Below are 278,008 nucleotides of genomic sequence, written 5' to 3'. Positions count from 1 at the left end.
GGCGCTGGCCTTGATTGAGCTTTTTAACGCACCACCCGGACGCTACAAGTCGGACGTCTACTTGCTGCCCAAGAAGATGGACGAATATGTGGCCAGCCTGCACCTGCCCACCTTCGATGCCCATTTGACGGAGCTGAGCGACGAGCAGGCCAAGTACATGGGACTAAACAAGGCCGGTCCTTTTAAGCCCAACTACTACCGTTACTAAGAAGAAAGTGCGCGGATGCGGACAATAACACCAGCAATTAGGAGAAACAACAACGCCAACGAAAGTATTGTCTTTGCGAAGAAGTAAAACTATTTAAAACAATTGTTGACACACACACAGAACACACAAAAGGATACGGAAAGGAGAACACAAAGTTACTATTACCATTGTATTGCTTAGTTTAGCTCGAGCGGAATTCTTGGTTGCTTTTTGTTAGCATTTAACGTCTTCGATATAGTATTTAGCACTCGCTTTAGCCGCAGGAGTATTCTCTCTGTTTACTAAACCCCCATGACTCTCTAAACCCCTAACTAATCTTGCCCCCAAGAATTTATCCCCTTAAAATGTTTTTATAGCCGGTTAATTGAATTTATTTTAGACATATCGATTGCCTATTAATCTGTTATAGCTCAAAAGATGAGATTGTTGACTTAAATTTCACCAACACCCTGTTATCTTAATTGGAATTGATAATCTATAAAAGGAATTGAATTAATATCACCCAAAATCGGTGTAAATAGAATTTCTACGATTCTAATTCACCTAATTTGATCGCAATCACTACTTATATTCAACCTACTATTGATTTTACTATCTTTGCTTGTTATTTTTGTACTCTTACATATAAAGTCAATGTATGTTTTAATCTCAATGGCTTTCCTGAATAATCCCTTTTTTGACCTATGACAGCCTTACAATAGGTGATCGATTTAACCTCTCGTATTGTTTACGTACTTAATATGTTAATCGTTTATGTCCCTGCTTTTGATTATGGCACTTTTGTACTTTCGTTTCGTCCGGAGAGCGTTGATTGAAATGCAGTGCAAAGTAATTCCATTTATTCAATTATATACACGCTGGCATATATATCAGATCGAAAATTATATATATATACACCGCATATACACCTAATATGTATATTAGAGAAAAGTGAAAAATGTTTGTAAGAAATTTGTGAGAAATGCAAAACAATAAAAAAAGAATTCTTTATTGAGCAATGAGCGCGTTCAAATGATTGATTTTTACCCCAACTATCCCAAAATAATGAACCAAAAGTCAATTTCGTGTATTTCAGATGCATCACTCGTCTATTTCTCTTTTTATTACTCGATAATTGCCTTAAACTTGTTATGTTTTTCTTTGATACTTTATAAAATGTAAACTACACGAGGTTGTTATAAAAAAATCAAATACTTCATGTATTACAATTCTTTTTATATAATTTTTCCGTCCATATTTTGCTTTTGGTATGAACATTTCCTTAAAATGCCGTAAAGTGCATATCAAACCCGTCCTAATTAGGTTAATGCTAAACACATGCGTCAACTAAATCTTAATCAAAGGTTGTGGAACAAACAAATCCAAGCGGAGCCGAAAGTTACAGTGGGTTAGTAAACCAGGCTGGCTGTGAGGCGTACATATATTTGCATCTGGAGAGGATCGGCGGGCGGACTTAGTCGAGAAAGTGCGGCTTGAGGTGCTTCAGCATACCGAAGGTGCGGAAACGGCGGATTTTCATCACCTTCATCAGCTCGTCGTCGCAGATGGCGAACTGCTTGTTCTTTGGATCGTAAAGATCACGCTCTTTAATAATGGCCCACACCTTCTTGACGACTTCGTGACGCGGCAGGGAGGACTCCCCCATAAGGGCGCTCAATTCCGGTGAGAGATTGTAAGCTCGTGTGAAGCCGGTGCTCTTGCGTCCAGATCCTCCACCTGCTCCTCCGGCAGCCTTGGCCTTCTTCTTGGCCGCTGGCTTCTTGACCACCTCGTAGTCGGAATCAGATCCAGCATCGCTCTCGGTACCGGAATCATCAGCATTTAAAGTCTTACGCTTCTTTTTCGGAGCCTTGTGCTTCGTTGGCTGTGGCCTCTTCTTGGGACCCGGCTTCTTCTTCTTAGTTGCCTCCTCTTCGCTGCTGCTGGGATCCTCCTCCTCGCTGGGCTCGCTCTCATCATCAGGGTCCGCATCCGGATCCTTGCCGTCGTCATCGTCTTCGTCTTCCTCGTCTTGCTGTTCGTTGATCACTTCCATCACGATCTTGTCAAACTCCTTTTTGCGGCTCAACAAGGAGCAGTTCAGCTTTCCCTCGACCTGTTCACGCACCCTCTTTGCGGAAATGGTGGCCAAATCAGCGTCCTTTAAAACCGCCTGGATTTCGCGACGCAGGTCCTCGCTGGAGATGTCCGACATCTTGTTCGTAGTATTCCTCGTTTTCCTGCGGTACACGTAGGTCGTTCGGCCTAAGCGGCACATTGAAGAGTTTCTCGGTTATTATGGCTTAAATTCCCATATTCCGGCTACTTTTCCACTTACCAGGGGCTCCGTTTTCGGTGGTCTTTTCACGTTTTTCGGGATAATTTACGGCGGCTAAAAAGACGGCACTTTTCCGTTTTTTCTTTACACCAAGTCCGGCGTCTCTATAGGGTTGCAACTTGATAACCGCACGTATCGTTATCGATACAGGGTATCCCTTCATAGGGGCAGTGCGGATAAATCTGGCTATAAGACAGGTGTAGTTCAATGTGGCTATTTTCTAGCTATATTTATTTCAGGCTTATAACTTCGAAAGCATATATACTTGTTTCTAAACTGCCGTATCGAAGTCTGGATTTAAGTAATTTGTATTTAGAAGAAAAGAGTTCAGTGGGGTTAAAATATATATTAAAATTTGTCTTTAGGTTGGAGTATTAGCTAATCACGTATTTTTATAAAGTTGCCAGATCTAGTAAGTTAAACGAATTTTTTGAATTTCATTCGTTAGGTTTATATTTTCCCTGGAAAGGCAAGAAGAAATTATGAGAAATGTAGATTAAGGTCTTTAATAAGTCATATTTTACATTTTATTTTTGAATTTTTTCGGTATGGACGACCGACAACTCTTGAACTTCTTTAAAATACGGTCACCTTTAAAGCCAATAGCAAATCGACACAGCTATCGATAGTGTTGCCTAAACATCGATTTTTATCCCAGCTCTAAGAACGTCGCGTATTTGTTAAAAACTAAAACTAAATAATATTTAACAACCGTTTAAGCAAACGCGGTAAATATATTTAATAAATAACGTGTCTCCGATGTGCAATAAGTTTTTGGCGTTAGCCCCTATACGTGTCGTGTCGCTAAAATTGCTCGGATTTCAGCAGCTGCGGCAACAATAACAATATAAAAATATACCAGCAACAACTACACACACACAACGGCAAGAACAACAACAACGTGCGCTGCGCTGAGGTAATTTTGCTATTTTTTATGCTTCATTTTTGTTTATTTATATAAATGTGCGTGTGTGAGAGTGGGTGCGTGCGATGTGCGTGAGATTCCCGTCTAAATTTGATTTTTGCTGCAATTTTCATGTAGCCCCCCTTTATTTAATTGCATTTATGTATATCTATTTGGCTGCTTTTAATCCGCTTTTTGTGAGAGATTCGCAAAGTTTTCGCCTCGCTCTTTGGCTCCTATTCGTCGCTTTTCGCTACTCCGCTTTGGGCCGCTGCTTCGCGTCTTTGTTTTGCCGGCGTTTCGATGAGTTTTTGTTGTCTCCTTTTGTTCGAACATGCGACGCCCTTTTTCCAATTGGAACTTTTTCTCTCCTGTATTTGAAATTTTTTTTTTTATTGAAAATAAAAAAATAGTTCAATAATTTTAAAGTGCACATAAATATTAAACAAAATTCGACCTGATTTCCTATACAAAGCTACACTAAAACTTGGCTAATATTAACACAATGGTATGTTAACAGAATACTACACACTATAAAAAAGATGGATTTATGCTATTTAGTTCTAACAAACAAAAATACACTTTCCTATCTGCCAAGATGTTTTTATATTGTTAACGAGGTGAAGTTGCATTTTAAGCTCAAAACAGCTCAAAACTTCAGTTCCACATTTTCTGTAAGCAGATTACACAGTATCAATAAAAATATCTGCCGAGCTATATTTATCCAAAACTGATAAGAAATGCTTTTGAACTTCCTTAAGTTGAAGTAAAGGAAGATAACGCACCCAACAAATTATAACAATATAAGTATTAAATGAATTTTAAGTTTAGTCCCCTCTAATTCCTCTTAAACATATAATTATCTTTAAGATTCTTCTAAAAAGTGTACTCAATATTCGAATTCATCTGTGCTTGTTTACAAAAATTGGTGTGTATTTTGTAATATTATTAGCCTATTTGATTATTTATTTATTGCGGCGGCTGTGCTCCGTGTTGTCAGGCATTCATTTTGTATTTTTTGTTTGCCTTTTTATTTATTTTGTGGCTTGTTGTCGCCCCACAGTGCCTGTTGTAAGTAGAAGGCCCCAACCTGTTGCTACGCGCCACCCACAGAAGTGATAGCATACTTTTCGATGGCAGTGTGGCAGACAAATTTAATATTTCAACGTTTTCGTTTTTTTCTCAGACCAATTAGATGTTCTTGGCATAGTTTTTTCTTATTTTGACCGATCTAACATTGCTCATTTAAGTAATCATATAAATTATCACAGATTATGAAATCAGGCGATGGAATTGGCTGTTTCTCAAGTTTGTTTTTTTTATCTATAAAATTTGGCTCCTTGGGAAGGGCTTTTAATTAATTATATGTAATAAAAAATATCGTACTTTTATTGTTTATAAAGATATATAAGGGAAAAAGATATAGATAAATATGACTTAATGGTGATGAAGGGGATAATTGCTTTAGATAGATAGTTCAATAGGGATAGACTCCTATATTATGGTTTTATATTCCTTAAAAAAATTTTATATTTATTTTATATTTTGTTTTTGCCATATATTTTGATTACCTGCGAATCTGGTAATGAAAATCTCTTGAAATTTCCCGCTGTCTTCGAATGATCTTTGTTTATAGCTGTTTTAAAACTAAATGCTCGCTGTGCCGTTTCGTCATTATGAAACGACGTCAAAGTAAAAGCACCAAAAACTTTCGCACGGTGAAAAATGTTTTTCAATTTTCCGCCGCTGCTGCTGTTGCTGCTGCCCCGAGAAATAAAGAAAGAAAAACTTTTCTCGCCCACGCAAAAAATTCTGACGCGCTCGATTTGTGTTTGTCTTGGTGCCTTGTTCCCATATTTTTTATGCTAGCCGCTTGATAATTTATGCACAAAAAATTGGAAAAAATAAATAAGCAATGCCTGCATTAAGGCGATCGGGAATGGAATGGATTCTCGCAGCATTTCTGCCGGAAAGTGAATGAGCTGGGTGCACAGTGGGCCATAAAAGTCGGCCCACTCATAACTCATAGGCCAAACTATTGGTCTGTCGTGACCCTGGGTGAGGTGCTTGACAGTGGCAACAATTAAATTCGGTTGGAAGTGCACATATCTTTTTATGTTTCTAGCATGTGCACTATAAAATTGTGCGAATGCCCAAAATTCGCAAATAAATTCCCTTTTTTTCGGTGCATTTGTTTGGCCGTGACATTGCACTTGCATCATGGAAAATGGGGAATGGGAAGCGCAGCAAATGGAAAATTCAAATAGGCTATATATTCCGATGAAAAATGGTTCACTTTGTTTATGACAATTTCTGAATGGAACAATTTACAAAAAGGCAGCGAATTGTAAAAGTCAAGGAAAATGTACAGTGCGTTACATAAAAAACGAAGCAGAGGAGAATATTAAAGTTCAAGATTTACTTTGAATGTTTTCGTTTAACGTAGAAGTAAGTTCGGAAATTCCTTAAATTATTCTAGTATATAATATTCATGGGAAAAGTATATATTATCGATACCCACTGTATTCGGGGGCTGGGAATAGTTTGCGACTAAGGCGTCATAAAAACACGCCCACAGCCATGACACAATCGAAGATGATGCCTGGTAATCTGCCGCCCATTTGCCCGATTTTCCCCAAGGGGGCCGAAAAGCCTTTTGACGTTTGCGCCCAATTTGGCCATAAATTTGAAAAATGATTTTGTACAAGATTCTGCACTCGACTGACGAGCAGAACAAGAATTTTGTGTCGCTAAATGAAAATGAACGACAAGAAAAGTCAGAGCTGAGTCAATTTTCTTATTTTAGTTGCTGCTTTTGGTATTTGCTTTTATGTTATTCTTTTAATTTTATATTTCTATTTGCGAGTAATAAAAAATATATATTTGAGCTAAATTTAACCCAATTAGTTGTCGGCGTTCTAAATTTGTATTTGCAATTTACTTTGATTTTCCTTTGCCTGCATTCCTCGGCCGCAAATCAATCGAAAGAGCACATTCTAAGGGGGAAAACTGATCGGGGATTAGTCATGCAGGTGGTTCTCTCTATATCTATGTACCTACTCGTATGCCCCATGGCCCACCACAATCGACATCGAATCAATTCACAGTTTGGTTTGTGTTTAGGAATTCTACGACCATCATAAATTATATTTTATATCTTGAATCGATTCCCCAACGTCCAATTGCCCAATTTGTGAATTTGTTTATTGGCAAAAAATTATGCTGCGATCTGGCGAAAGTTATTTTTCAGAGACGTTGCTGTTGCTTTTCAAGGTCGTTGGATTGTGTTTGCAAAGGATTTTTGCAGTTAAGATCTCTGCTTTGGATGTTGGCCAAATAATAAATATTCTTTTTTTCGCATTTTTCATTTGGCATAACTTTTTGTTGCTCCTTGGGATATTCGGGCTGGGTAGGGAAAATAAAAGAAAGGTGTCCGGGGGGGCTGGAAAAAGAAATGGGGAAATATATTTTAGGAAGTCACTCATAAATAAAATATATTTAAAGTGCTTAGGCTATATTTATATGGGAATTTTGATTGGTTTAGGATGCGTTGAACTTTAAGAGGTTTTATTTCGCCATTTTTTATATTTTATATTATCATAAGCAGGATTAATTATATAATAGCTATACTTTTCTGTCACTACTATTCTTATTTCTGGAATTTAAACAAATTACAGAATCTGTACATAAAGTGAAAAAGATTATAATAGAGAAAAGAAGGTTTTATGATTTCTTATAATTTCATAATAAAAGCCACTACAGCTGGTTCAATCCTTTCCTTGTGAATAATGGATTTTACCTATTTGGTACCATTTATACTAAGTACCACTTAAAGAACCATTAATTGCTAACTTATGACAACCAAGGTTTCTCTTCCAATCATCTTCAACCTTTGAGGGACCTTCGCACGTTTCCTCGTAACTGAACCCAACCAAAAAGATAGACTAAGTGCAGGCACACACACGCCTTGACCCAGAAACCCACTTTAAAACGGAACCCAAACGATCGTAGGAACCCAAAGACCTAGCCAAATGGCCAACTCTCCTTAGTGTAGGGTGCTCGTGAAAATCGACCGAAAACTTTGAGGAAAAACTTTTCGAATTTAAGAGCCGTGCGCCGATCGTCGTTTACCGGACTCTCTCCGGTGAGAGAATATTTTGAGTTCTATTTTCGAAAGTACGTTTTCGAAACTCAGAGAGTGAAAGAGCGAGCCAGATTCTAGGTTGTTGTTCGTGTAGGTAATGTGAAAGTTCATTGTTTCATTGAGGAAAAATGGTGAAAAGTCAAATTATCTAACAGTGGCGAGATGCTGTGCGGATGGTAGACGAAGAACATTTCGGAGATTTTGAAAATTTCGAGCTCGAAAATTCGGAAATTTCGAAATGGGAGCAGATCGGCGTGCGCCCGGAATATCTACACTCAGTGGTCTCTGCGGAGGTTTCACGTTTGAACGTCTCTCGAACGAACATAGACGATTTCCACGGAAAAGCGCAATGTGAAAGCCAAAAAAGACTAGAAATAGCCTGGCGTGACGTCCCACACAGACGACAGACAGCAAAACGATTAGCACCGTCAGTAGCGGACTATAGCGAACCGAGAGAGGATCTTACGCCCCGATCTAACTGATCTAACTGATCTTAAAGTGTTTAGCCTAAGAAGTGTTACGAAAATGCCAACATTCCATTGCTAAAACCATTGCTAAAAAATACAAAAAAAATAAAATAAAGATATATCGAAAGAGAGAGAACATAGATTCCTGACAGCAGGTGGTTGTGTCGCGCGAGTGTCTCAAGTGTTAAGCTCAAGGATGTGTTTCTAACCAATCCCTCGACGCCGATCATCGAGCCGTGTCGATTGAATCCGAGAAGTATCCGAGAGGACTGCACCACCGGGTGGTTTAAGTGGTTCGCGGGGACCATGCCGGTCATTGCCGACGCCGCCAGCGATGAGCCACCAGCAAAATGTTGCAAACATTGTGAGGGTATGCCTAGATCTTACATCCAACCTATCCAAAATATCCACCTTGCCACCTTCTGTATAAACAATGGCCGGAAAAGTGCAGCGGGTTCGTTAACCGATTCCGCCGTCGCCGCCGTTGCTGGCTATTAACTTCGGCCCAAAATCCAAACACAATTGAAAGATTTATGCTTAATTTACCCCCCACCCCGCCCCTGTGTGCGCTCCCTATTTTCCCCGCCACTTGACTGACATTAACTTTGCTCTCCATTTGTTTGTTTTAATTTTGTTGCTCTTTGCCCAGGGGCAGCAATTGCTAAGCACTTAGTTTTTCCTGCTACCAAATCAAAAAAAAAAAAAAACAAAAATTTAAAAAAAAGTAAACCGCTGACGCGTCTACTTAAAATTGTTTCGGCTGTGGAAAATCATGACAGCCAACGCCACCGGCTGCAACAAAATAGGCCTCGAGATTAGCTAGGGAAAAATGGATTTTCGCCGGGATTTTGACAACATAAAAATTGTGACCGGAAATGTCAAAATATTTTGCAGAGGAAACTAATTTAATTTCAAAGAGGATTTTCATTTTAATTATTATTATTGAAATGAGCCATAAACATTGACTTTCATGGCATTTGATACAAAAAATGTTCTATATTCTGTGTCTTAATCGGAGAAGATTAAAAACTAACACTTAACAGTTTTTTTTCGAGACAACTTTTTGATTTTTAAGAAGATGTTCGCCAGTTAAATGCTTATAAGTAAAAACTCTCTATAAGCAAGGATTTGTATAGCTATATAGTATATAGAAATCTTTTTGCTCGGTTTTTGAATATATTTTCCATTAGCAAAGTGTCCTGAATCTAAAGATAAGATAAATTCATTATAAAATCTGATAGTTGACTTTAATTTAGTTGGTTTTAATTAATTAAGCAAGAGTGTTGTCCCTAATGAGGGGAGGCTGCGTTTCTTTTTACGTTTTTTTTTCTTCTGCCTTTTGGCCGTGCGTTTTCTGCTTGGCACGCGCTCAATGTCACACTGACCAGCCCACCTACCTCAGCCTCCCCAATTACGCCTCAGGCCACCCATCACCACCCCCAGCCCTTCTCCGCCTTGGCTAACGAGCTGTTAAAAATAAAGCATTGTAAAATGTTGTCAACAAATGCAGACATTGTATGAATATATAATGTAACGAGGAACCCAGCATATATGCCAAAGTTAAACAAAGCGTGGGCGGACCCCCGAAAAACGCAGCAGGGGAATCGAAAACCATGCGGGAAATATTTGATATAGAAAGGAAAGGAATTTGCGACTCATATAGGAAGAGGTCTTTCGTAACCATTTGGGTTTTATTAGAGAAAGAACCTAAGTTATCCAATAAATTTGAAAAATCTAAAAAATATACCCCAAAATTAAAATCAAGAAACCATATAATCATTCTATGACTTCCCTTGTCCACCCTTTCCTTGGAAGAACTGCTTTTATCTTCTGTAAAAGGCAAATAATCCGCTGCTGCCACTTGTTGAGACCCACGATAAATAAACTATCGCCCGAAGCATTTAAAAATAAATAAATTACACTAATACCCAGAATTAATCAAACTAAAAAAACAAGCAGCATGGCGAACAACAGGCTAAGCCGAATCATCTTGGCCATATAAACGACTTGTTTACAACAATGCAATCTTGTTTACAAATAGCTGAGAAGAGGAGGAAAATTCCATTTCTTGCGGCTAATCGGAACGTAAAATTTTCCAAGCCTTGACACTCTTTCAGTATATAGCGCACATATATTTTAATTCCTTTGATATATAGTGATTTTGATGGCTGTGATTAGACAACTGCAGTCGAATGTAAAAACAAAAATCATTTTGATTTTTTCGTTTATGGCTTTTTTATTTACATGATAAATGAGCGGGGGCCGACTGCTCGGCAAAATTAGCTGCCGTGCGACAACAACAAGAATAAAATTTAATTTAATGAAAAGGAAAGAAAAATAAAACCGGAGCAGACACACAAACGTCGGTCGTCCCTTTCCAGCCCAGTTTTTCCTCGCCTTCTTTTTTCCTTGTTTTTATGACCATTTTCATTGTAATTTTTAGTGTTGAGTGGGGCACAAGGTGTTGTCGTTTTGTGTTTTCTGCGTGTGAGCGCTCTTAAACACTTCAAAATGAGTGTCGCTGGGGCTATTTCCAGTCCTCCTGGTTGGTTTTCCAGCTACCCCTTACTGCCCCATCGAATTCCCATTGGCTGGGCATTCCTGACATCTCATTCGATTGCTTCTGAGGCCGAGGGCTGAGGCTGAAATCGTGCTGAACTGTGAATTCAAAAAGGGGGATATTTCATGTTCTGTTGCTCAGACGGAGAATTTTGGGGATCACTCACTGACTAACAAAGCTCATTGAACTGTTTTGTGCACGAAGAAAAACTAATTAAATGTTAGTTATGATAGAATATTTTATAGGTTATAGTTATAGTTCAATGGTGATTGTTGGCATTAGAATTATAAGAAGAATCGTCTTAGTAATGATCTTAGTAATATCATTATCTGAAAGAAAATCAGAGTACCATTCGTGTTCTGAAAAGTTTCTTAACATCACATTTTTCTCATTATAAACTATAATTTTGAACACCTCCCTTTTCTCTCTCTGTACCCCCAAAACTACCAACCCAAAAGCACTCAGTTTGCAATTGGAAAATCAATCAACTTGGAGGCTTTTCCAGCCAGCCGCCCAGTGGGGAATTCAAAATTTCACTTACAACTCGGCTAGCCTCATACAAAGTGGCAAATAAATTTGCACTTGCATCATCATCATCATCGTATCGTATCGAATCGAATGGAATGAATAGGAATAAGAATACAAATACCAATAAATGAGTATGAATATTGATATTCCATGGCAGCCAGAGCGTCGTGTTCGATTGTTTTTCCTCGCTTTTCCTTGCTTTTCCTCGTAGCGCGCGAATGTGTGAAAAACATGCCGCAAAATTGCCGAAAAAGCCAAACGCACACATGGAAACTGCGGCCGACTGTGTGTATTTGCATTTTGCCCATTTTTGTAGTCAAATTTCTGTTGTTGTCTGAATCAGCCATCCTCCGTCCCACTTTCGCCCACTGTTTCCCTCCCTTCCCTTTTCCTACCCTTCTGACGTCTTTTTGGGCGAGCGTGTACAACGCGGCGTATGAATATAGAAATTTATTACTCCTGCTGGCTTTTTTTTATTTTGTTGTTTTTAGCTTGCGCAATGTTTACACACATTAAATGGCAGCGTCCAGTCAAAGTCAAAATCCATGTACACCAGAAAAAGAGAAAAGAGAATCGATCGTTGGTTTTTTAAGGGAAAAACAGAAGGAGAACTTCTGCTACACTGAAAGATAAATCAGTGTCAGTTTAGAGGGTTTAAATTTAATATGGATTATGAATAATGAAGTTAAATCTAAGATCAAGTAGTTAGAGATCAAGGAAAGGTTTTGAAAAAAATCATAAAAATGCTAATGCCAGTTACAGTCACCCCTTTTCTGATAGTAACACCTACATTTTCCCTATTATCATCTAAGAAAAGGATCCCGTTTTCCACAGTTCACTTGTTGTGCATTACTTTTGCATGTTGCAGACACATGTTCTCTAACGAAAAACCCAAACAACAACAGCAACAGGCAGTTTTTCGTGAATATACATATAGACATATGTAAATCCCCAGCGTATGGCAGCGCTATATATCCCACATTGTCCAGTTTTACCTCGTTTTGCAATTTTGCTGGCCAAGAAATTCGTTGGAAAATTCGGAAAACGAAAGCGCACGCATTTGTGCAAATAAACAATGTGTGGGCGTGTGAGGGGGTAGAAAACAGGTGGGGGTGGGCGCATCTAAGCAATGCTGGAATAGTTTAGATTTAGGCTTATAAGTGGGCGTATTGAAAAGAGAAATCATTAGAAAATTGTGGAATTTTAATTACTTATTTTAATAATAAAAAATAAAGATATTTAATCTACAAAAGCCATACTTAAGTAATCTGTTTTCGTATCTCTTTAATCATCGTTTATCCACAGCAAATCTTAGTTCCCTTTTTCTCATTTTCCCAAAGCTCTTTGCTTTCAGTGGCTTTTCTCATTTTCCCTCGATGAACGCACTAATTCGCAATTGCCACTGGAAACTACTGCATTCCAATCTCACAAAAGAATCGGGGAAAATGCGAAAAACACAGAGAGTGTGGATGAGGAAAGAGGGATTTGTCTCTGGGCTCTCGAGCTGGCAATTTGCAGGTGTTCCTTTCGCTGGATAAACAAATTACCTGGCTCCGCTTTCCCTCTTCACCCGGCTATCTGTATCGTTAAATTCTTGTTTTTTTCTGGCTTATTGGCAAATATTTTTCTTGGTAATTTAGTGAAGTTTCCATGCGAGAAGCGTGTGTCTGTCTTGGCAAAGGTCGTTCTTCATGTTTCACATCGACGTTTATTTAATAAACTGATTCGCCTTGCATTTATTCGCCCGTTTCGCTTATTGAAATGGAATCCCATGAATTTTTTATTGCAAATGCAACAATTTGTATTCATGGCATCGCTCGGGTCGAGTTCAAGACCCAAGATTCTCTAGACCGGGATGATGTAGCATGACCATTATGACTGGGTCCGGGATGACGGCGGCGACCTTGATTTTGAACTCATTTCAATGAAAATTGCAGCATTAAAATCGAGGCCATTGGCTGGGCTAAGTACGAAAAATGCTGGCGAAAATTCAGCAATGTTGTCGAAAGTAATTCAGGTGAAATGAGTGGGGAATGAGCTGGAAATGTAAGGAAATTTTCGTACTTAAAGTTGTGGAAAGTAAGGAGGTTAATTTATAGAAAAGCCAGTGGAACTATAATACTTGAAGTAAGTTCTGTTTTCAACATAAAAACCTTGTTTTTGTGAAGTTTTACAAACTAAAAATGGTTTAATAATTTATTATTAATAACTATTTATGTATATTTAAACTACCCAAAAAGATAGAAAATCAACTCTCAGTCAGGAAATGGCTTAATTATTTTACGGGACAGACCCATTTAGGCGCTTTCCAGTCCATAAACATCGGCTAAACTTTTATGATTACTTTATGTATGAGGGATAGAGTGCTCTAGCGCACCCATATCCATCCCCATCCCCCAAGCAGCCCCATTTAACCCGAAAACACCCACAGAAATACAAACATTTCGGAACAGAGTCCGGCGCACGCCTCATTAGAACACCTTTCAGTTTGCTGTGTAATTTTCGCAACATTTTTAATGGCGTGCGGGGACATTTTGGCACTCGAGTGACCGTGTGCGTTTTACCTACGCCACACACCCAACCCCGCAGCCCCGCTCATTTCCCTGTGATTTTCCTCGCATTTTCTTTGGTTTTCCCTGGCTGCTGCAGCAGCATCAGGCTGCGTCGCACGCAAAACTATTTAGAGAAGTGTCAAGAAATGTCTGCATTTTGCATTCGCCGTGGCCATTGCATTGCAACATCGTAGCAGCAGTCACACGCCTGCCACTATATGCACTATATATACTATATATGTACTATATATATAAGCGATATATGTGGTGCGGGCGGGCGTTGATAAATTACAAAACATTGCAGTGGCTATTTTAAATGTGGCATGAAATTTGGTTTCTGCATATAATTCGCTTTTTTAGCATCGCTTTTTATGCTGTCAACGGAATCGGGACTATATGGCATCTATATCTCAAGCTGTCGGCTTTCTGCCTGACCGAAATCTATGTCAGATTCCCCATTTGCTTTCGAGTGCATAAAACGAACACCTCTTCTAAACAAAAGCATCCAAACACGAAACGCAATTGCCAAATAAAAATAAAACAAAATTAAGAAAAAAACCAAAAGAAATTGTCATTTGCGTTGCGTTTTGTTTGTTTGGCGTTTTGTGATTTATTTTCGCTTTGACAAATGCACAAAAATTTGACCATGGCATGTCAAGAAGTGTGGTCATTGTATTTATAATGCCGCTCCGATATAGATAAATGGCCAACAGGCGGAGGCGGCACCCGAGTCGGCAAAACCCAGACAGCTGAGCGATAGATGATTCGATGGCTCTTCCAGAAAAAGAAACAGAAACAGAAACAGAATCAGAAACTGAAACTGAAAGGACTGAGCAGAATCGTGATCCGAGTGGCTAATTAGTCAGGGATCTGCGAAAATATCTCGAAAATCTACGTGAAATGTGTTTGAAATTAGGCAGAAATTTTTCTTATAATTTTTTGATTCATTCGGCTGGCTATGCATAACAATTGGATAATTAATGATGGAAAATAAATCGATTTTTGGTGCATGAAAAAGAAATAAACGAACTTGAGATTTTATTTCTTTCAAAAAGTGTAAGGTTAAGTTTTTAACAACAACAAAGTAATTATGATTTCCCAAGAAGTGCATCTCAAAGCTGACTTCTTGATTAGAAAACCTAGAACTCTTAACTGCTTATTACTTGACTTTGCTAACAAGTACTTGCTGCTTGTGGTACTCCCTTGGTAGCAGACAATTAATGCCGGGAAAGTCGGATAACTTCATTTCCGTTGAACAAACAACAACAGCTGGGCGGAGTTGTCAAATGCATATTAATAAACATGAATATTGTCAATGTGGGTCAGGAAAAAATATGGCAACAGGGAATTGAAAGAGCAAAAACAGATAGTAGAAATAAAGACCAGACGCTGCAGGCCATATATAAAAATAGAAACCCAGCGAATTGAAGTTGAAACAGGTGCATGTTGCACGATTCGAGTTTTTGTTTGTGTTGCTCTTTTTCTGCCATTATGTTTGCTCTTGGTTGGGGGTCAATTTAGAGTTTGACTCTTTGGCACTTTTGAACTTTAGCAGAAAGTTTTTGTTTTTGGATGCACTTAAAAAAGGGTATTTTACTATGATTATTTGCTGATGTTTAACTTACATGACAGTCATTACTATTTATTTTGTTAAAAATATAATCCAAACTTACCTAGAATGCTAGACTAAACCCAAAAATCGATTTAACTCCACGCAAAATCGTTTTTCCTGTGCATTATTGTCTTTTGTTTGGCAGTGAAAGAAATTGCATTTTACACTCGCTGACAAGGCGCAAATCTGTGGTATCTGGAATCTGGCAGCACACCAGAACTTTTCAATTTCCCCCACAAATCCCATGCACATGCCAGTTAGTTGGCCCGACAATGCAATCAACATAAATACAAATCCCTAAGCTATTTTAATGTCGACTTGACCCCAAAAAGCATCTCCTGTCCCTTGGCTTAAAGTGTAGTGTTGTTGATGTGGTAATGGAAAAGTTTCGGCCAACAAAAAAAAAAAAAAAAATGGAAAAAAAATGCCACTCAAAGAGTCAACTTAAAAACGCATCAAAGTCGGTTTCTGGCTTTTGGCCAAAGCTGCTAACCGGGCGTATACGTAATCAGATGTGTTTCAGTCCCACAGGAAAGTTTCGGGTGATGGCTTTTACTCTGGGGAGTCAATTGTTGAGCATAAAAGTAATACACTTTAGGGTTTTCTTTTTTCCTGAATACATTTCATAGATTATTTAGCAAAAATAACTTTTAATGGTTATAGGGAAAAGTGTCTAAGAAAGGGAAATTCATGAAAAATGGCATTACCCTGAGGGGAGTGGAAGTCTGTAAGGCTTCTTAAAGGTTGTGATGTAGGAAAATATGTTTTGTTATTGAAATCTATAATCAATATCTTTCTTCATTATTCTAATGTTGGGTTTTCAGCCACTTCTTTCGAACGTTGAACTTTGCGCCCAATAAATATATATCTAGTGTGATAGAAGGGGGCAGATATTGGCTCTATTGAGGACCAGATGCAGACACTTCAGTTCATTGACATCTCGCTAATATTTTGCCATTAGCGCGCGAAGAAGCTGTGTCCCAATTTTTGGGGCAAACAAAAAGAAAACAAGATAAATATGAAATATGGAGACCATAATGAAAATGTAAGCCCCGACATGGCCCAATATTTTACAAAGATTTTGCATAAATTGCGATGTTGGGCTGGGGCTGGGGCTGTGAGAATGCGAAACAATCAAATGGCAATTAACACTTTTCAGCCAAATCACATGTTAATGCCCCATTCCGATAGATATGGCCTGGCCATCTTGTGTTTCGGGCCTAATTGATGGGCCTGGCCAATAACCTCCTCCTCGCTTTACAATTAGAGAGGGAAATCTGTTGATTTGCATAAATCTGTTTTTTCCCTTATATTTTCGTATTTTCACGATTCGCTATTGTTTAGTTCGTGATCTGTCTGCTTTTGGGCTGACTTTTTTATTGGTTTCAGTTGCGCATTTCCCATCGATATCGAAATTGTTTATGTTTATGCTCTGTGTTGTTGTTAACTTAAATAGTTGGCTGCCATTGCAGGCGGTACATTAGTCACAGATTAGTAGAGTTTTTTGTGTTTCGCTAGTTTTTATTAGCAATCTGTTCAGTTAGAACGAAGATGAAATCAAAGTCAAAAATTTTGTAAATATTTGAAATTATTTGCAGAAATGTAAATCAAACTTAAACATAAACAAATGTGTTTTTATAACAAATAGTCTTTCGAAACTATTTTTGTATCCTTCGAGGGGGTCCAACCTTTTCACCTCAAGGGTTTAGATTGGATTCGAGACTCCCTACCGTTGCTGTTAATTGCTCGAACAGAGCCAGCGACATCATAACCATAAATTTTGATGGGCCTGCATTTATTTTTAACCCGATTTCCCGTCGGTCCATAGTTTTTATATCAATGACGGTGCTATACTATATGCCATCCTAAATATGTGTGTATGCTTTTTTATATGCTTGTCAGGCTTTTAGAATTTATGTTGTGTTTTTCATACATTCTTCTGGTTTGTCTCGGCTCTTTCATTCCTTTCTATAAAATAATTTTGTTTTCTTCGCGGCGAGGGAGGCTGTTTTATTTTTTTTATATCTTTTTTTCTGTAGAGACCCCAGGGCGGTTAGTCGGTTGGTCGAGAAAGCAACAGATTTCTTTGCTTCACACGCATTTGACTTTCAAATGAAGGACAAATATTGTATGGGCGAACGAACGGGCGGGCAGCAACAACAAACAAACAAACATACGGGGGTGGGGTGGTGAGATTGAGAGGTGAAAGTGCGAGGGCGTTCTGTGAAAGTTTTGCATTGGCTCGGATTTTTCCGGTAGGTTCCCCTATATCTTCTGGGCGAGCGGCTGGGCCACCCTCGTTCCTTCCATTCCAACTTTGTTCTCGTTCGAGGTTGTGCATATAAATTATGTGAGTAATTCGATTTTAAACTGTCTGTTATTTGCCGGTTTCGCCCTATTCGAAAAAGATTGTTGAAAAGTGGAAAAGTTTGCCAAGTAATTGCCTGGATATACATTTATTGTAAACATTTCGGAGCATATAAAATGTATGATGTACGACACGGATGGCTTCAGATTTGTAATGGACACAAGGATAACCTTTTGATGGGGCGTCATAGGAAGTATAAACTAATTTACTTACAAAAGTGTTTAATTTTCCTTAATTAAGAGAAGAGAAGTCTATCTCTTTGGCTTGGGAAATCAGAGTAAATACCTAAAGTAAACTTGTGTGATATTTTTAATGGCAAAAAGTAATATGTGGCCATAAACAACCTTTAGCTAAGTCTCTTTAAATGTATATATTTATTTGTTTTTTAGTCTGAAATTCCATCATTAATCCCCCACTAGAGTGTGCATCATATTTATGCTGCTTAAATGGTTTTTATTTAATTTGAGTGCCGTGCAGTTTTTGATGGCTCTCCAAGTGCCTGAGAGGTTCTCAACGTTTTTTACGCTCCTCAATTTGAATTTATGCTGCACACGTTGGACGTAGAAATGTGGTAGAGGCGTTGTTTGCAACGTCCGGCGGCCAAATAAAAATAGATTGGCCCAACGATGGCACTTAAGCCGCCGCAGCAACATTTTATCGACACGAGCCAACTGTCAGTCGGTTTGGGGATCGGGGATCGGGTATATCCTAAGCATTGTCAGACTCTCTGAGCCCAGAGCAATAGCCATAGGCCTTCGCTTTTTTAGACCAAATAAGACCAAATAATACGGCCGCAAGGCAAATAACTTGGCACGCATCTTGTCGACGCCGTCGTCGTCTTTTCTTGCCTTTTATTTTTCCACTTTCTTTTTTTTTGTGGTTTTTCTTTTGGGTTTTTTGTGTGTGTTTTTTTTTGCATGCATGAAAAGCAGATTCTAATGCATTTTCCTTGGTCTGGCCGAATAATTTCGAAACTTAACTTGTCCGCTTATGTCGGAAAATAGCAGCAGAAGAGGAGCAGCAGTACACGGGCTCCATGTCCGTGCAGTTTTTGGTCTTGTTTATTTAGGACTCGGGCTGTCTGTTGGATAATTTTCTACTTTATTCTTGCTTGGTCTGCATAAAAAATGCAAAAACCAAACGTCAGACGAGAATTTTATTTGCTGTTTTTATTATTTTCCCTGTGACTTCTGCACGTCCCTTCCATTTTCCATTCCATTTTCTATTCCGAGTCGAGTCTCTCTCTCTGTGTGTTTTTGTGTTTTGTTTCGTTTGGTTTTCGGCTTTAGTTTGGTTTTGCTTGGAAAATTGTTTTGTTTTGGGCTTTTATTTGGCCGACTGTAATTAATTTACAGGCCAGCCGCAAAAAGTCCTTCTCTAGTTGAATCTTTATTTGGCATTGCCTTCTATACATCTGCGGCTGACCACATCGAAGGGAATGTGGCTATGGCTATGTCTATGGCTATGGCTATGTAGATTGCGGATGGCATCGGATTGGATCGGATCAGCATAGATCAAGCGCATTTTCTGCGTACCTAAATAAGCATTGGCGAAAATAGCACCGTATTTAGGTTTTAGGTCGCGAATTGCTCATCGATCTGGCAGTTTTTCTTATAGAGTTGAGAAAACATTAGTGAATAGGAAAGAAAACTTTCTGAGAATGAAGTTTTTTATGGGAAATTCAAATAATAAGTTAATAATTATTGATTTTGAGTTCAAAAGTTTATACTTATATATCATTGCAGGTTATTCTTTGGTTGATCTCTTGTTTAACCCTCTTTTAGCTTGCATTTTCATGACTGTAACAATGTCATTTAACTTTTTATGCCTTAGTTTTTCCTCTTGCTTACAATTGTAAATATTTGCTACGCTCCAACAATCAGGGTTTCAATCAAACCGCTGTTAGCCGCCAAATGCAAACACACCCAATCCATTCCCAATCCAAAGGCCAAACTAAAAGATACATGACCACACACACACACTCTCGCACACAGATGCTCACTCACGCAGACATTGATACAGGGGGGGTATCACATACAGGGCTCATAAAAATAAAATGGCGTTACACAAAACTAAACGTTGTTTCACCCACATTCCCGGCTTTTAGTTAGTGATGCGAATCAAATGAGTGCCGGAACGTGGCAAATGATTCAAAATGGGTTTATAGCCAAAGGAATAATTAAATGGAAATGAAAATCCATTTAACAACACGTTTTATTAGTTACAATCGTTGGAATCTATATTACAAAGCTATAGGCAGGTGATGTCATGGAAGATACTCACCTTTATGGGACTTACTCGTAAAGCAAAAAGAGAGTCAATAGCAGTTTTGCACTATTGATAAATTGATTTGAGTTGAAATAATCAGATTCCGTTTTGAAAACAGCCACTGCTGATAGCTAAGAGCCAACTTCCTCCTTAAACTCCTCCAATTTTAGCTCCTATTCAGCTGAATTGGCATCTTCGTGTCGTCGAATCTTTATCGCTGTCACCGTCAGCGCAATCGAACACACCTGAGAAATCAATCAATCGATTTGTTCAGCTGTAACTGACTTGGAAGTCAGAGCGAGAAGGCAGCGAAAATCAGAAAGAGACAGCAATAAACGAGACAGAGGGAGAGAGTGCGACTTTAACAATCAGTCGCAACATGTTGTCAACAAATTTTGAACGTTTGATAAAAACCAAAGGCAAAAAAAAGAACAGACTAGCTGACTGTGCCGAAGAACCGCTGGCATTTTATGCGCGGTGGGGAGAGCTGAGCCAAACGAGGAAGCGAGAGGGAAGCAGGGCCAGAAAGGGACAGGGAGGAGATCGTCAATTGTCAGGCGGCGACACATGTAAATAACTTCAAACGCAAAACAAATGCGAAATGAAAATAAAAATAAAGAAAAGTGTCAACAAACGACAAGGCCTTGCGGCGAAAATGCTGGGGTTTTCAGCTGAATTTTCACCCTGGGTTTGAGTTTTTCATTAGAAAGCTGACTTAAAAAAGGTTCCCTTTTGGGTAAGAGGCTTTAAGTGGTGATAATGAAATATTGGAGTCGTGAAATAACAGAAAAAATATAACCAAAACTTTTCTTTAGTTTATATATTTTCTTGCTTTGTTACTCAGATTTAGGGATTAAATCTCAAGGATGATAAACCCTTAAAACCTTATTAAAAAATTTGCACATTTTTAGCCGACTGGCTAGGAATGCAGGAAGATGGGATCCTCGGTCGAATTTTCGAAAATCTTGCCGAAAATCTTGTCAAATACCTTTGACAGTTGCCTTCAAAGGGAAATGCAGTCGAGACAGCAGAGTGGGCCGTGCCATCTTTTGATTTACGCCGTCCGGCGTGGAAAATTTTTTTACGCACACACACACACAGGGACACGAATTCTCAGGGGGGAAAATCTGGCTACACATTCCATGTAAATATTTGGAGCAGCGAAGCAGCTGACAACTGTTGCCCTTGTGCAATGCCTGAAAAGTTCCAAAGAATCGAAAGTCGGAAAACGTATAACGAAGAGCGAAAAGCGAAAAGAAAAGCCCGGGCAGCTGGACAACAAATCAGCTTAGATGGAATGCCTCAATAAACTTTTACTTTTGTTACCAACTTTTCGCCTGCCGCCGGGAGAGAAGTCAACTCAAATCCAAAGGCCTGTCTGTCCCACTCTTTGCAGCCATCTATTTTGGGACGGAGATTTGTGGCGTTCCCATTTCACTTTTTCCCGAGATTTTCCAAGTTTTTACCTTTGACGATGTCTTAAGGTGGCACTAAGTATAGAGCATAGATATATATATATATATGTTTTATAGAGATTTTTAGTGGGTGTGTGGGCATGTCCCTTCGATATTGAAGAGGCCATTTCAGATCTGATGATTAACGTCTGGAATGATCCAATGAGAGGAGCTATTTTTACATAACTCACAGTAAAAGTAATTGTTTAAACATTCAATTAACTGAGATTAAAAAGCTATTAACTACCATTTAATATTCTTTTTTTTTCTATCAAGAATTTTATTGAAAACTCAATTTATTGCTGGCTTTTAGCTTTACTATTGCCAAAGGCAGAGAGGCGAATGTCGTTTGGAAAATGCAAATTAATTGATTTGTCACAGCAGTGAAAGTGCACGAAAGCAGGCGTAATAAATAAATTAAATGCTAATAAATTGCCAATGGAATAGACAGAACTGCCCTGCCTCTACCCTCCTGCCCTTCCTGTCTTCTCGTCTCTCGATTTGGCATAAACAAAAATGATTAATGCCCACATGGGGACATGAATGAGCTGAATTTTAGAACAAAGGCAAGCGAGCCGAGCAGAGGCCATCAATTGGCAAATGTCGCACGCACATCCATCATAATTATGCACATATTCGAGTTGTCGGAGAATATTTGACAACTTTATTACGCGGTCCTAGAAAATGTTGTGTTCTTTCTTTCCCATGTTGGAGATTTACAGGTTTTTAATTAAAATCATTCCATGCGAATTTATCAAATGACGGACTGTCGTCTGTGCCCAGTCCAGTCTTTGCAACAGTCGTGGGCGTGGGCGTTTGTTTCTGGCCATTTTGTGCTCTTAATTTGCCTCATGTGTCAGATGGCGCTGCACTTTGCCCGCCTCGGCGGCGGTGCAAATTTCTTTAGCGACAATTCCATTTTATTTCTGGCCGTTTTGTTTATTTATTGCGATTTTAGGCATGTTTCACATTGGCCAGCCTCTTAATTGAGATATTTATTTTCGGTGCAGGCGATGTTTATAATTTATGAATCTGATGGCTGGTAAATTGGATGCTGTTTTCAGCTTAATGGAAAATTAGCTGATTTAATGAGGAGCTGCTACATTTTATGCGAAAGTACGCAACGTTAAGAGGGGAAACATCTTTGAATTATGGTCAAAAACCTAAAACCTAACTTAAGTTCACTGTTTTCATTTTAAATGTTTTTTCTGCTTAAGTTTAATGCACAAAAGCATAGTCATCATGGGCCTGATGATTTTGTTTGGCCATAAAATGTATATTCTTTCAAGTTTAAGCAGCTGCTGCTCTGCCATGGTCTGTAGTTTTATTGTGCAAAAGTCTCAAATTTATTAATCACTGTTTGCACAAATGTTCCCCACTCAGCAGTGTTTAGTTTTGTGTGTTTTTCCTCACTTTTTTCCCGTTTGTATTTTTAGATTTGCCGGCCGGTATTTTGCAAATTATCAGATTAATTTAGGCAGCCCAAACGGTGCCATTTTGCTTAGGTGGGTGTTATCTAAGGAAAAGCTCTTTCAAGGCCTCGTCATTTTCCAAATTTCTTTGACGATTCCCTCATGCTGACCTCTACTTGAGCATTATCTTATAATTACTCACCCGCCTCCAAAGCCCAAGTCGAATAAATTAGCAAGAATAATGCTCGCCCATATAGCTACAATATATAACAATAAGAATTTGTCCGGCGAGTATATGTCCGAGCATGTATCTTAATGACCCTCATTCTTTTGACGGTGGAGAGGGAGAGTATCCAAATAGCCGAGCTGCCAAGAAAAATAACATAAAAATTGCCGCAAAATATTTTCTAAATATTTGTATTTGGCGCAAGTTAAATAATCAGACAGATTACCAAAAACTGAACAGCAGCACAAACTACAGATCCAAAAAGCGCCTGCGAAACAGCTATGGCCACAATAATAGTGGTTGTTTAATATAAATATTATATTTTTTTCGAACTAAATATTAAATTTAACTATAAGAAAAGCTCTTTTTAATAGGTAACTTTGTAGAGATTCCAAAAATTATAATTTGGAATATTAAGTTGGAATCTTCAACCACCCGCTGCTGTAATTCTCGCAGAACTAAAAACTACTCGTGCATTTTCTAGTATACCTAAATGCAAATCCATGTGCAACAGCAACAAACACCTGTAGCCGCGAATCGACAAGGTTGCTCCTGATTTAGCTGGTTTTCGCAGTTTCCCCTGGCAACATTGCAAGCAAATGCCGCTAAGCTCTCAATTTTTCATCCGACAATGTTGCAGTTGGGTGGCGTTTTCCGTTTTTCCGTCGGTGGCTCTTCACCTGCTGCACCTGTTTGGCCATTCAGCCGTTGAGTTCATTTCACCCACCCAGTCGGGCGGCAGCCAGCTTGTTGTCATTTCGCAGCAAACACGTAACTTTCCACATCAAACTTAAATTATGCAAATGTTAGCTCTAAGCGGGCGCAAAAGAGAAATTTCTGAAAATATGGGGCGTGGCATGGGGTAGTCAGGGGGAAAAGTTAAAATGAGACGTTGCAAATGGAAAAAGTGTGTACACAATACGAATTATGCAATGGAATATTTGCCCAAAAAATCCACAAAAGTTTAAATTGAAAAGTTTGCCGAGCTGAATTAAATGTGGGAAAAATTAAATGCATGCATTTCAAAGGCAATTACTCAGGTTGGTTTGGTTTTAAGCACAGAAAGAAAATGTTTAAATAAAATATAAATAGTTAATAATGATAATAAAAGTATTCTTATAAGTTAATTTCTTATAAGAGTAAGAAATGTTGGCTATTTCTCAGTTCGAAATATCTAGCAATAAAGTAAAAAGTTTATATACTTAATAGTTCATTTTCCAATTTAATTTTCTAATCAAATACTTTATTTTTAGTGCATTAAAATTCCCCTAGTTCACAAAGGTATTTTTCTAATTGCAAAATATTTGCTTATTTTACACATTCTTCCGCAGCAGAGTTTCTGTGTCTCTCTCAAATTGGTGCATTCAAAAATGGCATCTAATTAATTGAATTAAGTCGACAACTGTCATGGAAAGCATTTGGCCAAGGACATTGCTGCCCCAGCTGCATTCCTTGCTTTAGTGGACCTAATTAATTTTCGAAGAGCTACTCACCAAAGAGTCCCGCTGTGGTTTTTGTTTGCTTAGACCAAAATAGCTGAAATATTCTGTGGCACAAAAATAATTCAGTATTTATTTTGGCCGAATATGACACATTTTTAAGATTGGTGCTGCTCTACTTGCGACTAATTGTTTTTGTTGGGCATTCAGAGGCGGTTTGAGGGGGGGTGTGGCAAAGGTGAGGGGGTGACAAATGCCACAGAGTTCGCCATTGTGACAGATCCAAATGACGGTGATAGACATACTTTTGGCCTGACAGCTGCTGCTTGGATGCTCAAAAGCTAAAATGCTGCTTGCAGTCATTCAAGAAATCCGTGAAAAACCCCCAGTGACGCGCGAAAAGAGCAAGTGAAAAGTGAAAATTAGCATAAAGATTTTGGCTAATTGCTGTTGGCCTTTTTATGTTATCTCTTATCTAACTTTCATTTCATGAAATTACTAATGAAATGATTATGATTTATTTCTACATATCCGTTTAAGTTAAATTTATATTTAACTTTCAAGACTATGATAAGTCAGAACTATTTTTAAGCTCTGTTTAAATGGCTTTTGGCCAGATGATGATAGCTCTTTTTGTCCTCTTAGCCGTTGGCGTCATCGGCAAGCGGTTTACCTGCTAGCACAATTAAGTTTTCGGCACGTAAATGAATCACTCGAATGGCTTTTCTTTGCTTTTCTTGCTCTCGTTTTACCCGCTTTTGCTTGCTCTTTCTCTCGCTGACTCGCTGATTTTCATTTCCATCTCAGTGCGGGGGCGAACGTAGCGCATACGCTCCGTTGTACGACCGTCGGCTCGTGTTGTGTGCAATTAATAAATTTAATTAAGAAATAATGCACAGGCAGAGGGACGACTGGGAGTCGTCTTGGTCTTAGTCGTCGTCGTCGCCGTCTTGTGTCGCTCTTTCAAGTGTGAAAATTATGATTATTTTCTATAGATCATTTTTGCTATTACGCGAGATTTAACATGTAAAATACAGGAGAATTATAGCTCGCCGCCGGCGCTTTAAAACTATTTGGCTTAAATCATAAATCAAAGTGTGCGCGCCATTCTGTTGCTGGCCCACTAAGTTTTTAATTAAATCTCAATTGCCGCGCCATGCATCACCGCACTTAATCCGGCCAGCTAACAAAGTATTCTCTATACGTTATTGGACTTGGTTCAGGGCCAAAAGCATGCAAATTTCTAAATAATTTACAATGGAATTTGCGATGTGATTACAATATCGAATGTGTTCCACGTTGCGCATGGATTGCAGTGCAGAAATCCCCATTTCTCGCTGTCCCCCAACTGCAGTCAAATAATTCAGTCGAAATGACCCGTAGCCTAGGACACCGCCTGCCAAGAAGTGTTTTTTCGTCTCTGTTTGCTTTTTTTTTTTTTTTTTTAATAGCTATTGTAATGGTCATGACTGTATGTGCGGGTGACGTGCGGTTTTGGTTTGCTGCATTGGCGCTGCGCCTGCTTTTGGCTGCCAGTGGGCAGATGGCGGTCACAGACACAGCCTCCCCGCCTAGCAACAGTTGCACTTGCACCACCACCTGGTGGGTGGGTTGGTTGGGTTGTGGTGGCTGCCACAGTTGCAGTTGCATTCAACCAAATAAATGGTGAGCCATTTGCCAGGACTCTGCTGGAAGACCTTTAAGGAAGTGAGCAACAGGATGAGCTTTTCAGGGGAAATGGAAATTAATGGTCTTAAAGGACTTAAGTTGAATAGGAAGCTTAATAAGAGTATCTGCCATTGCAGAAAAGCTATTTTGATGGGCCCTCAATGCTAACTATATATTCCTTCGACCAAGAATTACATCTTATTTTATTTCACTGAACATTTCTTTATATTTAAAGGCTATAATTTGCTATTGCTTTACAAATCGTAAACTTGTCAGAATATTGTATTTCACATAGCTCTGTGGGATTTAATTTTTCGTTTTAAGTGCGCTTAGTAAGAATTAAATGCCATTTGGCAGCCGAAAGCGAATAAAGAATATTTTACAGCTTAATTAAACGTTTAAGTACTATAAGCAGCATCACTTAGATTTACTTCCCGCCCACAAGTGTTCAGTATTTTTGTGATTATTTCGGTTTTATCACTGTCAGAGCAGAATATTGTGTTTCAAATTGATTTGTTTTGGGTTCGGGACCTTGAAATAGTTTTGAATCGCTCGGCTAATTGACTCGAGACTCTAGTCCTGCCAATTGACCAGCCCACCAGAACCATAACCAGAACCAGAAACCTTAAGAACCTTGAGCAGCTAGCTAGTACCTCCTCAACCTGTCAGAACTCAGTTCATCAAGTCAAGAGAATGGGCATACACTGCCATGCCAAAATGCATAATTTCCCACACATTTTCTTTATGGTTATAATTTTCGGCTTTGCAGTTTTGCAGTTTTGAGTCACCATCCTCATCATCATCATCATCATCAACGCCGCCGACTTATTGCGAAACTATGCGAACTGCAAAATTTCGCTGGCTATTTTTATAGTCCTTATTGTTGGCATGCGCTGAGTGGCCAATAATATTTGCAATTATTTATTTCGGCTCTCGCGGGGTGGCCAGAGGCGGGGGGCGCTATTGCCAAACCGTTGAAATATTCGCCATGAATAATGCTCAGCACACACACAGTGACAGCCCCTCAAAATGGCTCACGATGTGCGGAACGTGCGAAAAACTTTTATGTTCTAAAGATTTTGCAACTTTGAACTTTGGCGGCGACGCGAACATGACGACATAATTGCAATGGCCATTGCATTAGCAAGAACTCTTGCAACACACGACCAACATTTGCTAGCAATTAATAAATTGAGTTCCCTTCCTCGCTCTAGTACTCGTCTTTTGCAATGTTTATGAATGAAAATGCGCGTTTTCATCTCAATTGGTGTCCAATAAATTGCAATCACACTCGTGCGACTGCTAATTAATTTGTAGATCAAAAATTATGATTAGCGAGTAGCAGCAAGCTGCAGCTGCTTTTGCGTTTTCATCAGCCTTGGAAAGTGCGTTGACCAACGTGGCGTATGCGCAATCGGTTGACAACCCACACAAGCTCATAGTCCCCGAAATAAGAAAAGCGTTTTTCCTCTGATTCAGAATCTGCTTAGACATATTAAATGCGTCTCTGTGCCTCGGCTTTCTTGCTAATTATTGTCTCTTCTTTTTGTGTCTTTGCAGGTGAGTTTCCTTCGGGGCCAATCGATTGGAAGCCATTCGAGAGTGAGATTTTATGTTTATTAAGAACTACATGGCGGAGTGGGTATAAGAAAACTAAGGGAATGTTGAGGATTAAGGATAAAGGATATATGATTGAAGTTTCAATTTGATTTTGAACTTCTTCAGGTTACAAACTAGAATTTTAAGTAACTAGCAAAAGATAGTGTGTTTACTGGTCTCACCCAGCTAACGAGGACCTTGTCCCATCAATTCTCACCTCGTTCTCATATCGAATGCCCTCGGCTTGTCGATTTTGGAGGAAGGGTATGGCCGCCAGAGGTATCTTTACAATATCACAACACAAACTTGACCGTCAACGCTGCCAAAAATGATTGTTGTGCCTGGGCTGGGCATTAGTATTAGTTTTTGGTGTTTTGGGAAAATGTTGACGTGCAAATTGCACAGGCCAAAAGTTTTCCCAATTTTCGTTTCTCTTATTTGGCGTCTGGAAAGAGCGACGTACGTCATTAGGGGCTGCCACAAAATATTGCTGCTTATGCTGTTTGTTTGTTTGTTTTAGCAATGCGCGCTGTTTAATCGGAGAAAGAGAAAAGCCGATCCACGAATTCTCCATTTTCCCATGAATTATTCATCTCTCAGTGGATGTGTGTGTGTGTTCGTCTTGCTTATTTCAATGTTTCATGCATAATTAAGCATTTTTGCAATTAAAGGTGTGCGTGTGTCTGTGTGAAGACCGAAAGCCCAGAACCCAAAAGCCTCCAACCAGAACCCTTTGAACTAACCAAACTTTACCTTGGCTTAGCGTTGAATATTTAACTAATAACTTGGCGACGTCTTAGGGATAACCATCAAAGGGTGGTCGGTGTTGGGCATTACTTGGAGTTTTCTTGAGATTTTTCTTTATTAAAGTTTAGCATTTAAGTCACTTTTTCTTTAAGAATACTTTCCTTTTTAGATTTATTATTTAAAATGTTTATTATTTTCTAAAAATACATACAAATATCTTGAAGATACATTTATTTAGTTTCCCCTTAACTAAACTTTAAACTATAAACAGGAAAAGTACAAAAATATCAGATGATTCGCACTCAAATAATGCGGGACTTTAAATTGCTAGAATCTTGATGATTTTATCTAGATTTTTCCTGTTGCCGCTTGGATACGAACCCATGTTGTTGTGATAAAAGCGCAACAACAACACAATGAAAATATTTAGCCCTGAATTGTTTGCCAAAAAATGTTCATTTTCATCTCCTTTATGCTTCTTTTTTTTTTTTATTTCTTTGTTGTACTTTTTGTTCTTGCCTGCTTATTATGCCTTGTTTTTTCGCTCTTTCTAACATTTTCTGTTGTTTTATTTTGTTTTGCCGGCAACAATAGAACAGAAGGCAACAACACTGGCAAATTGAATGTACAAAACTAAACATAACACACAGGCAGCCTGCCTGCCTGCGTCCGACTTTATACACATATAAATATATATATATATATAGTATAGATGTATATATAGTATTTTTCACACAATAATGTGTAGAAAAACTTGCGAAATATTTTCCACTTGGCACGCAGCATGGCCAAAAGTCGTGTGTGTGTGTGTGAGTGTGTTTGTGCAGTTTACACTTTTAATTTTATTTATTTTTAATACGATCTCGCTTGGATTTGATAAAGCAGAGCAGAGGAGTAGTATAAATTGTATGCAGAACGAGGAGAATCCGGTCAAGTGTTTACCCAACTTGAGGAGGGAACTGGAGAAACTGTTTTTTTGGCTAACTAAACTAGACTGGTTGGAACTAGTCTGCTTCTGGGCTACCATAAAACGGAAGTAGGTGTGCCTAGGGTATTCTAGTGCAGGAGTTCAGTGGTCCAGCAGTTGTGGTTTTGCCAGAAAATCCCAGAAAATAAAAGACATCCCAAGAGCCAACTGCAGTTGCCAAAAAGACCGAAGCAAGTCTTCTCGATTATAAATAGTTGGCCGAAAATCTCTGCTCATTGGGGGTGGGGATATATCTATGTAGATATATATATATCGTTGGGCCCTCGCCTTGCTATCATTGAAAATTCAATTTCAATTATTAGACCCGCATGTGTGTGTGTTTGTTGTGCTGTGTTGTGTTGTGTTGCGGCGAATAGTTTGTGAATAGGATGCTTGGCCCCCGGCACTTAAATGTCACATTTTCCTATGTGGCTCATTTTCTTGGCTCATATTTTCGCAAATTAAATTTTATTGAGCGTATCGTTTGGGCATAATTAATTTTAATTGAGGACACTACCCACCCACACACACACACACACACACACATTCATAGCCACACCCTTACGAAAAACACGGTCGTTTTGAGTCTATTTATACGGGATGTTTTCGGTAGGCGGAACTCATTGAAATGGCCAAAAGCCGGATGAATCCGTAAAGATTTCACATCATATATCTCGCCTTTTCCTGGAATATTCGACCATCACACCTGTCTCTCACTCTCTCTAATTAACTTTCAATTCAATCAGTTCAGTGTGCTGGGCAAAAATGCACAACTGACCACTGCCCATTGTGTGCTCAAGTGTTACAATCCGGCAAGTGCATCCTGTGGAAGTTGCACAAGTGCACTTTGGAAAAAGGTTAGTTAGATAGTTCGAACATGGACCAGATACCTAGGTAGGTCTGTATAGATTTTCCATAAGAAGATATTTCGAATATTATAAAGATTTTTATACATTAGTTTCCTGTTTGCTAAAGTATAAAGGTACTTGAGATATTCCCTAGTTTATAATTTTAAATACATTTTCCGTACCCTGATATTTCCCCAGTGCACACACGCATCTCACGCATGCACCTTCATAAAAGACCAGTCAACGTCAGTGGGGGGTTTGTATGCAAAACATGTCCGACAGCCGAGAAGAGCCTGCTTTGCGGGTGTTTTGGGGGTGTGCGAAGTGGCGTGTGTGTGTGTGTGTTGTTGCGTGTGTGCCTGCCCAATTGACTTTTGCTGTCGAGCAATTGTTTGGTTCAGGTAGCAGAGAACGTCGTCGCCCGGCAGCAACATCATCAGCAGCAGCAATAGCAACATCGCATCAGCAACCGCAGGCATTGAAGGCGACGTTGCCGCCACTCATTTGCATGCAACAGTTGAACAAAAACAGCTTTAATTCAATTTCAGCTTCGGTTGCAGTGCCAGCCTGGCGCTTATTAGCAGCCATTGTTTCGTGGAAAGGAGCAACTGCAGCGGCAATCAACGCCATGAGGCGTAAATTTGTCAACAGAGCCGGCTAAAAATAATATTTCGGACCTGCAGAGCACTGATAAAAATGGTTTATTAAATCTTTATATCATTTATAGGAATATTATGTAGATTTAGTCGAATAATTTTCTTTCTGTGCAGTGTAGAACTTTAGTTTAAAGAGTGAAAGAGAGACAGAGAGCTCGTCGTATAATGCCAGTTAAGTCGATGACGCCCACCTGTGTCACTCAGTCAGTTGGTCAGGTAAACGTCACTTGGCCATTTCCACAATCGAGCAGCGCCCCCAAAACATTAGCCGCTCGACCAGTTTCAGCATTTTTTTTTTATTATATAGATTCAGTTTGCCGGGTCTCTCTCAACACGCCGGACGCGATTTCAGAAGCGTTTCTATACCTGCGACTGATAATGACTCAATGAATCAGTTAACGATTTGTGTTATCGTGGTTTTTGTTTACCTGGCTGATATGCAAGTGCTTTGAGAACTTAACTTAAGCCGCAGAATAAACAAAAACAAAACAAAATGTCTAAGAAAATGAGTAAAAGTGATAAGAAGCCACACGAAAGTGTTAGAAGTCATTAAAAGGTGTGAAAATTTAGTATAATTTCAAATGAAAGTGTTTATTATATGTAAATAAGTTAACACAAGGCATTTATTTAAAAGCCATTCAAGCATAAAAACCAATTAAAGAGGTTAACTGGAAGTTTAAAATGAATTATTCACGAAAATGAAACAATTTAGTGCACACAACAAGAGTTCTGATGTATATTCGCATTAAAGTTTAAAAATGTGACAATTTAAAGCATTTTAAAGTTCTCAATTAAACTAAAACAAAAACAAAATAATCAATAATAACAAAGTCAAAGTGATAGCCAAAGCAATTGAGCTCTTAAAACCAGTTTAAAGATAAATTATGATTTCCAGTATTCAAAAATCAAGCAAGTTAAAGCTACTTACAGCTTACATATATAGTTACCACTTTTAAACACAAAACTTCATCAGTTTTCATTTCAATCCACCAAAAAGCAACATAAATGCTTTCATATAAAACAGAAACTAAAAAATCCCCCACACAGAAATGACTCACTCCATTGATAAGGCCAAAAGCCCAAAAAAAAAACGTAACAGATTCGACCAAAATAATATTTTCGATTTCAATGCCAGGTTGAGTAGATGTTTTGTTGATTTTTCTGAAAGATATCTCCCCGCTCCTCCGAACATGCTCCTGAAATTTGTTATTGTTGTTCACACATGTTGTTCACTGTTGCTTGGCTGTTCGGTGTTCGGTTGGCTGTTGTTGCCTGCTACCTGACACTTGTCAAGCTGCGATAACATGCGAAATTTCTGGCAAAGCTGCACCAAAAAGGCAATACCACTTTATGCATATTAAAAAACTATAAAATAACGTTCGCCATAGATTGTTTTATTATATTTTGTATTAATCTTTGGTTCGTTGAGCGAGTGGAAAAACAAGTTCTCAGTAATATGACCAAAATGGTAGATGGCTCATTCAGTAGTTTATAAGCAGAGAAAAAAGTTTTCTTTTTATTTTTGAAGAAAGATTTTGTATGCTTAAAATCTTCATTAAACATATTTCTCTATAAAATTATCAATAATAAAAGTAAAACTTGTTTTCTAGCTTTTCATTTAATTTTCAACCCTAAAGATTAGTTCCCAAATAACGATATTTCTATCAGTGCATTCAAACGATCGACGCCGCTTCTTGGCTCTGGTGTACTAGACTTTTAATTTGCGCTGCCAGTGATCGTTGGTACTAGTGCGAGTATTTTCCGTTGAAATGTTGTTGCTGGATGTTTTTCCCATTTAAATGAGTTTTGTCTATGACGTCTGCGTATTGTTTACAAATATACGTTTCAATTTGCAGCCCCATACACTAGTACATTATACATTATACATTATACACCCACCCAGCGACACATGGCAAGCGATTTTCTGTTTGTTATTGCTCCGATGTTTCCCCCACGGATCCATTTGATTTTCCTTTCCTTCTTCTTTTTTGGGGTTTCTTTTTCGTTCTTTTTTTTTGGGGGATTCATGGCGCTTGCATAATCCTCGCTTGTCGAAGCTGTCAGCAATGTTGCCACTGCAGCTGTTATTGGCATTCAAATGAATATGTAAACGTCGCATCTAGCAGATTGTTTTCGCTAAATCGAAACAATAAACAATGGCAGTGGTCACGATTCGAAGAGCAGAAGTCAGCAGGTAGCACGTTTCCAATAACTCAAATGCAACTTGCAGCCGATGAGTCATTTGATAAGATATTTTATGAGTTTTTAAATGGCCATGTACTTGTCATGAAGGTATATAAAAAGTTATAGTAACATATCTTAAAAGGGAAAAGGGAAACTATTGTAGTTGCTGGGCTATATCGGGAACGCCCTAGAATCTTCTATTCAAGGAAATATCTTGGAAAAAAAGCTTGTTTTTATATGAATACAAACATAGGCTCTTTTTTTGTATACCAAGAGGTGCTACCCAAGTTCAATTTATTTATTTTGCTCACATTTTGATTTATTGCGCGGTTCGGAAGATAAACTGCAAATGAAAGTTAATGTTTATGCAGCCGCAGACAAATTGCCAGGTTAAATGCGAGCCTCGTACGACAAGCATCGATTATGTCGAATTGTAACGTTAACAGCATCCTGTTTCCTGTCTTGCCAAAAGGAAGTTGGCCAGCACACACACACACTCGAACATTCGCACACCCAGCACACTTACACGCAGGGGGCAACCTCAATGTAGCATACTTTGCGGCGCGTTGATTCGTGTATGGCTGCTGGCATACAGCATACATAATTGATGTTTACTCTGAAGTAACCATGCCAAACTACCACACACACAGCCAGACACACTTCTGCGGCTGCGGAAGACCGGGCTACAACTTCCGCCAACAACTTCCGCTCCGCTTTGAATGATTAGTTTTGGCCATGAAACGGCGACGTAGTAAACCTCCTTCTGGCCATGAAATCTAACTAAGTGCTTGGGCCAAAGTCCTTTATTTTTCAACTGTTCCGGCTGGCTGGGTTTTAGCCTGTGTGTGTGTGTGTATATATATAGTTTTCCCACTCAAGGTTATAGTTTTGTCAACATCTCTGGAAAATTGTTGAGTGTGTATTTGTTCTATTTATTGATTCATCAAGGGGTTGCCATGTATGCTCTGCTTTGATTGTAATTTACATAATGGCAACAAGTGGAATGGAAAGTTTTACTTTACTTTTTTACTTCAATTTATATTTTATGTTTAAATTCCCAAAAGATACGTAATAGGTTAGTTTTTAGACAGTTTAAGTATTACAAAACTAATGTCTAGTTTTATTTCGAGCAAGTGGCCAATTCCGCAATTGTTTTTCTATTTTGGTTGAAATATTTTAAGCCAACTAATTCTGGGCAATTTCTCGCCTGTTCAATTGCTCTTTCCGATTCATTAATTTTCGCTTTGAAGCAGCGGTTTCCTTTTCATTCTCGGTTCCTTTGTCAATTCAATTGTTTTCTCATTGCCTTGGCGGCAGCAGCAGCATTGCGCATACGCCCAGTTGACAAATTGTAATGGCCAAGAAGATTGGGTGGGTGAAGGGTGAAGGACGGCGGTAGGAGGTTGCAGGGACTCCCTGGCGAGCGGGGCAAAGGAGACGTCTTGGCCAAGAGAAACCACTTGCATTCGCTGCTGGCTGCTGGCGCGAAAATAGAATTTGGCAATGGCTTTGGTGGTGGCTCCCTCGTCCGCCAGCCGTTCATCTCAAAACCATGTGCCTGCGTGTGGACAACATGTCGCGCCACCGCACACAGAGGAACCCGAACGCAAAGATTGGGGCAGGCATCAAAGGTGCACAGAGAGAAATAATGATTTTTATGATTTAAAAAAAAGGAGTTCCTCCTTTCATAAAATTCAATCAGCTAAGATGAAAACTGTGGCAAAATAAACCAAAATCCCTTTAAAATATTCTCCATTGTTCATGGATTAAAAGTATTTTCTTTCTGTGTGTCTTGCTGCTGGGCATCGCGTTGTTGCTTCTCGGTTGGATGACTGGCTTGTTTGTTTTGTTTGTCTGTTTGCTCGCCTGTTGCTGCTGCTGCTGCTGCTGCTGCCGCTTTTCCTGCTGCTTTTCTTCTGCTCTGGCGCTCGCCTTAATGACCAATAAATGTCGCAGCGAATGCAAATGCAGCGCTCGGCACAGTTATCCATTTATTTGCGTAGCAATTTTAAATTTAGTTTAGATAAACAAACAAGACGTCCGAGCGGAAGGCGAAAAATTAAAAAAAAAAAAAAGAGCAGAAAGTGTGACAGTTTTTTGCTGCCCACGCACTGTTAGCGAAAGATATTTGGAGGCGACCTAAATGCGACAATTGCGATGAGTTTTCCTCGCCTCAAAAGCTCTAAAAATATCCAAATTCGGGCAACGACAATGTAGGCAAACCTTTTTAAGCTCACCAGAAATAACAATCAAAGGAAAGGAAACCGAAATTAGTGCCAGAAATAGGTGGACATTTGACAAGTGCATGTCAGAGTCGGCTAGAAGAGATTTTGGCCATTATGCTGGGGGATGGGTTGGGTGATTATTTTTAACCGACGATCGAGTTGAAAATAGTCGCCAGATATCACCGAATATTGCATAATGTGAGGCGTGTCTGGGAATGTCGCTTTCGCATGATGCAATGCCGCCGTTTGCCAAGATTTTCGGCGCAATTTCGCCATTCGCAGTTCGCCAGTTCGCATTACTGTCGCCACCAGTTACGAGTAAGTGCAGCAGTGCAGTGCGCCCAGTGATTCGGCAAATTGCAATTATACATTTATAATCTATGTACGAGTATATCTCTCGGGCAATTCTCAAGCCAAAAAGTGCCGCAAAATCTCAGGCACACACGCGAGAACCACAGCCCATAGCTCATGGCAAATAGAAAAGAATTTGAAAAATAAATACCAAGTACGCGCTTTGCTATGTTTTCTATGCGGGGGCGGCAATGGGGTGGGGGGATTGGGCCAACAAACTAGGTTACTTGGCAGTGTTTAGCATAAATAACTAGCACACCAGCGGCCACATCAGCAGCAACAACAGCAAAATCATGGGAAAAGCCACATTAAAATAAACAAATGTGAGGGTGGCAGGGATAAAATGAGGAAAGGAAGAGCGGAAAATGGAAAATCAAATTAACACTGCGTTTTAAACCAATGGAAAATTAATGAATTGGGTTGGCTTTTGGGTGGGACTTTAAACAGGAATAACAATGGCAAATATTTAACTCTTTCTTATATCTACAACAACAGAACTTCATTAGCAATTTTATATTTATGAATTATTTACTGTATATTTGTTTAATATAAACTATTTATGGTGGGGATAAAAAGCTTAGCCAAAAAAACTTGCTGGCTTTTCATAGAATATGTTTAAACAGCAAAAACTTTCAATAATTATGGTCAATATTTTAATGGAACATTTTTAAGAATTAAATTTAATAAATAAATGAATAAATTTCTAATATATTTCCTTTCCCCTTCTTACAGAGTCTACGCAAAGCGTGGACGGAGGACCTGCATCGTGGCGTTTAACGCTCGATCAGGATCTAATTGACACGCTCAAGGGCAACTTTCCCAGCTGGTTCCAGGGCTCAGCCGGCGTAGGAGGAGGAGGAGCCAGCAAGCAACAGCAACAGCATAATCATAATCATCAGCTGGCCCAGCAGAAGCATCACCAACTGGTGGCCACCAGTGTCATACCCATAACCATTGACACCAAGCTCGCCGCCAGCAATACGAATACACTCCAGCAACATCAGCAGCAGGCGGTCATTCTGGGTCACAGTTCGTCGTCGGCCTCGCCAGCATCCTCTGTCAGTTCCAACTCCTCGAAGAAGTCCATCAGCAGCAGCCTGAGCAGCTGCAGCAGCAGCAGTAGCAATAGCAGCAGCTGCAGCGGTTCCCATTGCAACTCCAACTCCAGTTCCGGTGGTTCCAAGGGAGCCGGTTCAGCGACGGCGAGCAGGTTCCTCAACAAATCCACCTCGACGTCGCCCACTAAGAGCCTCTCGAGGACTCTTAAGGCCACCCAGAAGACAAACGGCAACCAGAAAGTTGGCCAGCTGGTCAAGTCCGCCTCCCTGCATAGCTTGAGCAGCGGTAGTAGCGGCAGTAGCGGGAGCAGCAGCGGGAACAGTGCCAGCGGCAGCTCCTCGCTGCTGGCCACCATCTCCACATCGCCACTGACCACCGTCGAGCTCATCTCGAGCGCTGCCTGCAGTGGCCTCCTGGCCACCAGGCTCAGCGGCAAGGACTTGGAGCACACCTTTCAGGATATAATATTGTTGCACGAGGCCTACGACGACATGTCGGAGGGTGAGCTTAACTTTTATAATATATCTGTTAAGGCTTACTAATATCTTGAAACCTTTGGTTTTCAGGTGAGCAGCGTTTGCATGCGACGTTTCTGGGCAGCAGCGATGATGGTAACAACTCGGATTGTTACGACGCCAGACAGTCACCGCCAAAGGCCATCGTGGATTCCAGTCCGCTACAGCCGGCCATGGACAAGAACAAAGAATGTGAGTTTACTGAAAGGGAGTTTAATTCCTGTTGGGAATGACTAAAAACTATAAATAGTTACTTTAAAGGCCAATGACTTAATCATAGCATGTAGATTAATATTTATAGTTTAAACAAAAACATTTTAAGTCCAAAAACAAAGCTGTCAGTTAAGTAGCCAAAGCACTTCATCATGCTTCACTGTACAGTGGAAACGAACCCTTTAGTTGTTAGTCGATTAGTCGACTGTTGTTTACCCAATGTTTGCCGCCCACGTTGGTCATCTTTCGGCGGCTGTTTGGCATTTGTCATCTGGTGCCTCCTGCTTAGTCATAAATGCCAGACACTACCAAGCTGCGATGCCCATCACGACGATCATCATCATAATCCTCGGTTGCCCGCCTCATCATATTGACGTTCGCCTAAGGGGGCAGTGAGCGGTCTGAGTGGGGTGGTGGCTCTTACAAGGGGTACACAGTTTTAATGAAGCTGTCACGGCGCAACAGGCACTTAAGGCGTACACTTGAAGTGCCACGCCCAGCGGGCAGCGGTCGAGAACTCATTCAAAAAATGGTTTTTGTATTTTGTCAACAGTTTTCCGTTCCGTTCTTTCTTGGCTGGCCTACATATTTGCTTGGCATTTTGAGTGAAGAGAAATATTCTTATTAATTTTGAATGGCCAGAAAATGACAGACCCAAAGTGTGGATATAACATATATATATATATATATAGAAATATAGTGTATAGCTGCATGGCTGCTAATAGTTTTGACAGCTTTTGTCGCCTGCACTTGCATGACTTTTGAGGTGTAACCGGAAATGGCCGATAAAGTTCAGACGCCCTGACCCTGACAAAAAGGCTTGCTGAATCCAAATATTTATGCAAGCAAGGTTTATTTCTCGCCAAAAACTGCCAAATATGTATGGTGAAAATTTCCGGCAGGCGCCCAACAAGTTATCTAACAATAAACTGCATATTTAGCAACAACCACCAGCTCTCCTTTCGGCCAGTTCGATTCTGGTTGTGTGTAAACAGTTTGCGAACAGAATTTATTATAAACACATGGCTGGCAGTCAATGATGGCGGCGCTGCAAAAATGTTTTGACAAATAAACACGCTGCACGCGACTCAATAGCGCAGGGAAGAGCGGCAATAGATGGCAGCAGGGCGACAGTTGTAAAGGCGTTTTCCCAGGCCATTCGATGGTCAACGCACATTGGTTTGTGGAAGAGGCTTTATTTTATGGGTTGAATGGGGTATTATGTTGTAAAGAAACTAAAGCTTACTCCACAACACTAATTTCCCATTTAAAACCTAATAAATATCTGATTAACCCATATAATGCATACTTACTTTCTGAGCAGTTTAGTGCCCTCTGTGGCCCACTGTGCCTGCCCCTTCGGCTGCTGTTCTTTTGCATTTCCTTCGCTGGTATGATGGCGTCTTCGTTTAGTCGAAGGCAACGCTCTGATCACGTAATCGATTTTATAATACAGCATATAAACACGCATTTAGCCATATATATTTGTGGGGGCCCTCTCTCTTTCGCTGCTTCACTCACTCTCTGGCCAGATTTTCATTTTCCCCAGCAATTGTTTACCTGACCTTCGCCGCAGGCACTGGGTTTTCTCGGCGAAGGGCAGCTAACCGCAGCGGAATACCAACAGGAATTCTATATAATGTCTACACACATTTATTGCTTTTCGCATTAAAGTTTTATGTGTTTAATTTGGAATTTATGTTATTGTTTTTATCAATCGAGGGTGTTAAATGTGTGTGTGTATCTGTATTGATGAAAAGCGAAGAAAAAATTTCGCGCATAATTAATTTACGGGGGCGACAGTGTCGTCACCGAGAAGATCTTCCAGTGGTTACATGGCTAAAAATTCGAGTATTTTCCCTGGCTGTCTGTCATAAACAAAAACAAAAATTTGTTTTCAGTTATTTTCTTATGGTTTTTCTTCTTGTTTTGCCTTTGTTTTGGCTGTTTTGCACACATTTTTGTGTGGCACACTTCAATCGTAAAATCGCCAACAGCTGCCACCGTCGTCTGAGACAATTACGCGCCTTGGCAGCTCTCTTGGCTTTTTATGATGATTTCCGACAAAGAGCCCAAATTACTTTAATAACGTCATCGTCACTTTGATGTCGACTTTGTTGTGGCGTCAAGTGTTTTTTGTGTGTCTGCCTGGGCACCACCGAAAATTAAGCATGCCGACTAAAAGGCTTCTCCTAACCCACTTACTTAGATTGCACACTACAGGCACCCACTCAGAGACCGCAAAAGTCAAAAGTGCAGAATGCCAAAAGAGGACAATGCATTTACATGCACTTTGAGAAAAAATCTAATCGAAATTAATGCAATTTTTAGATATTATATTTATGAAATATAAGGAAAAAACGGGTTTAACGGGCTTTAGTTAAACTAAAATAGTTACCCTTATTCAAAAACATTTTCCTTGATTAAATGATATAAGAGATTGCTAAGACATTCTCCTCGTACTGCATCCCTGTACATTTCCGGTCTTAAATGTCCGTTCCTGGCCTTGGCTAGCAACCGCAAAAACACCCAGTGCACTGCCCTCCGGGTGGCTTTTGCTGCCTCAGATCGGGGCATAAGATTTTGTGTTTTCATTTCATTTGCGGCTTTGGCTTTATTTACCTACAGTTTCCATCAGCCGATAGATGAGGCTCTACTCCAGCTCCTTCTACTCCTCCTCCTACTCCTCCTTCCTGCGCCTTAATGGGCTTTATTTCGTTTTAATTACATGGCTGGCTGGCCATTTTGTGAATCAATTTCGCCAGTGCTCGGAATGCTAATTGAAGGTAATGATATTAGGACAGCAGGTCGTATGCTTAATATGCCAAAACATTCCCTCGAGACTGAAATTACATTAGACAATGCTTGCACGCATTTAATCGGTCATTCGGATTTAATGTTGAAAGGATAATGTCCCATTAATTGATTATTTTATACGCTTTGCGATTATAATTATTCAGAGAGATGAGAGGATTTGGAGAGGGTATTGCTTGCCATCTTTCAAAGTCAGTTCGGTGGCTTAAGGAGGCTCCTTGTTCTCCGTTATTTATTTTCCATCAGTCTGTCACTGCCAAGTTAATTGACATCAATCTGTTATTTAGCCGCCAGAAGCAGTGGCAATCTAATCAGATTATTGCGCATACGCCCCATGGGGCCACACCTTGGTCGACAGACAGACAGACTCCCACTTTTGACTTTGGCCTGGCTTAAATATTTAATTTTCCAGCCCGAACTTTTTACTCTTGAAATATATATATATAAATACGAGTGTGTATGTACAGATTGTTCACACCATAATAGCCCGCACATAAAGATATTAAAAAGTTTTCCTTTTTTCGCGCTGCCTTGTTTTTCCCATTCGCAGCTGCCTCTCGACATTTATTGCCATTGCCCTGGCATTGTCAAAAAGGCTAGGAAAAGGCAAACTTTTCGCCCCAAAAATTATTTCCCCCAGCTGTTTCGAGCACTTTTTTATGGGATTCCTGTGTTTGATCTCTCCTCCCCCGCGTATTCTTTTTAGATTTATGATTTCTGTGGTTTTTGATTTGTTACTAACAAGTTGTCTTAGCTTATTGCTCTTAGCTTTAATTAAAGTTTAATAATTAATTAACTTAGAGTAGAAATCAATATCTCGATCTTAAAGAAGGTTAGGTACTAACATCTAATGCAGCTTAACTAACTTGCTTCTATGGTTTTTCATATTCTTGCAGCGCTGAAAGTGAAGCTTATGGTGCGACGTCCACACTCGCAACTCGTCCAGCAGGGCATCATACCATGTAAGTAGATGATGAGGTCCGAAAAGCAGATTTTGTGCCTGCCCCCGGGTCACAGCATTTAGCCGCTTAGTCAGATCGATAAAATACACATTAACCTCACTTAGCCGGTTCAGAGCATCTGCTGGCGCCCAATTCATCGGCTGCCAAAAAGGATATGCAAATACTGCCGTCGAACATTTCATTTCAATGGCTTTCAAATTTATGCGCAAAGGAAAAGGAAAAAAGCGAAACCGAGGAAAAGAATCCTGGAAAATACGCAAATTTACAAACTAATTCAAAGCCCTCAACGCAGCCGAAAGTGAATTTGAATTTAAATGATAAATTTCCAGCAATGTGGAAGCGCCATGAGCGAGGAAAAGCTGAGCCAACTTTTGGGCACTGGATCGGAAATACATTTTGTGTATCCAAATAGGAGTTAGCTTAGGGTGTTGTCGACTTGGCTAGGAAATGCATTAGATTTATTAGATGTTGATGAGGGAGACTGAAAATGAAAGGTCCTCATGCGGAATGTTTACATATGCCGTTGAGCTAATGGGAAATATTTTTAATGATTGAAAAGTTGGAAAGTAGATTTCTATATAAGGCATGTGTTAGTTCAAAAGCTTAAAGGCTAATATCTTTTTCTGCATATTAACTAATAGTAAGACTTAGCTGGTAGATGCCGTTCTAAGCATTTGAATTAATTTATCTCGCATTTCATTTTACAGCTCTGAAAACCTCGCCCGCTATCCACGAACAATGCAAGCAACTGGAGCGCGCCAAGACCAGCGATCTGCTGAAGGCCAAGATCCAGCAGCGGCCGAATCGCGAAGATCTCGAAAGGCTTCACATTCTGGAGGAAGACGAGTGCCACATCGATCCCAGTTTGGCGGAGAAGCAGCGAATGCTGAAGAAGGCCCGCCTGGCGGACCAGCTGAACTCACAGATCCAACATCGTCCCGGTCCCTTGGAGCTGATCAAGAAGAACATTCTGCACACGGAGAAGCCCATCGAGAAGATCGTCAAAGAGGGACTCGTCTCCTTTAAGGCAACCAGCGAAGGCTTGCTGACAAGACCTCAGCATCCGCACAGTTATATGACCTTCGATGAGGATTCCTTGAGTTCCGAGAGTGATACACGGCAGACACCGCCGCGTTTGGACGAGGCGATGGCAGTCACTTCCAGTTCACCCACCGATGTGCTGCAGGCGGCGGCTGCCTCTGCGGGAATAGTGACCATGGCCTTGACCATGCCTACAGCTGGTCAACTGGTGGTCACCTCGCCGCAGATTATACCGCAGCACCCCAAGGCTATGGTGGTGCCGGCACCAGTGCCACCACCTCCGCCACCACCACCACCGCTTCCCATGGCTAGTTTCATAAAGGTGAAGCAGGAGACGGCAAATCTGTTCGAGGAACTGTGTCAGAGTGTAACGGGAACCACTGCGAGTCCGGTCAACCATCAGTACCTGCCCATGTTGGCATCGCCTTGCTCCCTGGCCTCGAGTACTTCTACACTGAGTCCATTGTCTTCCATCGCCTCACCGCCACCACCGTCAATGACCACCGCACGTCTGCACCTGCAGCCCGTATCCGTGAAATCCGATGCTCCCGGAAAGGATAAGAACAGGAAGAAATCCAAGTCCAAGCCAGTGTCCAAGGCTCGCACCATCAAATTCCACGAGTACAAGGGTCCACCCAGTGCCGCTGGCCAAAAGCAGGATCAAACGCAGCCGGAGGAGACATCCTACCAGCTTATGTTGGAGCAGCAGAACTGCCTGCTGAAGTTCCTGGAGAACCTCAACAAGAATCAGTCCATCATCCCAGCGCCCAGTGCGCCGGGTGTTATGATTCCAACAGCTCCTGGTGCTACCAACAATAGCATCACGGTGACCACGAAGACGGTGCCCGCATTGGCCTCGCAATCTGCTCCAGCTCCAGCTCCCATCAGCCTGCCGAACACCATTTCTATAACGAGCAGCTCGGGAGGAGCCCCGCTGAATTTTGGGGATGCCGCTATGCTGACGCCCACTCCGGCGGCCGCACCTACGCCGCCCACTCTTTCGCTGATTGCTACACCACAGCAACAGTTGCAGATGCATCAGCAACAACAACAACAACAACAACAGCTACATCAACCAACTGTCGTGCAGCATCCGCCACCACTGCCCTCGCCGGCGCTTTCGGTCAGTTCTTCGATTCCGCCCAGTCCGGCCACCAGTTATGCCGAATCCACCACCAGTTCAATCACAGATTTAACCCGGTTGGAGAAGATGAAGGTCTCGGACTTGAAACAGCATCTTAAGCGCAGGAATTTGCCAGTATCCGGACCCAAACCGCATCTTATTGAGCGGCTGAAACCGTATCTGCCATTGGAGGCTCTCGACAGCAATGTTACCCCCACACCGGCCGCCAACAGCAACAATACCGCCACAGAGGTGATCACCATAAGTGATGCCATGGATACCAGCAACTGTGGTCTGGTGGAGCAGCCCCCCCCAGTGACCATGTTGGTTTCAGATGCGGGCATGGAGCACGAGCAGATGGATGTGGTACAGCAACAGCTGGACAATACGCATCCGATGACGTTGCAGACCATTCTGCCACCACAGCCGCAGACGGCTACCATCATCCTGACCAACGAGGAGCTGCTCAGGGAACAGCAGCGTAAGATTGACGAGTTGCAGAGGCAACTGCAGCGATCGCAACAGGAGCTGCAGAAGATACGCCAGCGGCAACAGCAGCAGCAACATCAGCAGCAGACGGTCACAGCCCAGGTGGTGAATGCCTTGCCCTCCCAGCAGATTACGCTGATCACCACGACCTCGAATGGGCCACAGCAAACGCTAACTGTAATGCCGCAGCAAGTGGAGAAGAATATACCCGCCAAGGTGACGGTTAAAGCCAGTGGAGCTAGCAATAACCACAAGGTAAATGGGTTGCAACAGCAGGGATCAGCAGCCAAGAAGCCAGCCGGAGGCAACTCGGGCAACAACAGCAACATCTCGTCGTCTAATCCACCGCCCATCAACCAGAAAATGGTGGTCAAGCAACAGCTGGAGGCTAAAATCCAGAAGCAAAAGGCAGCGGCAGCAGCTGCCGCTCAGCAGCAACAGCAACAGCAGCAACAACAACAGCAGCAGCAGCAGCAGGCACTGCAGCAACAGCAACAACAGCAGCAACAGGTGCGCCTGCTCACGCAAAAGACACAAACTGTACTCATTCCATTCAACAACAACAACAATCACATAAACAACGCTCCTGCCAAGACAACAACCAAGAAATCAAACGTGCCCGCCAGCAATACAGCCACCACAACCATATTGCAGGCAGCCAAGCCGACGGCGGTAGCAACAGCAACAGCATCGCCTGCCACCCAGCACCACAACAACTTGGGTCTGCTGTGGAACGAGGGCAATCAGACCATATTCCTGGTGGGCTTGAATGATCAGCATATGACGGCGCACACGTTAGGCAATATCAGCTTGACGGCCACCACCACAACACCAGCAGCAGCAGCAGCACCTCCATCAGCAACAGCAACTCCTGTTGCAACATCAGCTGCGGCGCAGCCCAGGAAACTACTAAATGGCCACCAACGCACAAACTCCCTGCCCAGCATTGTGTTGCCCATCGAAGCCAAGTCCATCATCACTCAGCAGCAGTTGCAGCAGCTGCAGCAGCAGCAACAACAGCAGCAATTCCAGCCTGTCCAGCAGCAACTCATCCAGGTGGACATCAAGCCCTCGCCAGCTCCTCCGCCGCAATATGAAGAAGCTACTAAGCAGCTGGCAGCCAGTAAGGCGGCGGCTCTAAATGGTCTCATGCCGCTAGTGAAGATTAAGGAAGAACCAGCGCAGTCGCCTGCTCCTGCGGCAGCTCCTCTGACACCAACAGCTCCGCTCAGCAAACGCAAGTCGGCGGGCATCAAGTCCGAACAGGTCAGCGATGTTCTGGACATACTTATCAAGCAGGGTGAACTGCCAGAAAGTGCCGCTCTGGAGCCTATTACTCCGCTAACGCCGCTGCCGGAGTTGTCTATGTTCAATGGAGCCGCCCCCGCCACGGCGGCAGGTGGAGCCAGCATAGTGCCACTGGTGCCCAAGCTGGAGGCACCAGCCACGCCTGTCCAAACTCTTGACATAGCCATGGACACGAATGAAGCGCACGTGAGCTTTGCCAGTACTCAGCCAACGAATCATGGATTCATCGAGAACATAGACATGGCTTCGCCCCTGCAGACGGATTCAAATGCCATAGATGCAGAGAGTGTGGCTAAGACTTTGGACATTTTCCTGGAGCAACATCATGCCACACCCCCGCCGAGCACACCGCCCAAGAGCTGTCACAGCGGCAGCGAGAAGCCCAACAGTCCGGATGCCAAGCTCAATCACTTTGACGAGTACGAGTTGCTGGAGCTTATGTCGCAGCAACTAGAGATGGACATGGGAGATGACTCCAGCGGCTATTGCCACACCTCGGCGACCAAGAGCAGCAGCAACAACAACGGCAACCTGCGACGCGATCTCAATCCCAGCCTGCAGCCCTCCATCAATGAGCTGCTGGATGCCAGCAGTCCCGACAGCGTGCTGCTGAACAACAATCCGGGTGCCGATGTGGACTTTGATGCAGATAGCTTTGTGGCCCAGCTGACTCAGCATGTGGCAGGCAATGGCAATAGTCCCGGGGTCAATTGCAATGGATCCATAGAATCCTCGTCGTCGGCGGTGAATGGTCACTTCAGCAGCCACAGCACTCCAATGGATTGCGATGATTTCGAGAGCACACTCAACTCCTTCATGCAGGCGGTGACACAACCGCAGGCGGGTCAACATAACGAATTCACGACGTCGACGAGCATGGCCAATGGCACCGGAGCAGGAATGGGCGTGGACAATGGAGGCGGCGGTGGTGCAGTGGACGCGTTCAATGCCAGCGGCGATATTTTCGATCTGTTCAACATGGACGACTACAAGATGAATTGGGCAGCGGGAGACTTTACGGTCTAGGTGGTTTATGTTTTCATTTAACCTCCGAAGGAAGGCAGAGCAGAATTTAACAAAAAAAAAAAACACATCTATATATTTCCCCAACTTTGTTCCGTATCGAAAAAGAAAAAACAAAAACAAACACACAATCCAGCGTGGTGCTCACTTTTCTCAAAATATTCCTGAAGAATTCGTTTCGAAGAAAGCAAACACACACAAAACAAATCCTATTTATTTTCTAAATGCATTTAAAACATTTGAACGTCAGTTGAAATTTCGAAACTTTACTATTTCCAAGAAAACAAAAACAAAAAGCAAAAAACAAAAAGCAAAAAGCAAAAACAATGCCAAAATTGCCGGGAGTGACACTCCAACAACCATACTTTTGCACCCTTTCCTATATAAGCAAGAAAAAGAAAAACCACAAAAAACAGCCAACACATTTAGAAAAGGATAACAAGTAAAACTTATCATAAACTATCATTAAAGAGTAAGCCTAAAATGTTGTAAAGATCGATAAAGAGAGAAAACACGAGAGAAAAAACAAAAGTACATGTTTCTAATGAAGGTCATTCCAATTTGAGAATAATGCGAGTGAAATCTAACTAACTAAACCGAATGGAAGGAGAAGAAGAATGAATGAGTTGAGTCCGGGATGAAGATCAGGATCAGGATGAGGATCAGGATCTGAAAATTTAGATGAGAGAAAGCGGCAAAGGAAAAGAGAAAATAAGCTTAACAGTAAAAAAAATCTATAAAAAATCGTAAAAAAATTATATTCTTGTTGTGAGAACGACTTAAGTGAAACACATTCAGTAATTTTGTTTTAAGTTCTATTTAAAATGAAATGAATTAAATTATTTAAAGCCTATGCAGTGCTTACTTCTAATTTTAAAGCGAAACTAAATTAAATATTTTAAAAACACAATTTGAGAAGTATTTCCTGCAAGGAAAGAAAAAGCCTTTAAAGTAGTCAAAGCCACAAAACCAGTTAAATGCAAATTTAAGCTCGGATCAATTTCATTTTAAATGCTAGTAAAAATATATTATATATTCATATTTCTTTTTGTTTTGCATTCTTAGGCACAGCGAATTCCGTTACTTAAATTAATTCTAAACAAAATATATATATATTAAAAGCATTAAATTTAGCTACTTCGTAAAGCAATTCAATCCTGCGGCGTGTACTTAACGCACATTTTGTAACCACTTTGTTCATCTTTCGTATTCGGCAAAACATACTATATATTTGGCTAAGTGTATTTTGTAAATGAGAACATGAGAGCATGCCAAGCATTCGGACATATTTTTGAGTGTAGGGCTCAATAAAATCAAATTAAACTGTAAACTGGAATAACTAATGATTAAGCGAAAGGAAACATTTCATTAGGAAAGGAAAGGACTAGAGAGCAAACTAAAAACCCAATTTAAAATTGCAAAATGTGAAGAACTCAATACACCAATAAATATATTTTTGTATAAGCAAATTATATATATATATACGCTACGTTTAGATCTAGTCTAAAATTCACACATTTCACATTTCACCCGCAGAGCAAAAGTTAATCATCACTTGACACTCGTTTACATTTGCAATAATCTGATTTAAACCTCGATTTTAAGCCTAAAGTATATTTATCATCGACGACGCGCTTTAAACACAAATGAGAAACGTTTCCATTATAACAATTCATATATTAATTAATTAATTTAATGAATACGTTTATTGTTAGTATCAAACTTAATTACCATAACTAAGCTTATTGTTTGATTAATTCTAAATTTAATTACCTAAATATCTAATTTAATATGTTGGCTTGAACAATTTTTGTGCGTTGCGTTTAAAAGAGATTTCATTTAAATACAATACAGAATAAACTCAATCACGTCATGAACTATGTCTAGTTTTTTTTGTGCAACAAAAAGGATAAAAGTCTATATAATAATACTTAACAAGTGATATACCGATATATACTTATATATATACATAACTATATATAATTGTGTGAAAGAACTTAATGCGTAAATAAAAACAAAAACATTATTCATTTTTCCAAAATGCGGTGCCCAGAGCACACGGACTTAATTTACTTACCAAACTGATTAGCGAAGCCAAACACAAATGATTTATCAAGTTCTCAACTCTGCCAAGCATAATAAATACGCATTTAAGCGCATTACGCCCCTGCGCAGGATAAATTTCACATTAAAATTAAAATCAATGACAGAATAATACGCAATCATAATGATTTTATGGCTGCCACAAGCGGCCACAGCGCCGCATCAACAACATCAACAAAACAAGGCTTATCATTAGCCAAAGCGGCCATTCCTTGATTGGCGGCCCACCGCCCCACTGTCCACAGCCCTCTTAGGGGCGGGGCAGCTGCCAGCCAGCCAGAAATCGAGTTGAGTTGTTTATTTTTAGACCCGAAACGAAATCAGCAAACAATATGACGCAAAATTGCAGCAGCAGTGGCAGTCGAGTAGCCATGGCAACAATTGTCGGATATTCCATAGTTGGACGGCTGCCAAGCGTTATGGCTTACATCTGGAGGACAAGAAAGGAGCACACAGAGGGGGCCTGCTGTGCACTACTGCTGTCCTACACGGAGAACATCCTCCTCCTGAATATCCTTTGAAAGTGGACCTGGCGCTGTCTTTGGCCTGTTCCTAAGAATTTAACTTGAATTTCTGTTGGCTTTGATTGGAGAAACAATAATTTTGCATATTTTACGACTCTTTTTAGAACTTAGAACAATAGGGCCTGGCTGTAATTATATTTTAAGGCAGTGGTTTCTTTGAGTTCTGATATCTCTGCAAAAGGATTTGCATTTAAGCAGGCATTCAAGGACCAGTAAGGCTATGAAGGGTATTACCAACTAAGTACAAGCCATAAATTGGTAATGGAAAAATTGATGCCATTCAATATATTTTTGGTACGAAGTTTAGTTAGTTGAATCTTCACTATTACTGTTTCACTATCTTGCTGACATTCAAATGTATTCCGCCTTCGGCGCTCAGCAATATATTTCCGACTTTGTACTTGATCGGAACCGAGGTCTTAGTCGGATACAACTCGAACTTAAAGTTGTGGATTAGTAAAGCCATTCCAACGATGACCTGCATCCTTCCGAACCGAAGACCAATGCAGTTTCGAGGGCCATCTCCAAACGGTAAGAAAGTGCAGGCGGGTCTCTGTTGCACCTGCTCCTCATCAAATCGCTCTGGTATGAACTTTTCCGGTTCCGGATAGAACTCGGGATCATGGTGTATGCCCAGGGTGGGCACCAATACTCCAGTGTCGGGTTCAATGTAGTATTTTGGATTGCTGTAGACATAGGGCTTAGTTGCAATGCGAACCAAATGAGCGACAACGGGATGCATCCTTAGGGTTTCTAGGAAGGAGAATGATTATAATATATTATGTTACCAAATGGAATAACCCAACAACTCACCATCAATAACCTTCTCCAGATACGTCATCTCCCGCATGCTGTCATAGTACAGCTTACCATTGTGCTTCGCCAGCACAGTGTCAACTTCTCTTCTCAGTTTATCCTGTATATCCTGATGGCTGGCCAATTCATAGAGGGCAAATCCCATGGTTGTAGAGCTGGTTTCAAAGCCAGCCAGAAAGAATATGAAAGCCTGAGCAGCGATCTCATTGAAGGTGAGGCCATCCTGCTTATCGCCCTTGTCGTACTTTAACTTCATTTCAATCAGCATGTCCATGAAATCGTTCCGTGTTACATTGTTCTTAACCCTATACTCGATAGTGTCCTTGACAATATTCATGTAGAAATCCTCAACCTCTGGCAGCAAACTCTTAAAGCCAAGTTTGGCGGACAGCTTAGGTGCCCCGAAGAGCAGTAGGTCCACCAGTCTGCCATGACGACGTTCGCTGATGGCCGAGTTTCCCATCCGAACAAACTCCGCCTTGGGATCCCTCAAGCTGTTGCACTGCAGGCCAAAGGCACAGATGCCAATCACATCAGCTGTGAATCGGGAAAGGAGATTGGTGATTTCCAAGGTCTGTGGAGGGCTGGAGATCTTCTCATCGAAAACCCGAATCAGTTCATCACCAACATTGAGGACTGTTGGGAACATAATCTTCATTTTGCCGGAGGTAAAGGTGGGTGTGAGCTTTTGGCGCAGAGTCTTCCACTTCTGACCCTCGACTGTGGTCAGATTACTGGTCAGCGGATCATCCTTTTCGTTGTGGAATATCCCACGATCGTGGAACTTGTCAAAGTCACGGATCAGCACTGTTTTCACGAAATCAATATCGGTGACCACGACGAATTTCTTGGCATAAACATAGAATCCCACGAAAGGTCCATCTGTCTGGTTTTTGTACTTGAAGTAAATTCTCTTGAGAATATGAGAGAGCTGCATCGTTCGCATGAGTTCGCTGGTGTTTCCGAGCGGAATGTTTGGTGGATCATGTGGGATCCCACGACGCTTCCAATATGTGTAGTTCTGGTACACCCACCATGCTGCGAGAGTGAGGGCACCGATCAACAAACCGATTAGAACAAACATTTTGAGTACACTGAATCGCTCAGCGGGGAATGCTTTGCTTATATTGTTTACCAGCGAGAGAGCTTTGGACTCTCTAATCGCCCGCCGCTCTATTCTGGTTATGTGAATCACAATTCCATGATGAAAACGGCGGCAAACAACGTGAAATTTTCAGTTCCTACGGTATAATAAGCTCTCTTATATACGTCTCTGAAATTTGTTTTGTTTGTTTGTCTCTCTTTAACTAAAGAGTGCTAATTCTAAATAGTGAAGCTTCCGTAAAGCGAACTTCCCTAAAAAAATTATAGAAATAAAGAATATGATTGAAATTAGATAATTTCAATTTTAGTTTAAATTTAAATTCTTTTACATTTCTTCGAATGGATGTCTTTGTTTTTAAAATTAGTTGGTTTAATGTAAAATATAGTGACTGTAGTTTACAGTAAACAATCATACACCTGTTTACCTTATCTATAATTAAACTCAATGCGTTTTCAGACTTTAGCCTTCGCATTAACAGAAAAATCGAACCAATGGCATAGTAACATTCCGATAAGTTAACATAATTTCGCATTTTTCATGTTATTTACAATAACAGCGCTGTCTGGCAGACTCTTCAAAATACTAATCATAGTTCCTTTTCGTTAATTTTAAAGACGGAATTCAGTATGCAGAAACACTAATCGATTCTCGTAAATTCCAGAAATGAATATGAAATCAATAATCACAAATCAAAGTAAGCAGTCATTATTAATCAGCATTTACTGGCTTCAACTAGTCCTTTATGAAAATAATCCCATTCACTGATTTAATTAAGGACTAAGTATCAACCCACACAGCTCTTTCGAAGTAGTTATTGGCTTAGGTAATCGTCTATTGTTCGAAAATTCAATGGCCATTCAGCAATTGTCATTGAAGGGCTTAAAGTCCTTACTGAATCGATGGCCAACTCGCATATTTCCCCAATTAAGCTATGCCATTACCTTTAATAACTCGCCTTATAGCCATGGCAATTTATGCATCTAGTTCGCGTTGTTTTTGGCCATTGTTGGTGGCAGCCACAGCGAAAACAACAGCGTCAACATTCCACAACAGCTGCAATATGTGCCAGCAACAGTTGCCCAGCACCGCACCGCCCACGCGAGTCCACAACCACCCACTGCGAACTAAATTTATACAACGCTGACTGTAATTTGCGTTATTAAAATGGCGTCAGTTGCTTACCAAAGCGAAAAGTTCCACCACGCCCCCATCGTTGTCCGCAGGTCCTTGGTCCTTGTTATAGGAGCCCTGTGCTGCTTTTTCCACGCTCTTCTAATTGTGTTTGAGCTGCGCTACAAATAAGGCGTCCTGCGATGGCCAGTCTGGTAAATTGAGATTTATTTCTCAGAATTTGGTATTTGGCTAAGACACAAATAGAAAATATCGCAGGAAACCAGCTGACTTGCTAGTCCAGTTAAGGAATAATGATGATTATTAAGGTGTCTAGCTGGGGTTGTACTACTAATTATCTCTCTTTTTTTAAAGTTGTGCTTAAAAATAGTAATATATTGTTTCCTTTTGGTTTAAAATGATTTCTTTGTAAGTTAGTAAAAGTAAATCTTCTAGAAAGGAACACCCTTTGCCTTAGTCCTTATAGACTTAACTATAAATCCCTTGATCACCGCCCTATAGAGGTTTCCTAAACTGCTCTAGCCGAAGCCCCAAGGGAGCTACGCAATGTGCGTACTTCCCCTTGGCTTTTGCCTTTTGACTTGGCCCAGCAACAAGTTGGTCATCAGCCATCAGGGCCATTTCCACTTACCCCAGCCAAAGGACACCCCCAATCTTGGCCACCCGTCCCATAAGTCAAACTGTTGCTTTCGTTTTCCTCTGGTGTGAACTTTTCACTTTCCTGCCAGCTTTGCGTTCCCACTGATCGATATCAATTGATTGAGCCAAGCGGAGGCACACGACTTTTTTGCCGTTTGATTAACAAAAGGAATTTGCAGAGCCCCACAAATTATGACCCACTCGACAGCAATTTCCCGGCACATTATTCAGAGTTAATTACTTTGTCAAATAAAGCGTTTTGAGCCACCGGCAATGGCAGTGGGCCATTGTTCTTGCCGGCTTTGGTGTGAAAATTCAATTAACTTCTTCGCTGTAAATAGGCAAAAGTACGGCCTAGCCGAAAATCTGTCTGGCAAACTATTTGCATTGAACATTTAACAAAACGACCAGGACAACGAGGACGAAAGCAACGACAACAATGGCCAAAGCAATGGCTGGCTGTCGCGATTTTTGCGTCATTTACTCAAGTTTATGCTAAGACCACTTGTCGTCCTCGCAAATTGTTCTAATTAAGAAGACCAAGTTGGCGACGAAGTTGGCCCAAAGGACAGGGGGCGTTCGGGCAGGTAAAATGCCAAATTAAAATCGTAATGAAGCACTTAAGTTGTGTTTTCTTAGACCTTTTCTGATGCTCTTTCAAAAGGCTCCTTGAAATATATCTGGCGATTATGATGAGTATCATCGAAACAAGGAGAAGACGAGAATTTTTAAAAATAATCATTCTGTCATATTTATGCTTATTTAGTCTATTTATATAATATTTTAATATTTATTAGTACACTCTCGAAAGAGTATTTAACACTCAGTGAATACAAGCTGATGACATCCTGTGTTTGGTTCCTCTTAATTCAGCCATCTTGGTTGCTGGCGAGCGAGGATTTGAGATTCAAGTGGCCCCAGCATTAGCGTCAAGTGCTCGGCTGTCTTTCTTAGGGCTTCCACATAATTAAGTTGTAGCCATTGAAAGTGGGCAAAGGATTATGCCTGGTCCTCGGACTGCTCTCGCCCTTAGTCCTGTGGCACTTTTCCCTCCTCGCTGTCGCCATTAATTGAGTGTCATGGCGAATGCAAAATAAGCTTACGCATTTAGTTGACATAAACGTCAGGGATAAACTGCCATCTGGTCATCCAACTCAATGACAGTTGCACTTGCAACTTGGCCAACGCTAAATAGATTTTTAAGCCACTCTAATGACAGGCAATTAGCAGGGACTTTTTTCTATTTTGAAACAAATGTAACTCAGATTAGGGGATAGTGGTTATGAAAAAGATGATTAATTAGCAAAGAAAACCAATTAGAAAGAAAAACTTATAATATTCCTTATACTCATATTGTCAAATATATTGGTAATATATTCAATCCATAGAATAGCTTACGATTTTTGTAATCAAAAAGCCCCAAAAAGTAGGCCACATATTGTGAATCTCCTCTATGAGTGACTGGTATCTCGCAGTCAGGAGCCTGGAGCGTTGTGGTCCAACTGGTTTTGCACCGTTTCAACCCGCTTGTCCGACCCCTGGACCCTTGGACCCCTGACCTGTCCAACCTCCTGACCGAGGGTCAATATTGGTTTGCTTTACTGCGCTCGGTTTGATTTTGTTTGCTCTTGGCTGCGAGCGTGCGGAGCGAAAACTTTTGCCGCAAGACTCTCACACGCGCTTGATTCTCGCCGAGAATGTGTGCAAATGTCGGGGATATTCCATGGTTAAACAAAAGCATTTGCATGAAAATGTTTTACTTTTACTTCGAGTTCTGTGTGTGACGAGCAAACGGAGGGGAAAGCAACAAGGGGGCTCGCCATTTTGTTAGCTTTATGTTTTGTTTTTCCTCTGTTGTGCAGTGCTAATTGAGGCAGATTCTTTGCAGCCCCACAGCCGTCTCTCAGACGAAGTAATGCCGCCTGTAAAATGGAAAACTTAATCTGAAAAAATCAATCTGCAATAAAAATAAAATTAAGGACACGACGGAAGGCCTATAAAAGAGGGAAAGACGGAGACACATAAAGAAGAGCCGAGAAAAATGGACGCACGCAGGACCCCTGGCCGAAGGCAAAAGGTGTGCGTCAGGATTACGCGGCATTTCACCATTTCAGCATTTCGGCATTTCAAGAGGCGGCGGCGAGGGTCCAAAGGATATTCATAAATAAATATCTGCAGGCATACAAATTGATAAGCTGGCAGCCAGGTCCCGGCCTAAGCCCCCCAACAATACCCGGAATGCCCAGACCCTGGCATCTTAATCGACAGACGCTGCATACCTTTTCGGGTGCCTGCGAAATCGCCAGTCAACCTCCCGACTCCGTGTGGGTGGGGATTCTCGAACAGGTCCAAACCAAACATCCCCCGATGACTGGCTGGCTAACAGGTAAACACTGGCTACACTGGGAAAACAAAGGGCTTAAGAGATGAGAAAACTTCCAAGGATAAAGCTTATAATGAAACTGTGGAGTAAATGGCAAGCTCTCTGCCATTAACTTTAATATCAAACTTATTTTAAAGCCCTTTAAGAGATATTAAAAATAATATTTATAAAAATGAAAGTGTTGGCTTTTTCCTTTCCTCTTCAAGATTTTTCCAAGTCCAACCGTGTGCGTTTCCTTTTGCAGCATTCTAATGCCGTTCGTCCTTCAACAGGCGCTGCTCCTTTCACACGCAATGTCCTCCCCCTACTTTTCTTCCCTTTTTCCACCGCGCTTTGGCACATTTTCCTTTGCTGCCTCCTCAGCTTTTTTTCGCAGCTCCTCCTTGGCCCTTTTCCACTTTTCTTGGGGGCCCATTGAATTTTATTGTGCGCTCAAATTGTTTTGGTATTCAAGCTTAAAGCACGCGACTGCTTCTATGCCTGTGGTTGGCCGTCTTTGGCTCCTTCTGCTCCTTGTTTCCCTTCTGTTTTCCTTTTTTTTTTTGTTGCTGCTGCAGGTCCTGCGAGGTTGTGATAGTGTGCGTGCGATGTTTCCGTCCTCGGCGATGTTCTCTTGCCTTCCAGCGTATCCTGTTGCTTGCGAAACGCAACCAGTTGAACATTTCCAGTAGGACTCTCAGGGCCTCGTCTCCATTCGGCTTTCAATGTCGTCCTTTAACGCTCTCTCGGTGAAAGGCTTTCTCTTGTTGTTCTCTCTCTCTCTCGGTGTATGTGTGCTATTCGGCTGTTGCTTGGCACATGTTTAACGCGCAATTATTTTGGTCCTGTTGCGCTTTTTCCAAGCTACTGTGTGCCAGTATGGGTGGCTGGCTTAGTTTGTATTCAGACAAAGTCAACTTCAAGTTGCTAAAATAACGTAATTAATTCTGTTATTACGCACTCAAAAATACACTCTTTTTTGAGATTTATATTTTGTTCGAAAACTTCTTTATAACTTCCTTATAAGAATAATTTTAACTACTTTAAAAATTTGAAGTATTTTGTGCTTAATTTGGGGTTTTACCTTTTATAATCTAACATAAGTCTTAATAAAGTCATTTATTTTGAAACCCTCCAAAAAAGGAACCAAATATTGTCTTTGAAGTTCTAATTAACACCAAAATTTTATACTAGTTCATGGCTTAATAATAATATTAAACTCCCATAAACCAGGGACTCCTGATAATAAATCACTCTTTCAAATATTTAAATCTCCTCAAAAAACTCCCAGAAATATCCCGAAAACCAACTCCGCTACCAAAGCTGCCACCATCGCCATCGACATCAACATGATGATGATGATGGCCATCAGCATCATGGCTGGGGCATGCAACAATTATGAAAAGTCTCCACTCGGGTACATTTGTCCGCTCGTGTAGACCGAGAATCGACGGATGTGGCCGAGTGGATAGAGAGCGCGCACCTTGTGGCAAGTGCGTGGGCGTGGGGGGCGGGGCATGTGCGAAGGCGACGTTCGCAGCTGCCTGCATCCGCATCCAGGGAAATCGCTTAGCTGTTGCTTTCGTGTGCGACTTCGCAAGGTGGAAATTGATATTACTTTTTAATGCTGGGCCAGCTGGTGGCAGGACTTCCAGTGAGCGACAGAGACGGGCTGTATCCTATACTATGGAAGTGCAAACGAGAGGGAGTAAGAGCTAAAGAGAGAGAGAGGGAAAGCGAGAGCGTACATATAGCGCCGAAGGACCAAAAGTGCCAGCCTCGTCACAGTTCGAGTTGAGCCGTCTCGCGAGCAGGACACCAAACGCGGAGGCTGACATATCCTGTGGCCAGGAACTTGGGCATCAGGAACCCAGGCTATAGAAGCTATAGCCTTACTAACTTTTCCCGGCCAAGGTGTGCGTGTGTGTGTGTGTGCGCGAGTGTGGGTATCCTGCCTGTTGTTGCGCTGCTTGTGTGTGCGTGAGTGTGCGTAGCCGTGTTGTTGGCCAAACAAAAGCCAAAATAAGTGACGAATAAATTTTAAGCCGCGCGCCTAACACACGCTACCTGAAAATATACATTTTCTTCTCTTATAAAAATTATAACACTTACTTTAAAAGAAACGTATTTCGAGGGGCAGGTGAGTTTAACCCATGTGTGTGTGTGTGTGCCAAAAATGGTTGTTATGAAAGGACTCGCGTGGCAGGCTAGCAAATAGTTTAATTTCCGGTCTGGCCATCAGGCGCACATCCGGTTTCAGTTTTATTTCCGTCTGTGCTCGCTGCTCATTCACATGTGCAAAACTATTGGCTGCATATTCATAAGTGAATTTTATGAATGTTTTTTAAATACGAAATGTTTTCAAAATTCTCTTCAGCTTCACATTTCCCAGAGTTTTACTTTCTTGTTACCAAAGTTGTTCTAGTGTAAATGCTTTTGATGTTTTTTATACTTTTGTAGATTAAGCTGAGAGTAAGTTAAAGACATAAACAACCAGCCTGAAGTCTTGAATTTTCCAAAACCATGACTTGTTTATGCCAACCTCTTTGCTTGAGAAGTTTTTGTAGAAATCGAGAACAGAGCTTGAATTTTCTAAAATGCCATTACTCGAAAAGGTATTGATCCTTGATGGAACAAACCCCCCTCCCCCCTCACTCAAAAACTAATTCCAAATGTATTAACCGGGCTTATGTCTTAGCCCTTGGGGGCTTAGAGAAAAGACGGCGGAGCAACACCTCGCAGGCTGCTAAATAAAACAACTTAATGAAGCAAGAAATTGAAAACATTATCAAGGCGATTAATTATTGATACTTTGATGTTGCTGGCCCTCGTCTAATTAATTTATAATTAAGTTAGGCATTTGCCCGAGGTCTTCTTAGATTTCGCTGGCCGAGCTTTAAGTTCAGGATAAGGATAAGGCAGCGGCTTTAAGCTGTCTCCGGCACCTGGTCCAGCGATTGAGATTTTATGGACGTGACTCGCCTGCCGTATCGATGGCAATCAGTTAGAAGTTGGAGTGGGCATTGGCCAGTTCTTCCTCATGGCCAGCCAACTGTCATTACTCTTGTTCCTAATCCCTGCCAAAGTTTGCGCCGCCGCTCCACTCGCAAGGATTTCCAGAGCCCAGAGCTAAAACCCTGCACTTACCTTGAGCTTTGCGTCTGGTCGAAGTCTGCTCGAAAGTGCTTTTATTATGCCATTTTAATTTAGATTCCTATCAATCAGTAATAAGCATTTTGTCCACCCACACAGACAAAGGTAAAAGCGTAAAAAACGAGGAGATATTAGCCATTAAGGTCAAAGGCATTAGCTTAATATCCGCTTGATTTTTATTACAAAAACTTAATTTTATCGGAGTTTACCAGTGAGTGGGCAGGGCTTGGAGTGGGTTTAAATGGAATTTTCACTCAAATTTTAGAGGTCAGGGTAATGATTTTTGGCTTTTGGCTAAATATAAAATATTAAAAAAGAAAATGCATTATTGATGATCGATTTTAATGCAATTTGCTGGCCGAATTCAACAGAAGTTAAGGTTATTAAGGGCCCTAATTAAATACAGATTTCGTAAATAAATAATAAACTGCCTTTAGAACCAAACAGGCCTGCATTCACAACCAATTTGTAAATAATCAAAAGATTGTCGTTAAAATACCGATTTTATTCAATGAAAGCAAGTAAATAAAACTCCAATAAAAGATTAAAATCCTTTATTCGTCGACTAAAAAACACTGTAAAATAAAGCTACGCCAAGCCAATTAAATATTACTCATATTCCAGGGAATAAAAATATATTTCTACCATTGGCAGGCTGAAAGTCAATCCCATATTTACAGATTCATGTGATTGTTTTTACAGGAATCACAATTTGTGTTGATATTTCGTACTGTTTGGGCCAAAGTTTTAACGGCATTCGAAGGGAGTAAACAAAGTAGTTTAGTTTTCCTGTTTTGAGCGGATATGCAAATCAAGCGGCAGAACTCATTTCGGATTCCCCACAAAATCGCCAACAACCAGACAAGGGAAAAGTTAGCCAAAACAACAAATACTAGGGAAAACTAAGAAGAAAAAAGAAAACTCATTCGGATCGTTTGCATAAATTTGCGTCTTATTTTGTTGGCAATTTATATGCGCAGCCGAGTGACACACGCATTTTAATTGAAAGCAAATAAAAGACTCTATAATACATAATATGACAAGCCATAATCCTGACAGCAACAGTTATGCATGCTGACAGCTCGCAGCGGAGTAGTGGGCCGAAAACTGTTGGGTTGGGAAAAGCCGGAAAAGCTGGACAGCAGGCAAATGCTGACAGGCTGGCCATAACAGTGAACTTAATGGCATTTTAAACAACTGAACGTTGGACAGTTTTCCCATTTTCCCTTCTGTTTTCCCCCCCCCCTCTCATCTCATCTCTGTCGAAATGTATTCATTAATGTCGCCTGCAAAGTCAAAGTGTTTAAAATGTTGAACACGCTCGGGGCACATCCTTTGCTTATTACATATCCACACACACACACTCATGTGGCACCCTCCAAGGAGCCCCGCAAAAGGATTAAGACCTTTGTTTTGGGCCCTGCTTAGCTGCCTTTGGCTTGTTCTGCAACGCTTTAATCAAAAGCAAAAATTAATTAACTTTATACCAAGGATTCTGACTCCCGTTGGCTTATCATTTTCCCAGCGTGCGTTGTGAATAATGAACGACTCCCGGATTGCGAGATGCAAAATACCAAATTGCCGCTTCATTTGCACAACAATTTTTAATAAAGCAACAGCCAAGTGAGCGAATTTTTTCCCGTCGACGGCTTTTGACCGGGTTTTCCGGGCGCAAACAAGCGGAGGGCCCCAAAAAAAACAAAAAAAAAAAAGAGAAAACTCCGGGCAAAAGATAAAAAACGCGTAAACAAATAACCGACATAAAGCGCATAAAGTGAATGATGCTGGCCACAGGCGCAAATATTTATTTTACATTTTTAAATAAGTCGCTCACATTTGTCGTATTTGGCTTTATGCCAGGAAATCCAGCAAAAAAACTGCTGCAGTGGAAAAAATACACGATTTTTAGCTTGTTAATAACAAGGTTCTTAGCATATATCTATATATGTTTTTATGTTGTTAATATTCTCTTAAATAATGGGAAAGCCTTTCCAATAAAGTGAATATAAATACCATATTTAGTTATGCTTTAGTGCTAAGCCTTGGAAATTTGTTGGAATCAGCATTATTTATGGCAGAAAAGAGAAGAGTGGTTATAACCTTTTGTGATATAAAAGCTTGCTAATTGTTATGCTATTAAAGGAGTTAAAGTTAACAACTTATTATCTAGCAATTACTAGAACAAAGCTTGTTTTAAGATGATATCAGGTTTAAGCTGTGTTTGAAAACATCTTACAGTAATTAATCCAAGTTTAGTTTTGGTACCCCACAACATAAATAGCTGGCAGTGGAAATGCAATTAATTGAATTTCGTTGGCATTTCTACTCATCACGAAAGTCGAAAAAACTGTCAGTTTTTTGCTTCCCTTTCGTTTGTTACGCATGCAAAAATGTGCAAAGTGCAGGTTTACGCAAAAAATCAAAGGGTTCTAAGTGGAAGGAGGAGTAGAGGGATATGGGCACTGGCTGGGAAAATTGCCACCTCCCTGCATTTACCAGCTCCACCCACACAGGACGCTGCCGTGCACTTGTCGTTTGCACACACTCCTCTATTTACTTTCTGCGGCTCGACGAATTCTCAATTAAAATGTTTACCCACAGTTCGGGGAAGCAGTTTGGAACAGCTCTCGTTCACTGGTAATTTGCATATGTGGATGCGTGACTGTGCCCCGAAATACAATTTCTCGTTAAGGTTCCATAATAAAAATAAACTATCCGTACGGAGAGGGGGAGGAAAAAAAATGTTGGCTGGCAGAAATAAATTACACTTTTTCGCCGGTTTTTAATCCTGGAAATGTTGAATTATTCCAGGGAAATAAAGTGAATTAATGTCAGCTTTGAAATTACTTTTATGTGTGACAGCTTTAATGGGATTTCCAATTTTTGAACTGCAATCGTATTATATTTTTTGCTTTGTCTATCTGTCTTAAAACTCTATTAATAAATTGTAAATATTTGTCTAAAAAAGTCAGTGATTTAATTATTTTGTTTCCTAAAAAAAATTTACTTTGCTTCTCAGGCCAAACATTTTTCTATTTGACAGACTAATTTAGATGATTCTCCCCGTGAGCTTAAGAAATCCAAAGGGATCGGGGCCACTTGGCTTAACTTGGCCAAATCGCCGCAACACAGAGACAATGACAAAATGCTACAAATTTTACAATTTCCTTGTGCCATTTAAAGTCTCGTTCTGGAGGAAGGTTGTCCGCCGGCTGTTGGCATCGTCATTACCGTAACGCGGACTATCCTTAATATCCGGCCCACACAAAAAGAGAAGGCCGATAGAGCAAGGACTAGGGAATAGGGATATATGTGCAGGATATCCAGGCAGACAGTGACAGAAGGTAGATAACCAAGGCAGAAGCGTTACTTGGCCGCGCTGTGTTTACATTTTGTTAAACGCGACCCTGACCCGCGTCCAACTCAGCCCAAGCTGTCCCAGCTCTGCTCCTTCCAGTGCTCTCTTATTCCACTCCTAGTCCTTTCCCAGTCCTTGCCCCCAAACGTGTAATCGCTCAAAGCAGCTGATAATGGCTCCACTGGCTGCTGACGCCAGCCCAAGCCTGCCTGCTGTGGGCACACTTGGAAAAATGAATTTTCTAGATTTTTTTAAAGGGTTTAAAGAATATAAAATATGTATTTTGTTATTATGGAAATTATTTTATATAATTTTATCCTTAAAATGTAGTACTGCTTCCTTACATTGGTTATAAATTATTATAAATTTTAAGGAAAATATCTGTTAATACTGAGTTATCATTACCAATTAAGGTATTCCACCTTTTTGCAACCCACTCTGAATACTCTTTTTTTATAATTAAAGCAGGAACCAAATTTCCTTTGTGCACCATTGACAAACAAAATTTGCCGCATTGTTTGGCTATTCTTGCTGTGAGAGTTCTGCGCAAAATTGACATTTTATGCCCTTTCTATGGGTCCAAAAGTGTGTGGGAGTGGATTTTGCTACGGGTGGATTGTACAGATCGACCGGGGATGGGTTGGCCTAATGAAATATTTGAGCCAGCTAAGAGTCGTGTTATGAGTGCAGCTTACGCTTTATGCTTTGATTAATGTAATTGGCGCCCGAGGGTCACGGATGCGGGGCAGTTTGGCACTTTGAACCGCCTGAACTGGCCGTGTTGTGTACTCGAGATGATTAATGCATGTGCCCCCACTGCTCCGTCAGACGGGCAACAGGCTGAGCTTAAAGTTCAACAACATAAATAGGTCCGGAGATGGCCAAAGGACTGAAAATCGAAAGTAATTTTACTGAAAATGTAAAAGTTTCAGATCCAAGGATCCTTGGGACCAACGGCTAGCGAGCTGTTTGCGTAAAGTTTTAGGTAAAATTTCCGTTTTTTTGTGGCTGACTTTCTCCGATATCGCTACAATGCAATGTGGAAACCGAGAGGCAAGCAACAGTTTGGCGAAAAGTTGGCACAAACATTTATCAAACGAGCTAAGCAAAACTTTTCGACCCCCAAAAGAGCGCTGTAAAAAAGGAAATGGGGCAAAAACTATTTGCGGTTCGTTGACAATAAAATACCCTTTATGGCCAAGTCATTTGGTGAGCAGACATTCTGGGTTCGGGTAGTAAATATTTCGGGTTCTATTATTGCATATAAATATTCTCCTCAATTTGGGCTCATCTCTCATCTTGTTTGTCTGCCTGAGACTATAACTTTCCCTTTGGAATGTATTCAATTTAGTTTGATTGCCTTAGCTCAACCTTCGCAGGGTATTAGTATCCCATCCTCAGTTGGTTGAACTTTTTTTTTGGTTGCTCTGTTTGTTGGGTGTTCCCCCGACAAAGTCGACATTTTTTCGCTTTGTTGTTCCTGGTCTCGTGGCTGTGGTTCCTGCGGTTCTGTGGGTATCCTTGTATCGCGATGTTGCCACAGCTCATGTGCAGGACGCAAATTACAAGGCGGTTTGTGCCAGTTGGGCAATTGCCGCTCCCAAAAACAGCCAAAGGATTGACAGTTATTAAAAATGAAACGAGGCAATTACGTTCTGGTTTTGTTGCCAGTTGTTTTCGAGGCGTGTTTTCCTGGCATGTTTAACGGGCGCTTACATTTGCATACTTCTCGGCGCGGGCGAATATTTGTTAGGGTGGCCCTGAGGATTATCAAGGAACTTATAGAAGTTATAAAATTCGGAAAATTAAAAACATAATCTAGAGAAAAATAATGGATAATTAACATAGAAATAATATAGATTTGAATAAAGACAAGATTTGATCTGATCCCCATGTCGTATACGCAATATTAATAAGTAAAAGAACCTAAACTTTAAGCATTTAAAGCTATTCCATATAGTATTCCCTTTTATGGTCCACCCTATTGTTTGTTTGTTTGGCTGAGTGCGCCTTTGTTTGTGTTTGTTTGCGTGGCCGTGCATATGCTGATTGGTGCCAAGCCTTCGTCTTATCGCAGGGCCTTTAAAATTGGCAAAGCCAGACGGCAAAACTCGAAACTTTTCACTTTTCCTGCTGAGCTTGGCCATAAATCAAATATGTGTGTAAATTTAGCTCGTTACTTTTTCTTCTTTTTTTTGTTTGACTCATTTTTCATGGCGCAGCAAAATTTTTGTGGCGCATTAAGCGTCGTTCTTTTGGCCAAATTCCACCCATCCTCCCATCCCGGGAAATTGAATTCCGTATATTTCGTATTTCTGCCGCAGACTTTAGTTCAGTTTATGTGCAGTCATTCCTGTTGGCCGATGAGCCATCAGAAATCCCAGGCGTGTGCTTAGCCAGAAAACGAAGCCACCACGCCGAGGACGTTAGCGAAATATTAAGCTTGGGGTCGACTGACTGGCCATATGCCAACGTCTGTTTGGGCCACTCCCCTTACAAGCCATATACAGAGTGGGCCAATTAAATCGAGGGAGCGGGGTGTAAGTTACCCGACCGACTGTTGCTCCTGGCGGACCCAAAGCACAGAGAGAAATGGTTTGTAAAGTCAGGAATTTATTGGAAATTGTGAGTGTTAAAAGATGGGCGTTACTCTTCAAAAAAAGGAACTTAAAAATCTTTGAGAGTGTAAATATTATAATCACAACTCCTAAATGGTTTCAAACATCTTTTCTCCATGACTTACCCCTTGTAAATAGTAGTTTTTAAAAGTCCTTAAGGCTTTCAACAAAGTTATCATAAAAGGAACATCATTTTAAAGACGCCTCTTCTTTATAAATTGCCCAATTTAAGAAAGTTATTCCTTTATTTAAATGCAACCATTTTGCCCTCAGTGAAGTCGCTCAACTTAGACTTCCGCAGATAGCGAAAAAGTGAAAACTTTGCATAATAATGAGCAGTTTATTTGCCAGCCCAAGCATGAGTGTATGTGTGTTTGAGTTGGTGTGCGATTGTGTGAGTGGTTTCCGGTTACAAGGTCCTGGCTTGTACTTTTCCCGATTTTCCTGGCCACCCACAACAAACGAAGCCGAATTCAAAGGCCCAAAAACTTGGCCGGATTCTCGTGTTTTTCTTCCATTTGCTGCAGAAATTGTTTCGTTGTTTGGCTAGCTGCTCCGCTTTGATCAGATTAGTCCTTTTTTTTTTCGTTAGGTCCTGGACGGAAAGGGAAATTATTTTTCTGGAGGCCATCGATTTTGGGTGAGTATTTAAGGAGCAGCGCTGCCTGCACCTGAAGTCCTGCTTAAAGTTCGCCTGGATTGCCAGGCACTGAGGATGGGTAAACAAATGTTTGGTTTCTTTCGAGCAAGTTTCGTTTGTTTTTGGCCATGTGTGTGCTCTGTGTTTTAAGTGGCTCTGTTTGCCATGCACTTTGTCTGCTGTCCGAACAACTTGCACAGCACGCTGTTTGCCCAGGTCTTGGCATGTGGTGCAGCCACCACGCAGGACCCTTACTTTTGGCAGCAACCCCCTAGAAACCACCGCCCACAGACACAGCAGGCGGCGTGTGTGGTGTTCTTGCCCAACAAAACGCACATCAAATTTGCATAATTTTGAGCAAAGTAACGTTTTGCACAAACAGAGGCAGCCACCCACTTAGAGTCCTCCCTAACCCCCCACAGAAGATCCCAGCAACAGGCAACCATTCAAAAATGCGTGCGCATTAGTTGGTAGATTTTATGACCCGCTTTGCATTTACCATGTGCCAAGCCATGAAATCTGTTCTCGAGTCTCTCGAATGGGGTCCTTGGGCTAATTAAAGATACAGTTTGCCAGATCTTGCAATGATTTTAAAATGAACTGTCGCCGACAGGATGTGCGGTGTCGAAATGGGGGGAAAATCTCTGTGGCAATATGTGCTTCTTATTTGTGTGGGTGGAAGCCACCGCACTGATTGACTGCTCCTGTCAACTTATTAAGTCGGAAATGTATGGCTGCTACCCCCACGCAGCTCACACTTTTCGAGTGAATTATTAGCATTTCTAAAAATACCTTGACGAGCTGCGTGGGAAAGAAAAGCTTGTCAGATTTACTTTAAAAACGTTACCCCAGTTCTAGGTCAAAGGTTTTAACTTTTCCTACGAACGGTCGTGCCAAATTGTGAAAATAAAACAAAGGGTGGGGATCCCCATCTTAACATGTAATTAAAGGTTTTAAAATTCAAAGAGTTAACACACAAGGTAAGGAAAATATTTCTTTGTTTTGAAAAACAAAACCTTCCTTACGGATTGTAGTTTAAAATTAATCTAAAATTCATATTTTCTCAGAATTATTCAACAAGAGAAATGGAAACACAAACTCTTGCCTAGCTTTATGATATTCCTAAAATTATTTTATCTAACAAATCTATCTTATTTCGAAAAACAAACTACTCTTTAAGGTCAAATGAAACCAACAAATGGCTTTTAGCAGCATTTCTTTGAAGGTCCTTTCGAAAAAAGATCCCTCGGAGAACACAATTCCAAGTCCGAGAGCTGTAAATAAAATACTTGAGGTGCGTCTAGCCCCCGTGACCTTAGACATATGTACAAAGGTGCCTATGTGGGGATATTTAGAAGCAGCCAGCCAGTCACGTTGCCGTGACATTGAGTGCCGCGCCAAATGTTAATGATGTGGCCTTAGCTGCACTTGTTGAGCCCCTCGGGCTGAGTTGGCCACACTGGCAGGCCCACAAAGAAATGCGAATGTGAATGCGAATCGTTTGCGGCACACTCACATCCTGCCATCCTGCCATCCTGCCATCCTGGCATACCGGCACTTTGCGCCCCGACAATCCGTATTGATTATTGCGTTTATGGCTGGCAACTGGAGCATAAGGGCCAAATTAAACACTATGTATGTATCCTGGCAGCGGGGATCTAAGGTCTAAGGTCCTGGCATTGTGGCTCGCACCAAGTGCAAACACAAATACGAGTCGAACGAGTCGCAGCTGTCTTTGATAGCAGGTAAATCAATATTTTCCAATATAAACCGTGCATGAGGCAATATGTTTTCTTTTTTCTGTGTCTCTGGGCAAAAGTCTTTTGCCAAACAAAGCCAGCTCAAAGACTCCCGCATGCAAATCAAAGTGTTTTCCCTTCTTATTGTAAATATTGCCAGGGAAATTGGCAACGAAAGGGAAAAAGCACTTATTGCTCATACGTACTGTGGATTTTCATGGAAACTAACTATAACAGAATGTGACTATTTTCCTTTTAAATAATGATTGAAAATTCGCAGACAAGACTTGGATTTTCATAAGTAAAAGAATAACTATAAGCATTTTTATCTAAGTTTCTTTTCAACATAAACGAAACCCTTGCGATGGCAAATGAATATTAGATTTCGAAATCTGATTGCCGAAAACTCTTTTCCTTTCTACATAAACGAGAACTTCAAAGCCTTTCAAGGACTATTCGATTTCAATATCTGATTGCCAGAGACGTCAAGCAATGTTGTTTTTCCCAGAAGAAGTCCTTCCACTAGTTGATGTTCCTGCGGCACTTTGTGCTGCAGCCATGGATGGATATTCCCAGAAGCAACTAGAGTGGAGAGCGGAGAAACATTCCCAGGAACAGGAAGCGGCGAGGACCTTTATTGGGGCACTTTAATCCGCTCATTAGGCAGCAGCTGCAGCAAGTGGCAGCTTAAAGTGGTATTTATTTAAATGCTTTCTGCTGGCAAAGGGATAATGTGGCTTCGGAACGAACCCCTTTTTGTTTGTGTGGAATATAAATTATGGGTCTAATGGGTGCGATGGCTGGAATGCCAATGTCTTGACCCGGAGACACAGAAAAAAAACCACACGTAGCAAGCTGGCTGACCCGGAATTGTCAGTTTTCCGCTGCAATAGCGTGCTGCATCTTATGGCCTGATGACACTGCTGCTGCCGCTTATTAAGCTCCTGGCATTTTCCATTTACAAGCTGAGTAACTGTTGTGGTAGCAGCTGTCATTTGGCATGCCTCGCTGCACACACGAGTCCTGCAGCCTGGCCACTTTTCCTTTATTTTCCTGCTTTTCCATTATTATTTATTTGAAGGCAAAGGATCGAGGGAGCTAGGGACGTGGCCAAATGATCTAAGACTACGCCTTGAGTAAACATTATTAAAATTGCCAACGTTGCTGGGAAATCCTAAAATAACCATAGCACCCAGCCGGAGTGTCGAGTGTCGAGAGGAATGGAAATTGTCATTTTCATATGGGGAAAAGCTCCAGCACACACACACACACATTGAAAAATGGCAGGCATCATGGCAGCCAAGGTTATTATTATTGCTAAGCTAAAGTGGACACACACACAGAGGGATATGGGATATAGGATATGGGATATATACACCACACATTCAACTTGTTGCTCCGGTTTCTTTATCCCTGTCGTGCGCGCTGATTATCCTGTTTTCTTTCTCCCTTCGGGTTTATTAGAAAACTGTCAGCAACGCTCCGCATGCTCCGGCGCACACTTGACATTTATTTATGCAAAAATGTGAAATCATTTGTGAAACTTGCCGTCAACGCACAGCCTCCACATCCACATCTACATCTATAGCCACGTCCTCATCCACCCACAAAGGCCATCAAAAGGGACTCGATTCCGAAAGGGATCCACGCCTCGTTGAATGTTGGCTACAACTCAGTGCTGGACCATAGGAAAAAGTGCGGTCCATGAATCAAGCTTTTTTGCCTTGTGCCGTCCTCGCATGGCGAAAATGTCGCTCAAAAAACGCTCTACAAGTGAATGGTTTTCTTTTTTTCTATTCCCACTTTGAGCTTTTCCTGCTCGGAAAGAGTGGGTGCTAATAACTTATGATTGGATTAAAAACTTGGCTTAGCACTCGATGGTCGTCGCCGTTTCTGGGAATTTATTAATTTCTCTGCCATATGCAGACTAAATAATTTTAGCTTCTTCGGCTTCTAAAGCCTTCTGTGGAATACATTTCCTGTATCTTTTAGGATTCTTTGCAGGATTTAAAAGATTTCCTAACAAATTGGCAGTATTTGTTTGCCAACCAGAGATGCTGACTTACTAATAACAATATTTTCATAAATTCTTAAAGATCTTCTATTCAGAAACAGGCCAAAAAGTCAGCTCTCCTCCAGAATCAATCATAAATTTGCAACGAAAAGTGTTCAAAAACCAAAGCCAGACCAAGTTTTTATTAAGTCTATGGAGGCCTTAAAGCAAAGCAATATAAAATGTAATTGCATGATTTGTGGTGTAAAATATTTTATGACACCTAAACATTTCCCTTGGTAAGCCCTCGAGACTTCAAGAACAACTCAAGTCCTTGTAACTTCAAAACAAGCTATTAAAACGAGTAAGAAAAACGAAGGAAAAATGGCTTTTCGCCTGATTGTATTTGTTTCACATAATCCTTGAAGCATGAACACTGCCTCAGCCCCATAACCCCCCTGCACTTGGAACTAATTTCTTTTGTCGCATTCAAATCAAAGGCACACGTGTGTCCGGTGCTCTTCCGCTGCCAGGAGGCGAAATCCGGCTGAAAGGATGGCTCATTAGACAGACAGCGGCGTTGTAAGTGAAATACTTGTTTGCCAGGCTGCTTATTGCTCCATCAGGCCAAAGTACTCTCTTTGTCATATTCTGGCTATTGAGTGATACAGTCATTTGGCCATAAGCAGCTCTTTTGCCTATTCGTTGGTAGTACACTGAAAATGATGTATGATAAGCTAGTAGAGAAAGTAATTCTATAACTCTTTAACTTTAGTTCTGCTTGTTAATCTAATTAGTCTAAGCAGTTTCTCTGAGAAGTGCTCTTAGCCTTTCAAAACCAATAACATGTTAAGCCATTTATGCTCCCTTTTCTGGCAGTGTAAAACTAAAAGCTGACACTGAAAGAGTAACTGGGAGCAGGGCCTTAACCCGAAATGCCTGAACGCATATCGGGCGCAAATATCTTTGGCACACTTCACTTCACTTAGACAAACAAGCGGGCGACAGCGGCGCTGAAGGCCACCGACAATGCCTGGCAATAGCAATATAGCCCTGTTGTTGATTGAACAAAAACAAGTTAGCAGGGGATCGAAGTGAAGTGGCTGCGTGGCCAGGGTTAACTTTCCCCGAGATCTACATCCCAGCACGTACGTCCAGGATGTCTGACTGGCTGGCTGGCTGGCTGGCTGGCTGGCTGGCTGGCTGGGTGACTGACTAACAGACTAACAGACTGACTGACTGGCAATTTGAACGAATTTGGCAGTGCTTCATAATTTCACTCCATCCTGGCTTTTGCATACTTTGGGCCAAGTTTTTCGGCTATGGCCGCCCGTGTGCTTGAGTGACTTTGATGCTGTCGAAAATGGACTTGGTCTTGGTGCTCGTCCTGGACTTGAGCCTCCACAGCTGCCTTTGTGTAATTTATGCCCTTGTTTTTCGAGCTGTCGGCGACTGACATCGACAACTTCCGGCCAACAACTACAATTCTCATTTACTAATTTAAATAAACTTTCAACAGCAGCTCTAAGTCGGTCCGAAAGTTTTTGGCCACAGCAATTCTGCATTCTGAATGTGCCACTTGGACGTAATGAGGATGTCCTGTGCCCAAAAATATGCCCACACCATGGTGTCCTTCAATTTCCGCATATACAATTTGCTGTTGCATAGTTGAGGGCAACAAAATAAGGAGGAGCATTGTGGCAGAACTTGAATGCCCCAGGGAAGGCGCGACCGCAGCCCAGTTGGCCAACTTTCATAATTACGAGAGTAACGACAACAGCCACAAGAAGGCTTCAGATCCAGCTATAGTATACATATATATATATATATAGCTATATAATGTTTAGTATATACACATAGCTACAGCAACAGGGCCGCAAATGCCGCAGCCGTCGAAAAGTTTCCAAGTCAGCCGAATTTATGATAGAAATATACTTTCTCTGCACTTTGGGGGCTTAGTAGGTACTTAGTACTCGGAGTAAATGGGGAAAAGTCAGCTGTTGTGATAAAGTATTAATGGAGGGGGCATTCCATCGAGGGTCCATTCAAGCAGAATCGATAATGCAAAGTGTCAAAAGCTCTCAATTAAATTTGCATATTTCTAAATTTACTTAAAGCTTTAATCTGAGAAACTAACACAGGTTTTCAAACTACAAAATAAGCTTGTATTCTCTTCAGTAACTATAACCTAGATTGATTCCAATTGAATGAAAATTGATGAGTTTGAAAATGGGTTATTGCCCGATTGCAGTTTAGGCCCAGAAGTTTCCGCCCTGGCGAGCATAACATTTGATTTATGCCCCACATTTCACATTCGACAGCTGTCTAATGCCAGGACATGCTCATAGCAACATCTCTCCCTCCATATCCTTGCAGAGCTCCAAGCACGCAGCCCGATTTCAAATCGAAAGCCAAAAAACCGAATGCACATCGACGGCGCCCAACAAATCGAGCAGCATGATGTCGACTCCACGACGACGCTGATGATGATTTAGATGGCAAAGGATCTGGAACTGTAGGTGTGTAGCCCTAGTCGAATTCCCAAATCCGAGAGGCTGTGGATGAAGCTGAAGGCGGTGGCAGCAGAACGGAAATGAAATCAAATCGCACAGGTAATTTGTTGCCACAATGGCCAGATGAGAGGCCTAACTTCAACTTACTGCGGTATTTTTGGGCGTACACAGGAACATATTGGGTTATGAGTTGCCTTTATAACGAAACTATAAGAAGAAGGTTGCAAAATCATGAAGTAAATGTCTTTAAAATACTGAAGGAAGATTTGGCTGAGAAAATAAATGTATTTTAATGATTCTGAACTTCTTCTAAGGACAAAAAGTTGATAAATCCTAATGCAAGATTGAAGAAATACAACTTCTGATTATAAAGACAAATAAATACGCAAATAAAGGCACTTTTTCCCCCAGTGTTCCCTCCCCAAACCCGAGAGAGTATGCATTACAAATGATGGGATTACTGTGCGCAGATGATTAGGTTTGAGTTGCAGAATCGGGGGCCCGAAACAATATGCGATGCCTGCGGCATTCCGCAGAGGAGAGGAGTTGAGAGTCCTGGCAAGGATGTGCGGTCGAATAATGGCCTCGGCTGGCGTCTTCCAGTATCTGTATCTGTGCGGCGTCCTGGCAAGCCAAACCACAGCAATTATTGCTTTGCTATTGCCGGCGGATCAATTTAAATTGTGGGGTTCAATAATAGCAGAATGCCTGCGCTGCGGTATGCCACACCGCCCTATAACCACCCTCTGTCTTTGATTAATACGTATGTTAAATACATTATCATGAAAAATGACTTGAGGCTGAGTGTGAGTGACTGGCCATGCGGCGTATGCGCAATATGTAACACACAAGAAAAACATCAAACGCAGCATGGTGTTTACTTAGCTCGATTTGTCATAAATTACCAGGATTCATGTTGATTTTTCCTTGTGACCTTGTAATCAATATCGCCTGCGGGGTCCTTCACTTTCGCGGATTTAATTGAATACATCCGGAGGACGGAGAGACAGAGACAAACGACCGTGGAATCGGAGCTGGAATCGCGTATAATTAGTGCTTCATGAGACCGAATTAGCCCAATTTGCCATTTCAATTCGTTCAGTTTCACTAGGAAGTTAAAACCAATTTGCCAGACCATATGAAAAATGCATCAATTCAGATCGCAATCAAATTAATGAATATAAGTGCTGAATATTTCATAAATAATAAAACGGCAAAAGGGCAAAGCTGGCCGGGCTGGGGATTGTGTGCGATTGTGGGAATTAAATATTTGTCTGTCTGTTGGTCTGACATTTGACCTTCCGGCCACACACAGATTTGTTAAATTTTGCAAGAGAATCAAGGCTGCAAATTTGCATCCGGAATAGATGCCCATTTATCTGTTGCCTTATATTCCGATACTCCACTTGAAATAAAAGAAATTCTTACATGGAAACATACCAAAGTGTTGACCTGATTTCATGCCCTTTTCCTCCGTGTATCCAAGCCAAGCACTTGCAATGCAATTTACAGGGCTCTGCCTGCCATGCAGGGAATGTCGGAGTGGAAATGGGCTTGGGATCCGGTGATGGAGACAGCTGAAGGCGCCGGGGAAATGGGATCCTGCAGAACCGCAGACAGACAGCTGCGACAGCCCAGACACATGTTATGGGTGTGCGGGCGTGTGAGAGTGCGGTGCGATAAGTAAGCACAACAAGTGCTCTACGACAGTGCGAGTAATAACAATAATGACAGCCATACGCCCATACGCCCACGTCATGTGCGTATCGATGGTAGACATGATTATGCATAATGCTGAAAACAAGCTAGAACAAATGGCTTAAATCCAGGTTGCCATGACAGCCTTGGCAGAAAATCTATTTTGTCCTCTTTTGCATATTTATGACAATTTATTTAGTTTGTGCTCATATTTTTTAATTGACTTTGCTGACGGGCCACGAGGTCGTCCTTCCAAGGACGAGTTGTGTTGAAGGCGGCTGGCAAGGTATAGAGAGAGAGAGAGAGAGAGGCGGGCCAAGGAAGGACGACCAGAACGACATTGAATTCGCATTAGATGCGCTGGAAAAGTTCATGAGGCCGTTGAGCTGCTTTTACGGCTTGTTTAGTTGGCCGACAGTTCGACATTGACATTGACATTGGTACATCCTTCATGCATGTGCTGAATAATTAACTGGCAATATGTTCGAGCTCAAAGGCCGGGCCTTGACAGCCAGTCGGCTTAACCTTAGCCCTGTTCGGTTTGGGCCAACATTTAATTACGCAATGAATGCCTAGCACTTTGTTTTATTTTTGGGAATTTTTCCACCCCAAAATATATATCCTTTCTTATTCTACACTTGTCAAATTTATGGCTTTCCCTCACTCTCTCTCTCTGTTGCTATAAATCATATTCCATAAATCAAGTTTTAATCCTTAGAAAAATAAATGGTTTTGTTAGAAATTTGTAAAATAAATACAAGCACTAAGAATAAACTTAAATTCATATTAATTTATATTCTCCTTAATTCTACAATGAATCCAGTTTGTTATCCTTTGTTTTACGAGTGTATCTGGACTCTTTTTGCAAGCACTTGCTGAAAATAATTATAATTATTTTTTATTGCCAGCGGCATTCGCCGCCTTGTGGTTAATTAATTGCGGTCACTTTGCTCTCCAGTTCCCATCCTGGCCAAAAAATCTCAACGGTCGTGCCATCGCTTAACGGCCATTAAGCCTTTTTGTCTGGTTCTGGCCGGGGTTTTGTTATTACGAGGTTCGGTTTTTATACCGCTCACTTTTTTGTTCTCCGCTCCGTTTGATTTAATTTTCTAGGCCAGCCGTGCGTAATTAATATAAAGTTTTTCCAACGCGAATAAATCAAGGGATGCTTGGGAATGATGTCCTAATAAGGAAATTAAGTAGCAGTTCCCTGCTTTTACGACACAGTGACAATTACGTCCTGGCTTCGTCCTTAAATGCGGATGAGACTGTGTTGAATTTCACGCATTCCTAATGAGTTGCCACGTTGGCGCGACATCATAAATGCCAAAATGCGATGCCTCCACCTGCCACCCGACTGTGGGAAAGGGGCGTGGCACAATTGCGTGTTGTCATGCAAGAAAATAGTCGTCGAGCTGCACATTTTACAAAGCGTTAATGAGCGGTAGGCGAGCTCAGGGGTGGACATATCCATATCAAGTACATTTGGCCCGAGTTTTATTGCTCTTCACGGAAAATACTCATATTTTTATTCAAAAGGAATTTGGATTAACTAAGCTTTACTAATATTTAAAGATTATATTTAAATTTAAAGTACAAGTCCAAGAATGGAATACTTAAGAAGAACTTTCGACTATCAAAGGCCTTAGTATAGAAGGAATATAGGACCCTTTATTGACTAAATCTAAAATCTGATGAGGAAATTTAGAAAACAAAACATTTCTGCCATTACTTTTCTCTCTCTGCTGTTATGTCTGATGTTCACAGGGCGTATGCTTAATTCCTCCTAATATCAAACAGGGCGAATGCGTAATATTTGCTAAGCACTCGCCAGTCGTTTGATGTTGATTGTAGGACACTGCATTGGAACGATGGGTTTCCGTTGTCCAATAAGTTTCCAGCTTCCCAGCTTTGTGTAATCAGATCTGAAGGAGTGGGAGTAGGAGGTGGTGGAGGAGGAGGAGGAATCGAAAGCATTTCTGACCAGTAATATTGGTTCCATAATCCGATGGCCCAAATCGTGGCACGCAACTGCTGGTTGCTGGCTGACATTGTGAAGTGCATGGCATGTCCCAGATTCAGTTTCTGTTTCAGTTCGAGTCCATAATCAAATATCGTCGCACAAAGCCGGGCCAATTCCCCAGGGGGAGGCAAGAGAGCAAACAGGGCGAAAGCAAAAGAGCCAGAGCCAGAGCCAGAGCTAGAGACGGAGACCGAAAGCAAATAAAATTTTCTAATAAATAATTTATGAAACAATAAGCCACAATACCAGCAAATTGAGTGTAAAACCCGGAGCCGAACACAATGCCAGGTCATTAGTTGGTGGCAACAGTTGGCCAAAAACATAACTCGAACAATGCGTGCAGCAGACAATTTCATTTGTGAAAGTGAAAACACTTTGATTCGATTTCAATTAAGATGAAAGTCAGGATACAGTCGACAGGATATTGAGAGCGACGTGTCAACTGTTTTGTGGCCCGACCGCAAAACGGAGCTCCTTCAGAGCAAATCGAGGCATGCGCCACTTCTGAAGGACTCTTGCTTAGGCTTTTGGTTTTGCTTTTGCTTTTGCTTTCGCTTTGATTAAACGTCAAGTTGCAAGTATCGCCGTGTGCGACCGCAAAGCGAGTGCCACTTGAGGCACATGAGCCACGCCCCCTACTCCCTGCTAACTGCCTCTGTCACGCCCCCTACTCCCACTTGCCATTTGAATAATTGAGTTTGGCAGCAGTTTAAACGATTGCCAGCCTTTGTTTGCACTCCGGCGAAAAGCTCAGCGTTTCCAGTGGGCGTAGTTTTATTTCATTTCTCAGCGTACGTGTTCTGCATGGCGAAAATCCTGGGGAAATTGTAAATGGAAATGGCCATGTCAATGGGAGTGATGCCATGTGCTGCCCGGAATCGGATTCACAATCAGAATCAGAGGCAGCAATCTGTTCGGTCAGCCCACAACATCCCATTCCCCCCACCGAACTTCTTCTGTTTATTTCCAGCAATTAAACCTTTCCAAGGATTTTCAAGGAGGCAGGAAACACGGCCGACAAGATCGTGTAGCCGCCAAGTAAGCCCGTCTCTGTCAATTAGCCAGCCATGGCGTTGACATCCCGTTCGTTTGCCACTTGGCTGTCCTGGTGTAGTGGTGTCCTGCTGTCCTCTGATGGCCGAAAGCAAACAGGCCGCGGTCGCAGGTTCATTAAAAATCCTTTTTGCTCAACAATGTCGCCTGTGCCAGAGGCACTGAGCGGAAATTTAGTTTGATTTGTAAAACATTTCATCGATTCTTTGTTATTGAAAATGAAGAGGAATATATTTTGAGACATCTTGCTTAAATATTAAGAAAGAACTACCTAAAACTGAAGTAAAACCAATTTGATTAAATGGAATTTTCCTCTTGACTAAACTTTATTAATTGATATTCACATAGAAAAGCGCTTTTCTCTACTAGTGAGATAGTTGAAAGTTTATAATTCGCAGAATTTATATTGAAAAGCATCCTGGCCGTGTCATTGGATTGTCCCGTCGCTTGTGGAAAGTTCCCCTGCTCTCCAAAGTTTTCCCCTCAAAACTTTCGCTTGTTCGCTAAGGCAAATTAATTTTCCACCAGATCGATAAACTATGATTCTTCATAGTTTCAAGTGACACACACAGTCAGGCACCTCAAGTAGATGTGAAGATGGAGTGGGTAACTCGGCACTCATCTTATCCTGGTCCCTGGTCCCTGGTCCTTGGAAGCCCCATCCTTTGGCAGCCAACTTACAACAGCAACCAAGCACGGAGTGTGTTAACAAGCCGAGCAACAAGGCAGCAAAAAGGGAGAAAGAGGAGGTCTCCGGGTTTGTAATCTGCAGACTCGCCGGGGAAATCCCCCATCGCTTGGCTTTGTTGACAACGCCTCATTCATGGCATTCATGAGCTCGGTTTCGCAGCTCTCGACTGCCGGCGATTCTGGTGATCCCAGCAATGCCCCCTGCTGTCCGGTTTATTTATGAACTGCGCTGCGATTCCTCAACTGCAATTGGACCTGATGCTGCTCTTGGCCCTGTTTTTTTTTCATGGTTCAAAAGCTGTTGCGCTTCATTTGGCTGAGGAATTGCTTTGGCCGTATTTTTTCCTCCATTTATTTCGGACTGGCCTGCACTTAATTTGTGTCCCATGCACGTTCCGGCATAACAATTCACTTTGACACCCTGTGTGACGTTAGTCGCAATAAATCGCCGGACATTGAAAGTTTGCCGCAGCCCACACATGGAAAATGGAAATAAACTTTCAAAAAACTACCAACTGGGCATCCACAGGGAAAAATGTTAGACGAAAGGCAAATGGATTTGGCTATGAAGGGACATAAACCAAGGGTCTAGGGTCTAAGGATAGTATTCTCATACCATTTTGTAGTTCTTTTATATTAAAACTCGCTTTTTCTCTATGTGTACTTGCCTCTATTTTATATTCGAGCGTTTCAATTTCGATTCGGTTTGGTTACGGCCTAGGTTTTGTTTTGCCGAGCTTTGTTTGCCTGTGCGTGACAATTGCGATGTCCTTGGGTCCCGGGTCCTGGACAGGATCTAAGCGTGTGGGTGATAAATCTTGTTGGACTTTATTTAATGCATGTATTATTTCCAACCGAGCACACACTCACCCACTCACACACACACACACACTGACCTTTAATGCTAATGGCAATCTGATCAGTTTCATTAGCATGCACAGGACGAAGGCTCTTCGCCTGCGGGGGCGAACTCACTTTGGGCTAAGCCCAGAGCCCGATTCGGAAACTCATTCTCCCAATTTCGCGCTAATTAACTGGGTGCCAACTACAGCCGACCAAGTTGGCTGGAACTTTGCCAGGCAGCATCCAGCTGCCTTCTTTCCTCATGCAGCCCCTCGTCCTCTGTGTGCGCTTGTGTGTGTGTTCATGTGATTTCATGCTTGTTACCAACACCAACAACGGCGACGGAAAGTTACAATTTATGAGCACATCCTTGCGCGCTAAGCTTGTGTAAGCACGAGAGCCTGTCGTCGCTTTTCCACCCGAATTTTCCCCTCCCCACTTTCCCCAAATAAACACTTGTAAGATCTTTCTCCGAAAATCAAGCTCGTCCTGATTTTGGTGCGCGGAATGCATGTCCTGTCGCTGGCATTTTGACAGCTTCAAGCGGCAACTAATTTTCATTTTTCCCCAAAATACAATTTAAAACTTCGCCCGCCATTCGCCAGCTCATTTGGCGAGTCGGCAAGTCGGGACACATTCCCCATGTCGAGAACTATCTCAAATGACTTTTTATGAACTTTTCAAATGCTCTCACAATGGCCAAAAAAGGAGGAAAAAAGAAGACTTCTCGACTAACTGCATTCTGTGCCAATGACTTGGCTAAAGTTTGCAACTTCAAACTTGATCGGCATCCCTTCGCTTTTAATCCGTTGTCCCGGCAACATCAATGCGAATTGGGAATTGGGCAATGGGAATTGCAAATGCCAGTATATAGTCGCATATATCCCTAGACCGATGCAGCTCAAATCGAGCGGATAGCTCGACAATTGAATTGCTATGTGGGTCATTTCATTTAATAATTCCATTGGCAGGCAAACAGAAAAGCCAGCTCAGAGTTCCCCCTTTTATGTGCACTACAACATCCCGGCTGCAGTGAACGCCCGATAAGCTGGCCAAAGCACTCTGATTGCACTAGTTGATGGGGATGGTCTAGAGCTTATCAGTCAGCCAAAGAGCTTAACAAAGCAGCCATTCAGACAGGGGAAATAAACAGAAATATTCAGTTCTTGAAAGATTTAATTTTGGATTTTTTGCTAGTAAAATTAAAGAGAAATTAAGGGTTATAGTTCTTAAGGAACTAAACGGATTATAAGCAACTTTCTTAAATTAGAGCTTAACTGGGCTAACGGGACTTATTGAAAATCAGTTTCTGATGTTAACTTTAAGGCTTCGTTTGCTAACCCACTTAGCAGGGCCAACTTACCATACAGGTCACAATGGAAAAGGGACTCTTGCATGCCAGGCGACACATTATTTCCGCCTTATAAACTTTTGCCGCTCGACTTTTCACCACTTTTCCCCATGTGCCAGAGCGTGTGTAAGAGTGCGAGCTTATAGCTTGGTTATGGGTAGCGGGAAAACCCAAAAACGCCGTTGATGGTTATCGTAGGGAAATTTATGGAGCCCAGCTAAGTACGGTGTAAGCCGGGCAGACCATTACACGTCCGTGAGTTGAGCACTTTAAGCGCGCCGCGTGCAACTTTCTCCTACTACCAAATGACTAATTATAATTTTCCGCCTCTTTCTCGGTTGTACTTTTCCATGTTTTCCGCCAAAAAAGGAGCAGCTGCAGCCGGCGGCAATAATAACGCTTGTGAATTATGGCCAAAGTTAATTAAAAGCCAAGAACGAAACTAGAGCCGCACATAAATCAATCGAATAGAGACCAGAGCTGGAGCTGGAGCAACATGTAGAATGCTGGTATGCCAATATCCCCATGTCAATGCCTATTTACATGGCCAGTGAAAAATGGCCATCAGTGGAACGAACAAACAATATGGCCAAGAGGAACGAAAACAATCCAAATCGAAATCGAAATGACTTAAAGCGGCTTACTGGCGACCAGAACAAAGCAAACATAACGTATACGCAACGTCCAACACGGCGGATGCATGATTAATTGCACTTTAAATACAAACAGAAAACGAACGAATAACCGATTCTCAGCCAAGGAAATAAGCAACAAAAAACGCGTCAAAATGTTGCCCACCAATGTGATGTCATTCATGAAGAAGGTAAGTGACACTTCGATTTTTAATGAATATAAAAATATATCTATATATATATATCGTAGATATAAATCACTGCCACGGCCTTGTTGTCACTGGCAGAAGCTCGTAATTTATGCTTAATTTCATTTCCATTCGCCGGTTGTGATTCTTTAATTATTCCCTGATGATAATGAGCAGCAAATGAAATGCAATAAAAACCGAATTTTTAATTCATTTGCCGGCTGCCGGAGAAGTGCCCATTCCCCACTTCCATTTTAATCAGTAAAAACTTCTTGCTGCATTCTTTATTGCCAATTAGTGGCAGAGCTTTAAGATTACTTCTAGAGATTTTAAAGGGGTATATTTAAAGATGAGTTACAGGAATGGTAAATATCATTCTCAAGAACTGCATACATTAATCGGCTGCAGGGAGAGTTGAAATCGTTTACGACCTTTTCAAACAGGCTTCAAAAACAAACGCCCGGCGGAAGGGCAAACAAAACTTTTTAATTAAAAAGCCCTTTAAATGCTTTGCCCGCCTGACTGGCTTTGCCCCTTTTGTTGATGAGCCCCCGAAAAATATCAAAAATACACATAAAAACGCAAACGGACTGGCGGCAATCGAAGTGGTTCAATTATCCTGCCGAGCACCTGCCTCGGGTTGGTGTCCCTTTTTTTATAATGCGGAAATTGTTTTCGGCAAATGGTCGGGCAAGGGAAAAATGAAAGAATAAAATTATACATGAACAAGTGGGCGTGTGAAGCCAAAAATAACACAGAAAAAGGAGAAAACGGCAACGAAAACGGAAAAGCCTTCGAAGAGTGTAAATTCCGTAGAAATTCCTGTTTGGCACAAAATTCTTTGCAAAGTTAATAAAAACCAAGTTGGAAATTAAAGGCCGGGAGAATGCCGGCTGACAACAAGCAAATGCCAGCCAACTAAATGCTGTAGATTTTTGTGTTTTCGCCAAGTTTGATTAGACCAAATGAAGCACAAAATCAAAGCAGCAGAACTTCGCCAGACTTCAGTCTTCCGCCGTTAGCCAGAAAGGAACCCATCTCAAGACAATGATGAGCCGTTGACAGTCTGTTAGCAAGTCCGTTGGCAAAAAGGATTTGGCAAACTTTTTCTATTCGCCATTCAAATGCCTAACAACCAGTCGTCGGGCTATTTGGAATTTGGCGACAAATGCGAAGGGACCGCAGGACATCAAAGGACGCTCACTGGGGCATCAATGGTGCTGAAATTCTGCTCGGTGGCTGCACGACCTCCTGCAGTTTATTTGCAGCAATTTCCTTAATAGTCCTGCCGCTGTAAAGTTCCCTGGCAACTGCCACACTTGGCTCGTTACACATTTGCTTGCGGTTGCCTGTGTCTAGCTGTGGACTCGCCTGTGGACAGCTCCTGGCCATGCCATTTCAGCCATGCCATCTCGGCCATGCCATCTCCTGGCCATTCCATACTGGCCATTCCATCCTGACCACACGTGTCCCAGTCGGTTGGCCCCGTTGTCTGTGTGCTGCACTTTATTGTGCCTCGGTGCAGGCCATAAACAGCAACAGGCAGCTGGCAACTTGTAAGTTGCAACAGGCAACTCGAAGCCTTGAGCCCAATGACAAGCACGTGCCTGCCCCAGAAACTACTTAATACACGAGGAAAAACAGAAGGTATTTCGTACTCCACTCTAACTGATGGTAATCTGCTTATTTGTAGGAAAACATTTTCATTAATTAGCAATTAAATCCTTTGAAGACTTCAACTTCCCCTTCCTGGCATAATAATTTAAAACGAATTGGGAAAAATCCAATTAGTATCAGAAAAACATAAGCTTAATAGAACTTTACTCGACAAAATAACGAAAATTAAAAGTAACAATGATTATTGATAAATTTATGTAGTAAAAGTCATTGCCAAGAAAGAATGAATCAAAGGGAGAATTTACTTTGTAATAAGTTTGATTGCCAATTAAATGTGGAAAACTAAACAAAATAAATACATAAATTAGTGTCCCAGCAATAATGTCACAAACTTAATAAGTCTATATAGACATTTTCCAACGTGTCCTTAGGTTTTCCGTAAGACATTCGTTATAAAGTTGTTGGCAAGTTTTAAGTGGCAAAGTATTTGCTCGCTGCTTTCATTTCAGTTGCTATTGATTTCCATTCCGGCTGCAAGGATGTCTGTCCTCACGGAATGCAAACGCATTCATTCATCGCAGACAAGGCAGAACTTTCTCCCCAATGGCGACCGACTTTCTTCTCATTTCTTCCCCCGCATTGACTGCTGTTTTATGTAGCATACTTTGCGGCCATAAAGGGCGCACATATTGCGCGCCTTATTATGGTAGTGTGGTGCGGCAAAAGCGAGTGGAAAAGCGTGGGAAAAGCGAGTGGAAAAGTGAGGAAAAACTCATGGAGGCGGCAACAGCAGCTCTTAAACGTCAACACATAATTTTCGGCACTAAACATGAAACTATTTGCGGCTTCGGGCCATAAGACCCAGACTCCGGCAGAGCAAAAAATCATAATAAATGACAAAATTAACACGGCAATAATTGTGCGAGGAGCTGTGCAGGAGGAATGCCGAGTAGTTTACCCTTGTGCAAGAAAAATGGCGTCAGACACCTGAGCACATAAATTAAGTGGGGTTTTTCTGGGCTGTAGTAGGGTCTTAGTACGGAAAGGGCGCGCCAACCCCCGAACCTCCGAACAAACAACTATACATTACACTAAGATTTCATGGGTTACCCGCAAAAGCTGGCAGGGAAAATGAAAGGAGCAAAGGAGCCCATAAATCCGCAGCATGAATATTACCAGGCCGACATCAAATGACATCATCAAAAATGTAGCCCAGCCCGAGCACAAAGCGGCCATAATCTGACACTAGATGCCGCTTAGTTCCTGCCAGAGTTGGATCCTGACCACCTAGGCTCCTCCTAGTCCCCCGAAAATCCCCTCTTAACCCCCTAAAGCCTTTTCCCCCTTTGGAAAGGTAGGCAACCGAAAACGCTGCAGCCAAAAGCACTTAGCGTAATTTGCGCTGTGCGAACGAGAAGGCTGCACTATATGGAAAGTCCTTCATGCATAGCGAAAAATATTATAATTTGTTTGATTAAATATTAAACAGACATTTTAGCATGTGTATTAAAGAAAACAATAAGTAAGTAAGTGATTAGAAAAGCGATAAATATTTTAAAGGCCTATTGATTTTACTATCTACAAAAGTAATTGCAGTTTCACTAACTTTCGAAATAATTTAGCAATGACTTACTGTATTCTCTCTATTCCCTTCCCATAGTTTCAAAAGTATATACATTATTATTTTCAGTGCACTTCAAATCTAGTTCTTCATTTTGTTTCCTGTGTAGTCAACTGTGCGGCAGTTTGTTCCGGTTTCGTTGGCGCTTTGGCAAATAGAAAATTTCCACTTCATAAAATGCTGACAGAGCACAGCAGCACTTATGTTTTCGGGGCTCGGCTGGTCGACTAGTCGCCTCCAATTGTTATTCTTCTCCCTGGCATATACACATATATATACACAAACCCACACCCACACAGACAGCTAAGCCCGGTGAATCCCCCCTTCTCACAGTCTGTGTGCATTAAAAAGAATGACGGCAATTTTTGAAAGCCTCTCCGGCTGGCGGATTCTGCCTTTGGTCCTCCGTTGTTTAATCAAAAATTACTTGCCACACTTTACGATTTCTTGGCAATTTGTTGCGCTTCAGACGCCTCCAGCAGAACCCAGAAAAATCAAATAAAACGCACCGCGTTACTTTCACCTGCGTGCCTGTGATGACTGGGCAGAAAAAAAGCTGAGAAAATCTGAGGCACATCAGGGTAATAACCTTACGCACAGGGAACTCAGATCTTGGCCTGGGAATTTAATCCTAATATTCGTCTAGTTTAGTTAAGCTCTGGGATAGGAAAATGATTTATCATGCTAGCCTAAAAGAAAGAGGGAATGTGTATTTAAATGTGAATTGAGTTGGCTAAGTTATGGACAAAATACTGTCACTTTGAGGAGAAAATATGAGACAACCAATGCTTGCATTTTCGATAAGATTTTAGTGCAAACCAATTGAGAATCATAGAAATCAAATTCCGAACTCAACGAGGTATAACATTCCATATTCTGACCATTTTTGGTGTTGTTGTGGGAAATACACTGGTATTTTAAGCAGAACATCCAAATTATGACGCTTGAGTAAAATTCGCGATATTTTAGCCAGTATTACGCTTATATCTCTGCCAAAATGAGACGCATAGCTATGAAGAGGATTGCTTTGTGCAGCTAACGACCCGTACAAACTTTCTATTTGGTTGGGGCGATGATTTTTGGAAGTTAAATTTTTGTCAAATTTCACTTTTTTTGTAAGGGGTACCATCATCATTTTTTCGAAAATTTGAAAAAATTTTTTTTTCTTCAGATTTTAATGCTAGTTGATTTTTTTGAAAATAGATTGAAAAACAAACTCAACGATGTATAGAATTCAATATTCTAACCTCTTTTGGCTTTGTTATAGACAAAATACTAATATTTCGAGCCTCAAATCGGGACACATCGGTTTTCGCATTTTTTGAACCTCATAAAATTTTACGAAAAATCTCAAAAAATGTACTTTTTGAGTGTGGTACATAGTTCGACGGGGAATTTAATTACGAACTCGGCGAGGTATGACAATCCATATTCCGACGTTTTTCGACGTTGTCGTGGGAAATATACTGATATATTAAGCTTAACATCCAAATTATGACTTTTGAGTAAAATTCGCGATATTTTTAGCAGTATTATGCTTATATCTCTCTCAAAGTAAGACACAAAGCTATAAGGAGGATTGTTTTGTGCAGCTTACGACCCCCACAAACTTTCTATGTGCGTATGGCAATGATTTTCGGAAATGAACATTTTTGTCAAATTTCACTTTTTTGTAAGGGGTACCATCATCATTTTTTCTAAAAATGGAAAAAATATTTTTTCTTCAGATTTTACTGACAGTTAAATATTTTGAAAAAAGATTAAAATACAAGCCTAACGACGTATGACATTCCATATTCCGACCATTTTTGGCTTTGTTATAGACAAAATACTGATATTTCGAGCCTGAAATCGGGTCAGACCGGTTTCACATTTTTTTCGCATTATAAAAATGTACAAAAAATCTAAAAAAATTTACTTTTTGAGTGTGGTACACAGTTCGACGGGGAATTTAATTTCGAACTCAACGAGGTGTAACATTCTATGTTGGGATCATTTTTGGCTCTGTAATGAGGAAAATACTGATATTTTAGGTTGAAAAGCAAAATTGTGACTTTTGAGTAAAATTCGCAATATTTTTCCCCAGTGTTATGCTTATAACTTTGTCAAAAGAAGTCGCAGAACCAAAAGAAAGACTGTTTTGTGCAACTTACGACCCAAGCAAACTTCCTATGTGGGTATGGCAATGATTTACGGAAACTAAATTTTTTGATAAATTTCACTTTTTTGTAAGGGGTACCATCATCATTTTTTCGAAAAATTCAAAAAATATTTTTTTTTCTCAGATTAAAATGGCACTTGGATATTTTGAAAATAGATTGAAAAACAAGCTCAACAAGATATAACTTTCCATGATATGATCATTTTTGGCTTTGTAATGACGCAAATACTGAAATATGCCGACTACTCTAGGTTTTGTTTATTTCTTATCTGCCTTGACTAATTTAATATGCATCACAACTTTAATCCAGTAAATTCCTTTAAATTCCCATAGACCTCCGTAATCAAAATCTAAAACCGACAGTTACATAGGACTTTTAGCTGATGAATGAGGGCAACGTGGCCGTGTATTACTACAGCCAATAATCTCGTCGTTTTGGTTCAGGTTTTATGTTCATGGCCAGACCCAGCCAAGAGCCGAATAAAGATTTACAGCTGCCGCAAATCAAACTCACAGCTCGATACACCAATATTTATCCACATTTACTTAGCCCTGCCCGCTGCCCGCTGACCTCTCACCTTCTCAACTTTTCCTCTGTTATTTTCCGCAGATGGTGGCCACCGATGAGCAGACCAGCGAGCGGCAGCAGCATGCAGCGGATTCGGGTGGCGGGGCCTCCCAAACGGGGGCCCTGAACAAGATGAAGGCTACGATTTCCTCCTCGCTGCTCACCGTCACAGACAAAGGTAAGTGTACATACATATATATACATATGTAACATAAGCATAAGGGTTTAAGTGTGTGTGTGTGTGCTGGGTTATCCTTTCAGTTATCCTTGCCGTAAGTGCATGCGAATTTATGGCATGAATTTTCATACAAGTGCCCGTAAAGCTGCTTGCTAAACTTTGTGCAAACTTTGCGTCTGTTTTTGCCAGCGCACGTAAGTTTTAGCAATGAGCATTCGGCGGCTAACGGTGCGTATACGCAATATTTGCTTCTCACGCTCGTTTGCATCGCATATTGAATAATGTAAGGGGTCAGTGCTTGGCTGCAATGTCAAGTCATCGACATTCACACAGTCATTGTTATGGGGTCCATAAATGCTGCGACAAAGTCAATAAAAATCGGTGACTTCTGTTTCAGCATCAGCTTTAGTATGGCAGTTACAGCTGAGTTCAAGATAATGGTAGTACATTCAAGATAACATGTCCTAAGAGATAAATGTAATACGGATAGCTTAAGATGTCAGTAAGAAGTTTTAGGCTAAGAATCGAAACTAAAAGCAATACCAATTTTTTAGATTTTTCTCTTCCAGTAAAATAACATCTTATGTTACTATTATCTTGAGCTCTGCTGTATTTATTTAGTGGTAGTGAAGGAAACAGCGGGAAACACGAGAATGTTGTGTTGACTTTTGTGTTATTTTTATCACATTTTAGTTGGCCACCAGCTAAGCGAAAGCTGTGGCTTGTTGATTTTATGGCCAAGCCAGGCCAAGCCATTCGATTTATTAGAACGAAATGAAATCTTATTTCACGATGTTTATTTAGCAGGGTCGTAAAAGAGCGAGACAGATTTGCGCACATAATTTGGGCAAATATTTTTGTACTTGTGTCCCTTTGAACTCTCCGAAGGATGCAGCTGCAGAAGTGCTCTCCAGCGCCAGTTGGCAGTTCTCCAGATTTCTTTTTTTTTGTGGCCAACCACAGTCAAGAGTTGACACATAATTTAAGGGCAGAAAAAACTTGCAAATACTTTAATAGTTGCGCAGTTCTTTTATCTTTCATGCCACCTGAGTGTTCCCTTGAGTGGGTGAAATCGCTTTTTAAAACAAAATAGAACAGAAAGGGAGAAAGGTTTTTCCTCGCTGGGTTTTCTCTGGCATTGTTTTATATTTGCTTTGCCACTTTTACGGCTGAAAATGTCAAGCGTGAGTTGCCGAAAGGTGAACAAGCACAAGGTGCAACTGTGCGTATGAGCAATGCAAGGCGCACGACAAAAGCCCGCCTTTGTCCTTGTCTCATGACTGTGACTAATGCACCGCGACTTTTTCCGGGCCGCATAAAACTTTTCACCATTTTCTCAAGGGTGAAATATATAAAACACACAAACACACACACACACACACACACGTTGCCAAAGCATATAATCATTTAAATGTGCGCCAGTTCTGGGGAAAAGGCTTCAGTTTGTCAGGTTTTTCCGCTGCAAAAATGAAACTCACTTAGAAAAATCAAATGTTGCATAAGTGATTTTATGTAATTTAAGAGAGTGCCCTTAGTGGCAAGGAGAAATTCATAATAAAGTCTGTCAAGTTTTTATTTGCATTTCCCTCAGCGAAAATGTTTCTTTAAATAATATTTACTTAATAAGTTTTATGATTATTAAATATTAATTTTAAAGTGCTTAGACTTTTATATTTATCGATTTTGCTTCTAGTTTCTTAGTAGTTTAATACTATTTTGCCACCTTAACTTATAAATATTAATTTCTTGCTATTTTGGACTTATTTTTTAACATCTACCAATCCGAAATTATCCGATTTAGCAGCCATTTACCAACTTAACTTCCTACCTTTTAGCCATCCCCTTTAATGAGTATCGACGGCTGTCAGAAATTTCCTTTTCACCCGATTATTATTTTATTTATTGCATTTGCCTGCCTGTCGCTGGGGCAATTTGCAGACCAAACAAATTATGGGCGCTGACAACAAATTAAGCATAGAAAACAGAGAGTGTGCCGCTTTGGGGCATACACACACACAGCCACACATTGCATTTGGGTCAGCCCATGCAATCAGCGGAAAATCAACAAGTTTCCAAAGGGGTTTTTGTTGGTTGGCTGGCTGGCTGGGTGCCTCAGTAATTGATTACATAACACCCTGCATTTTCCGTTGTCTCTCTTTTCAAAGTTAATAAAATGTCGCCACGCCCCTCTTTGGTGCCGACGGATGCGGATACAAGCGGCAGTTACGGCTCGCCCAGCTATCAAAGCCAGCAGCAGCAGGACTCCGGTAGCAGTCTGAACAACAACAATAATAACAGCAGCGGTGGCGGCACGTCGACTGGTGGAGGCGGGGCAGCGGCCAAGCAGGAGCCAGGACGAAGGGCCGGTGCCTGCAGGGTGTGCCTGAAGTCCTTCAAGCCGGACGACTACCACAAGACGTGCTTCGAGTGCCAGCAGCGAGTGTGCGAGGACTGCGCCAGCTACAGCAAGCTGGACGAGCACGAGGATGCGGTAAGTTATGGGGATGCCAAGTAAAGGGTTTGGGATGGTCAGGATGCACCTTCCGGGCCACTAGGCATTGCGCCATGGTCGCGTCCTCTTCGCGGCAGAAATAAACATTGGCCGCAGCGGCACTTCATTAATAAGAAAGTAGTGGAGGGTGACAAGCACTGGGGGAAAGGTTTTCTAAATATGGAAATAGCTTTTAAAATTGAAAATAACTTTTAAGTTCGTCAGGTGGCAGGAAAACTCTGATAAACATTTTTAACATTGTTTTAACTTTAACAAACGAATTAACTTTGATATTTGATTAAAATTGGTATTCTGTCAGTTTCAATTCAAAAACAAAGTAATAGTTTTCAGAATTTCAAAGTTGTTAACTCAATTTCGAGAACAAAGCACGGATTTTCAATTTTTCCCCCGTGATAATGACTGCGTGGGTGGTCGGTCAGTGGGGGAGGCATGGGTCAGTGCACATAAATTAGATTACTGGCGGTGGCCAAAGGGGTCCGTTGACAATGGCCAACTGGGCTTAACTGCGGCCTATTCATCGCGGGACATTAACAAGATAAAGGCCGAATTAACGAGATTAAATGGCATCCCCCGGCAGCGGGCTCCACTTGTCTGATGTCCTGTTCCAGTTCCTCCTCCTCCTCCTCGGATTCCCTGCGGTACCTCCTGTATATCTCCTATCAACACTTGCCGCATAATGATCATTGATAACCACACCATGCAACATTGTCTTCACCCGAACTTGTGGTAATTTGTCAAGAAGCCACGCCAACGCCCTGAACATAAAATTTAACGTTTGTCTGTCAACCTGGCCACTTTGGCTAATTGAAATTGATGTTCATGGGCGTTGACTACAGCACACAACAGGCCCGCAACCGCCTGTTATACCCACCCAGTGTAATTATGGGTCTGCCAATGGAGCAGGAGCCGGGTGTATGGTGGTGTATTGTGGTCTCATTCCTGGACTTGCGGAGGCTTCGCTGCTGAAATAATCATTTAGAGCATACAACACTAGGCACTAACCAGGCATTCGATTGTTCAGGAACTCTGGTTATGGCCGATGCCAAATGGGAATTTGATTTGAGTCACCTGGAAAAAGGAGAACATTGTTTTCTAGTTCACAAAACTCAACTGAAGTTTGCATTTCCGATGCAAAATTCTGAACATACTTTGGCCCATCTTTAATTCGGTTTGAAAGCTTAAGAGTTGGTTGCGTTTTATTGTCAGAAAACTCAAACACATTCCAATTGATAGACAATTATTTTTGACACCAAAAATCTTTCAAAACAAAAACTTCCTCTTGGGAAAACTACCAGTTGAGGTGGCTAAAGCAATGTGAAAGCTAAGTAACATCAACATTGCTTAAAACCTAAAAGACTACTTATTAAAATAAACATTTCCACATTTATATACTCACCGATTTGGACACCAAAGTGCTTTCAAGCCACCAGAGATTTAAGTGGCTAAAATATTCCTCAAAATCACTAAGCAAAATAATAATAAAATTGTTATAATCTCTGATGATTTAAAAGGCAGCACAAATCAAGATTGACAAGCCAGAATTCAAGATAGATTTCCGTGAGTGCTGCTGATTATTTTGAAAATGTTGCATGGCTTATTTGCTGCTTCATGCCCGACTTCCTGCTTAGACTAAGGCCCTTTCACATCAATATCGATTTCCGCCTGCCTTTGCATACGCGATGAACGCAAAATAAATCTTAAATTTTCATGAGCATGCAGCTTGGTTGGCTGCTCTTCGCTGACGTTGCTGTGGCAGCTAGGAAATAACTTTTCAGTCGATTTCTCGATGGGATCATGAACTGGCAGCCACACACTGCCGCAGCACCATGTAATTACAGAGCACGCAACTGGGGAGCACAGAGGCAATAAACCAGAGCCGGGCTCTAGTTTCAGCTGCTCCGTACAGTGCTGGCCATGTGCATAGCTGCACGGAGAAAAACTGGGAAAACTGGGAAAACTGGGAAAACTATCAAAGAGAGCTTCCAGAAAAATCTTTAAACTTCCAGATCTTTCAGTGACTCTCCTTTTCAACTTAAAAAATCAATTCATTATAAGCCACAAATGTAAACTGTTTTGATTACCTTTACAACCGGATTGTTGACAGCTTTCGGTGGTTTCTGCCCGTGCAGTGACTTAATTACAATGGCGGCAGCTTCCGCCAGGGCAGCCATTGAATATAGGGGGAAGGTAGGGGAAATAAGAGGAAGGAGGCAAAGGACGGGGGTGACACACATGACGATTGAAGCCGCTGGGCAAAATGAATCAGCAGCCAGGTGGAAATGTAACGAGCATTGTGCGGGCGTGCCGCGGAAAAAGGAAGTGGAAAATGCAGCGAGGCGGACTTGAGGGGATGATGATGATGATGCAGGCGCACCTGTGTCCCCCATTTTCTCTGCGTGTGTGTGGGAGGTCCTGGAAATAGGATTTTTCTGCAACGTGCTCGACGCCAAAGGGGGCGAAAAGTTTTGTTCTGAAAGTAATTAATATTTATTTTCGCTGCCCCAACATAATGGGTTTTCTTGAGCTTTTTCGCTGGCCACTAATAAATATTAGCGGGCGCCGTGTGCGCCGCAAATAGATTCCAGCGCTAAGCTGGAAATTTTTAATTAACGCTGCGTATACTTGATGCCACGTTGCCACAGCAATGGTAATTGATTATCCCGCCCCTCCCTTCCGCTTCCACAGACCATGTGGCGCTGCAGCGTGTGCCGCCGGAAAATGGCCTCCCGGGTCTGTATTCCGCAGGACTCCACGGACTCGATGCTGGACGTCCCGGTGCTGGAGGCACTACAGCGGCGGCACTCGGACGCCAAGTTGGGCAGCAGCACGCAAACGCTGGCGCCCAGTAATGGTGCCGCCCTCGCCCCGCCGAGAAGTCCCGAGCTGCGACGCCACTCGGATGTTTCGCCAGCCTCGCTCAAGGAGTTGGAACGGGTAAGTGGGAAAAAATTAATGCCCTTAAAGATTCTAGAAAAGGATCTCCAATAAAAATCCTTTAAAAATATTTTCCAGCAACTGAAAGGTGGCCGCAGCATGGCGCCCAGTCGCTCCAACAGTCCGCCGAGGGGCGATGGCCCGGATGGACAGCCTCCCTTCGGTGCTCCCCTATCACGGATGCAGTCGCGAAGGGGATCGCGGGTTGCCCGGCAGCACAGTTACGATGACGACATGAAGACCGGGCCCGTAAGCGGCAGCATGGGCGGCGGTGGGCCGGCGCTGGGCCTGGGGGCAGATGGTGCGGGCCTCGGCATTCCATCTATGCCACGCAGGTAAAATGGCGGTGTTAAGGGGTGGCCAAAACCTTGCTCAATCTTATTTTGACCCACAGGAAGTCCGCCTATGATGTGTTTGCCCCCGGGTTGACGCAGGGTGGCGCCACGCCTGCCACACAGCTGCAGAGGTCGCCTGGCGAGGGTGGAATCATGCCTCCCATTCAGCTGCCCGGATCCAGGAGACCCTCGTTCCGGGTGCCACATCCCTCGGAGGATATCCAGAACGATGACTCGCCGGGTTCACCAGATAAGGGAAGCCCCGTCCTGACCGTCGACGATGACCGACGGATGCGGCGACGCGGCTCGCAGCTGTAAGTGTTAACTTTTTATAAACTTCAGGGCTTTAAAAACCTTTAAAATGTTTAATATTATGATGATATGATAAATCATAAGCAAAATCATTCATTTTATAAGATAAAACTCTTTCCCAGGCCCGACATAGCGATGCTTCAGAATCGCGGTGCTCTGCCGGCTGTGCCGCCTTCCTCGATTCCGCCGCCCATGGCCTCGTTCACGGGCCCCAATCTGGAGGATTTGGAGGCGCCGCGACGGCAGACATCAATGGACGGCGAGGCCATAAGGATCGTAATACACGACGTGGATTCGGGCCCGATTTGTGCATCTAAGCGGCGCATCATTCTGCGCCGAGATCCCACGGACAAGGCGCACCGCAGTGAGTTGAGAGCTTAGAGACTAAGACACAAGGCACTGGAGCCTCGGGGCTTAGCTTAATGTGTGTGCCTGAAATTGGGTGCGAGAGTGTGTGGGAGTGCACTGGAAAAAATCGAAGGATATATTCAGATACAAAGCAAAACTAATGGCACAAAATTAAAGAAAAGCTTTAATGGGATATAAAATTCCTTCTTAGTTAAGAAACCCTTTCTGATATCCTCCCAGCTTGTAGATTTTTCTCCCTGTGTTAAGGAGATTGAGTTCGGTTTGTTTGTCCGCTCCATCCGGCTTCGGTTGATGTCCTGCCCTTGGAACCGCACCGGAAATGGGCAAGTAAACAGGACTCATTACGACGTTTGGTTATGCTAATTCGACGGAGCAGCGTTCCATCCTGCGTTGGAGTCGGTTGTGGGTATCTGTGGGCACCTTAATTCCCCCAGCAAAGTGCAGGAGCAAATGTACGGTCGAGGGTTGGTGGTCGGTAGTGGCAGGGATAATGTGGTTTGGTTCCCCGTGGGCCTTAATGAAACCCAAAGCGGAAGCAGACTGGTAGCAGATTAAGCAACTGAGCGGATTTCATCGACATAAAGGCAACGAGAGCTCTGTGTTCCGGGTTCCAGGTTCCGTGTACCGAGCTTCCAGCTCCCAGCTCCGAGCTTCGAGTTACCCGTTGCTGCAGCAAGGACATTTAGCTGTTCGGCATTGTTGGCCAATGTCATTTGGGTATGTGTGTAGGTGTGTGTAAGTATGGGAATGAGAGGGTGTACGTGTGGGCCAGGGTTTTTATTCCCTCGCTTTGTTTCCCACTTCCTGTGGATGTATTTTAATTATATGCATTTTTGTTGCATACCTCGGGGGGCCAGTCAGTCAGGATAGCAGGCCAAATGAATTTTTAATTATCGACAGCGGACTCGGAGCATAAAAATCAATACGAAAAGGAACTTGGAGCGTGGTGGGGCATTAGGATTCAAAGCAAATTTGAATGGGGGCATTTCTCTTCTGAGAACGTGCAAACGAGAAGAAAAAAGTCGAATGGGAATGGAAAAGTTTACGCCTTGCTGGCCATAAATAATAATGCCTCGAATGTTTGGCACATGCATGCATGCATGGCCTGCTCTCGGCCAGTCCATGCAACACATGCAAGTCGAATGCACTAAAAAGTGGCCAACATCCTGGCCAGTTTCCATTTGCTTTGGCCTCCGCCTTTCCGACACTTAGATGCACTCTCGACAAGGGCAGAGCCAAATTTCAAATTTCAAAAGACTGGCAGAAAACTGGTAACTGGAAAACCAGGGACTGGCAAAGTGTTAAGGGGGCTGGCGGTGGACTCAAGTTGAAAGTGAAAACTTTCACGAGCAAATAGCACAGCTCCAAGTGAAAATTGATTGCCAGTTTCTCGGAAGTGGAACGTATGCTCAAGAATTTATACTTGGAAAACAAAGTACAGCGATAATCTTTCAAAAAATAGGAGGGACTCAGTTCTTAGATAAATTTTAAGAACTTTCCAATGATGAAATATTCCCAGAACTATCAAAAAATTCTCCCATAAATATCCTTAAATTTCCTTTTAATTTCAATAACCAAACATCCTCGAAAGCACTCATAATTCCCTTGGAGTACGTGGCATTTAGTTGGATCTTGTGGAGAGCTCTTAACGAGCGCCTATAATACCAATCAAAATAACTAGCCGCCGGCAGCCAGCACACATTTCCCCTTTTTTCCCATCGGTTAGCCACCTGGGCGACGTGCGCTTGCTAATATAAAATTTCAATTTGCATATCATAAAAAAAATGTCAATACCCAACAAATACGCACAAGCAGCTGCAGCTCGGGCGAATGGAATGTTCCTAGATGGGTGGCTCCAAACCATGCGATATCATGAGTTAAACCCACTCCCGAGGGCCTTGTCTATATATCTATATACGCCACATAGCCATGCCAGTAGTGGCTGCGTAGTGTGCCTGCTGAGCTCGGCATATTTGATATGCAGCGAGGCAAGTGGAATTTTAATGTTCTAAACCATTTCCTTGGCTGCCTCTCCTGGTATTTGTTGTACACCTCCACGGCTATCCGTATCCTTATCCTTATCCTTGTTCCTTGCCAGACTTACGCCTCATACATATACGTGGGCTTTGGCTTGCGGTTGTGGCAGCTGTGCTGCAATTTCGTCTTGATATATTGACGGAGCCTGATGCCTTGTAATTTGAGCGCTGCGCCCAGAAACATGCTACACTTTTTGCATTAACATCAGCACCTGCACGCAGGTAGATGTAATTAGACGCTGCACTCGCATGGCTAATTGGGCATCCGATGGTTCCGTGTAATTCAATTGTTTCCCACTGGCAATTCGTCGTCCTCTTCAATTATGCATCGTTTTAAGTGTTCCGATAGCAACTGTTAATCGTCTACGGAGAGGGAGGAGATTTTTGGCCAGGATGAGGTGAGGTGGGTTCTGGGGTGTAATAGCAAATGGCGTCTTAACACGCCTAATGAAATTTTATGCAGCCTCATGGGCCACACACACACGTGTCCATTTATTGCAGCGAATCACGAACCTCCGGTTTTGGCATTGCGTGCTTGGTTATCTGAGCTACAGGTGGCCATATGCCACGCCTACTTTGGCCCACAACCTCTAACTGCTCGCTTGGCTGCCTCTTCATAGTTCTTCGCCTCACAAGTCACTCAAATCGAGGCATTTCCCTTTATGGTGCACTAGGAAAAACTAAGAAGAAAACTTTTTAAAGAGATTTTTTGTATTTCCAAAGGCCAAATCAACTAAAAGTTCCACTAAACATTGATAAACACTTATTAAGTAGCCTTTAAACACACTTTGAATATAAAAAAAGATTAGCTAATCAGATGTAATCTTTCAAATAAGGCAAGCATTTTTCCCCGTGCCCTTGCCAAAGGATGATGTTCATCTTAAACTAGTTTATTACTTCAACCAACTGAAAACCTGATAGCCAAGACACACTAGTACTATCTTTGCATGCGTTTCGCTTTGCTAGTTTAATTAAGAGACAATTTTTATAGCAGCTGATAGAAGCCACTAAATCGCTTACGCTCATGACTCCATGACTTGTTTTCCCCCGAGAAGGGATCCTGTGAGGCAAGGGAAGACAGGTGCCGGGATGCAAGCAGGTGTGTGCATCGATTAAGTCGTTCAATGTGTGTCAGCTAAAAGTTTGCTGACTTAATGCCATTACGAGGATGTGGAGCATGTGTCTGTGCCTGGCAGAATGCAGGATGCAGGATGCAAGGACATGGCACAAATTAAAAACTTGCCAAAGGAAACTCTGGGGAGAAATTTAAAAGGCAGAGCTTAGAGATAGTTTTCCAATTAAAGTGAAATTCTTAAAGGATTGCCCTTGCAGAGCATTTGATGGGCTTAGGCCAATTAAAGGGTATAGGCCTTCAAAGTGAAAGTTCTGAGCCTACATAATGACCTACATACAAATGTTGATTCAATTTGCCAGCATGTTTACGGCCCTTGGCCAACAAAAGAAACGGATACCCCAAATAGGAATAAGCCCTTGGACACCCCGACCCTTTCTGGCTATAAACAACACACCTTTGTGTGTGGCTGTGCGCCCGGCTTATTAAATCCCAATGATGGCCACATAAAAAATCGTTGGCCATCCGGCAAACAAATTGTATCATAAAAGTCTGGCCCGGCCGAGAATGGCAAATACGCACGGAAAAGGCCAGCGGACAGTGGGCAGCGGGACAATGAGAGAGACAAAAGGACCCTGGACATGGCCAAAACAAGGACCTTACCTCCACTCATGATTTTTATGGCCAAAACGAATCGAAAATTTCACTCAGCTCCATGTTAAGTGCGGGCTTAAAGGCAAATGACTGCACTCGGAGAGAAACCTTCCCAAATTGGCATTCGATTTTCTTGATTTTAAGAAATGAATACAAAGTTTAAGTACGGAAAACTTAGATGTTGTTTGTATTTAGGTTAAAAGCTTCAAAGAATTCATATGCTTTAGGTAAACATTTTTCTTTTCAGTGCCTTAATCGCGAGTTATCCAAAAAGCGTGGCGTCATCGAATAATCTGGGCCTTTTCCCTGTTGTCAGCAAAAGGATTTGCGTTTATTTATATCGTTTTTATTGCAGTCTTAAGGCGAAGGCCGGGAAAAAACTTTTGATTAAAACACACTCAACAAACAGCGGGGGAGGAGTGAGGAAAAAGGAGAAAGGAGAAAGGAAAATGTCGCCTTATCCTAATTGGGTATCAATGCGCCTGAATCAACAGCGATGGCGGATGCGCAACATTTTATTGCATACTGCCCAAGTTTGCCGCCATTTCCTGCGCAAAAACTTGGACCTGCCAGGCTGTCCTTCCGGCTCCCTTTATACCTACTCCCTACTCTCCTTGGTTATCTCACCTTGGAGACACAATTTCATTGTCATCGCTGCTCCGGTGGCTGGTTAACTTTCCTGGCCATTGTCTGCAGCCTGTCCTACGGCGGCGGAAATCCGCTTTCCCAAGTTTTCGGTGCACAAATTGTTGAAATTAGTTTTCTGCGCCAAATGATAAGTACCTGAAACTGAACTGCAGCCCCCCAGAAATTGCAATTTAATTAATTAAATTGTTTGGATTCGCCAAACGAAATGTCTTAGCCTCCAAATTCACCTTCAGTTTGGCAAGTTTTGCAGTTTCCTAAAAAGATATAAAGAAAAACCTTTAAAAATAAAAGCTGAACAGTTTTTTAAGCCAACTAAGATGTCCCCCTTAAAGCTGTTTGGTCACTTAAATTGTTATAAATGTCCAAGGGTCAAGTTTATGTCGGAGAAATAAATTTGTGTCAAATTTGGGAGAAAGAAAAATACTGGAAAATTCACAGCAGAGAACAGCCATCCACAAAAAACTCGCTGACTTGGCAAAAAACGAGAACTTAGCAGACAAACACAAACAGGGCGGGTGACATGGCGTATACGCAACATGGACTTGGTCGGGTTTTCTGTTCGGTTAGCGACTTTTGTGCCACTGCAAAGTGCAAATGAAATCAACGCAAATTGTTGCCACATGCCCGAAATTTGTATCTGTATCTGCGAGTACGTGCCTAGTCGCAGTCCCCGATTTTTGGTCCAGTTCAAGAGCCCCACTATTGATTATTCCGTCCCCTTGGCATCCGTCTCGGCATCTTGGCCTAATCGGCCCGTGCGTGAGCCTGGCTCTTATTAAATCTGACATTGTCTACTCCCGCAGCACGTGGCTTTGGGATGCGCGTCGTCGGCGGAAAAACAGGAGCCGATGGCCGGCTGTTTGCCTACATTGTGTGGACCGTTCCAGGAGGAGCGGCCGAGAAGAATGGCCTGCAGCAGGGCGACAAGGTAAGTGTGGGCGGTGGGCGGTGGGTGGTGCTTAGGCCAGACTGCCATGATTGGTGATGGCTTAAAGGGTGCTGAAGTGCGGCCAACCGCAGTGCAAACTTGGCCAGATGTCAGGCCTAAATTAATAGCTCATGATTGATGGTTTTTCGGCACGGAACATTGGGAAGACACTGTTAAAAAAAAGTATAGTTTAGATTATTAGATTTGTTTTGCGGGACATAAAGTTGAATAAGAGTAACTTTATCTAACATAAGTTAAATTCTGATCCAAAAACAGATCCTAGAGTGGAACGGAATGTCCCTGATTGACCGAAGTTTCGAGGAGGTATGCTCCATCATGGACCGAACCGGTGACATTGTGGAGCTTCTAGTGGAGCACGCCACGGACTTCCGAATGTGTGATCTTTTCGACGAGAATTTGCCGCCTGGAAACGCTGGCGGGCAGAGCGGACCTCGGCGATCGGGAGACGGTCCCGTTGGCCTGGGCCTCATAGCGGGTAAGTTATGAAAATTTATTTAGCTCACTGTGTATTGTAAATACCATTACCCTGCAAGTAAACAGCTATGACATTCACATATTTTTCATTTGTTGCTCTCGTTTCTTGTTACTCCCGAACGCGACAATCGAAATATTGCAAAAAAAAAAATAATAAAAACAGAACCCGAAACCACAACAGACAAATCACCAGCATCGCCAACTAGACGGAAATTACCAAAAACTCCGGTATAAAACTATTTCGTTATATTGATTTGAGTAAGAGAACCTAAGCTGCGGCAGCAGTCGAGGAAGTGAACATACTATATATTGATTTAAAGATACTAACTACCGCCTAACTGAGAACACACCGAGCTATGTGCAGCAAGCCAAACCCAAAAAAACTGAAACTGAAACTGAAACTTAAACATATACGATAATCTAAAGTAGCTATTAAATGCAGCTTAAGCATTGGCAGCAGTTTTCCACACGATTTCAGCTTTCACAAAGTGCTCACGAAATGAATTGAACTCTTCGTACTTGATTGCAGCTTCCATGCTATATTATATATATATATATATAAAAAGTATATATAAAAATACTCGTATAAAACTCACCTTTTTATAGTCACTGATTCAACGATTTCCTTTCGAACTTTTCGTTTTTGGTAACACATTCATACCCGATATTTACCGTAGCTAACCGAGTAATATATTTCCTGATTTCTATGTGTTTCCCCCTCATTTGTTACTTTTCGATTTGAATTTGGATTTGGATTTGAAGTTTTACTTTTGATATTCCTAATACAAGTTATGATTACTAACCATGCGAAATGGCTAAATGTGTTCATTGCTATTCTTTGTCATATAACCACCAGATGTACTTACATATATTTATTTTTCGGTGTTGGTAGAACTTAGTGATTTCGAGAAACTACAAAAATATATTACTAACATGCCCAACTAACGTATATAATAGACGTTAAATAGCCACTAAGCGATATATTGATAGGAGTGGAGTATGCTCAAAGACGTTGACAGTCCGATACAGTCCGTATCGCTGTTGTATTTTCGTTTCGAAAAGCTCTTTTTTTCCTCGGTTGAACCTTCTTCTTTGCGGGCAATCCAATTGCCCCGAGATCACAGTAAGAACAAAGCACCAACAATAGGGTTTTAAGATATAAACAAGTTTTAACGTAACATTCGTGTCTATGATATGTCTCAGCTCTCCGCTGGGGAGATCCACTTGAGAAACGAATTTTGAGCTAATCCCCCAAAGAGAAAAAGAAAAGAAAAACCAAAACTGCTTGTGTAGAAGCAATCTCGAATCGATACAATAATAACAAAGGAACAAGACCTACTGAGAGAATCACTAAAATGAACTAAATGTAAAGGCTCGGCTTGGGCCAGTTATAATATAGTTTATAGATAAACCGAAATCTTTATAAATGTTACTAGTGAAAATTTGTAGCGAACAGAGTTTAACGATATTTGTGTGTGTTTTAAATGTTATTGACTTTATGATATATATACATATACATTTGTAATCGTAAGCAAAATCGAACAAAAAACAAAAACCAACCGAATTGGACAAACCAAAAAAAAAAGTAAGAACAAAATAAGTAGTTTGTTGTTGAAATGTTTAAATGTGTTTTTAAGCCAAAGTACCCGAGACACACCTTATATACTATCTATGTACGGTACACGACTAAGGTCCGAGCGTAGACCCCGTACTCTCTCTCTCTCTCTCTCTATACACATATGTGTCAGTGTTAGAGCTGTGTTTGTAAATGTCAAATCGAAATTGAAATTGAAATTGAAACTGAAAATGAAATAGAAAGTGAAACCGGAAACGGAAACGGCAACCGAACAGAAACGATGGAGCCCACCTACATATAACATACTCGTATTCGTATTTAAGAGTCACAATAACGAAGTGCTAAAAATGGAGGAGAGATGAAATGAGAGTGTAGAATCATCATTTTCAAAGAGCTAACTGAATTTACTCGTTTACCTTACAACAGATGCTTTGTAGCTATGTAACTCCTGTCAGATGGGTGATAACTTAACATTGATTTCGATCGCAACTAAAGAACACTTTGTATAGACCTGTACCTACTTGTAAACGTAATCTAATAACTCGTTAACTGTAACTCTAACCTTATATTGTAACTGTAACTACTACCAGTAACTGTAATTTATGAGAAACCTTTTACAAAAGTCACTTGGGCAGGTGCGAATGGGCCCTGAAAGGTGCTCTGTCATGGAAGGTGCGATGGAAATGTGAGAAACTGATGACATTTTTTTAGATTACACTAATCGCAGCTCGAGGTTGAGATATGTACTAATTTGAAATCCATATGTATACATTTACAACTCTACGCTATACGATACTTGAACATATATATATATATATATCTATATATACAACCAGTTAATAGTCACTAATGCGTATACCAGCGTACCAAAATGTGCTAGAAACCTAAATCTAACAGAAAAACTGAAAAACTGAAAAACGGCTAACAAAAGAAATGTGAAAAATAAAGTCTCTCTATTTAACTGCAAAACAAAAACGAACCGCGTGCAAACAATTGAGAATCTCTTGCCTGGACTTGCTTTATATATCCTTTCGCAGCAGACCCGCATCTCCGTAAATCCGCAGAACTCAGCCATCCGCCGATCCACCAACCAACCAACCAACCTTCCGACCAACCCCCCGAAGCCATCAGTCAAATGGTAAATGAAAAAAGCAACTCTATCACAACTCTATCTACCCTGTACATTGAGCATTGCTAACCCGAAAAACCCATATTGCTATATATATATATATAGAAACTCAAACCTGTTTGTACAGTTCTTAGCACCCAGTATTTATATCCTTAGAGAACCAAACAAAGAACTATTATAATGAAACATGACCAGTGTAACATAGCTAGGTTCCATAAGATATTTTGTAAAGCCCTTCCTCCCAGTCAATATGTATTGTAAAGTGCGCTTTCTCTTTTGTGATTTATGTAATGCTGCGTTACAATTTGCGTTTATTTTCGCCTTGGTTTCATTTTATTTATTACGTATACGCCCCGTTCCAAGCTCTCCTGGTTTCCTGCTGCCGCCACGCTGTGTCCCCTGTACACAATTTCCACCTCTCTCTCTCTCTCTTTATCTCTCTCTGTCAATTTATGAGCTTTTGTTTGGCTTTCGCTTAGCAAATGTTTACCTTTACTTTCGCCTCTCGATTCTACCGCTTCGTTTCGTTTGGTTTTGGATCTGTCTGTTCAGTTTGGCTTTGCATAATACCCGACTACTCTTTAATTATGCCGCTACCCCCTGAAAAAAGAACGTAAATATCTGTAAACCATATAGTGCTGTATTTGCTCTTCTACCGAAGCGGAGCCCTGTACCATACAAACTCGTATTAATACCCACACACACAAACACACGCACACACACTTTCCGCAGCGAATCCTTTCAGTTTGCATTTGTTATCCGTCGAAACAAAGGCTTATTGTGCGCTAATGTACCTGATGTTCGTGTTTAGATAGAGACGATCAACCCAGGTTTTTTTCTAACAATCAGGAATACTTTTGTCCAGGGTCACCAGGATACAGAACACAACACCAAACAAGTTTTTAAGTTCTCTTTTCGTTTTGGTTTTAGTTTGCCTGATTTGCGATTCCATTTGAGTTGGTTCCCTGCTTAGATTCCTTGAGTACATCACTTTGATTTGTTTGCATTTTGCCTAATTTGCATAAAGCCTACGCCTAAGTTTGACTAGCATTTAGTGGCTCTTGAATCTTAAACCGATTAGCATCTCTCCTAAAACTAAAAACTTAACAACTAAAATCACTTGCGATTATACTATATAAATAACAACAAGAACAACATGTGCTGATTGTATACAAACTCGATTTTCATTTCCTGTACAACCAATGTAACCCCAGCTGGCACGAGTTATGGCTATAAACAACAATGAAAGATACCAAAAGAAAACAGTAACTAACAAAAAACTGAGACCTCTTAAAAAACGAGGCTAACAACAACCGAACCGAAAACCGAAACAATCTAAATATATGTACAAAATTAAAACCGAGAGTAATACGACTGTCATCAAATTGATGACAGAGTGATTGACCCTTGAGCTGTGCTGCCTTCCACGCGATTGATTGATTGACTGATATTGATATTGATTGATCTGTTGAATGTAATCAGTTAACCCACAATATGCATACGACTCTTGAAAGTATAATCAATTCGATTTGAAAGCAAACAACCTTGTCCTTGTCTCTGTCTTCCCCTCTGTATATATCTCTTAAATATCTGTAACTTATGGCATTCCTAATAATAAGTGTTAAATTTTTCTGTATATACTTCGTATATATATATATATATTTTGTCTATGTCTATATGTTTTCCAACCACTGGCATGTCTCCTCTGTTTATTATTCATACGCAACTTTTGCCGCAAACTTTTGTGTCACTTTGAGTTATCTTGCAGGGCGAAAAAAGGGGGAATTGCGGTTGCCGAAAACTTTGGAGCACATCGAAGTGCCCAGAAAACCACCGGGCAGGTGTCAAGTGGGCGTGCCAATTTTTCATTACGCCCTCTCCCGGCCGATCCCAAGGAACCCGGTGACTTTTGTCTTGGCAGACTTGTCAGCAACAGGTGCTGTCGCCCTTTAATTGACAGCTGGGAGGCATAAAATGCTCGAAATGTCGAAAATTAGAAAACTTTTAACAACAATCTCCATCGCCTTGGATTCCCAAGACCCAGAGTTCGCCTTTTCCGTGGTGAGGCCTTCGTCATTATTATTATCGACGACGGGCCTCAAAGTTTTCAAGTGCTTAGGCTTTTATCGCCCAGCGCCTGCCTGATGCCTGATAAACTCCAATAATCCAGCAAGTACATGTTGTGCCTGCTTACCTGTAGATAAAAATAAACATCCCTTCCAGTACCTTCCCACGCCCCCTTTGCTCTCTTTCCATAAGGCAGTCCCAACACGAATTCGATTTCCACAGATGAAAAGTGTGCGGCATAATGTAATATTTTTTCTTTTCGCTCGTAAAAAGTTACCGAGCAACAGTTCGCAGTTTCAAATACATATATGTGTGTGTATGTGTGTGTATGTGGGCTCCATTTCCGCTCGCAACACGTTATTGCAATATGGCGGCTTCCGCTGCAGATCCGCCATGGAGAAAGTCAATTCGGACGTGTGGTTGTTGCTGCTGCGCATGTACACGCCATGAATATGTTATGAAGCCACGATATTACCAACTACTAGCACACGGCAAGAAATAACAAAACCAGTGGGAATTCGCTAGAGCCGATACAGTATATTAAAATGATTGGCAGCTATTGAGAACAATGTGCAAAAGTTTATTGTCCTAAGTTTTAGAACTAAGTGGGATAAACATTCTTATAAACTAGGCAATCGAAGAGAGTTTACTACCTCTGAAAAGTTAAGGATTTTCAGTCCAAAATAACCATTAACTTGGTATTTATATAAGAGGAAAGTTTCTAAGCTATAACCTTATGATAATTAATAGTAATCAAGATCACATTTTATAGTGGCACTAGCTATCAGTTACCTTTTAGTTATCAACTAACAAAGATAACCAACTAAATCACAGATAGTTAGTGTTTTTTCTTGGTGCACATACATATAGTAGTAACTAGTAGTAGATTCAGCAACAATCGCAGGACCTTCATGCGCCACTGCGCCGCAATGACTTCCGTTTTGGGGCACACAAAACACTAGACAGAGGGCCCCGAGCAGATTGCATTTGCGGTCCCCTTTGTTTATCTGTGCATGTGTGTGTGTGCTTTGCCTTTTGTAAATAGAGAACACATGCACATCGGTGTTCCAGTGTGCGAACATCATAATTTGCATTATATTTATGTGCCTGCTTTTCAGTTCTCGCATTTCGTATTTCGTATTTCGTATTTCGCATTTGTATTTGTGTTTGTGTTGGCCCCCTCCCAAGGGGCTTGTGTTGCAATTTAACTAGCATGCTCCACCCTGCTCACCCTGCCACCGCCCCTTCGTTCTCACTCGTTTAATTAGTTTTATTTACGTTTTGATTGCTTTAATTTGTTGTTCAGCTATGTACACATACATAACCACACACACACGCACACACACCCAGCCAGAACACAACAAAAAAGCGAAACAAACACGCAAATTTTCAGAAAACAAGCCAGCCGACCATCTGTAAATAGGCAAGGCGAACAAAATGCTTTTGTTAGGCCCTAGGCAGATAAAACCAGACATAAACTATATATATAATATATATATTCCAAGCGATTGTTAAGAGTTGAATAGCAGCAGGCATTCGCAGACCAAGCTTATGTGAACCTCCAACTAACGAGCTTTTTGATCGCCGCAGGAGCAAATTGCCCGCGAGAAGCTGGTCACCGGGCGGGTCCAGATCCAGGTTTGGTACCACGCCGAGCGCAACGAGCTGGTCGTCTCCCTGATGGCCGGCGATGATCTGGCATTGCGGGATGAGGCCTACGGACACGGTAATCTCCCCGAGGCATACGCCAAGGTTCGCATTCTGCCCAAATGGTAAGTGAAACCAAAATTGGTTCCAGGTTTTACTTTCCTGACACATTAAGCCATAAGTTAATCTTAAATAATCTTTTTTATAACATATATTAAAAACTTTCCCCACCTGCAGTGGCGATGGATGCGTGCAGCAAACGGAGGTCAGCCGACCCACGCAGAATCCCATTTGGAACGCCACCTTGACCTTCGGCCATGTCAAGGCCGACACCTTGATGGATCGCTACATAGACATCCAGCTGTGGGACCTCGTGCCCCACACTGAATCCATTTTCCTGGGCGAGTGCAGCATTGAGCTGCAACAGGCCTTCCTCGACGACCAGGCCATCTGGTGTCGCTTGGAGGACACCAAGGGGCTGCGTGGCATTAGCATCAGCAAATCGCCGAGTGTCTCGCCCCGCGGTTCCATTGCAGCCGGGGCAGGAGCTCCCAGTGGCGATGTGACCCGGTTGCTGCGACGCGACTACAATATGCATCGCTCCAACTCCGATGACGTAGACTCCATCGGAGATGGAACATCGCTGTTGCATCCGGATCACGCCTGGATAGCTGGCTCACGACGCGGTTCCTCTCAGTCGGAAACCATGGAAGTGGAGGTCTACCAGCTGGGCAAGGACTTCTCGCGCTCATTGCCGGGTTCGCGTCGATCGAGCTTCCAGGATGCTGAAAAGAATCGGCTGGAGGAGGACGCCATGGCCACGCCGCCCACGTCTTATTTGGTGGGCCGGCGCCGTTCGTCCGTGGCTCGACGCGATCCGGATGAGATCTTGAAATCCTTGAAGGCTGTCCGCGGCGAGCTGGGGCGCACCATGAGCCTGGGTACTGAGCAGCACAAGCGCATGGGATCGAGACGTGAGTAGATGGGGAATATACCTAAACTTGTCGTTGGGAGTAGCAATGAAGGATGACATGACATGATGCCCAAGAACATTAAGAAGATTCCAGAATCTTTTGAGAAATTGTCACTGCACAGGCACTTTGTTCTTGATTGTAAAGATTAAAGAGAGACATTATTACCTTTTTTAATTATAAAAGTCAGATCAATACTACCAAAAACCAAGCTAAATGCTCCTGGGAATTGTTTTATGTCACCAGAATTTGAGTGGGAGAAGAGGGGGAATCTAATACTTAAAATAATTATGATTTCACCTACCACTAAACTGAGATCTTCAACACCCACTGCAAGGGATCCCTTGCTGCCTTCTCTTTTTCTATCCGCTATATTCCTGTGTCTCTCTGCATTTCCTTTACCACCCCACAAAAACCTCAACTGTGCCTTGCTGCTATATGCTATGTGGACACCCACTATATCTCTGACATTGCATCGGAAACACACACACACACACACTGAAACACATCTATATATTTACTACTGTCTCTCTCTAATGACTTCTTCCATATCTTTCCCACTATTAGCCACAATATCGGTGTCGCATTATCAAAGCTTTGACACTCCCTACACAAACTGGACAAAACACTAAATGAAATGCCCAGTAAAAAAGAACCGCACAGAATTCAATTAAATCCAAATCCAAAATCAAATAAACTAACGCATAAAGCACTAACTAAAGCCACTTATTTAAAGCCTTCAGCACCTGTCAGTCACTCGTAATTCTTTTGCTTAATCTAATGAAAAGGGCTCACTCTCGAGTGAGCCACCAACCATCAACCACCACACTGCACCACCAGAGCAACCACAAATGGTAGTAAACCGAAAACAGCAAACAGAAATACCGAAAACTTTAAACCAAATACCTAAAAACCTTTGTAAATTATACAAGAAACCAAAAAGAAACTAGGAATACCTGCAAATTGAGCTTAGCAGCAAGTTAAATTTAACCAAAACTAAAATGCAATAAAGCAAGAACTACAGTATGTACTACACTAGAAACTAGAACACCACCACCACCAACAAAAACATCACTCACCACCACCGGTAAGAATGCAAAATGAACTTGAGTTGAGATTGAGTTGCGTTTGGCATTTTGTTTTTGGTTTGAGCCTGCCTTCTTCGACTTCTTCTTCGGTTTCTACCTTAATTAGCGCCATATATATAGTACCTGGATTCCTTGATTCCAGCTAGCTGCATGCATGCCACTTAATTAACGCCCACTTTTACACACAATTAGTAGTATCCGTCTATACTCTGTACTCTATATACTCACTCGCATGCATGTCTGCGAGCTGCGAAAAAGCCGAAATCTCATTACACACTCATCCAGGCTCACGTACTTCTTGGTAATCCAGTGGAGGACTCCCAGGACACATGGAAACTTCTCGTCTGGGGCTTATTTAAGCTTATTGATGCTATTTTCACAGCCCAAAAAAGGCAACAAAAAGTTCGAGGGAACAAAAGCCAGCAACTCGGAGCACAAATTTGTGTTTAAAATGCAAAGCTCAGAGGGAGGGATAGAGGTTGGGAACCCCTATTACCTGTTGGCTTCGCAACAGTTCGCCGCCCTCATAAACCCTTCAACGCCCCGTCGAAATAGCTCAGCCTTGAAATTAACTTTTCACAAGCGAAGCAAATGCGAAATATGAAAGCTCACAGAGACAAGCCACCAAAAAAATAAATATGAAATGCGATAACAGAACAAAGCTGAACAGAAACTCGCATTTCCCAGAGCCACAAACAAGCCGTTAAATATGAAAATAAGCAGCGTCTCTGTCTGGGAAAAGTCCTCTCTACATACATACTTAGAGATATATGTACATGTATATAGTACCATATATAAGGAATTGACAGCTCCATTCTCACTGGGGAACCACCGCTGCCAGGATGTGTCCCTGCTATTGTGCCTGCTCAGCAAAAAGTTGGATGTCTTCGCCAATATGTTTTCTCATTTCGCTTCTCATTTTCCTTTCCTTTCGGTTCGATTTTCTTGCTCGACAGTTATTATTAAGCCGCTTAGCGATTGCCTTGCCTTCCGTTTCCGTTTTGCCTTTTACGCACTTTCATATCCGCTGGGCTCAAACACACCAGAAAAATACGAAAAAAATTACCCCACTCGAGAGACTATATAAACGCAGCTGTCGCCAAGTTTATTTGACGTTTATTTTATTTTTGGCTGGTTCACAAAAATATTTGAACTTTCGCCATAATCCTTTTTCCGTCTTCCGACGCAAGGGAGGCATCAAATTTGTACTTCGCGCTGTGCGCCCAATTGATTGAATGATTGATTGTCTGATTGGCAGGGCAGATAGGGAGAGCCCCATCATCATTTTTCAAAAGTTTCAAGTAATTACGCAATATTATTATTATATTTCCAAGAAACCTCTACTGCGCGATACTTCTCATTCTGTACTCTTCGGGCAGGAAGTACACCAGGATACCACAAACTAAAAGGATTTGCTTATAATCAAAAAAATATAGTTTCAAATATGACACTCACTAATGAGCATAACAATGAAGAGATTGAAGGTAACATAGCAGTTGTACCGCAAGGTATAACCCACATACAAGCTGGCCGACAAAACACCACAGCGACCCATCATAACGGTCAGAGCAATGGCTTTACCCCTGGAAAACAGTTTAGAAAGCGATATCTAACAGGAAGGGACTTACCTGAGATGGGTGGGCACGAGATCTATGAGCAAGGAAAGGCACAGCCTGATGCTGCACATGGGCGGGTCCATAAGAGCAAAAAAACTAATAAGTATGAGGGTAGGATGCTTGCTGAAGTTCAAGGCAAAGCTGCCCAAAATGGGAATAAAAATATATACAAAAATGACCATTCGACGATTAAGAAATATCAAAAGAAAACTGGTAACGATAAACAAGCTGAGTACGACACACCCGTGGATAATCGGATCCAGCATTTCATCAAAGTCCAGGTGGCACTGTACGGAACAATCTCGAAGTTCTAGGCCCATACTAAAACACCTGAACTTACCTTGTGCACCATTCGATTTCCTCCTTCTTTACTCTTTCCATCCAAGAGATCACACATCGTCTGGGGCTCTTTCTCATGAGCCGTTAGCACTCGGATTCGTAGCATCCAGAAGGGCAATGAAAACGCTCTAACAGAAGGATTTACTCATTAAATCATCATCAAATTAATTAATCAAAACTCACAGTCCAGACAAACTAAACACCACAAACAAGAAAGATAACATGATTTTGCCATGTCTTGCAAAAAGGACCTTGATATCGTGCCACCGGCGTTGGTTGTCTGCCCTGCCCCAAAAGGAAATTATTTGGGAACCGAAACTCAATCTAAACACGAATGCTTACTTGTTGCGCATGCGTAGCTGTGAGAGTGAGCTCACTCCCATACTAACCAGAGTTACATCCTTGCCCTTGTTCATCCGACAGACCCTTTCCATGACCTTCAACGCCTTCTCTTGCTCGCTGACTGACAAGTAGTACTTGGGACTCTCAGGCAAGAAGATAAGCATGGTTAATCCGATGATTCCGGGCAACTGGTTGCTCAGAAGCAGTATGCGCCAGGGCCTGGGCTCGATTTCCAAGGGAAGGAGACCCCCGGCCAAAGCTAACGAAAAGAAGAAATATTTATTTACCTGTAGAGGGTAATGAATATATTCTTACACGGCACATAGATCAGACTTATACCAATGGCATAGCTCATGAAGTTCAGCACTGTGGGGCGCAGGGTAATCTTTGTGAACTCGCCCAAGTAGGTCATAACACAAACCACTGCACCCGAAATACTTTGAGACGAAGGAGAAAGGATCACTGTTAACAGAAGTTAGATAGGGAAAGTCCTCTCTACTTACAACAATCCCGCCATAGTTCGTACAGCTAAGAAGCTCCAATATTCGGGCATACAAGCCGAAAGTATGGACAAACAGTTTGCTGTCGTCGCCGCAGACAAAATTATTTTGCGTCTTCCGTACGCATCAGAGAGTTCGCCCCATACATAGCAAGATATCATTTGGGCGGCAAAGTTTCCCGCCATTAGCCAGGCTAGCCGCTCATCATCGATATGCAGCTCACAAGTTGCTCCTGCTACCACTACTCCAAAGCCCAGCTGCTCGTTGGTTATCCACAGCTGCAGGGTAAAGCAGCAAAATGAAATGATGTACTGCATCTTTCCGAAGCCTATGGACCACAAGGATCAAGAAGTAATAACCTCCCCATATGAACAAGCCTTACCCAGATTCTCAAACAAATCATCTATGTCACTCATCGTCGGCGTTCTTTTGAATCATTTTTTCAACTATAATTTAAACAAAACCAAATGTTGACCCTATTTATATCAACTAATTTATAAAAGTTGAAACAAAAATATGGATTGCTAGGCAAACGGCTTTCATATCTTCCAATTGTATTTATATATAGACAAAGCACAGTAAAAATGAATATTGTCTTCAACTCTGCGAGCCTCTATTCGGGTAGAAGGAGGGCCAAAACGATACAAACAGCCAGGTATAGAATGAATATGTTCAAGGTTAGATCACAGGAGACCTTTAACAACATCCCAACCAAAGTGCTGCCCAGCAGGGCTCCAAACCGCGCAATGGATCTGACTAAGCAGATTGCCTTTCCTCGCAAATGAGTGGGAAGAAAGTCGATTAACACCGACGTGGACAGCGGGATGAGGACCCCTGGTAAAGTTATCATGAGGGTGTAGGAGATCAGCAACATAGTAGGTTGTTTCACAACATTTAGCCCCAATCCCAAGACGAAGGCCACTATGATGTGGGTCGCGATCACATACTTCCGGAGAAGGCACTGCAACAAAATAGTCGACAGAATATAACATCCCATGTAGGAAAAGCCATAGTAGATGGGATCAATCAGGTTAGTCATCACATCGTGGCACGTTGGCGGCACCTCCGTTTCCGTGCCATTGACAAGCTTTTCCTTGGAACTCGCAAATTGTGGATTACGTTTGATGAGGTCACACAGCCGTAGAGAGACGCTATTGTCCATGTTGCGGATAACTGGAAACCATATGCCCATGCCAACGGAGCTGTATGTGAGATAACCAGCTTTAATGTCAGTTAATATTTTCCTTAGGGGTTATCTTAACTTAGGAGTGTAGACTAATACCACTTACTTGAAGAATAGTCCAAAAATGAGCATCAGACAAATGAAAAATTTGGTGAAATAAGGCTTCCTGAAGAGGCGGAAACTATCATACAAAAAGCTACTAAAGAATCCCTCCGGTACGACCGTGGCTCTTTCATTTTCGGCCAAAATAATGTCGAAGTCCTCCCAGTTTTTTCTGTTCTTCCGGCATATCCATTTCAGGGCCAAGATGGCCTTTTCCCCATTATTGATGGACAAGAGAAAATACGGAGTCTCGGGCACAAGACAGATACCCACAAGAGCTATCCAGCCGGGAATCTCCACGGCCATCATCAGAAACCGCCAGGGGCGCATATCAAATTGACTGCTAAGAGTAACGGTGAAGTGGTGGGGCAAGATGGCCATGGCCACCAGTGGACAGTATATCAAAGCCATGCTCTGCGATTGGCTGCATAGGGTGACCGCGAGTGGCCGCCATTTGGGTGTATGAAACTCCGTCAGAAAGGCCACTTGTAAGGAGGCAACTGCGGAGAGGCTGACGAAGAAATTTATTAATTGTTAAACAAATTGCATTTTGCACTCAGGAATCAGGCTACATACAAAAGTCCCACAATCATCCGTGTTATCGACAATGCATAAAGGTTTGGCATCAAAGCGGATAGCATTGAGAAGCCCAATGCTCCTATTAATGCTAGCCGGAGCGTGAACTTCCGGCCATACTTATCCGCCAGCATGCCAACGAACAGTCCGGAGGCAACCATTCCACCCAACAGGGAGTTAGCCAATAGAGTCTTCTCACCTGCGGTCGTCGCAAACTCGCATGACGTCAGCACCACGATATAGGACACACTCATGGCTTCGGATACGGAGTACATGTACGTGAAGAAGCAAACGATGAAAATTATCACCTGGCCAAACCCATAACCTGATGGAGATCTTTGGAAATAGATATTTCGAATCGTATTGCTATATCGTTTTACCGATAGTCTGAAGGGCAGTGTCCACGTCCATTACCGGCATCTTGAAACTTACTGTATAAACGATACCAATTTGTCTAAAAACATTGTGAAATATCAAAAATTTTAAAAATGACTACTGATTTTAATGTCGTTGATCTGCATGCTTTGTTCGATGTAGCTTTCGCCTATTTCTTGTCTTAGTCCTAGTCCTTAGTCCTTTATAACACCATTCATTCTATGCCCTACGAAAGGCGTTCATTATGACCTTTGACCGTAGCAAGATATCCTTTTCTGTAGTTTGCCTGTACCCTCTACATAGGTAGACATATAGTAAATGGTAGTTAACCCATCACTGCCAGTAATACTTGAAACTTTGAGTTGAGTTCAAAAGCGCGTAAGAATGCGTAGGGATGTGCACTAACTTCTGATTTTCACCTGAACAGGTGCCAGTCGCGTTGGATTGCCGAGCGGACCGAATAGCCGCAAGAGTTCCGTCTTGGACTTGTCGCAGCAGCAGCAGCAGCAATTGCAGCAGCTCCAGCAGTTACAGTTGCAGCAGCAACAGTACTTGCAACAGCACTTGCCCATGGGAGTAGGCAATGCCGACACCAGTCCGCCATCCGAGGACGAGGATAAGCGCTACAGACCGCGCTGGAAGGGATCAGGAAACCAGTTGCCACCACAGAGTCCCAAGCAGGTGCTTTCCCGGCTCAAACAGGCCGCCTCGGTGTCGAATGTGGCCCAGGACTCGAGTCGGCAGAGTCAACTGCTGGCCACCAACCAATTGCAGCAGCGCAAGAGCAGCATGTTCCAGTTGGGGGAATCCCAGGCTCCACCCACTACCACCACTACGCTGCAGAGGAAGGGCAGCATGTATGTGGCGAAGGTCACCGAAACCCCGCCCTTAGGCACGCCCACTCGCAAGGGTAGTGTCTATCAGAGGAGCAGCATCGGGCTGGGTGTAGAGAACCCTGGACCAGATAGTCCGCAGCGGAAGCAGAGCGTGGTAAAGACCCTAAGTGGCAGCTATGTCAACACGTCCACCATCACGGGTGGGGAATCTAGTTATGGCCTCAAACTTGGACCCTCGCAGATCCATCCCAAGGGCTATCGGCTGACCACGGCGAGGTACGGGGAGCTAAAGATGGGATTCCTCAAGATCAAGGGCAATGTGGAGGTGGAGGTAAGTAAATTCTAAAAATTAAAAGATAAATTAAATTTTTAATACTACTTTCAAATTGAGAACATATTTTAAGGACACTTACTTACAAGGACAAGTTATTAAAATGGGAATTTTTGTGTTATGAGCAGGGAGTCTCTTCTTATGGATCCCTTGGACTTGCTATTATATACACATATTTTATTGTCCCTTTTACTATACCTCGTTTTCAGCTAATCTGCGCCCGTAACATTGTCAACGAGGACTGCGAAACTCCGCCGGATACGTACGTGAAGTGCTACATCAAGGACGGAGACCGCCTGCGCCACAAGAAGAAGACGCGCGTCGTGCGCCATGCGGCGGAGCCCCTCTACCGCCAAACCATTAAGTACCAGGTGAGCAAATGGCCCATTGTTGTAACACCTGGCAGGTGACGATGATGATGATGATGACGATGATGCTAGCATAACACCATCCCGATGCTGACCATGGCCACGTCAGGATGTTATTACCTCCTGCCTGCATTGTAATGCGATTAATGGCTGCTGGCCGGACCGCATCGACGAGGCCAATTTCCGCGCCCAGCGGGTGGCTAGCAGATGGCCCAGCCTTAACCCTCTGTATACCCAGATACTCCTATAAGGAGCCAAAGGAATCTTTTAGTCACATAAATTATGTTCAATCTGAAATTTATAGTCACATGAAATCATTCTTTAAAGTTTTTTTTAAAGATTGAAATATTTTAAAATATTTGTATTAAATTTAAATTAATTTTGCTTTTTGTTGAACATTTTGTTCAGTCCCCAAGGTTCCTTGGGTATACAGAGGGTTAACTTGTCACAGGTGGATGCTCCCCGTTGGGCACGCGCCATATTTTTATTGGAAGCCGTGTAATTACCCAAACGAATAACGCATAACGATAACGAATTTCCATGCAAATACAGAGCTCGGACGTCTTTGGACGGAACATTGTCATCATGGTGTGGCAGCGGTGCGTGGGATTCGAGCACAACCAAGGATTGGGCGGCACGGAGGTGAACCTGGACAAGGTGAGCATCGGACAGCCTATCAACGGGTGGTATCCGCTCTTCCCGATGCACAGTTATGGAGGCTCCGATTCGGACAACTCTCCCTGACCGAACAACCCAGCAATCGCAGTCCACAGGCAGTGCCGAAGTCCACTGGAATCGGAAATAATGCCACTGCAAGCTCAATTTGTTAGCGCCTAAGATTTGGACACCACATATAAATATATAAATTGTTAACCCGAGATATGCAGATAATCCCCATAGAAGTATTACGTCCCCTGTATGTATTAGTTATAGTTAAATGAGCTTAGCACGGGCTGGCAGGTGGAATCGGTTGGGTTATGGGTTATGATACACTAAATAAAATACTAATATTCGTGGTGAGAGAGCTTTGTAAGTAAGGTACACAGGTAGGGCAGCACCTTAAGTGGGGAACACCAATATCAGACAGCACAATAATTGAGGAATCGGAGTACCAGAAGCATAGATGTACACGCGTTTATATATTTTTGCTTGTTGTGTTTGTGAAAATTTAATGTTGTTCGCATTTGAATGGACGTGGGACGTGAAGAATGGAAACGAAACGGGCACCAAAACAATAATGTTGAAATTTCAAGGCAACGAAGTGGGTGAGGACACCCACTCACCCCACGGAGAGGGATTTAAAGCTCGGCAGCTGACAAGAGGCGTATATCCGAATAAGTGTTAATTAAATGTTGCGCAGACAAAAACCAAAAACCAAATAGGCTAGCCCCAACTATCTGTAAAGCTGACAACCCCGCCAAGGTTTCAACTGCTCCACAAAAATCTGACAACTGAAGATCTACTTATATAATCTTTGATAATTCCAAAACTCAAAACTTCGAACGAAAAGAATCTAGTTTAAATCGACAATCTTTATGGGTGTGTGTGCTAGTGTGGGGGTGGGAGAAGTGAGTGCGATTAAAGAGTGATTAAGACGAATTTACTGTAGTCATTTTATGGTAGGGCATCGATTGCAACGCGGCAGATTAAAGACATCCCCCTCTTCCTGTTTTTCCCATTTGACCCCGCTCTTCAAACTCTCCAGACATTTCAGCCTCACAAACAGGACAATCTCGTGTAATGAAACAAAAAGTGAAAAATTTACATTTTCGGAAGCTGTGTATAAATCTAATATCTAATCAGCGTTCAGCCTAACGACTTGGAGTTTCAAACTAAAGTTACAAACACATATAGATTTATTTATACAAAGCTTACACCTTGAGTCGTTTTACGTAGCGTACTTAAGCTGCAAGGACATTGTGGAACTTTTACTGTCCCTAACACTTTTAACGTTAGTTACGGTAGCTAAAATGTCCTCAAGCTCAAACCATTTCTTGGCGAAACTTAACGACTCTTTAACCGTAACAGCAACTATATGTATATCTGTATACCTGTATCTGTATCTGTTTCAAGGGCAGTTGCGGGCTTTTCTTATTGTTAGATGTTGCTTTAAAAACCCAAAGAAGAAAATACTTAGTACCAGATAATCCATTGTTGTATCTTGTAAGTACTTGTTAGTTGTCAAGGTAGTCAGGGTAAAAGTGGAACACACAAAGATATTCCTGTTTTTTTTCGGTTGGCTAATTACTCTTCACAATCTGGCTGTTGTTTTATATACCTAGTTGGGTAACGAAAACTAAAATGGTTGTGCTATCTCAAAATTAAAACTACGTACTTACTAATGTTCCGACAGTCGATGGAGCTATTTAATCGGCAAAGTGAGCTGCTATCAACTACTCTTAGGTAATTTTGGTCTTTTCTACTAACTCTAATACTACGACTACTATTACTTATTGATTGTACTTAGCCAGAAGTTGGTATCGAGTACTTTGATGAAAGAAAACTGTAAAAATAACACCATATCAGCGTGTAGCGTTGGGCTGGAATCTGGGGAGGATTGCGCTTCAAAAGTGCCGAGTGGGCTGTAGCAAGGCTTATAAGAATACAAATCTACTACTTGTTAAAAAATAACTTAGCAATTACCTGCGTACACAATGTAAAACAATATACACAGATGTGAACTATATGAATATGAACGTACACATTATATATATATATTATTATACCTAAAATAACTGTAGAAAAACAAAAAGAGACCCACACTATATGTATATCAAATTGAGTTTCAATAAACATCAAATATTTATTTGAAGTTGTCTATTATTCGAGAAGTTTTTTATTATAACTGATGGTTAAGTTAAGGATCTCCACGACTCCGTCTTTGGAAAATCTATACAAATGGTTCTGTGCTACAAGATTTCGGTTGTTCTTATATTTAAATATACAGAAAATTAAAATACAACTTTCCTAAATGGTATCTAACAGGCCAAATAAATGTAATTACAGTATCTAATTTACTTGATTTAATTTCGAAATTTCCCCATTGTGCTTGGAGCGGAACTGCCCGCAGGAGCTGATCCCACAACAACTCCTCCATTGTTCAGCAAAGCGGTCAGTGTGGCATGCGAGGAGCTAAGCGTGGAACTGGCAGCAAGCTTGGACTTTAGCGGCGTTGTTGTGCTGCCCACAACCTGACCCTGCAAACAAGGAGTGGGTGATGCTGCAGGGATTTCCTTCAGCACCGCATCCTCAGTTGGGGGCGTGGCTATCTGTTGTTGCTGCTGCTGTTGGGATGATGCGCCCTGAAGCAGGGCATTCCTTAGGTGACTGTTATTGGCATTTCCCGACTGCTGCTGACTAGGCATAATATACGAGTTCGTTATAAGTCCGCGGCTCTTGATATTCAGATCCACGAAAAACAGTCGCATCTTGTGTATCATGGCATCGGTAACGCTAAAGGTGAGCATCATGCTTAGATCAATGTTAGTTTTGTGGCGATATAGCTCGTGTGTTTGCTGAAGTCGGCAAACTTCATCGTAAATGAGAAACAAGAACCGCGAGCTGCGATTTTCCGCGGGAATAATGCCTCGAGTGGCCAGCCATTCTCTGTCCTCTCCATCCGGAAGGTAGCGTATCAATTCAGGATGCTTGCTGGCCAGACGTTCCTTGCCATCGGTACCAAAACCAAATGCCAGGTTGGCCTGCACATCCAGCACGAACTTAGTGGTTGTCGAGATTTGCGCAGTGTTCCAGAATATCTGACGGCGAACTGGAGTGGGCAGAGTGCCGCCCACCAATGGAGTAACCGTATTGCGATGCTGTTGTTGCTGTGTATTTTGGGATTGCGTTTGTTCCTGCTGTTGCTGCAGAGGCTGTACTGCTTGCAACTCCGGTTGCTGGAGCAGGACAGGCTGAGCAGCTGGTTGTTGGTTCGCGATTGGCAACTGGTTGGCCGTTGTCGCCGTGCAAGGCATGGGTTTAGTGGCCACGAAGCCCGTGTTACCAGCAAAGACCTTGCTAACTGGGTTAATCTCTTGCTTAGCTGTACGTTTAAGGGCCAAACGCTGCTGCTCCGTGGCGCCAGCCACCAAACGATGCTGCCGAACAAAGTTTGTGTACTGAGCCTTAGCATTTTCCAACAAAGCACAGGATGACATCTTCTGCAGCGTCTCCTCATTAACTGAATGCTGGCCAAGATTTTCCTTAATGTTACCAAAAGCGGGTTTAAAGTAGTTCTGGTTCATATTAGGAAAGTCAGTTTTAGAAAAGAATAGCATTTAATAGGGAATGTAACCTACTTGCATGTAGCGTTTGATTATTTCGTTGACCTCCGCATCGAAGGCTTGCTGTACAGTGATTCTCAGAAGTTCCAGAGCTCTCATGGCGGACTCTGCACTGCCGCTACTTTCCAAGTTGTGAGAGCCACCCAACCGTTGTCGAATTCGTTGCAACATGTTTTCCGCCATGTCTGGAGTGGTTACATACTTCTGAAGGTTACAAAGTATTACCTTTATGCTTGAATAGCTTATAAACTCATATATACCTGTGTTGACTCTGCATCCGAAGATGTGGACTCGCCCAGCAGAGACAAGGTAATTGTGCTGCTTTCTGTTGCCGCATCCTTCTCGGCCTGTTTTCTTACACCCTCAACAGGACTGGCCACCCGTGTATCCATCGAATGAGTGGTTTGATTTGAGCAATCCGAGTCATCTGAAGAAGAGTTGGCTGCCTGCAGCTGCATACCCGGAGAAGAACGCTGTTGCACTTCGTTAGTTGATGTGGTGTTGCTGTTCAATGAACCCCCCACATCAGTGGGAATTTTCCAACTTCGCTGAATGACCATATTTGTTAAATTTTTCTTTAAACAATATTTATAATTCTCGTTGATGATGGGCTGGCCGCAATCTGGGCTGGTTTTCCTGGGCGCGAGCTGAGGCTGTTTGTCCAGGGCCGCGTATTCAGAGCGCCTGCGCAAGAAAGCCACCCCCACACCACCGCCCATTAAGCCTAACAGGCATCAGCTGATGGCGGCTCCGCACAGTCCATGTCCAACTCCCCAAGTTCTAAACGCCGCTGATAATCGAGTATTTCTTTAAGACTGGCGTACTCATCGCTGTTAGTGCCTTCCTCTGCCTCCATTGCGGTTTGCCTTTTCTCGTGCATTTTGTCAGCTTTTTTCTGCTCCTTAAGTTGTTTTCTGTGCTCTGCCAGTTTGCGATCAAACTCATTCATGTATTTCAGTGCCTGGCCATGTTGATAATCCTCAGGAGCCGTATAGCTGTTACTCACGGGCAATCCAAGAACATCCATCATCATAAAAGGAAACAGCCAGCAAACTAAGGGAGTTGTTTGGCACACATAACTAGCTTCTTTATGGTAAAAAAGAAATCCATCAAGGGCTGGCTTGTTTTCAGGAAATAAAGGGTACTGGTGCAGAACTTTCTCAACAGCAGAGGTGTTCTCGAAGTCGACGTGATCAAGAAGCACAAATGACTTTTCGTTGTGATCCCCAACCTTGGCAAAATCATTCTCCTCGAAACGGGCGCGCAGCCAATAGAAGCGGAAGGATGCTTCACACTCTTGCAAATCCTGCTGGCCAAACGAAATTGCATCCAAAACATAAAAGGTATCCTCATCTTCTACATAGACACAGTCCAGGATTGTTTGACTCTTTTGATGTTGCCTATCGCCAGGCAGGGAAGATTGAAGACTCATGAACATCCAGCCATTTTTGGAGTATGCTTTTGTGATTCCATTGCTGGCAACCACGAGGCACCTTTTGCCTACCGGACAAGGAACCAGGAGCCACTCGCTTAGATCCTCGGGTTTGTGGCGTAACCACTCTGAAAGTTGTGGCCGGTAGTGGATTCCTTTCTGGTGCCCAGTTCGTTTCCAGTTCTTCTTTTTTGGCGGCCTTTTGCCGGGGTTTTGCAGAGGTCGTGAGTCATCCTGCTCCTGCTGCCGACGCAGCTTCTGTTGCTTTAGGAGATCCTTCTGGCGCTGCTTTTGCTGCTCGCCCATATCTAGGCTCTTTTTGTACAAGTTCTGAAAACTCGAGTTCATTTTAATGCGAGGTTATTAAAAATAATAAAGGCCGGCTGAAAAGTGTTACCAGATGGTGAAACTCAAAAACCTTAGGAAATTTACTTTTACTAAAATTAAACAGAGAAGATATACGACCATATTAGAAAAGATATACGAGTTATGCTATTTTTATTCAAACAATAACAGTTAAGATTGACAATGTAAAACCTGTTGACTAAAATGCTATGCATAACTGATTCACTTCCATGGGTGGGCACTGTATCATATTTTGCAGTAATATTTATTATATGCATCTCTGGTCACATTGGAAATTTGCATTTGTTGTTTTGCATTTATTCACCGGCAATTTTATGAAATAAAAAGGAGTTAACTAAATAAAATAAATCATGAATAAAGCCTCGCGACTTTTCTGTCCGGCTCTTATTACACCGAAGAATGCGGTGGTCAAGCAAACGGAGCAACTGTCACGCAGTCAAAAGGTGGTATTCCTTTCTATGGTGTTGTTACGAAAGAAGTTGTCAATGAAATCATATACATTTTTCAGCTCCTGACAGATCTTGGATTGATTAAATCAGGCAGCAATGGCACTTACCAAATAATGCCCATGGCCCAACGATCGGTGGACAAGTTTATCAACCTGGTGCAAAGCAACATGCAGCTGGCTGGAGGACAGAAGATCGCCCTGCCAGTCCTGACGCCCACAGGTCTTTGGAAGAAGACGGGACGACTCGAAGGAGACATCTCAGAGTTCTACATGGTTCGGGATCGTAGTGGCAAGCAATTTCTCATGAGTCCAGTGAGTGAGTGAGCACATATCCTAATTCGCGATTCGAATGTAATCAAATTTTTGCATTTAGACCCACGAGGAGGCAGTAACTGCTATGCTGGCCACCACCTCACCGATTTCTTATCGCCAGCTGCCCTTGAGGCTGTACCAAATAGGTCCCAAGTTCCGGGATGAGCTAAAGACTCGTTTCGGCTTGATGAGAGCCAAGGAGTTCCTGATGAAGGACATGTACTCCTTTGATGTATCCGAAGAAACAGCTAGGGAAACCTATTCCGTAGTTAGTGCGGCCTATGATAGGTTGTTTAAACAACTGGACGTTCCTTTTGTTAAGGGTAGGTAAACAACATTTAGAAAAAGAAATTCCGATATTAATCTAGTTAATTTTTTAGTAAATGCGGCAACTGGCATGATGGGTGGCAGTGTATCCCATGAATACCACTACGTCTCGCCTGTGGGCGAGGACACCCTCTTGCAGTGCAGCTCCTGCGGCTTTGCTGGCAACTCTGAAGTCCTGGAGACCGATCCACAATCCACCGCTTGCTGTCCAAGCTGTAAAAGCTCCGATTTAAAAGAAGTTCGAGGGGTTGAGGTGGCCCACACCTTCTTGTTGGGAGACAGGTACTCTAAGCCTTTGGGAGCAACCTTCCTCAACACCTCCGGCAAACCACAATCGCTAGTAATGGGCTGCTATGGCATTGGCATCACCAGAGTCATTGCTGCAGCTTTGGAGGTACTTTCCTCCGACCAAGAACTACATTGGCCGAGGCTCCTGGCACCTTACGATGTTTGTTTAATAGGACCCAAGCAAGGCAGCAAAGAACAGCCGGCTGCAGAGGTGATAGAAAACGAACTGCTTCAAACTATAGGAGATATTTGTGGTCACGAAGAGCTTCTGCATGACGATCGCAAGGACCTGACAATAGGCAAACGTTTGCTAGAAGGCAAACGCCTGGGACATCCGCTCACCATTGTAGTAGGAGCCAAGTCAGTACAGCAGGATTCCCCCAGGCTAGAAGTACACCTCAGTAATGGTGAAAAACTTGAGTTGGATCTAAGTGAAGCCCTGAATCTTGTGGCGGAACATAACCATCATAAGAAGGTTCTTTTAAATGGAAGATTTATCCGGGAAAATGATGAAAGTATAAGTCGATCAGTTGGCCATCAGCTTTAGCTTTATGGAATAAAGTTAACAATAACACACAACTTTTCACAACCGCGCTTCCAGACTGATTAAACCCTAATCAGCTCCGAGCTGCTTCTACAACCATATTTACTAGTGTTCCGCATAGTCGGGTTCCGGAATCTGCGGGTAGATCTGAACTTGGAGTTGCGGCTTGCGTGGCGGTGGTGGGGGCTTGGTCACCATGCTGGTGTAAGACCAGGGCATCTGGTTGCGCAGTTCCTCGCTGACACGTGGATTAGCTGGTGGTGGATACATATCGCTGTAGCGATTGTTTAGTGGCGAATTTACTGCAAGTTGTTGAACAGCCGGCGAGGGAGACCGTGGAGTGGGTGGCTCCGAGGGCGGATAGTTAAGATGATCAGGATGGGCCTCGGTGGTGCGATAAGTGTTGATGTCTGGCTGCGGGGAGACAACATCCCTTTGTTGTGGCACTTGGGGCGGAAGCACCATTACCGGCGACTGCAGAGTCGTACGATCTCCGGGTGCAAACTGCCGGGAGTCCTGACGCTGGAGATTCTGCTCTGCAGGAATGAAAATAGGCAGCGGTTTGGGTCGGATCTGGTCCGGATACTGGGGGCTCTCAAGAGGAGCCGAAGGTTGGGGAGCCTCCACCAGAGTGGCCTGCACCACCGGTTGGACTGGCGCAACCACAGGCTGAGGAGTTGGCTGACGGGTCGGTGCCTGGCTCCTGCTCAACGCGGCAGCTGCAGCATTCTGTTTCGCCATGATTCCGGACAACGAAAGACAGAAACTGACTCCAATGATGTTCAGCAGCCAGATGATGGCCACGCGACTGGTGAGGCACAGTAGAACAATCGAAGGCGTCGAGAAGTAGACTCCAAACTGCTCCAGCACACTCCAAATGTTACTGGTAAAATCAGTGTTCTTTACTCCAATGTAAGTAAACGCAGCTTCAATGGACTAAAGAAAGAAAAAAAATTATTATCTATTACTATATATATTAGAATTAATTTTTTTCACCGTTGTATGACTTATGTCTAATCCGTGATACACTGAGGCCACCACATCGAGGATACTTCCGGCGAGTACTGACAAAAACCAGGGCCAGTAGACTACTCCGGAGATCAGCTTCGTTGTGCGATTGCACAATGTGGCTGCAATGAATCTTCAGTTAATATTCGCATTGAAATCTTTTTTGAGATACTCACTAATGACCAACGTCGAAGTGGCAACCCAAAGCCCACTGATCACCGCATAGGTTATCATGAAGATAAACTCCCTGTTGGTTATGGCGTAGGAGATGGTCCAATCCATGGTCAAATCAATTTGGTTGTCATTTACCTTCAGCACCGGATCACCACATTCCTCCTCTGCAACGAAATTGATTAGTTAGAGGTAACCTTTTGATATCATGTAGAGATATAGGTATTTCCTTACCTGCAAAATAGATAAGTTCCATAGCATACTTGAAGGGATTTATGCTGAAGTCAGTAACCCCATCCGGGCATTCCCTGAAGGTGATGCCCCAGATAGACAAGCCCAAATAGATGACTCCCTGAGCCTAGAACAAATTTCGATCGAATTACTGACTATTTCAAAAGGAATGTTGAATAATCTTTATGACACTCACGAGTATGACAATCGCCATGAAGAGTATAAAGCACTTGGAGAAGCCAGTGCCCATGCTCGCCATCTTGATGAGGGTCTCTTATTCCTTCGGCGGGGTATTCCGGTTAATGGGTTGTGCAACCTGTGATCGCTGAGACAGCCAATTGCCTTCTCGATAAGACAACGCACGCTTTGGAGCTATAAATTCAATTTGAAATTACAATTCGTCAATTCGAGAGATATCTAATCAGCTTGATTAGTTTTCTGGGGATTTTGCATATCGAATCAGGAGAGCTCAATCATTTCATGGGCCATTTTCTCAATATACTTAAGGACAATTGTCTAATCTCTAACAATTCGATGAATCACAGAAGGAAAATACGTTTTCGTCACTTCAATAAAGTATACGCAAGGTTGGCCATAAACAATAGAAACAGAAACGGAAACACTCACACGAAATCACAAATCGTTATCTGAACGATGGAACTCAACTCGCGGAGTTTTTCAGCGGTAAAAAATGGATGGCGAAACGCATTCGCCGGCTGCCTCCTTTGGACTGAGCTCTTCCATCGAATGGCCATCGACTCTGGGTCTCCAAATGCTCCGCTCTTCCAAAGCGATAAGATAAACCTAATGAAATTTTAAGGGTTACACCTGTTATCAAAAGCAGCCAGCATGGATCGGTGGGTGACTACCACCACATATTGCGCCCCCCAGTTGCACAATAGCAGAGTGCAAATATTTTGCTGATTTTGTAATACAAATTGAATGTGTTATCAGCGAGCTTTTTGCTTTATCACTCGGAAAACATAGATATAACAGAAGGCAAATATAGGCAAACCTGCCCCCAGATGGGTAAACAAATAAAGGAACATGTCAGTTAGCAGGAACTAAATTTAAACTCACAGCTGATGGCGATCGCCAATTTACTTGTCTTATCAATTTTCACGCTCACGCTGCGTATACTCGACATTCTGACACTCAGCTTTTTGGCTCGTGTACTCGAGACTATCGTCTTTATAAGTTGTAAGTGATTGATTGCGGGTGCAGGGGATTTCTTTATCGGGTATGATTCATAACACACCTAGGGAACTACAAAAAATGTTTACAACCCCCAGGTAATTGTTTTGATATACGATGTTTGCTCATTCTGCTACTGAAGAGGTTAGCCATTCGATTTAATTCACACCTGAAAGTACATTTGAATCAACCATTATATTTACTACCTGCTGGGCGTAAACCTTCATAATTCACAATTTAAATTGAATTACATTAAGAGATCCCTTCTCAGTGAGCTATGAATATTCAAGCAGTTTTATTTTTAGAATTATAATAAAGTTAAGTCGCACTTCACTTAATAAACATAAAAAAAATCATTGATAAATGGCAAAAACAATCCCTTTTTGCCAAACATCCAGCTATAAATTAAGTAAATACCAATAAACAAATTATTGTAGGAAATATTCTCACACCTTTAATTGTTTTAATATTTCGTTTTACAATTTTCTGCATATAATGGTTAAAAAAAAGAATATTATCAGAATATTATCCCCATGGTTTATAAGCTTATAAGGTCGTTGATTTGAAAAGTACGACCTATATAATTTGTTTAGGAAGTTAACCTTATCAAAAGCAAATTAAAGCACATGCCGCTTTCTCCACATTTTTATAATCAAAATGCAAACAATTGATTCGCAATTTGTTGACTAATGCTTTTGGTCAACGAGCAATGGGGCTGATTAACACTTTGGGCCAAATATAAACACATCGATTGGATAGTTCAGCCCTCGACAATTTGGCAATATTTAATTAACCCAATTGAAGCCAACATTTGCAACACGTTTCGAGAGAACATATGAGTATACAGATTGTATTATTTGCTTTGCACAGAAATATTTGCATATCGATGTCAGGTTTTTCCCACCGGAGATTCTGGGAAGGTTTCAGATGAATCGTTCATGCCTGGTTGAACCGCTAGCTTCATTAAGGCCTGTGTTTATTCGAGCAATTAGAGCCTCAAATTTGGCAGAGATCGCCGGGTAGCCAGAGCCCCGTCCACCAGCTCATCACTTCCCGCGCCGTGTGAATTGGAAATGCAAATAAAGAAGCTTCGTATCTGATCTGATCACATGACTTTAATTGAACTTGGCGTGTCATAAATATGTGAGTGGCGAGATGAGTTGGGGATGAGGGTTACAACTAGAGGGTTCAGAGTTCGGCCGACTTAAACGCGAGCCGAGAGGATGACGGGATCGGCCTCTACCTCGGCCACCTTCTCCTTGAGTTTCTCTTCGTCCTTCTTTAGCTTCTGGATGGGCTCTTCTGTGGTCGATGTGGTGCTGCTCACAAGGGTCAATACGGTGGTCGAGCTCTTATCACTCTCCTCCTTCTCAGCAGCTTTGGTGGTGGTCTCCACCTTGGTAGACTGCTCCTCTGTGGTGCTTGTAGAGCCAGCAATAGCCAACGCCTCCTCCACACTCTCAATTGGTGCCGTGGACGTAATCGAGGTCTTGGTAATGCTAATCTTGGTCTGCTTTCCATCGCTGCTGTCGTTAGTGGAATCCTCCTTAATGGTGGCAGAGATCAGCTTGGTGTGGTGCACCTGGAAGGTGGGAATCAGGGGCAGGGCGCCACCGTTGTGTGGTTGCACAGACACATGGTCAATGATCAGATGGGCGGGTACACCATCCTCACTATCGGGCACCTTCCTGGTGGTCTGCAGCAGAATCTTGCGGGCCAAACCATCGTCCGTAGACGTGACGGAATCTGTGGCCGGCGTGGATTCATCCGATCGCTTAGTCAGAGCATGCTCCACATCCTCCGTGATCTGAGCCTGAGATTCAGGCTTCACCTCCTCCACCACGCTTCCTGGGGCACTGGCCTGGTGCAGGCTCAGGGCAGATTGGAACAGACTGTCCTCCAGATCTCCGATCAGGCCATGGAATGAGATCTGCTTCACCTCGGCATCAGGATTAGCCTCCACTTGCCGCTTAACTACTTCCTGTTTCTGCACTGGCTCCAAACCCGTGAAGAGATCACCCAAATCGAAAGGTGCAGCCAACGAGGAAACCGCCAGGGTCGCCAGCAACTAAAATAGTAGAAGTGTAAAGGGTTAAATAATGATTAGATGATTAGATTAACCACTGTGATTTTGAAATTATATCAATAAGAATTCCCATTACTATCTTAAATCCATTTTAAGATCTCTACTTACGGTGGTTAGCAAAGTGCACTTCATGGCCACTGCTACTGGTGATTTCGTCAGGATGAGGGTTGTGCTCAGCTCCAAGCTCAGATGGGAAATAAGTTTACGGCCCAGTGGCCGGCGAGTTTTTAAAGTTTTCCGGCGCCCGCCGAGCGGCCGACTGAAAGTTGCGGCTAAGCTTTATTTTTACGTTCAGTTAGCACTTAGATCGCTTGGTTTGCCGAACTTGTTTTGGTGCCTGCGCGTGCTACTCCTCGATGTTTGGGCCCAAACCTATTCTATTTTGTATTTCTCCGAGCTCTGTTTGTTGTCAGACTCCCAAGTTTGACACTGTAAAAAAAAGTGGCAAGAAAAGGAGAATTAATACCTAAATGTGTATTTTTTTCATGACAGAAAAGGGTTTCCTTTATTAAAAAATAAATAATTATGCAAACAAAATTGTTGATTTCTCCTGAATTATCTAATCTAATTACTTGACTAGAATTTGCTCCAAATATGAAAATTGATGTTAATAGTTAAAACCTTCGTTTTGCTGATTGGCAGTTAAATTAGTTTAAAACTTAAATATATTCCAAGGATATAGCAATAACAGAGCGCCAAAGGTGCTATATGACCCAGGAGTTTTAGAGGCAGATCTGAAAGCGCCGATACTAAATCCAAGTTGATTGTCATAATTATGACAATTAACATATATTTATTAAAACAAACGACAAATTTAATTCCAAGAAGCCGATCAATATAAAAACAAGACCAGTCTGTAGCCTTTGAAAGGCCAAAACAATCGGTCAAAATGAAAACACGCGCTATAAACCGCAAATTATTTAGAGGATAAATATATAATTACAAGATACTTCTGCATTTCTCGGCCGACTGCAGTTGGCAGCAATTACATTTACGCCTCTTTAACACTTCATAATTAGAGCGGTCGCTGTGAGATCACCGGGGCACAAAGTTGATATGCAAAATGTGCAAATTAATTTCAAAAATTTTCCGCTGAGACAAAGGTCTATGTTCAGGAGAAAACTTGTTGAAAAAACGTGCCTGAAAAGCGATTTGCCTCCATATCGAAAAACCGCAAAACGTTTACTGCGGCTTCGATCCGCCAAAGACAGACTGCAGGCCAAAAAAAAGCAAAGAATCTGGGTAATAATGAATGAAAGTCAAGATCTCGCTGGTTATGCCGGAAAATGGGCGGCTTTAGGCGGTTAACTCTAGTGTGGATTAACTCGTATACTGGGTGGGTAGTAAAAATATTAAGTTTTTAATTTAATTACCGATTTATGAGGCATTCGGCGGGGGATGTGCGTAATATCTCCACATCTGTGCATTAATTATAGGTCTGGGCTAGCATTTTTTCGGTTCCTATTAACGGATAAGGAGATTTTTGTGCTTTTTAAAATTAGTATTGTTTTCTTAAATTGTTATTTTTATTTAACAACAAATTGTGAACAATATTTTTAATTTATCAATAATATCTAATGTTTAATAACAATGTGTTATATTGAAATACTGAACTAAGATAAAACCAATAACAAATTTAGGAAGAAAGTGAATTGCTGGACGTTGGTGAGTTTTTAATGTCATTCTAGGCTTATACGTAATATCGTGAGATACAAATAGAAAGAAGCTTAGCATGTGATAAAAATATCACACACATTGCATATTAGATGCAAATGATTCTGATTTGCGGTGAAAGCACATGCCTTCGTCAGCCGGGGCGTATGCGTAATGTGAATAATCTTGGCAGACAGGCGCGTGTCCAGGCCACATGCAATAATCCCGACAAATGCGTCACCAAAGGTGCAATGTTTATGGATTTATTTTTGGACAGTCCGCCTCGTAAACACCAAGTCGAGATTTGCGTAGGCAGCCCTTGCCAATGGTCAATATTTGTGTGGACTCGACTGGGGGACAGTCCCTGGGACACGCTCCCGAAACGGGCACAATTAATTAGAGTCTGGCCACCTCGAAAAACAATCGCCAGTCCATTTGAAACGGAAGCCAAGTCTGATTCGGTGTGCCTAGAAACTGGGGATGGAGACCCCTGAGAGTGGCAAACCTGTCGGGCAATTAACAGTTGCCGATAATTACGCGGAATCGCGCCTCGCCAACGGACCCGACCGAACCTCCATGGCGGTCGTATTCGCTATAAAAGCGCTCCGATCTGCACTAATTAACTTTAAACGCGAGAAAGTCAGACGAGGCACCGGAGCCACTATCCCAGCAGAGCTACAGCGCAGGCCGTCTTCCTTAGCCTTCCAAAAGCCTAAACCTTAAGATGCAGGTCCACCAGGCTGTGTTTGGAGCCGCCGTGCTCGGTATGCTGTTGGCCATCGGAGGCTCTCTGCCCGTTTTGGATGTTAGCTCTGGCATTGACAACGCCACCATCGAGGAGCTGAGGGCCAGCGTCAACGATAGCCCTAAGAATCTGTAAGTTTAAAATGATATGATATACACCAAGACAAAGATTATTATAGTTTTGCTATGTAAAAAATTTCAAATGCAAGTACGTAGAAAAATATCTAACTGGCTTTTATTTCCTTTTCAGCTACGTGGTCAAGGCGGTGGTCTATGAGATTGGCATTCTGACGGAGGTGGGCGAAAATGACACCAGTTTCGAGAGCCAAGAGCGCGTGGACCTGACCTTCTATGACACGCACAGCAACAAGAGTCACATTGACCTGGGTAACATTCCACTGCCCATCCAGACAAACGTTACAGGACAAGTCCTGACCGGAATTGCACCCGTGAATCTGGGAGCTTTTAGCAGCCCTCAGGAACTTCTGGAGACCCTGCCCCTGACTGGAAGCATTGTGAACATCACGCACAGTGACACCGCCTTCTATCAACTGAGCAGATCCAATACCAGTGCCGCGGATAAGCCACAGATCCTGGATCAGGATGCGCTGTCCAAGCTTACACATGCCGCTCAGCTGTTCCCACCGTCATCGCAAATTGGCCAGTCCGTGCCAATAAATCCAGTCACCGATAATGAGGTGGCACAGACGGAGCCCGAGGATTAGGCTTTCCCTGTCGGAATCTCATCGTGATGCAGTGCGTTGCTCTTCATACAACCTATCAATACGTATACTCTAGATCTACTTAGTTTTATGGCTTCACACACTTAAGTACCTACAGTGCTAGAAAAGACTGGACGAGGACAAAAGATCAGCACAATTGCCTTGGTCACATCACAAGGTTGGAATTTCACTTTTCTATTGTAAAGTAAAAATAAATTTTGCATTAGTGCTAGGTAAATGAGGCGTCTGTCTTTTCCACTGGTGTTATCTCGTCTTCGGACGGTGCGAGGTGGTCATAGTCATGTGACTGGCTACTGCTAAAAGCATTCCAATCACTTCTCACCTCTGACGTCGGCGGATGATGGAGTGGATCCGAAGTCAGCCAAAGAGGCCCGTCTAGAACCTTTTAAAAGTGCAATGAAAATCCGCTTTGATCTTAGCATTTTATATTAACTAGGTTTTTAATTTTCTCATTTTCAGTTTGTTTGTTGTTGTGGTTTGTTGGTTGGTTGGTTGGTTGGTTGTGTGGTTTTGCTTTATAACTGTAGTACATGTTGATCTTAGGTGGTAATAGATGATATATACTTTAATATTAATAGATAATGTGTAATATAAATATAAGTTTAAACTTGTACACAAAAATTAAAATGTCGAACGTCTCTCAGATCAGTTTATAAGAGTTCTCTCCACAACGCTCCGTTCCGAGTCACTCCCCCTTTGCCTCATCGACTAATCGCAAAAATAAGCTAGAAGATTCGAGAGGAGAACGAAACGAAGCACACCAATTACGTGGGCGGAGACCTATTCAAAATGTATATACATACTGCAACACACATTTGGATACTCGTAGTTCTCGTATAAATAGTTTAGTTTTTAACTAATTTACATAGTCATCATGCTGACGATGCGCTCTGGCGGCTTCTTCATAATATGCTTTAAATATAGTTAAATATATATGTATGTATGTGGTATATTTTAGTAGTAGCTACAACTTCAACTTATGTGCACACTCCAAAACGTATGTAACTAAGATCCGTAACTAGTATCTCTAATCTGTATCTGTATCTATGCCGTTAGCGTTTTATATGTGTATCGCGTATCCTGTAGCTGTTGTGTTTGTGATTAAACCGCAGCGAGTACGGACTACTCTAGATTAGTTTAGTCAGGGGGTCACAGGTCACACAGGTGGCTGACACCGGCTTTCCACTCTGCTCCATCTCCTCCTCCGTTTCAGTTTCTGCTTATACTCATGCTCTTTATACAATTCGACTTACAGAAGTAAAAGGGCGTGACCTTGGGGCGGCAAGGTCGCCTTCGGCTTATAAACGAAACTAAAGTTAAAGCGCTGTCAATGCTGCAAACTTTGCGAGATTAGGTTTTTGGTTGATCCAACACGCATTTTAATCTGTGAAGATAAAAGCAAAAATATAAATAGGCGTCCACTTCATGGAAAATATAAGCATAAAATACGGAGAGATAATATTAATCTTTAGAAAATTCCAAGCTATTTTTCGCAATAACTTTTTGTAATATATTAACTTTGAATAATTCGTTTCATATCCGATTTTAACTAGTTTTTTTAAATAGCTTAGTATTGATAAAATATCCGATTTCATTCTTTCAGCCTTCGTTTGAAGCCGGAAAATCACGTACCTATGACATGACTCTCCATATTTGTGATGCGTGGCTTTGATGCGGGCTGTGGTATGATAGTGATCTCATCGTTAATCTTAAGCGGCTTCAGCAGCGAGTCATTGGCCGCTCCCAACGAACTGCGCGACATCCCTGCTCCAGATCCCGACCCGCTAGACTGCGCACTGTTCTTCTTGCTGTCCATCGCCTTCCTGGCCACAGTACTGTGGGCGGTATAGACATGCGTCTCAAACTGTTTGTACATGCCGAAGGTTGCCGTGCAAACGGTGCACTTGTAGGACAGGTGAGCGGGCTTTAGGGTCATGTGGTGATCGCGTGACACGTGATTCAGCAACTTCCATTGGTACATCTGCAGGGGAAAATCCATATAGTTATAAATTACTCATTCAGGAGTCATATACAATGCAGATAAGAATAATAGCACGATAAAAGTGCTATCTTTCTGAATCCATTTATAAGTGAGACTTACCCTTCCACAGACTGGACAGCGACCGGCATCCTTGCCCTTGTTAGCAGCCTCCTGCATAGAGCTTGTGACCAAGCCATGGGAACCCAGTAAATGTCGCTCCAATCCCTGATCCGTAAAGAATCGGAATTGACACTTTTGGCAATTCAATGGCGGCCTGTTGTAGATCATCTTGGGATGAATCTGTTATATAAAAAATATTTATTAGCAATGAGGAAAACAGGGGCAAATGGAAACTCAGCTGTACCTTCACTTTGTGCATCCACTGCATGTGGTTGCGCAGTTGCTCCAGATCCTTAATGTAGCCATCGCAAATCTCGCAGATGACAAACTGCGCCTTGTTGTTGCCGCTCGGACTCTGACCAGGCTTCATCCCTGCAGCCGCTTGGGGCGCCTTGCTGGAAGACGCACCCGCTCCGGCGCCCACCGAGCTCTGACGAGGTAATGGCGTTATCGAGATGCTGGGCTGTCCGGCCATCGGCTTCTTGGACGCCTGGTTTAAGAAATAGTTATTTGATTAAAACCGGTTTATAAGAGGGAGAGAGTTAAGGTATATAAAAGAAGCTAAGTCTTAAATTTATATCAGATGTAAGCAGAAATGAGCAATTTTGCTAATTTTAATATAGAAATTATAGAATACTTCATAATTATTAAGAAGAGTTTGCCAAATTTATTTTTAGAATGATATAGGAAATGTCATAGGTCGTTGACTTATGGAGGAATATGAATTATTAATATTTCAAAAAGCTTACCTGCACAAGCTGTCCGGCAGCCAGCTGGTAGCTGTTAGGCAACGATAGACTCGCATTCATCGAATTGCCTCCTCGCACAGGCGCAGGATTGCGCACCATATTCTGCTTGGGAGGCTGCGGGGCTCGCTGTCGCATCTTCGCCGCATTTTGGGCAGCTAAAGCGGCTGCCTGCAAATTATTCCTGGCCTGCGCCGCCGCCTGCTGCTGCTGGATGTTAGCCAAGGCAGCCTTCTGTGCCGCCGCCTGTGCAGCCATGGCCTAGAAGATACGAAAATCAAATTAATAAAGGTTATAGAATAATTTAACTTGCAAAACTTACCTGATAAGCGGTGGCGGTGCCTACAAGACCATGACGTGGCTTGATGCGCGGAATCTTGGCCGGTGCCTCCCAGTCATTGGGCGGTGCCAGGTTAAGCTCCGGCCGGAACTTCTTGGCGCAAACAGGCTGATGACGCGCCAGCTTCGCCTTGCCATTGTCCTCAAAGCCGCAGTTGGGACACTGGTGGTACGGCAGTGGCTTGATTAGTCGCGCCTTTATGTTGTGCACAGCCTCCATGTGGTAGACAATCTCAGTTGCGTTCCTTATCTCAAACGTACAGAAGTTGCACTTATACAGCACTCCGTTCATGTGCGGCGTCTCGTAATGATTGGCCATCGCCATAGCAGACTCCGACTTAAAGTTGCAGAACTCGCACCGCTTCATCCGGAACTTGAAGGGAGCGTTTTTCGTCTTGGATGCCTGCAGATTGCCCGACAGCGCATTGATAGCCATCTCAAACTCCTTGGGATTTTGCACCTGAGCCTTGCGCATCTTCCGCTTCTGCAGGCGCAACAGATCCGCCTGTACGTACTCCTGCACCAGACCCACACCAATGTCCATGAAGAACTTTCCCAGCGGACTTTCAAAGTAGTTCTCCTGTCCGGGCTTGCTGCCTCCTGGATTGTTGGCAGATACTCCGCCTGCTGTGGCTAAGGCGGCGGCGGGCTTAATGGCAACTTTCAGTGCGCTCAAGTCGTCATTTGCCTCCTTGATCAGCACCTTTGTGCGCATCCCTGATTCCGAATCATCGTCGTCGTCTTCGTCATCATCATCGTCCGATTGCTCTGACCAGGACTCGTCGTCGCCCCGCTTCTTCTTTTTCTTTTTGCCGCCATCGTCAGCTTGATCGGCTGGCTTATCCTCCTTATTTTGCTCGGTCATCATGTCAAACTCGTCACCCTTGTCCGCTTCAGCCAAATCCTCTGCAGATAGCGCATACTTGGTCTCAATGGCTTTTACCACCTCGCAGATATTCTCGTGCGGTGGCTTCTCGTAAATGTAGGGAACAATGAAGGAGGGTGCTTCCAGGACAAACATATCGTCTGTGAGTCCGGGCAGCAGGTTAGCATTGTTGGTCATGCTGGGCAGTCCGGTAAGCGATAGAGTAGGCGGATTCAGCTGCACTGGGCTTGCGGTTATGCCTCCCGCCATGGGAACCAACTTAGGCGGCACAACACCCAGATTGGTTGCCGCTCCCGTCACAGCATTTGTTATGGTCACCGGATAGACTGAATCCCGGGGTCCTGGCACAGAACTCGGGCTGCCATCCAGTGGCATGAGAGAACGGGCGTCCTTTATGGTTAGCTGTCCCATTCCTGAAGGCGTCGAACTACGCTGCCTTTTGTGACTGGGTTGCTGCAGCTCATCCAGGTCGCTCTTGCGTTTGCTGCTGGGCGAAATACTTGGCGGTGTGTCGTCTTCAATTACGACGCAGTCATCGTCGTCGTCATCATCTTCATCTTCCTGCACAGGTGGCGGCGGCGGCGTTGCCTTGACTACTGGGGGAAGCTTCTTCACTGGCGGCGGTGGAGCCGGGGACTCCGTTTCCGAGTCTGAGGCTATCAGCACGGCATCGTCTGATGAATCACCACCGCTACAGGAGGCAGGTTTGGCTGCCTGCTCCGTGGGCTTATCCGCCTCCTTGTGCTCCGTGATTTCCTCCATTTCCTCGTCACTGTCCTCATCCAGGTTAACCACAGCGCTATCAGAGGAGGCGACAGCAGCCTTGGTCTCCGCTAAACTGGCCTGGCCATTCTCTTTTTGCTTAGGACTGGCAGCAAACCCATTCTCCTGCTTTGCCGTAGGCTCATCGTCCTCTAATTCGCTGGCCATACTCTCATCGGCATCCAGCTGGGATTTCTTCCTGCTGACCAGCTCTTCTCCCTGAACTGTGGCTGCCCCCAAGGGATCTTCAGCCTCGCAGCTATTTTCCGCCGTGCTACCGATCTTTTCGGCATCGTCTTCGTCCTCGGGTTCATGATCCCCATCCCCATTGGTGGTGGCCTCCTCTTCCTCATCTTCTTCTCCCAGCTTGTGCTCTTTGGAACTGGTACTGGTGATCTGTGAGTCCTCGTCGTCGTTCTCCACCTCATTTTCCACCACCTCCTCGTTGTCGTCCACCTCCATTATCTCTTCGGGCGCTGGAGCTTGTGGAGAAGCCTGAGCCACATCCTCTTTGGCGATGTCCTTATCGCCGGTGGAGAGAAGTTCTAACTTTTCCTTTGATGGTGCCTCTGTCAAGTGTTCCTCCTCCTGCTGCTCCTCCTCGTCCTCTGTTCTGACACGCTGCTCATCATCGTCTGCTGATGTTTTGGACTGTTTCGGACTATTTGATGCGCTGGCAAGCTTTGTCGTGGGCTCGGCCACGCCCTCCGGCAAAACGACATCGACTTCAGTCATTTGAGGTCCGTTCTCTGCTCCGTGGAATGTGCCCAAGTCGGTTTATCTTCCAGCTGTTGGTGTTTCTGTAAGAGATGAATTGAAAATTAAAACTTGGTTTGAGATGTTTATTTTCTGAAAAATTAATGGGGAGCTTCTTTAGACCAACCGGAAAAATTGGCACGTAAAAGAAAACTAAAGTATCAAAAAGCAACGAATGAGCAGCACAAAGCGCAGCGGGCAAAGAGTAAAAATAAAAAGAGCTAAAACTGCAGAAAGAGGAAGGCGAAGAAGAGGGCGGTGCAAAGAAGAAGGCGAAAAATTAACAATCACCGAAAAATATTTGAAAATCTAGGTGAATTAAAAAGGTGAATTCAAGAAAAGGCGGACAAAAAAAGGGCAAGAGGAAGCAGCTGGTAGGGCAGGGAAGCGGGGGGAGCTCAAGAATGGTTTGATACAAAATGGCTGCCATATTGGATTAAAACTAAAATACAATTTAATATGTAATGTAAGTATGTAAATGACTTTACACTGCGAGAAAAACAAAAGCAGGGCATTGGAGTTATTATGTGCCAATATATATGTATATAAGTAATTTACATATTTACTTGGGCAAAAACATAGTTACATATATGCATAAAACATATATATTTATATGAAATGTTTATATGTACAAACGAACAGTTACCGAGCAGAGCCAACAAAACGATTGACATACATACAGACACAAACGCACACACACCGCTTGCACATATATATATACAATCTATATATACGACGGCATATATATATATATTTGAATGTTTGTATGTGGGCAAGGGGGAGGGACGGAGGGCGGCACGGATGACGACGTTTGGCTTTAGCTTTTTTAGTTGTTTTTGTTGCTCGGCTGGCGGCGTGGTGGAGTATACTACTTCTGTAGTTGTTGTTGTTGTACTTTTTGGTACAGGAGCGTGTTTTTGCGCTAGTGTTTGTCCATGTATGTGTACGCTTGCTTTGGTGTGCGTGTGTGTGTTTTTCTGCTTCTATGTTGGTATGGATCTCACCTTAATTTTAAATATACATTTTATACAACAAAACTAACTTTTTATTCAACAAGAAACAAACATTTTTAACCTCTTTTGGCATTGTTTGGCTTTAGCCGCACTTACATTCACATTTTCCCCTTACACTCGGCAGGTTGTTGTTTTGTTTCGCCTCCCTTTTGCTCCCTTGATCACAATAAACAAAAATACTGTCAAAAATCAAGGATCCTTTTCGCGGCGAAAAAAACCAAGGAAAATCCGAAAATTTTGCGTGGGGTTTTTTTTGGGAAAAAAAACTGAGTGGAAAGAACGCCGAAAGCGGAGACACAAGAGACGAGCGAACGAACAAGCAGACAAGGCAAACTGGAAATGTGTGAGGCGGAAAAAGCAAAAACAGAGTTGCAACGAACAGCCGGAGCGCGCACAGGGTTGCATAGCTTATCGGATATCGACTATCGGCCATCGATAGCGGCAATTACAAGTGCCGAATTGGCAATTAATTATATATTTAGTTGCAACATTTATGCCTATTTCTCTTCATAAAAAGCTGAAACAAAATGTAAATTGCCGGCTAAAGAGAGATCCCTCTCTTACTTTTCCCAATGTCTCTCTAAAATAGCGAATTACCGTGTGAAGCGCATGGCCCGCATACATGTGCTTGTGTGCGTGTGTGTATGAATGGAATGCCGTGGAATGGGAGGGAAAACAAATTTGACAATTGTACGCGCGCCACGAACGAAATGAACAAAACAAAACTGAAACGGCATTGCTTGTCGCCGGTTTTACTTTGATGGATTTATGCGAATTGGCATGTGCAGAAATTCAAATAGAGCGCGCGAAAAATGTTTAATGGCTTAAATATCACAAATTAATATGGCAAGCTGCAGCTCCCCCGCCGACCCGCCCCCCTCGCCCACACACACACGCACACTAATACTAGCGTCTTAAACTGTATACTCATCACGATACTTTTGCTGATGCTTCTTCTTCTTCTCCAACTTATTTCAGATTACGCTGCCCCTCTCTTTCGCACCCACTGCCCCGGCATATAAACATCCGTACATACCTATCTATATGTATACATACAACTAAATATGTATGTCCGTATGTAAGGCTCTGTATGTATGTGTGTGTCTGTGCGATTTGGTCTATATGCAAGTACAAAATTTGAAAGTAACCCGCTTCTGGCGCATTTTCCATCCCCTTCCCACCCCCTCCCCCGTGATCATCAACTTGACAGAGGTCGAAGGGCACCGGAGAGCAAAGGAGTTGCCTAACCAATCGCCACCATCACCAACGGTGGGTCCTTTAAAGACCCAAACCCCAAACTTAAGACCCAACTATCGCCGCACTTTATGTTATACATACACGTGACCTTTTTCGATATCAAGTAAATTAGCCAATTCATATTTCGGACTGCTAAGTAGAGCGAAAATTACTAGGTTGTTACTGTTCGGTTTTAAAATCTGTTCTGTAGGATCGTAACTAAAGATAAAAAGATACTTTTGCTAATGACTTTGATCACAAACATATATTGCAAAACGTTATATAATTATTCAAATAAAATTAATAGAAAAATTGAGTAAATTACAAGTCTTTAAGAAACAAAGAAACTGTTCTAATGAAGTTGAACAACGAACAGAATTAAAGATACATTTTTGATCGAAACCGTTTCTAGACTTATAGATACAAGTTGGCAATTTTAGTCTTACGTGGGACATCCTGAACTTAGTTAAAGATAAAGATTTGTATATTACGAAGTGAACAATACATTTTTTATATAAAACATGATCAAAATTAAAGATCATACCAACTTATTCTGAAAATAAAGAATGCGGCATGACTAAGTAGAAGATTTTTTTTTCCCAACTTGTATGATTCACAACATATTCATATGAATACTATAAATAATTAAGAACATTTTAAAATGAAATGAAATTGAGAATTAAATTTAATCGAATCTGATGTTCTAACTTTTCAACCACAAAGTGTGATAAAATGGTTGAATTATTATTTTTATGAGTTAAGATATTTAGCTTGGTGATCTAATCCCTGTATGATTCATATAATGATAACAATTTTATAAAAACAAAAAGTATTATATTAACTTTTTTACAATAAATATGCAAAAAACTTCTAAAAGTTATGTAATGCGGTATAAGCTAAGTTTTGAAAGATGGGATGCAATTTGATTAAGTTACTGCAAAATTGAAGATATTTTACTAATGCAAAATCCAAAGTCAATGATTAACATAATGGCTGCGTCATTCTGACTTCGCTGCTGCTATTTACATACATATGCAAAACTCGATATTTAACCTACAAAATTCGCATGGCAACCAAGAAACCCTAAAGCTATCATTTACAGTTTCTGGCCTAAATATCTCACCTTAATCATTCGCTGTGGGTTGACTTGGCTAGTGGACGCTACTGCCGGATAACTATGTAATTCTGATCCTCAATCCTCGGCCGTCTCGTCCTCTTCGTCCTCGTTGAAGGACAGCTTGCTGCTGGCGGTCTTAGACTTTTTGCTTTTAGATTTTCCGGACTTCCTGGTGTTTCCGGATTGGGATTTATCTTCGTCGATTTTTGGCTCTTTGACCCGCTGCTTAAAGACTATGGGCTGAGTCAAATCCGCACGCTTTTCGGCAAGTTCTGGAAAAGATTAAAATGGGAAATTAGTTGTTGCTTGACGTAAAGAATAAAACAATATTTTTTTCTGGATTTTTTTTTTTGTTATTTCAATATTTATAATGAAAAATATTTCTCGGTAAACTACAAATTCAAAAAGATCAACAACTCTGTGCATTTTTTGTGGTCACACAAAGTATCTTACAGTTTTAAGATATGAAAAATAACTACTGGTCAGAAACTGTATCTATTAGAATTATATACAGCTGGAAATAGTTATTGAGCATTCATGAACTAGGAAAATTATGCGACTTTTTATTATGTATTAAGATTACTAACATTACATCAGCAATTTGCTAATTCAAAATCATTATGGAATCTATCAATGTATCTGGGTTTGAAAAATGCAGCATGACGAAGGTTGGAAAATCAGAACAGGCCACCCAATGACCCCTTCGATTCCCCCTCTTTCTAAGTATCACCCACAAGATGTTTTTCTCGGCCCTGGTAAATCCCCGCCGCTCCTCCTGCTCCATCTAGAGATTCGCAACCCGCCCCCGCTGTTCCAACATCCCCTCTTCCCCTTCCTCCACAGCCGCCTCCTCTTCCGCCCTCCCCCGCCTCTACCACGTCGTCAAGCCACTTTGGCCCGCTCTTTTCTCTTTGCTCGCCTGCTTCGTTCATCATTGTCTCTCCGCTTTGGCCGCCTCCTTCATCCGTTCTTTCTTGCACACGTTGTTTTCACCCGATTTTCTGCGCTCTTCCCAAGGGGGCGACGGGGAGCAGGGGTGTGGGGGAGCGGAAGAGGGACAAAGCGAGCGGCAGCTGCTGTTGTTAACTTCTTTGCCGGCTGCTTTATCGCCCCGCCCGCTTTGCCAACGATTTTCATCACATGTTTTGCTTTAGCGGAGCCCCCAATGAAAATGTCAGTGTGTATGCCTCGTCGGCTAGCTAGTGTGTTTGTGTGTGTCTGTGTGAGGGGTGCTCCGCTGGGCAAAAAGGGAATCTTTTGGACGGAAATTACAAAGATTGCCATGGTAACATAGGGCTTTAAAAGAAGAAGGCAATGAAGTGGCCTTTAAAAACACCTACTTTTTGGCCACAAAATTTGCAACAAACGGCACTTTTTGCACTACCGTTATATTTTCAGTGGCAAAAATGCACAAACACACGCGCGCACACATATAAAAATAATGCTATACATATATGTACGTGCACATATACATATGTATTAGATATATGTAACGCTGGGCAGAAGAAGACAACCGCTCGATTCTGACTGAAAAGTTAAACTGAAAGACAAACTACAACATCCTACCTACGCACACACGTGCAACTGCCGCCGCCGCTGTCTGTCTATGTGCGTGTGTGTGTGTTCGAGCGTGTAAGTATGTATATATTATATAGGTATGTATATATGTACCAACCTTTGGCGGCCAACAATTTCTCCGTTTTGGCCTCTTCAGCGGACAGATCTCCTGGCTTAAGGACCACTACCTGAGGCTGCTCGTCCTCCCTTTCTGGCCGCGAATCCTCCTCAGAATCGTAATCCTCCTGCTCGTTGTCCAAACGCTGGCGCTATTGCAGAATTAATAGCAGAGAATTCCGAATTAGAATTCCCCGGTTTACAGAGACCACAAAAACTCACCTTGGTCTCTACGCTGGGCCCTTCTTTGTAGCCAATTTCTGCCTTCAACTTGGCCAAAAAACTCGGTTCCTGCGGCTTGACGTAAGTTATATTGTTGCGCTTGGACATATCAGATATAGCGGCTATATCATTACACTTTTCGGCCGATTTCGCAGCGTATTTTGCAAACAGATGAAAGAAACATATGTTTATCGAAAACTACGGGTTGATTGTTGAACTGTTATCGATAACGACAATAACAAACAGCTGTGCCTGAAGTGGTGCCCATAGCATATGATATTCTATGGGCAGCATTGTTTTCTGAAAGCCTAAAGGCGGTTATTTTTGAAAAATGTGCGGTTACATTTTCAAAAGGCTTAAAGTGTAAATTAACTAAATCAAATGATTTTGTGTTAATAAAAATTGTAAAAAAGGTAGCATCATTACTATATTTCTATCGAATTATCCTTTTATTCTTAACAAATAAACATTTCCCAAGAGAGAATCATTTTCCCCCAGACGTGCAATCAATTTGCGAATATATTGATACTTCCTTCGCTTCCTCCACGCTTGGCAATCAAAAAATGGGCGCATAAAACTGTCGCATAACTTGCAAATTTTCCGCTTCACCTGGAATTCGATGCCCCGAAACAGAAATTTGATCGCAACTGACAGCAAAACAATACACAGCGGCATTCATCAACGTCAGTGGCTTCCATTTGCGATGTCGTATGCACAGCTTCCTCCTCTTGGAGACTATCCTCACCCCCTCCCTCTATCAAACATAATAAATCATCTGCAAATTGATTTCAAAACTTCGACAGCTAACCAAAAAGTGCTGCCGAAAAAAATAAGCCAAAATGAAAACTGCAGCAAAACGGAGAAATTTTATGAGCTGCAGCATATGTCGGACGAAAACAAATAGGCTGCACTGAGAAAAATTATTGAACATTTACATAAAAACGTTAAATTATAACTTAAGGTATCTTATGTTGTCTATAATTAAATATTATTGGAAATTATTCAAAGGAGAATTTGTATCAAAAGTTTTTACTTAGTGACCTTGAAAGTCATTTTAATGTGTTAAATAATTTCTCTCAAATATTCAAATATTCTTTAGCCTATTCATGCTTACAAAAAGCCATCTATAATAACCATAAATGTGTATAAAATATTAGAACTTCGGATATTAATTCATAAAACATGACTTTGAATTATTAAAAGCATAAAATATCTGTAGTATTCTTTCTCTGTGGGGGAATTCCCCTGAAAAACAAAAATCAAACTCCATTTTCTGCATTCTGGCACGCGTTGGAAGTTCTCCCCCAAAGGGTTCACGCCGGTCCCCGAACTAATATCAAATTGATAGCTTTTAAATTTGATTTCGCGTCTTATCACCGACCGCTTAAGCGAGCAGTTTCGGATCTGCAGCCCCCTATCGGTCCACCCCCTAACCCCTAACAATTCCTCCCCCTCAGTGGATGGAAAAACAAATGGAGTGTACTAAGAGGAGGAGAGACCACCCCTTCATGCATTAAAAATGAGGCTGGCGGAGCATTTGATGCTGTGGAAGTGCAACGTGGCGTATGCTTGTTGTGTTTTGTTTTGCTCGCTTTGCGTCCGCATTGAAAATACATTGAAAATGCCGGTGCAACACAAGTGTTTCGGCCTTGATACCATACCGATATCTATATGTTGGATATAGAGTCATCCATCCATCCATCCGTCCATCCCATGCAGGCTCAGTTCACATAGGCTTTCAGTCACATGCTGGCCAACTAATATCGAGAACTCTTGAGAATCCAGAGCCTCAGGAAAATGTTATCACAGTCTGCATCCGGCACGGAGTCCTCTGCCGAAGTGCAACTCGGCGACTCGGTTCATTTTCCGCTTTTCAGTTTCTGTTTCTGTTCCTCGGCGCTCAGATGCTAGTCGGCATTTGGCGCGTGCAGTTCAGTTCACTCGGTCGTAGAGGCCCGGTCTCGTTTAATAACAAAATATTGTTCTAAAATTAAACATTTCGCGAAGGCACTGAGAGAAAATATCAGTGGTATTGGTAAAGTTTCGGTAACTTTCGCTTGTTGTAAAAAAAGAGAGCTTTGCTAGCTATAATTTAAAGTTAAAAAAGATTTATAAAACTCAATTCAAATATTTTTTACTTTGAAAAACTGTTTAACCTTTTTAGTCTTATGGTCTTAATTTGCAAGACCAAAACTAAACGAAATTTAAATTAGAAATTTGTTTTAAAAAATAGAACAAATATTAAAAAACGTTTATTTTTAAATGAGTTTTAAATCAAATCGAATAAGATCAAATTTCTGAATATTTTTTGTTTAACTTTTTTATTATAATTTCTTTCCAAATATTTTTTAAAATCTTTTTATTTTTTACAAATACAACTTTTGCTATTTGGGATCCAAACTGATAAATCTTGGATTTTTGTTTTGTACAGCTTTGAGCTTTCTAAGCGATATGTAAGCCGCTGTGGCTCAGTGTTTTTTAGGGACCACATTCAGTGATAAACGTTGTCCAACCGCTGGTGATAAGCGAGTGGTTCCAACTTCCGCCCGTGGAACGAAGTTATCGCCGCGAGTTGAGTTGCCTTGAACAAATCTTGAAACAAGAACCTCTATTTGGTGAGAAGTGCGTGAGATTTGACTGACCAACGAAAATGCGAGTTCTGCTGCTCCTGCTGCAGCTGCTCGGCTTGCTGCTCCTCTCCGGCGGTGTTCAGTCCGCCTACTGCCCATCGGGATGCACCTGCCTGGAGAGAACTGTACGGTGCATCCGGGCTAAGCTTTCCGCTGTGCCCAAGGTGCCTCTGGATACCCAAACGCTGTGAGTATTCCATGGGGATCTTCACCTAGAAAACTACATTTTTAACTTGAAATATGAAATATGTCTTAAAAATCATCCAACTGCATTTTAAATCTTAATATCCCGTTTTAAATACATTTTTTAAATAAGTTTTAGGAGTCATTTCATAAACACATAAATTCAAAAGAGTTTGTTAAGTAAGGAGGAGAAGTCCTTCAATTCGAAATGGACTTTTAATATATGTTGTTGGCCAACTTTAGATTCTAGTTCTTCTAGTTTTCTTTCGGCGAGTGTACATAAATCAACGCGGGAGTTGGCTTGCAAATCCATAAATTAGTTTTTAATGTTTTCTGCGCACGCTGCGAAAAGTTGACAGCGTTAATTTGACGCCCCCTTTCTCCTGCTGCCCATTCTCACGACCATTCTCATGCTTCTCCTCCTTTTCCATCTCCTCCTCCTCTGAAATCCGGAATGAATCTTCCGCCGAGCTACGCTATGTTGACTCAATTAAACGGATGTCTAACCGGCAAAAGCTGACTGGGATTTGTATATTTATCACGCTGCCTGACGCGTATCTGCATGCATGTGCAATATTTCTGACGTTGCATTTATTTTCGAAAATGTCAGCAGTTTTCGCATGAATTTCGGGGGACCACCACATCTGGATCTGCATCCATCCATTCCGCACCCATCCCTCCATATATCTTGGCAAATGTTTGCGGAACATATGCATATTTATGTAGGCCGTGGCGTGCCCCAAAACCGGAGAAACATTCCCGCATCCTGGTAAAATGCAGCAGCTGGCGCAGCCGGCGGCAAGTTATCAGACAGAAAAACAGTCTCCACTGGAGGACAACAAGATATCCGGACAGACATGACACAAGATTTTCGTGGTATTTATGGAGAATTCAATTTCCACGGGGGTTTGAGCCCCGTTTGATGGCCGGGCTACGGTGTTACGTGGCAATGGGGGGAAGGATTTCCACACGCCTGTCAGGTGCAAAATGCATCCTTGTCGTGGGAATAGGTGAAGCCACTCACTTCACGTGTCAGCGAATTGGGAAGCGTTAAATAAATCGATTTCATGGGGCTTTTGAAAGTCTAAAGGGCACTCGAATGAGGAATATTATTTGCAGATTATTGTTGTAAGTTGTTTTTTTCAAGTTTAATTTTGATACATAAGTTATAAAAACAATTTAAATAAGTGTTTTGGTACTCATGATGATAAATAAATCAGTTCCCTTGAAACTTGTATACAAAGAGAGGATATTAAATGCCTAATTAAAGTGTTTTTAGATTTAATTACCTTAAAATAGAGATTCTTAATACTGAAATAAATTAATTTCATATGAATATATTTTATAAAATCTGAGTTTAATAAACCGAAAGAGCATTCCGTTTTCATTTTATTTAAAACTTCTGACAGGTTCCAAAAAAAATAGTGAAAACAGGTGAAACCAATTACTGCAGATGTCAACGAGTTCGGAGAACCCAAATAAGTTGATTAAATATTTATTTAAATTTATAAAGTAAGGCAGGAGGGCTATGTCACAGGTTGATTGACGTGTCTTTTTTTCATAGATTTAATGGGAATTTAATAAGAAAAGGCCTGCGGCGAAAATAGGTTATTAACTAAAACAAAAACTTTAAAAACCTTCAAAATAACCGAAAAATCTTTTTCCCACAACCTCTATTTATTTGTAACAATCGAAAAGCTATAAATTTCAGGATAAATGTCTAACCATATTTACAGATGCCAACATTTTTCAAATGCTTTCAACAACAAACAAACGAAGGCAAACAGATTGAATGGTTGGCCCAACAGAAATTCTAAAAATTCCGCAAAATAGTCCAAAAATAAAACCCAAAGACCAATGCAGAATTATTAATTACCTTAACCAGCGTGTCAGGACAAAGGCAAACTATGTGCAAACAACAATGCCTTTGTAGTTAAATATTCAATTGTATGGAGTCTGATTTGCATATCATCCACGCCCTCTAAAGAATCCACAGCCATTTGCAATCTCACTCGGAGGATCACATCCTTTTCCATTTGTTTGGCTCGCCGCACAACAATTTCTCAAATGGGTGAAAAGTGTGGAAAAATAGGAGCAGATGCAGAAGGTGGGGGAGCAGCCACCAGCATTTGGCAGTACTTAAATTAATCTTCATTTTAAATAAGGTGATGGCTGCATAATTTATCATGGCTCGAGAGCAACAGCTCTCTTCCCCAACAACAATAGAAAAAAATCTGAAAAAACACACGCACACACACTCAGACTGGGGAAGGAACTTTGGCATTGCGATTCGCTTTTCATTTATTGCGCAGCCGACCCGTTGCACACTTTTAATTAATTTGTTTCATTTATTACTGCATGTGTCTAAAAGTTGCTCTTGGTCCCCGACTATAAAAGCACATGTTTGTGCATTTTCAGTTTTTCCTTTCTGTCGACTCAGATTCCCGCTTTCTTTCTATCCATAATTCTCAAAATGTTTCTCGGCAGTCGTCGGAAAATATGAGAGCATCAGAACACATTTTCCCAGCCGGAGACACTGGCATTTTATAGCTCACACATGCCAGCGTTACGGTTCATGAAAATATTCTTGATTTAATTTTCTTAATGGTGAAAATTTTGTTTACAATTTCTGTCCGGAGGTCACTGGAGATAAATGTCGGCCAAACACAAAAGCGACGACATGAAAAGTATTTAATCTAAAGAAAATGGAAAAATCTGGGATTTAGTTTTGGGCTGTTTTGGACTAGAAATTGAATTTACAAAGGCAGGTAGGATTTATTTATATATACTTTCTCTTATTTAAAGGGGGAAATATGAGTATTTTCTATTTTCAAAATATGAAATTTTAAGTTTTCTTTTGACTAAAATATCTTTAAATCTAAGTTACCCTGAGTAATGATCTTTAAGATCACTTCCTGTAGGTTCCCATTCAAAGATTCCTCGTCCGACTCACAAAAGCCTTTCAACGAAATGCCTTTCTATGTGCCACACTTCAGCTCCAGTTGGCGTTGCTCTTCAATTTGATGTTGCTGCAGCTCAAACCTTCTCAAGGCCTAAGCCACATTTCACTTCTTTCAGAGTGTCCATCCATCAGGCATATAGTCGCTGCCTTCGCAGCCATTGAAAGTCCTTTGGAATGGAGGGGTCATAAAAAGTGCTGCACCACCTCGCTGGAACATCCTTTTTATATCCTTGACTTGCCTCGAACAAAGGCCCAAACATTTTTTGGCCCGTCCCGTGTGTATTTAAACTGGCAACTAAATGGAAGTCGAAACTGTGTAACATACGGGGGCCGTTGCGCCTGCATCATTCATCTTGCCACGCCTTCGTGCTCCCACACTGCACGCCCACTCACATGGCAGCTGTTAAAGTGGGCGTTTGTTATTTTTTTTTTTCGTTAGGAGGGAGGTGGCCTTTCTAACTGCCCCCTTTTCCCTGTGAGCTAAATAAATGCACTTGATTTCATTTCATGATGATGCATTTTTAGCTGACCTCCCATAAAGCACACATCTCTTCGTCTTTTTCCTCCTCCGCGGAGGCAGTTGCTTTGTCATTATTCCCTGGATTGAGGAGCTCTCCCAGCGGACTTATCCACTTCTATTCGAAGCCCCTAAGCCAGTCCTTACGTTAGAGTGCTGAGAGAAATGGCTTTTCAATAAAGAGGAAAGTTGTTAGGGGGAATAGTCTTTAAGCTACGAAGGAAATAAGTTCAAAATATGAAAACTATTCAATTTGATTTCCTTGTCACATTTTCTCTCACTGTATCTCTTTGCTTGAAAAGACGAGCACATAAAATGCAGATGTAGCCAAGGCATATTCGAGCTAAATCTGTTCTCCGGCTGCATCTCCAGCGCACATGCCATCTAATAACTCGGGCATTATGCACATATCAAATATATATCTCATAATGCCGGACCGCCTTGCCACGCCCCCCGCTGTCCATTGCCAGTGGCGCCCACATAGCGGTGTGTGTCAAAACAAAAGTCGCCGCACGTTGCATGCATGGCATATTAAAAAGTTTGATTAGCGTCCAGTTCGCTGACTCTGCCACGCCCGCCGCCGCCCCACTCGGACAATATGTCATGGCGTGCGGTGTATATATATACATATGCATATGAGCATCAACATGAACATGAATATATATATATATATACGTATGGACAATATTTGCTTCGACTTTTTTTTGGCGAATCAACTATTTGCGAAAACTATTTTGCTAGCAAAAATGTTGCTCCTGCTTTTATTTCATTTTGGCCCCGTCTATTTTCACCACACCCCCCATCATGTCCTGTTTATCCTCTCTTTAGAGCACATCCACCCCCTACCCCTCTGTTAAACCCCCGATTTTGCCGCCATACTTTCCTGAATTTCTCATCTCGTTGGGTGCATTTATGCGTGAGAAATGCCTTGTATTTTGTAGCCGGTCGTCGTCTCCATATCCTTGTTCCTGTTCCTGTGCCAGTTCCTCCTGCCATGTTGTTATTAAATATGCATAAATTTCCTTTTTGCACAGGACTTTTGCATTTACATTGCTGTTTATTTGTCGGTGGAAATATTGAAATTGTTACCAATGGATAGCAGATTCCAGCCGAGAGAACTTGTTTCCGGCGAGTCGGATGAAGTCGGATCTCCGGGCTCAGGTGTGGCTGAATAGTCAGGAGGTCGACGGGGGCAGATATATCTGGGTATCTATATATATATATAGGTATATGTAAGTTGCTTGTGGATAATTATAACTGCCGGCAAGTTTCTGCTGTCTGATTTCTGTCTGATTTGCGAGTATCTATCTCAGTTCGCTTGTGTTGAGTTAAGGTTAAGATTCTAACTAGCATGCTAATGAGATTTGTTATTAATAGTTGGTTTACATCATTCTGCATTCGACAAGTCTGCCTGGTGAGCTCTTGAAATTATCTAGTTTGAATATGTTTAATAGATAAATTAAATCAAGTCTCCTCTGGCTAAATATTAATTTATGCAGCTTTCCTCCTATTAAAGATCTTCCTTTATTAATGGTTAGCTTTATTCCGTGATTTGCGACTATTTTCGTTTTTTGTTAATGACATTTATGGCTTTGTGGGGCTTATAATTAAAAAGTGTCATAAACAAACAAAGGTTTTTAGGAAAAACATGGCCCAAATAGAACAAAATAAATTGCTAAAAAAATATGGTATAATATTAATGTGATTATGGCAAACAGGAGTATAAATTTACATAATTTTCTAGGTGAATAAACGAAATAAATCATTTCAAACTACGCCTTTTTGTGCTTTTCTAATGAATTTGATTATAATTTGTATAAAGAAAGCTTTGCTGTGGTTTTTAATATGTTTACTTAACTTGAATTCATCGGTAAATTAAATTATTTTAAACTTTTAATTTCCCAAAGTGGCGCTTGCAGTGCGAAGGACCCCATCCCCTCAAGATCGCACTGTCATCAATCAAGGCAGCCTGCGTTTGTCTAGCGATAAATCCTCTAAATGCATTTCGAATTCAATTACCAATCAATCAAAGAGCATTCAAACGTCGCTGTCTCGCTTTCGCGCCATCTGTCTCTCTCCTTTTTTTATATCCAGAGGCCAGACCCCGCCCACTTGTCAGGATTTTGCCCCTTTTGTGAAATATAATATTATTGTTGTTACGCTTTTTGCCCTTGCCGTTCAGTCTGGTTTGACTTTTCAATTGTTGCCATATTTTTGCAGCCTGAAAAAATGCAAAAAAAAAAAAACATGAAAATAAAATTAAATTGCATATGTGAACAATGTATATGTGTGTGTGTATGGGTGGGTGTGGCAGCCCGCCCAATCTGTAATATGATTTGTAATTATGCAAATGAAGCGGTAGACCAGCAAACCCACTTGCAGGCGAGTTGCACTTTTGACTGATTAAAGCTGAACGATTGGGTAAAAGTATATGGAATGGATGTAGTTTGGCCAACATCAAAGGGAAATCCCCGAAGGCAAAGTTTTTGCCAATCAAAGCGTATGCATTTTTAATTCACTGTCACTGGCAGAAATGGAAACGGAGCTGGGTAGATGGAGAAGTCGAGTGGCATTCTCAGATTCAAGATTCAGGATTTCAGGAGACTCTAGACTCAAGATTACAGATTCCGCCAAGGAATCTGTCTGCCAGTCAGCCAGGCTTCGCTTCACTTTGACATAGAAAAATCTTCTATTGATTTCCCGAAACTCCCCTCTCAATTTGCATTTAAAGTTGAATGTTTTTTCTTTCCATCTCTCTCTCTCTCTCTTGTCCCTCTTTAATGCTACAAAGTGCCACTTGGTTCATTTGCCAGCAGTTCTCCATAGGATCCTGCCACTGCCACTGCCACTGCCACGCCCACCAGCTTTGTCATTTCGCATGCTCGTTAGTGCGGAGCAAAGAATGCAAAGTAGCAAGATAGCAAAAGCTGTGTGGAAAGTACAGCAGCAGCAACATCATCGCTGCACAAACACATGCCACAATTTATAAGCAAAGTTATTTTGCCACCGAGAGGGGCTGGCCAAGGGGGCGGGCCTGTGGCAAGCAGCAACATGTCAAAGTGGAGCAATCGGCATGTGCAACGGACACAGAACAGGACACTGAACACGGAAAACAGGCATGCACTAGAAAAAATCTAAGGTTAAAAGTTAAGAAATCACAAGAAAATATGAGTCAGGTTTCAGGCTTCTTGGTGAGATCAGTTAGCTAAGTTACAAAAATTTAACAATATTCTTCAATTAAGAACTTAAAAGTTGAAGTAGATAGATTCTTCTTGCTGTGCAGGACCTTGCAACTGGCGGTCAAGCATAAGAAACAAGCAGCATCAGCAGCAGCAGGAGAATCCTCAGTAGAAGAGCAGCAGCCGCCCATAAGTATGCTATGGCAACAGAGCGAAACCCAAAAGCGAAGGAATAAGAGCGCAAATAAAAATGGAGGAAAACAACTGGTAGATGCGCCATCAGTTCCTCCACCTTCTCAGGTGGAAAACCTGGCCAGGTGAGATGCCACCATCATGTGGCCCGGACTACAGTCAACAGCAGGCGTTGGCCAAGCCAAGAAAAAAGGAGGAAACATGGCCAATATTGACTACCGAAATGGGAAATACTCTTTAAGATAAGAATCTTTAAGATTTCTTCATAAGATAGGGTTTTCGTGGTTTAGTAATATAAATTACTTTAAAATCTTGAAAGATGTATTTATATATTATTTATTATAGTCCAAGTTAAAATAACACACTACCCCCTTTAAGGGTATTAGCAGGAAGCAAAGGAAAAGAAGCTCCTGGCTCGCTCACTGCTCAACCAGGCGGCAAACCAAGTGAGACCGGGGTCCAAGGAGTCCAAGTCCGAGCCAAGTGGCAGACCACGTAGCCAGCAGATAGCAGATAGCTCTGGCCGGAGTACGGAACTTGGCCCAGACAGATGCATAATAATGTTAATGCAAACGCTTGCGACTTTGGGCAGTGGGTAGTGAGCAGCGTTACCATGGCGTATGCGTAATATGCTAGCAAATTTGAAGGTTTTCTTGGGTGTGTGAGGTGGATTGCAAATCATGAAATGCACATTTAATATACAGACAGCTTTAACTCAAAGTTAAGCCAATTTAAGATCTCCTGTTAATATTTTGTTTCAATTTGTGGCTCCTCATTTTCGGTTAAAAGTAATAATGAGTAGATTTTGTAATTCGAATATAAATCTGCCTTGTAATATCAATTCCTGTGAAATATTTATTCATTTTCGAGGACCGCAGAAAAACCTATTCACTCTTAAAATAAATATATAAACTATATCCCAGCGCTAACTGAAATAGAAAACTGCAGCAAAAGGGCTTTGGGTAATATTCGCCTTTTATACGCATATTAAGCCGTTTCCACTTGAATGGCGAACTGATTTCATTGCATTTTTATAACGCATATATATTGTATGAACACAGTGAGTGTGTGTGCATGTGTGTGGGCCGAGTTTGGCTCCTCAAATAAAAACGTAGAGCTGCTCATGCACCCAGCTCCATGCTCGACATATAAATCTGCTGTATAATTGAATTTCACACGTTGCAAGGAAAAAAATAACACCAAAATGGTGCGCAGAAAATAAAAAAAATATCAAAAAAAAACATAACCGGCGGCAGCGAAAGTTTAAATAAAATTTATTTCAACAAAAATACACACACGTTGGCGAAAATGTGTGTGCTCAGGAGGATGGCTGCTGCCTGAAAATGTGAGAATTATATATTGAAGGGTGAACGAAGAGAGGGAGGGAAGGATGCAGCCGCTCCTCCAGGTGGCCACTTTAACCATGAAGGTGTTTGCCTGGCCAAACTGGAAGCAGCTTAAGCATGCCAGAACGAGCAGCCAGGATGATGAGGGAGAAGGGCTTTTGGGATGGAATAAGCAGTTCGCCTCTCTTAGACAGTCGGCAATCGCATGTGTGGAAAGTGCACTTGTGAGACATTTACACCTGTAGAAATGTCGATGGGTAGGGAGTTCCTTCAACGGAACCAAGGTACAGGATCAGGAGCTCTGGCTACAGGAAGAGCATTCTGAGCTGGGGTATGGGCTGCAGCTCAAGGAGCCTTTCAGGCACCACACATTAGCAGCCCAGCAAAACAGAAAAGTGACTCTGCCATAAGAGCAATCTTTGCCAGTGAGGATTAAGGCCTAGGTACTCAGAAATATAACGTTTTTAAAATATAGTTAATTATTTTAAAAATTTAGATATTGGATATAACTTGAAAGAATGGTAAAAAGATTGCTTTTAAGAAACCTAGACAAGGGAAAGGAAACAAATTTTAACAAGGATTCCTTTTTCATAAGTGTATTAATATTTATTGACATCTTCCCTTTGAAATACCTTGCCTTTAATAATTCATTACTGCATTAGGGTTAGTACCACTCACTTAGTTTGATAAGTAGCTTTGGTAAGAGACACCAAGCTGATGGCCAATCGTAGTGATAGGTTTTTTGTGTTTAGGGAAAACTTGAGAACAGGAGAGTCTAAAAAAGCTGAAGCTGAAGAGTGAGAGAGCAATTTGGGGGTTAAAGAAATTTGTAGCCCGGGCATTTCTTTCAACTTTTTTTCTATTTTACCATCCTTCGAGCGTTTTTGCTCCTCCTTTTGATTTTGCTCTGCTGTCAGGAGTTTTTCTTTCGGTGGCAGCCCAAAAGTATGCAATGCAAGTTTAGATGCCTCTTGTTCTTCCAGAGTCCTTCTCCCCGAGCTAGTATGTGTGTGTGTGTGCGTGGGACGGAAGTGAATTTTCTGCACGTGGCTTAACTTTTGCTGCCTGCTCTGGCGTGTCATGCAGTCAGCAATCTTTATCCAACCCAAACCCAACTCGAGTGGGCGCCTTTCATTCTTTTCTTGCGGATTCGCTCAAGGATTGCATTTAACGCAGGAACAGGAAGGAAGGAAATGCCATGTCGACGCTAAAACTGGGTTAGCTTACATAACGACAACATTAACGACAACGTTTTCCTTCCGGTGGGAGGGGGGTAGGTTGGATTTTCGGTGTGGGAGATCCGGAGGATGGCGTTGGCTTCACGCTTCGTCGCTTATTGGACATAATTACTGAATATAACAATTCTGTGGTGGCCCCCCAAATCGGAGAGGCGGTTGCAAGGCACACTGGGAAAAAGTTTCAGAAATTCTAATTTTATATTATTAACATTTTACGAAGATTTCAGAATATTTTCCTGTATACACCTTGATAAGTGATTTCAATCCCTCTTTTGTTTCTAAAGCACTTTCGATATATATATATAGATCTTTTTGAAATCCGGCCTTGATTTCGTCTAGTGCATGGCTTCTCGGCATAGCCACTTGTGCGTAACGGCAGCGTCAGATAAGTGCAACAAAAGCCACGGCGGCGGATGTAGCTGCTCGGCTGAATTGGTGGAGGAGAGCCAAGCGAAGCCAAGCCAGGCCAGGCCACATATCAATTCCGTGTGAGCGGACAAACTGGTCCTGGTGCAGTTCCAGTTCCGGAATGTCCTGCATTTGTTGGTCAGTGGACGCAGAGGGGGCGATGCCTTTATCGTTTACACTTGGCCAAAGGCGAGTCACCCGCACACAGTTCACTAGTCGCTTTGGTTTTTTGTTCGCCTGCCAAATCCTTAAAGTTGCTTTGGCTTTAGCTCAAGGATTTGTCGGAGCAAAAGTTTCGTTCTTTGTCAGTTTTGGGAAAACAATGTTAATTGCTTTGCAGTTTACTTTTCGGATGCCGGTTGACTGACTCGACTGTTTGGATTTTCAGGTACAGGTGAAATCCGTTAAGCTGCGCTAAAGTGATGGGATTAAATAGTTGAATGTGCTTTGCTAACTTTTCGATAGTTAAAGTGCAAAATTACGATCTTTGCATTAGGTACTAATGCAAGAATCAAGATCCGATGTAAGATTATTTAGGAATTCCTTAACTATGCAGCTTCACTTCATGATTTTCCATTTTCCTAGACTCTTCATTGTCTGGAAACCTATCAAAATCCTTGTCAGATCTTTGACAGAGATTATGTTTCAGGACATTATGCATTCGGAACGTAGTTTGCAATGTTTATTTCCTTAAGGAACACCTTGTCACTCTGAGGATGTTAATTACTCTGCAGATATCTGTACTCTCCTTTGCAGGTAAAAATCCATTATGCTCTCCGATCCACAGTTGTAAACTCTTTGGCCGAAATCTTTTGTTGTTCCATCTGGGCTAAACAAAGCGTTTTATGCATGCACACTCCGAGCCAATTACGCAAAGTGCTCTAAGTATCTCAAACAGTCCTAACTGGACACAATTACATTAACAGTTTAGCACACACACACACACATAGAGATTCAGGAGGGGAGATATCGGGGGATAACGGGTTAGATATAGCCATCGTCAGAAGTGAGCGGAATTGGGGGTAAGCAAACAGAACGAAAATTAAATCACAGCTACTGTTGTAAAAGGCTCGAAAATAAGCCCTGGCGAAAAAGGAGTTAAGGAAATGAAACTACTGCAGCACGGTAACTAACTTTAGCCCCTGTAACACCCATCTCCATCTCCATTAACCACTGCTCACTCACACACACACACACGCTCGCTTGGTGTAGTTGTCAGGTTGACAAAGTGACTGGCTGACTGACAGCTGAACTTTTACGCACACAGATAAACAATGTCAAGGGTTAACAGCGATGGCCGGTGGGTGGGCCTTTGGCCTTTGTTTAATAATAATAAAATGTCACTGGGCAAAAATAAACGGCCGAGAATCCGAGCGGCTGAAGGATTACATTACCAAGTGGTTCCCCCACAAACACAGACGTACTACCACACACACATGCACGTACGGAGACAGAGCAATTGTCATGAGCTCTTTGGACTATCGTCACTGGCAAATCACCTGGGCAACCCAGCAGCAAACAGGATACTTGGCTGGCTGGGTGAATGTGAGTCCTGGCATGCAAGGATGCGCCTTGCCATTGCAGGCACTTTTATTCCTTTGGTTGTTATTGCTGGCCATGTTGCTGCTGCTATTTCTGCTGTTGCCTTGCGTGTTTGTAAGCCATGTTATTACAATAATGTGCAATCTGAGACTGTGATGGGGCACTGAAAGAAATTCTAGGATATAAGAAGATCTCTTAAGTTCCCTTTTAAAGGAGTTTCAAATCTATATTTCTAATTCCGTTTAAGATACAACCATATTTTTGTCTCTTCTCAAACACCTAACCTTTTTTTCTCTCTCTGTTCTGGGGAATGCGGTCTCTGTGGTGGCGTGGGTGCGGATATGAGTGTGCGGCAGGCCAAAGTTAAATCATGTTTTTATTGTCACATTTGCCATAAAGGCAGCCAGGGGACCGGCAGACCGTAAAAGGATTTATACTGGCGCGGGAGCAGCAGGCGTCATAAGATGCTGCCTAAGCTGCAGGCACACATGAGGGGGGTAGGATGGTGGTTGGATGGGGGCGGCAGGCTGCTTCAGCAGGTGGGTAAGCCAGACAAATCATAATCAGAGCACAAGGCAACAAGCTCAACAAAGCCGGAATCACCTTAACAACCAGATGGGAGGATGATATGGAGGGGTGTTGGTTAAGAGTTAAGAGTTAAGAGTGAGAGAGGGGCGGGGCAGGTGATGCCACTGATAAGGCAGCGGAATAGGTAGCCTTTTCTTCCTGTTCACCCACGTTTATGGCCTTGTTTATGTTGCATACTTTATGGCGCTGAGCGCAAGTAGCGCAGGGAAACGTGTGTGAAAAATGCGGAAAAAAGCGAAGCGTAATGAAAATGCAATGAACTGGAAAATATACTGACTCAATGATAAAAACTAACTGACGCTGAAAGCGAACAGAAACCAATTCCAGGGAGAAAATGAAACCTTTAATGCATTTACAACCAGCCACAAAGGGAACAAACGGTGGGTGCAAAAACGTTTTAGAATCAGCAATCAATTCTTCATGGATGGAATGCGGTTTCCAATTTAGGAATTTTTAACCTACATAAGAGCTGATATTTTTCCCATTTATATGACGAACTTAAATTCCTTCTTAAAAGAGCCCTTCGATACCCTCAATAACCGCACTCGAGGCGAAATAATCAAACCGAAATCTCAAAGCGGACACCACAAACATGCAGAGCCGAATTGTGCTTGCACCCTTATGAATTTTCCCCGATTTCCCCTACGGGAAATTCCCACTAATTTACTTGCTGCGGTTTTTCCTTCACTAATTGTGACAACTAATTGAAATCAAATTAGTGAAGCCACTAAACAGCTTAACGCTCGCTGAGCACGAACCAGATTTTCCACCTCGGCGGGGGGGGGGGCAAACGCGGGGGTGTCAATGGGTTAACCGTAAACCCTACACAATGCTAATTGTTTTCATTCAATTTACTGTCTGCACGCCGCTTTAAAATATCGCTCTTGGCTTCAGTTTTGGCTAACCATAAATTTTCGTCATGGACATCAAAGCGTATACGTAATGTGTGTGTCACTGTGTGTGGGCGGGAGGGTGTGTGTGGCATGTCCTGTTTGCAGGCTGTGTGGGTGTGCAGGCATGCGTGAATAGACAAACATGCCAGAGTCGAACATGCCTTTGTCAATAATATGCATTAATTAAGTGCAGACATGGATGCGAGAGGAATCAAACCAAGGATATCCGAGGCGCATCAATGGAGCCCCAAACTCGCGCGCCACAGGACATACGGACAGGCACAGGACTCGCCACCAGGCGTTGCACATTGCAAATTTAATTGAAAATATCGAATAATGCGAAAATGCAAATGTCATTATCAAAATTCAGGCCGGCGGAAGTGTCACAAGCGCTGAAAAGAAGTTGCAAGATTCAATTTCCGTTTCCGCACATGACGTGCATCGCAGCAGGTGGGCTTGCCAGGGCGTGGCTAAGTGTGGCGGGTCGGGGGCGTGTCAGAAAGAGGACTCTCTGACGGAGCATCCCAGTTATTTATGTCTCCGTTCGGGTCCTTTTTTAGCAGCTCCGTAAATAGTTGCGCAACTGACATGAAGCCCATCTATGAGGCCATCGCAACGACACCCCGCTGAATCCCCATTTATCCAGAGAGCAACTCCAACACGCACTTGCCCAGGAGTGGGTTCCGGCATATTGTCACTGGGAGAAAATATTGTAGGAAGATATATTCTTTAATTCTAAAAATATCTCAAAGTATTCTTAAACCAGAATAAACTGCTTTTGCTGAAGATATCTTTTAGTAGAGTAACCAAGCCCAAGACCGGAAGTCCTTTTTCGAATTTCCTGATAAGCATTATTGAGATTTGCATAAAAATACTGTGTTTATTTATAAAGTCAACTATTTGCAGACAAAATTTAACCAGAATTTATCTCTCTGTGCACTGCATTTGGGTAGGCTCGATGAGGCATCGGACTGGGAATTCCGAAGTCCGCAGTCCGGAGTCCGGAACCCGTACACGCACTCAGCGTGTGTGTGCACATTGAAGTGGACCATCGTTTGTCACACGTGATGGGTGAGGAAGTGGGTGGTGAGCCAGTGGTTGCGAGGGAGACACCGGGGCAGTGGCACAGTGGTGCCAAAGTGGAGAGGTGTTGGTTATGCAGAAAGAGACTCGGCGAGTGAGTGGGAATTTTAAAGCACTCTCCGGCTGAGCAAATACGATAGCGGTAGCTCAGTCAAAGGGTAAAAGAAGCCGAGTTCCTTGTTGATTCAAATTAGACTGATCCATGTGCCGGCATCACTCCGGCTTGACCCACTGTGAATCTGAATGTGGTTGCGGTTGTGGATGTGGCTGTATTCCTTGTTGACTGTTGGTGGCGGGGCTAATGGAGTTTGCAAGAAGTGGGCAAAAATGTGGATCAAGCAGCCGCAGTGGCACAAAGACCTCTCTGTTCTCCTTCTCCATCTCCGGAGCTCCTTCCTTGCGAGAGAAATGCGAGCAACTTTGCAAATTGTTGCTGCCACCCGTATTCCAGCCTGCATCTCGCTGCCCCACTTCCTTGGACCCCACCGCAACTGCATGAGGTTGCCAACTTGGTGCACCCAGAAAAATATTTACAAGAACTTTAAAAACACTAAAACAAATCCTTTCTTTTGATTATAATATGAAATTAGAATCTTATTAAGGAAATAATAAAATATTATCTAATAAAATATTCTCGTTTTCCCTCGTTTCTGGTATTTTATGATTAAATAAATTAATCTTCTTATAATTTATACTTGTTGGGTTATGAATGAATCAATACTGATTTTGTCTAAGTGTATTTCTGGAAGCGGGGTTACCACATGGACACCAGTGGGTCGACTGGCCTCAGGACTTGGGTCTTTCATCAGGCCAAACCCATAGCCGGAGTATAAGAGCCGGAGCCAAGACCAAAACCGAAACCGTAGGGAGAAGTGAGGAGGTGGTAGAACGGTGGCTGCTTTGTTTATGTGGCTCCATTTGGGCGTATGCATGACCCACTCAATGCCACCCGCTGAGCCACCCGCCACCATCCTGTGGTTGCTGCTATTGTTGGGCTGGAGCCTCAAGCTCTACGTGTGAGTGGTTTTGGTGTTGTTCTGGATTTTTGTACCCCTTACAGGCAGAGTGGAAAGTAATATTGTATTCATGGGAAAATAACTTTTCAAAATATATATGTTGTCCTGTCGGGAAACTAGCTAAAAACATCAAATCTCCAAAGTGCTTTTAGGTATTGAAAAAACGGTGTCTAAAAGTATGCTATAAAAATGCTACATTACTTCATGTCCCTCTGACTTTAGTGGTATGACAATGATGATAATTCCCCAAAAATACAATAAATTCAATAAACAAAGGGAAGTCTAGGGTACCTCGTAGTCTTAACCCTCTTTTAGAGTACTCTATCTTGTTCTGGATTTTTAAGTTGTTTTCGTTGTCGTAGGTTGTTTGTGTTGCCTTTTTTGTTGTCCTGTGTGCGAGGTTTTGCCTTTTTTACTGTGTGTGTTGCATCCTCGCCTTTAGTTGCAATTTGAGCACAGACACACAAACAGACACAATTGCACTTGGCCAACACACACAGACACCAACACATACATGGCGAAATGCTGACACCAATTAGGGTAGCAGGTTGTTGCTGTTGCTGTTGCCGCTGCCGTTAGTTGCTGTTGGTAGTTAGTTAGTTTGGTTGCACTTTGTGCGTTGCATGTTTACAGTGGCCACAAAACATAATTTCTGTTTAGACAACTTTAGCCCCAGCTCCAATTGCAGTGGCTTCTGGCCAAAAGCATTGCAAAAAGGGTTTAGAAATAAAAAAACAGAAAAGCAAAACACAAAAAAAAAACGAACAGGGTCATAATTATTGCGCCAACAAAGACAGCAGCTGCAACATCAGGCAGCGGTAAACGATGTTGCCAGCAGGCAGGCACCAGCTGAATTTTCGGTATAATTTTCACTTTGGCCAAGAAACTTTTTCGCTGCCGCATTGAATTTGCAACCAGCTAGTAGTAAGCAGCAAGCAGCTAAGCCCGGCCAAAAGCAACAGCAACAAAGTTCATGAGTTGATTAGAAACTTTTTTAACCGCTGTTGCTGCTACATCCTTAACCCGCTGCAATCCTAGAGCCATGCTTTAGGAGATCCTACACTGGGGTAAATTCTTTAAAAAATATAAATATAAACTCTAATATGTTTTTAAGAATTAAAAAAGTAATCCTTTTGGAAAAATACTAAAAACTTCTACAAGAAGCACTTCTATGAAATCATAAAAATAATTTTTTTTAGATTTAACAAAGAAAGGACCAAATCCTTTTCCAATCACAACGTATCATAGTTTCTTTAAGTGAACTGTTGCTAATGGCAGCCCGTGAGCTTGGCATATGCGAAGAGACCTCAATCCGTGGCTTAGGTTCCCAACTCTCCACTATATGGTATATATGGTAGTGGTATAGGAATACGAGTTGGTTGCCGGGGTTGCCGGGGTTGCCGGCTTATCGCTTGGCTGCTTTGTCGCCGGGCAGGGGCATAAACTATGCGAGCATCAACTTTTTGTAATTAATTTTTAATGTGTGCAAAATGTTTGTGTAAACGAGTATGTTGTTGTTTGTTGTGTTTGTGTGCTGCAGCACCGCCATATCAAGCGGATGTCGTTAGAACGGTTTATCAAGCGTTCTAAGAGCCGGATAAACTGCGGCTCCTCCAGTGGGGCATACACATATACTATATACTATTTAAGTTTGGTGCTTAGCTCGGTGTAAATAATTGGATTTCGCTTAAAACTGGTGGGTTGCGAGCCAAGGCTGGCAGGCTTTTACTTCTTCAAACGGAATTTCTTGCACTAATTGCATATGACAATACTGCATAACAGCCACATCCCAAAAGAACCACCTGACACCCCCAAAAAATAAACCACCCAACACCCATTTAACACCCACGCAGTGTGGGAATGAGAGGGAAGAAGGAGCCGCGCAGACCGCATAACGAGAATTGGCATTGGCAACTTGCAGCAATTTGAGAGAACCAAAAATTGATTTACCCTCAACTGCAAGTCTTTTGGTTTCGAAGCACTTTGAAAAAATATGTTCTCCTACGAGTATCGACGTTCCACTTCAATGGGAAACTTACCTAGAAAGAAGAATTAGTGTCCCTTTCCTTTTTCTTTGCCAGCCTTGCACTGCTGCCATACATCAATCACTTTTCATTCAAATTGAATACCAAATCCGGATGATACTTTTTCCCTCAGTGTAGTAAGCCCACCTCCTCGTTTACGCTTTACCCAACTCGCATCCATCCATCCATCAGATAAACGTTTTGCTATCTGCAATCTGGGAATCACATTCTACCTCTTTGTCCACTCCATCCACTCACGCTGTCTACGCTTGTGTTCCCGGAACATTTTTGCAGAGATTTGCGTTTCAATCACATCGAGGAGCTGCCGGCCAACGCGTTCAGTGGTCTCGGCCAGCTGACGACGCTCTTCCTGAATGACAACGACCTGGCTTACCTGCAGGATGGGGCTCTCAATGGACTCTTTTCGCTGAGGTTCCTCTATCTGAACAATAATCAACTAAGCCGCTTACCGGCGGCCATCTTCCACCAAATGCCACGCCTGGAGGCGATGTAAGTGAACCCGCCTTAATTAAGGATCCCCCCGAGCAATCGCCTTACCCCCATCACCGTCCTTCTTCGCTTTCAGTTTCCTGGAGAACAATGACATTTGGCAGCTGCCCGCCGGGCTCTTTGACTACTTGCCGCGTCTGAACCGCCTGTAAGTCGATGATGATTCCACATTTTTTTTGTGAGGGAACTGTCACTAACTTTTTGGACTGTTCTGTATCCTCGGTCCAGGACCATGTTCAACAACAAGCTGACCCAACTGCCGGTGAATGGATTTAATCGGCTAACCAACTTGAAGCGCCTGCGACTGGACGGCAATGCCATCGACTGCAACTGTGGAGTCTATTCGCTCTGGCGCCGCTGGCACCTGGACGTCCAGCGCAAAATAGTGTCCATCACACTCTTCTGCGCTGCTCCTCAACTGCTGCAACATAAAGAGTTTGACAGCCTGGGAGAACAACACTTCAAGTGCGGTAAGCATACCAATTTTCATATATCCTAAAAACTATAATGAGGTAATTTGCCAAGAAAGTTATTTTTCCTAATAAGTTTTCTTAATAAAAAGTTGCTGAAATCCAAGCCAACTTTATTTATAAATAAAAGTTCCTTAAAATTCGCTTGAAAGAAATTTCCTTAAAAGCCTTTCACGATTGAAGGCACGATTTCTGATATGCGCCACAGATGCATTTTAATACCGAATCCGAATTGATGGCCACTCTGGGTGGCATTACTTGCAGCCAAGCCGCAGTTTCTGGTGGCACCCCAAGACGCCCAGACCGTCGCCGGGGAGCAGGTGGAGCTTAGCTGTGAGGTCACTGGCCTACCCCGGCCCCAGATCACGTGGATGCACAACACCCAGGAGGTGGGTGGTGGCGAGGAGCAGTCGCGGGCCGAGATCCTACCCAGCGGCAGCCTGCTCATCCGTAGTGTGGACCCCAGCGACATGGGCATCTACCAGTGCGTGGCTCGCAACGAAATGGACGAACTCCGTTCCCAGCCTGTACGCCTGGTAGTTAATGGCGGTAACCACCCACTCGATTCACCCCTGGATGCCCGCAGCAATCAGGTGTGGGCGGATGCCAGAACATCCACACAAGCATCGTCGCTATCGCCATCGCCACCGCACTTCACCCACCAGCCGCACGACCAAATTGTGGCCCTCCATGGATCCGGACACGTGCTCCTCGATTGCGCCGCCTCCGGCTGGCCACAGCCGGACATACAATGGTTCGTCAATGGCCGGCAACTCTTGCAGTCCACTCCCAGCCTCCAACTCCAGGCCAATGGCAGCCTCATCCTGGTCCAGCCCACCCAACTCTCGGCCGGCACGTATCGCTGCGAGGCTCGCAATTCTTTGGGCAGCGTCCAGGCCACCGCCCGCATCGAGCTGAAGGGTGAGTAAATGTCAGGGATGCTCGGATTTAAGTGGGATATATTTTAGCCAGACTACAGGTAGAGAAATGCTGTTTAAATTTGGGGAAGTGCCTAGGTATTCAGGAACCTTTGCTATATTAAACTAGCTTATATGAACACGAAACCTGCATACATCATAATAATGTGCATTTTAATATTGCACATATAAGGTAAAAAGATGTACCCACTGACTACCCATCTCTGAAAAAATCCTGGAGCAGTGCATATAGTCCTCTTCTCTGGCCACACTCCCTCGTCCTGTGACAGGCACCCAGTTGCACTCGGAATAAGAGTCACAACTGTCGCGCTTTACACAATTTGCAGTCGATTTAATTTGTTTTCGTCTGGGAATGGGAAATGGGAAATGGCAGCAATTCGGTGGATGGGGACTGGCATCGAGACTGACCAGGATACTGGCCATGCCAACTCCACTGATATTGGAGCATTGGGACTTTGCAGAGGAGTTTGGCCAGCGGGAAAACCCCACTCCTCTATAGAAATATTGCGACAACTTTGACAGCAGGTGGTGTTGGTGATTGGATGGAACTTTATGTAGACAAATCAAATCACAAAAGTTTGAATTTTTGCACTCGACAAAATTGCTGATTTACTAAAGAAATTTAAGCAATTTTTTTAGAAAACTAAGTTGCTTTTACTTTCTTTCTTTATAGGAAATAATATAAAACAAATACCATACGAGTTTTATGGAAAATCAAAACACTTCTCAAAATTATTATTTTATTTAAATTTCATAAGTTTAACTTGTTTTTTACCAGTGCAATGACTTTATGCAATAGTAAATAAATTGCTCTGGGTTTGATTGGCGCACATTAAGCTCTTTCGCCTCGTAGCTTCTTGCTCATTAAATAACCGAAGAAGTGCATCCCGGCAGGAGGTTAACCCCGAAACAAGTTGGCACTTGAGCTCTTTATGTTTTTCCATTCGTTATTGCCGTATTTCGAGCGTTTGTACGTGACTGTACTTTATGGCGCAATAGAAATGGCCATTGGGGAGTGAAATGTATATTTATTAAAGCCTCAGGGAAATGGGAAACTCTGGCGGCCAAAAGTGCATCCACCGCCTTGATGCCGCACAATGGCTCATTATAATTTGTGGTTGTCGGCACAAAATGAAGTGCGAAATTTATGCATTATTTTGCAGAATTAAGTGCAAAAATTATAAACTATTATGTGCGGCGCGGGCACGCACAAATTGTGCGCTGCGGTTTGAAAAATGTTGAATGAGGAATGAGGATTAGGGGATCAAGGGATCAAGGGGACCTCGGGAATGAACTGTTTAAGCAGTCAGGCATGGCGCTTGGTCAGCATAATTAACCCGGCGAACGACGCATAAACAGACACGGCCAAACACTAGGACAAACACAAACACTCGCATATAAATATAAATAAATATGGTGGCCACGCTGAAAAGTATGCAGCGGGAATTTTATATTTCATATTACGCATACGCCCCAGGGTCCAGGACCGAAGCACAGTGGGCTTTAAAAGGGAATAAGTGGAAAGTTGGTATGAAAGAAAATTTACAATTTTAAAAAAATTTAATTAATATAAATAAAGTATTAATAGTTAAGTTATTTTTTCATAGGCATATAATATTTAGAAAATGTGTACCCTAAATTTAGTTTAGGTATCAGAAATGTACTTACCACGTTTTATTTCCAAACTAACTTTAAAAGTTTTCATGAAATACGCTTTTGAAAACTAATTTCCACGGCGTATCGCTTTAAGCGGGTCAAAAGGCGAGCGTTGGCGGTGGGGATTGGTGGGTTTTTGGTGTTGCTGCGCCAACAAAAGACTCATAGAAACCGAACCCAGAGCACAGGCCTCGCTTTAGTCGCTTGTTGCTGCCATTTGGAGCAGTAAAATTGCTCGAAAATCACTCATCCGCCCCGTTGCACCGCTTGCCACTCTTGCAGAATTACCCGAAATTTTAACGGCACCGCAAAGCCAAACAATCAAACTGGGCAAGGCCTTTGTGCTGGAGTGCGATGCCGATGGCAATCCACTGCCCACTATCGACTGGCAGTTCAATGGAGTCCCCCTTGCGGGAGATACACCCGATTTGCTGTTGGAGAATGAGAACACAGAACTGGTGGTGAGTGCTGCCCGCCAGGAGCATGCCGGTAAGTAGGGAAAGTGATTGCCAAAATGGTTTACATTTCATTTCATTCGATACCTTGGACATTATCCTGTGAATCCTGTCTCTCTCTCTGTCTATCCCCTCTCCCTTCACCAGGTGTCTATCGCTGCATTGCGCGAAATGAAAACGGAGAGACGAGCGTCGAGGCCACCATTAATGTGGAACGGTCCCAATCTCCGCCGCATCTCGCCATCGAGCCGAGCAATTTGGCGGCCATTACAGGCACTACCATCGAGCTGCCCTGCCAGGCCGACCAGCCGGAGGACGGACTGCAGGTAAACTTACTTACCCGGATTGGCCACGGAATCGGAAACTTTTTTATTTGCCCGCCACTTGTTGACGTTTCCCTTTGGTCTCATTTTCCGCCCGGCCACCGGAAAAAATAACCCTTAAGTTGGGTTTTGGGTATCATCACCAGACATATCCATACTCTAAAGATTAAAAAATAAACTTTATATTTAACGAGGAAACATCAAACCTATAATAATATTAACAATATAAATAAATCCATTCTTATTTTTTCCCCTGCACATCTTTAGATTTCGTGGCGCCACGATGGCCGGCTCATTGATCCCAATGTGCAGCTGACAGAGAAATATCAAATAAGCGGCGCCGGCAGTCTCTTCGTCAAGAATGTGACCATCCCCGACGGCGGGCGGTACGAGTGCCAGCTAAAGAATCAGTTTGGCAGGGTTTCCGCATCCGCACTGGTTACCATCAGGTGAGCAAACGGAAGATTCCGAATCAAAATCAAATAGCTCAACTTTGAGCACCGACCGCAACTTTAATTGCGCTGTCGGCGGCGTGAAGGGCGGATTGCATAAAACTCCATTAAAATCAAAGGGAAAACTTTTGCTCAAAGGCGAAAGAACTGGGGAAAACTGGCAAGAAAAGGCCTCTGCCGGCAGAGGACGCACTTAAAATGCGTTTAAGTGCGCGGTAAAGTTGCTTAATTAATTGAAAAATAGTTGAGCCGCAGAAAAACTGAACATTAACTTAACGATGCTGTGGATGATGATGAAAAATGTGTGGGATATGGGTTTAAATTTCTATCAAAATTCCATTGAATTAAAATATTAAATCTGCAAATATGGATAGTTCTTACATACTCATCGGTCTTAATCCCAACTATATGGTAATCCATGAATAATCCTATAAAGTTTGTTTTAAAATCTAACCAAAATGTGTTACAATTGTTGCTGGTAGATTGGGAGTCTGCATGCCCCAAATGATTTTGTAATCCTTGCCGAGCTCCACTGAACTAAATTGCTTGGAAACCACTCCCGCAAAACTATGAAAAGAACATAAAACCATAAAATAAAGCTGCTAGCTAAACTGCTGCACAGTGGTCGGAAAATCAAAGAAAACTCTGCTGAAATTCATGGGAAATCCAGAGGAGTACGAGGATAAACATCAAACTGCGACTGGCTGTTATCAAAAGCAGTTAACAGCTGCACAAACTTGCTAATCCTCTCCAGTTGCCAAGGCACTGGACTCCACTGTGTTGTCAGCTAAACTGCAAATAAAATATGCACCAAGAACATCAAAAGGCGGCGAGGAAAGCACAAAAGTTGTCGCCGCACCGTTCCTAGTTGGTAGTTGCGAGTTGCCAGTTTTTAGTTACCAGCTTTCTGTTGCCAGTTGCCAAACTGAAAAACGTGCTAAGCCCGGAAAAGCTACGTGCCACACTCACCCTTACATGCAGCCGAACGGGGAAAATGGCGAAAGACACAGGCAGTGAAAATTCCTCACTGAGGCAACCGCACAAGTTATCCAAATTGCCCAAATTGAAATTGAGTTGACAAGTTGCTATCTGCAACAAGAAATAGAAATGCTACACACTGAATAAAATCTAGTTATTAAGATAATAAATTCGGAGAGAGAAAACTAAAAAGATTAGAATGAGCATGATCAAAAAACAAAATGAAATGAATTTGAGTTAGTAGAAGTTATTTTAATTAAATCATCATCCATCAATATTGGTCAGGTAAGATAAAGCTAACTAACAAATAAGAAAGTAACTGAATTTGTTATTGATTAGTTTTTGAATTAGCAATTCTAGTTTTGAAGAACGCATTGCTCAAACATTCAGTTCAGAGATAGATATTTCTTAAAGTGCATGGAAACTAGAACTTGTACCCATCTTGTACCTCAAGTTCTACTCTCCTTTTGCGGCCTTAGAAGTTTTCAAATTGTTTGTTCCGAAAAAAGCGACACGATGTGAATTTATCGAGCAAATGGTCCTTGCATATCCGTCCGCCACAGGCCGTAAATCAATTTGAGGCGGCAAAAAAGTAGCTGGGAATACGGACTTGGCCATTAACCACCGACTGGCGAACGGAGACCAATGATGGCCCACAAAAGAACCGCCGTGGCGGCTTACTTTCTGCTTACACAGCCATTTTCCTGATGCATAATGCAGCAGCAGCAGCACTATGGCCGGGAAAAGCGGGTGGATAATGTGGAAATCTGGGGGATTTCCATGTGTGTGGGGTATACGGGCGGAGCATTTAGTGCCAGGAACGATGGAAGCTGAATCGGCTTACAGTTCTTCGCCGGCAGCATTAGAAACTTTACTCATTACGCCGGGAAAACCCAGTCGCCAGACCGCAGCAAAGCAGCGGGGCAGAGAATTATAAAGAAAAAATCCAAAAAGGGTGTGAGAACGAAGCGTCAAAAGTGAAAAACTATGTTGGAAGAAGGCAGGAGTCGCAAGGATCTGGTTCTCCCACTCCTTACTTCCCTACCCCTATAAAGAGCGGGTGAAAACCGCTGAAAGACCTCGACGAAACCAGTGCAACAAAAATATACGAAAACAGCAAGCAAAGACAGAAGCAGGAGCAGGAGCAGGAGCAGCCGAGCACACAGAAATCCGCCTAAGTTGTGGGTAATGCTGGGCGTAAAACAAAAGCTTATCCTGTTACTGCCATTCCTGTTGTTGCTGCCGCTCCTTATGGAGCTACTGCTCCTCTGATCCTGCTGCTGGCAAAAAGGCTAACCACGGAAATACATTGCCGTACGCCGCAGCATGTGGCAATGGGTGAGTGAGACGGAAGCCAGGACCAACAAAAAAACTTTACACCAAATTAGGCAACGGCAAGTGCTGACAGCAGTGATACCCTTACGATAAAAGGGATATATTTTGAATAAATTTTAAAATATTATAAAAATGCAAATTTGTAGCACAACAAATCTGAACACATGTTCTTCGTTATTGAGCTTAAGTTTAAGAATAGTCGCTAGTATGACGACTAAACTACTATTTTAAAGGATTATGGATAAATAATTCAATCTATAACTTTATTCACAAATAAAGTAGAAAATGTTCTATAAGTATTCTATGATAATTTTAGCCTTGACTTCCTTACTTTTAAACACTTTTCTTGTGTTGCTTTTTGAGACACTCCCAAAAACCATTATCTGCTGAAATAATTGTAAGAGTGATTCCCAAAACTTTTCACAAAATTATCAATGTCCAAAATACCGTGGGCAATTGTCAACTGTAAAACAACGGACGCCCCGTCGTGTCGCCCCAAAAAAAGGACGACAAGGCAAAAGGGCAGCCACAGAATGGCAGCGTGGAAATATGTAGTCCCTGGCTCCGCAAAATATCCACTGCCACAGGACCAGCAGAGGACCAGCGCCACGACGACCAGAACCAGTGGCAACTGATAGTGCCAGACTTCTGGTGCAACAGGGTGTATTATGGTCGTTAAGTTATTACTTACAACGTCGCCTCCGCCGCACAATGCCAAAGTTTACACAGGCGAAAGTTTCCTAAAGGAGCATTCCTTGGCAGCAGAATGCAAGGCATGAATTGTTGTTAATGCTGGCCCACTACCACTCCCAACCCAACCTCCTCCCCCATTCAGAGTTGGAAAGCAAAGAGCAAAGCGCGGATTTTTTATATATTTCTTTTTTGTGTAAAAAAGAATGCAGCATAATTTCGTAGGAAAGACAGGCGCAGAAAGGGGAAATAGACTGGCTGGCATTTTTATTAGACAACGCAGCCATTCGGGCGACTCCTGGCACTGGCATTATGGTAATTAAAATGTGCAAATTCCCTAAGATATCTTGATTGTTTCAGCGCTTTGTGTTCTTTATGGGGGTGTCAACTTTTAGCTTCAGGCATTTAATAAAGATTAATCAAATATTAAAACCGAATCTGATAGAGTAATGCAGTTTTTAAGGAAGGACCTACAGATCAGTTTCACCATAGCATATTATTCCGGGTCATCAAAGCTCAGAATGGTGATCATAAATTTCTATATACCATCATAACCCTCTATTTTTCTTCTCTCATTAGAAACAACGTGGACCTGGCTCCTGGAGATCGTTATGTGCGCATTGCCTTTGCTGAGGCAGCCAAGGAAATCGATTTGGCCATTAACAACACCTTGGACATGCTCTTCTCCAACCGGTCCGATAAGGCACCTCCCAACTACGGTGAGCTTCTGCGTGTTTTCCGTTTTCCCACCGGCGAGGCTAGGCAGTTGGCACGTGCAGCAGAGATCTACGAGAGGACACTAGTTAATATCCGAAAACATGTACAGGAGGGAGATAATCTTACCATGAAGAGCGACGAGTACGAGTTCAGGGATCTGCTTTCCAGAGAGCATTTGCATCTAGTGGCAGAACTATCAGGTTGCATGGAGCACCGTGAGATGCCCAACTGTACGGATATGTGCTTCCACTCGAGATACAGGAGTATTGATGGCACCTGTAATAACCTGCAACATCCCACGTGGGGAGCTTCACTTACTGCCTTCCGCAGATTGGCGCCACCAATCTATGAGAATGGTTTTAGTATGCCTGTGGGATGGACAAAGGGAATGTTGTATTCGGGTCATGCCAAGCCCAGTGCCAGATTGGTATCCACTTCCATTGTGGCAACAAAGGAGATAACACCTGATGCCAGGATCACCCACATGGTGATGCAGTGGGGTCAGTTCTTGGATCACGATCTGGATCATGCTATACCATCCGTGAGTTCAGAGAGCTGGGATGGCATCGATTGCAAGAAGAGCTGCGAGATGGCCCCACCATGTTACCCCATCGAAGTGCCGCCGAATGATCCACGTGTTCGCAATCGTCGTTGCATTGATGTGGTGCGATCCAGTGCCATTTGTGGATCCGGCATGACATCCCTCTTCTTCGACAGTGTTCAACATCGCGAACAGATCAACCAACTCACCTCGTACATAGATGCCTCGCAGGTTTATGGCTACAGTACTCCATTTGCCCAGGAGCTGAGGAACCTGACTGCCCAAGAAGGATTACTTCGAGTGGGCGTCCATTTCCCACGGCAGAAGGACATGCTGCCCTTTGCTGCTCCTCAGGATGGCATGGATTGCCGTAGGAACCTTGATGAGAACACCATGAGTTGCTTTGTTTCGGGCGACATCCGTGTGAATGAGCAAGTGGGTCTCTTGGCCATGCACACAATTTGGATGAGAGAGCACAACAGGATAGCCAGGAAACTGAAGGAAATCAATTCCCATTGGGATGGTGATACTTTGTACCAGGAATCCCGAAAGATAGTGGGTGCCCAGATGCAGCACATCACCTTCAAGCAGTGGTTACCTCTGATCATTGGCGAAAGTGGCATGAAGATGATGGGCGAGTACAAAGGTTACAATCCTCAAATTAATCCCAGCATTGCCAATGAGTTTGCCACGGCTGCCCTGCGATTTGGACACACCATCATAAACCCCATTCTCCACCGTTTGAATGAGACCTTCCAACCGATACCACAAGGTCACCTGCTCCTCCACAAAGCCTTTTTCGCTCCCTGGCGTTTGGCCTACGAGGGTGGTGTGGATCCCCTGATGAGAGGCTTCCTGGCCGTGCCTGCCAAGCTCAAGACTCCTGATCAGAACCTTAACACTGAGCTAACTGAGAAGCTCTTCCAAACTGCTCATGCCGTGGCTCTAGATTTGGCTGCTATCAACATCCAGAGGGGAAGAGATCACGGAATGCCTGGATACAATGTCTATCGTAAGATGTGCAATCTAACAGTGGCCCAAGATTTCGAAGATCTAGCTGGCGAGATAAGCAATGCGGAGATACGGCAGAAGATGAAGGAACTGTATGGACATCCGGATAACGTTGATGTTTGGTTGGGTGGCATCCTAGAGGATCAAGTGGAAGGCGGCAAGGTCGGTCCGCTATTCCAGTGTCTGCTGGTCGAACAATTCAAACGCCTGCGAGATGGCGATCGTTTGTACTACGAGAATCCTGGTGTCTTCTCACCCGAACAATTAACCCAAATTAAGCAGTCCAACTTTGGCCGAGTGCTCTGCGATGTGGGAGATAACTTCGACCAGGTCACCGAGAATGTGTTCATTTTGGCCAAACATCAGGGTGGCTACAAGAAGTGCGAGGATATAGCTGGCATCAATCTTTATCTGTGGCAGGAATGCGGCAGGTGCAACAATCCACCAGCAATCTTCGATTCCTACGTGCCTCAGACCTACACCAAGAGGAGTAGCAGACAGAAGAGAGATCTCCATATGGAGGACAAGCCGGTGGCCACCGCCGAAAGCTATGATAGTCCTTTGGAATCCCTCTACGATGTCAACGAAGAAAGGGTCAGTGGGCTGGAGGAGCTGATTGGCAGCTTCCAGAAGGAACTAAAGAAGTTGCACAAGAAGCTACGTAAACTGGAGGACTCCTGCAATTCCGCTGACTCCGAACCGGTGGCTCAGGTGGTGCAGCTGGCAGCGGCCCCAGCTCAGGTGGTGTCCAAGCCGAAGAGAAGCCACTGCGTCGACGACAAGGGCACCACGCGACTGAACAATGAGGTGTGGTCTCCGGATGTCTGCACCAAGTGCAATTGTTTCCACGGACAAGTGAACTGCCTAAGGGAGCGATGTGGCGAAGTCAGCTGTCCGCCGGGTGTGGATCCACTGACGCCTCCGGAGGCCTGCTGCCCCCACTGCCCGCTGGTCAAGTGAGGGCCCAGCCAAAGAATTACGCATATCGATGTACACCTTTATCCGTAGTAGCCACTCACTCTAATCGAAACAAAAAAACAAACACACCGGCAATTGCGCAATGAGCATGTTTAATTGACAATTAACTAACAATGTACTGCTACACATGTAATAAAATAAAGCACATTAATAACCCATCAAAGTATTAGCTACCTTGGGATTGTTTTGTCATCTAACGTTCCAGTCTAGTCGTATTTGATATACTTCAGATGAGTTCCCTTGGCTATCACCGTATCGTCCTTCTTGTGCTTCAAGGTGCAGTCAATGAAGGCGAGATACTTGCCCACTTTAGAAAGATTGGCCTCAATCAACACCTCATCCCCCAGTTTGGCTCCATTCAAAAAGTTCACACTCATATCCACCGATACGCCGGGATGACAGGGCTTTGACATCAGGGCGTAGGTTGTAATCATGTCAACAAGGGTCATAATATAACCACCGTGCAAAAACTTGTACAGATTAACGTGATCCTGATCTATCTTTAGTTCAGCAGTGCAGGCTCCATCACCGCCATCCAAAATCTTGACCTTTGTTTGGGAAGAAGATCAAGATAAGATATTCATGAAAATAGTTGGCGTATTACCTTTTTTAGGTGACTTTCAAAGCCCGTTGATTTGGCAATGATCTCGGTGATGTGTTTGGCGAATTCTACTCCTTTCTTACGGGTTCCCATATTCTTTATCGGTGGATGTTGTTCTATAGACAAGCTGTAAGCTTCTAGTAACCTGCAAAAAGGGTTGGTTTGATCAGGAAAATTAAAAGAATACTAGATACTGTTGCGCAGATAGAAAGATAGTCGTATCAGACACTTAAATCTCAAGTCCCAAGTACTGATAATTTTACGAGAACAGTAAATTTTTTTGTAGGGTGTTGCTTAGGGGAGACGGCTTTAGGATCCGATGACATCAAAGGTAGTTCTTAGTACTTGAAGTACTTCAATTACGTATGAACACATATGACCTGTGTAAATGTCAATAGAATTGGTATATCTCTTTAATACAAATCATAGCTTTATATTAAAAAATTGGTTGCTTTGTTTTTATTACAGTATTTGCTTTCTGTATCTTAAAGTGCACTTTTCCGGGAATTTCACTTACTATGATACAGATAAAGATAATGATAAAAAACTTTATGTTATTGAACAATAAGGAATGTGAAACCTACCAAATAGCGACCGGAAAGTGTCGAGAAACGTAACACTTTCCAAAATAGCCAGCCAAAATTTCAAAACAAAAATCAGCTGTCTTATCGATAAGGCCTGTGCGTAATCGATAAGTCAAAAAGAAGTTAAAAAAATATCCAGCTTAATATCGATGAGGATTTTAATTTCTTTAATTCAATTCCTTTACAAAAATTTTATAACAATATCGCAGTAATTTATTTCTTTATATTAAGACCACAACTTTGGATAATCTTAATAAAATTAAGCAAAAATAGATCAAATAGTTATTTAATTCAACCTAATGCCTGCAAATTATTTTAAAAGTCTAGCTTTTCCTTGTCAAATTGAATGTACTTCACTTGGCCTCCCATGGCAATGATCTTGCCATCGGTTTTGCGCCTAAGAATGCAATCCAAATAGGCCATTTTCTTACCGGCCCGCACAGTATTACAATCTATCTCAAGGACATCCCCAAGATTAGCCGGAGCAAGATAGGTGACATTCAAATTTGCCGTAACCCCGGGATGGGATCCTGTTGAATTTAATAAACCTTAATATTCTTTTTAATTAGCGAATCAAAATAAAATTACCCTTGGAAATCAAGGCGTACGAAGTACAATTATCAACAATTGTGGCCGTCAGACCGCCATGAAGAGTCCCTTGCCGATTCAAGTGCTCAGCGGCTACAGTAAACTCTCCCAATGCACGGCCATCGCCACCTCCTGTGATTTTAATCTGAGAATTCAATTGAAGTCATTATAATTTTAAAACTTATTTAGATCTCTTGACTGAGATGGGCATTTTAAAACCGAACTTATCGATAATAACCACCTCGATTATATAATGCCATCACTGCCGACAGCCAGCTGTTCTTTTTTTTGAGAGACCTCATCGGCGTCGTTTGTTGCACTTTTTGTTCATAATCTTACCATTCTCAGGACCCTATCAAATCCATTGGTACCACTAGCGTACTCGCATATCTGCTTCACGACGTCCTTTAAAAGAGAATAACTATAGTAAAAGTTCACGGTGTATGTGGTGCACTAACCATTCCTAATTTTTTGCTCGCCATTCTGCCGGATTTCGATTGAAGTGAACTGAGCGCTACGAAATGACAAAAGTTAGTGAGGGAGAAATTTCTGACGGCGACCAAGATGTCGGGAAATGTAAGTGTATGAGTGCTTTAAAGGCACACCAATACAACGGAGATAGTGATAGTGATTGTCGAGTTTACGCGGTTTGTTGTGCTCGACCTGTTCGTACCAACAAAATATTTGTAAATATAGCTGCCATCTAATCTTTTTTTTTTGTAATATATCCACTAAAATCTAACTAAAAATCTTGTCGCAACTAAAAGTTACCCTTTAAATATTTGATATACGATTTATATCCTCAATGCTAGGTGGTCTGAATTTCCCGCTCCTAGCCAAAGGGTTTGTCCGACAGGATTCAACACACGATTTTGTGAACAATCACTCGGAGGGCAACTTTATAGCTTTAAGCGGTTCCAAATCGGAAGTGGTCACCTTGGAGTTGAGTAGCAAATTCTTAGTCATCGAACCCTTTCCCTACTTTGTAGCTGTTTTGGAACCCAAAGTAGTGGAACCTAGACCCCTTGACGTTTTGGCCAAGCGAGTTGATCTGGTGGGCATATACGATAGCTGTGATGTCCTGGAGGCACAACATTTGGCCCTAGAGCCAGCATACACGGCAGTTTGCTCCGTTTCTGTGCCAGCAGCAAGATTAATAGCTGTCAAAAGGGCACCCAAGTTGCTCACAAATGGAAACCTTCTACTGGCCTCCCTGAACTCCTTCGGATACTTCAGTCTAATGAGCAAACCCGCCGAGTACAACCGTTGGAGTCGGCTAGAAGAACTCAATATCGCTGTCGTCCTGAGGGACACTCTTCTGCCTGAAATCGACGTGGCCAAGATAAAAAATTTTGAGAAATATCAGGCATATATTAATCGAGCCTGGATCACAACGTTTACTTGGTTACCGGATGATTCAAATACCAGTGGCCAACACGTTTTGATCCTAGGAACTGCGAGTGGAAGTTTGTGGTTGCTCACAATGAGCCCCGATGCGAAAACTCTTTTGAATCACCAACAAACGGAAACCTCTTTAGGTCGCATTTGCTATATACACGCTTTCAATGACCTGTTGCTGGTTGGCGATATCAAGGGACTAATCCATCTTTACCAGTTTTTACCAGAGGGTCTTGTCTTGGCAAAGCCTTTGTGGGAAAAAGCTGATCGATTGGGTCTTCAAATGGCCGAAATAACTCAATGTCCTATCAAGGATTGCTTCTACATCACCTGCTGTAAGGCGGCACATTTGCTGACCTGGAGCATACTAAGATTAAGGGAGAAGGAATGGCTGGAGACGCGGCTCTATGTCGGCGGTATGAAGATCACAGGACTCTGCACTCTGGGCAACAATAGCTATGTTGCGGGAACCGTAGGCAGCGGTTTGCAACGGATTCAAATCATTCACGAGAATAACCAGATTAGCCTGCAGATGCAATCGATCGCCCTCGATGTCCTTCGAGACTTCCAGGTGATGGGACTCTGCACCACCAAGCACAAGAACCTAATGACCGTGTGTCTTTACCGCAACAAGGAATATATGAGCCAAACAGTGCCTCAAAAGCAGCAATTGGTTATGCAAGTGGTCAAGGTGGGGTATCAGGATGCACTATCTCAACTTATCAGACACTTGAAGTCCAATAATCCTATTAATCACTATACCGATTTACTAACTGAATTACGTCTTCACATATTCGAGGAGGAGAATTTGCAAAAATATATGAACTTTGGTCCATTGGATTCGTTTAAGTTTACTGATCCTGCCACAGAAGCTCAACTGCAGCAGTTGCAAGTTAAATTCCATGTTCTTCAAACTGTTCTCCACCTGCATTCAAGTTTACTTCAGCTTACTTGTCATATCAAAAAGACCAAAGATGAAATGCAGTTGCTGCTAGCGATGCTATTCATCACACACATAAGACTGAGACTCCAATTTATTGGGTCACTTAGTAAAAAAACGCCATTCCAGGAACAGGCGGCAAAGGGCATGTTTGAGGAGGCCCAACGACAGATGAACAAACTGAAGATTGACTTTACCGAGGAACACATTTTGGGAACAACCATAAAGATTTTTATTGACCAAATAAATAAGCATCTTCTGGCTTTGCGCAATAAGCTGGACATTTCCGTGAAAGCTGATCCCGCGGAGAAGCGTCTTCTTCGGTGCAATGTATCATTTGTGGAGGTAAGTCTCTATAATGATTAAATAAAAAAAAGTATCTAATATCTGTACAGATTTCTCCCAGCCTGGACCGTCGCTACTGTAGTCTCTGCGAGCGCCAGATACTTTTTGAGCTAGAGAAGCTACAAGAACTATTTAATTCTGGCAGAAATCTAATGTGCCCCGTGTGCCGAGGTAGCTTTGCCGTGGAAATGATAACTGCATAAACGTCAAATTTATTCTCAACCTTAACTACCAAGTTTTTCTCGTGTGTCCGCCTCTAAGAGCGGAGCAAGCGTATCCAAAAAGACACCTTGCTCGGCTACCAGATGCTGGCACACAAGGACGAAAAGAAATATGAATTAATGTCTAATACTCTGATACGTAAATAATGGGCGTTGTCTCAATCAGCAGAATGTCCTGCTCCACTTGCCGAAGATCGGACTCCAGCTTGCTCTTGCGCTGACGCTTGGCAATGCTGTCTATAAGCAGTGACATGGACTGATATTGCTTGGTCATGTCGGTCAAGCTCAAGCGAAGGCCCTCGAGGATCTCATTGCGCTCCGGCTGTTCCATCACCCGCATTCCAGGCACTTGCGGCGGACCACTCAAGTCTACGGAGGTCTTGGTGAATCCCTTAATCCCACGGCACAGCTCGAGTAAACGTGCCTGTTCCTTGGCGCACACTGCGTTCATGTCGGCGAGCATTCTCTTGGTTTTCTTCAGGTAAATTGGTACCTTACCGAAATCCTTTCGACAGATAAATTGCGGAATCAATCCGGAATTCAATAGATTGTGACGAGTTCCCGCAGGCGTGTCAACATAGCGAGGTGGCGGGGGACAGGGAATTGTCTGAGCTGCGCATAACTTATTACGTTTGATGAAATTGGGCGCCATGGTCGACTTGTGGCCGCCACTTCCTGGTGGGGGAAGTGGGGGCATTGGTGGCATCTTTGGACACTGGTGGTTTTTCTCCCGCCGCCACTTGACGCCCTGATTTTTACGCAAAAAGGCGCACGGTGGATCAATCGGAGTGTGGGCACAGCCCATCGTGCGATGCAGAGATTTCTTGGCCTCCGTCAAGATGCGAGTGCCATCGTTCTGCAAGATAACCGATAACTTCTTGTCCTCTTCGTTCATGCGTTCGCGAAGTTTTCTGGCATATTTAGCTGCCTTCTCCACAACAGCTGAAAGTCGAACGTGATGAAAGATATAGGGAAAGACCCATATAGGATCCTTGTAAAGATAAAGCCTTACGATTTTTGTAGACAAATATAGATTCCTTGGGTCCCGCTGCCTTCTCAAAATCGTGCTCACACCCGACAATGTTCTCATCGTGATGGGTGATATAGACTAGCGACATCTTTAATGAAAATATATAAGGTTGAAAGTAAAGAACTGTAAAGCGTGCTAGTTTACTGACTATTCGTATAATAATGGTAGTTTGTTTGATATCCTTTCAGCGTTGCCAAGTATTTATGTGCCGACTTCGATTGTTGTAACTTCAAACAAAGGTTGCTACAGTGATCCAAAGTTTTCAAAATAAATAAAAAAAAACTGTTACCTAGAGATTTATAAAACTTTCCCAAGAGTTGGGACGTAATATTTGTTCTAGAACTTTTTAGAAAACACAAATTAGTGGTATTATTGTATATATATATTTTTTAAAGCACAAAATCAAGCTACAGCTTGTGGCGCACACGTGTTACATTTATATATTGTAAATAATTTGTTACCATATAAAATTCGTGAATATAAATATTCCGCTTGCGTATATAAAATAATTAATTGCATTGTAAAATTAGCACTAAGTTCGTTTGTCAGGGTTACATTTTCATTAAAAAGCTTAACAATAGTCATGGAAGTGTTGGAAGCACGATTTAAATAAGAAAGACATAGATTTAGATACGGGTTACAGATTCGTAGCAGCAACAAAAAGTGCTGGTGCCGACTTACAATCTAGATATGTGGTTTAATGGGAATTTGACGATATTAACGAATGTAAAAGCCACTCGGAATTTGCACTGTTTTCTTTTTGAATGGTGTCAGCTCTATGCTGACTACCGATAGGCACTACAAAAATTTCGGATCCGCAACGTGGTCCTCAGTTATTGCACGTTGTCAATGGGGGTGTATTCGAGATATGGAACCATTATGCTGATCCAGCAGATTCACTTGTTGCCGCTGCTCTCGCGCTCCTCTCTGATCCTTTTAAATGCCTCCGTTTTGACAAAGTCCACCGATCTATAGACCACGCTGCTCGGTACTGCACCCCGTGCACCACCAGCCTCAACGCCGGCCAATCGCATTCCACCAGCCCCATTTCCACCTTGGGAATACAGATTACCCACACTCATACTCGATCGATTCAGTAGTGGCGGTTTGTTGGTCACATCCAAATCAAAGTACTGAAGTTTGTGTTCAGCCTGCGCCGGTTGCTGTTTAGGAGCGGAAGTTCCCACCATGATCATGGCTGCTGATGCTGTGCGCTGATGTTGCACTGACATGCTACCGGGACTATTAGGATGCTGTCGATGTTGTTGACGAGGCAGAGTTCGAGTCTCGTGGAAAACGGCGGATGCTGCCGGAGAATGGACATCTGTTTCATGCGGCAGCACCATAGATAGAGGGGCTCCAGAGGAGCGGCGCATTGCCGGCGACATGGTGGCCGAACTTCCCAACTAAATTTAAACATTATATTACTCAATGAAGACATACCACGATTATAACTCACCTTATAGACATGTGGTTTGCAGTTTCTGTCCACATTGGGTGGTCCAATCGGCTGCTGTAGTTGGGCTGCACCTAATTTACTGGTTAAATGCTCTACACCCACCGGGGGCTTTGCCGGAAATTCCTCCGGTGGTTTGTCCTCGACGGCCGGCAAACTTCCTTGCCCCTTCGGTTTCAAATTCCGGTTCACTGGTGGACAGTCCGCCTGCTCCATGAAATCGTATCGAAAGACATTGCCCTCCATCTTTGTGGGCGCTGCATTAGTATAGCAGTGGCGTGGCAAAGTTCGAGCACTAGTGGGTGACGAGGCGGTTGGTTGAACACCACCAATTTGGCCAGAATTGTCTGCACTTAATATGGCAGCCACTGAACCCAAATCGGCTGCCATGAGATTCGGTGTAGATGCGGCAATGGGATTTGAGTTGTGCGGACTGGTGACTGGTCGCTCGCCCAGCATCTGGTTGACATTGTAGTATGGTTGCTGATGGGAGCGTGGAATGTCGTAACTTTCCTCGATTAAAGCGGAGTGGGCATTGCGACGAGCCACAATGGCCGGTGAAGTGTTTTCCGTATCCGAGAGCTGCGGAAGCTCGCGAGGAATCCTGAAAACAAATAGTATATCAATTACTTCGAAATTCGAAATCTTTCTATTGTCCGCTTTTAAAACATACTTTTCGTTTTCCTTGAAGTCCAATATGAGATTATTTTTGTTCTTTAAAACTTTGGCCAGTTTATCTAACGTTCCTTGGTCACTAGCTTCTGCCAGGGACCCTGCACCCGCAAGCTTAGAATGTTTCTCAGCTGGTGACACCACAGAACCACCTTCCTCGGGCATTTTAGAAAAGCGCTGCGAATAGGTCAGTACGAACGATTCGTTCTCGATAGAACTATCCGAGGGTCTGGTACTGCGATCTGTAATAAGTCTTCAATTATTAACTATTCCCTGTAAAATTATGATTTTCTGTACTTACCGACATTCTCGCGCAGGGGTAAAGGATGAGCCCACTCATCGTCATCAGTAAAAACGCTTTCAGAATCGGAATCAGAGCGTTGTTTACTTGCATTGGTGTTGGCCAATTGTTGCTGGAAAAATATATATATATAATATATTTCTACGTATACTTTACTCCTCCTGCAACTTACCAAGCTTAAATTGGTGATTTTGGGTGAGTAGGATTGATCGTTGGTCAGATTTAGACCAATGTTGTTATGACTTCGCGGAGTATCGTAGAACTTGGGATCCAAGTTGTTCAATGGAGTGCTGGGGTTGTTTGGTATGACAACATCTGCACCAGGAGGTCCACACCCGGGCAGGAATCGCGGGCTGCCCGAGAAACACTCGCTGATGGGTATATATGGTCCGGACGCGGTGCTCAATGCGGGTGAGGCCTGCACGCTGCTGTGTTGCTGGGCAGCTGCCTCCGCCAGGGTTTGCTGGTTGAGAACAAGATGCTCGGGAAGCTTTCGCACCACTCCATTAGCGTTAACCGCCAAGCGAGCAGCCTGTTGCTGCTGTTGCTCCGCGGCTGCTGCAGCCGCCTGAGCTTGGATCAATGCACTGTGATTCAGATAAAGAGCAGTTGCCGGCGATGGAGGTGGTTGTTGTTGGGCAGCCGAGAGCAGATCCTGCTGGTCAAAGTTGGAATCACACAGCATCGTCTCGCGATTGCTGTACTCCGTGTTAACATAAACCGAGTCCGAATTGTTGTTCGCAGCATTTAAGGGCATTGGTTGTTGTTCAATGACTACCGGTCGTCGCAGTTGGGCCGCTCCTCCAGCATTTGGGCCTGCAACTTGAGCCGCTGTGGTTCCAGCGGAAGAGTGCAGGGAAGTGGTGGTGGTATTTTGTGTGGAGTTGCTCAGCCCGCCACTGGAGCTTGTGTGCTGGGTGCGGTTTTCATCTGCAAATATAAATAAAGAAAAACTTGAGATGGATTTCATTTTGGAGTAGTGCTTGATGACACTCACCTGTACCTACTGCTCCCAATGGTAACTCATTGGATTGCTTGGTATCGTGTAGGTGACACACCTGGCAGATGCAGTTGACCCAATCGCGCATATCCGCCTCTGTTTCGGCAGCCAGATAATAGGTTCGCTTGGGCGTCTTGATGTCAAACATATACTGAAACTTCTGCTTGCGATTCTCCAGTCGCAGCCCACAGTCCACCTGTTCGCACTGATCCAAATCGATGACGCCCTTCAGCTTGCGGCAGTTGTGGTCGGTGTAGTATTCGAGGCAGAACTGCTCCGGTATCTCGCCCTGCTTCAGCGTAAACCAGCGACGCCTCCAGCGCTGCAAAGATAAATTAAAAACGAGTTGTTAAAGATTTGGGATATGACACAAAGTTTGTAATAAATAAGAACTCTGAGATAGTTAAGTGACCTTCAACAGATAAGAACCGTGCCTTACATTAATGAAAAAGATTTGCGGAACGATGCTGGTTGGAATTAAATCGCATATATAAAAATGGGTATTATATATTTTCGTTCTAAATGGTATAGAATTTAGTTCACTTTGAATCGTTATCGTTGTTTGTTTACAAGCCATGGAGAACAAGGAGCTTATCCAATTTAGCAAAAACGGTAATTCCCCATTTTTTTTAATCTATCACAGTTTGAAGAAACAATTAAAAATGATAAGCGCCTTGATGCAGTAAACGGAAGGCTGTGGAAGGCTGTGGTAATCATTTAAATTTACGAAAGATGATGACTAACTAATCGAGATAATTAGTCATCTTAGCAAAGATGATAACGTTGTCCTCAATACATCTCACAATATTAATTTTTTAAAGTTAAGATTAAATTTCTTGTTTTTTTTTTTTTTTTTTTTTTTTTTTTTTTTTTTTGATTGATTGAGACCCAGAGAGAGATGCAGAGGTAGGTAGCTAATATAAGACAACATTTATAGTTAGTTGAGGTTTTATATTTCATATGAAAATTAAATATATGTTCTTTACTCGTTTATTTATACTTCTGTTTTGAATTAAGATACCCTTATTGGACTGTGGATGATGATATGAGGGTAGAGTCCGGCTGATCAGCTCGACGACCGACTGACTATACTATCAACATCAACATTAACTGCTGGTGAGTAAGCGGGTGATGAAGCAGCAAAGCCAACAGACGGCAGCGCCGCTGCTTTTCCGCGAATCATATTTTGCATTGACATTTTCTTGGGTAATCAGCAGGCACACACACACACACCCGCTCATATCAACACCCCACGCCCACGTTACCGTTAAGTGATTGCCGAAACAGCTGAGTGGTTCGAGGCCCCGCTGAAGACTGAGACCTCTAAGAACTGATAATGGATGGATTTCATTCGGACTGTATAATATCACGCTTAATTGAATTATAAACAATAAACATAATGCCACACACAAGCCAGAAATTGGCACCCCGAGGCGCTGGAAATACGCAGCTTATTTTCTTGAGGCATCATTATTGTTTGTTTATACAATGGCGCTCAAAATAATAGCATCCAAAATGTAAGTTGCTATTTTTAAAACACTTTAAAAAAATTTGTTTACCTTTTACATGCTTTGAGGGGGCTTTTCAAAACTGGCAAGACTTAGGATTACAATTTACAATTTATAGATTGCATTGGGTTTTTGGTTGATTTAAAAGTAGGAAAAGGTTAAGGAAAACTTTATGAAGATATAAAGCAGAGGGACTTAAGCTGTGCTAGTACTAAAAATTTTACCGCGATTACTTACTTAAACGAAACCGAACAAAATTAGTACAGTGAAACAATAAATTGGGTTTGCTGTAATTGAAACATGCTGTATTGCAGACCTTTTGATCAACATTTTGGGTGTTCTTGGAACTGACGTATCCATTATAAGTGGTTTCAAATGCACACACTAGTGGTGATCGCGTGAGAAAAGTATCGTGTCACAAATTTAGGGTTTATTTTAAATCAGAATATGTCGACTTTAAGATTTTTTAACCAAATAATAAAAGTTTCTTTTAGTGAACCATTGATGAAGAGGTTAAATTTTATATCCATTAAACAACACTCACACACCTATATCGAAAGCAACAACAACAAGCTGGATAGAAAAGTGTGTCATTGTTTTTGTGACTCCCATCGCTAGTTTATGCTGTTTTGTTGTTTTTATGCGTGATCCAATGTGGCTTATCGCCCGTGGACATAAAAAACAAGAAAACAGGCTACATATGGATGTACAGAAAAAACACACATACGCACACGAAATACGGAGAAAATAAATTTGATTAAACGTAACAGTTGGCGGTAATTTAATACACAAACAGCTCCCTTAAGTAAACATTAAACGGAAAATTAATTAAGCGTAAATTTAGACCAGCGCCAAAACACGTTCCCACGCCAAAAGCAAACATAAACAGAAAGAGAGTGCGAGCAGGAGGTGGAGATGAAGGGAAAGAGAAAGAAAAACGCAGAGGAAGCCATCGTAAATTCATTCACATTTTCGCAATTTCTGCTGCGGTTTTCAGCTTGTTTGCATTCCAATCAACTGCATTATGGAATACTGGAATCGCAATCCCTCGGCTTAATAATGAATTAAATTATACCACAAACAACAACGGCAAACAAACACACACATACACTAAAGCAGGCACCAATACAAGCTTGGCGTAATTGTAAAAAAAAATGCCACTTCCATTATCCACGATTTTTTTTTTCTTTTTCGTGACTCAATCGATGGACACAGATTACGGTATTCTCTTCCGGCCTTAAGTTTACCGTTGGTAAACCGCCAACTGCGGTTTTCTTTTCTTTTTACATTTCACTATATACTTGGAATTTCTGATTCGATTAGATTGGAATTTTAATTTCGAGCTGGGGATTTCCAGGAAAATTCCTTAGGTCTTATACACGAACAATCCGAAGGATTCATATAAGATTTGGGAGGATTTCCGGTGGAACTTACTGCTCGCCAAATGCGCTTGGTGGGTGGCGACTTAATTAGCCAGCCTTCGTAGAAAGTGCGATCCATTATTTTGCAGAGCTCGACGAAAATCACTCCGATTTATTTCACTCCGCGCACACCAACAACATTTAGAGGGACCGTTCGAGGTGTTCGCCAAATACCAACTAGTATGACAGTGCTTCCATTTTATTATATACTAAAATGTGTATTATTTTTTCATTTTCTTTAAAGGATTTTAAAAAAATATATATTAATAAAAAAAGGCTTTGTAACAGTTATAGGTTTTCATATTAGAAGCGGATTCCAAATAAAATATATATATATCTCTAACTTGAAATAAATTAATTAATGTTTGTTTATTTTTCATTAGTCACATTCGTTAATCTCATTGTATGAACCTTAGCTGGAAACAAAAATGTATGATACTTATTAAAGCCTTTCATGTATGATTTTATAAAATGACATTAATTGGCAAGTCAAAGATCTGGAGTAATAGAAAACATACTCCCAATTTCAAATATTAGATAAGCTTTAAATTGTTGTCAAAACTAAAATCCACGCTTCAAACAAGTTTCCACCAATATTAAAAGCTCAAAAAATTGTAAGGGATATTTTTACAAATAAGTTTTATTCCGCCGTGTCAAGCGTATGCCTAGAACATACAGATTTTCCATGTAGAATTGTAATTTCTCCCACAGCGCCGCACAGTAGAGTACGGCTACCACCCAGATCTCAGGCGGAACCTGTCCCACGCCGGAATCCTGCTGCAGCCAGTGCTTACTTGTCCTTGCTGTCGCCCTTGCCACCACGGATCCTACCGGTACGACGGGCAGCAATGAGACCGACCTTACGACCGGCGGATGTGCCTCGCTTGACGGTGGACGCCTTACCAATATGCTGGTGGTTACCACCACCGTGAGGATGCTCCACGGGGTTCATGGCCACACCACGCACCTTAGGCCAGCTGTTGCGCTTCACCTTGTACTTGTGGTAGGCACGACCGGCCTTCAGGATGGGCTTGTCGATACGACCGCCACCGGCGACGATACCAACCATGGCGCGGTTGGCCGAGGGCACGACCTTCTTGGCGCCGGAGGGCAGCTTGACACGGGTCTTCTTGGTGTCCTGGTTGTGGGCAATCACGGTGGCGTAGTTGCCAGAGGTACGGGCCAAACGGCCGCGATCACCGGTCTTCTCCTCCAGGTTGCAGATGATGGTACCCTCAGGCATCTGGCTCAGAGGCATCACGTTGCCGATCTGGAGGGTGGCCTTGCGACCGCAGTATACGAACTGGCCGGTGTGCATGCCCTCGGGGGCGATGAACAGCTCCTTACGGATCTTGTAGCGGTAGGGATCGCGGAAGTGGACGACGGCCAGGGGAGCGCCACGGCCAGGGTCGTGGATGATGTCCTGGAATAGTAAATGGTGATTAAGTTAGTTACTGTTAAACTATTGTAAACAAACTTAGTTATTTTAAACCTTCAACACTTGGAACAATGGAAATCTTACAGTGTCTATTTTTTGTGTTTATAATTTTAATTGTAAGTCGTGAAGTCTATCTAAGCATAATATTGTATGATACTGTGACTCCATACCTAAACTGCTTAAGTATCTGATGTGGTATGTTGTAAACCGATGACGCTGTCACTGAACAACTTCATTGGATAAGCAACAGACAATAAGAAATTGTTTTCTTCAGTGACTGTAAGATTTTCAGTTCAACCTGTAGCAAATTCCACTGAAGTTAACCTCCGGAAATGAGCTCACCTTGACGACACCGCGAATGTAACCGGAACGCTCGGCGAAGTCCAGGGAACGGAGCTTGGCGGCTCCCTTGCGCTTCTTCACGTGCGCCTTGAACACGGAACCAGCGCCCTTACGCTGTGCACGAATAACACGACCCATTGCTGAAAAGGTAAATACGCGATATTATTATTCTGTTTTTCAACTAACAAGTTCGCCATTTAACGCCATATCACGCACATGGCCGCCCATTTCGGGGGCCATTTCCCGTGGATTTTGTGATAAATATTGTCAATTTGAGAATATTTATTTTAAAACTCGGTAGCGGAAGCGGATCATACCAAAATTTCGGCGGATTTCTGAAAATTATGCACGTGTTAAAAGCTAAAATACAAAAATTGTCCAATAACGAACCTCTCCGGAAACGCAGCGAAAAGAAAAGAAAGAGAGGGAAGTGTCAGTTTGACAGTAGCGATGCGCGGGAATCGATAACAACGAGTGAACAGCACGCTGTTAAGTTCTGCTCGTGCTATTAGGCGCAATAAGGCTTTTACACTGATACACATTTCCTCAGAGTGCTTGATATTTGTCTTATAAACAATAAAAATCTAAGTTTGTTGTTAATTTAAAGGATAGAGGAGTGTTGATATAGTTGTACATGTACTACACAGAAAATGAAGGTGTTGCGCTAACAGCATACTGCTAAGATATATTGTGTGTGCTGTTAGGCGCGCTTTTAAAGCAGTAACATTTTAACATTGTTCAGTTAACTTGAGGGTCGTGTCCCAGCTAATGGCGTTCTTCACGACTATTCCGATTTAATAATCGGCTTGTGTCTCAGCTTATCCCATAACGCCAGGGATTATATCGATATAGCATTGGCAATTATCGTTGTTTTGGTCCATTTCTAGCAGACCGTCATCGTCATCGCCATTCGATTCCAATCAGAATCCGTGCGGGGTCGATTTCTGGCGTCGTCGCGTTGAAAAAAAATACCTAAACTGTTCTGATTTTCACACTGAAATTGAGGGAAATTGAACAAGCCTGCTGATTGTGCGATGCAAAAGCGATAGGCCGCCCATCGCTGTGCGTGAAGAGTACGAGGTTTGCAATTCGGAAGTCACTAAATCGCGAATCCTGCGCTAAAACGAAAACGAAATCGGGAGGAAAAAGCGAGTGGCAGATTTTTCTGTCTACCTACACAAACACATACGCAGGCTGCTGCGCTGGTGTGTGTGTGTGGTCTATCGGAGCGCCGCAAAATAAAAAAGAAATAATTGTGCAGTGCGAAGATAAAGTAGATAAATCAGTGATGAATTAATGTTTTAAGGGCGAAAAAGATTTTAAAAAAGTGTTGGGGGAATTAAAAAAAGAGCCGCGCCCCGTTTGCCAAACGTTAACTAACACACACACACACAAACACTCCGTCACAAAAACACACACACACACACGCACGAAGAGGCAGAGCAGAGAGAAAGAGAGAGAGAGAGACAGAGAGAAGAAGAGCGAAGAAGCAAAAAGAGAAAAGTTGTATGACAGCAACAAATAGTTTGTTAATTGCACGGGTTTTTTACTCCGTCACTTTAAAGTAAATAAAATTATTATCCTTTTTGCTTCTCCTTTGCTTCTTCTTTTCTCCTGGTTGTGTTGCCCCGTCGTTCGTCGTTTCATTTGCATTTCCCCTCTCTAACTCTACTCCCCTCCTCTTTCTGCGTGCGAAGAAGCAGCAGCAGCAACAGCAATTCTCCAGATCCAGAAGAACAACAAAAAATAGCAAATCAAAATGGCGCACCAGCAGCAACAACAACTGGCTCCATCGGTCAACTGTTCACTGGACGATATCGATCTGACGGCCCTAAAGGTGAGTCTTCAGCTCTGGCTTATCTATCAGATATAGAGCCTCCACCCGAAAAAATTAGAGCCCCAAATATATTACCCCCACTCCAGTCTTGTCTATTCATTAACACGCCCCGCCCGATTAACGGGAAAGTGACCGCCCCCCGTGATTCTACTTCCAGGTGTGGTCGTTTACACTCCAATTTCCGTTCATAATGCGTCTATTTGGCCAATGTTTAACTTCATAAATCTATTTATAAAGTCTTAAATCAGTTCGATTTTGCTTTCCTTTTTATATCAATTTATTTAAATTTAAAACTTGTATAACTTGAATTAGTTTTGAAAAACAAAATAAAATGTACCAATTATCAATTCTTATCTTTAATTAAAGATTTATTCAGATCTAATATCATGTTTTTTATAATTCAGACTAATTGGAGTGACTATAAATTAAATTTGTTCAATCTATCAGCAACTTAACTTTTCTTATTTCAATGTTTATTGCATTAAATTGCTGGTTTCATACAAAATCTAAAGAAACAATTTTGAAAGCTCCAAATTATGTATTTTCTATATTTCTTATTTAGTCAGCAATATTTTGAACATCCATTTTTTGATAAGTTAAGCTGAGTTACTCAACTGTTTGATTAAACGTTGAGTAATAATTTAATCCATGTTTACATATTTACTTTCTTATCTCTGGTATTTACATTTTTTAAAAAATCAAAAGGCAAAAAATTACAGAAAATGAGTGTTTTTAAGAGACGATATTTATCTGTCCTTCACGGACTTCTCCAAATTCATTTTAATCCCAAAATCTTAAAGCTTTGGGATTTGCTAAAAGCCCTTGCAAGGGACTTTGTTCCATAAATAGCACTGAATATCTTATACAACACGAAGCGATTGGCCTTTGCAGTCGTCAAACCCTTGAAGGTTTCCCCCGCACATTTATGCAAATTGTTTAAAAGTACAACAAAAGGGAAAATTTTCTTTGTGTTCGCTTTTTTTTCGCACTTTGCCATGGCAACCAGAAAAGGCTCCTTTTCCTTTTATTTTTTTTTTTTTTGCATTTTACACCCTCCCCCATGAAGCAATCACAATAATAATCGAGTTGATAAATGCATATTGGCATTTCGATTTCATTGCCCGATAGAAAACCACCCAAATCAACACCCACCCTATATCTGGCGCTGTATTTGTGTGTGTGAGAGTGGTGTGCGCAACTTTTGACCGGCCGGTGTCATCTTCTCCGCTTTGCCAAGCTATTTTTTGTTTCGTTTCGTTTCTCAATGAATTTGTCGAGTCTTAACCCCCTTTCGGCCGCCTCAAACCCCCCTGTTAACCCCCCTTGTGTCCGCACGCACTGCCGCATGCGTTTGTTGCCTTTCTCTTTCACCAAACACTCACCACTCTCACCACTCTCGGTGGCGGAACGGAACTCACCACGCCCGCCGGCCCCACATTGGGCGCCATCTCTTTTGCTTTGCGCACCCACCGAAAGTTCAGTTTGGCACTGCTGTATATGTGTGTGTGTGTGTGTGTGTCAGTGTCCGTTTGTTGACTCTGCCTAGCAGTAGTGGGGTGGTGGCGGTGGTGCTTGGGTCGTCGCCTCGCTGCTACGGCATGTGCGCCCCTGTGCTTGTGTGTGTGTGTGAGTGTGCTATGCTCACAGATCAGGCCAAAATAGTAGGCTTTAATTTGGTCTTTAAAATGGGGTGCTACTAGGAAAGTTAAAATAAGAGGCTTAAATGGAAAAGCTATCGATAAAAATCAAGATATAAACTATTTTTAGTGAAGACTTGAAAGTGGATTCACCATAAATGTTTTAACCAGAAGAAGTATTTCTTGTGCAAATCTCTTAATTATAAGGAAAGTTGATTAGTTTACAGAAAGAAATAGTATTAATAAAGCCTATTTATAAATTATGTTTATTCTTAAGATTATACAAAACGAGGTCAACATTGAAGTCAAGTTTATTGACTCATGGTCCTGATTAAAGTCGTTTTCCTTTTAATAGCATTGATATGGAAGGCCCTCTCAAGAAGCTATTATTTTGGCCCCAGCTGTTCGGTTCGTGTGTGTTTATGAAAAATTGTTCATAGTCGATGCAGAGCGACGAAGACGAGACAAAAACGAGACAAGAATGAAAATTGTTTAGTTTACTTTATTAAAAGGCGGCAGGCAGAAGCGAGCAGAGCAACACCATGCGTGCTTTTGTATCTATGTGAGTGGCATGTTTCTGGATCTGTGTGTGTGTGGATGTGTTTGTAGCTTCGCTGCAGCAGACAGCTTGAAGATGGCGATAATGTGGATTCAAATGATAATGATTATGAAAACGATGATTAAGATGGAGCACACACACTGCTGGCTGCCAAGGAAAACGACGTAGTCAACGACGAACCCAAAGCAAAATCAGCAAAAATGGCAGCAGGCATGAGAATATGAATTGTGTGTCTTGTTTGAAGTGTTGTTTTTATTTTTGTTATTTCTGTTTGGCCTTCTCCTTTTTGCCGAAGTGGGCGTGGGTGTGGGCGTACGAGGGCCCCCTCCGTCTGCATGTCTGCCACATTCTGCTGACCTGTCTGTGCGTGGCTTTTAAAGGTCATTAAACACAATGGGCAAAAGAGAGATGAGAATGTCCCGAAATAGAAAACGAGAAAAGGTCAGAGTCCTTAAAGCTTAGGTTCTTTCTCTTCACATCGGCTCGTTGTGTGAGGCTTCCGTTCTGGGGTTTCTTCTTCGCCCGATAAAAACTCCATTCCCCATGTCCGATAAGATACCGCAAACTGCATTCATCAGCACAAATTTCATTAATTATTTCCCAGTTTTTTACGACTCCTCCTTTATTTATATTTAGCGCAGTTTCTTTTATTCTCCTCTCTGATAAGCATTCAAACGCGGTTTGTCTTCATTTTGGTGTGGCTACTTCTTTGTCTGTTTTTTCAGGCATGTGCACTGGAAAAAAGTATCGACAATGAAAGGCTTTAAGTGTAAAACTCAAAAGCTTAGTGCTTAACATTCTAAAGAACTTTATTTGAGAGTTGAACTTTGTTTGATTGAGGTTTTTCTTCAGTTTCTATCTGTTTGAAATATTTTCAAAATTTCCTTCAGTGTTTATATATCCTTTTTCCCTCAGTGTTTGAGTTTATTTTAATCAACATTTATTGCATTTCGTTAGCAGCGATAAAAACGTGTTCGCCCACATTTGTTCGGTTTCCATGTGTCCGTCTGCGCTGCAATTTGCTCTGAAGAGTGGAAAAAATCCACACATGTTTCAGTCTTTGTGGGTTAAATCAACATTGGCCCCGGGAAAATGCGTTTTTTTTTAAAGTTCTGGAAGAGGCATCTCTCGGCCAGAGAGTGTGTTTATAGAAGCAAATTTCCCCAGAGTATTGGGAAATCTCTTCTATATTCCGTGTAATGGAAATGGGTCTACAAAAATTATCAGCTCTAATCAGAGTTGGCTTCATTTGCTGATACCCAAAATGTAGGTAAATGGGTTCTGTGACGTCAGCCGAGTGCATTCTTAATCGTATTGGCCACGCGACCCACACAAATTAAGCCAACAAAGAGACATAGTTTAGATCACTGAAAGAAATGGGTAGTAAGATAGTAAACTTAAAAATCATGTTTTGAACTAAAGAAATGAGTATTTTGGCCTTTATTCTATTTATTTAAGCAAAAACCAAAGACTTACTTTACATTAATCACTCCATTTTTCTTAGTGCAGCCACCGCATCTGCATAAGCCAGCTCCATTGCAATGCATGGGCGTCCTAATATGCAGTCAGTCCTGTTTTTAGCCACTCTCCTGCTCTTTGCATTTTTTGCTGCTAACTGGGCCAAGCCTTTTTCAAGGGGCAAAGGGGGCAAAATGGAAGGGGAGGAGGAGGAGGGATTTCTGCGCTTTTAGACAAACAAAACAAAAAACAAAAAATTCCAGTTTGCCAGGCCAAGCAAACTGTAATAATGAACCAACTAGCCGAAGAGACTGACGGCGACAAACTTCTGGTTAAAGGCAGTAGTTTGTCGATATAAAATACTGATTTTGTAGCTTATAAAACAGAAAACAAAGATTCCTTGTTCTACAGATGTAGATCAAATTTTTGGTACACGAAATCTACAATACTACTACTTACAAGCTGCTCTTACACAAGCTTTACTGTATCGCCAGCGTCTGCGTTGGTCCGCGACTCGATCTTTCGGCCTCCAACGGGTTGTTTAGTTTTAGTTTTAGTTGTACTCGTTTGGACAAATACAAAAACAAACAGCGGTCGTAGCAGAACAACAACAACGACGATAGGAGAGGTGCTAGGGAGGAAAGCCAAACAAAAGACAACAAAGGGGGTAAGGGGTGGGGGGCACATGTGGCGGCAGCTGGACAATTTCCAAAGAGAGCGGCAGGAATACGCCACAGTAACAACAACATCCGAACCAGCCTGTTTTGCCTGCTGCTAACTGATAACTGTAACCAAATCTACACTGGAAGAAAACGAGATACCTATATGGAGGTTTTTCACTGAAAGAAATTTCCTTTGATTAAACTATGTTTAGGAATGTATTTAACAGAAGGGTATCTAGTTTTTCTGATAGAATAACTTTTCTGTGGGTATTTTCTTTCTGTGTCCTAGAAGTTTTCTTCTAACGGCTACCTGAACCTGGCATTTCCCCGCACGCCGAACCATTGCTCATTTGGCTGGCTTTGCTTTTTTGTGTTGCTTAACATGTCAACGCTAATGACTCATGGAGTGAGTGGTTCCAGCAGCGGATACTTTTCTCTCTCCCGTTTTTCTTGGTCGTTTCCTCCTCCATTCAGTGAGTTCATTTTTCGTGAATTTTTAATTGATTTTTACAACGTGAAGTAATCAGCCATAAATAGCGGTAATTGCCGCCGCACTCCCAGCATTTTCCCTTTGTCTCTGGGTGGTTCTTTCTCATTTTCCCTCTGTTTTTTGCCTTATCCCCTGCCTTTTCCCTTTATCGCATGTGTTTGACACACTTTTCTGGGTTTCGAGTGGTGAAAAAAAGGGCTGGGGTGCAGCCATAAATCTACTTAAAGCGGCTTCCATAGTTCTTTAGTTTTTCCACCGACACCCCACATCTCTTAGATTTCCCCTATTTGTTTATTTCGTGGTTTTTACTTTACTTTTACTATATTTTCTTTTTTTTTTTTTTTTTTTTCTTGTTGACTTTTTGTCTTTTTGGTCTCTAATTCCTGAAGCTTAAGGAGCTTCCACCCTGTAGATTGAAAATAATAGGGAAATGCACCACCCGGGGGGTGGAAAACTGCAGTTCGTTTGATGGGGATTAGAATCGCATAAAGCTGACAACTTATGATACCCCATAAATCAATCGTTTGAGGATGTCGCGGGTAATATTTCTTTATGTCTTCTCCTAATACCATTCTCCTGTCAATAATATATGGATTTTTCTGGGGCGCTTATCCGTTGTGAGAACTAAACTTGCAACTTGTAAGACTTCAATCAACCTTCTTTCGAGTTCGTCTACTTAACTAGTTGCAGAACTTTTGCGCAAAATGAATTTGGAGCAGTAACTGCACTTTGCTAACTTCTCCTGTCCATCAATTGGAGGCTACACTGGCAGTAAGGCATTTTAAGAATCAATTTAAAGTTTACTAACTCTATCTTTAGTTCATAAACAAGTTGTATAAATCAGCTCAGCTGGAGTCACATGAAACTGATATTATCTATTGCCTCAGGATAATGAGTCCATCAAAAAGCCATAACAATTTTCCCAGTAAGCCTATTAAATCAATATTTATTGACCAGAATTTCTTTATGTGCGCCTCGTGGCTCTTAACCCACAACCTCTCGTCGTACCTTTGAGCGTCAACTCGGGTTGTCAAAAAAGTCAGTTACCTGTTGAAATGCCGGCGTAGTTGTTGTTGTTGTTGTTGTTGTTTGTTTTTGTATTTTAATTGGCATTTGCCTTACCTGTCGTTCTGGACGTCTTTGTAATCCCAATGCCCCTCACCCTGCTCTTCCTCCCATCAGCTGCGCTCCAATAAAAATAGAAAGCATTGTGCCCGGCGAACCTCCTCTTTTCCATCCATTTCGTGTCACGCCCCGTGTCACGAGTTGCGTGTCAATGAACTCGCATGCAATTTGTATGGCTTTTGGGAACCAGAATGGGGCATGGGAATGGAGGATGGGGAAATCCGAATCCGTATCGGAATTTGGAAATCGAGGATTTTATTTTTAACGCAGTGCCAGTGCCAGTGGCAGTGCCTCTCGGGACTTGTCTCTCCTTATTTGTATTGTTATGCCTTAATAATTTGTTTACAAACAACACAAAAACAAAGACAGAACGCTGCCTGGTTCGTTCGTGTTTAAAGGTTGTTTAAGTGGTGCGGGCTCTGAAAAAGAGGGATTTAAGAGGGGGTTTAAAAGGGGTTCTTTGTTTGTTTGACAGCTGGGAAACAAGAATAAAACTCAAAAAAGGATTTTTATTTGGGCGTTTCCACATTGATTTTCCCTAACTCATCTCTCATGTTCTCCATATCTCTCTTTCTCTTCCAGGATCCAGCTGGCATCTTTGAACTCATCGAAGTGGTGGGCAATGGCACCTACGGTCAGGTCTACAAGGTAAGTCAATCTCTATCTATAAACTTTTTATTAGCTGTAAATAACTATCAATTTTTGTGGCTATTTTCGTGTCTGAAAATTTAAGCTTGTGTGAAGTTTTTACTGCTTTCTTTTCATAAGCAAATTTTCGCCGAGAGAAAGAGCAATGATCTCAGACTTTGGCTTCTGAGAGTCACTTAGTCTTTTTATAATTAGCAATCGTTAAACTTAACGCCTGACTGCGTTTCGCTTATGTTTCTGCAGTATGTGGTTGCCTCGCCAAAGCGAAATGTATCTGAGTATTTGAGTATCTGCAGGGTGACGCCTGCCTCTCATCTTCCGCCGACGTGTTCTGGTCGCTTTAATTAGTTTGTGTCCGCTATGTTGTCTAATAACTTAAAGCGGCTAACAAAACAAAAAACGACTACAAGCCAAAACAAAAATGCCGAGAACGGATTCTTCTCACACATTAACACATTTTTCTGGCTTATCGCCTGCAGGGGTAATGGTAGAAATAATAATAAAAAGAGAAAGATGCAAGGGCTAAGTTTAAAGAGTCGAAGTATGGATACCCTTGAGAATATAATGGCTACTACTGTTTAGATAAATCTGAGCGGGGGATCTTGTAGAACTTTACTTAATATCTATCAGGTTAATCTTCTACATTAAATATATAGATCATAGATCTTAGAAGTTCTTAATGTTTCCCAAACCTAGAATACCCTCTAGAAAGGGTATCAGAAACAACAGGAACGAGAGCCGCAGCCATCATCATAATCACACAGCTAAACAATGCCTTGACTTTGTGCTTGTATTTAAATTATAAGTTTAAAATGTATCTGCAAGATACAACTGTGCAGCAGCAGCAGCAGCAGCAGCGACGGCGGCGGCGGTACGAAAATAGACATTGCTTTTGTAAATTACCGTTAGCTGTTGGAAAATCAGAAAAGAGCGGAAAAAGTGTGGCATGCGCCGCTTGGGAGGCCAACGGCAAGTTGTTGTTGGGCCTTCATATTGCTGCTGTTGCATGTTGCTGTTGTTGGTGTTACTGTTGCACTTTGTGGGGGTCGCCGCCGGCATCTTTGTGATGAATGCATCGAAATTGAGTTGCCGCTGCTGCTGGATTTGCCTCAAGTTGTTGTTTATCGCCTCTACAGATCCTAAAGTATTTTTATATACCCTCGAAGTGGGTAATTTGATTGGGGAATTACGTTTGAAGCTGCATAGACAGGAGGAAATTTCGTGGCGATAAAGTTTTACGACTTTAGATAAATATTTAAAAGTGATTTTGGATTCCTGTTTTAGTTCAAAAAGAATGAAATAATAGATTTCCTAACCAATCATCAGTAAGATAAGATTATAAAATGCAAACTACTGCCACTTCTGTGTGCCTTCCTTGAAATCGCATCTAATACATAAGCTCCCCTACTAACTGAGTTAATCATCACAGACTCCAGATAGCTGAGGTATGAGTAATCCGCTAGTGAATTTCCATTTCAACTCTCTAGGTGGTTAAGCACGGCAATTCAAATTTGCCTAAGTAATTTCATTTCCATATCTATTTTTATACAATTTCTCGGAATGATCAGCTCTTTCACGTTCGCCCTTATAAGGTTCTCCAGGTGGATTAAGCTCTATCTATTACACCATTTCATGAAACTGGGCTGTCAATCAGTTGGCAGCTTTCAAAAGTATCTTTAATTTCATGTTTTTATGACCTGAAATTTTTGCCAAAAGCCTGTCAATTGGTTTCGCCCACACAGTGGAGTCTTGGGTTTCCCAAATATTACGCAGATCAAATCTTAAATACACTTTATGGGTATAATATTGTATTTGGATTGAGTACAGCAGGTTGTCTATGACTTTTTCTTTGTTATTAAGATAAGATAGTTGTATTTTCCTTTCTAGCACATGATTCTCTTAGTCATAGGTTATTTTTTCCTGTGCATTTTATAGTTCTTTGAAAACTTGTTAACTCAACTCGGCGACGTCTTTTGGCGCTTTAAGTAGTCCATTACTCCGCAGTGGCCGCTGAGCATCTGTGTGAAATTAGCATGAGTAATGCCCGCAGATACTTTCTGAATCTGATACTGTTTCGGATGGTGTATCTGTGTCTGTTTGTGCTGCTGCATGTGACTAGAGCGGGATCGCACTTAAAAAGTAACGGATGTCCATCCACTTGCTCGGTTTATGTCTCATTTCGCTGGCATTTATTTGGCTGTGGTTTTAGCCAATTGCCTGACTGACTGGCCAACCGGTTTACATTCGCTTTGGCTATGGGAGCTGCGTTCCGAGAGCCACCTTTTTGGCCCCGTCAGCTTATCAAACGTCACAGTTTTTGTGTCGTGTTGACCAATTTTTGCCATTTGGCCTGCTGCCTACTGCCTGCTTAATCATAATTTCGTTTTGGCTTGGTTATTTGTGATTTCGGATTTTTGGGTATTTCGAACAGCATTCAATGTGAATTCCAGTCAATGACGATCTTAAGCATGACTTAATTTCATTTCTGGGAATCTTTTTGGCAACGCTGCATTGATTTACGACCGTCTGTCGCCCCAAAGTTTGTTTAATTTGTGTTTTTGTTTTGTTTAGGACACTTCCGTTTTATTGATAACTTGATATTTCCAGCAACTGCGCGCTGCTTATTATTTTGCCTTTTATCGCTCTTAATAAGCTGGCCAAACTGTCGTCGGTGAGTCAGAGGAGCTGAAGTGGAATCATGAGGGACCGCATTAGCCACATGCGGCGGTTCCAGGGAACACGTACAAGTGCAACGTGTTAACTTGGCTTTGTGTCATGTGCACTGATTTTTGGGGTGAGGTGGGGTGTGTGGGTGTGGGTATGGGTGAGTGGTAGAGCTCATAGAACTTGTAATGAGAAGTCTGACTTTAAACGTGGTCAACTGGAAATTGTGGACAGCAGCGCTGGCAGAAGGCAAAGTTCAGACAAAGAAACTTTAGAAAAGTTTAGAAATGCAAAAGATATTTACTTGCTATCTTGGTTTTAAGTTAGTTTTCTTCTAAACAAAGTTAGTTGCTTATTTTATTGAGTTTCCAACTCAAAATTCAAGGAATCTCTGAAGATCTGGGTGGCATACCTTTAATGTTTATATTGTCAGCGTGTTGGCAGGCAAACACACAATTTCCGCAATGTTTATAAATGTTATTTTTGGGGCTTGGCTGCCGTTAGTTTTCCGCCCACGTAATAAAAACAACGACAACGACAACGCAGCACACAGCCCACAGTTGTCGTATAATTAACATTTTTCATAGCTGGGCGAACTTTGACCCAATTACGGGGGAACTCGAGAAGGAAGGAGATGGATGGCAGAGGAGGAGCATGAGGAGGTGGGTGTCTCCAGTTGGAGACAGACAAGTGCAGACAGCAAGACACAATACATATTTATGAGCGAGACATGATAATAAAGCACGCAAGCAAATAAGTGGGGAAAATGAAAAAATTAACCAACTGCGCAGGCGCAGCCAGGCAGAAAGAAGCGGCGGCTTCAGCAGCAGCAGCAACTGCAGTCTACGGCAGGGCAGTCAATAAAAAAATAAGACACGACAAGCGAAACATGCAAAATACATTAAAGCCAATAAACAAATCAAGCAGGAAGCTAAAGTAAAGGCAAAGGCAATAGGAAAAAAAGAAAGAAAAAGAACTGAGAAACAGAGAGAGAGAGAGATAGAGAGAAGAAGAAACTCTGCCTGAGAGCCATAAAAAAGGCAGCAATTAGTGCACGAGTACCCAAAAAAGCATAAAAGGCTCTCTCAATGTCACACAAATGAAATAAAAAAGCTAATTATTACGCAAATAGTATTTGTGTTTGGTTGGCTCTGGAAAGCATTTAACAAACTCAAGTCATTGACACGTTCCCAGAGGGGGTGCACAGCAAGAAAGATGTGATATTAAAGGGTTAAACTAAAGTTTAGTTGGGTGTTTAAGATAAACCAACTTGTTTAACAGAATTAATTCTTAGAACGTCTTAACATAAGTTTACTTTTAGATATTTCTCGGATTGTTCAGTATTTTCTTCATTTCTTGCAGTCCAGTGTAGTCTCCTTTCTCTTTCCCTGTTTTTACAAAAATTTAAATGATTCCACTCTCTATATTTAACCATTCCCTGCATTTTCTGCGCTATTTCTCTCGCTTATTGTATTTTTAGAGGTTCACTAACTCTGAGTTTGCTCTGTATTTTGGTTTTTCGGTGTTCAGTTTTCAGTTTTCAGCTTTCAGCTTTTTAGTTATTCGGATTTGGGGCTTTCTGCTTCGCTTTGTTCGCTTAATTAAATCTCTAGCCCTGACACTTTTTTCATTGACAAGGCAACCTGTGTTTGCTATCTCCCTCCCCATACCCCCGTTTCTTTCTTTTGGGCCAAAACAATAAATGGGATTTTGGGTTTACGTTTTTGAGTGTTTTCGCAAAATGCCAGAAATAAAAAAAAGAAAAGGCACTTTTTGCTAGCCACAGCAATCCATGATGGGAAAGTCATCGAATCAAAGCTGAGGTGGGGGAATATGGTAGATATATGTTAATATATATATATATATGTGTGGGCAACCAGTAACGACCTTGGGAAGTTGCCGCTTCTTCTTCGACCGGGCGGTGAGTTGGTGTCGAAGCTGCTAAGTTATGCATTTTTTATAATCTGTCTGCGTGGGTTGCTATTTTTTTTTTTTTTGTGCTTTTATTTATTTTTTAACAGCTTTTGTTTTTGGCTTAAATTATATTATATATGCATGTTGGAAGTTGAAAATTTATCACTTTCGAAGGCGGCGTGTGAAATTTTTGTGGTCTGCTGCTGCTGCCCGCTCTTCAGCAAAGTGAAACCACAAAAAACTATAAAAAAGCAAAAAAAAAAAAAGGTTGATCAAAGGTCGGGGTTTTCGGGCATTAGGAAAAGCAAAACAAATGTAGGATTGCTGGCCTTTTAGATTTGCTAATTGGTTCGTTTAGAATACCAGGAAAAGCAGCTTAGCAGATACTCGGGAATGTATCTTGTAGAGTTCTGCTGAAAAGGGGAATCCATTTTTCTTTATTTGTTTATCAAAAATACTGTGATTCATATTAAAAAAACCAAACGGTTGGGTTTTATCCAAAAAATATCTTATCTCTATGTAAACAAACTTTAATTTATTTATTGGGCAATAACTTAGCAATAAAGTTTATACCAAATAGATTGAAAATATCTTTTAAACTCAAACCATTTCAAATTGCTTTCCTCCTTTGCTGGCTGATGGACAATTGACCTACTTTTCCGAATAGACTTTGAAGCCCATTTGACCAAATTACCGCCTACAAATCAGCAAATGAGATAACTCTCTTTATCTTAATGTTTGGCCATTATTCAGCAATTGCCACAAGTATGTGTGTGTGTGTGTGTGCGTGTGTATCTGTGTTGCCACAAGGTTAACTTTGGCCATAAGCAAATGTTTTAATATTTATGGTTTGATTAAATATGCAAACATTTCGCTGATTACTCAGAGATTGTTTTATGGAATCCGCCGATTTCGTTTGCCAGTTTTGGGGCATATTAAGTTTTGTTTCGCTGTGCTTTTTGCTGTTGTTGTTGCTGTTGCTGTTGTTTGTTGAACAATTAATTTATGAGTGAAAGTTTTGTTATTTTGCATGCATAATTTGCTGCAAGCAACAAAGAAAAGCCTTTGTCTTTTCCCAGGCAAAGGGAATTGAACTTATCTAACTGAGTGATACGGCTTTAGCTTCTTCTATAGCTTTTGCTGCTGGCAGACCCTTATCTGCATACATTGACTTACAATGCGACATCGGGCTACTTATGTATATATATATATATATATATTTATTGTCGTCCCAATGTAATTGTGCCCACAATCGCGGGGAAGATGGGAATGAAAGGGCGAACCCGTTGACCCGCAGTCGTCGTGTTGCGGTTGGAAGAAGCTCCCTTTTCCAACTTTCCGCTTAATTCATTTAATTTCCAATTACCGAAATGGAAATGTCAGCTCTATGGGGACATATTCTTGCTCTCAATTAATTAGAATATAAAACGGGGAAGTAATCATACATGAAAACAACACACCCCTATATACTGCGAGATGGGAACCTTTCAAAGGAGACCGGAAATTGTTGACACGCAAAAGTGACGTCATTATCGCAAAACACATTTGGATTTTATTATTATATTTGTATATGTATATAAAGCCCATCCCCAGGCTTCACATATGCCAAAAATTATCTTTTGACACAATTTCATCGCTCGCTTATCGCTGGGCAAATAAACACTTTGGCTGTCAACACAATGGAAATAGATTCAATGACTCAAATTCAATTTCAGTTTTCAAGGTATTGTACTATATATATGATATAGTCCTGATAAGACCAATCGCCAATGCAAATTGTTCTTGTGTTTGAGAGTCGACTAATGTGTGGTAAATCTAATGAATAAACCATAATTGTGCTGGTAATTGATTGTGAAATAGGGGGAGATTGTCTCGATTACCCAATGTGGGTAATCGTCAATGAGTTTAGGAATTGGGTTAGGGATTGTTATGGGTTACAGAAGGGAGAGGTCGAATGGAAACTAAAACTGACATCATTCCATCCTTTCTGCATGAAATTCCATTAAAAGAAACTTAATACTATAAGTATATATAATATCGATTCCAAAGCAAAATCCATTCCATATAAGCCTTTATCTAATTGATTTTCTTCACACACTAACTAGCTAACCCACTTACTTGGCAAAATCCAATAAATTCGTTTGTAAAACTCGATTTATTCTCGGGCAATTTGTCTAGACAGCCGTTTCTGGTGGTACTATCAATTTTTTAAGTGGTACGTGTAAATGCCAAAATCACATTTACCCCGGACCGGCACTTTGGCTCCGAAAATAACTGGCACATCAAACAACAAACTTTGACTAACTAGGTTAACCAGGTGGAGGCGAGGCTATGCGGCAGCACCAGCAACCTGGCAATAATACAAAATGGAAAGCTTTTCCAAACACTTTGAACTCGGTGTATTTTCCAGCTCCAGCTCCACTCCAACTCACCCACTCACTCAGACACACTCCTCTCCTGACGGCTGGGAAAATTCAATTTAATGAAATGCAGCCAAGTGCTAAAAAGCCTGTTAATTGGTTCAATGAAAGAGAGCGCAAGGGACGGAGCGGAGCAGAGCGGGCTAAATGCAACTATTGGCCTGGCCAACCTTTGACCCACACTGCCGACCGACCCTTAAGCGATTGACTCGGCAACAGCACTTCGAAAGCTCTGACCAAATGTGAGCCATATAATATATATATATATATATATATCTGGGGATAAATTTAAACAAAAATTTCAAGCACTATTTCGCCTTCAATTGAGGTTTTATGAGCCAGCTGCAAACACTCGTACACCAAACGAGATACAGAAACACGGATTCAGATACCAGCTACAGTAGAACTTCTTTAGGTTGAACTCCCTTACGCTGACTGTGCCCTACTCATCTAGTTTCTTAGATGGATCTTTGTGAGGAAACTTTTAAAGTGTCGTTGATCTTTGCCAGCATTCTCTGACAAACTCTAAGACTATCCTAGCCTGTCTTATCGACTGTCTACTGTATTCTCCATTCAGAGGAGGGCTATACTTAAAACTTTTCAAACTACTCGCCGGGCAGCTCAACAAAAACTTTGATTACCCGGGTTAATTAACGAAACTAACAACAATTGGTAATTGATGAGCGTTAACCTTCCCCTCGCATCACCGCTGCCCTCTTAACCCCCATGGCAATCCACCTAATCACCTTTCAAATGGAGTCTACAAATTTGCACACTGATCACTAAAAATGAGAAAAACAAGAGGAAAACTATGCACAAATGTTGCGTAAGTTGGCCAAACGCAGCTGTTGCACCGAGCTGGAGGTTCCCAACTCTGTGGGCCAGTGGGGCAAACTGGAGGCTGTTGGCACTCGGTGGGTTTTTTTTGGGTTGGTTTGCTGGGTCTTACTTATGATACTTTGCCTGACGCATCGCACGGGCGTGGTGGAGCTCTGTGCGGTTTTCTATTCGAATAAATGTGGCTCTTGCAAGTGTTGTAATTGAATTGCCTTTGCGGCGGCTCTGTGTGGGAGCTGCAAGATTCAGTTGCCACAATTAATATGCCCACAAAGCTCAATGAAAGGTGCCACCAGCAGCAGCGGCAGAAGAAAAAAGTGGCAGTACAATGTGGTTTGGTTTCCTTTTGGCTCTTGATGTGGTTGGGACCTCTTTGGGTTACTCAATACCATCGGCAGGTGGGTGGCTCCATGTCGTTGTCGATATGATTTACATGGAAATGTGAGAAGTGGAACTTGAAAGTCAGGAAAGAATATCTAGTTTATGTTAGTCTAATAAATTATTTAGTTTATGCTCTTAATGGAGAAGTCTGGAATCTAAATAGATCAGGTTTAGGATTCTCTGTGATCTCTCATTTCCCTTTTGCGACCTATATCTCCTCCACTTCTTAGCTAATCTACTAAAACATTTCCATTTCCTCGTTTATTTTCCATCGAACTTCTTATAGAACACATGCTTTTCCGGTTCATCAACATCAGTGGGATTTCTGGCCTTATCACAAACATTGTTTCCTAACTCTATCTGACTTTTCTCCATGAATATATATATATAGTGTAGTATATATTTAAAGCATTTCCCTTTCTCCACTTTGTTTCAAGCGATTTGCGTGCCAAGTTGAGCCAACTTGAAAAACATGTCCAAAAGTTGATCTTTTTGGGGCCATTTTCATTGGGGAGGCACTTGACTGCATTTTTTGCCTCTTATGCAACGTTCAGTTTCCGACTTGCGTTTATATATATTTATTTTTTATACTTTATTTTTTCCTCTTCTGTTATCAGCCAACATGCAGACTGAAATCATATTTTTTCTGTCAGCGTCTGTTGGGAATTTTCGCCTTTTTTTCTGCGCATTTTTGCTCTGGGATTTTCGTCGACAATTTACACGACCTGCATAGTTTATGAGAGGGGGAGGGAGGGGAAGGGTAGAAGAGGTGGGGTTAGAGTTTCCGAAACAAGAAATTGCAAATGATTTTCTTACGTATACTTTTTACGATCTGGTATATACAATGCTTATGAGAATATTTTCCGTTCCCCTGATTATGCAGTTTTCGTTGCAGTTTAGGGCGGACCTTTAGGTTTACAGGGAAAAGAGGTGTTAATATATAATCTATATTTAAGTTATATAATCAACAAATTAAAGGAATTTTGGGTTAAATAGGTTCAAACTTACCTAATACCTTACCTTACTGAAATAAAGGTAGAAAACATGTGATAGCTCTATTGAAACCTACCGAAAGTTGTCGATTTGATCTGTTTATGTATTTCTAACTTTATAAACAAAAAAAAAAAGAAACTATATTGTAGAAATCTTTGCCCCAGACAGGTCCACCCTAGGCCCCAAAGTATCTGTATATTTGTGGCATATCATCGAGTTGATTGTTTTATTGTTTGGGTTTCTTTTCACGCTTGATTTTATTTGCCTGGTATCCGTATCTGTTGCTGTGAGTGTGACTGCGGCTATAAGTATACTCGGTATCTGACAGATACTCGTGCTCGGTGTGGTAATCATAAACCATCTCTTGTGCATAGGTAGGCAAATCCAAAACCAAATTGGACGGACAGCCAGGGAGCCAGCCAGCCAGCTGCAGCAGTCGACTGAGTTTCATTCCATTGTTGACTTTACCTTTAAAACATTTTCACATTTTGATTATATTACAAATTCAGCGATTTTTCTTTTTTCAATTGGTCGGTCTGGCGGTGGGTCTGTCAGTGGGTCGGTCGGTGCTTTATATGGCAAAAGGCTTGTCGCCGTCGTCGTCGTCGTCGTACTTGGTTGCTTTGTTTATTTGTTTCTGCGGATTGTTTAGCTCTATTTGCTTTTTGGCTTTTAAGAAGAAACCGATGGGAGGTGGAGAAATGCCTGCACTGAGTGATTCACAAATATTTTTCTTTGTATTTATTGCGGCAATCATCTTTCTTCTTCGATTACTTAAATGTATAGCTAGAGAGCTCCGGGGGGGTTTTTTATATTCGAACAAGCACAAAAATCAAAGACGACAAACTTCCTGGTAAAAGTACAACACCTGATATAAGTCACAACCCCCCTTAAACTCTCCCCTCAGCTAGATACATTTTTTGTTGGCCTGTCTAATCGATTTCTCTATGCACAATTTCGTTCTTTGCCACAAGTCAGGCTCCATTAGTGCATGTCATTAATTTGCATAAAATCTGCAGCACAGTTAGAATCTGATGATGATGCGATGATGGCCAAGACATTCTCCGGCTCCGCCCGCTCTCCAGCTGCACATTTTTTAATAACATTTTGATAGATTCTAGCCATGGTGTTACGCCTCGTCTAACTAATCAATAAGCGGAAAGAAAATGACAGGTTTTTGCAGGATGAGCTATGAGTTTTACACTAGAAATAATGGAGTGTTAGTTTTGGAGGGGAAATTGAAGATTTAGAAATTGGATTTATAATCGAAATTGGATTTATAATCCTTTCTTAATTATGAAGTAAGATCTACAGTGAGTTACTGAGATAAAGCTTCTTAAGATTCTTTTAGACTGATCCTATTTCTAGGTAAATCAAAAATATCATCTATTAAAAGTGACTTCAAATACAGCCATCAGCCCGAGGCTCTTCCAGATATAGATCAGCGAAACTGAAGTGTTTTCCCCTGTGGATTGCAAACTAGAAACCGAATCGTAATCACCCTCTTAAAGAGAACATCTAAGAGCCGAGGGGCAACATTTCATGCCACGGCTTTGGTATACCGCATCGTCATCGTCATCGGCATCGTCTAGCTATCGTCACTTAAATTGTTATCATCTCTCGTTAAGCATTTTGATTTATGGATGGAGCCGGCAGAGCCTTATGCTCCTGCTCACTCAATTAAAACTGTATTAAATGTAAAATGACTTTAAAAGCGGCTCAGGCGACACGACAGAGATGCTGGAAGCTCTCGCTAAAAAGCCAGCAACCGGTTGGTCAGGACAACTCAATCTTGGCCAGCAGTAGGGAGGGGGGCAGAAGAGAATAAAAAACAATTTGCGAGTTTGATTAAAGTGGCAGGCGGGCTAATTGAAACTAGTTGGGCTCTGAGCTAAACACCAGCACTAAACGCCAAAGATGCAACGTGACTTGAAAACTTTAATTGGAGCTCTTGAATCTTGGCAAGAGTTTGGCATTAAGGGCTGCCACAAATTAGAGAGTTGAGTTGTTAATCAAGACTGTTTCATCTTGGAAAGTATAGTTTTCTGTAAGGTTAACGTCCTTTTAGCTAACTAAAACCAAGTTTAATAGACATACTTCAGGGTTAAACTGAGTTTCTTTCAGTGCCTCAACCTTTTTTTTAGTCACCCTTCGTCGAGGTCTTAAATTAGTCACCTTTGTGGCGCTCTTGAATAGATATTTGTGGCATGTTTACCTTAACTACTTGACACTCTGATTGAGCAGACACATTACCCCACTCGAGGTTGATGCTCCTCTCCAGACAGAGTTCTCTGCCCTCCACTTGCTCTCCTCTCCACGGTGCGTTCTATTGTTTGATTCCATTGGAGTCGATGCCGATGATGCTGTTGCGGCTGCTTTTGTTTACTTAATCACTTTTTATGTGTCGCAGTTTGTTGACGCCTGCCGGGGGCTGAGGCAGCTCCAGACCCACAGACTATATAAAATATATGGAATATACATGTATATATATATAGCGATGCACTAGCCAACGCCTCCATGGTCGTCGTCAGCGTCATCGTCTTGTTGTCGTCAACAGCATAATGGAGGGTGCTGAAGTGCATTTAAACAGCGCCTCAATGCCGTAATGAACCGAGTTCTGGAACCGCCAACCCGGCTCTGACCTCGATCATTGCCAATGCTCACGACCAACTCGGTTAGATTCTTAAAACTCGAGTGGTTCTGTGCTTTTGAAATGTTTTTAAAATATTCATAAAGAACGACGATTTCCGCATTTGGTTTTCTAGTAAATTCAGAAGAAAGACAATACAAGAACAGAATGATTTGCGGTATTTGAAATTATTTAAAGAAAGACTTCTCATTATTTTTCAAATATTTGATTTATTAGTTCACTGCCTTGTAAATTTATCTTTCTCTTTTTGGTTTTTGCTTATGATGATAACCATTAGGAGTCTACGACAGTCTAAGTCATGTTACTCAGTTGGCAACTAAATGAAACAAAAATTTCAAGACCAGATAGTATGCTTTCATGAAATGTGTATTTATAAGACTGATAAGGAAAGACAAAATGTGTCATTTTCTATATTTAACAAAAATGAACCTTATTAATATTAAAAACATTCAACGGAGGTCCTCTAGAAAGTCAAAGCCTATATCTCAAATCAAAATAAAACTTTAACTTACAAACACAACTAAAGAACTCTTTCTTATTAGTAGAGCTTAACCAGAAAATATTACCTTAAACCTAAAGATTACTCACCTCAAACTCCCCTCTTTTCCTCTTCCAGGGCCGTCACACGAAGACTGGTCAATTGGCTGCCATAAAGGTGATGGACGTCACCGAGGACGAAGAGGAGGAGATCAAGCTGGAGATCAATGTGCTAAAGAAATACTCGAATCACCGCAACATTGCCACCTACTACGGAGCCTTCATCAAGAAGTCGCCGCCCGGGAAGGATGATCAGTTGTGGCTGGTTATGGAGTACTGTGGTGCTGGATCAGTGACGGATCTGGTCAAGTCCACCAAGGGTCAGAGCCTGAAGGAAGAGTGGATAGCCTATATATGCCGCGAGATCCTGCGGGGCCTGAGCTATCTGCATTCGAACAAAGTCATCCATCGTGACATCAAGGGGCAGAATGTGCTCCTCACAGACAACGCCGAGGTGAAGCTGGTGGACTTTGGTGTCTCCGCCCAGCTGGATCGCACGATAGGCCGGCGCAACACATTCATCGGTAAGCTATGAGTCACAGGCACATGTCAAACCTACCTGCTAAACTGGTCTTTTCCTTTCCCCCTCTCACCATAGGTACTCCCTACTGGATGGCCCCCGAGGTCATTGCCTGCGACGAGAATCCCGACGCCACGTACGACAATCGCTCCGATCTGTGGTCGCTGGGCATCACCGCCCTGGAGATGGCTGAGTCACAGCCCCCGCTCTGCGATCTGCATCCGATGCGAGCCCTCTTCCTGATTCCGCGCAACTCGCCACCCAGGCTCAAATCGAAGAAGTGGTCCAAGAAGTTCCACGGCTTTATTGACACGGTGCTAGGTGAGTCATCGGCTTTTAAGCTGCTTTGCAAAAGAGTTAATGGAGAAGGTGCGGTGTGTACTCTTCGAGTCATCTCATCCACTTATCCTAATCCCATAATAACCATAACTAACGACCATATATCACCCACAGTTAAGGACTATCACCAGCGGCCTTACACCGAGAACCTGCTGAAGCACGCCTTCATCAAGGACCAGCCCACAGATCGCCAGGTGCGCATCCAGCTGAAGGATCACATCGATCGCTGCAAGAAGCGTAAGCAGGAGAAGGAGCGCGAGGACTACCGCTACTCGGGCTCCGACAACGATGACGATGAGCCGCAGCTGGCCGGTGAGCACAGCTCCATTGTCCAGGCACCGGGCGGCGATACTTTGCGCCGCAACTTCCAGCAGATCCAGGAGGGTCGCCTGGCTGCCGAGCAGCAACAGCAGCAGCATCATCTGATGGCCCAGGCCCAAGCCCAGGCAGCCGCTGCCCATGCTGCCGCCCAGGCTCAGGCGCAACTCCAGCAGCAGCAACAGCAGGCAGCGGCGGCGGCAGCAGCAGCGGCCTATGCAGCGCAACAGGCGCAGCAAGCAGCCCAGCAGCAGGCACAGGCACAGCAGCCACAGGCCAATCGTCAGCCGAAGCCACCATCGGTAAGGATATTGGCCTTCCAAGTATTATGGTTATTATATCAAAATTATCATAACAGCGCCAGCAGGTTGAGGAGCCAGGTCCACCGGCACGTCCGCCACAGCGCCTGATCGTGGTGCCGGATCCGCCGCACGCCAATCGGCCATTGCCACCGACCCCCAAGTGCGGCGAGCCGGCGGGACAGACGCCGCAGCAGCAGCAGCGCAACTCGCAGAATAACTTCAAGCCATCGGTGCGTATCGGGCGTAGATTAACAGCGAAAGGGCAGGGCCGATAAGGCGGCAATCGGGTAATCCGATCTTAAGGGGAGGTCTTCAGAGCAATGACTCCCAGTATTGGGAAAGCATAATACCAGCTTAGACTTGGAAGAAGATGCGCTCTGTCCGTATACCCTGTAATTTTGTAACCCCCTGCCCTCGAAAGTAGTTTGGTTTTTGAGTTTTATCCATACTGTGTATACCATGTAAAAGTCGCTACCATTACCATATCTTATCCTAATTTTTATCTCTTTTATTTTCATGTTATGTGCGCCTACATAATCTATAAATATATATATATATACCGTTAACCAATATGCATTGATAACCCGTATATACTGTGCGTAACTTGCGATTTATGATTTGACTCATGTGTACATCATCCCGTTGCGCCGTTAAACCAACCAACGTATGATTTTCCGAACTGTACACGATTACAACAAACACTTGATATATATATATATATATAATATATAACACAACAACAATCATGACTACAACAACAATAGTTACCACCAAGGAGACCTGAGGTATGTCCTACGATTTTCAGTTCAAGCCTGTCGCATCTTTTCTGTTTTGATTTCTGCTTGATTTTCCTATAAAGTTTGCATACATTGAATGCGAGTATAGAGTGCATTGCAGAACTAAAATATATATATTGGTTATATAATTTAGATCTGCATTACGTAAAAGTCCTGCAAGGCACTCTACATCGATTGTTTTCCATCTGTGTAACCCCCTAAAGTTGTTGCCCCATTTCGGACCTCAGTCGAAATTACCGTAATGGAGGTACACAAAAACCGCCTCGTAACTCTCGAAAACCAAAATCAACACCCCCCTTTGCACGTGCCACTTGTTAACAAAACTTCCTCAGCCTAATGATTCCATAACTCAACCGATTGACTAACACCCCCAAAAGTAGATTGACATACCTGGAGCATAGAGTTTCCCCCCACTGCGTGATTGATGCGTTTCTAATGCTGTTTCGGGGGAGAATAAAGTGCCGAAGTGGAAATTAATACAACCAACTAACGTAGATAAAGACTAACCACCGAGCTTTTCTAACCGATTCTATGTAATGCTCTGCTGGATCCCAAGACAGCTTTTCCGCCTGGCGTTCGTTTTGATCGTTTTTATCTATAAGTACTGTACCGGAGGAAAACCAATCTAATGCTCTCTTACTTTTCGTTCCCATTCCCTCGATAAAAACCGAAAACTGAAAACTGAAAACCCGAAACAACTGTGGTGTCATGTGCAATCCAACACACAACAAACTACACACAACACACAAAAATATATACAAAAACACACACCAAACACACACCAAACACACACCACACACACACACTGAAATCCTCCTGACCCCTGAAACGAAAACAAATGTATTGTAAAACTGTAGGATCATTTGGATGTGTTAGCAGCACAATTAAGTGAATTGGGCGTGGTCTTCTCCCAACAGCCACAGCCGCAGACGGCCGCCGGTGGCCAGGGATCCCAGCAGCAGGCGCAGCCGGAGGCTCCGCCTCGCAACAATCGCCAGTCGAGCGGTCTGTCCTCATCCGGCGGATCGGCATCAGGAGGCGGTTCGTCTAAGCCGGCCGCCGCTCTGCCTCAGCAGTCGAACAATCATCTGGGACAGCCGGTGAATCCGCTGGACCCCTTGGACAGCAGCGATTCGGATAGCGAGCCAGATGAGCCGAACGATCGGGCCAGAAATGATGGAACTTTGCTGGCCAGCGATCCACCCAAACCGCTGTAAGTACAACCGCAAAGAAGGGGCGTGGCAGTTTGCAACCAAAAAATTCCACAAATCGAAGATGCAACGTCGTAGATCACAATTTAGAAGACAGGGACTGCAATTTGGAATGAAAACTTTAAGGATTCTTTTTTAATTCAGATTTTTATTAGATTTTTATGATCTTAAACTAATCACTAATGATAGTGATAATGATTATGATCTTAAACTAACTAATGATAGTGATTACGATAATGTAAACTAAAATCAATTGCAGTCCCTGATAAGCAAGAACACATCATCTCTCTCTGAATACTAACCCGACTTCACAACATTCTTGTCTCTCACTTATTTAAACACTCCATTGATTACCCACCCATCCACCTACCTACACCCTCCCACTACACCCAAACCACTCCCATTTCATTTCCATTGTCAACCACAATTTGCCGCCCCTTTTTTTCGTTTTGGATTTGTTTTTGGCTTTTTTGGTTTTTCGTTATGTTTAGACCCGAATTTTCATATAGGCCCGGTTTGGGACCCGTCTCGGAGGACGCCAACACGACAACGCCCTTGAGTCATGGCAGCGGTGGGCCGCCCAACCGCCCACTGCCACCCACGCCCGACGACGACGACCAGGCCGGAGATCGTACTTTGATCATGAAGCGCGTAAGTTGCGTTAACATTTCCCTCAGATATCAACTTCTATATCCTTATATACGAGTACGAATCTTTGTTTAGTTTAGTTTTTAGTTTTTGATTTTACCTATGAGATGCAATCAGTGAGGGTTAGGTCAGCAGGAGCTTTTAGGATCATGATTACTGTACAAAAAGTGTAAACTAGCTTTTGTAGGGTTAAAGGTCTGCCAACCCAACAACAAAAAGGATAACTCAATCCAAAGACAATCTTAACCAAATCCGAAACAGAGTAATATAAACTAAGTTCAACCTGGTTGTGGTTCTCTAAATCAAAGAGTTAGCCTTAAATATGATTTGATTTTCCTACTAAATTTATATGATTTTTTTTTACATATTTTTTATAGTAACTTAATGGCGTAAACAGTGTGAAATCTTTTTCGTGAATTTTCCTTTCTTTGTACAAATTGATTTCCAAAATTTCCGTTACGAACTTTTCCTTTTTTTGTATATTTTTGATTGAGCCATGTGTGATGTTGCATCTATCTAAACATTAGTGCACTGGTGCATAGAAAGTTGACACGATCGAGATATTGTACATACATGACTATATGCACATTTGCACACACACCCCATATATATATATCTTTCGATTTACTCTGGATGCTATATATATATCTAATTACCGACTGGAATGAAGAACAGAATTCATGAAAAACTTTCCATGCTGTGGTGGGTGGGGAAAGAAGAAAGCTCTCTTTTAATCGATATTTAGAAGCCTCTAAGTATTAAAAAACAGAACAACCTAACACCATTCTTCTCTTGCTGCGTACTCACCACAACAACAACAACAACAACTACTACTACTACTACTCCCTGAACCTGAACCTGAACCTGATATTCCCCAAAAATAGAATCTAGACCAGAACATAAACCGCCTGCAAAAGTCCGCCTCCACATCGCAGGCCAATGTGACGCCGTCGCGTCGCCCTGTCGATGAATCCAATTTGGTGAGAGATTGGGGCTTTGATCATTTCTTTCCCAAGAACGCCAACGGTCCGAGGGGCAGTGGACGAGGTAGTCCCACCACCACTGCCAGTCTCAGTCGGAGCTCTCAGCTGAGTACTCTGAAGGTGGAGACGAAACTCCAGAGGGCCAGTGTGGCGGAGGCCATCACGAGACCCGTGCCCAGGGGTTATCAGCCGCTGAAGGCCGAACCAAGTGCCAGCCAAAGTATTGCCAAAGAACAAGGATCAGGAACGGGTAGTGGAAGCAGTGGTAGCTCCAACTCCACGGCGCACAAACGTCAGGAATCAGATTCCCGGCTGCCAATGAACTTTGTGCGTGGTTTTAGACGAGAGAATTCGGATTTCTTCCCCCTCACCAAGAGGCACTCGGCTGTGCTGAGTGGTTCTGGGGCATCTGGACCCACACCAGGATCGGTGGTCCCCTCGACGCAGTCCATCCAGGCCCAAAGGGCAAGTGCCGTGTACCAAAGGAACAGCATTTACAACAGCAGCATCAGCAGCAAGAGCAAGGAGAATGCACTGCCAGGAGCAACTGCAGCAGGAACCACGGCCAGTGGTAAGCCAGGGACAACTGCAGCCGCCTCCACTGCCACCAAAGGAGCTGCTCCGAAGCCCTCCAAGTCCCTGGCCAACTTCAATTTCCTGCGACCGCGTCGCGAAAAGACTGAATCCGTCATTGTGCTGCAAAATGCTGCCGTTCGCGCCCAAAGGCAGCAGCAACAACTGCAACAACAGCAGCAGCAGCAACAGCAACAGCAACTGCAGCAGCAGCAGGTAAACGTTCTCAGCTCGCACAAAACAACAACAAAAATCAACAGAGAGGCAAACATTTATTCAAAAATGCTGCGAACATAACTCACCAAAAACTTAAAAAAATATTGCAAAAATATTTTTCCCATTTAATTGTGTTTTGTCTTGGCGCCAGAAACGTAAACCAAACCCAAACTACCCAAAAAACAAGGCTGAAATTTACCATTTGGCTCGCTACTTCCATACTCACCACATCCACACACACACGCAAACACACACACATGCACTTTAAACTAATAGCTCGTAAATAATAAATTAAAACAACACACAACCCATTGTTGCTAATCAATAAAAAAAAAAACAGCTGGATATGTAAAAAGAAGCATTTAGGGAAGCATTTTGTATATTTTCATTGCTTGAGCATGTTTGGTTTTATTTGGTTTTTTAATCAATTGTTTATTGCATTCTCATTTGTTTTGTTTATAAATCTATTATAATCAATCAGAGCCCACGCCATTCTAGGACTTAAGCTAACCGCAACCCTAATTAAGACTATCTAATACGCCTAAGAACTCTGATTAACAAATGCAAATAACCGGTAATCTAATCTGTATATAACTCTGGCCCCAAAAGATAGTAAAAAGAGGCAAAAGTATCGAATGCTAATGAGATCGAGTTAATACCCGTAGTGCAGGTTGAAGCTATCCTAAACTTTCTGTTCAAATGTTAATAATGCGGTGTCGATTAAAGTTTAACGATTGCATTTGAGGCAGCTCTTAGTGGACGTTTAAAGACAGTAAAATCAAAACCTATTTGTTTAAAATTAAATTGAAGGAATTTGAAATATTTGGTTTTAATGGGTTTGTAAATAGTTAACTAAATAGTAGGAATTATCTTAAATTTTTTAACTTTTCTGTTAGATTCTTATTAATTTATAATTTCTAAATTTATTGCCAAGTCTCTTGCTGCCTCGTTTAACCACTCTCTAAATTAGAATGCTGCTAGCTATATGTATCATCTGTAAACTCTATTGCTTTCGCTCAAAATTGTTTTAAAGCTTTTCTCTGTACAAAGACAAACTCCTCGGAAGGTTTGCTGGTTTGGTTAGCAAGAGGAAAAGTTAATTAAGAAATAAATATAAATAATACACCGCCCCCTCCTCACCTGAGCGATTGTTTCTGCAACCTGAGCCACGTTTTGCCTGCTGCGCTGAAACTGAGATGTTGCTTATTTAGTTTAAGTGTTAGCCTTAAAACAATTTTGAAGCGGACTTAGAGGACTCGCGATACCTAAATGTTATAGTCTGTAAGCTCTGTAAACCAAAGGATACACATACACCCCCAGCACCCACAATTCTATCTTAATATATATATATATATATATATATGTAAATCTGTATCTAAATGTCCATATGCGGCTAAAATTCGAGGCTTAGTAGTGGAGGGGTCATCCTTAGGCAACCTCAAAGTGTCTCATTGGCATTCATTTATTTTGTGCTGCTGCTCTTGAATCTCTCTTATGTACGTTCTTTGACTCATTTCGTTGTTATTTCTGTTTTCCCTTACTCTTACTCTTACTCTTTACTCTTTACTTTCCCCCCAAGACATGTATTCTATAACCCCCCCATTCTATCTCTCTTTCTAATTCCATTACAAATGTTTATAAACTCAGATTTGTTTCTTAAGCTAAATCTTTGTGTATTTCCCTCATACAGAATCGAGGAGGCGGCGGCGGAGGAGGCGGTGGCAGTAGCGGTGGCGGCGTAGGTGCCGATGGCACTGGACTGGGAACTCCTGGGACAAGGACCAGCAGCGTCCTGCCGGATCTACTCAGCCAGGCGTCGCCGGCAACCCCGCCACGCCATGATAAATCATCCAGTGAGGAGGTGAGTAATATGCCCCATAAATACTCCACTTTCGTCCTCTTGTGTTTTTCGTTTTAATCGATTTTTCATTGTGTTTTTTTTATATATTTTTTTTGTTCGTAACCCTTGTGTCCACGTTGAGTTTATTTACTGTGATAATATATATTTCGTTGTATCGTTCTGTCAGCCGTTCAGGCCGATTCATACCCATTATCTTGGCTAGGATTCATGGTTAGGTCAATAAAACTTGAAGTTCTTCCGGTTTGATAACAGAATCATAAAAAGAAAACGCATTACCAGTCATTAATATCAAAATTCCACCTTGAGTTGTGTTTAATAAACGAGTGAATCAGTTACTAACATGAGAAGTTACTTTTTCAACTGCCAAACAACATTTTTGAAGGCATTCTCTTTAGTCCAATATAAATTCAATTTGATTATTTATTTATTTTGTCATTCTAAGCCCTTTTTTCTAACCCAAAAATATAAATGTGACTAATCCGTAAGATAAAGAACATCTCTAGCATAAACATATTTCCATGACGTGGAGCAAAGTTCATTATGAAGAGGGTAAAAAGCAATGAATTGGTCGAAAAATTCAAAAATAAACAAGATTATTTGCATGCTCGTATGAAGCTCTCGCCATGTGCATGACCTTTAGTAAAATTGATTTACCAACATGAACCACAAAAAGTTGAGAACCAAAATCGTTTTAAACAAATTTCTTCTTCTTAATTGTGCTTTGTCTTTCCGCAACGTTTGAGCTGATGGCCACTACGATATATTCTAACAAATTACAAATTACCAATCAAAAAAACAAACAAACAAAACATTACAATAGTAAGTATGAATGAATAGTCCCCAAAAATAAAAACCGACAAAAGCTCTTATTTTGTATAATTTGCTCTCTTATAAAAAAAAAACAAACAAAACCCAAAACAACTACCAAAAAAACCAGAAAATATTTTTGTGTACAGTTTTATTTTTCTTCCACCTTATGATTTTTCATCACATTTTCACAATGTGCCATTTAGTCTGTATGTGATTTCTTTAATGGATATGGAAATCTAGAAGATAATTTTCACACATTTTCTGTACAACTACTACCCAGCACTAGGAATGTCTTTCAGTTTTTCTCTGTAAATAAAATATATATTTATTCCTTACTTTTTTACAAATTTTAATCGTGGAACTTCTCATACGCTCCACTCTCTTCTGCGTTGTATAGCAGCCAGTCTTGTGTCGCTAACGTTTCGTCTTCTGTAAATCACACACATTCACATACATACATACATACAAAATACACTGGAAGAAAGGCTTCCCTTAAGTTTATCCAAATACAAGAATACACAAATTATTTTTTAAACATTTTTCCTTATTTTTACCATTGGCCTCTGGGGAAAGACTAATCACATTTCTATTTTTTATTTGTTTTTGTTTTCCTAACACATTTCCGCCTTTTCTCGCCACTGTTAACCTTGTCTGAGTGTACCTAACACTCCCGTGCACCCACCCACGACACTACTATAATGCTCTATATGCCCACTGAAACCGAAACAAACACACACACACACCCAAACCTTGCATGTGTAAATTATTTATGTTATTTATTTTTAGTTGACATCTAAAGACTAATTGAAATTTTTTCTTGCACTTTTTCTATTTTTCTTTTCTCTCTATAAAATAAAAACAATGAAAACCCCAAATCCAAACTATCGAAATAATCGATAAATATCGATAATTAAATATATAAATAAATCAATTAAACAAACGATGACAAATAATGAAATCAAATGTAAATTATAAACAATCGAAATAATCGAATCGTGTAATCGATTAACCAGTATCAGGCGGCCATTAGCTCATCCGTGCATTCCACGCCATCGAAATCGTTTATCGCTAGCAGCGGAAGCGGCGGCGGCGGTCTTGGTTTGGGGGGCGGTACCGTTGTGGGCGGCGTGATTATCAGCAGCAATCACTCGCCCCAATCGACGATATCGCTCGCCTCCTCGTCCTCGAATTCGCGCCAGAATTCGCCCAAGAATTCGATCAGCAAGACGCGCTCCTCCAGCAGTATTACTAATCTCTTGCACAAATCTGCTTCTTCCTCCTCTGCGAACCTACACCACCTGACGCCCTGTTCCTCTACATCCTCGGCCTCGATCTCCAATCCCTTGCCACCGCACGCCTATGCCCTGCAACAGAAGCAGCGCAGTTTCCTGACCTTTGGCTTTGGTGCCGGCGGCTCTGGACCTTCGCGTCGGGAGTCTCATGTCAATGTCAATGTAACGCCCACCTCCCACGAGGCGGCCAACGATACGCCCGAGATCCGTAAGTATAAGAAGCGATTCAACTCGGAGATCCTGTGCGCAGCGCTGTGGGGCGTCAACCTGCTGATCGGAACGGAGAATGGTTTAATGCTACTGGACCGATCTGGTCAGGGCAAGGTGAGTAGATTGTATTCCTCAATTTATCAATGTATCTAATATTCTTGTATCCGTCAACAGGTCTACCAGCTCATCTCGCGTCGTCGTTTCCAGCAAATGGAGGTGCTCGAGGGCCAGAACATATTGGTCACCATATCCGGCAAGAAGAACCGAGTGCGCGTCTACTACTTGTCCTGGCTCAAGTCGAAGATCTTGCGCACCGATGGACTCTCTGATGTGAGTTTGGAGTAGCTTATTCTACGAATCACTTGCTAACTTCATCTAATTCCCATTTATAGCAAGTGGAGCGTCGCAATGGCTGGATTAACGTGGGTGATCTACAAGGTGCTGTACATTTTAAGATTGTCAAATACGAGAGGATTAAGTTCCTAGTGATTGCATTAAAAGACTCTATTGAAATTTATGCATGGGCTCCCAAACCATATCACAAATTTATGGCATTTAAGGTGGGTCTTAATATATTTTTAACATTAAATGAGCATTCTTTAATATTTAATTTTGTAGAATTTTGGTGAACTGGAACATCGCCCCCTTTTGGTCGATCTCACCATTGAGGATCAGTCGAGACTGAAGGTGATCTATGGCTCCGCCGAGGGTTTCCATGCGGTTGATTTAGATTCAGCTGAAGTATACGATATCTATCTTCCCAAGCATGTAAGTTGGCTCGATTGAGAGTGTCTCAAATGATTGAACTAACTAATTTGTATATCTTCAGACTCAGGGTGCAATCATTCCGCATTGTATTGTGGCGCTTCCGAACTCCAATGGCATGCAACTGCTGCTGTGCTACGACAATGAGGGTGTCTATGTGAACACTGCCGGCCGGGTTTCCAAGAACATTGTGCTGCAGGCAAGTCTATAAGGATTTCTCCTATCTAATTAATTAGTTAATATTACCTTTTAAACTGTTTTAGTGGGGCGAGATGCCCACCTCGGTGGCCTACATTGGCACTGGACAAATCATGGGCTGGGGCAACAAAGCAATAGAGGTGAGTGATGATTTTTTTTCCCTTCTATATAGTATAATTAATGGTTTTTTTCCTAACTTTCAGATACGTTCCGTTGAGAGCGGCCATTTGGATGGTGTGTTCATGCACAAAAAGGCGCAGCGCTTGAAATTCCTTTGCGAGCGCAACGACAAAGTATTCTTCAGCAGTGCCAAAGGTGCTTCATCGTGTCAAATCTACTTTATGACGCTCAACAAGCCGGGCATGGCCAATTGGTAATCCCAATACCAATCCAAACCAATCGATAACGACGATCGATGATCTTGGCAGACAGCCTCGATTTGCTCAACCGGCAACAAAACAAAACAAAACAAAACAAAACAAAACAAAATCAACCCATGAAAACATTTTCTTCTTATTTTACCACACACAAGCAAAACGAAAAAGAAAGTATCTAAAGCGAACACATAAAAGATAATTAGGTGATTTAAGTGAAGAGTGGAGCATAACGATTAAGTGAGATATCCTAAAAACAGACACACCACAACACACACTCAACAACCCGAGATCATGAACTTGTGCTTATGAAAATTCACCACGACAACGTTTCAATTAGTAAATGTGCTAAGAAAACTCGATCAAAACGAGCCTATATATATATTAAAGATATATATATATATAGATATATATATAAATAATCTACTTAATATTTAGAGAGGAACATTTCAAGCTCACTCGTCGAGGTTTTTTGTCAGATCTGGTCAGAAAACGGAAGCAACCGCAATTAAAGCAATTCGCATCCTCCATCCTTTCGATGTATGTATATTGACGTTACATAACACCCAGCACACACCACACCACACACACACACACGATTCAGATTCAGATTCATTTCAAATGTCGTTTCACGATTGTGTTTGATTTCGCTTACAAGTTAAACTTAAGTTGAAAGCCAGCAGCGCAGCAGCAGAAAGCCACAAAAAATATACGAGTATATCGAATTTTCCACACGAGAAGCAGAAGGACATCGTATATATATACAGATATACAGATATATATATAGAAGAAAGTATATGCAGTTAGTTTTTGTTCTTGATATTATCAAATAGAATTTATTTGTGCGTTTCCGAAGATTACATGTTAGTGGAGAGAGCCCAAGCAAGTTTATACATAAATTATTGTCTGCGCGCTCATTTTATGGATATGGAAATGGAAATGGAGAATGGAAATGAGAATGGAAATCGAAGCGAAGCAAAGCAAACAAAACAAAACAAAACCCACATAAAACGCCATTGTAAAAACTAAGTGATAAATGAGTAAATAATTGATTAATGTAAAATAAAGCCGAAAGCAAAACACAAACCCAAGCAAGCTTGCAACAATTGAGGATATCTAATAACGAGAAATAATTAAACAAACGCACCATGACGTTTCCGAGGAGGTAGAGCTACCTTACTTAAAACGAAATTGGAGGGAATTACAAAAACGAGAACCTAGTTAAGCTGCATTTTTTACTGAACTTTTATACAGAGCCAAGAAAGAGAGAATTATGATGATGATGATGACGATGACGATGAAAACATAAAAAACAAACGATGTATGTGAACGAGTCGAGGAGGGAAATTAAACCAAAATTCTATAAATCGTAGCATGTTAAAATTGATAACCATTAACGAACCATCTCCGCTTGTTGTACTGTGTGCATTTCCTTTGTGTTTTCATTCAAATAGCTTCAATATCAAAAGTGGTCACGTTGCAATATATCTCTATATCGAGAGGATATAGAAACATTTCCCCAACTGGCGCACACTAAGAAAACCCCCTTAAGAAGAACCCCCTAAAAACCCCAAAATGGAACACTAATTCTGCCTTATTTTGAGTTGTTTGCGTGATTTCGTCCCAATCCTCTTCCACACACACTACCACAGACCCTCCACACTTAAAAAAATGTCTCATTAAGAAGTATAATTAAAATATTGTTTGTTTTTGTGTTATAAAATGATTGTACGCCCCCGTATTTAATAATGTTCATCGAAGCAAAATGGTAAACAAAAGTGCACTAAACTGCACATCTAAAACAACAAAAAAAGAATAAAAGAATTAGTAATAAATGCTTACTTTATTTCTAAAATAAAACAAGTAAAATGATACAGAAATGAATGTAAATCTAATTATTATATATATATAATCTCAAAATTAAAAAAAAAATACAAAAAAATAAGTATTTGAGTTTTATTAATTGCTGGGATAGTGGAACTTGACAATTCTGGATTCTTCTTCTGTTAAACGTAATAGATGGAAATTATTGATTGATATCTAGGAATTAATAATAAAAACTCCCTTTTTCGTCAGTGTATACTTTCTTATCGGACTTGCATTGGTTCGAGTCATTGCTAACCCTTTGTATTAAGAAGCCTTGTTATCAAGTCAATTTAATCTCTATGCTAAGAATTAGTTATAAGTTATAAGTTAAACTCGTTAAAAAATCATTATTAAAAGAATGTTGTATAAACCATAGCTATATATTAGACCATTTAAGCCTTTTTAAAAGCTTACTGCGAACTAACATTTTTAAAGTTCCCGCTCACTGAAAGTATTCGATATATTTTGATAGGTGCAGTGTGACCCTCCCTAACGATGTTAAATATTGCATACTCGACTAAGTAAAAAATCAAAACGAAAAACTTGAACAGTATGAAATACATATCTTATTTTATAGCGTGTATTTGTATCACAAATATTTAAGCGTTCTTATAAAACTGTACAAACGCCCGCCCAATAAATTAAATCCAAACTTCACTATCTGTACCATTCCCTCAAACGCATATCTTACGGCAGTTGCGTCCTATTGCTGGTCACTCGCACATGTTCGAACAGCTGACATTCTCCCCACACCTTCGAACACCGGCGTCGGCAGAGCAAACGGAGTAGTCTCTATATGTTTCTCACGTCTGCGTCTATGTATTCTCAAAATCCAAGCGAATCGGACGCGTTTTCGTCGCGAGTTTTGCCGCTGCAAAATAAAATATCAACAATAAGTGTAAGTTGCCGCGAGACTTAAACTTATTCGATAATCGAGTGTTTTTATTAACAAAACGAATCGCGTTGTTCGAAATTGGATAAATTCGAGTGTCTCGGGTCGCAAATATTAAAAAGAAAAGGAATTGTGTATACCGAAAAGGCTAAACAATAAGCTTTTCAAAGGTAAATCCCATGAAGAAGAGTGTTAATAAGAGTTTTGCAAAAAGCAAAAGTGCCGGAAAAAAGTACAAAACATAGTGCAAATGCAAATGCGAAAAAAGACGCCGACTATACGTATATGAGGTCCATGTGTATGTGTGAAAAAATCCTGGACAACGCCACTCCTTTTGCGCAAAGAAATTTTATAAAAAAAAAAAACAGTAAAGAAGCTGTATATAGAGAGCAAAATGAAGCTGCGCCGGAGTTGAACAAAATATGAAAATAAAGAGGGGTGGGGATGTGAGCTATATGGTACAGGGTGCAAGCAAATATTTTAATCGAAATTCGCCATAATTTAAGCAGATTTTAGTGCAAATACAACGGTAAAAAAGAAATTGCATTTGGAGTAGCGGCATTTTTAAGGGTGTGTAAGTGAGTTCGTGTCCTGCCGTCCTACTCACTCCCTCTGCGCAGAAGCAGGACAGCAGCAAAAAGGAAACCCCGACAAAAAAAAAACAATTGCAAATTGCAGAAATGCGAAAATACACAAATACGAAAATACTTTTTTTTTTCTCAACAGCTGGCGGAGTTTTAACCACCTGGCGAAAAAAGCCAACATGGGACTCCTTAAACAGTTAAACGGTTCTCCTTTTTATGGTTTTTAATAACTGGTTTTGCAGAGCCTTTATGAGTAGGTGCGAGCGAGCAGGAAATATGCCCCAACCAAAGAACCGTTGATCGCAAAATGCAACTGCGATCGGGAGAAAAAGAGGGAGAGAGACACAGACACAGAGATTGGGTTAAAAAAAGAAACCAAAACAAAACAAAAGCAAACGACTTTTGTTTTTCTTTTGTTGTCTTAGGTTCTGTGTGTAGATGTGTGTGTGGGTTTCTTGTGATAACTTTGCTATCGTTGTTTTTGCATTATTTATCGCTTTTCTTCGTCTTGCAATTCTCCGAGTGGCCGCAATTTATGCAAATATGCAGAAATCACAATTCTATTTGCACTATTTCCTCAATAAAAAATCGCTGGCGAGGCCAAGAATATTATATGTACGAGTATTGTTGTTAAATTCAGCTCTTTGTGGGTACAATTTCACCCTCTTTTGTGCGTCGCGTGCTTTGCGCTTCTTTTCTCTCATTTGTTTATTTTTAGTTGCGGAATTTCTGGTTACAAACCGTATTTAATTTCAACGACTTCCCTCTGTTTTGCTCCTTATTCCGCTCCTCTTCTTCCTTCTTCTTCTTGTTCTTCTCCTTCTTTGTCTTGCAGAAACAGTTGCGCTCCATGTCATTCCCCACACACACACACGCACGGAGAGAAATTCATCCCAATAGGCCCCAAAAAATGTTCTTATCAGAATTTTACATTTTACATTATTGCCTGAAAGATAATTTCTTTACAAATTTAAAAAGAGTTACTAAAGTTGATAAACACTAATAATAAAAACCATTACTTATTAATTCATGTACATTGGGCTTCAAAATTGTTTCCTGTGCACTGGAAAAGGGAGTCACAAAATGAAAACAATGGGGGGAGAATAAGAAAACAAGAAGAAGGGCCCGCCTTTGTTTTATGACTTCTGAGGATGTTTATTTATAGTTGCTTCGCTTAAATGTTTCAATTTTTATTTCCACAGAATATCCATCGTCAATTTGTCGGCGACTTAAAAACTCATAAAATATGTCAAACGCTCTTTTTTTCCGGCGTCATAAAACTTTCGCCTACGCTTGCGCAATTTGCATAAACTTAATTAGTCAAATGCAGGCACAAAAAGTTATTCAACAAATTATTCTTAATTAAAGAAATAGCCAAAGTCGTAGAGCTTTTGACAGATTGAACATTCAAATGCGTTAATTTCCATGCAAAGCTGAGTATTATGCAAATCGCCTTGACTGGCCAAAAATTAGCTCCATGCCTTGAATTTATAGTCTCACATTTTTGGCATTTATGGAGAACTTTTGCAGCAGATAAAGTATCCTAAAAATGCAACTGATTATGCAACAAATTGTTCCTAATTAAAGAAACAACCATATACGAATCTATTTGACAGATAAAGCATTTAAAAGCTATAATTTTCAAGCAAATCTTGACTTCATGCTAACGGCTTTGAAAGTCAAACACTATGGTTTGAATTTATAGTTTCAAATTTCCACGTTTTGTTTATGGAAAAACTTCTACCCTCTGTGGGTCCTAAAAGTAAGACATCAATCTAACTGAGAGGTTTAAGCGTTTAACTTTTCAAACGAATCTTCGAATGACCAAATATAAATGCTTCAGATTTATTGCTTCACATTTATGCTATTTATTTAACTTCTGAAGCTTGTCTTAACTATTTCCTAAGAAATCTACTTGGCAGATCTGCGAAAACTAAATTAATATAAATCAAATCCAAAGCTACACAAGAAAAGTTATTCAAGACATTATTCTTAATTAAAGTAGCAGTCAGAGACTGTTTTCATGTAAAGCTGAATTTTATGTTAATCGGTAAAGTATTGTTTTTTACACTTTTCGCATTTATGGAAAACTTTTGCAATGCCGAGACAAGCAAAAAAACTCAACTATTTCGAACGAAATCGAGATCAGCGATCTCTCCAAGCTCTTGAGTGTTATTTTTCCTCCGTTTGTTTTTGTATCTTTTTTCGGTGGCCCACGCGCAGCTGGCGAAATCAAGTTTAGGAATTCCCCCACATAACCCCTCTATATAATACCCCCCGACTTTATCTCTTGCGTCACTTGATTTGGCGCAAGTTTAGCACACGACTCTTTTTGGCTTCCATATGATCTTGGATCTCTGGCATTTTCGTTCGACTTTTCAATGGAAACCCCTAGCCAACCATAGCAACAACAATGGCAATAGCTATGGGTCTATATATCCGTATTGATATTAGCAGTTGCCACAAAATGTCGCCTTTATTTATTCATCTATTTTTTGCCGACTGCTTTTTTGGATATCTGCCATATAAGGCTACCAAATTGTGTGCGAGTTGGGGTCTTGGATTTTCGGTTGATCAATGATCGTGATTCGTTCATGGCTCGGGGCCATTCGGTTTTTATTGTCTGAAGAAAAGCGATATTAGCTAAGCCTAATGTGGCCATTTGAGGTTTGGTTTTTATTTGATTGTTAAAGGGTTCACTGAACCCAGATTGCAGTTAAGTTTGTCGGTCCAATTTGGCAGAGAAATGCTGGAAGTGAAATGTGAGGAAAACTTGAACTTGAATGGGCTAAAAAAGAAATGTAGCTCTTGGGCTTTATAGGGGGAATGTGATTAATTATGCTCATGCAAAGGTGGTTAAGAAAATGTAGTTAAGTTAGGAGATTTGTTAACCATTCAAGCAATACGAAAGTAAGATTTATTTTCGAAGTACTGACAGTTTTTAAAGTGAAAAAATGTCTATACTTAACATACATATTTATGTTGCCTTAAAGTTGTTTTTTCTATCGATTTTCATTGAGCTCCTTAATACCTATGGTACTTGGTATATTATATTCTATTTGGTAAGAGATTTAACTGATTGCGCCAGCTTGTATTTAAGTAATTGATAGTTGGCCACAGCTGCAGTGGTCCACTGGCCCATTGAGACCCCTATTCCCGCCCAGAGTTCAACCCACACCTCTCTAATGGCCATGCAACCACTTGCGGACCACTTTGTCCACTTGTCCGGACAGCAAACCGAAAAAGAAAAACCCTGTGGAACAACTTGAAAATGTTTTTTTCGTAACCCACGGCGAAACAAAACCGAAACACAAAACCCGAGAGGGGAAATAACATGCAGCGGGCGAAGCTTTCAAATCACATAACATACAACACCGAAAATGGGTGGGTTGGATTGCCTGCCCCACTTGAGGCACTCCCCCTTCAGATGCCGCCTCCTTATCCCCCGATCGATATATGTATATGTATGTATATAATGAGCCAGCGGGCAATGTCGTTGGGCATTATTAACATACATTCGGTGTGGACATCCCAACGAGTGTCTGTCTTTCAGAGTTTTAACCCTCTTTACAACCCTCTTTGTGGCATAAAAAGTACTACAAGTTTACATAAGGCTTAGAAAGGGATACTGTAGGTCTTTTACTTTCTTATTAAATAATTTCACATAGAAAAGAACAGAGTCTGTCATCAGCTCAGATTTATTACTTTAAATACTTTACTTTAAATTACAGAATATAATACTCAATTACTCAAAAGAGAATCAAAGAATAAATTTAGTTATTAACATAACTCAATGTCTTGCTGGCAATTTTCTTAATTAGCAACTTTTTAAGCCAATTACAAAAACATTACTGTTACTTTCGTACTCGGCCACGTTGTCGAAGGCTTTAACCCTTTGTGGTAGTTACTGCATTATGCAATTTAGCAACCTTCTGTGGCTGCAATTGCAACCGAAGCGAGATTGAATTGAATGGGCTACGAAAAAGAGCTGAGATAGAGCTGCCAAGAATGAGATTCCAAAGTTGCATGACTGGTCTCTCCGCCCGAGCTTAGTTAACAATGTAAATTGCACCATCCATCGCCACCTTCAAGGTTTATTCTCAGCCCACCTCCCAACCACCCCACGTTTAATAGAAAAACACGCCAAGTTAAAACACGAGATAATGCTGTTTATAACTTTATGGATTTGCGTTTCGTACGTCCGTCCTTTTGCCTAATTAATTGCCAGCTAATTTGGGACACCTCCCCCAGTTGTGCTTTTCCACCGGCCAAACCCTATTTCCAGTTGACCCCATTTTCCAGGACCTGACCACAAAAATTAGACCCAATTTGGTAAATGAACCGTGTTAAAAATAAACATTTCCCCTGTCAATTTTCAGTAGCTTTTCTGGGCAAACATTTATTGGCTTCATTTGCCTACATTGGGGATGCATTAGAGTGGGCCTTGTTTGGGCAGAGTGGTTTGCAGGTTCAAGAGTTTGAGGGAGCTGCTTTTTGTTTTATTGAATTTCGTTCCTCTGCTCTCGAGAGTTATTTCTATACATAGAACAGAGAAAAAAACAAGTGATGGCAAAAAGTTTTTGACAATTTACCAGATAAGCGACGATGGCAAGGGAAATTGTTTGATGAGCAAGCAGGAAGTGGAGGCGGGATGGAAATTTAGAGAAAGCATTGCCTGCATAATGACAAAAGTTTTTCCCAACCGCCGGTTCAGTTTTTCTCCCATTCTCGCTGGTAAACTGAAAAACTGTAAAACCACTGGGAGAGCACTTTTCGCTTTGTTTTGGTTTTGTGTCTGCCTTTTCATTCAATTTCCTTGCAGTTACCGGTGTGTATACCTCCTGTTTCTCTTCCTTTCTAATCTGTTCCTGCACTGAGAATAAAGTTGTTACTAAAAATAAGGGATATGTTTCTAAAGGTCAAGGTTTAAGCTTTCCTGATATCAGAGAATAACTATATTTTCTTATACTAAACTCTAAATCGATCAATCTATAGTATCATATGAGGTTTATGATTTTTGTATGCAATATTTTCTCTCAGTACTTGCATCCTTTGCTGTTTAAGCTTTTGCGCCAGCTTGCATTTCTAAGGGTTGTTCCTTTGGCTTCTTCCATTGCACACAGCAGCCGGTGGAAAAGTACAGTAGTACCGGCAAGGGCAACCAAGAACCCTGGGAATTTCGAAATAAAGGAGGCGGGAAAACATGGAGGATAGGAGGAGCGAAAGAGCGGACAGCGGGACACGGACAGCGACCCTGCCAAGTGTGAAGTGTCTACTTAAGGTTGAGTCAACTTTGATTCTGCCTTTCTTTCTTGGCTTTGTCTCCGCCGTCCTTTGGCATTTGTAGTTGTCACGCCTGCTGCCCACAGACTGCAGACTGAGACTGCAGTCTCCAACTGCAATCCATTCAGTCCTGCACAGAGAGAAATGATGATCTAGAAAGATTTGTAAACATTCAAGTTTTTAAAGGGTTTTTAGCTTATTTCCAAAACTGATGGAAGTTCCTTTCTGTTGGCTTAAAGATATTTTTGGCACACCCTAGGCTAGTTTTTCCCTGTGCAACTGCACGTTCCAGTTGCAACTTCAACTTCCACATCAGCATGGCACTTTATCTTGACAGTGACAGGCGACGCGTGGCCATAAATCAATAATTTGCCCCAAGCAGAAGACACCAACCTCTGGGATGTGACAGGAATCAAAAGATGGAAAGGCTGAGAGGGCTAAGAAGGGATTCTGTGGATCGAAGCTGATTTTGAGTCACTGCTGCGGGCTGAATGCAAATTGGAAAATTTGGGATTGTCAGGCAGTCGAATGCAATTTGTATAACTAAAATGGGATTAATGTGAGGAAAGGGAAATCATTTCGAGGGATAAAGATATAAACGAAAGGTAATTGGATGAGAATTAGGAAGCAGCTTTTAGATATCAGTAGCAAGTTTCATCAACTAAGTGGTAAAAAAGCTTACTTACTACGAAATATTACTCTGACACATGGCAGCATTTCATTTTATTTAATTCCCAGTCACTCTGCCACCCCAAAAATTGATTTAAATCAAGAGCGATTCATTTTAAAGTTCCTTGAACTTGTTTGCGCCCCACTGCAGTTGCCATTATTAATGTATGTCCACTCAGCAGTTGCTACTGAAATGCTCTACATTCGAAGGCAACCTTTATGACGAGAATTATTATATATTTCAGCAGCCAGACATTCAACCAGGCCAATGTTAATGTTTGCGTTATGGCGCAGGATCCAATTGAAGGCAAACAAACAAAAGTTTTCCCTCTCAATCGGATAAATAAGCATAAATCAAAGTCAAAAGAGTAGCTCAAATTTGGCACAAGACAAAAACCCCTTTCATAAGTCAGAACAATGGAATAAAAGCGACGCAGTATGGAAATAAAAAACGATGATGATGATGATGTTGATACAAAGTTCATGTGAAACTAATCAATGGATGGCAGATGAATTAGAACCTGATAAGCAAGAGGAGTCTGTGTGGCGTGAAGATAATGATTGTATTATGCGAAAATTGAATTTTAATTGCTGTGAATCAGCTGATAAGCGGCAATCCAATCCATCGCAATCCAATCCAAGTTCAGTTCTAGACATCGTGACTGTCACGAGGATTGCACAAGTCGGGCGAATGAAATCGCTGCTGGGGTATAACGTAAATTACCCACTTTGCGGGGGCTTGGAAAATGCAGAATTTTCCCATTTTGCGTCTCAAATGTTTGACTGCACTTGACTCGAGTGGGAAAACAGCAGACATGAGGGGAAAATGTGCAAATTCTGGGTGGCTGAGGAGAGGAGTAGTTTACTCTAGCCAACTTGGCAATTGCTACAGTTTTTTCCTTTGCCTTCTTTTTTGCACTCTAAGCGGATTTGTTGGATTTGCTTTCTATATATTTCCCAGCCGTGTGTTTGTTTTGTTTAGTGGGGAGAATGAAAAAAAAAGTATATGCAAAATGCATTGCAAATAAAAGGAAAACTTCCTCTCTATTTCCCCTGTCGTCATTTTTGAATATTATGAAATATTCCCGCCGCTGTATGGCAAACCTTAAAAGTTCAAAGTCGCAAAATGCTGAACTTTGAATGGGGTGCTAAAATGGTTTCAGTTCGGGTTTGAGTGTGAAATGGAGATGTTTGAACTTGCAGACGAAAGCGATTACGAAAGGAGATTTGTGTAAATATTTGTGGGCAAAGGAAATTGGGGTTACTTGATGGCTGGAATAGTAATTCCATTTTGTGGCTGTGAAAAGCTCTCTGCTTAAGAGATTTAAAGTTGGGTGATAGGTGTGACGGCTGGAATTAAAAGTGTTGCTAACTGCAAGTAATTGTGGTTTAGAAAGGAAAAGTGTTGAGATGGAGTTGTGTAATGTAGAAGTTTTATATTTTTTTTCCAATTTGTGTTGATAAGCAGCTCTTGTACTTGAAAGTTAGAAACGATTTCTGTTTATAGATTGGTGGTACTCAGAAAGCGTTTGGATCTTGAGTATAATATATCTTGAATATAAACACAAAAATCGTTATTAAGAAGGCGTATTTCATTGATATTTTGTAAGTTCACTGAAGGAAACTTAATATTCCCTGCTGATATCATAATATTTACAGGCCAGTTTGCTTTTTCATTGAGCTTATCCACCCAAACAATCAGAACGTTTACATTTCCCATTTTCATATCAGTTTCACAGTAAATTCAAGTACAACTTGATAGAGCATTGACGAAACTTCCATTAGCCAAATTACACTTTCCGCATTGCTGAAGAACACTTTCCATATCACCACCCAAAGATAGATAGATAGTCCCAACTTCTCGGCTCACGTGCATTACACGACAATTATAGGAAACTGCAAATGATATTTGTCACATTTGGCATGAAAAAGACAACAAAAAAGAGTTGAAAATTGTTATTGTTTTTCACTTTTCACTTTTTGTTCAACTTTTGCTTTCTTAGGGCCAAGAGCGTTAAATTCCATTCGGCCACGCTTTAACTGGTTTTTGTGTGTTTATTCATTATGTTACCTTCTCCCCCCACTCCCCTCTTTGTTCCCTCTGTTGACATTGTCACGCTCTCACTTGCCAAGAGGGAGTTGCTGCGACCCTCGGAATGATCTTAGTTTCGTCTTTCCACGGTTTATTTCATTTTTTACTTATTTATTTATTTTCGCTTTCATCTGTCGAGCGGGTCGGGTGAAAGGGGTTAAGAGCGGGGAGCAACTTGGCGACCAGATGTCTGCCACGCATTTGTTGTCATTTATCAAAAACGTCAGGAGGGTGGAGAAAGGCGGGGAGAGAAGGTGTACTTGCGGGGGGATCACAAAGTCAAGACTTTCGGTCATGGCCATACTTTGATGTACTTTTTAGTTTACGAGTTTTTAATTTAAAGTGTTAACTTTTTTTTGTTAAATGATTTCAATTTCAGATTATAAAATCCATACTAATGAACGTTTGTTAACCCCTTACACTCGTTTAAATGGTTAACCCTTTTTGCTACACTACCACTTTTCCCAAAGCTTTTTAATTTCCATCAAGCTTTTTGACACCTCTTTTGGGGCTTGCGGTTGTTGTCCTTTTTTTGACCCATTGGGTTGGTGTTTTTGTGGGTCATTCTTTCCCTAGTTGATTCAATTTGCAGTTGACATTTCATTTCATTTGCTGTGTCGGATATTGACCGTTGTCAAGTCAAGGCTTAAAGCACGAGTTCCGCTTGAATTTTTTTCTAAAGAAAGCCCTGCCATCTACGGACATTGCCTTTTCTGACTTTATGGCTAGGCTTTGCACTCTCTATATGTGTATAAGGCTTAATACACAAAGAGAAAAGATATTATCATTGATTACTAACTGAAAAGTGATAGAAATATCAAGAAAATCACACTAAATGGAAACTTTAAAGGAAAGATTTCGTAATGAAGTTGGTGCTCTTCCTCCTAACAGATATGTTAACCTTTTTTTTGAGGTTCTCTTTAAACTCCTTACTGATCTAAGTTTCTGCCAGTGCATCGCTGGTCAACTCTCCTGTACAATTAAAAATTCTTAATGCACTTGCCACGATTCGCACTCGCACTCTGGCGGAGATTGACTTGTTGTCCCAGCACGGGAGGCATGAGAAAATGTGTGCTCCTCCTCGTCTCTGGGCACTTCTCGCCTGTCAGGTGGGTCAGTATATATGGTAGATGCTACACAGTGCATATGGTAAATGGAGAAAAGAGGGCTGGGTCGGTCACGCAAGGAGGCAGTTAGAGGAAACCCTATTAATGTCAAGTTCATTGCCACAATCCATCAAGCGGAGGAGAAAGGGGAGAGTGGTGGAAGATGCATATGGCCGAGAGAGAGGATTTATTATTATGGTCAATATTGTGCAAGCTGCAACGTTTCATTAGCCTGACCGGCTACAGCTTGGAAACTTGTTTACGGAGCTCCGTCTTTGCTGGCGGATTTGTCCAAGTTGGCTGAACTTGATATTGGCCAGACTTGATATTGAATTGAATATTCGGGTTATCTGGTGATAAGAGCGCGTGATTTTCGCGTTCCTCAATCAATAATTGTTGGCCAATAAATGTATATATATATAGATTTTGTATATATTATGAGCTGTATCTTATCTGAGGGCCACGTGCTGGCGCGTTGGCAAGACAAATTCAATTTGACAGCCTCGAATGTGCAATTAAAATTGACATGCAACATGTACTTTGTGCTGCACTCTTCGCAACTCACTTTGCGCAGACCTTGGAAAAGCAATTTTCCGCAGCGACAATAAATTATGAGCTTGTCTAGAGGAGGGAAAACTAGATGGTTGGAGGAAAACTGAGACACAGGACTTGTGAAAGTTGTTAGAGGCTTTACTTTATCACCGCCACTTTGCATGTTCATCTACTTTATGTTCGGGTTACGCCCTGAAATGGTTTTCCTATTTCTGCCAGCTATTTTTATGCCCGCATTTCTTACGGGATTTTCAATTACTTTAATGGCTCTCGTACCAATTCCAATTGCAATTCCTCTTCGCTTGCCTCATTGCGATTATCCACTACTTGGCCATAATTATTATCCCATGACGGCGCGGGGGGTTGTGGCAATTAAAATGGCTGCCACGCCTACTTTTAATGTAACACTTACATGCTCCACTGCGCGGCTAATTTAGCAACATTTTTGCTCAATTTATTTCGCATGCCTAACTTATTGCTATTATCATTTTTGCCCGCTTTTTTTTGTTGTATTTTTCGCACTGCCATAAAACGTTATTGCAGCTGCTAAAAGCGGCTTTTGGCGGGCTTAACTGTGAATTAGAAATACTTTTCCTGATTACCGTCAAGCCGCGATGATGGGGCATGCAATCTGATAATTCGGTTGATTATGAGGCGGAAAATATGAGGAATGTCTTGAGAGAATTGAAAACTTAGAAGCACTTAAGAGATAAGTCACAAGAAGAGTTGTTGTATAAAAAGAAGCGATTAGAGCATTGAAAATGGTTTTATATAAAGATTATCTGTGATGTTAAGATGTTATAAAGACAAAATGTGGATTTAATAAGTCAAAAATATATCTTTTGTCTAATTTTTGTTCTTTTTCTGGGCTTAATACCCTTTGTACTTGACTTTTGAAGTCTCTATTTCCCTCTACCTTCACTCGACTTTAAGTCCAAATGTGTTTTTTAAACGACCTTTCAACAGACATCAGATAGCCACCCACCTACCTCACCCTTCTCGCGTCATTTGATCTCCTCAGAAACAAGAATAAGAACGTTCCTAACATTTTTCCCACTGCCAGCCGCTTTTTATTGGTCTATCCGGAGTTCGGTGGACCAGACATCCCACCTAAAACTTGGCTCTTAATATGGCAAGACAGCATCGCATTCGCGGCTAGAAGTTTTCTGGTCTGAAACCAATTTCTGGCATTACATGGCCTCCATGCCGGAGTCAAGCTGCTCATCGGTGGTGTTTCAGTTTTAGCTCGAGTTTCAGTTTTAGTTTTAGATTTGGTCTGGGCAGTTGCTTCTGCTTTTGCACCGTAAAAGGTCATGAAAAAGTTGTTTACTTCTTCCTCCCTAGCCATCGCAGCTTATGAGGCCATAAAAAGCCCAGAGAATGGGATGAAGGGAGTTAGTCCGCAGTAGGAAAGAGTCAACACCTAACCGGGGCCATAATAAAACTAAAACATGACATGGAGGTAACTTCAATGTAATTTACACGAGAAGCCTTAAACGAATACAGCAAAAGGGTTTGTTAATTTTTTGTTACTTTTGGCCAGTCTTGTAAATGTTACAGTTGATCAAATCACTTTGATTGGCCTTGATGCGATGAGCTGTCCAAGGCATAGGAAACCGTAGCAAAACAACCTCTTAACGCATTTTTGTGATTGAAAGTTATGACATCTAATAATTATAAGCAAAGCCAACGAGTTGTTTTCGCTGCCGCTGACATGATTTATACGAATCTCGAAAGCAAACTTGATAATCACATATGGCCCGAACCGACATCAAACCGTTACGAGCCGACGCAACCGCAAAGATCTCTTTTCCTCGTACAATCTTTAAAGCCAATAAACCCGGCCAGCTTATGATATGAGCTTTTGGCCGAGGAGAAATCTGATTGATTGTAATTAAAGGCTACGCAAGACAGCAGATTCTAATGCCAAGTTATTGGCACTTTCAGGGGGACAACAACTAGTTTATGGAACGCAAATGCCAGGCGACAATTGCTCAAATTGCATGCTGATTACGAGGAGAATGTGGCCAATGGGCGGTGAAAAGAGGCAACTTGGTCAGAACGACCTTGTTAAGTAAGCCAAAGCTAGTTGATGTTGGGTGGTAGGAGAAAATGTCAGAGGAAAAGCCTTGAAATTACTATACTTTGAGGTTGTGTTTGTCAGTGAATGTAATTTATATTGTGATTATTATTTTATAATTTGTGTTTATATTTTACGCAAATTTGAAGACATTTTAAGGTATGGAAAGTTCATAAAATATTCTAAATTATTATCTATATATTGCTTAGTCTCCACCATAATCTCTCTACTAACCATGACTTTCACTTTCGAGCCCACACTTTCGTACTATCTATTAACCAATTAGGCTCTTCAGGCCATTATCTGGTATCTCCCGCAACTGCACGACCTGCCCCAAGTAACTTAATCTGGCTACCATTTGAGTTAAATTTCTTCATTTTGTTTGGCCATTTGATTACACCCACCACGATTTTCTCACGCACCAAAAACGAGTGAAATTGTTGACAAAACAGCAATAAATTAGGCAATTACAAAGCGCTGAATGATTTCTAGCCCGAAAGGTAGGCGTCGCAGAAGAAATTTATGAGCTTACCTTGAGTCCAAACACCCCAAAAAAGACAAATCGTTGAGTTGGTAGAGGGGGGCAAATTAGGGGGGCAGGTTGATTACCCCCCGAAAAGCTAATAACATTGTTATTGTTGACTGATGACTGACGATTCCAGCTACTGGAAACACTCTCTGTTTATCAATTGACCGAACTTTCTCCCCTTTGTTGCTTTTTGTTTTTGGTTTCAGTCGATTGGTCTCGTCTTAAGCTCTTCTCTCTTCCCCTTTCGACTGGCTGCAGCTCCAAATGAAACTAATTGCTTCCGTTTGCAACATTTCACCTTCAATTTTCCGGCGAGAAACCCTCAGGCGAACCCCTCGAAAGAGAGCGCCAGCTAATTTCGTATGCCCCGGAGGGCCACCTTAAAAATGTGGCAATTCTATTTGGTTTCGTGGGCCAGCTTTCGGCTGTTTTTTGGTTCATTGAACTTGCCAATACACTGGGAAAAACTAGTAAATATATATAATGTATATAGATTCGTTTCTTAAGCCTGTATTTGGGTAAATTTCTAGTTAAGTTTTTTAAGTGGAAATCTCACTAAGTTGAGTATGCATTTGCTTGCCGTGTAGCCTTTAAGTTTCCATTTCTGTTAACTGCATTTTCGCTCTCTTAACATTTGTTTGCGTTTGTTTCTTCGATTGTTTTTTGCAGAAATTTGCATTTTCATCTTGCGCAAAAGGCAAAACACACAGAGAAAAATGCTGACACCGATGAGGCCAGCGGTGGGTTGATTGGCTGACAACCACGACGTCCACGAACGAGAAAAAACTACGCTAGACACGCTTCAGTGCCATCGAGTGGGAGGAAGTGGAAGTGGAAGTGGCAGTGGCAGTAGAGAGGAAGGAGCAGCATCATCTGGCTCAACTTGAATACGAAAAAAGCTGAAGAAAAACTACAAAAAAACAAACCAACACAAACAACCACTACAAACACCCCTGGCACAATGACAAATGTTTGGAGCGGAGCCAGGCTTTAGGTGTTGAGCAGGTTTAATCAAACAACAAAGGAAAAGCCGAGGAGGCCAACGAGGAGGAAGGACACCGAACAACACCTGAATTGGACAAGAGAAAGGTGAGTCCAGTTTTTGGCCATATCATAGGGCAATAAATCCAAGTGCCGAGCGGGTTTACGCAACTGTGGAGAGTCCATAAATTTCAATTACACTTTCAAATGGAAAATATTTATTGGTTTTGAAACTTAAGTTAAGATATAGGCATAACATATAACGTAGTAAACATAAAAACTGAGATTTAGTTTTCATTTGTAGAGTTTTTCACGTGTTTTTCCCAAACTACCATCTAACCCAAGTCCAACTTCTAGCTGAGGTAGCCTAATCCCTTCTGCCGGGTCATATGTTTAGCAGTTGGAACATTTGTGCTGTTAAGCCTAGGCAAGTCCGCTCCCAGAGCAGCCACAAATGTTTCTCAGAGGCCCATCTCCCAGTCAGGTCATAAAAAACTCTCTCACACACGTGGAGAATCCTTAGCTAAGTTTGCAGATCCCTGGGCTCCTTAATTATGCGCACATGAGACTCATTCGGGGAAAATGTGAGGACGATGGCGCCAGGTTCTGGTTTTTTTTATTTGCCTACCACTCGAGGGGAGTAGCAAGAGTTTGAATATGAATAGAAATATGTAAATGTTTTATATTGGTTAATAATCAGGGCCTAGCATGGCCAAATAAAATCCAAAAAGGAGTAGACTTCACAGGCTAGTTTTCCCTCTGTGCAATTTGCGAGCATATGAAGTCGGTTGCTACCTGGTGTCGAACGTATGCAAATTTGCCAGCATCCTGGGAGTTTAAAAATAGTGTCCCGCCATGGAGGCGACACCCCATTTCCATTTCCATTCCAGGCCACTGACTCACTGGCAGTCATTTGTCAGGCTTATAAAAGTCAATCGGCCCGATTATGCAAATGGATCCCGATCGATGTGTGAGGCTCTAAACACTCTGATGCGATGATGAGGACGTATCTCAATTGGTTCCAGTCTGGGATCTTTTGAGTGTGCCATAGCTGTGGCTATTCAATTTAGCAGGGCGCATCCTTTGAAGACTTGTTCGATGGGGTCTGCATTTTTGTTTTTGCAATACCCAAACGACTGGAACGTAGGCCCAAGCCAGTTGGGATACGGAATTTCCGAGTGGGACGAGAGGGATCGAGAGAGAAACAACCCACTCTTGGGGGCTAGCGCGTGCAGACTTTGCCAACTTGTTTTCCCACCGTTTAATTGGCATAATTTGTCTAACAAGACCAACGAACCACAGACACACAACATCGAGAACAACTCGTTTCGTATTCATCGCCGCCGCTGCGGTAAGGTAAACCGTATCAAAACATCTTGAATTGTTGTGTTCTCGTTTAATAAGTGAATGTTGTTGGCTCTGTGTGTTTGTTTGTTACTCGGTTTGTGTTCCTTCGTTAGTTTTGTTACTAACCAGGCCTACGCGGAAAATTGTCAGTTGGTCTGTAAGTCTATAAGTCTATGAGTCTATGAGTCTGTATGCCAGACAGTTGTCACGACTGGCGAAGGCTGGGCCTGGGATCGGAATGAAAAGAAATACAACTTGTTAAATTTATACAAAAGCTGGAGAGTAATACTAGGAACTGCTCTTTATGGAGTCGCATCCAAGGTTGTTCTTTAAATTCAAGAAACAGAATTGAAATGTTGACAAGGAAAGTCTACAAGCCATGAATGAACGAATATTCCAGCTCATTGCTAGACTTATGTCAAAGGAAGTTGTCTTTGGGCTAACATAACATCATCATTCATAACTTGGACAAATCAGATTCTCAGTAACTAGTTTCTTATTAAATAATCAAACTACTAAGCTTGAAACATTGTTTGACTTACAACTGCTAGGTTTTTGTAACAAACAAGATCTTGATAGTTACTTTGTACTACAATCTAGACTCTAGTATCTTTAAAAGACCGTAGCCAACGAGGACTGTCCTCTTCTTAACCCCGATCTCATTGTTCACGGCTCTTAAGTTCGTTCCTGGCTTCATCATCATTACTGCGCTGTTCCGATTCCTATATCCATATCAAATTAAGAAATCATTTTCCTGGCGCCAAGTTTTTAATTCATGGGAATCGTTGGGCACCTCCAAGACCTCCCAGCGGGAGCTTCCACTCACCTTAAAATGTAGCATATGGTATGGTATAGTACTCTCCATCAGATCCGGGCGCGTAGGTAGGTGGCTTCACTAATTGCTGCCAATCTTTTGTGCCCGCCACTCCACTCCACAGCCACATCCACATCCACAGCCACATCCACCCGGTGTGCCATTGCCATTTACAATGGGGCCATCATTTCATTGTTGACATTGTTTTCTTGTTCACGCTCAAGAGACTGAATGTTGACGCAATTATAACACATGGCAGCAGCAGCGGCGGCGGCGGCGGTGTCGTCGTCGTTGGCTACCTGCTGCTGCTGCTCACCTGGCCTGGTCTCCTCCTGGCCTGAGCCCCTCATCTCCCACCCGGATCACGTGTTTGGGCTAACGAGTGCAATTTAACATTTTGCCGAGTGCAATTAACATTTATGCAAAAATTAGAGAGAGACCCAACGGGGGTAAACTAGTTTTTTGTCATTTGCAAGGCGCAAATTACGATCGTTATCGTTATGATCGGGGCATTTAGCGCTGATTATAGTTTTTAATGGGGTGTCTTAATCCGTATTTATGCTAATGATAATAGTGACAGTTATGCTTAACAGTGGTGAGCGTTAGGGTGCGTGTGAATGGGGGTTTTATTATAGGTGCAAACTAGTTCGTTATGATTCCTGACTTATACAAACTGTTTTTTTGAAAGCATATTTAAAAAGCATTTAAACCGTTAAAGAAGAGAAATGTTAATACGTAATCCTCTGCTGAAAAATATAGCTGTTTTATGGGCCATATATATCATTTTCCATACATCCTTGAAAGCATTCTCAATGGGAGATCTTGCCATGAACTATATGATTAAATTCCGAAGCCAAAAAGCCAAGGACAAGGACCTCATGGGGCTGTTATAAATAGTTGCCTGCCAACCAAGCAGCCAATACCACCCCAATGAGCTGCATGGATTGTGCACTTGAGCAGCTTTCTGGTCGTGTCCATGTCCATGTCCATGTCGATGTCCTTTCACGTCCTTGCCTCTCTGCCCATTTTCTGCGGCATTCATTTTTAATGATGGTTGGATGGATGAAGAGGAACTGTCATTAAATCAATATCAGCTCGCCAGCCAAATAAATCTGCCAGCTCTTTAAACATTTACCACTGGTAATATGCACTCCTGGTTTGGTCTCTCCTGGGAAGAACCAAAGCGACGGATACGTGATATTTTAAGTGAAGCTTTTAAGGTTTTTAAACTCATCCGCCATGTGGTACTCTGGTTTTTCACTACAAACGAGATCACTGGCTATATTTATCTCGCCGTAATCTTTATCTCAGCCACGTCTATCTCTATTCACGGTCATATGCATTGTGCATTTCGATTAGATTAGATAACAAATTTTATCCGTCGCCATTGTCTCGTGTTTGGGCTCTGACTTTTGTCCCGCATCTTTGTTGACTCAATGAGACCCCTTACATAGTACAGCCGACTGTTCAGATCCGACCTTTGTCTCCTCCTAATTGTGTGGACACGGGTGTGAGTCCACTATCTGGCCATTTGTTTACCTCTTCGCCAGTATTTGTTCTTTTCCAGCTAGTTGGGCTCGTATTCCTATTGACACTGCGATAAGTTTTGACTGTCTGCTCAGTTCTAGATAGTCAGAGTGTGTGGTGGCACAAACTGCGCTTTTTTTCGCCTTCCCCTGACACTTGGAACATATGCCTAGGAAAAGAGGTTAAGATTGTAGAGAGAAGAAGGTTGTTTTTGTTTTGGATGGGGTAATGTTTATGGAAATAGCTGATTAGCTCATTGGGCGGGACTTATCTAATAGTTTTAATATTCTTAGAAAATATATTACAGCTGTACTAGTAGGTTACTTTGTATACCTTCATTTTCATTGCCCTAGAGTGGAAAATCACTTTATGATCTTTTCTGGTTTGATTTCTTAGATTTCTTTGAATGTTTTTCATTGCCAGTAGGGCGCTTTGTAGAACCAACCTAGCCAAACTTGTAAATCAATACCGCCGAAGTCGAGCCGATAACGGTAAGCATTACCCTATCAGCTATGAAGAGGCAACTACACCAACACCCACAGCAAAGTGAATGGCTTTCAATGTCGCACCGCACCGACATTCCCTACCACTCTTAGCTCTCTGGGTCTCTCAGGCCCTCTCTGGGTCTTTCGCCGATTCTCGTGGCACAGAAAGCCCCCAAGTCGCCTACCATATGGCAATGCCCTCTCTTTCTCACCAAAGCACTAACAAACAGAAATTTGTTAACGTTTTCGGAAAGACTTTCACACATCGAAAAACATTCGAAGAGAGAGAAGGGTCCCATCAATGGAGCCTTAATTGTGTTTGATGTGCAGAAAATAACAAACAAACGAATAACAAAGGAAAAATCATAAAAATCGGCAGAAAGTAAAGGTGAAAATCGTTGCGAAAGTCAGTCAAATCGATGAGCAAGAAAATGGCAAAGGTAACACTGCAATAAACGTAAAAGTTATCCATTCCCATCGATTTTATCAGTTTGTGGGGCGTCATTAGGGCGCGGTTAGTGGAATATTTATCAGCCAGATAACTGGATCTCCTAATATATATGACTTCCGATAATGAAGGGGAAACAACAGAAATATAGTGTTATAAGTTGATAAATAACTAAATCTGAATAAAAATTAACCAATTCTAAAGTTTTCTACCTTCATTCCCTTGCAGTTTCATCATGGAGAAACCCATGCACCATGCACCCGCTCCGGCTGCCGTGGGTAAGGTCAGCCAGATAGCCAACATCTTTCAGAGGAAACCCATTGAGATTCAGCCAGTGGAACAGCTAAGTGCTGTGGCTGCCGCTCACGCCGCTGCCGCCGCCGCCGCTGCTGCTCATCACGCTCACGCCCAAGGAGCTCCGGCGGTACGAACGGAATCCCATTCGGCCAGATTCAATAACGCCCGAGCTCTGTTTGAGAAATTGGGAGTGGAGTCCAACTCGAATGTGAGTTCCAGACTATTGAGAAGTGGTTCTCGGGAGGATAATCTATGTGACGGCTCAGATCGCTCCTCCTCACGCTCCTCGGATCGCTCACAGTCGCCGCCTAAGCGGAGGACGCCATTTCCCTCCGGAGTCTCACTCGTTCACAATAACAATAATGCAGCCACTGTGGCCCAGAATGGAATTCCTCCAGAGCAGCGTTTGAGTAACAGCAAGTTTATTGTAGAACCATCGGCGCCTGTGGTTCCCACTTCGGTGGTGAAGTATCCCCAGCACAACATCTCCCGCATGAAATCGGAGGAAGTGACACCTGTTCCACCGCCAGCCACTGGATCAGTGAGTGCTCTGTTTGCCAATTCAGGAGGGGATAAGCCTGAGAAACCGGAACGCAAGTTCAACTCCCGGGAGCTGATCGAGAAGCAGAAGAAGTGGACTTCCCATTTCACCAAAACCAAAACCACTCGGACGCACAGCGATCTGAATCGCTGCGATATCATACGTACAGTGCCCGGAACCGGGCTGATCATGGATAGCGAAAAGGTGTCCAAGCCGGCCATGGAGCCGCCACAACCTCCGCCGAATGCCAGTCCCAATCCGCCGATGCGAACGCAGGCTCCGCCAGAGATTAAGCCAAGGAGCGGGAAGATCGGCAGTCCGGTTAAGTCACCGCCATTGCCGCCCATTCCGGCGGTAAAGCCAAAGAATGTGAGTCCGGTCAAGTACAATCCGGAAAGGTTACGCCAGTCGCCCACTAAAACGGCGGATAACTCACCGCCTCCACCACCCGCCAAGTCTGCAGCTGTACTCCAGAGATCCCTGATGCAGGAGCAACAGCAGGAGCTGCTGAGGAACGCCAGCGAACAGGGAGTGGCACCCATTCCGCCGGAGAAGCCACGCAAAAAGTCCGTAGATCTCATCGAGGATACGCAGCCCTTGACCAACTGCTCCACGCCCTCATCCTGCGCCTCGCCCACAAGCTCGTACATTATGCAGCCGGCCAAGAGGGGATCTCTGGATGGTGGACCCGGCAATGGACAGTATCCTGGCAATGGACTCAGTGGCAGCACCAATTCGGCAACCTCTGGCTCACCCGTGGCCAGTGCCTCTTCGGGACCATCTTCACCAGTTCACACTGAAGATGAGAAGCAGGAGAACGAGTCCACGGAGAAGTCGGAGATGGAGTACTATCATGGCAGCAACTACAACAGTGTTCCCAGGCGACGACGCAGCGAAAATGAAGGTGAGTTTTGAGTTTTGGGAAAATGAATAACAAATGTTGTTGACTGATAGCACTCGAAGTCTGACAATCTAAAATATTTCGATGATTCATCATTTTGGTGATACAACCAAGATTATCTGTGTAAATTATAGGGCTTGATAAAAGTAGGTCTCCCTTATCTTGTTATCAAACTTCTACCGGAAAACCTAAGCACAACTAATCCAAAGAAGGTCTAATTTCCAAGTTACTCCAATTCATTGTGGGTTCTTCCTTCCTCCCCAGACATAATTGATAGCCTTTTGGATCAGGAACCAGAAGCAACTCGCCGTCTCAGGGCATTCCTCGAACTTCCTTCATTTGGAAGTTTTGAACTTTCCTAGCTCGAGTTCAAACACCTTCCAGACATTCTCCACGGCAGTGTGTGTATGTGTGTGTGTGTTGGTGTTTTTGTGTTGAGCTGCCAGGTCGACTTCATTGTGCAGTGGCCTCCTGTTGTCCTCCACTCTCCCCCTTCGCCTTATCCACTGGCCCCTAGCTCATCCCCAGCCATTCCATTTCATTGCATCCCACATTCATTACAAGTTTTTCTAAGCGGTGTACAAATCGTGACTTGCGCGCCGCCCCAACTCCGCCCTTCCACCGGCGAAGACCCTTCCCTGCCCTCTTGACACCCCCTCTTGAAAATCCACTCTGTTGCTGTTTGTGCACTGGGAGAAAATGTGTAAGGCAAGAGGGTTCCCAAACAAGGAATTTTACTTTACTTCTTAGCTATGAAAACAGTTTAAAAGCAGATTGCTTTATTTCTGTTCCTTAAACAAGAACCATCATTTGGTTAAGATTTTTCTAAAGATCAAAGACTAGTTAAAGGTACTTTCTCTGAGTGTGCTCTAGAGGCAAATTCCAATATGGGTCAAACACAGCAGGCATATCAAATGCAGCCCCCAACGACAACGGCTCGACAACATTCCAAAGCGCTATGCCTTGGTACCGCTGCTTCCCTGCTGCTGCCCTTCCCTGGATGCACTTCATCCTCTTCGTCGAGTGCAATGCTCACAATCTGTCGTCGCCCATCTTCATGGTCCGAGGCTTGTCGACGTTTTGCGGATTTTGTTGGGATTCCCGAACCGCCCCCTCTTAGGGGTCTTCTTAGGCTCCTCTTCTAGCGACTCCATACATAAAATTGTATTAATGCCAGATTAAGAATTCAATGATGCGTTGCTGCTACTCTGCTTCTCTGCCTCCTTTCCCAGCCAGTTGCCTTCATTCCGACTCTTGCCGCTGCTTTCCCCAGCCATCTAGCTACCATCCAGCTGCTGATTACAAAATTGGAATTTGCACGCCGCACTTCCGCCAGCAGCCTCAGTTCGAAATCTCAGCTCGAGTCTCGCATCTCACAGATACCATAATTCGATCCTCTTTCGGAGGGTAGACAAGTTTCTTACTTATTGCATGACTATAAAATCTGCTTCCAATAACATTATATCTTTCAACGTTCTTAGAAAGTCGTGAAATTCGTTTCTAGTGGGTTAAAATTAAAATAAATGTCATAATATCTGATGATCCTGGCAGTTTGCCCGATATTTTTCTGCTCTTTGACATATAGTTGGCAAATTAAAATATAAGGCTTGCTAATGCAGCTAATTACCTGAAACTTGGCACTTGAAAATATAATAAATAGAAAAATGTCTGACCCATTACCCTTTGCTGAATCACCTTACAGGGTATATCAAAGTTCGATCATCAGAAATCAGAATTCCCTTCTTGTTGTTTCCACTGCCTGCTGGACTGCACTCCTCCAGCTGTGGCTTCTGCTGATGATTGCTTATCTGGCGATGCGAACTGGGGAACCTCTGGAACTCTTTTTAATTCATAAATGGCAGTGTTGTGTCCATGAAGGGGGCGTGGCTTACCTTGATTTATTGATTTCATTGCTCTTGATGGGGGCAGGCAGGCAGTCGATGGTGGCGAAGTGGACGGCGGCGGCAGGGAATTAAGTGGATTGGATTATGTGCTCAAGTTGGGGTAGGTTGTGCCTCTGCAATTGCGTTATATGGAGTCCCAGTTTATTTTGCAAAGAGTTTATTTTCTTTTCGCATTTTCCCTTTTCCCTTGTATTTGTCTATTTCTGTGCTCTTTTACTAGCCCAAAACACAATTTTTACGGCATTCTCATGTCGAATCGCTGACACAGCACCCGTCATATGCTTAGCGCCATTTGCATGCAAATGGCAATGTGCAGAGCACTCATGGGTTCCTTGTGCTCTATAAAAATGATATCTAAAGTACAGTGGACTCTCGCTATAAGCAATTTAAATATTATTTTAATATATTATGCCAAGATATGCCAAATTTCTTCAGAGAATGTGCAAAAGTTAATCATAATTAGGAAATATTGAAACATTTTGAGTTATATATCCTAGAGAGAACACTGTACTTCTACCTCTACCCTTAACGACTGTCAGACTCGAGACATGACGAGAACACATGAATGGGCCACAAACTCATTGGGGGCAAGCAGCGGGATGGGGTTCGGAATACAGGGAAATAGAAACATAGAGTCGAAAAAATAAGGCCTAGGCTTCTGTGCTGCATGGCACATTTTGAATGGCTTGCGTCCGCCTGTCACAGTCAAGAGTTTATAAATAACATGGAAAATACTACTCAAAAACTACGACGACGCCAGCAATAAGTTGGGTGGCTTCAGGTGGGGGAGATACCCAAACTATCCACCTAAAGAAAACTTAACAAAAGACATTAAACTTTGAGTTTATTATTGATAATTTATGGAGAAGAATGTTTGTGTTTTGAAAATGACAGATGTAGAAACTTACTAAGGTTATTTTAATATTAAAATTCAAGGTGCGAGAGAAGTTATGGGTAATTTTTTAAGGTTTCGAATCTTACTAGGAAAAGTGAAATGTTTTTCTCGGAGTGCACTTTGCTTTCTGTTCCTGTCTTTGTGTAACTTGTGCCTGCCAAAAGTTGCTTGTGCTCCACTTTTCCACTTTTCAGCACAATGAAATATCGTGATGGGCACAAATATATTATCTTTATATTCGGTTAATCCCGAACGGAAGGTATTATTTATCACAAATTAAAAGCCGCTCAAATATTGACAATGTGTTATGAATAGACTGGCAAACAGTGGCGGGTTCTTATGGAGGGGTTCACGGGTGCATTCGTGCCTGTGTGTCGCCTACGCAAACAAAACGAAAGCAACGTAGACACAACAAACACTGCCACACGAAAGTACACACACTAAATGCCGACATGAGAAGCTCAAACACCGATAAACAGTGGAAAATTAAAGCATTCTGCTCTTGGAAATAATATTTTATATTCAAGTCATTTAATATTACTAAACAGTCAAACACGAGTTACTCACCGTAAAGATGTTCAATTTACGGTCTTCCAAATTGTTTGCAGTGTTTTTTCCTCTTTTAGTTGGTTTGAGTCTTAGCTTGCTGCGATGTTGAGCTCTCGTATGTAGCTAGTTGGGTTGCGTCTTTACTTTCCTCTATATTCTTATTGGCTTTAGCTTGTTCACAAACCATGATTGCCCTACCGAACAACAGATGGCGCTAGTGCTTGCACTGCTTGACTAAAATAGCAGTTATTTATGATTTCTAAATTTGAATTTAGAGTTTTTACGTGGTTTTAAGACAGTTTAATATTGAAATATATGACTTTTTATTAAATTTATAATTATAATATAATATTAATTTATTTTTTTTTTTAATTTTGATGCTGCCTGAAGTTTCCAAAAGCCATGCAACAGTACAAAAAATAAAAACTTAGCTAATAATTTGTATTTTCCTATTTTTCCCTTAGAGTTCAATGATCCAAAGTTTAATGAAAGGCGCGTGGGTTTTTCGACAGCCACTTGCAGACGTTTTTCCCCTTCGCTCTTCCCTTCTTTGTTTGCCTAGTTTGACCACCCAACGTCTTCGCATTTTCCTCTTTTATTTCGTAGTTTTTCCTCAGTTTTCCTTTCATTTCTTTTCACACCAAACTGATGACGTCCATTGCGAAAATGTGCTGAAATATGTTCGCATCAAAAAAAACATCAAGGCGACATTTCGCAAGAGAGGAAATTCTTTGGAAATTGCCACAATCACTCTGTAAAGTCCAAGTAGTCAGGTACACAGAAAGAAATTGGGATGTTCCTTTGTCTTAATTTACTATGTTTTTCCTTTTAAACATAAAAATATTTAGTTTTCCCCATAACAATAGTTAACTTAATTTGCAGCCGCTTTTCGCTTGGACTTTAGCGCCATAAAATGGTGTTTTTATAGATTTTCCGCATAAATTATGCTTCCAAAAAGCTATACAGTCGATTTTCCACGCAGCTTCCCTCGTCTGGCTATTTTCATTTGCTTTTATAATTAGATATCACTAGCCGAAACCGAAAAATCTGTCTCGACACTTGACTGATTCTCTCGAATTTCTGGCCTTTCCCAACATTTCATTTTGCGGATTTTGCAATCTGGCATCTTGACAAGCGGCGACCCTCGAAATCGACTCGAAATACCCTGTAAGCTGGCTGCCACATGTCTGGCCCCCAAGTGAAAAACGCACGGTAAGAGAGAGCAGTCCGCCGATCTGCCAGATCTCTCAGCTATATACCCATTTTCCGCTCTCTCTTCACTAGCGGCGATGCTGAAGAAGCGAAAATTTTCTGCGCTCGTTCTTTCAGTTGATGTCGCGTTGATAAGCGGGCAAGAACTTTCGCAACAAAAATCCAAAAAAAAAAGACCAGAAAAGATTTCGAACGCGTAATCGAAGCTGAAGAATACCCAAAACAAAATCTTTCTATATAGTAAATCGGAGATAATCCGTGCGAATCAAAACAAATTATTCGCCGCACGTTGCCCCGCAGCGAGAAGGCAAAACAATATATAGTAACCATGAGCTAGGGGCGTGATTGTTGTGGGTTTGTTTCGATTTTCGGCTTTTCGAGGGGCACGTGAGGTCTCCGCTTTGGCTTTTCGGTCCCCTTGGCTGATAAGAGATCCTCGGTCTGGGAGTCTGGAAATGTCTTGAATGGTTTGGTGAGGGCTGGCTCAAACTTGCCGATCAGTTGAGATCTTGAACTGTGCCGGGAAAGTGCTCTTGCCGAATGACGATCCTCTTTTTCGCAAAGATCGGAGGTATTCTACTTATTTATTTATATAAAACTCTACGAATTGCGCAATTAATTCGAACTGAAATTAAATTGCAAACTGTCCGAGTGACCCTAATTTAAACAGCAGCTTCGCTTGAAAGAGTTAATTGATGGTGGCAGAGAAATATTACAAAGTTTTCCAAGTGCAAAAGGAACGCAGACATCTGGCAGCTGTAAGGCATCTTTTGGATATCGAAAAAGTGTGGAGGAAGCCTTTCTTTGTTTCTTTTGAGGTTCAGCGAACTGCATTTTGTTGTGGCGACAAACAAAATATTCAAAAAATTCCCTCACATGTGTGTGGCCAGAGTACACTTTTTGGCTTGGCAACAGCCACTGGCAGGCGTTTAAACTTTTCCCTATTTTTTCACATTTTTCTCGGACACTTTGGCCGCTTCCTCCCCTTCCTCCCTTCGCCGAGTTTATTTTCAAATTTGAAATTGTATGCCACAACAAAAATGTTTGCAATTGTCATGTGTTTGCAGTTTTCGCCATTCAGAGGTTGTAAAATATCTCAGTGTGGGTTTTTCTTTAGTTTCCCTTCCCTGCCTGTTGCTGCTGGACAGGAATGCGGCCGACAGATATTCTCTGACTTACAGTGAGATAGTTTCCTTGGGCCTCGGGAAATGTCTTCAAGTATTCCAAATCAATTTAGAATGCATTGAGATGTTTTCCTGGGGCACTAAGAAGTGTATTAAATGGAAAGTATTTGTTTAGATGTCAATTTTTGTTGTGGTTTTTACACTCTCCTTTTGTTTTTTGCTTAAGTTATGTGGAAACTTCATTTCAGCCATTTAGATTGACAGTTTCTTTGGATTTGTTTTTATTTTTAATCTCACATTTAGGAATAAGAAATGTCCTCAAACATTCCAAATTGGCTGGAATTTTATGTTGAGCAGAAATCTAAAATATTTGTGCAGTCTTCCAGATTGTTGTTTGTGTTTTCTTTAATGAATTTCCAGGAGTTTAGCCAGCTCAGCTATTTGGCAGGCCATGCAGGAGGCCCTGGCTTGGGTGCTCTTTTTAGCCACAGAGATTTAAGACTCGCCTTTGTTTTGGTTTCGTTTGTGTTTTCATTATGCATATCTGCATTGTCAGGACTTTTGAAAGTTGACCTAACTAGGGCCGACTTACTATATCATCTACGCCCACACATCCTGCAACTGCCACAGCCTCCGCCTCCTCCTCCTTATCTCTTGGATGTTGGCACATTTTGACAGCAACTTCCGTTTTTTGTCTTGACATTTCTTCTTGCCCTTCTCGCAAAATCTTCATTTTGCCTGCTTTTCTGTTTTTGTCTTCTCTAATTTGCCGTTGCTTTGTTGTGGTTACTCAAACAATTATTTTAGCATTTTGCTAGGCAAGTTTTTTATTGTTTTTCTAGCTGAAGGTTTCCAAAGTGAAAAGCAAGTGCCTCCCTCTCCCCCCCTCCCACCTATTTTTTTTTTTACGAACTCAAATCGATTTTTCCGCCTTTGATTGAAGGCATTTTTTCTACATGTAGATGCAGTTTTTCTATTCGTTTTCATTGCTTCAATTACTGGGAAAAGTTATTTATAAACCTTGATTTATTGGAAACTTTTCCCCATTTCGCTTTCCGATTTGCCACCCCCCTCCTCCGATTTGCCATTTGTTACTTCTCATTAATTGTCTTTTGTTTGCTTGTTTTTATTCCTTTGTTATTTTTGTTTGTGCCCAGCATTTATTTTTGGCCCGGTTTTTCATTAATTTTCGCATCTCATTATACAACACACACACACACACACATCGAGAAACAAGAGTGTGATTCTCCCCTTCGATTTTTCATCGATTTCAATTGCGTTTGTTTACGCCTCTTCCACTCAACTGGTGACCTTCGGAATTTGGCTTGAATTCTCATCAAGTTTATTTACTTGAACCGAAACAGAAATCACACATACGCCGCATTGGCCTGGCCTTCGCCTGGTCGCAACTCATCTCCCTCTCTGCCCCCTCCCTTAGCTTGCATTAAGTATTCATGCTGCTCTTAATTAAAAGCGCACGCATGTCTAATTGGCATTAAGCATACGCCAGGGTGCACTTGACCAGGCTGGGCAACTCTCCGGGTCCTGTGGTCGGTCAACCGGTCAACCGGTCAACGGGCAGCAGCCGAAATCATGTCTGTGGCAGGCTCTCTCCTCTCTTCCTTACTGGGAAGGAGTGTTTGCTGAGGGAAATCTGTTTAAATTCATAATACAATCTGTTTATCGTTAATTTTGCATTTTGCTAAGTGAATAAATGAGAAGTTTTCGATTTTTATGAAGCTTCCCTATCAAATTCTCTGTTTAAGTTTAAGTCAAAGGTCCCTCTAATAGTAGTTCATGGTTACTATATCTATTTTGTTTCCTAAATCAACTAAATCCTTACTTTATTCAAACATTTAAAGCCATTGCAACATGTGTTTCTCAAAACATTAACAAGTGCCAAGTGAAAGTGAACAAAAAATGTGTCTAAGCTTGCGAAAACTTTGTCAAGCCTGTCGAGGTTGGTATAAGTTAAAAAGCAAAAACCATAATAAACTAAAAATATGTAAAAACGACTGAGGAATTTTATTTAAGATAATTGGCAAGCTTACAAAACTTCTAAGACATTCCACTGCCAATTGGAAAATGCCTACACGTTTAACCAAGTCAAAAAATGTCGCCTGTCTGCTCCATCTCCCCACTAAAGATCCCCTAAGGTCCAATTTAGATATGTTTATATATACATGGAGGCGGCTATATTTATGCCTTCCGTTGACAGCTTTAGCACAGACGCAGCACCTACACACGAAAATAGTCAGAGAAGTCCCAAAAGTATATACACCCTGCGATTAGCTCTGATCCATTAAGGCACTCGTGTTCCCCGGCAGACTTGGAGATTTGTGTATAAATAAATAAATTAGGAAAATGGAAATAATGGCGCGGACGATTAATTAAACAATTCATTAAAGGTGTCAAAATATTTTGTGACTCAGATTTTTGGATATTTCCAAAGCAATTTCGCTTTCCCTGTGACAGTTTTGGAAAATTAGAACAAAAACAAACACGAAAAAATCATGCCAGATAACAGAGTAATGGAGAATGATAAGAGGAAGAACCACAGTCATGCAAGTCTGCTCCTGAACTTATCCTCTACTCATGTCCAGCACGTGGAGAGTCCCGTCAGTGTGCGACGAAGTAACCATTCCATTCATAACCAGAGCGGTGCGAAGACCAAGGACCATGATCATGACCAGAACAGCTCGTTGCTCTCCAATGATTTTGTCCTGATGCTGGATTGCTCACCGACTTTGGAGGAAGTGTTCTGCGAAAGATCTCCCGAGTACAGGATAGCTTGGCTGTGGTTTAACAAGCTGACCACCATGAGCTGCAATACCCTCTACGACCTGCGCCTGCGCAACGCCTACATGAGCCACTTCATCGTCTGCCTGAACCAAAGGCGTTTGACTGGCATTTTCGAGAACCCACCGCCATCGGAGTTGATTTGGGTCAACTTTTCAGAGAATCAGCCAAAGGCCAACGAAATGACGCAGCGTCCTTGCGACACGAATCAATCCCTTCCAGCTGCGCCGGTTTCTCCTTCATCATGTAGTTGTAGCGGACGCCGCTCAACGGAATATTCTGATTTTCTTGGGAATAGTCACCGTCCTTCAGGAGGAACCATCACATCCACACCCAAATCGCCATTGTCTAAAAGACGGCAGCTCCTGCGCTCTGTTCCCATGACCAGTGACGAGGAATTGCAACAGCTTTTTCAAAACAAGAAAGCCGATTTCAACTTGAACCGCCCCACATCCCATGTCCACTTAGCCACCTGTCGTTCCCAATCTTCGCCAGCTAAGTTTTTGGGCAGCAAGAAACGGCCAAATGCCTTTCGGAGTGCGGGTAAATCCCCTGAAGAGGCCAAGAAGCGGATGGTCAAATTGTTGGAGCTCATCAGGAAGGATCTGCGTGGTGAACCTGATCTGGAAAACAAGGATGTGTTGGAGGGTGAACTGAAGAGTTATCGGAAGTTTTTCAAGAAGAACCTGCAGGATAATTCTGATTTCGAGCCTCATCCGGCTGGGAGTCCGAACTCGGAGCGCGTTCACATGCTTCTCAATATGCAAACAGATCTGATCAGGCTGATGAAAGAGGACTTTCCTAATCTATAATGCTTATTTAAATTATTAAAAGTGTCTAAGAAAAGGAGAATAAAACCATATTTTATTTATAGAAAGAAAACTATTTTGTTAGAACTTAAATAGCAGAAGATTCAGATAGTTGAAATCCCTTTTTTCTTCCATCTTTCAGGTCGCAAATCTGTGGACGAAACTCCAGCACAGGCCAACAACTCCCAACAGCAGCAGCAACATTCCATTCCGGGATCCGCCACTGGATCTCCCCAGCGAGTGGCCAACAAGCGCAGCAGCATCACGGTCAACATGCCAGCCGCCGGTCTTGGCCAGCGACCACCGAGCATTATATCGACGACCAGCCAGGACGAGGGTGGCTTCAATGAGTCCACACCCGAGCTGAAGGCCAAACTGCAGCCTTCCTACGACCAGACGGAGGAGCAGCCACACAGCCTGAACTACGTTGATGTGGGCTATCGCCTCAACCCAGATGGCAGCGAAAGTCGGGAGGTCTACGGATCAGAGGCTGAACTCTATGACACCGCCAAGGTGACCGATATGCAGCGCAAGTTCCATGGAGCCAATGGCTTTGGCCAGGAATCGAGCACGGTTTATGCCATCATCAAGCCAGATGTGCAGGAATCCCAGCCAGTGGCTCCTGCAAGGAGTGTCCACCTCCAGTCGCCCACTTCCACGAGCGTTGAGGGATCTCCTCTACATCGCGGATCTTATAATTCCCCTCCCGTGGGTGTGGTTTCGCCTATAAGACGGCGCAATAGCAACCAGGATCAGAATGTGGGTGGAGGAGGCAGCGCCAAGTCCACTCCCCCCTGCTCTCCCGCCCGATCTGCCTTGGTCAAGGGCATTGCTCCCATTGCCTCCATCGATGCCCACGAAGAGGAGGAACTGGATCTCGAGGAGGAGGACGAGCACTTGGCTGTTGAGTATGTGGAGGTCTTGGAACTGCAGCAGGACGAAGAGGAGGAAGTGGCCCCAGTCCTTCCCGAACGACGAGCTCCAGCTCAGGGTTCCCTAGAGGACTTGGAGTATGCGGATACCAGTGCCGGCGAGGATGAGGAGGATATAATCAAGCACTTGAATGGCGACGATATACTGGATGTGGAACTCATTGACGATGTGGTCGATGAGGTGATCAAGGTTCATGTGAATCACAGTGTGGCCATTGTTCCGAGTCAAGCTGCTGCTACGGCTCCAGCTGCGGCGATTCCGCGGGAGGATAGCCTGCCAGATGACATGACCGCCGCCGAAGCCGAACGATTGTTGAGCTCTAGGTGAGTCACTAGTTTGGTTTACTATACCTTAGTATCTGTGATTTAAGCATGTGTCTTGATAGTGTTATGTTTTAGTAATCTTAAATCGTTTATTTTATATTATTTGATCATTAATTTGTTTTGTTTACTTTTTATATAGTTTAGCATGTACTCTTTATTCTTTTTCTTAAAGTTAGCTTTAAAGTTTTTGTCTGCCTTTAGTCATAATCTAAGTCTTAATCATAGTTTCACTTCATTAAGTCCTAGTAACTCAAATCACACACAAAATACCAATATTTATCCTAATCCCCTTTGTTGATATTAAGTAGCCCTCTCATTAGCATTTTACGTCTTAGTTTTAGCCCAATAATTAAACCTGAAATCCAGGTATTGCCATGGCCAAGCAGTTGTCCCTGCACTTTCTTGGCCTTAACTGAACTTTATTCCCTCGCTCACTCGCTCACATATTGAGCAAATATTTACATTTCGCCCACCTTCTCTGGCTGTGGATTTTGTGGAGCCTTCTGCCAAGTTACTATTCATCATCGGCTTAGTCACCTTTCAGAGCCGGCTTTGTTGTAATTGTAAGCTAATCTGTCGCTTGTCAACTGCTGATGCACTCGCCATCCGCAGTGGGTTCCGCCCGGAAGTGTTGGCTCCGGCAAGGAGCAAGGAGATGGGTGATGGAGTTGAAGTTCATGTGAGCTCACCCCTTTGTTCAGCTGACTAGCTGGCACTGAGCTGTTGCCACTTTAAACTGCCAAACTTGTTTAACAGTTTCCAACTCTGAGCTATTAAACTGGCCCTAAGCTTTAAGGTGTCAGTTCTTTTGATAGGAGTGAGTCTCTTTCACCAGGTTTAGGATTTTCAGACCATTTACTACCTATAAATAGGGATTATTTTTCATAAGACTCATTGGCAATGCCTTCAATACTACCTCAACTTGTAATAAATCCTGAAAGTTAAAGCTGTTTTTACTTATTTTGCCAGTATATAGCCTCTTCTTCGCCCATCACAGACAGGTGAACTCAATATGCTAGAGTTCGAGGAGCAGGAGGGGCTGTTAAAGGTTTTAGCATGTGCTTTAAGTATATCTAGATTTTCACAGTCATTTATTCTTGGCCTGGCTTTCTGCGAGCGATTCGTGGCTGCTCCCCAGAATTGACTTGCCATTGATTTATTGTGTATAAAGAGGGAGGAGCTGAGGTAACCCGAACGGGAATAGCAGCTCCAACCTTTCGCTGTCTGCTTTTCCACGTATTAAAATGCAATTTTCAAACGATTTCCCTCAGCAGAGTTGTTACCATTTCAATCGTTATAGTTTTTATGCTTGCCATTTTGGCCCTTATTTGCGTTCGTTCTTCGACGCTTTTGTTTTGGGGCAATTTATTATAAGCCATTACCAGGAATTACGTTAGCCTTGCCTTCCCTTGGCACCCCTTTTAACCCTCCCCCTCTCACTCTGGCATTTTCACGTTTCGCACGCAAATAACCAATTTCGTTTTAGCCGCGGAAAAAATTACACTTAACCGTAGTTTCTTTGGCAATATGTGTGCTGCGCTCTGCATACGTCAATTAGTCGACCGTTTTTTTTGGCCTTTTATTTATGAACGTTTTCCGTGCCATGAGCTTGGCTCAACTTGGAGTGGAAACTCATCGTAGGACCCGAAGGTTTTCCACTCGTTTTTCTCTCGCTCTCGCTGGCTGCCTCTGCCTCTGCCTGGCTTGCCTGCATTTTCCACTCATTTTCCGCTCCTGCGTGTCCTGTGCAGTTTTGTCCTGCATTTGCGGAGCCACTCGAATCACATGCCCGCCGTTCGTTCATCCTGTCGCATGGCTGGAAAATCGTTGTAGCTGCCGAAAAAATAGGAAAACGGCAAAAAGGAAATTCCGCGCGCGAAACGAAATCCGTTTTTGGCTGGCAAAAATAAAGTGGCACCAGCGGAAAGCGGAAAAACGCACGAAATGTGAGCCAATCTCTCGCTGAGCATCGTTTTAATTAACATTTTCGAGCTCGAGCTCAGGAAATAAGTTTTAATTAAACTTTAACTCCGGAGTTGCCAGTTGCCAGTGGGAGGTGAACAGCAGAGGAGAGAAGAGAAGAAACCGAAGTGTCAACAGTGCGGACGTCTTTTGGTAGGTGAAAAATATTATTATCAATATTTAATGTTTGCCATCGTTTGCCATTTTTTCCGCTATTTCTGTGCCTGCTTGATGACATTTCTGTTGCCACAATGATGATGGCTATGATGATGATGATGATGATGATGATGATGGAACGCATACCATTTTGAGGGACATATCCGGTTCCTTATGGCTGGCATTATCAGTGCCTTGTTGGCTTTTAATTAGACAACTGTCGTGTCGGAGAATCGCACACACGAGTCTCGTTAGTGGCCAGTTTTCAGTCCAGCCTGTCAATAAGCGTACTTACAGCTAGCCAGAATATGGGACTTGTTACCATGTCCATTTCTCTGGATTTTCCCATTTCTCTCAGCTCTCCCTTCACATGCATTAATGGCAATTGGTTCTGGGTTTCCTGATGATGATTTGTTTGCTGATAGGACGCCTTTGTGGTTGACGTTCTCTCTCGTGTATTCCAAGGATATTGCATTTGAGGCTTTTGCGGTCGAATTGTCAAATACTTTGGGCTCTGCGAGTACATCAGGCTAATCGCATTTGTTAAACAATTTCAAACTTAAAGGATCTATCTATCTATGACTATCAACTACTTAAAACTCCCTCATAAAACACTCAGATAATAACATAAATTCGATTAATCTTTCTAACAATCTTCCCATTCAAAACGTATCTAATTTTAATAGGCCACCATTAGACAAGTTCGTCCACAGGCCATCTATCTAATTAAACATTTTAATGAGTTTTTTGCTGATTATGCCGCTTGTCTCCTCTGGCCATGCATTCCATTTAGTTTATTCAAATGAAATTTGTGTTAAGTGTAATTTAAGCGCAATCACAAAAAACCAACAAACGGAGGAGATCCCCCGGGCTTAGCCCAGCTCCTTCATCATCGTCACATCCTGGCAGACATTGCCAAAGGCATCAACAGGGCGACAAGTGCTAATCGCTCATTTGGCATTCAATATGCTGGGGGTTTCCCTCTCGAATCCCTGGGTTTTTCCCCCTCTTGGCTTTTTTGGTAGCCAGGGTAGGAAAGTCGGCGGGGAGGGCGACTAAAATGCATTTCAGTCAAGTTTGCTTTTAGTCTTTGCTGCGCTTTTAAGCTTATTTAAATTGCGGTGGCGACTTAAGCCACAGGGGCTGTGGTGGGTGGGTTAAAGGGTGTCTCGGTGCAGTGGTTCAGTGGTGCCAGAGTGGTCGGAGTGTGGCTGGGAAATGAATAGTGGGCTATAAGTGCATTGTGCAAGTGGTTTCTGTGCTTAGTTAAATTGTACAAGTGCCTCTTCTTCGTTCTGCATTCAAGTGACAGCAGCGGGAAATGAGTTAATGTGGAATCGGATAAGTCAAGGATTTGTCGTTGGCATACAAAGCACTAAAAGGGATATTTGGTTGCACTTTTAAAGGAATTTCCAAATTAATTAAAGATAATCAAAGTTCATTCCTTTAACAAAAAAGACCAATAAATTCGAAACTTTTCAAGCCAAGTTGTTATTGTTTTCTGCACAATTTCCCCTTTGAAAAGGAAATGTATGGAAAATTGGAACCCTAGAGTAGAGCCTTTGTTAAAAGTACATTTTCCCCCTGATTATCCATCCCAACCCCAGTACAATTAACATAACTTCAGGGCTGAAAATATGATTTTATCAGGCGCTCGAATTTTCACATGCAACGAAATAAATTGCATAATTTCAGGCTGAAAAAAAAAGAGAAACAATTTGCCTGCAAGGGGCAAAAGTGCAAGTTGGTCAACTAATTGAAAAACTTCACGCCCCCTGGGAATGCTTTTCGAAATGCAAAATTGAAATTCATTTGCAGAGGGAAAGCTGTTGGAAAAGGGCAGAGCTGCGAGGGAAAGGGAGAAGGCCCAGAGAAATCACACATACGCAACGTTGTCGCAAGTGGCAATTGCTTAACTCTCCGATCTCGCCTTTTTGGCATTCAACTAGCCCGCAATTTACATAAATTGCAGCAGCGACAGCAACTACAGCCATGTGTTGATGATGTCCTTGTCGTCCTTGGCCAAAAGTCGTGGCCAGAGGCAGAAGTAAAAGGACCAGCTGCAAGTCCAACTCTCATTTATCTTTCAGCCAAATGTTTGGGGCTCAACAGGAGTAACTCTTTTGTGCCTTCACATTCCCTTCTCTTGCTATTTTTTTTTTGGCAGCCTGCCCAGCTGGGCTTGCTGTCCCCAAAACGTTTGTCCTTGACACAAGGCCTGCTCCTCGACTCCTCCTCCGTTATTCCTTTCTTCCTCTGAGAGGGAAGTGGGCCAAATTTTCGGGCAATTTGCTGGTCAATTGTGGACCATTTTCAGCATTGGCCTGTGTAATTGTGGAGTACTTCCCAGTATGCACTTTGAGAAAATGTTCTTAACTTCTGATGGAGTTGGTAAAGTTAAGAAATAGTTTAAAAGGCATTCTGTTAAGATGGTTTTTAAGACAGATAGAAGATATTTTCTGAATTTAGCCATGAAAATTATAAAAATATTAAATAGATATCTGAAAATCAGAGACTTTTTCTCTCAGTGTGCTTTTACAAGTGGAATTTAGAACTGAAACTGATTGGAGGATTAACTTTCTTAGCGGCTGCTACTTCTGTTGGCGCCATTTTTGGATGACTCTGGCCGCTGGCCATTTTCTAGTTAACTTGGCCCTTTGCTTTGAACAGTTTTTCCGCTGCCTTTTCGGTTGGCAACTTCCCTCCGTTCACGCTTTCTCAATAATTTTTTGTTTTCGGCGGTTTTAACTTTGCCTTCTATTTTCATTTCGGTTAGTTTCCCCTCCCCTCCCTCCGCTATTTCTATTCTCTCTCTTTTTTTTTAGTTTTTCTTTTTCTTTTTGGTTAGCTTGAACTTTTGCTTTTGACTGCATTTAAAAAAAGTTTTTGGTTTCGCGTTTTTAGTGGTAGTATTTCTTTGGCTTTTATTATTGTTGCCCCTGCTTTGCTCGGGCGTTGTAATCTTATTTGTGTGCTTGGCTTATCGCACGCCCCTGTCCTGCCCACTTTTGTTTTTTATATATTTTTTAGTGTTTTTATTTCTACTTCGTCCCCCTCTCTGAATTGCAACAAAAATGGCAACACAGTGGGCGGCGTTTCGGGTGGCGAACGGAAGTGCACTGCAAGTGCAACGCAAAAGTTTCGAAGGCAACTTGGAAATGGAGCACGAATGACGCTTTGGCCCATTTGTTGGTATTTATTTCAATAGTTCTTGAGATACTCTACGTTTAGAAAGGGAAATGGTGACTACTTAAAGGTGGTTGTTTGACGGAAAATAATCTATATTAAACACATTTTAAGGAATGAAAGGGAAAACTTTGATATTATTTATTCAGATGGCCAAAAAGTTGTTCTACAGGAAAGTAAATGAAAGGAAACTTTGCCATAACTTATTTCCCTGCTAATAAATGCAGTTAATGCGAAAATAAATGCTTAACTCTATTAATAAACTAAAGTTTTCTGCAAGGTCCGGCATTCAAAGGCTTTCAAATGAATCCCAAACAGCCTGAGGGTGTTCTCGCAGCGACTTGTGACTCTGTGAGATTTCCTAGCTCCATTACTCGCCTTTAGCGATTCCTTCAACGTCGGTCCACTAATGCTTCCCCCATCCGATATAAAAGCAGTTCTCTAAAGGCGACTTTATGGTCGGGACGCACCTTTAGCACTTTGTTTTGTCCCGCTGACTGGTTGTCCTGGAGTCCCCAAGTCCCCAAGTCCTGGTGACTGTTTACCCAGTTGTTCGCTCGTATAAGTTTCAGTTTGAGGCAAATACTGGAATTTATAGCCGTGGCGTGCGATGTGTGAAGTTTCTGCTAATTCGGTAGATAAAGCCGGGTGATAAAGATAAATAGGTGAAGAGCCCCCCTCGGCCGGGGTGTTTTTATTTACCACGTTGATTGCCTGCAAGTGGGAATGCCAAAGTGTTGCATTCACTTTGCTCGTGCAAACTTTCTCCCCGAAAGTTTTCATTTTAGTAGCAAGTTATGGAATTTTTATCCTCGAGATGGGAGTTTTTATTTTTCTATACTGAGTGGGTTGGGCGGGTGAGCGGTGCCAAAATTATATTTAAAACAGTTTTTATGTACATATTTGTGTATGCAGAGCACTTAAGTAGTTGGCATCTGGCACACCACGCCCGGCTGGAAAAAAAAGAGGAAAATAATAATGTAGGCAGGTAACTTTCGCTGCAAGCTGATTAAGGGAGGCAAAGTTTTCCATTTTCCCGGAGATTCTTCGAGCGTTTAATTACCTCAATTTCCTGCACAATCTACCAATGAATGGGGTAAGGTAAGGGGGTACGAGGGATGATGCTGTGCTGTGGAACAGTTTATCGTATTGTCGGGTGCCACTTGAATCGAATGGGTTTTCAATTGAATGTTGCTCATACGCCATGTTGATCCTGTTGACATTGTTGTTTCCATTTTCTTGTTCATATGCGGGCCAACACACACGCCCTCGTCCTGGAATATAATTGTTGCCAAGTTGTCATTTTCAACATTGTCATCGTGCGCTCCTTACCACCACCACCATCACCACCATCACCACCCCCACCCACGCCCCGATGTCCTTTGTCGTTATCCTGCGTTTGTGATTTTTCTTGCTGCATACTTTGGTGCGCACGCAGTAAATATTGTTCCTCGCTGATTGTTGTTTCTGCCAGAGTCTCTGCTGTGGAATTTGCGCTCTTCCCGTACGTGTTCGCCATGATAAAATGGGGTTTTCAATTTTCATAGCCGCCCCGGCGAATGTTTCGCTCTGTCTCTGTGAATTCAAATTGATATTGCATATGATTAAGAGCTAAACGGGTTAACCTCTGATGCGTTGGCCCAATTTATGCAAATAAATCAGAAACGATAATGGCCCAAAACAATCGGAAAGACAACCGCAGAGATTTTCAATCCATATGCGTATGTTTGCAAAATCCCTTTAAAAACTGATTCATCTCTTTCATTTCATTTGGAACTAATATATATTTATTTAAGACTTTGATGCGCTTGAATGAAATCCATTTTGATAGCCCAAACCAGCACAGACAATAGACATTTCGGGCTATATATTTTGGCCTGCACACGTTCATCGTCACAGCTCACCTTGACTTGGTTTTTTCGACTGCGGGCGGTCGGGTTCAACCGGGCCAAAACTTTCTCTATTTTCTCTTCGCCACTCCGACACACCGCCAAAGCCATAGTGACTTTGAAAAGTGCTGGCAAAGTGGACGAATGCAGGACTAGACTCCAGTCCAACGCCTCCTAATCCAAGCCAAAAGCTATTAATAAACGAAAATGCTCGCTGTAAAACTCTCGAATGACTAAACATAAATTCTGTTAAATTTATCACAACAATGGAAGGCTAACCGAGTCAGACACATGACGTCATTGTGGGCCAGGGCCAAGCGAGGAGCACATGGAAAACTCACTCGGAGAGAGATTTTTCATAGGGGAAAACGAAGCGAGAGCCGCTGCTCTTGAGTGAGTTTAATCCGCTCTCGGTTTGTGGAGCAAGGCTTTTGCTTTGCGGTTTCCCTTTGGCCGTTGTTATTTAAATTAATTAAAAATGTATGACGAAACAATAAGCAGACTGACCTTGCTTGCGGCTCTCTCTTTGGGTACAAACATTCTTTATGCCATTCACCATATGTCTGCTGCTGCGTTTTCCTAATCAACTTGTGCTCCAATAAATAGGCAACGAAAAGTGTTCAAGCACGCACTCTCTTCCTTTCTGGTCTTTCCGGCTTTCCGCCTTTGTTTGCTCAACACAAACGGAAAAATCCGAGCGTCGCATAATTGCATTTGTCTTTCGCATTTTCTTTTCGCCTAACGTACTATGGGCAAAAAGGGGATTCATTTTGGAATACAAATTGAAAATCTTGTATTTTAAAAACCATTCAAAAATGCCAATACTGAAAACATTTTTAATTAAATATTTCCCACAAAAATTATTAAAAAGGATCTCTTTTTTCCCATTGTCCATCGTTTGGAATTTTTCCTACGTATCTTTTATTTAAATACGGTTAAAGCCCATTCCCTGGCTTTTCGCTTGTAATTATTTTCCCGCTGCTGCCGCCGCCGACGAACGAAACTTTGTCATTGTTGTTTCGCGCGTCACACGCGGCGTATGCGTAATATTTTGTTATGCATGCAACTGCGTTCGCTTTAGGCAACCTGCAGAGGTGTGGTTAAAGGGGGCGAATGTCCCACATTCCCCAGCAATTAAAAACGGTAGCGTGTTATTTTTATTTTAATTATAAAGCCATAACTTTATGCTAATTCTTTTTCGTTTTGCGCCCGCCTGCAGGGGATCATCAGGCATGGAGGTTACTCTATCCCCAGCCCCTGACCAAACACCGTCCACATCCACTTTCAAAGCCCGCCCATAAGCCGCTTAGCTGCTGCCCCCTGGAATAAGTTTTCAATTCTTGTTTGAAGCATTTGGATTGTTTTTCGTTTTTCGTTTTTTGTTGATTGTTAGTTTGGTTCGAGTGGTCACGAAATAGAGAGAAATATAGAGATTTCGTTGGCAAATCGGTGGCTAATTGTTTTATTGCATTTTATTGGATTGCATTGCATTGGGGCTATCGAAATATCCGAATTGTTTTTCAATGGACCCACGGATATTGCCGTCAACTGTTGGCAAAACCGTTCAGTTTTAGGTCGTTTGCAATATGTTTTTGGAAGCCAGGCTAATTACAGTCTGTTGGCTTGCGTGTGAAAATGCCAATTGCAATTGCAATTACATAAATGCACTGAAACTCTGCTGGAAAAACTCATTTAAATGCATGGTACATCTGTGTGGCACCACCTGAGGGGGTGAAAAATGTTGGAGTGGGAAAAGCGGGAAAGTGGCCACTTTGGGCCTTCGCCTGTCTGTTTGTTGTTGCCTCAGTGTCTGCCACTTGGCTCTCATTATCAACAACATAATCAACCACTTGCAGCAACTAAGGCTCTGTGTGTTAGTTTCAATGATTAGCCGTGTTCTGAGCGCAGAGGGAAAAATACTTAAAATAATAATCCAATATTAATATTACAAAATATTTATCTTAAGTTCGTTTTCAATACTTTCTATCTTATTGAAAAATCAACAAAAATACTTATTAATTTCATGTAAAATTTCTCCATGTGTAGACTCGTCCTCGTTGCCGTTGTCGCTGGCAATTGTTGGCAGTAATTAACAAACACTGCGATAGGGAGATATCCACCTTACACGTGACGTCACGCACAAGTGAGAGTGACAAACACTTAAACGTTAAATGCACCCAGCTAACTGACAACTGTCTACTTGGTCTACCTGTTTCACTCACTTCAGGTGCCATTGCGTGTGCAACACGGCGTATGCGACATAACTTTTCACCCGATTTTCCACCCAACTCGCTTTGGGCTACGTGCTCGTGTAAGCGTGCATGTTTAATTTGGCATTGCATACTTTGCGGCGCTGACTGCAATTCACTCTCTCAAGTTTACTTTATTACTATGCGCAGTTAAAGGGCAAGTTGTGTATTAATTAAAGGTGAAATGGGTATCTGTGCTTAGTTGAGTTACTTGATACCATCGAAGATGCTCAAATGTTTGCTAATTAAAGGGAAATTCTTAAGGATAAGTAGGGGAAGGCTTTCAAGGAAAAGCTAGAGGCTTGAATACAAGCTCAGAGCTGGGATATGGGATTTTAAGGGGAAGTAAGAGTATACCTCTATAGATTTTCGCTTATTGTTAAATAATTAACTTATAACTGTAGTTTAAGCTAAAATTAAAACCAATTTAAGGATGCAAATTGTAATCAGAATAGGGCAAACAGGAGACCCCCCGCTGGATAGTGTGAATTAAAAGTGCATTACATTTTAATTGCACACTCTTGTCGACTGCTGCCGGGCTGCTCTCCACTTAATTACTGTTATTATATGCACTTTAATTTTATTTACATGCTCGCCGCGTCCGCAGCGTTTATAAATCTTTAAGCGGCGCACGTAATCGTATGCATTTATTTGTATTATTTAAAATGATTTGCATGTTTCCATAAATATTTCATAATTTTTGCATTTCTCACTCTGTTTACTTTCATTTATTTATCGTAAATTGCCTGTTATTGTTGTGCTTGTGTCCTGTCCTGTATCCTGTCTGCGTAGCATTTTGGAAAACAAAATCAGGTTGGTCCTGGTCTCGCCTTATTTTCCCCCATGATCCCCAGAGAGCGGAACCCTTGCTGAAACTTTATCTTTTTGCTTTTCTGATCCTAAACATAGACAACAGTCGCTGCTGTCGGACGAACAGGCAAAGGAAGTCGAACAGATACTCAACGCCGCCCCCAGCGTGGGTGTGGCTGTTGCTGCCGTTGTTGCCACAGCAACATCGCCGACCAGCATCAAGAATCTCATTGAGGATTTGCCTGGGCAATCATCAGGCAACGCTGCCAACGGGGAGCAGGACATCCAAATTGCAGCTGTCCCAGCGATTGTCGAGGAAGAGGAGGACGAGGAGGAGGAGGAGGAGGAGGAGGAATTCCAGGAGGACGACGACGAGGACCACGCCAGGGCCGAGTTCGATGCCAACGGCGATGCTGACGGCGATTCCGATGACGTTGAAGCTGTGGACATTGTGGGCTATGGCCATGTCGCCACAGCTCTGAGTGCCACCTTCGTCAAGGCCGATAGCACTGAGACAGAGACCACCACCACCACCCCCTCGACGGCCACCACAGCCACTACACGCCACGACGACGACGAGCCCGAGTGGCTAAGGGATGTCCTTGAGGTACGATCTGTTCATATATTCTGTTTAAATGTTAGAAAAATAATATTTATTATCATTTTTCCCCTTTTAGGCACCAAAACGCAGTCTTGAAAATCTGCTAATTACCTCCGCAACTTCGACCAGAGCTCCTGGTCAGCGGGAAGAGCTGGAAAACGGCTACGATCTACAAGAGAAACATTCCGATCTAAATCACACATACGTGACCGGTGGAGAGTCGCTGCACGAGTCGATAGTTTCCGTGGAGTCCACGCAGTCGGATGCCACACTCAATCAGACCACGACCATCGATGACAGCGTCATCTCCAGCAAGCACAATTCCACCTACTCTCTGGCAGATGTCGAACAGGCCACCAATTCGACGGTACTAAGCACTGGGGTTACTGAGCTAGACGACAGTCAGTACTACATCCCGGAGTATCCGCCAGTGAGGAGCAAGGAGGTTCTTGTAGAGGCGGGAGTGCACTACTTCGAAGATGGCAACTTCTGGATGGAAGTGCCTGGTGGGTTTTAAATACCTTTTACTTGATAGTTTTGTACTTACCACAATCTACTTTACAGGTCTCTTAGACTTTGACGACGACGACTGCTCTTATCCGCCCATCACTGTGCGCAAGAATCCCAAAGTTCGCTTCAGTTCGGGACCCATTCACGTGTACTCCACTTTCTCCGTTAATGACTACGATCGCCGTAATGAAGATGTCGATCCTGTGGCCGCTTCGGCGGAATATGAGCTCGAAAAGCGCGTGGAGAAGATGCACGTCTTCCCCGTGGAATTGATGAAAGGTCCCGAGGGTCTGGGTCTCAGTATAATTGGCATGGGCGTTGGCGCCGATGCAGGCTTAGAGAAACTAGGAATCTTTGTGAAAACCATAACCGATAACGGTGCAGCAGCCAGAGACGGTCGGATTCAGGTGAGTTTTGTCTTAACTCTTATAAAAGTGTATTAGCTAATCATATTCTTTGCCTTCCAGGTCAACGATCAGATAATTGAGGTGGACGGCAAGAGTCTCGTGGGAGTCACACAGGCTTATGCAGCCTCAGTGCTGCGCAATACTTCTGGTCTAGTCAAATTCCAAATCGGACGCGAACGCGATCCTGAAAACTCAGAGGTAGCCCAGCTCATTCGACTGAGTTTGCAGGCGGATCGCGAGAAGGAAGAGCGCTTGAAGCGGTTAGTTAGCCAGGCTAAAAGCGAAATTAATAAATATTAATGGATCTAAAGTTATTTTAGCCAACAAGAGGAGTACCTGCGTCGCACACTCGACTATTCCGAGGACTCCACCCAGCCGGTTTCGGCCAATTCGAGCGTCTGCGAGGGACCCTCGAGTCCCGTCCAAGTGGAACATCCAATGGAGGTGGAGGCCACACATTCGCAGGAGGTAGAGTCGCTGAAGCGGCTGCTACAGGAGGTAAGGACTGTAGGGCATCCCAGGATGGCCCATCCCGGAAAGAATCTCTCTTGCAGCCGTGCTTAACTTGTGTGTTTGTGTGTTCTCTTCTCTCTCCTTTTGCTGAATTTCAAAATTGTGTGGATATTGAAATGCAGCACAAAGCGGTAATTGGATTTGAAAATATCATTGAATACAAAATTTTAGATAATCAAAAAAATTGTAGAGCACATTATCAAAACACTTTCCGTTTGAGTTTATGTAACTTAGAAATTAGTTTAGAATTTGAGATGTTGACTTATTTTAAGTTTATCAAAGAGTTTAGTTACTTAATTTGTTGATTATTTTATTATTTTGTTTCCCCAGAGCGAAATGGGTTGCCTGGTGAAAGAGGAGATTATTCAAAGTCTAAAACGAAAGGTTTGTTTTTCTGTTCTTTTTCTTATTATTTCCCCAACATCATCTCATCCATCATTTGCACATAAAGTTAATAGGAAAAAGTTCATCTTACTAAAAGATTTCCTAACCCTTCCCAGCTGGTCAAGCTCGAGACGACGGGAAACGAAAATGAGCTGCTCAGCGAGCGGCTGCGGCAAAGTGAACGGGAGCTGGGCAACATCCGGAAGGAGGCCGCCAATCTGCAGAACATGCTGCAGCAGTCACAAGGTCAGTACATGGCGCTGGACAAGAAGTACAACAAGGCCAAGCGGCTGGTCAGGGAGTACCAGCAGCGGGAGCTGGATATGTGCCATCGCGAGGAGTTCTACCAGCAGCTGCTCCAGGAGAAGGACATCGAGTACAATGCTCTGGTGAAGAAGCTCAAGGACAGGGTGATCAATCTGGAGCATGAACTGCAGGAGACCCAGCGCAAGGCTGGTTTCCCTGTGGGTCTGCCCTACGATAGTGCCACCCTGAAGTTGACCCCGCAGATGATGCGCAAGACTCCGCCGAAGCCACTGTTCCCCAAGCTGGAGACGGAGCTGTCGGACACGGAGATATCAGATCTCTCACCAGATGGTGATGGTGTAAAGACAGCCACTGTGGAACGCAAGGTTCCGGTCAAGGACGAGCTGGATGCGGCAGTGCCGCAGCACGAGCTGCTGGATAACTCGGTTAACAAGACTAAAATCGATCTGGGTGAGTCCGCGCCACAAGACCTTATCTTACCCCAGCACTCTTTGATCACTTACTACAAGATTGTTATGGTATCCTTTAAGCATTTATATCCTTATATAATCTATATTAGTTATAATTCATAAACATAACTACAATACTCACTTTAAAGTCTTGTTTTTGAGCCATGACAATCTCGTTTTAAGCGCCCGTTCTTTGTTCTTTGTGCTTTGAGCTGCACCTGGCCTAAAGCTTCCACCATTGCTCCTCCTCTTGATTTCCTTTTGCTACTTTCTTCTTTTATGCTCCGTCATTGTCCATGTCTGCTAATTGTTATTCTCTTTCTTTCCATTTCTCTCCACTTTATTTGATCTCTCTGTGTGCCGTCTCTGTTCTCGTTCGTTATATCGTTGTTCATGTTTGTATTACGTTCTTTGCTCGTTGTGTTTCTTTGTGACTGCCACGCCTACACGCTGCGCCCTCATTTTGCCCAACAACAACAAATCGCAAAAACAAAATCAATTTGAAAAACACCAAAAATCAAACCAAACTCGCACCCTGCCAATCGAAATCTAAAACAAAAGCCTCCCGTGGTGGTTTAGCCAATCGCCAGTTGCCCTCAGCGAATGGGAACAGCACTTCGAACGGAGCCGCCAGCGATCTTGGCCAGCTTTCGAATGGGAATCTCCTCAAGCGCAGTCGGAGCAACAGTCGCAGTTCGGACTGCACCCTGGATGATACGGATGAGGAGGAGGAGCGTGAAGGATCGGCCTTGAACTTGGCTGGTGCTCCTGCCACCCATGAAACCATCAGCCTGTCCAATGGCAACTCACATCTGCTGGCCAACGTGAATAATCTGCTACAGCATCATCCGCCAGCTATGGCCAGTGTGGTCAGCACCCCCTCGAATGGCCACCTGGGCACCACCACGGCCATTTTGCTGAACTCCACCTCCTCCGCCTCGTCCAGTTCATCCAACCAGTCGACGGCACGCGAGGCACAGATCAATCAGCTGTATGCCCAGGTCCACAAGGATCCCAGCAAGCAGCAGCAGCACCAGCAGCAACAGCAACAACAGCAGCAGCAGGCTCAGGCCGTGACCACCAGTATTCCCAGCATGTTCAAGAACTCTTTGGGTTCTCCGGCGGACAACGGGCTCAACGACTTCCATCGCGGCAGTATGACCACCTTCGGAACTGGCCCGGCCACCAGCAGCAATCGTGATCTCAACAGCTCGTACGACTCCATCCTGGGCTCCAACGATAAGCTGGCGGAGAACGAGCCGGCGGAGAGTTGGATGTATCCCTCCAGGCGGCGGGTGGCGCCCAACGGCAGTAAGGTTCCACTGCCCGGATCCAGCTTTACGGATCAACTCAACCAGGCGCTGTCCGATCGCGAGAGGTGGGTTAAGGCTCTCTAGAGAGAGAGTTGGTGGGGTTAAGGGGATTATAATAAACAAAATCAATAATGGCCAAAACACACACACAAACTATTATCCACAATGTTATACGGTTGCTCGACCTTTGCAGGCGACTCGGCGATGGATCCTCGCGACATTCCAGCGACGATTACACGGAGATTAACAAGAGCCAGAGCGCCGCGGCCATCAACTGCAAGACGCTGATCAACGAGATCCGCCAGGCGGTGAACGAGGCCCAGCCCAAAGGTGAACTATGACCAACCAACCAACCAACCAACCAGACCAGCACAATCCTCCGAATCTCTCTAGCCAGACCGTAGACTAACCACTAGAACGATCCCACAGACGTATCATGCCCATCATCTCATTTCATACAGATCTGTACATATGTTTACTGTTCCAAAAGCCAACTAATCGAACACTGTTATTTCGTTATAACCATATATATTATGCGAAGGTTTTGAGAGTTCATTGCAGCTGTTATCCGTTTACATTACTCGCATTCCCATATGTATATCTCTCTATATAAATATCTATGAATGTCTAAACTAAACTAAACTAAACTAAACCATTCTCAACCGATACCATGTGCTCTGCGTCGCAATGCCAAAGGATCCAGTGCGATCGTACTAACCCAGACTCTTCTATCTCTCCTCTTCTCTCTCTCTCTCGACTAACCCGTAATGCGTAATCCGTAATCGTTCCAAAGTTAAACAAGTCGTTCCACAATCACTCTCCCCGCCCGGCACAGTGCCCTGGCAGCAGCAGCACCACCAGCAAATCCAGCAGCAGCCGTCCGCCCACACCACCGGTCCACCGTCGCCCACCAGCATGTCCTCCGGCTGCTCCTCGCCAGGTTACTCCCCCAGCCGCACTCTGGATCTGTCCGGATCGAGTTCTAGTTTCTCCGATCGCAAGGCGGTGGCAGCAGGCTATACCTACAAGGGTGGGCCAGTTCACGAATGGACCAAGGATCAGGTGGGATTATACCTTTGATATCAAAATAAACATAATGACTCCTCATCTCTCCTCCAGGTTGGCCACTGGCTGATGGGCATCGAGCTGGAGCGCTACATCCCTGTCTTCAAGGAGCACAATGTTGAGGGCGGAGCTCTACTCACCCTCGACTCCAAGGACTTCAAAACCTTGGGCGTTTGCGGGGACGACAAGCACCGGCTGAAGAAGCGGCTGAAGGACTTGAAGGCCAATATCGAGAAGGAGCGCAAGGACATGGAGAGGGAAAGACGGGAGCGCGAGAAGGCCATACGCAAGGCCGAGAAGAAGGCGGCCAAAAAGAAGTAGTTGAATTCTAGTTGATAAGCATCAAAGTAGCCAAAAACCAAAAGCATACGCAGTATATATTGTAGTCTATATATAGATATATATATGCATACACAACACACACACACACACACAAGATAAAGAACACTTGCGTATATATAAACATATATCTATTCGGTTATATATATTTATATGCATGTAATGATAATATAATTTATTTGTACAACACACACACACACACACATCTATTATACATACGTACTACATTTTAACCTATCGAACCTAAAGGGCGACTAGACGTAATTATTCTAAAAGAAAGCGCGGAAAGCAGCAGCTAGTAGAAGGACAGGAGCGGTAGAGTAGCAGTAGATCTCGGTTAGAATCGACCCCGAAACCCAGACTCACACCGGGCCCAACATCCAACCGATGGCACTCAGACTTCCCCCGACAAGAAACCGAACTCACAACCAAAAGAAGAAGCTAAGTAACTAACAAAAAAGGCGTTGGACTGACTGATTTTTATGATTAATTTAAAAAACAAAAGAACATAAACGAAGAAAAAACTCACACGAAGGGAATTCTTTTTTAAAAGCCAACCGAAAAACCAAAAAGAACCATTTGAATTGAGAAAGCTTAACACTTAAGGAATTCGCCGGACAGACTGGAACGGTTTTGAGGGCTGCTTCAGTTGAAAGTCGGATAAAGATATAAAGATATAATATAATATTGTAATAACGTTTAAGTTAGTGCAAGGCAAGGCCCAAGCGGCTGTCTCGTTTTTTTCTAATTATTAATCTGTGTAATTTAATGACTAGCGCATATTCAATAATATTCAATTCTAGATATACATATACGTGTATGTGTGTGCAATGGTAATTTGTCAAGACATCTATGGAACCTACTGTACTACCCCCCTAAAGTTAATGCTAAAGTATTGTCCTGTATGCTATGCCTGAAAGTCATTTAAGTACTTAAGTAGAGAAGCTAGTGGAAGTGTGTGTTTTCTGTGTTACCCAGCTAAAGCTGCTAGGAAAGTTACTAACTAAGACATTTAGTATATATCTTATGTTATTTACTTTCCGAGCAGCTTTAGCAGCCAAATCAATGCAAAATGTCCACCCAAATTTGTTAGGCAGCCAAAAAGAAAAGAGGAAAGCCAGCTTCAGGAGCGTTTTCTATTCGTTAGCAAGTATGTCTGAGTGAATGGGCGTGAGTGTGGCTTTGTTTTTCACTTTGTTTTTAGTTTGTATAAATATTTATAGAACCTTAGTATTTGTATTTGATATTCTTAGTTGTTTGTATTTACTTCGTGTACTTGTGTTGTGTACGTAGTTTTATTTACCTTATAATTTCGAAATGTTGCAATAAAACCGCATACATATGCCGGTGTATGTATGATAAACCAAGGCTCTCATTCTTACTAATCAGATTGCAACTGATTGCAATCTGATTTCCACTCCCCATGGTGGCGTCACCCCACCGCCCGAAGGCCACAGCAATCCAACCGACTTTGAATTATCGAGGAAAAACCAAAATTTAGCAACTAGTCCTTGGTTCATTACCAATTACCAATTACCAATTAGCATATAATACTTATCAACATACGTATATACGAATACGAATACTCTCTTTCTCTCTACCACTCTGTCTCTATTTGACTTTAAGACCCCGGCCGTGGCCAGGTGGAACCTCCTCCAGCCTCCAGCAGGTGTGGGGAGTCCCGTGGACCCGATGGCCGGCAGCGCATAATCACCGCATGTGTCTCACTCGTCTCGTCGCAAGTCCTTAATATAGCTTTTGAAAAGCTCGCCTCTAAACAGTGCCACCAACAAAAACAAAACAAAATCAACCGTTATAACTTACGAAAAATGATTAAAAGAAAAAGAAAAAGAAGAAGAAAACACCTTTAAAGAACACGTAATGGAATCAGTGAATCCAGGTACTGCACGCGTCCGATGATGAATGCCAAACTTCCGCTTCATTTTTTGGGTGTGAGCCTCTCGCGAAACCGGATTCAGATCGCACGCGTGCAGTTTTTGTCGAGATAATTGTTATTTTTCGTGAAAATGTACTTCAGTTCAAGTTTATTTTTGGGCAATTGTTTGTAAGCGTTTTTTATACCGTATTTAACACACACTCAAAAAACAAAAACCAAAAAAAAACACTAACAATCAAAAAACCAGTATAAAATTCGTAAATTAAATCAAATTAAATGATAAAAGTAATTTCGCTGTTGCCTCGAAATTCTCAAAGAGTAGGGGCCAGTCGCTTAACTCAAAAAAAAAAACCAAAAAATAACGAAATGTATGACACCTACAGAACACATTCGTGCCTTTTTCATTGCGAAAAACCGTCCCAACCAGCATAACCGAGCGGAGGATGATATTGCCATCTAATCTCTGTGGGTCTCTACGGGGTACTGTCATCTTCCTGAGTAGTAGAGTAGCCTGAGATCCTCCGCCACGAATACGTTGAAACATTTAAAGTCCCGCAAATGCCTTAAATCAAGAAAATTATATTACCATTAGATATTCAACTTTATTCATCAGTTCGCTTGTAGGTTTTGAAGCATTTTCGAAATACTTATTTTAGTTCTCCGTTTGCAAGCAAAGTTGGCTGAGTTCTGTGGCCTCGTCTGTAGGTAGAGGTGCGGATCCATCGGGAGGTTTTAAAAACTGTTTCTCTCTTTGAAAAGTATTCTGAAAACTGTATTGATTTTATTGTGTTTTCCCCAGTTTAAGTCATTTACTATTTGATTTTATCTTTTCTTAGATTCATCTACATATCATTTCATTTTCTATATTTTGAGTGTAAATGTGTAAGCACCTCTCATTTTGAAATATGTGTTACAAATTCTATTCCTAGGTTAACTTGTATGAATCTGTGTTGCCATAATATTTTCACTTTCACTTATATGAATCAGAAATCAGAAATTAACTTACCCTTCCCTTAAACAAAAATCAGAATTGGCCAGCGCAAAAAAAAGGTATTGTAGAAGTTGATAGAAGAAACACTCCACTTAGCAATTACTGCGACTAGCCAATTAATATTGATGACAGCATTGCAATTAGCTAAACAAGTAAATTGAAAAGTAAAAATCTCAAATCAAGTCTTACGAATCATGGAAAATAATAAGTCACAGAAACAGTGCTAATAAATATACTCTGAAATAAACCTAAATACGAAATGCATTTATTGTTTACTCGCCGGTCAATCTCTTATCTCAGCCAGCTCGGATGGGCTGTTCAGTAATCCTGTTTTTCAAAAACAACATCTTAATGGGATTGTTGCACTACACAGGCTGGGAAAGTGGAAAACTCTCTCGCAAAATGAACATAGAAAGGGAAACGCTTCTCGGGAAGTGGCCACCAACAGATACAAAAATCTGGATTCCAGTCTCGAATCTTCCACTGAAACATGAATGGAACATTTCTCAGCATACGTGGGTTTTTTTCTTATCATCTGGAAATTTTCCACTCACTTTGGTGGCCTGCATCTTGTGCATAGGTCAATTTTCATGGTCTTCTCTAGCCCATGTTTTGGTTTTTGAGTTTCTCAATTTTATTTTAACTGCTCGGCACTTCTTTTATTATTTTTACCAAGTGGTGAGGGTATTCAAGACTCGTTTTAATTACCTCAAAAAATCAGTTCTCACGCAATCTTGTTTTGATTATTTTTGCTTACGTCGAGCAGTAGAATTGAAAAATACTTTTACCAACAGAGACCCTAGCAACGAAGGGTAGGTATGAGTTTGGATGATTTTACAGATTTAGTAGTAGATTAGTTAGTCTAGTCGGGTTAAGGTTGGTATAGGTGGTGTTAGGGCTTTCTCCTTAATTGGGTTAGCTGTAATTTTTTAACAATAAATGGCTGTCTGAGCCTGTACAAATTCAAATATTTGTGCATTTCAATCTGAAACTGATTGCACTTTTGCGTAATGTCGTAAAGTTGTTTACATATTTGCTATTCCGATCATCATCAACGTCACTGTGGCTTAGCACACGACCAATGTGTACCCCCCATGAAGTGATAGGATGTTGCATCCTTATCAGCATGTTGATACTTCATTTCACATTGTATGCTTATTGTTTTTCCCAAGAAGATCGTTATTAGGTTAAGTACTTGCGGGTGCGACTAAGATCTATTTGCCAATTTGTTATCAGTGGGATGAATGGGTTGCTGGGTGATTCAAGAGCCAATCCCCATTACAACAGACATCATCGACTCGTGTTGACTGTAAGGTGTCTGGCTGGAAACTGATGACCTGGTAAAACTTTCCGACTGGCCAACTGATAAGCCTGGCAAAGGTTAGCGAACGAATTATAGAACAACTCTCGGCAAGTGGCCTGTTTTGAAAATATTTAAAAATAGCTTGACTGATTATTTTGTTTGGCCAGTGATTTGAATTAGTTTGATATTTTTTGTAATTTTATTTGGGAATTTTCATATAATAACTAAGGGAGATACTTTAATACTTTCCCTTCAAGTATAAGAGACTAATAATTGTTGTGGCAGAAGATCTGCAGATGATAACGCTTCTCTCCAAGATTAAGAAAGATAAAGGTGCGTTCTTTTAATCTAATATCCGCCTTCTATATAGACTTAACCCACTTATGAATTCCAGCTGTCTCTCCAACAGAATGCCTATCAAAAAGTCCATAAAAAAACTTATCAGCTAGCATTTTGCGGAATCATTTAGGGTTCTCGCCGTTAACGTTCCTTATCGAATGTGTGTAACTAAAAGAGTTGTTTTCCTCCTCCGACACATACTAGTGTTTGAAATATATTTAAATTCGCTCAATTCAATTAGTTAGGAGCAACGATTCCGGCAGTATTATATACAGCACCCATACGCGCTAAACGATTTTAAATTGAATGCTGAACAATCAGCGCCGGCAGAGGCAGAGGCTCGGCCGAGCGGCGATCTGGATCTCCGAGATTCCGAAACCGAATCTTTTCCTGAAGCAGAACGACGTCGTCGGCTTCGTGGGGCCTCCTCCTCCGGTTTATAAGCCCTCGTCCATTAGTCGGCAGCGTTCATTTTACAATCAGCGCTCGAGCAGGCAACAAGCCGTAAAGAAGTACCACATCGAAGTACTAGTATATGCACCACATCGAGTTCTGGACGCGGCCATAAACCTAACATTTGTGAAACGTAACGAGATTACAAAAGAAAGAGAATTCCAGTATCCAGTTCCAGATTTCTAAATTAGTTTTGATTCGCGAAAAAGAAACGTGGACAGTCGATTTGGTCATAATTTCAAGCGCGAAAGTTTGATTTGCATAACCAGAAGGAGAGCGTCTGGGGCGATTATATAATTGCAGTGTATTTCGATTGGACAAAAGCATCTCCGACTCCATCTGCACAATGACGGGTTACAAGGTGGTCAATGGCAATGGCACAACCAATGGAAGCACCAATGGACACAGCAATGGTCACAGCAAGTCGGCGGACTACACAGCCCAGGAGAATCCGACGTAAGTGTGTGGGGAGTTGATGGTTACATATAGTTATAAAGGGGGCATATTATGTACATCGTAGGGCCTCACGCCAGAGGCTCGTTAAGTACAATCAGCTTTAATTGAAACCTTCAATAGTGCTTGCCTTTCAATGCTTCAGCTTTATGGTATCGACTTAACCCCACTGCGCCACCTGTCCTTCTGCACGACCGCCTCTCCTCCTATCCTTTGCCTGAAAGCTTTTGTGACCCGCTTTTTATGGGGGGCCGAATCGATATGGCCTTGGCTATCCGAGTTGGCCAGGCCAGTAGCTTCATTTGAAATTTCAGTAGTCGTCCTAAGCACACGTTTCGGCCTACGGGAAATTCAAATTCAAAAACGAACTCCATTCGCTGCCTAGTGCCTTTCGGGCTAAAACTTCTAACCAAACCGCAGAATGTGTTCCCGCGACTGTTGCGCCGGGCCAGGTGGCTCCCACCGAGGCAACACCTGCACGGACAAGAAGGGCGCCAAGGGCGGGAGCCTGATTGGCGACAAGATCATTCCCACTCCACAGAGTCTGCTGTAAGTTAATGGCCCAACTATACTACTCCCTGCCTTACTTGTCAGTCAGTTCTATCCGTTCGAATCCCAAAATCTAAAAACTGCACCCCTTTTGGCCTCAAAATGTGTAACACCGATTGCTGTTCGAATCCTAAGGGCAAGGCTGGCACCAAGACCGCCATGAACGATACCCCAAAGGGGCCAAACAACGCAATCTTACCCACTCCAGAGAGTCAGCTGTAAGTTCAGTGGTTTATGTTTACTTCGGCCAACCTAAATCAAAATTCAAATGACAAAGCTAGACAGGACAGGTCCTTGATCTTTCCGCTGCTATCAAGAAACGAACTCTGCTTAGATCTGTTGAATTTAAATTAAGACATTCCAGTATTCCAGGCTTATCAATTTTCGTCATTCGACGCTGGCTAGTCATTAAAATCCCATTCGAAGAATCTCTAATCTGCATATGATTAAAGTAGTGGCTCGGTTTGGGTTCATTCCTGTTTACTAACAGATAGAAATATATATATATTATTGTTTTTAAACTTTTTCATCCAGGAAGCATATTTAATTTTTTATGAGGATTTTTTCATATCAATTATACAGTAATTAAATTTTAAATCACTCTCCAAATCTAGCAAATAATTAATATTTTTTGAGTGTACCCAAACTTTTTGTTAATTAAAAAGAACTATGATTGCCACCTGCCTTTGTAAGTGTTTAATGGCCCAGTTAACGGGGGGCACTGAGTTCCCACTGATTGGCTGGGCCAGGCGGGTGTGTTCCCTGATCTTGACATAGGCCTCCACATCGTAATCTTTACTACAGATACGGGTAATTGGCAAATGGTCCGATAAAGAACGCAACTAAAACATGTTGCCGCATTGATTAGTTTCGAAACTTGTTTTGTTTCGATGGAAACAAACAGTGCTGAATATTGATGAAGCGGCGAAAATGCCGCGTCGCGTGTTCAGATCGAATTTCCATAATCGACTGGCTACCGAAAGACCAATTTATTAAGGGACTATTGGCTAAAGTTGCCAATTAGTGTAAGTTATGCATGATTCTGGCTGATCATCTTAATGACGCACTTTATGTTTACTTTTTAGAGGCTTGTTTTTGTTTTTCTCATGTAATATTGATAAGTTGCAGCATCATCATCCGCGGCTTATCAATTCACTCGAGCTGATCCGAGCACAAACACGTGGGGGGTCATGAGATCAGTTTTGGTAACAACATCTTAACATTACTCGACTTGCAGTTCAAGTTCGAGCTGTTCAGCCTCGAACCAGCTGAATTCTTTATGGCCATAATAGAACCTAATTGCTGGTTACTATTAGCCAACTCGATAATAGCTAGTGAGATAAATGGTCGTGACAGTTCTACCACATTCTTGTTATTGCCGAGAAAGAAATACAACCATTAATGATAGAGGGGGTCCTTATCGCAGTGTTTGTTTATAGACATTAATTTCAGTTTCATATCTGTTTATCGTAAAACTTTTTGGCCATTTACTTAGCAAAACAATTTTTTCCCCAATTGCAGCGGAAATGGAAAAATCCAATGCGACCTTACGCCCGAAGAGCTAAGGGCCTTGCGGGTTCTCAACGAAGACACGTTTGTAGACCAATTCCTCTGAGTTCTGTTTCTCTATGTTCAATCCTCATTGAATTTACTAAACCTTATGTTTCCATATTACCATGATTGGCAGTGTAAAGAAACCGACGAGGATCTCAACGAAGAGTTCAGTTCTTCCAAGATTTTCTTGTCCTAAATTTCGATTTCTGTTTTTGTGTTACCATGTGTCTGAATATTGAATCCATTTCTGTTATATTTTACAATCATGATTATATTCATATCTTAATTTTCATTTTGACGATGTCCTAAAGAAGTATTTTCATTCTTCAGAGTTATCACTGTTCAAACTATTTTTTTATGTGACGTCTTTTCTTTCATACCATCAAATTGATTTGTTTTGATATCTGAGATTGGTATCTTTATCTATATATATTCCCTCAGGGAACTTCATCAATTGGTATCTGTATCTTATAATGTTCCCTCTGGGAACTGCATTTCTTCAGTTGTTGTTTATCATTGTGGCGAGAAGATATAAAAAGGATCTCTTGCTTGTGTACCATGTACCGTATCAGTTCACTCGTCTACTCCTTTCCACTTTTCATAGTTGAAAGATCAGCAGCAATATCATTTCGAACCAGAAACATTCTCACACATTCTGAACTTCAACAGGTATCCCTATGAGGTCATCGAGGAGATCGCCGATTTCATCACCAAGGGCTCCGGCATGCGCCCCAAGATCGGCATCATTTGCGGCTCTGGGCTCGGCTCTTTGGCCGATATCATCCAGGACCCAAAGATCTTCGAGTACGAGAAGATCCCCAATTTCCCGGTATCCACAGTTGAGGGCCATGCCGGGAGACTGGTGGTCGGCACCCTCGAGGGCGCCACAGTTATGGCAATGCAGGGACGATTCCACTTCTACGAAGGCTACCCGCTGGCCAAGTGCTCGATGCCGGTCCGCGTGATGAAGCTGTGCGGAGTGGAATACCTCTTCGCCACGAATGCGGCGGGTGGCATTAACCCCCGGTTCGCCGTGGGTGACATCATGCTGATGCACGACCATGTAAACATGCTCGGTTTCGCTGGCAACTCCCCGCTCCAGGGTCCCAATGACCCGCGTTTCGGACCTCGCTTCCCCGCCCTCGTCAATTCGTACAACAAGGACCTAATCAATAAGGCCATTGAAATTGGAAAGGCAATGGGTATTGAGTCTAACATCCACGTGGGCGTCTATTCCTGCCTGGGAGGTCCCAACTACGAGACCATCGCCGAACTAAAGGCTCTACGCATGATGGGTGTGGATGCGGTGGGTATGTCCACTGTCCACGAGGTCATCACTGCCCGGCACTGCGACATGAAGGTCTTCGCCTTCAGCCTCATCACGAATAAGTGCGCCACCGAGTACAGCGACAAGAAGGATGAAGAGGCCAACCACGATGAGGTGAGTTAAATAAACATATTAAGTAAACGTAGTACTAATGCTTGATATTCACTCCAATTCAGGTTATGGCCGTGGCCAAGAACAGACAGAAGGCCTGCTGCGAACTGGTCTCCCGTCTCATCCGGGAAATTAACACGACATCCGCTTAGGCAGCGAACGAGGGAATAGCGTTGGATTCTAAATTTAACATTAGTTAATTCACTAGACTCGCATCTAAGACTCTCATGACATGGATAGTCCCAAAATTTACAGTATAAGCTTAGGGAATAGTCTAACTAAATTATGTAAAATAAACTAGAAATATCACAATTCCAGTTTTGAACGCATTATTTAATTTAATATACAGTTTGAAGGAATTAAACAATCTTTTGAAGCATGCTTCTGGGCTGATACTAATTATATTTGATATAAAAGAGTGCATACTTTTAAACGGATTAAGTCAAACATTAACACTTATCGGGTATCTCAACCCAATTCGAAAATCGGTCTGCCCCGATTTGTGACTCAAAATATCAGTATATTCCTAATTACAAAGCCAAAAATGATCATAACGTGGAATGTAATATCTCGTTGAGTTTGTAAGTAAATTCCCCGTCGAACTGTGTACCAGGCTCAAACCGTGATTTTTTTGAGAATTTTCGTAAATTTTTATGATATACAAAAAATGCGAAAACCGGTGTGTCCGGATATGAGGCTCGAAATATCTGTATTTTCTTCATTACAAAGCCAAAAATGGTCGGAATCTGCAATGCCATACGTCGTTAGGCTTGTTTTTCAATCTATTTTCAAAATATCCAAGTGCCATTGAAATCCGAAGAAAAAAATATTTTTTCAATTTTTCGAAAAAATGATGATGGTACCCCTTACAAAAAAGTGAAATTTGCCAAAAAATTTAATTTCCGAAAATCATTGCCATACCCACATTCGTAAGCTGCACGAAACAGTCTTTCTTTTCGTTCTGCGACTTCTTTTGACAAAGTTATAAGCATAACACTGGGGAAAAATATCGCGAATTTTACTCAAAAGTCACAATCTTGATTTTCAACCCAAAATATCAGTATTTTCTTCATTACAAAGCCAAAAATGGTCGTAATCTGTAATGCCATACGTCGTTAGGCTTGTTTTTCAGTCTATTTTCAAAATATCTAAGTGCCGTTCAAATCTGAAGAAAAAAATATTTTTTCAATTTTTCGAAAAAATGATGATGGTACCCCTTACAAAAAAGTGAAATTTGACAAAAAATTTAATTTCTGAAAATCGTTTCCATACCCACATAGAAAGTTTGTTCGGGTCGTAAGCTGCGCAAAACAGTCTTTCTTTTCATTCTGCGACTTCTTTTGACAAAGTTATAAGCATAACACTGGGGAAAAATATCGCGAATTTTACTCAAAAGTCACAATCTTGATTTTCAACCCAAAATATCAGTATTTTCTTCATTACAAAGCCAAAAATGGTCGTAATCTGTAATGCCATACGTCGTTAGGCTTGTTTTTCAGTCTATTTTCAAAATATCTAAGTGCCGTTCAAATCTGAAGAAAAAAATATTTTTTCAATTTTTCGAAAAAATGATGATGGTACCCCTTACAAAAAAGTGAAATTTGACAAAAAATTTAATTTCTGAAAATCGTTTCCATACCCACATAGAAAGTTTGCTTGGGTCGTAAGCTGCGCAAAACAGTCTTTCTTTTCATTCTGCGACTTCTTTTGACAAAGTTATAAGCATAACACTGGGGAAAAATATCGCGAATTTTACTCAAAAGTCACAATCTTGATTTTCAACCCAAAATATCAGTATTTTCTTCATTACAAAGCCAAAAATGGTCGTAATCTGTAATGCCATACGTCGTTAGGCTTGTTTTTCAGTCTATTTTCAAAATATCTAAGTGCCGTTCAAATCTGAAGAAAAAAATATTTTTTCAATTTTTCGAAAAAATTATGATGGTACCCCTTACAAAAAAGTGAAATTTGCCAAAAAATTTAATTTCTGAAAATCGTTTCCATACCCACATAGAAAGTTTGCTTGGGTCGTAAGCTGCGCAAAACAGTCTTTCTTTTCATTCTGCGACTTCTTTTGACAAAGTTATAAGCATAACACTGGGGAAAAATATCGCGAATTTTACTCAAAAGTCACAATCTTGATTTTCAACCCAAAATATCAGTATTTTCTTCATTACAAAGCCAAAAATGGTCGTAATCTGTAATGCCATACGTCGTTAGGCTTGTTTTTCAGTCTATTTTCAAAATATCCAAGTGCCGTTCAAATCTGAAGAAAAAAATATTTTTTCAATTTTTCGAAAAAATTATGATGGTACCCCTTACAAAAAAGTGAAATTTGCCAAAAAATTTAATTTCTGAAAATCGTTTCCATACCCACATAGAAAGTTTGCTTGGGTCGTAAGCTGCGCAAAACAGTCTTTCTTTTCATTCTGCGACTTCTTTTGACAAAGTTATAAGCATAACACTGGGGAAAAATATCGCGAATTTTACTCAAAAGTCACAATCTTGATTATCAACCCAAAATATCAGTATTTTCTTCATTACAAAGCCAAAAATGGTCGTAATCTGTAATGCCATACGTCGTTAGGCTTGTTTTTCAGTCTATTTTCAAAATATCTAAGTGCCGTTCAAATCTGAAGAAAAAAATATTTTTTCAATTTTTCGAAAAAATGATGATGGCACCCCTTACAAAAAAGTGAAATTTGACAAAAAATTTAATTTCCGTAAATCATTGCCATACCCACATAGGAAGTTTGCTTGGGTCGTTAGCTGCACAAAACAGTCTTTCTTTTTGTTCTGCGACGTGTTTTGACAAAGTTATAAGCATAACACTGGGGAAAAATATCGCGAATTTTACTCAAAAGTCACA

The 278,008-nt window shown here is 42.1% G+C and overlaps 26 protein-coding genes across 72 annotated transcripts in view; 11 read left to right on the top strand and 15 right to left on the bottom strand.

The window, feature by feature from the left end:
- Window positions 1–1,206, top strand: part of LOC108108062 (adenosylhomocysteinase-like 1) — a 4,564-nt gene extending 3,358 nt beyond the window's left edge. Inside the window, exon 4 of the mRNA XM_017215938.1 lies at window positions 1–1,206. This exon is cut by the window's left edge and continues 386 nt beyond it. Within this exon, the coding sequence (XP_017071427.1) occupies window positions 1–208 (208 nt within the window). The 3' untranslated portion in view covers window positions 209–1,206.
- A 62-nt stretch (window positions 1,207–1,268) lies between these two features.
- On the bottom strand, window positions 1,269–2,655 carry LOC108108063 (upstream activation factor subunit spp27). Its single transcript, XM_017215939.1, has 2 exons — window positions 2,526–2,655; window positions 1,269–2,452 (listed from the first exon to the last, which is right to left on the bottom strand). Exon 2 carries the CDS (start codon window positions 2,400–2,402, stop codon window positions 1,662–1,664), a length of 741 nt encoding a protein of 246 aa, XP_017071428.1. The 5' UTR covers window positions 2,403–2,452; window positions 2,526–2,655; the 3' UTR covers window positions 1,269–1,661.
- A 4,411-nt stretch (window positions 2,656–7,066) lies between these two features.
- LOC108107826 (myocardin-related transcription factor B) lies at window positions 7,067–48,128 on the top strand. Its single transcript, XM_017215576.2, has 5 exons — window positions 7,067–8,410; window positions 36,437–37,264; window positions 37,330–37,470; window positions 41,202–41,267; window positions 41,975–48,128. Exons 1-5 carry the CDS (start codon window positions 8,347–8,349, stop codon window positions 46,252–46,254), a joined length of 5,379 nt encoding a protein of 1,792 aa, XP_017071065.1. The 5' UTR covers window positions 7,067–8,346; the 3' UTR covers window positions 46,255–48,128.
- A 1,009-nt stretch (window positions 48,129–49,137) lies between these two features.
- Window positions 49,138–50,807, bottom strand: LOC108108144 (probable cytochrome P450 6a19). Its single transcript, XM_017216074.2, has 2 exons — window positions 49,692–50,807; window positions 49,138–49,631 (listed from the first exon to the last, which is right to left on the bottom strand). The coding sequence occupies exons 1-2, from the start codon at window positions 50,776–50,778 to the stop codon at window positions 49,204–49,206; spliced, it is 1,515 nt and encodes a 504-aa protein (XP_017071563.1). The 5' UTR covers window positions 50,779–50,807; the 3' UTR covers window positions 49,138–49,203.
- Window positions 50,808–56,739: 5,932 nt separating this feature from the next.
- Window positions 56,740–115,715, top strand: LOC108107868 (regulating synaptic membrane exocytosis protein 2). 4 transcript variants are annotated; one of them, XM_017215646.2, is made up of 17 exons: window positions 56,740–57,071; window positions 70,809–71,044; window positions 78,973–79,426; window positions 85,433–85,568; window positions 87,734–88,059; window positions 90,766–91,014; window positions 91,093–91,349; window positions 91,409–91,663; window positions 91,784–92,025; window positions 97,244–97,368; window positions 97,645–97,864; window positions 98,027–98,091; window positions 104,226–104,407; window positions 104,520–105,256; window positions 111,802–112,541; window positions 112,751–112,912; window positions 113,462–115,715. In XM_017215646.2, the coding sequence occupies exons 3-17, from the start codon at window positions 79,304–79,306 to the stop codon at window positions 113,651–113,653; spliced, it is 4,011 nt and encodes a 1,336-aa protein (XP_017071135.1). In that variant the 5' UTR covers window positions 56,740–57,071; window positions 70,809–71,044; window positions 78,973–79,303; the 3' UTR covers window positions 113,654–115,715. The 4 variants fall into 4 exon arrangements, 3 of the variants coding, with proteins under 3 accessions (XP_017071135.1, XP_017071136.1, XP_017071137.1); XR_001772452.1 differs by lacking the exons at window positions 112,751–112,912; window positions 113,462–115,715 and adding an exon at window positions 105,821–106,340 and having other exon boundaries at window positions 111,802–111,912; XM_017215647.2 differs by lacking the exon at window positions 70,809–71,044.
- LOC108107872 (putative transporter SVOPL) lies at window positions 107,442–109,623 on the bottom strand. Of its 3 annotated transcripts, XM_017215654.2 has the most exons (9): window positions 109,521–109,623; window positions 109,142–109,466; window positions 108,954–109,075; window positions 108,639–108,897; window positions 108,480–108,581; window positions 108,298–108,424; window positions 107,970–108,244; window positions 107,797–107,924; window positions 107,442–107,743 (listed from the first exon to the last, which is right to left on the bottom strand). In XM_017215654.2, the coding sequence occupies exons 1-9, from the start codon at window positions 109,552–109,554 to the stop codon at window positions 107,682–107,684; spliced, it is 1,434 nt and encodes a 477-aa protein (XP_017071143.1). In that variant the 5' UTR covers window positions 109,555–109,623; the 3' UTR covers window positions 107,442–107,681. The 3 variants fall into 3 exon arrangements, with proteins under 3 accessions (XP_017071143.1, XP_017071145.1, XP_017071144.1); XM_017215656.1 differs by lacking the exon at window positions 107,442–107,743 and having other exon boundaries at window positions 107,810–107,924; window positions 107,970–108,020; XM_017215655.1 differs by lacking the exon at window positions 107,442–107,743 and having other exon boundaries at window positions 107,838–108,020.
- Window positions 109,660–111,723, bottom strand: LOC108107871 (putative transporter SVOPL). Of its 2 annotated transcripts, none has more exons than XM_017215652.1 (4): window positions 111,380–111,713; window positions 111,000–111,324; window positions 110,428–110,934; window positions 109,660–110,340 (listed from the first exon to the last, which is right to left on the bottom strand). In XM_017215652.1, the coding sequence occupies exons 1-4, from the start codon at window positions 111,417–111,419 to the stop codon at window positions 109,752–109,754; spliced, it is 1,461 nt and encodes a 486-aa protein (XP_017071141.1). In that variant the 5' UTR covers window positions 111,420–111,713; the 3' UTR covers window positions 109,660–109,751. The 2 variants fall into 2 exon arrangements, with proteins under 2 accessions (XP_017071141.1, XP_017071142.1); XM_017215653.1 differs by having other exon boundaries at window positions 110,189–110,359; window positions 111,380–111,723.
- Window positions 115,716–115,732: 17 nt separating the features above from the next.
- On the bottom strand, window positions 115,733–117,752 carry LOC108107869. Of its 3 annotated transcripts, none has more exons than XM_017215649.2 (3): window positions 117,453–117,752; window positions 117,208–117,396; window positions 115,733–117,144 (listed from the first exon to the last, which is right to left on the bottom strand). In XM_017215649.2, exons 1-3 carry the CDS (start codon window positions 117,750–117,752, stop codon window positions 115,933–115,935), a joined length of 1,701 nt encoding a protein of 566 aa, XP_017071138.1. In that variant the 3' UTR covers window positions 115,733–115,932. The 3 variants fall into 3 exon arrangements, with proteins under 3 accessions (XP_017071138.1, XP_017071140.1, XP_017071139.1); XM_017215651.2 differs by having other exon boundaries at window positions 115,733–117,111; XM_017215650.2 differs by having other exon boundaries at window positions 117,208–117,393.
- Window positions 117,753–117,903: 151 nt separating this feature from the next.
- LOC108107874 (snurportin-1) lies at window positions 117,904–119,104 on the bottom strand. Its single transcript, XM_017215657.2, has one exon. The coding sequence runs from the start codon at window positions 118,970–118,972 to the stop codon at window positions 117,917–117,919; it is 1,056 nt and encodes a 351-aa protein (XP_017071146.1). The 5' UTR covers window positions 118,973–119,104; the 3' UTR covers window positions 117,904–117,916.
- A 168-nt stretch (window positions 119,105–119,272) lies between these two features.
- On the top strand, window positions 119,273–120,944 carry LOC108108202 (probable proline--tRNA ligase, mitochondrial). Of its 3 annotated transcripts, XM_017216154.1 has the most exons (4): window positions 119,273–119,433; window positions 119,499–119,750; window positions 119,812–120,073; window positions 120,131–120,944. In XM_017216154.1, exons 1-4 carry the CDS (start codon window positions 119,341–119,343, stop codon window positions 120,910–120,912), a joined length of 1,389 nt encoding a protein of 462 aa, XP_017071643.1. In that variant the 5' UTR covers window positions 119,273–119,340; the 3' UTR covers window positions 120,913–120,944. The 3 variants fall into 3 exon arrangements, with proteins under 3 accessions (XP_017071643.1, XP_017071646.1, XP_017071644.1); XM_017216157.1 differs by lacking the exon at window positions 120,131–120,944 and having other exon boundaries at window positions 119,499–119,754; window positions 119,812–120,011; XM_017216155.1 differs by lacking the exon at window positions 119,273–119,433 and having other exon boundaries at window positions 119,643–119,754.
- LOC108108203 lies at window positions 120,896–123,040 on the bottom strand. Its single transcript, XM_017216158.2, has 6 exons — window positions 122,947–123,040; window positions 122,516–122,691; window positions 122,323–122,446; window positions 122,094–122,255; window positions 121,906–122,039; window positions 120,896–121,845 (listed from the first exon to the last, which is right to left on the bottom strand). The coding sequence occupies exons 2-6, from the start codon at window positions 122,576–122,578 to the stop codon at window positions 121,015–121,017; spliced, it is 1,314 nt and encodes a 437-aa protein (XP_017071647.1). The 5' UTR covers window positions 122,579–122,691; window positions 122,947–123,040; the 3' UTR covers window positions 120,896–121,014.
- A 1,570-nt stretch (window positions 123,041–124,610) lies between these two features.
- On the bottom strand, window positions 124,611–125,835 carry LOC108108246. The gene is made up of 2 exons (XM_017216217.2): window positions 125,708–125,835; window positions 124,611–125,581 (listed from the first exon to the last, which is right to left on the bottom strand). The coding sequence occupies exons 1-2, from the start codon at window positions 125,729–125,731 to the stop codon at window positions 124,718–124,720; spliced, it is 888 nt and encodes a 295-aa protein (XP_017071706.1). The 5' UTR covers window positions 125,732–125,835; the 3' UTR covers window positions 124,611–124,717.
- Window positions 125,836–127,893: 2,058 nt separating this feature from the next.
- On the top strand, window positions 127,894–128,956 carry LOC108107625. The gene is made up of 2 exons (XM_017215194.2): window positions 127,894–128,128; window positions 128,247–128,956. The coding sequence occupies exons 1-2, from the start codon at window positions 127,977–127,979 to the stop codon at window positions 128,719–128,721; spliced, it is 627 nt and encodes a 208-aa protein (XP_017070683.1). The 5' UTR covers window positions 127,894–127,976; the 3' UTR covers window positions 128,722–128,956.
- A 279-nt stretch (window positions 128,957–129,235) lies between these two features.
- On the bottom strand, window positions 129,236–134,308 carry LOC108108024 (MOG interacting and ectopic P-granules protein 1). The gene is made up of 6 exons (XM_017215888.2): window positions 131,909–134,308; window positions 131,590–131,847; window positions 131,085–131,330; window positions 130,841–131,020; window positions 130,372–130,720; window positions 129,236–130,123 (listed from the first exon to the last, which is right to left on the bottom strand). The coding sequence occupies exons 1-6, from the start codon at window positions 134,306–134,308 to the stop codon at window positions 130,119–130,121; spliced, it is 3,438 nt and encodes a 1,145-aa protein (XP_017071377.1). The 3' UTR covers window positions 129,236–130,118.
- Window positions 134,309–137,770: 3,462 nt separating this feature from the next.
- Window positions 137,771–139,784, bottom strand: LOC108108025 (uncharacterized protein KIAA1143 homolog). The gene is made up of 3 exons (XM_017215889.2): window positions 139,592–139,784; window positions 139,371–139,521; window positions 137,771–137,967 (listed from the first exon to the last, which is right to left on the bottom strand). Exons 1-3 carry the CDS (start codon window positions 139,697–139,699, stop codon window positions 137,771–137,773), a joined length of 456 nt encoding a protein of 151 aa, XP_017071378.1. The 5' UTR covers window positions 139,700–139,784.
- A 1,707-nt stretch (window positions 139,785–141,491) lies between these two features.
- On the top strand, window positions 141,492–170,604 carry LOC108107834 (peroxidasin). Of its 3 annotated transcripts, none has more exons than XM_041818026.1 (10): window positions 141,492–141,620; window positions 142,023–142,408; window positions 159,687–159,902; window positions 159,979–160,050; window positions 160,131–160,372; window positions 160,637–161,293; window positions 163,249–163,455; window positions 163,569–163,747; window positions 164,012–164,193; window positions 167,779–170,604. In XM_041818026.1, exons 2-10 carry the CDS (start codon window positions 142,242–142,244, stop codon window positions 170,426–170,428), a joined length of 4,572 nt encoding a protein of 1,523 aa, XP_041673960.1. In that variant the 5' UTR covers window positions 141,492–141,620; window positions 142,023–142,241; the 3' UTR covers window positions 170,429–170,604. The 3 variants fall into 3 exon arrangements, with proteins under 3 accessions (XP_041673960.1, XP_041673959.1, XP_017071076.1); XM_041818025.1 differs by having other exon boundaries at window positions 141,492–141,626; XM_017215587.2 differs by having other exon boundaries at window positions 141,492–141,637.
- On the bottom strand, window positions 170,522–171,735 carry LOC108107840 (acyl-coenzyme A thioesterase 13). 2 transcript variants are annotated; one of them, XM_017215592.1, is made up of 3 exons: window positions 171,632–171,735; window positions 171,051–171,192; window positions 170,522–170,994 (listed from the first exon to the last, which is right to left on the bottom strand). In XM_017215592.1, exons 2-3 carry the CDS (start codon window positions 171,138–171,140, stop codon window positions 170,653–170,655), a joined length of 432 nt encoding a protein of 143 aa, XP_017071081.1. In that variant the 5' UTR covers window positions 171,141–171,192; window positions 171,632–171,735; the 3' UTR covers window positions 170,522–170,652. The 2 variants fall into 2 exon arrangements, with proteins under 2 accessions (XP_017071081.1, XP_017071082.1); XM_017215593.1 differs by having other exon boundaries at window positions 171,051–171,427; window positions 171,632–171,714.
- An 86-nt stretch (window positions 171,736–171,821) lies between these two features.
- Window positions 171,822–172,768, bottom strand: LOC108107838 (acyl-coenzyme A thioesterase 13). Its single transcript, XM_017215591.1, has 4 exons — window positions 172,678–172,768; window positions 172,559–172,624; window positions 172,220–172,364; window positions 171,822–172,161 (listed from the first exon to the last, which is right to left on the bottom strand). Exons 1-4 carry the CDS (start codon window positions 172,699–172,701, stop codon window positions 171,947–171,949), a joined length of 450 nt encoding a protein of 149 aa, XP_017071080.1. The 5' UTR covers window positions 172,702–172,768; the 3' UTR covers window positions 171,822–171,946.
- Window positions 172,685–175,130, top strand: LOC108107836. Its single transcript, XM_017215589.1, has 3 exons — window positions 172,685–172,795; window positions 173,032–174,902; window positions 174,953–175,130. The coding sequence occupies exons 1-3, from the start codon at window positions 172,741–172,743 to the stop codon at window positions 175,103–175,105; spliced, it is 2,079 nt and encodes a 692-aa protein (XP_017071078.1). The 5' UTR covers window positions 172,685–172,740; the 3' UTR covers window positions 175,106–175,130.
- LOC108107837 (enkurin) lies at window positions 175,095–176,406 on the bottom strand. The gene is made up of 3 exons (XM_017215590.1): window positions 176,302–176,406; window positions 176,136–176,241; window positions 175,095–176,065 (listed from the first exon to the last, which is right to left on the bottom strand). The coding sequence occupies exons 2-3, from the start codon at window positions 176,239–176,241 to the stop codon at window positions 175,248–175,250; spliced, it is 924 nt and encodes a 307-aa protein (XP_017071079.1). The 5' UTR covers window positions 176,302–176,406; the 3' UTR covers window positions 175,095–175,247.
- A 111-nt stretch (window positions 176,407–176,517) lies between these two features.
- LOC108107835 (protein daughter of sevenless) lies at window positions 176,518–182,674 on the bottom strand. The gene is made up of 7 exons (XM_017215588.1): window positions 182,525–182,674; window positions 179,580–179,904; window positions 178,755–179,512; window positions 178,583–178,694; window positions 178,283–178,523; window positions 177,613–178,213; window positions 176,518–177,559 (listed from the first exon to the last, which is right to left on the bottom strand). Exons 1-7 carry the CDS (start codon window positions 182,588–182,590, stop codon window positions 177,050–177,052), a joined length of 2,613 nt encoding a protein of 870 aa, XP_017071077.1. The 5' UTR covers window positions 182,591–182,674; the 3' UTR covers window positions 176,518–177,049.
- A 459-nt stretch (window positions 182,675–183,133) lies between these two features.
- Window positions 183,134–184,756, bottom strand: LOC108108178 (60S ribosomal protein L8). 2 transcript variants are annotated; one of them, XM_017216121.2, is made up of 4 exons: window positions 184,682–184,748; window positions 184,609–184,626; window positions 184,292–184,431; window positions 183,134–183,934 (listed from the first exon to the last, which is right to left on the bottom strand). In XM_017216121.2, exons 3-4 carry the CDS (start codon window positions 184,427–184,429, stop codon window positions 183,302–183,304), a joined length of 771 nt encoding a protein of 256 aa, XP_017071610.1. In that variant the 5' UTR covers window positions 184,430–184,431; window positions 184,609–184,626; window positions 184,682–184,748; the 3' UTR covers window positions 183,134–183,301. The 2 variants fall into 2 exon arrangements, with proteins under 2 accessions (XP_017071610.1, XP_017071611.1); XM_017216122.2 differs by lacking the exon at window positions 184,609–184,626 and having other exon boundaries at window positions 184,682–184,756.
- A 417-nt stretch (window positions 184,757–185,173) lies between these two features.
- On the top strand, window positions 185,174–217,606 carry LOC108107726 (serine/threonine-protein kinase mig-15). 11 transcript variants are annotated; one of them, XM_017215363.2, is made up of 19 exons: window positions 185,174–185,371; window positions 185,989–186,128; window positions 192,642–192,707; window positions 205,183–205,627; window positions 205,702–205,944; window positions 206,077–206,582; window positions 206,639–206,812; window positions 207,347–207,367; window positions 208,237–208,592; window positions 209,082–209,241; window positions 210,123–211,010; window positions 212,701–212,871; window positions 214,695–215,297; window positions 215,358–215,513; window positions 215,576–215,743; window positions 215,802–215,951; window positions 216,013–216,147; window positions 216,212–216,286; window positions 216,350–217,606. In XM_017215363.2, the coding sequence occupies exons 2-19, from the start codon at window positions 186,051–186,053 to the stop codon at window positions 216,521–216,523; spliced, it is 4,569 nt and encodes a 1,522-aa protein (XP_017070852.1). In that variant the 5' UTR covers window positions 185,174–185,371; window positions 185,989–186,050; the 3' UTR covers window positions 216,524–217,606. The 11 variants fall into 11 exon arrangements, with proteins under 11 accessions (XP_017070852.1, XP_017070855.1, XP_017070854.1 ...); XM_017215366.2 differs by having other exon boundaries at window positions 185,174–186,128; window positions 208,297–208,592; XM_017215365.2 differs by having other exon boundaries at window positions 185,174–186,128; window positions 209,100–209,241.
- A 1,573-nt stretch (window positions 217,607–219,179) lies between these two features.
- Window positions 219,180–266,234, top strand: LOC108107723. 19 transcript variants are annotated; one of them, XM_017215348.1, is made up of 17 exons: window positions 219,182–219,448; window positions 232,843–233,262; window positions 238,004–239,517; window positions 248,949–250,062; window positions 260,297–260,317; window positions 260,414–260,921; window positions 260,992–261,421; window positions 261,480–261,832; window positions 261,893–262,092; window positions 262,144–262,330; window positions 262,468–262,476; window positions 262,676–262,729; window positions 262,846–263,446; window positions 264,025–264,823; window positions 264,952–265,088; window positions 265,552–265,820; window positions 265,878–266,234. In XM_017215348.1, the coding sequence occupies exons 3-17, from the start codon at window positions 238,011–238,013 to the stop codon at window positions 266,142–266,144; spliced, it is 6,456 nt and encodes a 2,151-aa protein (XP_017070837.1). In that variant the 5' UTR covers window positions 219,182–219,448; window positions 232,843–233,262; window positions 238,004–238,010; the 3' UTR covers window positions 266,145–266,234. The 19 variants fall into 19 exon arrangements, with proteins under 19 accessions (XP_017070846.1, XP_017070848.1, XP_017070837.1 ...); XM_017215342.1 differs by having other exon boundaries at window positions 219,183–219,448; window positions 264,007–264,823; XM_017215350.1 differs by having other exon boundaries at window positions 219,184–219,448; window positions 264,007–264,823; window positions 265,594–265,820.
- Window positions 247,678–248,894, top strand: LOC108107727. Its single transcript, XM_017215374.1, has one exon. The coding sequence runs from the start codon at window positions 247,712–247,714 to the stop codon at window positions 248,807–248,809; it is 1,098 nt and encodes a 365-aa protein (XP_017070863.1). The 5' UTR covers window positions 247,678–247,711; the 3' UTR covers window positions 248,810–248,894.
- A 4,915-nt stretch (window positions 266,235–271,149) lies between the features above and the next one.
- LOC108108099 (purine nucleoside phosphorylase) lies at window positions 271,150–275,456 on the top strand. Of its 5 annotated transcripts, XM_017216000.1 has the most exons (5): window positions 271,150–271,601; window positions 272,019–272,147; window positions 273,669–273,740; window positions 274,371–275,142; window positions 275,205–275,456. In XM_017216000.1, the coding sequence occupies exons 1-5, from the start codon at window positions 271,492–271,494 to the stop codon at window positions 275,289–275,291; spliced, it is 1,170 nt and encodes a 389-aa protein (XP_017071489.1). In that variant the 5' UTR covers window positions 271,150–271,491; the 3' UTR covers window positions 275,292–275,456. The 5 variants fall into 5 exon arrangements, with proteins under 5 accessions (XP_017071489.1, XP_017071487.1, XP_017071490.1 ...); XM_017215998.1 differs by lacking the exon at window positions 272,019–272,147; XM_017216001.1 differs by lacking the exon at window positions 273,669–273,740.
- Window positions 275,457–278,008: the final 2,552 nt, after the last annotated feature.

The sequence above is a fragment of the Drosophila eugracilis genome, unplaced genomic scaffold (assembly GCF_018153835.1).
Source record: "Drosophila eugracilis isolate 14026-0451.02 unplaced genomic scaffold, ASM1815383v1 contig_2088, whole genome shotgun sequence".
NCBI classification, from domain to species: Eukaryota; Metazoa; Arthropoda; class Insecta; order Diptera; family Drosophilidae; genus Drosophila; species Drosophila eugracilis.
Note: the sequence above shows the minus strand (reverse complement) of the source record. Positions and strands in the feature narration are given on the sequence as shown.

Excerpts from the sequence above, each read along its gene's own strand:
- LOC108107625 (XM_017215194.2), top strand. The coding sequence starts at position 127,977 with ATGCAGGTCCACCAGGCTGTGTTTGGAGCCGCCGTGCTCGGTATGCTG. Across the intron at positions 128,129-128,246 it reads AACGATAGCCCTAAGAATCT|CTACGTGGTCAAGGCGGTGG; the intron begins GTAAGTTTAAAA and ends TTTCCTTTTCAG.
- LOC108107838 (XM_017215591.1), bottom strand. The coding sequence starts at position 172,701 with ATGGCGAGCAAAAAATTAGGAATG. Across the intron at positions 172,625-172,677 it reads CGAGCAAAAAATTAGGAATG|GACGTCGTGAAGCAGATATG; the intron begins GTTAGTGCACCA and ends TCTCTTTTAAAG. Across the intron at positions 172,365-172,558 it reads TTGATAGGGTCCTGAGAATG|ATTAAAATCACAGGAGGTGG; the intron begins GTAAGATTATGA and ends TTGAATTCTCAG.
- LOC108107835 (XM_017215588.1), bottom strand. The coding sequence starts at position 182,590 with ATGGATCGCACTTTCTACGAAGGCTGGCTAATTAAGTCGCCACCCACC. Across the intron at positions 179,905-182,524 it reads CCAAGCGCATTTGGCGAGCA|CGCTGGAGGCGTCGCTGGTT; the intron begins GTAAGTTCCACC and ends TTATCTTTGCAG. Across the intron at positions 178,214-178,282 it reads GACTTCAAGGAAAACGAAAA|GATTCCTCGCGAGCTTCCGC; the intron begins GTATGTTTTAAA and ends ATTTGTTTTCAG.
- LOC108108099 (XM_017216000.1), top strand. The coding sequence starts at position 271,492 with ATGACGGGTTACAAGGTGGTCAATGGCAATGGCACAACCAATGGAAGC. Across the intron at positions 273,741-274,370 it reads CGGGTTCTCAACGAAGACAC|GTATCCCTATGAGGTCATCG; the intron begins GTTTGTAGACCA and ends GAACTTCAACAG. Across the intron at positions 275,143-275,204 it reads AAGAGGCCAACCACGATGAG|GTTATGGCCGTGGCCAAGAA; the intron begins GTGAGTTAAATA and ends ACTCCAATTCAG.
- LOC108107826 (XM_017215576.2), top strand. The coding sequence starts at position 8,347 with ATGCCGGTCATTGCCGACGCCGCCAGCGATGAGCCACCAGCAAAATGT. Across the intron at positions 8,411-36,436 it reads ATGTTGCAAACATTGTGAGG|AGTCTACGCAAAGCGTGGAC; the intron begins GTATGCCTAGAT and ends CCCTTCTTACAG. Across the intron at positions 37,265-37,329 it reads CTACGACGACATGTCGGAGG|GTGAGCAGCGTTTGCATGCG; the intron begins GTGAGCTTAACT and ends TTTGGTTTTCAG.
- LOC108107727 (XM_017215374.1), top strand. The coding sequence starts at position 247,712 with ATGCCAGATAACAGAGTAATGGAGAATGATAAGAGGAAGAACCACAGT.
- LOC108107869 (XM_017215649.2), bottom strand. The coding sequence starts at position 117,752 with ATGGTCATTCAGCGAAGTTGGAAAATTCCCACTGATGTGGGGGGTTCA. Across the intron at positions 117,397-117,452 it reads CGGATGCAGAGTCAACACAG|AAGTATGTAACCACTCCAGA; the intron begins GTATATATGAGT and ends TGTAACCTTCAG. Across the intron at positions 117,145-117,207 it reads TAATCAAACGCTACATGCAA|AACTACTTTAAACCCGCTTT; the intron begins GTAGGTTACATT and ends AATATGAACCAG.
- LOC108107840 (XM_017215592.1), bottom strand. The coding sequence starts at position 171,140 with ATGGGAACCCGTAAGAAAGGAGTAGAATTCGCCAAACACATCACCGAG. Across the intron at positions 170,995-171,050 it reads TTGAAAGTCACCTAAAAAAG|GTCAAGATTTTGGATGGCGG; the intron begins GTAATACGCCAA and ends TCCCAAACAAAG.
- LOC108107836 (XM_017215589.1), top strand. The coding sequence starts at position 172,741 with ATGACAAAAGTTAGTGAGGGAGAAATTTCTGACGGCGACCAAGATGTC. Across the intron at positions 172,796-173,031 it reads CGACCAAGATGTCGGGAAAT|GTGGTCTGAATTTCCCGCTC; the intron begins GTAAGTGTATGA and ends CCTCAATGCTAG. Across the intron at positions 174,903-174,952 it reads GCAATGTATCATTTGTGGAG|ATTTCTCCCAGCCTGGACCG; the intron begins GTAAGTCTCTAT and ends ATATCTGTACAG.
- LOC108107874 (XM_017215657.2), bottom strand. The coding sequence starts at position 118,972 with ATGAACTCGAGTTTTCAGAACTTGTACAAAAAGAGCCTAGATATGGGC.
- LOC108108203 (XM_017216158.2), bottom strand. The coding sequence starts at position 122,578 with ATGGCGAGCATGGGCACTGGCTTCTCCAAGTGCTTTATACTCTTCATG. Across the intron at positions 122,256-122,322 it reads GGAACTTATCTATTTTGCAG|AGGAGGAATGTGGTGATCCG; the intron begins GTAAGGAAATAC and ends ATTTCGTTGCAG. Across the intron at positions 122,040-122,093 it reads CACTTCGACGTTGGTCATTA|CCACATTGTGCAATCGCACA; the intron begins GTGAGTATCTCA and ends GATTCATTGCAG.
- LOC108107723 (XM_017215342.1), top strand. The coding sequence starts at position 238,011 with ATGGAGAAACCCATGCACCATGCACCCGCTCCGGCTGCCGTGGGTAAG. Across the intron at positions 250,063-260,296 it reads GAACGATTGTTGAGCTCTAG|CATTTTGGAAAACAAAATCA; the intron begins GTGAGTCACTAG and ends CTGTCTGCGTAG. Across the intron at positions 263,447-264,006 it reads CAAGACTAAAATCGATCTGG|CCTCCCGTGGTGGTTTAGCC; the intron begins GTGAGTCCGCGC and ends CTAAAACAAAAG.
- LOC108107837 (XM_017215590.1), bottom strand. The coding sequence starts at position 176,241 with ATGTCGCTAGTCTATATCACCCATCACGATGAGAACATTGTCGGGTGT. Across the intron at positions 176,066-176,135 it reads TATATTTGTCTACAAAAATC|CTGTTGTGGAGAAGGCAGCT; the intron begins GTAAGGCTTTAT and ends TTCGACTTTCAG.
- LOC108108144 (XM_017216074.2), bottom strand. The coding sequence starts at position 50,778 with ATGTTTGTTCTAATCGGTTTGTTGATCGGTGCCCTCACTCTCGCAGCA. Across the intron at positions 49,632-49,691 it reads TCTGGAGAAGGTTATTGATG|AAACCCTAAGGATGCATCCC; the intron begins GTGAGTTGTTGG and ends TCTCCTTCCTAG.
- LOC108107871 (XM_017215652.1), bottom strand. The coding sequence starts at position 111,419 with ATGCCGGTAATGGACGTGGACACTGCCCTTCAGACTATCG. Across the intron at positions 111,325-111,379 it reads CACTGCCCTTCAGACTATCG|GTTATGGGTTTGGCCAGGTG; the intron begins GTAAAACGATAT and ends GATCTCCATCAG. Across the intron at positions 110,935-110,999 it reads CGGATGATTGTGGGACTTTT|CCTCTCCGCAGTTGCCTCCT; the intron begins GTATGTAGCCTG and ends TTTCTTCGTCAG.
- LOC108107726 (XM_017215363.2), top strand. The coding sequence starts at position 186,051 with ATGGCGCACCAGCAGCAACAACAACTGGCTCCATCGGTCAACTGTTCA. Across the intron at positions 205,945-206,076 it reads CTTTATTGACACGGTGCTAG|TTAAGGACTATCACCAGCGG; the intron begins GTGAGTCATCGG and ends TATCACCCACAG. Across the intron at positions 206,583-206,638 it reads GTCAGCCGAAGCCACCATCG|CGCCAGCAGGTTGAGGAGCC; the intron begins GTAAGGATATTG and ends TTATCATAACAG.
- LOC108108024 (XM_017215888.2), bottom strand. The coding sequence starts at position 134,308 with ATGACTGAAGTCGATGTCGTTTTGCCGGAGGGCGTGGCCGAGCCCACG. Across the intron at positions 131,331-131,589 it reads CTGCCGGACAGCTTGTGCAG|GCGTCCAAGAAGCCGATGGC; the intron begins GTAAGCTTTTTG and ends TTCTTAAACCAG. Across the intron at positions 130,721-130,840 it reads GCTGTCCAGTCTGTGGAAGG|ATGTACCAATGGAAGTTGCT; the intron begins GTAAGTCTCACT and ends TTTCCCCTGCAG.
- LOC108108178 (XM_017216122.2), bottom strand. The coding sequence starts at position 184,429 with ATGGGTCGTGTTATTCGTGCACAGCGTAAGGGCGCTGGTTCCGTGTTC. Across the intron at positions 183,935-184,291 it reads ACATTCGCGGTGTCGTCAAG|GACATCATCCACGACCCTGG; the intron begins GTGAGCTCATTT and ends TTACTATTCCAG.
- LOC108108025 (XM_017215889.2), bottom strand. The coding sequence starts at position 139,699 with ATGTCCAAGCGCAACAATATAACTTACGTCAAGCCGCAGGAACCGAGT. Across the intron at positions 139,522-139,591 it reads GGCCCAGCGTAGAGACCAAG|CGCCAGCGTTTGGACAACGA; the intron begins GTGAGTTTTTGT and ends ATTCTGCAATAG. Across the intron at positions 137,968-139,370 it reads GAAATTGTTGGCCGCCAAAG|AACTTGCCGAAAAGCGTGCG; the intron begins GTTGGTACATAT and ends AATCTTTTCCAG.
- LOC108107834 (XM_041818026.1), top strand. The coding sequence starts at position 142,242 with ATGCGAGTTCTGCTGCTCCTGCTGCAGCTGCTCGGCTTGCTGCTCCTC. Across the intron at positions 159,903-159,978 it reads ATGCCACGCCTGGAGGCGAT|TTTCCTGGAGAACAATGACA; the intron begins GTAAGTGAACCC and ends CTTCGCTTTCAG. Across the intron at positions 164,194-167,778 it reads TCCGCACTGGTTACCATCAG|AAACAACGTGGACCTGGCTC; the intron begins GTGAGCAAACGG and ends TTCTCTCATTAG.
- LOC108108063 (XM_017215939.1), bottom strand. The coding sequence starts at position 2,402 with ATGTCGGACATCTCCAGCGAGGACCTGCGTCGCGAAATCCAGGCGGTT.
- LOC108108202 (XM_017216154.1), top strand. The coding sequence starts at position 119,341 with ATGAATAAAGCCTCGCGACTTTTCTGTCCGGCTCTTATTACACCGAAG. Across the intron at positions 119,434-119,498 it reads AACTGTCACGCAGTCAAAAG|CTCCTGACAGATCTTGGATT; the intron begins GTGGTATTCCTT and ends TACATTTTTCAG. Across the intron at positions 119,751-119,811 it reads AGCAATTTCTCATGAGTCCA|ACCCACGAGGAGGCAGTAAC; the intron begins GTGAGTGAGTGA and ends TTTTGCATTTAG.
- LOC108107868 (XM_017215647.2), top strand. The coding sequence starts at position 79,304 with ATGATTAATTGCACTTTAAATACAAACAGAAAACGAACGAATAACCGA. Across the intron at positions 91,015-91,092 it reads CGCTCAAGGAGTTGGAACGG|CAACTGAAAGGTGGCCGCAG; the intron begins GTAAGTGGGAAA and ends AATATTTTCCAG. Across the intron at positions 98,092-104,225 it reads GGAAATTACCAAAAACTCCG|GAGCAAATTGCCCGCGAGAA; the intron begins GTATAAAACTAT and ends TGATCGCCGCAG.
- LOC108107872 (XM_017215654.2), bottom strand. The coding sequence starts at position 109,554 with ATGAGTGACATAGATGATTTGTTTGAGAATCTGG. Across the intron at positions 108,245-108,297 it reads GAAATCGAATGGTGCACAAG|TGCCACCTGGACTTTGATGA; the intron begins GTAAGTTCAGGT and ends TGTTCCGTACAG. Across the intron at positions 107,744-107,796 it reads CTTCATTGTTATGCTCATTA|TTTGTGGTATCCTGGTGTAC; the intron begins GTGAGTGTCATA and ends AAATCCTTTTAG.
- LOC108108246 (XM_017216217.2), bottom strand. The coding sequence starts at position 125,731 with ATGAAGTGCACTTTGCTAACCACC. Across the intron at positions 125,582-125,707 it reads AGTGCACTTTGCTAACCACC|TTGCTGGCGACCCTGGCGGT; the intron begins GTAAGTAGAGAT and ends CTACTATTTTAG.